At 37.2% G+C, this 240,351-nt stretch overlaps 115 protein-coding genes and 2 non-coding genes across 117 annotated transcripts in view; 70 read left to right on the forward strand and 47 right to left on the reverse strand.

The window, feature by feature from the left end:
- The first annotated feature begins 781 nt into the window (after positions 1-781).
- On the forward strand, positions 782-2,800 carry B0P05DRAFT_550046 (major facilitator superfamily domain-containing protein). Its single transcript, XM_051579198.1, has 9 exons — positions 782-1,018; positions 1,071-1,098; positions 1,145-1,195; positions 1,238-1,389; positions 1,437-1,903; positions 1,945-2,130; positions 2,184-2,375; positions 2,428-2,543; positions 2,588-2,800. The coding sequence occupies exons 1-9, from the start codon at positions 789-791 to the stop codon at positions 2,609-2,611; spliced, it is 1,446 nt and encodes a 481-aa protein (XP_051432741.1). The 5' UTR covers positions 782-788; the 3' UTR covers positions 2,612-2,800.
- Positions 2,801-2,818: 18 nt separating this feature from the next.
- On the forward strand, positions 2,819-3,493 carry B0P05DRAFT_550047 (uncharacterized protein). The gene has a single exon (XM_051579199.1). The coding sequence runs from the start codon at positions 2,923-2,925 to the stop codon at positions 3,388-3,390; it is 468 nt and encodes a 155-aa protein (XP_051432742.1). The 5' UTR covers positions 2,819-2,922; the 3' UTR covers positions 3,391-3,493.
- Positions 3,494-6,135: 2,642 nt separating this feature from the next.
- Positions 6,136-7,594, forward strand: B0P05DRAFT_182403 (uncharacterized protein). The gene is made up of 6 exons (XM_051573163.1): positions 6,136-6,401; positions 6,452-6,538; positions 6,585-6,664; positions 6,717-6,960; positions 7,008-7,434; positions 7,480-7,594. The coding sequence occupies exons 1-5, from the start codon at positions 6,186-6,188 to the stop codon at positions 7,104-7,106; spliced, it is 726 nt and encodes a 241-aa protein (XP_051432743.1). The 5' UTR covers positions 6,136-6,185; the 3' UTR covers positions 7,107-7,434; positions 7,480-7,594.
- A 1,586-nt stretch (positions 7,595-9,180) lies between these two features.
- On the forward strand, positions 9,181-11,200 carry B0P05DRAFT_494633 (general substrate transporter). The gene is made up of 3 exons (XM_051575362.1): positions 9,181-9,357; positions 9,404-9,666; positions 9,712-11,200. Exons 2-3 carry the CDS (start codon positions 9,458-9,460, stop codon positions 11,012-11,014), a joined length of 1,512 nt encoding a protein of 503 aa, XP_051432744.1. The 5' UTR covers positions 9,181-9,357; positions 9,404-9,457; the 3' UTR covers positions 11,015-11,200.
- On the reverse strand, positions 11,135-13,158 carry B0P05DRAFT_550054 (pyridoxal phosphate-dependent transferase). The gene is made up of 5 exons (XM_051579200.1): positions 12,966-13,158; positions 12,165-12,916; positions 11,780-12,115; positions 11,542-11,732; positions 11,135-11,493 (listed from the first exon to the last, which is right to left on the reverse strand). The coding sequence occupies exons 1-5, from the start codon at positions 13,140-13,142 to the stop codon at positions 11,156-11,158; spliced, it is 1,794 nt and encodes a 597-aa protein (XP_051432745.1). The 5' UTR covers positions 13,143-13,158; the 3' UTR covers positions 11,135-11,155.
- B0P05DRAFT_550059 (quinon protein alcohol dehydrogenase-like superfamily) lies at positions 13,091-16,751 on the reverse strand. The gene is made up of 7 exons (XM_051579201.1): positions 16,436-16,751; positions 15,505-16,386; positions 14,988-15,459; positions 14,854-14,943; positions 14,096-14,812; positions 13,852-14,052; positions 13,091-13,798 (listed from the first exon to the last, which is right to left on the reverse strand). Exons 1-7 carry the CDS (start codon positions 16,724-16,726, stop codon positions 13,527-13,529), a joined length of 2,925 nt encoding a protein of 974 aa, XP_051432746.1. The 5' UTR covers positions 16,727-16,751; the 3' UTR covers positions 13,091-13,526.
- A 159-nt stretch (positions 16,752-16,910) lies between these two features.
- B0P05DRAFT_550063 (uncharacterized protein) lies at positions 16,911-17,873 on the forward strand. Its single transcript, XM_051579202.1, has 3 exons — positions 16,911-17,107; positions 17,148-17,449; positions 17,492-17,873. The coding sequence occupies exons 1-3, from the start codon at positions 16,928-16,930 to the stop codon at positions 17,694-17,696; spliced, it is 687 nt and encodes a 228-aa protein (XP_051432747.1). The 5' UTR covers positions 16,911-16,927; the 3' UTR covers positions 17,697-17,873.
- A 614-nt stretch (positions 17,874-18,487) lies between these two features.
- Positions 18,488-18,706, forward strand: B0P05DRAFT_474280 (uncharacterized protein; the record flags this gene model as incomplete). The annotated part of the gene is made up of 1 exon (XM_051574782.1): positions 18,488-18,706. A coding segment is annotated over one exon (219 nt), but the record flags the coding sequence as incomplete, so codon positions are not given.
- Positions 18,707-18,957: 251 nt separating this feature from the next.
- Positions 18,958-19,375, forward strand: B0P05DRAFT_550066 (uncharacterized protein). The gene has a single exon (XM_051579203.1). It carries the CDS (start codon positions 19,136-19,138, stop codon positions 19,355-19,357), a length of 222 nt encoding a protein of 73 aa, XP_051432749.1. The 5' UTR covers positions 18,958-19,135; the 3' UTR covers positions 19,358-19,375.
- A 13-nt stretch (positions 19,376-19,388) lies between these two features.
- On the reverse strand, positions 19,389-20,388 carry B0P05DRAFT_580413 (uncharacterized protein; the record flags this gene model as incomplete). Its single annotated transcript, XM_051582015.1, has 4 exons — positions 19,389-19,491; positions 19,556-19,658; positions 19,717-19,878; positions 20,340-20,388. 4 exons carry the CDS (start codon positions 20,386-20,388, stop codon positions 19,389-19,391), a joined length of 417 nt encoding a protein of 138 aa, XP_051432750.1.
- Positions 20,389-20,809: 421 nt separating this feature from the next.
- On the forward strand, positions 20,810-22,682 carry B0P05DRAFT_580414 (uncharacterized protein; the record flags this gene model as incomplete). The annotated part of the gene is made up of 2 exons (XM_051582016.1): positions 20,810-22,484; positions 22,531-22,682. 2 exons carry the CDS (start codon positions 20,810-20,812, stop codon positions 22,680-22,682), a joined length of 1,827 nt encoding a protein of 608 aa, XP_051432751.1.
- A 162-nt stretch (positions 22,683-22,844) lies between these two features.
- Positions 22,845-24,159, forward strand: B0P05DRAFT_513643 (40S ribosomal protein S7). Its single transcript, XM_051575657.1, has 2 exons — positions 22,845-23,341; positions 23,404-24,159. Exons 1-2 carry the CDS (start codon positions 23,195-23,197, stop codon positions 23,833-23,835), a joined length of 579 nt encoding a protein of 192 aa, XP_051432752.1. The 5' UTR covers positions 22,845-23,194; the 3' UTR covers positions 23,836-24,159.
- Positions 24,160-24,272: 113 nt separating this feature from the next.
- B0P05DRAFT_513644 (uncharacterized protein) lies at positions 24,273-24,793 on the forward strand. The gene is made up of 2 exons (XM_051575658.1): positions 24,273-24,385; positions 24,430-24,793. Exons 1-2 carry the CDS (start codon positions 24,284-24,286, stop codon positions 24,700-24,702), a joined length of 375 nt encoding a protein of 124 aa, XP_051432753.1. The 5' UTR covers positions 24,273-24,283; the 3' UTR covers positions 24,703-24,793.
- Positions 24,794-25,912: 1,119 nt separating this feature from the next.
- B0P05DRAFT_550080 (50S ribosomal protein L30e-like protein) lies at positions 25,913-26,565 on the forward strand. The gene is made up of 3 exons (XM_051579204.1): positions 25,913-25,930; positions 26,003-26,415; positions 26,467-26,565. Exons 2-3 carry the CDS (start codon positions 26,004-26,006, stop codon positions 26,481-26,483), a joined length of 429 nt encoding a protein of 142 aa, XP_051432754.1. The 5' UTR covers positions 25,913-25,930; position 26,003; the 3' UTR covers positions 26,484-26,565.
- A 78-nt stretch (positions 26,566-26,643) lies between these two features.
- Positions 26,644-27,496, reverse strand: B0P05DRAFT_550081 (ribosomal protein L23/L15e core domain-containing protein). Its single transcript, XM_051579205.1, has 4 exons — positions 27,450-27,496; positions 26,882-27,221; positions 26,766-26,835; positions 26,644-26,711 (listed from the first exon to the last, which is right to left on the reverse strand). Exons 1-4 carry the CDS (start codon positions 27,454-27,456, stop codon positions 26,697-26,699), a joined length of 432 nt encoding a protein of 143 aa, XP_051432755.1. The 5' UTR covers positions 27,457-27,496; the 3' UTR covers positions 26,644-26,696.
- Positions 27,497-27,663: 167 nt separating this feature from the next.
- Positions 27,664-32,609, reverse strand: B0P05DRAFT_550085 (P-loop containing nucleoside triphosphate hydrolase protein). The gene is made up of 4 exons (XM_051579206.1): positions 31,585-32,609; positions 30,110-31,537; positions 28,149-30,061; positions 27,664-28,100 (listed from the first exon to the last, which is right to left on the reverse strand). The coding sequence occupies exons 1-4, from the start codon at positions 32,582-32,584 to the stop codon at positions 27,711-27,713; spliced, it is 4,731 nt and encodes a 1,576-aa protein (XP_051432756.1). The 5' UTR covers positions 32,585-32,609; the 3' UTR covers positions 27,664-27,710.
- A 20-nt stretch (positions 32,610-32,629) lies between these two features.
- Positions 32,630-33,753, reverse strand: B0P05DRAFT_182784 (uncharacterized protein). Its single transcript, XM_051573164.1, has 2 exons — positions 33,644-33,753; positions 32,630-33,562 (listed from the first exon to the last, which is right to left on the reverse strand). Exon 2 carries the CDS (start codon positions 33,341-33,343, stop codon positions 33,032-33,034), a length of 312 nt encoding a protein of 103 aa, XP_051432757.1. The 5' UTR covers positions 33,344-33,562; positions 33,644-33,753; the 3' UTR covers positions 32,630-33,031.
- A 408-nt stretch (positions 33,754-34,161) lies between these two features.
- B0P05DRAFT_550092 (armadillo-type protein) lies at positions 34,162-37,898 on the forward strand. The gene is made up of 6 exons (XM_051579207.1): positions 34,162-34,981; positions 35,028-36,448; positions 36,492-36,649; positions 36,695-37,196; positions 37,262-37,350; positions 37,409-37,898. The coding sequence occupies exons 1-6, from the start codon at positions 34,230-34,232 to the stop codon at positions 37,568-37,570; spliced, it is 3,084 nt and encodes a 1,027-aa protein (XP_051432758.1). The 5' UTR covers positions 34,162-34,229; the 3' UTR covers positions 37,571-37,898.
- A 1,613-nt stretch (positions 37,899-39,511) lies between these two features.
- Positions 39,512-40,507, forward strand: B0P05DRAFT_182875 (uncharacterized protein). Its single transcript, XM_051573165.1, has 2 exons — positions 39,512-39,719; positions 39,768-40,507. The coding sequence occupies exons 1-2, from the start codon at positions 39,571-39,573 to the stop codon at positions 40,297-40,299; spliced, it is 681 nt and encodes a 226-aa protein (XP_051432759.1). The 5' UTR covers positions 39,512-39,570; the 3' UTR covers positions 40,300-40,507.
- Positions 40,508-44,321: 3,814 nt separating this feature from the next.
- On the reverse strand, positions 44,322-48,923 carry B0P05DRAFT_474411 (SNF2 family N-terminal domain-containing protein; the record flags this gene model as incomplete). Its single annotated transcript, XM_051574789.1, has 8 exons — positions 44,322-45,092; positions 45,143-45,423; positions 45,475-45,578; positions 45,801-48,130; positions 48,175-48,455; positions 48,503-48,609; positions 48,664-48,809; positions 48,858-48,923. 8 exons carry the CDS (start codon positions 48,921-48,923, stop codon positions 44,322-44,324), a joined length of 4,086 nt encoding a protein of 1,361 aa, XP_051432760.1.
- Positions 48,924-49,952: 1,029 nt separating this feature from the next.
- On the reverse strand, positions 49,953-51,195 carry B0P05DRAFT_580421 (uncharacterized protein; the record flags this gene model as incomplete). The annotated part of the gene is made up of 2 exons (XM_051582017.1): positions 49,953-50,962; positions 51,009-51,195. 2 exons carry the CDS (start codon positions 51,193-51,195, stop codon positions 49,953-49,955), a joined length of 1,197 nt encoding a protein of 398 aa, XP_051432761.1.
- Positions 51,196-55,904: 4,709 nt separating this feature from the next.
- On the reverse strand, positions 55,905-57,862 carry B0P05DRAFT_573276 (uncharacterized protein; the record flags this gene model as incomplete). The annotated part of the gene is made up of 8 exons (XM_051581498.1): positions 55,905-56,060; positions 56,119-56,907; positions 56,977-57,136; positions 57,186-57,289; positions 57,350-57,412; positions 57,470-57,559; positions 57,617-57,786; positions 57,838-57,862. 8 exons carry the CDS (start codon positions 57,860-57,862, stop codon positions 55,905-55,907), a joined length of 1,557 nt encoding a protein of 518 aa, XP_051432762.1.
- Positions 57,863-59,828: 1,966 nt separating this feature from the next.
- On the forward strand, positions 59,829-60,877 carry B0P05DRAFT_580422 (uncharacterized protein; the record flags this gene model as incomplete). The annotated part of the gene is made up of 4 exons (XM_051582018.1): positions 59,829-59,929; positions 59,973-60,076; positions 60,121-60,496; positions 60,553-60,877. 4 exons carry the CDS (start codon positions 59,829-59,831, stop codon positions 60,875-60,877), a joined length of 906 nt encoding a protein of 301 aa, XP_051432763.1.
- A 189-nt stretch (positions 60,878-61,066) lies between these two features.
- B0P05DRAFT_550133 (proteasome regulatory subunit C-terminal-domain-containing protein) lies at positions 61,067-62,863 on the reverse strand. Its single transcript, XM_051579208.1, has 7 exons — positions 62,738-62,863; positions 62,543-62,692; positions 62,457-62,497; positions 62,291-62,410; positions 62,105-62,241; positions 61,644-62,056; positions 61,067-61,593 (listed from the first exon to the last, which is right to left on the reverse strand). The coding sequence occupies exons 1-7, from the start codon at positions 62,841-62,843 to the stop codon at positions 61,079-61,081; spliced, it is 1,482 nt and encodes a 493-aa protein (XP_051432764.1). The 5' UTR covers positions 62,844-62,863; the 3' UTR covers positions 61,067-61,078.
- Positions 62,864-63,000: 137 nt separating this feature from the next.
- Positions 63,001-64,300, forward strand: B0P05DRAFT_183236 (uncharacterized protein). The gene is made up of 4 exons (XM_051573166.1): positions 63,001-63,042; positions 63,100-63,333; positions 63,388-63,714; positions 63,757-64,300. The coding sequence occupies exons 2-4, from the start codon at positions 63,181-63,183 to the stop codon at positions 64,150-64,152; spliced, it is 876 nt and encodes a 291-aa protein (XP_051432765.1). The 5' UTR covers positions 63,001-63,042; positions 63,100-63,180; the 3' UTR covers positions 64,153-64,300.
- A 140-nt stretch (positions 64,301-64,440) lies between these two features.
- On the reverse strand, positions 64,441-65,747 carry B0P05DRAFT_550140 (uncharacterized protein). Its single transcript, XM_051579209.1, has one exon. The coding sequence runs from the start codon at positions 65,688-65,690 to the stop codon at positions 64,449-64,451; it is 1,242 nt and encodes a 413-aa protein (XP_051432766.1). The 5' UTR covers positions 65,691-65,747; the 3' UTR covers positions 64,441-64,448.
- Positions 65,748-67,650: 1,903 nt separating this feature from the next.
- On the forward strand, positions 67,651-68,527 carry B0P05DRAFT_550150 (cytokinin riboside 5'-monophosphate phosphoribohydrolase LOG). Its single transcript, XM_051579210.1, has 3 exons — positions 67,651-67,924; positions 67,968-68,300; positions 68,354-68,527. Exons 2-3 carry the CDS (start codon positions 67,988-67,990, stop codon positions 68,497-68,499), a joined length of 459 nt encoding a protein of 152 aa, XP_051432767.1. The 5' UTR covers positions 67,651-67,924; positions 67,968-67,987; the 3' UTR covers positions 68,500-68,527.
- Positions 68,528-68,549: 22 nt separating this feature from the next.
- Positions 68,550-70,141, forward strand: B0P05DRAFT_550153 (PIN domain-like protein; the record flags this gene model as incomplete). The annotated part of the gene is made up of 3 exons (XM_051579211.1): positions 68,550-69,241; positions 69,286-69,444; positions 69,486-70,141. Coding segments are annotated over 3 exons (1,168 nt in total), but the record flags the coding sequence as incomplete, so codon positions are not given.
- Positions 70,142-76,180, forward strand: B0P05DRAFT_550158 (uncharacterized protein). The gene is made up of 7 exons (XM_051579212.1): positions 70,142-70,360; positions 70,409-70,546; positions 70,595-70,708; positions 70,759-71,263; positions 71,335-75,262; positions 75,309-75,973; positions 76,020-76,180. The coding sequence occupies exons 1-7, from the start codon at positions 70,164-70,166 to the stop codon at positions 76,152-76,154; spliced, it is 5,682 nt and encodes a 1,893-aa protein (XP_051432769.1). The 5' UTR covers positions 70,142-70,163; the 3' UTR covers positions 76,155-76,180.
- A 598-nt stretch (positions 76,181-76,778) lies between these two features.
- Positions 76,779-78,430, forward strand: B0P05DRAFT_550159 (uncharacterized protein). Its single transcript, XM_051579213.1, has 9 exons — positions 76,779-77,081; positions 77,163-77,261; positions 77,313-77,495; positions 77,543-77,659; positions 77,702-77,780; positions 77,852-77,979; positions 78,027-78,142; positions 78,195-78,281; positions 78,336-78,430. The coding sequence occupies exons 1-9, from the start codon at positions 76,869-76,871 to the stop codon at positions 78,379-78,381; spliced, it is 1,068 nt and encodes a 355-aa protein (XP_051432770.1). The 5' UTR covers positions 76,779-76,868; the 3' UTR covers positions 78,382-78,430.
- A 251-nt stretch (positions 78,431-78,681) lies between these two features.
- On the forward strand, positions 78,682-80,960 carry B0P05DRAFT_550169 (uncharacterized protein). Its single transcript, XM_051579214.1, has 2 exons — positions 78,682-79,055; positions 79,478-80,960. Exons 1-2 carry the CDS (start codon positions 78,837-78,839, stop codon positions 80,759-80,761), a joined length of 1,503 nt encoding a protein of 500 aa, XP_051432771.1. The 5' UTR covers positions 78,682-78,836; the 3' UTR covers positions 80,762-80,960.
- Positions 80,961-82,659: 1,699 nt separating this feature from the next.
- On the forward strand, positions 82,660-83,040 carry B0P05DRAFT_459338 (uncharacterized protein; the record flags this gene model as incomplete). Its single annotated transcript, XM_051573987.1, has 1 exon — positions 82,660-83,040. A coding segment is annotated over one exon (381 nt), but the record flags the coding sequence as incomplete, so codon positions are not given.
- Positions 83,041-84,029: 989 nt separating this feature from the next.
- B0P05DRAFT_550178 (glycerol-3-phosphate dehydrogenase [NAD+]) lies at positions 84,030-85,335 on the reverse strand. Its single transcript, XM_051579215.1, has 3 exons — positions 85,139-85,335; positions 84,469-85,083; positions 84,030-84,422 (listed from the first exon to the last, which is right to left on the reverse strand). The coding sequence occupies exons 1-3, from the start codon at positions 85,234-85,236 to the stop codon at positions 84,050-84,052; spliced, it is 1,086 nt and encodes a 361-aa protein (XP_051432773.1). The 5' UTR covers positions 85,237-85,335; the 3' UTR covers positions 84,030-84,049.
- A 960-nt stretch (positions 85,336-86,295) lies between these two features.
- Positions 86,296-86,622, reverse strand: B0P05DRAFT_550182 (uncharacterized protein). Its single transcript, XM_051579216.1, has one exon. It carries the CDS (start codon positions 86,583-86,585, stop codon positions 86,328-86,330), a length of 258 nt encoding a protein of 85 aa, XP_051432774.1. The 5' UTR covers positions 86,586-86,622; the 3' UTR covers positions 86,296-86,327.
- A 2,188-nt stretch (positions 86,623-88,810) lies between these two features.
- On the forward strand, positions 88,811-90,409 carry B0P05DRAFT_550185 (uncharacterized protein). The gene is made up of 3 exons (XM_051579217.1): positions 88,811-89,212; positions 89,258-89,761; positions 89,803-90,409. The coding sequence occupies exons 1-3, from the start codon at positions 88,816-88,818 to the stop codon at positions 90,357-90,359; spliced, it is 1,458 nt and encodes a 485-aa protein (XP_051432775.1). The 5' UTR covers positions 88,811-88,815; the 3' UTR covers positions 90,360-90,409.
- A 552-nt stretch (positions 90,410-90,961) lies between these two features.
- On the forward strand, positions 90,962-92,471 carry B0P05DRAFT_513683 (isocitrate dehydrogenase [NADP]). Its single transcript, XM_051575659.1, has 4 exons — positions 90,962-91,163; positions 91,210-91,309; positions 91,357-91,517; positions 91,567-92,471. Exons 1-4 carry the CDS (start codon positions 91,008-91,010, stop codon positions 92,395-92,397), a joined length of 1,248 nt encoding a protein of 415 aa, XP_051432776.1. The 5' UTR covers positions 90,962-91,007; the 3' UTR covers positions 92,398-92,471.
- Positions 92,472-92,519: 48 nt separating this feature from the next.
- Positions 92,520-94,469, reverse strand: B0P05DRAFT_580430 (P-loop containing nucleoside triphosphate hydrolase protein; the record flags this gene model as incomplete). Its single annotated transcript, XM_051582019.1, has 7 exons — positions 92,520-93,008; positions 93,076-93,156; positions 93,201-93,728; positions 93,778-93,935; positions 93,980-94,189; positions 94,257-94,298; positions 94,346-94,469. The coding sequence occupies 7 exons, from the start codon at positions 94,467-94,469 to the stop codon at positions 92,520-92,522; spliced, it is 1,632 nt and encodes a 543-aa protein (XP_051432777.1).
- A 290-nt stretch (positions 94,470-94,759) lies between these two features.
- Positions 94,760-96,948, forward strand: B0P05DRAFT_550189 (Not1 N-terminal domain, CCR4-Not complex component-domain-containing protein). Its single transcript, XM_051579218.1, has 6 exons — positions 94,760-94,871; positions 94,920-95,642; positions 95,696-95,760; positions 95,821-95,875; positions 95,918-96,004; positions 96,051-96,948. Exons 1-6 carry the CDS (start codon positions 94,850-94,852, stop codon positions 96,572-96,574), a joined length of 1,476 nt encoding a protein of 491 aa, XP_051432778.1. The 5' UTR covers positions 94,760-94,849; the 3' UTR covers positions 96,575-96,948.
- Positions 96,949-97,040: 92 nt separating this feature from the next.
- B0P05DRAFT_550195 (ribosomal protein L7/L12 C-terminal domain-containing protein) lies at positions 97,041-97,979 on the forward strand. The gene is made up of 4 exons (XM_051579219.1): positions 97,041-97,107; positions 97,210-97,268; positions 97,331-97,490; positions 97,537-97,979. The coding sequence occupies exons 1-4, from the start codon at positions 97,102-97,104 to the stop codon at positions 97,852-97,854; spliced, it is 543 nt and encodes a 180-aa protein (XP_051432779.1). The 5' UTR covers positions 97,041-97,101; the 3' UTR covers positions 97,855-97,979.
- A 588-nt stretch (positions 97,980-98,567) lies between these two features.
- On the forward strand, positions 98,568-99,507 carry B0P05DRAFT_550198 (small GTPase superfamily; the record flags this gene model as incomplete). The annotated part of the gene is made up of 5 exons (XM_051579220.1): positions 98,568-98,829; positions 98,882-98,927; positions 98,984-99,018; positions 99,063-99,166; positions 99,229-99,507. Coding segments are annotated over 5 exons (276 nt in total), but the record flags the coding sequence as incomplete, so codon positions are not given.
- On the forward strand, positions 99,381-99,804 carry B0P05DRAFT_183779 (uncharacterized protein). The gene is made up of 2 exons (XM_051573167.1): positions 99,381-99,512; positions 99,557-99,804. The coding sequence occupies exon 2, from the start codon at positions 99,559-99,561 to the stop codon at positions 99,763-99,765; it is 207 nt and encodes a 68-aa protein (XP_051432781.1). The 5' UTR covers positions 99,381-99,512; positions 99,557-99,558; the 3' UTR covers positions 99,766-99,804.
- Positions 99,805-99,842: 38 nt separating this feature from the next.
- B0P05DRAFT_513697 (amino acid permease/ SLC12A domain-containing protein) lies at positions 99,843-101,598 on the reverse strand (the record flags this gene model as incomplete). Its single annotated transcript, XM_051575660.1, has 2 exons — positions 101,364-101,598; positions 99,843-101,317 (listed from the first exon to the last, which is right to left on the reverse strand). Exons 1-2 carry the CDS (start codon positions 101,527-101,529, stop codon positions 99,843-99,845), a joined length of 1,641 nt encoding a protein of 546 aa, XP_051432782.1. The 5' UTR covers positions 101,530-101,598.
- Positions 101,599-104,213: 2,615 nt separating this feature from the next.
- B0P05DRAFT_474328 (ubiquitin) lies at positions 104,214-104,459 on the forward strand (the record flags this gene model as incomplete). Its single annotated transcript, XM_051574785.1, has 1 exon — positions 104,214-104,459. One exon carries the CDS (start codon positions 104,214-104,216, stop codon positions 104,457-104,459), a length of 246 nt encoding a protein of 81 aa, XP_051432783.1.
- A 121-nt stretch (positions 104,460-104,580) lies between these two features.
- On the forward strand, positions 104,581-105,857 carry B0P05DRAFT_474166 (Metallo-dependent phosphatase-like protein; the record flags this gene model as incomplete). Its single annotated transcript, XM_051574772.1, has 8 exons — positions 104,581-104,664; positions 104,707-104,786; positions 104,810-104,906; positions 104,952-105,019; positions 105,065-105,138; positions 105,184-105,263; positions 105,328-105,537; positions 105,582-105,857. The coding sequence occupies 8 exons, from the start codon at positions 104,581-104,583 to the stop codon at positions 105,855-105,857; spliced, it is 969 nt and encodes a 322-aa protein (XP_051432784.1).
- An 89-nt stretch (positions 105,858-105,946) lies between these two features.
- On the forward strand, positions 105,947-106,877 carry B0P05DRAFT_573294 (ubiquitin carboxyl-terminal hydrolase isozyme L3; the record flags this gene model as incomplete). The annotated part of the gene is made up of 6 exons (XM_051581499.1): positions 105,947-106,003; positions 106,047-106,058; positions 106,107-106,158; positions 106,208-106,438; positions 106,484-106,614; positions 106,665-106,877. The coding sequence occupies 6 exons, from the start codon at positions 105,947-105,949 to the stop codon at positions 106,875-106,877; spliced, it is 696 nt and encodes a 231-aa protein (XP_051432785.1).
- B0P05DRAFT_589098 (uncharacterized protein) lies at positions 106,874-108,366 on the reverse strand (the record flags this gene model as incomplete). Its single annotated transcript, XM_051582711.1, has 4 exons — positions 106,874-107,054; positions 107,113-107,511; positions 107,554-108,074; positions 108,136-108,366. The coding sequence occupies 4 exons, from the start codon at positions 108,364-108,366 to the stop codon at positions 106,874-106,876; spliced, it is 1,332 nt and encodes a 443-aa protein (XP_051432786.1).
- A 66-nt stretch (positions 108,367-108,432) lies between these two features.
- On the reverse strand, positions 108,433-110,013 carry B0P05DRAFT_589099 (uncharacterized protein; the record flags this gene model as incomplete). Its single annotated transcript, XM_051582712.1, has 2 exons — positions 108,433-109,790; positions 109,842-110,013. The coding sequence occupies 2 exons, from the start codon at positions 110,011-110,013 to the stop codon at positions 108,433-108,435; spliced, it is 1,530 nt and encodes a 509-aa protein (XP_051432787.1).
- On the forward strand, positions 110,007-110,568 carry B0P05DRAFT_550226 (uncharacterized protein). Its single transcript, XM_051579221.1, has 2 exons — positions 110,007-110,282; positions 110,330-110,568. The coding sequence occupies exons 1-2, from the start codon at positions 110,147-110,149 to the stop codon at positions 110,533-110,535; spliced, it is 342 nt and encodes a 113-aa protein (XP_051432788.1). The 5' UTR covers positions 110,007-110,146; the 3' UTR covers positions 110,536-110,568.
- B0P05DRAFT_550228 (uncharacterized protein) lies at positions 110,569-111,237 on the forward strand. Its single transcript, XM_051579222.1, has one exon. The coding sequence runs from the start codon at positions 110,638-110,640 to the stop codon at positions 111,181-111,183; it is 546 nt and encodes a 181-aa protein (XP_051432789.1). The 5' UTR covers positions 110,569-110,637; the 3' UTR covers positions 111,184-111,237.
- A 585-nt stretch (positions 111,238-111,822) lies between these two features.
- B0P05DRAFT_550231 (pinin/SDK/memA/ protein conserved region-domain-containing protein) lies at positions 111,823-112,713 on the forward strand. Its single transcript, XM_051579223.1, has 3 exons — positions 111,823-111,912; positions 111,954-112,231; positions 112,276-112,713. Exons 1-3 carry the CDS (start codon positions 111,835-111,837, stop codon positions 112,502-112,504), a joined length of 585 nt encoding a protein of 194 aa, XP_051432790.1. The 5' UTR covers positions 111,823-111,834; the 3' UTR covers positions 112,505-112,713.
- Positions 112,579-115,548, reverse strand: B0P05DRAFT_550232 (armadillo-type protein). Its single transcript, XM_051579224.1, has 7 exons — positions 115,424-115,548; positions 114,666-115,380; positions 114,244-114,619; positions 113,858-114,202; positions 113,624-113,809; positions 113,181-113,572; positions 112,579-113,134 (listed from the first exon to the last, which is right to left on the reverse strand). Exons 1-7 carry the CDS (start codon positions 115,471-115,473, stop codon positions 112,685-112,687), a joined length of 2,514 nt encoding a protein of 837 aa, XP_051432791.1. The 5' UTR covers positions 115,474-115,548; the 3' UTR covers positions 112,579-112,684.
- A 1,422-nt stretch (positions 115,549-116,970) lies between these two features.
- Positions 116,971-119,055, forward strand: B0P05DRAFT_474205 (HAD-like domain-containing protein; the record flags this gene model as incomplete). Its single annotated transcript, XM_051574776.1, has 11 exons — positions 116,971-117,049; positions 117,097-117,165; positions 117,240-117,331; positions 117,379-117,573; positions 117,633-117,883; positions 117,929-118,032; positions 118,087-118,158; positions 118,472-118,636; positions 118,690-118,839; positions 118,886-118,981; positions 119,027-119,055. 11 exons carry the CDS (start codon positions 116,971-116,973, stop codon positions 119,053-119,055), a joined length of 1,302 nt encoding a protein of 433 aa, XP_051432792.1.
- A 250-nt stretch (positions 119,056-119,305) lies between these two features.
- On the forward strand, positions 119,306-120,025 carry B0P05DRAFT_598342 (emp24/gp25L/p24 family/GOLD-domain-containing protein; the record flags this gene model as incomplete). The annotated part of the gene is made up of 2 exons (XM_051583174.1): positions 119,306-119,467; positions 119,527-120,025. 2 exons carry the CDS (start codon positions 119,306-119,308, stop codon positions 120,007-120,009), a joined length of 645 nt encoding a protein of 214 aa, XP_051432793.1. The 3' UTR covers positions 120,010-120,025.
- Position 120,026: 1 nt separating this feature from the next.
- B0P05DRAFT_550246 (uncharacterized protein) lies at positions 120,027-121,982 on the reverse strand. The gene is made up of 4 exons (XM_051579225.1): positions 121,644-121,982; positions 120,773-121,598; positions 120,640-120,733; positions 120,027-120,590 (listed from the first exon to the last, which is right to left on the reverse strand). Exons 1-4 carry the CDS (start codon positions 121,874-121,876, stop codon positions 120,058-120,060), a joined length of 1,686 nt encoding a protein of 561 aa, XP_051432794.1. The 5' UTR covers positions 121,877-121,982; the 3' UTR covers positions 120,027-120,057.
- Positions 121,983-122,163: 181 nt separating this feature from the next.
- On the forward strand, positions 122,164-123,223 carry B0P05DRAFT_550247 (uncharacterized protein). Its single transcript, XM_051579226.1, has 2 exons — positions 122,164-123,085; positions 123,129-123,223. Exon 1 carries the CDS (start codon positions 122,215-122,217, stop codon positions 122,968-122,970), a length of 756 nt encoding a protein of 251 aa, XP_051432795.1. The 5' UTR covers positions 122,164-122,214; the 3' UTR covers positions 122,971-123,085; positions 123,129-123,223.
- Positions 123,224-123,265: 42 nt separating this feature from the next.
- On the forward strand, positions 123,266-124,587 carry B0P05DRAFT_580442 (phosphomannose isomerase type I; the record flags this gene model as incomplete). The annotated part of the gene is made up of 3 exons (XM_051582020.1): positions 123,266-123,649; positions 123,703-124,129; positions 124,172-124,587. 3 exons carry the CDS (start codon positions 123,266-123,268, stop codon positions 124,585-124,587), a joined length of 1,227 nt encoding a protein of 408 aa, XP_051432796.1.
- A 6-nt stretch (positions 124,588-124,593) lies between these two features.
- Positions 124,594-126,012, reverse strand: B0P05DRAFT_474151 (pyridoxal phosphate-dependent transferase; the record flags this gene model as incomplete). Its single annotated transcript, XM_051574770.1, has 5 exons — positions 124,594-125,472; positions 125,517-125,630; positions 125,683-125,814; positions 125,856-125,893; positions 125,958-126,012. 5 exons carry the CDS (start codon positions 126,010-126,012, stop codon positions 124,594-124,596), a joined length of 1,218 nt encoding a protein of 405 aa, XP_051432797.1.
- A 232-nt stretch (positions 126,013-126,244) lies between these two features.
- On the reverse strand, positions 126,245-127,101 carry B0P05DRAFT_550257 (Ctr copper transporter). The gene is made up of 2 exons (XM_051579227.1): positions 126,802-127,101; positions 126,245-126,754 (listed from the first exon to the last, which is right to left on the reverse strand). The coding sequence occupies exons 1-2, from the start codon at positions 127,078-127,080 to the stop codon at positions 126,446-126,448; spliced, it is 588 nt and encodes a 195-aa protein (XP_051432798.1). The 5' UTR covers positions 127,081-127,101; the 3' UTR covers positions 126,245-126,445.
- A 428-nt stretch (positions 127,102-127,529) lies between these two features.
- On the forward strand, positions 127,530-128,938 carry B0P05DRAFT_550259 (maintenance of mitochondrial structure and function-domain-containing protein). Its single transcript, XM_051579228.1, has 4 exons — positions 127,530-128,297; positions 128,347-128,438; positions 128,490-128,626; positions 128,675-128,938. The coding sequence occupies exons 1-4, from the start codon at positions 127,840-127,842 to the stop codon at positions 128,873-128,875; spliced, it is 888 nt and encodes a 295-aa protein (XP_051432799.1). The 5' UTR covers positions 127,530-127,839; the 3' UTR covers positions 128,876-128,938.
- On the forward strand, positions 128,938-130,791 carry B0P05DRAFT_550265 (armadillo-type protein). Its single transcript, XM_051579229.1, has 7 exons — positions 128,938-129,099; positions 129,148-129,258; positions 129,307-129,392; positions 129,447-129,495; positions 129,564-129,608; positions 129,651-130,187; positions 130,230-130,791. Exons 1-7 carry the CDS (start codon positions 128,953-128,955, stop codon positions 130,701-130,703), a joined length of 1,449 nt encoding a protein of 482 aa, XP_051432800.1. The 5' UTR covers positions 128,938-128,952; the 3' UTR covers positions 130,704-130,791.
- A 108-nt stretch (positions 130,792-130,899) lies between these two features.
- B0P05DRAFT_184661 (armadillo-type protein) lies at positions 130,900-133,698 on the forward strand. The gene is made up of 11 exons (XM_051573168.1): positions 130,900-131,137; positions 131,183-131,290; positions 131,336-131,562; positions 131,613-132,204; positions 132,248-132,451; positions 132,507-132,597; positions 132,643-132,995; positions 133,039-133,213; positions 133,257-133,376; positions 133,421-133,530; positions 133,582-133,698. The coding sequence occupies exons 1-11, from the start codon at positions 131,096-131,098 to the stop codon at positions 133,651-133,653; spliced, it is 2,094 nt and encodes a 697-aa protein (XP_051432801.1). The 5' UTR covers positions 130,900-131,095; the 3' UTR covers positions 133,654-133,698.
- A 457-nt stretch (positions 133,699-134,155) lies between these two features.
- On the forward strand, positions 134,156-134,931 carry B0P05DRAFT_442460 (uncharacterized protein; the record flags this gene model as incomplete). The annotated part of the gene is made up of 4 exons (XM_051573771.1): positions 134,156-134,282; positions 134,326-134,478; positions 134,530-134,598; positions 134,645-134,931. Coding segments are annotated over 4 exons (636 nt in total), but the record flags the coding sequence as incomplete, so codon positions are not given.
- Positions 134,932-135,358: 427 nt separating this feature from the next.
- B0P05DRAFT_t71 lies at positions 135,359-135,431 on the reverse strand. The gene has a single exon. It is a non-coding gene; the product is annotated as a tRNA-Arg (tRNA).
- A 438-nt stretch (positions 135,432-135,869) lies between these two features.
- B0P05DRAFT_550294 (uncharacterized protein) lies at positions 135,870-136,952 on the forward strand. The gene has a single exon (XM_051579230.1). It carries the CDS (start codon positions 136,218-136,220, stop codon positions 136,683-136,685), a length of 468 nt encoding a protein of 155 aa, XP_051432803.1. The 5' UTR covers positions 135,870-136,217; the 3' UTR covers positions 136,686-136,952.
- A 355-nt stretch (positions 136,953-137,307) lies between these two features.
- B0P05DRAFT_550297 (Interdomain Rrm packing contributes To Rna recognition in the Rna15, Hrp1, anchor Rna 3) lies at positions 137,308-138,649 on the forward strand. The gene is made up of 3 exons (XM_051579231.1): positions 137,308-137,776; positions 137,910-138,076; positions 138,123-138,649. Exons 1-3 carry the CDS (start codon positions 137,740-137,742, stop codon positions 138,384-138,386), a joined length of 468 nt encoding a protein of 155 aa, XP_051432804.1. The 5' UTR covers positions 137,308-137,739; the 3' UTR covers positions 138,387-138,649.
- A 43-nt stretch (positions 138,650-138,692) lies between these two features.
- Positions 138,693-139,303, forward strand: B0P05DRAFT_550307 (uncharacterized protein; the record flags this gene model as incomplete). Its single annotated transcript, XM_051579232.1, has 2 exons — positions 138,693-138,944; positions 138,991-139,303. The coding sequence occupies exons 1-2, from the start codon at positions 138,704-138,706 to the stop codon at positions 139,299-139,301; spliced, it is 552 nt and encodes a 183-aa protein (XP_051432805.1). The 5' UTR covers positions 138,693-138,703.
- Positions 139,282-141,105, forward strand: B0P05DRAFT_639210 (uncharacterized protein). The gene is made up of 6 exons (XM_051583706.1): positions 139,282-139,407; positions 139,462-139,569; positions 139,599-139,627; positions 139,671-139,763; positions 139,812-139,994; positions 140,044-141,105. Exons 1-6 carry the CDS (start codon positions 139,368-139,370, stop codon positions 141,037-141,039), a joined length of 1,449 nt encoding a protein of 482 aa, XP_051432806.1. The 5' UTR covers positions 139,282-139,367; the 3' UTR covers positions 141,040-141,105.
- Positions 141,106-141,149: 44 nt separating this feature from the next.
- Positions 141,150-142,199, forward strand: B0P05DRAFT_550310 (prohibitin-1). The gene is made up of 3 exons (XM_051579233.1): positions 141,150-141,275; positions 141,321-141,742; positions 141,791-142,199. Exons 1-3 carry the CDS (start codon positions 141,188-141,190, stop codon positions 142,115-142,117), a joined length of 837 nt encoding a protein of 278 aa, XP_051432807.1. The 5' UTR covers positions 141,150-141,187; the 3' UTR covers positions 142,118-142,199.
- A 65-nt stretch (positions 142,200-142,264) lies between these two features.
- On the forward strand, positions 142,265-143,201 carry B0P05DRAFT_513748 (ubiquitin-conjugating enzyme/RWD-like protein; the record flags this gene model as incomplete). Its single annotated transcript, XM_051575661.1, has 8 exons — positions 142,265-142,329; positions 142,419-142,480; positions 142,537-142,574; positions 142,641-142,680; positions 142,727-142,784; positions 142,834-142,868; positions 142,930-143,073; positions 143,124-143,201. Exons 1-8 carry the CDS (start codon positions 142,281-142,283, stop codon positions 143,199-143,201), a joined length of 504 nt encoding a protein of 167 aa, XP_051432808.1. The 5' UTR covers positions 142,265-142,280.
- On the reverse strand, positions 143,197-144,001 carry B0P05DRAFT_550318 (uncharacterized protein). The gene has a single exon (XM_051579234.1). The coding sequence runs from the start codon at positions 143,825-143,827 to the stop codon at positions 143,210-143,212; it is 618 nt and encodes a 205-aa protein (XP_051432809.1). The 5' UTR covers positions 143,828-144,001; the 3' UTR covers positions 143,197-143,209.
- Positions 143,894-145,787, reverse strand: B0P05DRAFT_185153 (uncharacterized protein). The gene is made up of 4 exons (XM_051573169.1): positions 145,654-145,787; positions 145,477-145,594; positions 144,050-145,423; positions 143,894-144,015 (listed from the first exon to the last, which is right to left on the reverse strand). The coding sequence occupies exons 2-4, from the start codon at positions 145,477-145,479 to the stop codon at positions 143,926-143,928; spliced, it is 1,467 nt and encodes a 488-aa protein (XP_051432810.1). The 5' UTR covers positions 145,480-145,594; positions 145,654-145,787; the 3' UTR covers positions 143,894-143,925.
- Positions 145,788-146,088: 301 nt separating this feature from the next.
- Positions 146,089-146,807, forward strand: B0P05DRAFT_550323 (PRA1 family protein-domain-containing protein; the record flags this gene model as incomplete). The annotated part of the gene is made up of 4 exons (XM_051579235.1): positions 146,089-146,291; positions 146,336-146,401; positions 146,454-146,647; positions 146,692-146,807. The coding sequence occupies 4 exons, from the start codon at positions 146,092-146,094 to the stop codon at positions 146,775-146,777; spliced, it is 546 nt and encodes a 181-aa protein (XP_051432811.1). The 3' UTR covers positions 146,778-146,807.
- Positions 146,808-149,538: 2,731 nt separating this feature from the next.
- On the forward strand, positions 149,539-150,348 carry B0P05DRAFT_573313 (uncharacterized protein; the record flags this gene model as incomplete). Its single annotated transcript, XM_051581500.1, has 4 exons — positions 149,539-149,709; positions 149,766-149,842; positions 149,873-150,171; positions 150,218-150,348. 4 exons carry the CDS (start codon positions 149,539-149,541, stop codon positions 150,346-150,348), a joined length of 678 nt encoding a protein of 225 aa, XP_051432812.1.
- A 564-nt stretch (positions 150,349-150,912) lies between these two features.
- On the forward strand, positions 150,913-154,528 carry B0P05DRAFT_550330 (phosphatidylserine decarboxylase-domain-containing protein). The gene is made up of 8 exons (XM_051579236.1): positions 150,913-151,299; positions 151,347-151,604; positions 151,645-152,095; positions 152,141-153,293; positions 153,345-153,399; positions 153,446-154,059; positions 154,103-154,364; positions 154,408-154,528. Exons 1-8 carry the CDS (start codon positions 151,024-151,026, stop codon positions 154,444-154,446), a joined length of 3,108 nt encoding a protein of 1,035 aa, XP_051432813.1. The 5' UTR covers positions 150,913-151,023; the 3' UTR covers positions 154,447-154,528.
- Positions 154,442-155,819, reverse strand: B0P05DRAFT_513759 (Sas10/Utp3/C1D family-domain-containing protein). Its single transcript, XM_051575662.1, has 3 exons — positions 155,725-155,819; positions 155,595-155,679; positions 154,442-155,550 (listed from the first exon to the last, which is right to left on the reverse strand). The coding sequence occupies exons 1-3, from the start codon at positions 155,783-155,785 to the stop codon at positions 154,755-154,757; spliced, it is 942 nt and encodes a 313-aa protein (XP_051432814.1). The 5' UTR covers positions 155,786-155,819; the 3' UTR covers positions 154,442-154,754.
- A 385-nt stretch (positions 155,820-156,204) lies between these two features.
- B0P05DRAFT_598358 (uncharacterized protein) lies at positions 156,205-159,402 on the forward strand (the record flags this gene model as incomplete). The annotated part of the gene is made up of 8 exons (XM_051583175.1): positions 156,205-156,437; positions 156,487-156,579; positions 156,630-156,695; positions 156,738-156,893; positions 156,939-157,038; positions 157,117-157,328; positions 157,394-157,914; positions 157,984-159,402. The coding sequence occupies exons 1-8, from the start codon at positions 156,242-156,244 to the stop codon at positions 159,400-159,402; spliced, it is 2,763 nt and encodes a 920-aa protein (XP_051432815.1). The 5' UTR covers positions 156,205-156,241.
- On the reverse strand, positions 159,398-159,909 carry B0P05DRAFT_550338 (uncharacterized protein). Its single transcript, XM_051579237.1, has 3 exons — positions 159,784-159,909; positions 159,643-159,730; positions 159,398-159,590 (listed from the first exon to the last, which is right to left on the reverse strand). Exons 1-3 carry the CDS (start codon positions 159,886-159,888, stop codon positions 159,460-159,462), a joined length of 324 nt encoding a protein of 107 aa, XP_051432816.1. The 5' UTR covers positions 159,889-159,909; the 3' UTR covers positions 159,398-159,459.
- A 9-nt stretch (positions 159,910-159,918) lies between these two features.
- B0P05DRAFT_550342 (heat shock protein 70 family) lies at positions 159,919-161,934 on the reverse strand. The gene is made up of 4 exons (XM_051579238.1): positions 161,747-161,934; positions 161,616-161,696; positions 161,483-161,565; positions 159,919-161,429 (listed from the first exon to the last, which is right to left on the reverse strand). The coding sequence occupies exons 1-4, from the start codon at positions 161,876-161,878 to the stop codon at positions 160,028-160,030; spliced, it is 1,698 nt and encodes a 565-aa protein (XP_051432817.1). The 5' UTR covers positions 161,879-161,934; the 3' UTR covers positions 159,919-160,027.
- A 294-nt stretch (positions 161,935-162,228) lies between these two features.
- Positions 162,229-164,425, forward strand: B0P05DRAFT_550343 (putative peptidase family-domain-containing protein). The gene is made up of 4 exons (XM_051579239.1): positions 162,229-162,409; positions 162,462-163,340; positions 163,384-163,529; positions 163,574-164,425. The coding sequence occupies exons 1-4, from the start codon at positions 162,314-162,316 to the stop codon at positions 164,364-164,366; spliced, it is 1,914 nt and encodes a 637-aa protein (XP_051432818.1). The 5' UTR covers positions 162,229-162,313; the 3' UTR covers positions 164,367-164,425.
- Positions 164,426-165,285, forward strand: B0P05DRAFT_550347 (uncharacterized protein). Its single transcript, XM_051579240.1, has 3 exons — positions 164,426-164,487; positions 164,533-165,220; positions 165,263-165,285. Exons 1-2 carry the CDS (start codon positions 164,460-164,462, stop codon positions 165,123-165,125), a joined length of 621 nt encoding a protein of 206 aa, XP_051432819.1. The 5' UTR covers positions 164,426-164,459; the 3' UTR covers positions 165,126-165,220; positions 165,263-165,285.
- On the forward strand, positions 164,764-165,777 carry B0P05DRAFT_185312 (uncharacterized protein). The gene is made up of 3 exons (XM_051573170.1): positions 164,764-165,220; positions 165,263-165,285; positions 165,340-165,777. Exons 1-3 carry the CDS (start codon positions 165,115-165,117, stop codon positions 165,685-165,687), a joined length of 477 nt encoding a protein of 158 aa, XP_051432820.1. The 5' UTR covers positions 164,764-165,114; the 3' UTR covers positions 165,688-165,777.
- B0P05DRAFT_589130 (uncharacterized protein) lies at positions 165,700-166,777 on the reverse strand (the record flags this gene model as incomplete). Its single annotated transcript, XM_051582713.1, has 6 exons — positions 165,700-165,829; positions 165,871-166,238; positions 166,284-166,291; positions 166,402-166,432; positions 166,479-166,675; positions 166,720-166,777. 6 exons carry the CDS (start codon positions 166,775-166,777, stop codon positions 165,700-165,702), a joined length of 792 nt encoding a protein of 263 aa, XP_051432821.1.
- A 66-nt stretch (positions 166,778-166,843) lies between these two features.
- On the reverse strand, positions 166,844-168,304 carry B0P05DRAFT_550358 (uncharacterized protein). The gene is made up of 4 exons (XM_051579241.1): positions 167,707-168,304; positions 167,458-167,662; positions 167,343-167,417; positions 166,844-167,285 (listed from the first exon to the last, which is right to left on the reverse strand). Exons 1-4 carry the CDS (start codon positions 168,005-168,007, stop codon positions 166,910-166,912), a joined length of 957 nt encoding a protein of 318 aa, XP_051432822.1. The 5' UTR covers positions 168,008-168,304; the 3' UTR covers positions 166,844-166,909.
- Positions 168,305-168,332: 28 nt separating this feature from the next.
- Positions 168,333-170,831, forward strand: B0P05DRAFT_550361 (acyl-CoA dehydrogenase/oxidase C-terminal). The gene is made up of 3 exons (XM_051579242.1): positions 168,333-168,844; positions 168,887-169,073; positions 169,124-170,831. Exons 1-3 carry the CDS (start codon positions 168,564-168,566, stop codon positions 170,750-170,752), a joined length of 2,097 nt encoding a protein of 698 aa, XP_051432823.1. The 5' UTR covers positions 168,333-168,563; the 3' UTR covers positions 170,753-170,831.
- Positions 170,832-170,854: 23 nt separating this feature from the next.
- B0P05DRAFT_598364 (uncharacterized protein) lies at positions 170,855-173,210 on the forward strand. Its single transcript, XM_051583176.1, has 3 exons — positions 170,855-171,313; positions 171,380-172,343; positions 172,401-173,210. The coding sequence occupies exons 1-3, from the start codon at positions 171,200-171,202 to the stop codon at positions 172,961-172,963; spliced, it is 1,641 nt and encodes a 546-aa protein (XP_051432824.1). The 5' UTR covers positions 170,855-171,199; the 3' UTR covers positions 172,964-173,210.
- Positions 173,163-173,943, forward strand: B0P05DRAFT_494783 (uncharacterized protein). Its single transcript, XM_051575363.1, has 2 exons — positions 173,163-173,583; positions 173,657-173,943. Exons 1-2 carry the CDS (start codon positions 173,402-173,404, stop codon positions 173,847-173,849), a joined length of 375 nt encoding a protein of 124 aa, XP_051432825.1. The 5' UTR covers positions 173,163-173,401; the 3' UTR covers positions 173,850-173,943.
- An 819-nt stretch (positions 173,944-174,762) lies between these two features.
- Positions 174,763-175,651, forward strand: B0P05DRAFT_550369 (uncharacterized protein). The gene is made up of 5 exons (XM_051579243.1): positions 174,763-174,993; positions 175,035-175,051; positions 175,096-175,222; positions 175,268-175,373; positions 175,416-175,651. The coding sequence occupies exons 1-5, from the start codon at positions 174,851-174,853 to the stop codon at positions 175,485-175,487; spliced, it is 465 nt and encodes a 154-aa protein (XP_051432826.1). The 5' UTR covers positions 174,763-174,850; the 3' UTR covers positions 175,488-175,651.
- Positions 175,630-177,020, forward strand: B0P05DRAFT_474248 (uncharacterized protein; the record flags this gene model as incomplete). The annotated part of the gene is made up of 7 exons (XM_051574779.1): positions 175,630-175,672; positions 175,717-175,758; positions 175,812-175,944; positions 175,998-176,011; positions 176,057-176,212; positions 176,260-176,942; positions 176,991-177,020. 7 exons carry the CDS (start codon positions 175,630-175,632, stop codon positions 177,018-177,020), a joined length of 1,101 nt encoding a protein of 366 aa, XP_051432827.1.
- Positions 177,021-177,116: 96 nt separating this feature from the next.
- B0P05DRAFT_474254 (ER lumen protein retaining receptor) lies at positions 177,117-177,846 on the reverse strand (the record flags this gene model as incomplete). Its single annotated transcript, XM_051574780.1, has 3 exons — positions 177,117-177,410; positions 177,450-177,709; positions 177,756-177,846. 3 exons carry the CDS (start codon positions 177,844-177,846, stop codon positions 177,117-177,119), a joined length of 645 nt encoding a protein of 214 aa, XP_051432828.1.
- A 207-nt stretch (positions 177,847-178,053) lies between these two features.
- Positions 178,054-180,093, forward strand: B0P05DRAFT_185802 (uncharacterized protein). The gene is made up of 5 exons (XM_051573171.1): positions 178,054-178,355; positions 178,418-178,744; positions 178,807-179,187; positions 179,235-179,316; positions 179,359-180,093. The coding sequence occupies exons 1-5, from the start codon at positions 178,203-178,205 to the stop codon at positions 179,733-179,735; spliced, it is 1,320 nt and encodes a 439-aa protein (XP_051432829.1). The 5' UTR covers positions 178,054-178,202; the 3' UTR covers positions 179,736-180,093.
- A 9-nt stretch (positions 180,094-180,102) lies between these two features.
- On the reverse strand, positions 180,103-181,325 carry B0P05DRAFT_573328 (allantoicase; the record flags this gene model as incomplete). The annotated part of the gene is made up of 5 exons (XM_051581501.1): positions 180,103-180,604; positions 180,645-180,962; positions 181,003-181,060; positions 181,104-181,220; positions 181,262-181,325. 5 exons carry the CDS (start codon positions 181,323-181,325, stop codon positions 180,103-180,105), a joined length of 1,059 nt encoding a protein of 352 aa, XP_051432830.1.
- A 304-nt stretch (positions 181,326-181,629) lies between these two features.
- Positions 181,630-182,291, forward strand: B0P05DRAFT_550394 (uncharacterized protein). Its single transcript, XM_051579244.1, has 2 exons — positions 181,630-181,708; positions 181,763-182,291. Exon 2 carries the CDS (start codon positions 181,783-181,785, stop codon positions 181,993-181,995), a length of 213 nt encoding a protein of 70 aa, XP_051432831.1. The 5' UTR covers positions 181,630-181,708; positions 181,763-181,782; the 3' UTR covers positions 181,996-182,291.
- Positions 182,292-183,158: 867 nt separating this feature from the next.
- On the reverse strand, positions 183,159-183,329 carry B0P05DRAFT_444995 (uncharacterized protein; the record flags this gene model as incomplete). The annotated part of the gene is made up of 1 exon (XM_051573793.1): positions 183,159-183,329. A coding segment is annotated over one exon (171 nt), but the record flags the coding sequence as incomplete, so codon positions are not given.
- A 1,726-nt stretch (positions 183,330-185,055) lies between these two features.
- B0P05DRAFT_550397 (uncharacterized protein) lies at positions 185,056-187,421 on the forward strand. Its single transcript, XM_051579245.1, has 10 exons — positions 185,056-185,211; positions 185,257-185,445; positions 185,496-185,605; positions 185,665-185,828; positions 185,877-185,951; positions 185,995-186,146; positions 186,194-186,492; positions 186,538-186,679; positions 186,739-186,920; positions 186,976-187,421. The coding sequence occupies exons 1-10, from the start codon at positions 185,109-185,111 to the stop codon at positions 187,195-187,197; spliced, it is 1,638 nt and encodes a 545-aa protein (XP_051432833.1). The 5' UTR covers positions 185,056-185,108; the 3' UTR covers positions 187,198-187,421.
- Positions 187,422-187,471: 50 nt separating this feature from the next.
- On the reverse strand, positions 187,472-188,554 carry B0P05DRAFT_550406 (HAD-like domain-containing protein). Its single transcript, XM_051579246.1, has 3 exons — positions 188,298-188,554; positions 188,140-188,255; positions 187,472-188,101 (listed from the first exon to the last, which is right to left on the reverse strand). Exons 1-3 carry the CDS (start codon positions 188,495-188,497, stop codon positions 187,854-187,856), a joined length of 564 nt encoding a protein of 187 aa, XP_051432834.1. The 5' UTR covers positions 188,498-188,554; the 3' UTR covers positions 187,472-187,853.
- On the forward strand, positions 188,555-189,317 carry B0P05DRAFT_550410 (alpha-N-methyltransferase NTM1). The gene has a single exon (XM_051579247.1). It carries the CDS (start codon positions 188,670-188,672, stop codon positions 189,099-189,101), a length of 432 nt encoding a protein of 143 aa, XP_051432835.1. The 5' UTR covers positions 188,555-188,669; the 3' UTR covers positions 189,102-189,317.
- On the reverse strand, positions 189,270-190,273 carry B0P05DRAFT_186085 (P-loop containing nucleoside triphosphate hydrolase protein). Its single transcript, XM_051573174.1, has 4 exons — positions 190,050-190,273; positions 189,787-190,006; positions 189,605-189,740; positions 189,270-189,527 (listed from the first exon to the last, which is right to left on the reverse strand). The coding sequence occupies exons 1-4, from the start codon at positions 190,172-190,174 to the stop codon at positions 189,439-189,441; spliced, it is 570 nt and encodes a 189-aa protein (XP_051432836.1). The 5' UTR covers positions 190,175-190,273; the 3' UTR covers positions 189,270-189,438.
- A 128-nt stretch (positions 190,274-190,401) lies between these two features.
- On the forward strand, positions 190,402-192,144 carry B0P05DRAFT_589145 (kinase-like domain-containing protein; the record flags this gene model as incomplete). Its single annotated transcript, XM_051582714.1, has 9 exons — positions 190,402-190,636; positions 190,692-190,756; positions 190,807-190,867; positions 190,915-191,095; positions 191,137-191,303; positions 191,355-191,440; positions 191,484-191,792; positions 191,848-191,934; positions 191,980-192,144. The coding sequence occupies 9 exons, from the start codon at positions 190,402-190,404 to the stop codon at positions 192,142-192,144; spliced, it is 1,356 nt and encodes a 451-aa protein (XP_051432837.1).
- Positions 192,145-192,201: 57 nt separating this feature from the next.
- B0P05DRAFT_474221 (uncharacterized protein) lies at positions 192,202-193,326 on the reverse strand (the record flags this gene model as incomplete). The annotated part of the gene is made up of 1 exon (XM_051574777.1): positions 192,202-193,326. One exon carries the CDS (start codon positions 193,324-193,326, stop codon positions 192,202-192,204), a length of 1,125 nt encoding a protein of 374 aa, XP_051432838.1.
- Positions 193,327-194,114: 788 nt separating this feature from the next.
- Positions 194,115-195,033, forward strand: B0P05DRAFT_474309 (Rtf2 RING-finger-domain-containing protein; the record flags this gene model as incomplete). Its single annotated transcript, XM_051574783.1, has 3 exons — positions 194,115-194,237; positions 194,277-194,633; positions 194,674-195,033. 3 exons carry the CDS (start codon positions 194,115-194,117, stop codon positions 195,031-195,033), a joined length of 840 nt encoding a protein of 279 aa, XP_051432839.1.
- Positions 195,026-195,579, reverse strand: B0P05DRAFT_550433 (uncharacterized protein). Its single transcript, XM_051579248.1, has one exon. It carries the CDS (start codon positions 195,421-195,423, stop codon positions 195,157-195,159), a length of 267 nt encoding a protein of 88 aa, XP_051432840.1. The 5' UTR covers positions 195,424-195,579; the 3' UTR covers positions 195,026-195,156.
- Positions 195,580-198,439: 2,860 nt separating this feature from the next.
- On the forward strand, positions 198,440-200,407 carry B0P05DRAFT_186484 (uncharacterized protein). Its single transcript, XM_051573175.1, has 3 exons — positions 198,440-198,774; positions 198,817-199,288; positions 199,336-200,407. Exons 1-3 carry the CDS (start codon positions 198,528-198,530, stop codon positions 200,198-200,200), a joined length of 1,584 nt encoding a protein of 527 aa, XP_051432841.1. The 5' UTR covers positions 198,440-198,527; the 3' UTR covers positions 200,201-200,407.
- Positions 200,382-202,142, reverse strand: B0P05DRAFT_580468 (uncharacterized protein; the record flags this gene model as incomplete). The annotated part of the gene is made up of 2 exons (XM_051582021.1): positions 200,382-201,660; positions 201,709-202,142. 2 exons carry the CDS (start codon positions 202,140-202,142, stop codon positions 200,382-200,384), a joined length of 1,713 nt encoding a protein of 570 aa, XP_051432842.1.
- A 763-nt stretch (positions 202,143-202,905) lies between these two features.
- Positions 202,906-203,646, reverse strand: B0P05DRAFT_474329 (uncharacterized protein; the record flags this gene model as incomplete). The annotated part of the gene is made up of 1 exon (XM_051574786.1): positions 202,906-203,646. The coding sequence occupies one exon, from the start codon at positions 203,644-203,646 to the stop codon at positions 202,906-202,908; it is 741 nt and encodes a 246-aa protein (XP_051432843.1).
- A 243-nt stretch (positions 203,647-203,889) lies between these two features.
- B0P05DRAFT_580470 (cAMP dependent protein kinase regulatory subunit) lies at positions 203,890-205,210 on the reverse strand (the record flags this gene model as incomplete). The annotated part of the gene is made up of 3 exons (XM_051582022.1): positions 203,890-204,071; positions 204,119-204,961; positions 205,003-205,210. 3 exons carry the CDS (start codon positions 205,208-205,210, stop codon positions 203,890-203,892), a joined length of 1,233 nt encoding a protein of 410 aa, XP_051432844.1.
- Positions 205,211-206,706: 1,496 nt separating this feature from the next.
- Positions 206,707-207,027, forward strand: B0P05DRAFT_550450 (uncharacterized protein). Its single transcript, XM_051579249.1, has one exon. It carries the CDS (start codon positions 206,731-206,733, stop codon positions 206,977-206,979), a length of 249 nt encoding a protein of 82 aa, XP_051432845.1. The 5' UTR covers positions 206,707-206,730; the 3' UTR covers positions 206,980-207,027.
- On the reverse strand, positions 207,028-208,062 carry B0P05DRAFT_494817 (Josephin-domain-containing protein; the record flags this gene model as incomplete). The annotated part of the gene is made up of 6 exons (XM_051575364.1): positions 207,944-208,062; positions 207,861-207,898; positions 207,799-207,812; positions 207,612-207,742; positions 207,477-207,562; positions 207,028-207,434 (listed from the first exon to the last, which is right to left on the reverse strand). Coding segments are annotated over exons 1-6 (735 nt in total), but the record flags the coding sequence as incomplete, so codon positions are not given.
- Positions 208,063-209,530: 1,468 nt separating this feature from the next.
- Positions 209,531-209,603, reverse strand: B0P05DRAFT_t70. The gene has a single exon. It is a non-coding gene; the product is annotated as a tRNA-Phe (tRNA).
- Positions 209,604-217,591: 7,988 nt separating this feature from the next.
- B0P05DRAFT_589155 (uncharacterized protein) lies at positions 217,592-218,155 on the reverse strand (the record flags this gene model as incomplete). The annotated part of the gene is made up of 1 exon (XM_051582715.1): positions 217,592-218,155. One exon carries the CDS (start codon positions 218,153-218,155, stop codon positions 217,592-217,594), a length of 564 nt encoding a protein of 187 aa, XP_051432847.1.
- Positions 218,156-218,573: 418 nt separating this feature from the next.
- On the reverse strand, positions 218,574-221,585 carry B0P05DRAFT_550487 (NUC188 domain-containing protein). Its single transcript, XM_051579250.1, has 7 exons — positions 221,229-221,585; positions 220,973-221,088; positions 220,809-220,923; positions 220,667-220,763; positions 219,963-220,620; positions 218,763-219,910; positions 218,574-218,695 (listed from the first exon to the last, which is right to left on the reverse strand). Exons 2-6 carry the CDS (start codon positions 221,086-221,088, stop codon positions 218,857-218,859), a joined length of 2,040 nt encoding a protein of 679 aa, XP_051432848.1. The 5' UTR covers positions 221,229-221,585; the 3' UTR covers positions 218,574-218,695; positions 218,763-218,856.
- A 693-nt stretch (positions 221,586-222,278) lies between these two features.
- On the reverse strand, positions 222,279-223,613 carry B0P05DRAFT_550490 (FAS1 domain-containing protein). Its single transcript, XM_051579251.1, has 3 exons — positions 222,887-223,613; positions 222,717-222,835; positions 222,279-222,667 (listed from the first exon to the last, which is right to left on the reverse strand). The coding sequence occupies exons 1-3, from the start codon at positions 223,527-223,529 to the stop codon at positions 222,353-222,355; spliced, it is 1,077 nt and encodes a 358-aa protein (XP_051432849.1). The 5' UTR covers positions 223,530-223,613; the 3' UTR covers positions 222,279-222,352.
- Positions 223,614-224,784: 1,171 nt separating this feature from the next.
- B0P05DRAFT_474164 (uncharacterized protein) lies at positions 224,785-227,352 on the reverse strand (the record flags this gene model as incomplete). The annotated part of the gene is made up of 4 exons (XM_051574771.1): positions 224,785-225,108; positions 225,154-226,845; positions 226,903-227,130; positions 227,179-227,352. 4 exons carry the CDS (start codon positions 227,350-227,352, stop codon positions 224,785-224,787), a joined length of 2,418 nt encoding a protein of 805 aa, XP_051432850.1.
- Positions 227,353-227,509: 157 nt separating this feature from the next.
- Positions 227,510-229,026, reverse strand: B0P05DRAFT_573345 (uncharacterized protein; the record flags this gene model as incomplete). Its single annotated transcript, XM_051581502.1, has 6 exons — positions 227,510-227,702; positions 227,759-227,978; positions 228,020-228,534; positions 228,580-228,660; positions 228,707-228,867; positions 228,922-229,026. The coding sequence occupies 6 exons, from the start codon at positions 229,024-229,026 to the stop codon at positions 227,510-227,512; spliced, it is 1,275 nt and encodes a 424-aa protein (XP_051432851.1).
- Positions 229,027-229,197: 171 nt separating this feature from the next.
- Positions 229,198-229,801, reverse strand: B0P05DRAFT_550510 (uncharacterized protein). The gene is made up of 5 exons (XM_051579252.1): positions 229,720-229,801; positions 229,642-229,674; positions 229,530-229,595; positions 229,336-229,477; positions 229,198-229,293 (listed from the first exon to the last, which is right to left on the reverse strand). Exons 1-5 carry the CDS (start codon positions 229,780-229,782, stop codon positions 229,241-229,243), a joined length of 357 nt encoding a protein of 118 aa, XP_051432852.1. The 5' UTR covers positions 229,783-229,801; the 3' UTR covers positions 229,198-229,240.
- A 2,767-nt stretch (positions 229,802-232,568) lies between these two features.
- B0P05DRAFT_550513 (uncharacterized protein) lies at positions 232,569-235,277 on the forward strand. The gene is made up of 4 exons (XM_051579253.1): positions 232,569-232,806; positions 232,868-233,420; positions 233,474-234,075; positions 234,122-235,277. The coding sequence occupies exons 2-4, from the start codon at positions 233,021-233,023 to the stop codon at positions 235,115-235,117; spliced, it is 1,998 nt and encodes a 665-aa protein (XP_051432853.1). The 5' UTR covers positions 232,569-232,806; positions 232,868-233,020; the 3' UTR covers positions 235,118-235,277.
- A 1,882-nt stretch (positions 235,278-237,159) lies between these two features.
- B0P05DRAFT_474229 (uncharacterized protein) lies at positions 237,160-237,960 on the forward strand (the record flags this gene model as incomplete). The annotated part of the gene is made up of 1 exon (XM_051574778.1): positions 237,160-237,960. The coding sequence occupies one exon, from the start codon at positions 237,160-237,162 to the stop codon at positions 237,958-237,960; it is 801 nt and encodes a 266-aa protein (XP_051432854.1).
- A 2,119-nt stretch (positions 237,961-240,079) lies between these two features.
- Positions 240,080-240,351, forward strand: part of B0P05DRAFT_474188 (uncharacterized protein) — a gene marked incomplete at both ends in the record, with an annotated part of 816 nt that continues 544 nt past the window's right edge. The window contains one exon of the mRNA XM_051574774.1: positions 240,080-240,351. This exon is cut by the window's right edge and continues 133 nt beyond it. Within this exon, the coding sequence (XP_051432855.1) occupies positions 240,080-240,351 (272 nt within the window).

The raw sequence follows: 240,351 nt of genomic DNA on the forward strand, positions 1-240,351 counted from the left end.
AATTGTGTAGAAAAAATAAGCAAAAGTTAAATTTTAGAAATTAAGCAAAGCATAAGATATTGTTACTTGCATTAGGTTATAAGAAAGAATAGAGAATAGAAGGGAGATAAAAGAGAGAAATAAATTAGTAACAGACATGAACCAGTCTATGTAAAATATTGACACGGATATGAGGAGGTAGTTGAACAGCTTCCCCTAGAGCCATGCATCTCAGTAGACTAGGTAACATTAATGTGTCTGTACCAAGAGGTGTAATACTACTGGTATAGTTGTCTAAAACCATTTATCAAAGCTCTAGTTTAATCAACTCTTGTTCTGAGGAATAACAAAGAATATAATCATAAGGGGTGAGTCGTTTGTTTGTTTTTCTTTGCGTTATACTATCTTCTCACTATATTTATATTAATACACGCTTAACTGACCAATACCAAGCTCTGATTAATGCCAAAGGATGTACTATCAAGTACTAAACTACATTATCTTAAATAAATATCTCAACGGATCATTCGCAATGAATTGAGCGCGTTTAAGTATTATCTTGGCATATTAAAGGGCTTTTGGATTAGAATATCTTTGTTGTTAAGTTCGAATGACAAAAAATTGGGCTAATTTTTTTTATTTCGGGCCAGTGTATAACCGAAAGAAGAAGGAGATAAATGCAGTTGATTAAAGTATAGTAAAGTGAAAAAAGTATAAGGAGTGCTTTAAAGTGTTTTCTTATATCTGTATATGCATAAGGCCATTAATTATTTCTTCTTCTTCTTCATTCTCTTTCTTTTCTTTTTATTATGGCTTCTTTTATAACGTCTAATTCATCTACTTTGACAGGTGATACAAGTATTGATACTAAAATTGAATGTGGCATCAACAGTTTTGAAAAATCAGAAGCTGAATTTACAGCCAGCATGAGCCAAGATGAAAAGAAATTGGTTCGAAGATTAGATCTGCGTATTATGCCACTATTTTGTCTGTTTTATTTTGCAGATTTTCTTGATCGAGCCAATATTGGCAATGCAACGTAAATGTGTTTCATGCTGTGTTCATTGAATTCATTTGTTTTTTTCTTGTAGTTTAGCAGGACTTCAGGCTGATCTTAAGGTAAGTCGAACTAATCATGTATGTTGATCTGATATCAAGCAATTAGTTGACAGGCTCGCAATTAAGTACAGCAATTTCAGCTTTTTTTATTACCTATGTAAAGACTTGTTTGATTGTTTATGACCTAATTTCCAAATAGATTATATTTGAAGTGCCATCGAATATTATACTCAAGAAAACTAATGCAGCAAAATGGTTATCGTTTATTATGCTCGTTTGGGGATTAGCTACTTTGCTGACTGCATTTGTCATTGATTTTACGGGTTTACTTGTGGCAAGATTGATCTTGGGGTAGGTACAGATTGGTAGAAATGGCTAGAAATTAATGTCTAGTATAGAGCAGCAGAAAGTGGTTATATTCCAGGCATCATGTTTCTATTAAGCAAAGTTTATACACCACAAGAATTCAGTTTTCGTGTAAGTATCTTGATCACCATGGCCACACTCTCAGGCCTTGTCTCTGGGCCCTTAACGTATGCTATGTCTTGGCTAGATGGCAAGAATGGTTTAAATGATTGGCAATATCTGTTTATTTTTGAAGGCGTGCCTACCATTGTACTGGCTATGGTTTCTTATTGGTTTTTATTTGATGATCTTCAGCATGTTCACTGGTTATCTGACGAACAAAAAAAACTACAAGCAAACCGTATGATGATCAACCAAGTGCAGGAAAAGGATTCTGTATCACTGTCAACATTCAAAACTGTGTTTGGAGATTGGAAAACATGGGCATTCTCGGTTGTGTTTTTGTTGAATTCAATCAATATTACTAGTGTTACTGTGTTCGCACCTTTTCTAATTGATGGTAAATTAAGTTATGATGTGCATAGACTGATACTGATTTAGGGTTTGGGTTTTCGCCATTGACTTCTCAGCTTCTGACAGCACCTCCATGTGCAGTGGCTACTGTTGGTGTGTTGATTGGAGGTTATTTAGCTGGAAAATATAATCGTCGATCTCCTCTGTTAGTTGCTGGATCATTGATTATTGCTATAGGATATCTTTGTCTTTTAGTGCTTTATAACAAATGGGGTTAGCAATGGCTTTTTTTTAGAAAAAGGCTTTCGTTCTCATATCTTTCTTAGCGTTGTATGGTACATTGTTTATTATACCCACGGGGGTTGGATTACAAGCTGCTGCTGCTATTGGCTGGTCTGCTATTAATTATCCTGATTTAACAGTACGAGCAGTGGCTGTTGCGGTTGTGTTGATGATTGGCAATTTAGGCAGTATCATTGCAGCCTATTTGTTTCAATCTAAAGATGCTCCAAGATATGGTAAAATTGTTTTTGCTATGGTTTAATATTAATGAAGCCTTTTTTCTTTTAGTATTTGCAGTGACATTCAATTTGATTACAGCACTTGTGTCTGCAGCCATATCAGCATGTACAGGATTTTTGTTATATCGAGAAAACCTTCGACGTGACAAAAACCCTTCCGATTGTGTAAGTCATAAAATACCTGCTTACTGTTACTGATAACTGGTAAGAATCAATTCCGATTCTTTTATTAGTGATTGAATCATGTATAAACAAAGACCTTGCTCCTATTATAAAACTGTATTCATCAATCAAAGCAGCAAAAAGCAGACTATAAACGTATCCATAGTGTTTCACTGTTTGTTTTGCATATAATCAAAAACAAGTATCAAACTTGTTTATTGTCAAATTATTGTAATAGACAATTAATGTATGAGAAACGCCTTCTACTTTTGTTTCATATTAAAAGAGAAGTCGTGTAGAGCGTTCTCCTTTGTGATTCTTTATAAAAAGACAGTTAATTTCCTCTTCTCTCTCTTTCTTTCTTTATTGCTTATTTTATCATATGCGTCTAATTCCCATCATCATCAAAAATAACAACAGCGAATATGGTAGAACAGCCATGATAGAACAAGAAGCCACATTAAGAGATTTGCAATCCCTAGTCGAGAAGATTTATAGCGTTCCTGAAGAATGCCAAATACTTTTCTTTAAAGAAAAGCGTCTATTGGATTCTCTTCGTACTCTAGAAGAATATGGTATTGAGGAATACAGCCATATTGGCCTGTACCAAAAGTTGCCTGATCGCGGAGGTGAACTACATATTCTTTACAAGAGAACGTCTGGTGAAATGATGGTTCTAAATGCGCGCTATCATTATACCGTTGAAGATGTGAAGAAATATGTTTGCAAAATAGAAGGTGTGGATCCAAATCTAAAAAGTCTTTTCTCTAGCTGTGTAGAGCTTGTTTCTGAATACAAATCACTTGGAGAATTGAGATTTAGAGATGGAAGTATTATTCATCTCGAGTAAGACGAAGAAAGGAAGAGTTAAACACAATTGTTTAATTGAAAATTACGTGTTGTAATCAATAAAAAAAAAGCAATTTGTCGAATCTGACAACTTTCACTTTGAACATATCTTTATATTTTACCTTGATTGTTAATTTTATACGCAGTTTTCAAAAGAAACACTCCAGCCACTTTAGCTTTATTTCTGAAAATTGATCGTTTTTGCGTAAATATATGTAGAGGACATTATATATCTTGAAAAAGAGGCAGTCTTTCAGCCAACACATAATTGTACAACCACACAAAAAAAAGTTAGAAAAAAAAAACCTACTCTATAAGCATAAATGCTATACATGTCCAAAAACCATGCTTCCTGACAAACGCAGTGCCTTTGGCGACTTGTGAAAAATGGCCAAAATGACCTTTCGACCAAAGGGTACTACTCATGAAAAAATCTCGTTTTGACAATTTTGGATCTTCTATTTTATTGGTAGCGCCAAGGCATCGGCTAAGACATTTCGTCAGTCAGTTCTCTCGTCTATGGCTCCTCCTTTGGCCTTGAGAAATATTACAGAAGTGAAATGGAAATTCTTTTGGTCTCTGTCTCTTACCACCATTCAACGTAATGTGACATACCGGTATATCTTGGGGTGTATTCCTCATCGTCGATTCCTGCATTTTATTATGCCTTGTGTGTTTGAATCTCCTTTCTGTCCGGTGTGTTTAACTACCACTGACTCTATTAGTCATATGCTCTTTCATTGTCCAATTAAAGAAAAGGTATGAAGGGAAATAATTCTCGAGTTCCTATGGCCTACCATATCCATCTCTGATATCAAAGAGGCTCTTCTGTCCCTGGACTTCTCGTACATCTGGTACTGCCAATGGAAAGGAATCAAATCATACAGAATCCTCATAATGACTCTTTCACAAATCTGGCTTGCTCATATGAGATTTATCTCTGACAAGACCATCATTATACCCACGGCCATATTAGCAAGCATCCGATCCAATGTTCGTCAGACCATTGAAGAGGATCAATGCCATTCAATCATGTAACTTTTTTTTTCTTTCTATATATTTTATTTTATTTTAGTTTATTTTGTTTAGTATGTTTCGTTTTATTTTATTAACTTCCATTTTAATTGCACCCGCCTCTTCACTTTGACTATTGCTCTTAGTGTACGCGGCTCAATCAATAAACACATTTAAAAAAAACGCCTTTCTTTCGTCTAAAGAATTTTTTAGTACGATGGTCTGGTCACTCTTGGTGGTGCTCCGGATTTTACTATAATCTCTTGTGAAATACTGTATCTCTTAGGTATCAACAATTGTGCCAAGTGCCAAGTAATTGAAGACATTTTAGAATGGTGTCCTTTACTTGTGGTATTGGTATTGCCATCTGTAGCATTAAGCAAGGCAAGATATAAAGAATGCTGACTCTCAGGAGCGACGAACGAAACACTTAATATATCCTTTTAGCCCAGATGACGGCTATTTTCTTTGGTATTATATAAAACTCATATAATCATACTGAATGCTTTCACAAAAGCATTGTTTTCAAAATATGTCATATGGCTAGTCACTTTACTTCACATACACTAGTTTCCATCTATACGATGATTTTTTTTCAAATAAACATTTAAAAAAAAAGATCTTCTATTTTACCCTACAAAACGAGAAATAGAGTTATCGACAAGCTTAAATACTCAGAATACGCGCTAAAGGCTCTAGTTCTTGGTGAGTGTGTTTACTTACTAATCGTACTATGAAAATGAGAAGATTCGAGTGAAAACCCCATAAAAATTTTTGTCTATTTACTCAAGACTTTAGCAGAAAGGTTGTTGTGCTCTTTATATAGATACACTTAAAAAGTAAAGCCTTAAAACTTTTATTACTACACCAAAGTAAAATAGCTGCGTCTTCATGCTGTTCCAAGCAAACGGTTGATTTTTTTTGACGCGGTTAAAAGTAATCTAGATGCTTTTATTTTCCTGTTTTCAATCTCCGATGTTAACCATTTTGTGTTTGCATAATATTGACACTACTCAAAACGCGCAAAGTCAAAGAGACTATGGAAAGCACATCAGTAAAAGTCTCACAGATAGCGCATATGAGCTGTGAATGACAGAATGTTTCGTACTTTTACTATTAAAATAAGGGTCGAAGGCTAAAGAAACGGCCGTATAGTCTCGAATACCATCACTCTTTGACGAGTCATCATTCGACAATTAGACTGATAAAACAAATATCTTCTGGGCTGAAATTATGCTGCTTCAGTTTCAATAATTGAATGATATGAAGATAAATGAGCAAGCTAGAATTCATTCTCATAAAGAAAAAAGCACGGTAGAATAGATTGGAAAGACTTAATGTAATCTGAAAACTGTTCTTTGGCATAAATATCGTCAACTGATAAAATAAGTAAATACCTTCACGCACAAATTATCACTTTTTAAATAACCATATTCAAATGGATAGGATGCTCGCTCAAATTTTTTTTTTGGCTTGTATTGCATACATATTCTTATAAAAGTCATGTAGTTGTTATCGATACCTTTATTGGCATGTATAGTTTCTGCTCAATCTTCATATAATATACACTGTTGCCTTATCATAGTCAATGAGTATGTACACTTGATTTTTATGTATGCTTATAAGAACCATTGAATACATTTGGTACAAACCAAAGCATGTTTGCAAACAACGCACAAGTCAACTTTAATATTCAAGAGAATGCCATAGTACAAAAAATTTTCTGGGCTTTCGACTGCTTTTTTTTGTTACTTTGTTGACAGATTAACTTGTTCTTTGATTATGAAAACACGACATAGAAAAAAGAAGGGTGTCTTGAACGTAACAGGTCTTCCACCTTATCCTATTCAAAGATCGAAGCCTCTTATTCGTTCTGACATTATTCGAGCTCACACAAAGCTGAAGCATTTGATCGATCTTGAGCAATACGACGATGCACAGTTTTTGTTTACTGAATTGATCAAGACATCACGCTATAACATACACAACTTTTGGAAGGTACTGTTTATCCATGTCTCTTGCTTTTTCTCTCTGACATTGTGGATTAGGTTGGTGCCGAGATCATTGGCAAAACGTCTCCCAATCAACTTGCAGATTATCTAAGAGCTGTGTTTATCAATTCACCTAATCCTTTAGTAAGTAAATTCGAAGGTTTTGTCATGAACTAACCGTATTCTTTAGTCTCTTGTTACATTTGATGCGTATATTGATCAACTGATGCTTGAACGAAAATGGGCCAACGCTTTAGAAGAAATTGATCTGTAAAGAAATACATGTGATGCCAAGCAACAGTTGACTCACATTCTTTTCTAGACTCTTTAATCGACCTCAATATCATCACCCTATTCTGTTGCGAAAGAAAGCTATTTGTTGTTATCAACAATGGCTAGAAGCAAAAAGTGCTCTGCCTGAATCGTATTTAGAAGAAGAAGTGTATGATGAATATGATACAAATATCATTCGATATGAACGCTGTGTAAAAACAACCTCGAAAAACATGGCAGAAGCGTACCAAGTGTATTTTCGAGATGTAGAGTTATTAAACATGTATTTTGAAGTAAGTGTTTCTTTCCTTCAATACATGAATTGACTTTTTTGTTACAGTTTTTGAAAGAAACTAAAGATGAAGAGGCTATTCAAAGCGCTGTAGCAAAGTCTCTAGAGTCTTTCAACAAAAATCCTGATTTTTATTTATTAAAGTAAGTGTTGAGTCATGTTTGATTGCGTCCTTATGATGTTGTAGATGTTTGATGAAAGTGAATGAAGATGACCAATATTTTGCAAGGGATCAATTCATACTGTATTTGTACGAACAGAATCCTCTTTATGATGCTAAAGCAGGCCTTAAAGCCTATGTAAAATCAACCCGTACTCAATTAGAGACACTGATTCATACTGAGTCTATCAGCAATGAATACAAATCTACTGCAAAACGCTTGTTTTCAATATTTATCTGTCGAGTTCAAAGCGGTATTATTGAAAAATGGTTTCTAAAATCTATTGTCAAGTCCATACTTAAATATGCACTAAGGTAAAATTAAAAGAAGAAAACTGTGTTCTTATTGTTTTTGCATAGCCAAGAGATGTACAAATTATACAAAACAAGGCACTTGGATGATTTGCTCAACTCATCATTTGTATTAAGAAATACCTCAGAACCAAAGTCAGTTATTCAATTGGCAAAAAAGATGAAGAAGATTCTTGGAAAATTTAATAAAAAGAACAAGAAAGAAGATAAGGACCAGGAAATGGAGCAAGAAGAACAGGAAAAAGAAGACAAAGAAGAAGTGGATGAAGTAAAAGAGGAAGAAAAGGAAGAAGAGGATATTGTCGAACCTGAGGTTGTTCTAAATGATGATGATGAAGAACAAAAAAGCAGTCAACATATACCCTTTCTCAATGACATTGCAATGCTTCAAGAGTATTTCCAACATCCATTATTGAAAACCTAATCGACTATACCCTATATTGAGCAATAAGAGATTCTGATAATTGTCATTAAAGACTTTGTTGTTATTTCTAAACCAATTCCAGTTGCTTTCAGACTGATATTTAAAGTGATACATATTCTCAGGATCACAGCATACATCCTAATTGCCACCCATAATTACTGGTAAAGTCATCCGGATCACTTTACTGCCTAGTTCCACTTAATTTTGATATTGTCTTTTTTTCTTGTCTGCCAAGAGACAGGGAGACGGCGGCAACTGACTTCCATGTGGCACGTAATTTTTTCGGAATCCATTTGTTTGAAGTCGGGAACAGTCAATAAACAATTTTACGTTACAGTTATCCTGCAAGAGAGAGACACTTGGAAAGAACTAAGAGTAACTCAGTATCATTTGCGTACATTTTAATGGTAATACTAATGGTTCTGAGAAGCATTCATTTTGATGTTTTCGTTAGTTTAAAAAAAGTTGCCCTGTCAATGAATACTTTAGACTCAGCTTTGTATGACGGCTAGCTTACATGAGGAAAATAGGGGTCAGGACTAGTTGCAGGCATCTGAGACGATAGCTTACAAATTGGATTCTGAGTGAATTCTAGTCTTTTCGTAGGAACTCCGCAGAAAATAAAACAAGTGAATACCATATTACTTTGCAATTATTTTTAGGCAGTTCTATCATCTAATGTGTGTTAATATGTAGTAAGCATGCGCTGTTTCCTTCAAGTAGTAGAAAACCAAGCTTTCAAAAAAAAGAAAGCCGGACTGGCCAAAAAGGGAATTGACAAACTTCAATATCATTGGTGCTATCGTATTTACATGGAAATTGTACTCAAGTATTTACATGGAAATTGTACTCAAGTATTTACCTGTATACGTCATAACAAAAAAAGACATTATTAATTAATTAACTTGTATATTGCAGGCATTTCAGAGTATTCACGTACGTCTATGCCTTGTACTACAGTTTCAGTTAACTACAGGTAAATTCTTTATTGAGTATATTCTATTAAACTCAAAGTTTATACATATAACACGTTATTGAAGTTCAGAAAAAAAAAGGGGGATATGCTGTCTGTCAAAAAATCTCCCGCTTCTTCCCAGATTTTCAGCAGCACCCCGCGCCCACGTTATTATTGTTCCTGATAACACAGACAACCCTTAACTAAGAGTTAAAAAATCCATAATCGAGTCGAATCATCGATCGAATATAGGATTCATCCGAATCAGAAGGTTATTGGTGATTGATGACGTTTATGTTTTCTATAATATTTGTCCGTAGTTAGTTTCAAAAATGGAGGATAAATAAATTAACCATCAAGAAATCATATGACTTTTTCTTGTTTATTCAATATCAATGAGCCATTGCATTGGATATCATGTAACAAATACGCGCCTCCGTTTGAAAATGTGCTACGTCAGAATAATGTGTTCATGGTTTAAATTTAGGCAATAGGCGGACCCTTTTTCTTTTAAAGAATCTGATTCGGTCATCGGAAAACACGGTTCCTTTTGTTTTAATATAAATAAGAGGACAAAATTTTCAGTTAATTACCATTTTTTACCGTCTTTGTTCTCTTTTTCTCTACCCCACATTGAAAACAATACAATGGATTCCCGATCATCCGGACTTCGTCCTTTCGTCATATTTTGCTCATTAGTGTCAGCACTCGGCGCACTTAATAATGGTTTCAACACTTCAGCATTAAACATTCCTTCAAACGCACTCACACATTGTCCTGGTGTACCTTATGGTACCGTCACTTACTATCCAAACTCGCCTTTACCTCAGTGTATTCCTATGTCAGACTGGATTTTGTACGTATTTTGATCATTTTTTTTCTGTTACTAACCAATTGATAGGGGTGCTGCTACTGGTATGTTTGCTGTTGGTGGTTTATTAGGTGCCATGATTGCTAGTTACATGGCTAGTAAATTTGGTCGTCGTGATTCTATGATTATCATGAACGTCACATTCTTTATTGGTGCTATCTTGCTTTCTCTCTCAACTGAACCTGGTCAATTTGCTGTTGGCCGTATCTTTGTCGGTATTGGCTCTGGTTTCATGACAGTCGTGATTTCAATGTACATTGCTGAAATTTCCCCTCCCAAGTACCGCGGCGCTCTTGGTTGTTGTCTTCAATTGCTCTTGACTGTAGGTATTTTGATTATTGAATGTATCGGTCTTGGTCTTTCTTCTGCTATTGGTTGGCGTGTTGTTGTAATCATTACTATTGTGCCTGCCATCATTCAAATGCTTGTCTTGCCCTTCTGTGCTCGTTCTCCTCGTTGGTTGATCAGTCAAAACAGAATTGATGAAGCTCGTGTTCAATTGATGCGTCTTCGTGAAGGTGATGTTCAAGAAGAATTCTCTGACATGATTTTGTCTCTTACCAAGGGTGGTAACTCTGATGATGCCAAGAAGACTCCTGCCAACAATGATGAAGGTTTCGATAACGAAGCTGGTTCTACTGAAAAGGCCTTTGAAGGTGAACAAAGTATCTCTATTGTTCAAATCTTCAAGATTCCTGTCTTGGCTGTCTTGACTTTGAAGATGATGGTTGTTCATGCTTCTTCTCAATTGACCGGTATTAATGCAGTCATGTATTACTCTACTTCTATTTTCGAAAACTCTTTTGGTGACACTGCCAAGTATGTCACCATTGGTGTCTCTGGCTTGAATATTGTTATCACCATCATTGGTCTCTTCTTGGCTGATCGTTTAGGCCGTAAGATGTTGATGTACATTTCTGCCTTTGGTATGTGTGTCTGGGCTGTTTTGATGACCATTGGTCTTCGTTTCAATGTCTCTGCTCTTCAAGTTCTTTCTATTTACATCTTTGTTGGTTTCTATGCCATTGGTCTTGGTGTCATTCCCTTTGTGATCAACTCTGAAGTGTTCCCTACTTATGCAGTCTCTGCTTCTTCTTCTATTGCTTTGGTCATCAACTGGCTCTGTAACTTCATTGTCGGCCTTATCTTCCCTGCTCTCCAAACTGCTTGTGGTCCCTATGTCTTCTTGATCTTTGCTGGTCTCTCTTTGGCCTTTGGTCTCTTTATTCTTTTCTTCGTGCCTGAAACAAAGCAAAAGTCCATTGATCAACTCGGTCGCGAACTTGGTTGGTATGGTCTTAACCCTGCTGAAATTAACAACACCAAGGAGTAAATCTCTCCTCTATTACCATCATCATACTTCTCCTCTCATCCTTGTACTATTAGTGTTTATATATATCTTTTTTTTTTCTTCATCCTAATCATTTTGTTCTTTTTACAATAAAAATATACATCTATTTAAACCAGATTTTTATTATTGAATAGCGTCTAAAGCATCTGAGAACATGGTCAACAGTTGTTCTCTATCTTCTAAACCAACACTAACACGCACCAAAAAGCGGCATACACCATATTTTTCGGCCCAGTCTAATTCTGTATAATGAGCAAGGATTGTATAAGGACTACAGAGAGTAAAGTCTGTGCCGAGTGATGGTCCCTTGGCACATTGAAGGTGGTCATAAAAGATAGCTGCACTCTTTTCATCATGAAGCAAGATTGAAAATAAGCCACCATAACCTGAGGTCTCGGTAGTGAGCTTAATGGAATCATAGTTTTCTCTACAAATAAACTTGGGATAAAATACTTTATGGACTATATTCAAAGACATGAGTTTTCAATCATTATTTTTGTTTTCTTTACCTTTAGGATGGCTTGCCAAAAAGTCACATAGTGCTTCTGTATTTTGATTGATAATATGAGATCGCTCCTTAAATGTTCGAGAGTTGCGTTCCAAGAAAAGAACATCTTCAGGCCACAAAATGTCTTCGTAGTCTTCTTTCAGAGCAGCCTTCAATGAATTATAGTAAGCACCGTTAGGGTTTAAAACCAGACTAATATAAGACCTTGAAAAACTATTCACCTCTTCTTTTTTACTTACCTTCCACCCATGACATTGGATGCGCCGGAAAAGATCTTTGTCAAACTACTCACGACAATATCGGCCCATTCAAGAACTGCCACATTACAGAAATTACCAATCGTTTCATCAACGACAACAATGAATTTATATTCATCAGCCAAACGACGAAGACGCTTGATATCAGGTGATTTAAGTAAAGGATTGGAAGGAAATTCACAAAATAAACTCAAGATCTTTTCGCCTGATTTTAGACGTTCTTCCAGTTCATCAATACTTTCGTTTTCACCAAGACCATAAAAGTGACAACCAGCTCCCCATTTCTGTAAAATTTTTAAAGTATCCGTATAAGGAAAGCTAAAAGAAAAAAAATCAGTTATAAAGTCCATGTATTGTAAAACGTTACCCAAAACAAACACTCTTAAGAGAGGCATCACCCACAAGCATGGCAATTTGATGTGCATGGAAAATAGAACTCATACCACAAGGGTATAAATATACATCTTCTTCTGAAAGACCTTGAATGCCACGATCACCTTTGGATTGACGTTGTTCATCTAAATCATGCACAGAAGTATGATTTTCATGGTCAAAATCAACATGGCCCATCAAAACACCTGCAATTCTACGCTTCAAAGCTACTTTAGCATTATTGGCAAACACAACAGGTAAATTTCGGCCATAACGTTCTTCAAGGTAAGTCACTTGTTCCACGCCTTCTTCTTTAGGCTTTTGTTCTTCTGTGGGTTTCGTTAATTTGTTACTGCTATAATGACTTCGGCTACGACTTCCCATGGTCAATTTGGGTCTATACAATGCATCGTCTGTCGACTCTTTCTTGTTGGCTTGTGCATCATTTTCTTCCAAGATACGCAAACAATATTCAGCCATACGAGAAGTGATATTGTCACCAGCATGTTGCCAGAACTGTTTAGCAATAGGAAAAGCCTCTTGAGGAAACAGTATGATATGGATAGGAACACGGTCACTTGGTTTCTGATGAGATGCAATATCGAATTCTGCAATACGAACAGTGCCAGTGGGGTTTTGATAGTATCGTTTCATGAACGATCTGCATTGTTCTGCTACTTTATGCGAAGGGAAAAGCATGCCTGCATCATTTTCTTTACCAAATTTCGAGACTAAGCGAGCACATAGCTAGATTCATAGACGATCAATGCCATTCTCAGCCTATGGAGTTGCTTACCTTTTGAATTAAAGGATGAATAAAGAATCGAGGATAACCACATTGCATTTTTGAAGTGACAATAGGATTTGCTTCTTCATAAAAGACATTATCTTGCCAAGTAGGCAATGTTACTGATACAGCATGAGGTGTATGGGCTGGGATAGGAGAACCCACTTGAGTTGGAACTTCCATCATGATATTAAAAAGAAAGAAAGAAAGAAAAGATTTAGATTTCATCTCATCAACCATCAAAAATTTTATACTCCTCTCATTCAATCAAATTCAAGCAAAATATGTCATTTAGCATCAATTGGCTTTATTCTGACATGCCGACTGGTTTTGATATTTACATAGCTTTTGTCTTGTTACTTAACCGTTCATTCAGTTTACTTAACCAATGCTCTATTCTTTGTGCTTTGGTCGCTTCATTTGCTGCTATAGCTAAACAAGTTGCATAAAACAATGAAGATTCTTTACGACTACGAGCTAATGCATTAATAGCATTACTGATTGAGCCCTTTGTCTTTGATAATAAATAACTAAAGCCCTTGTTAGCCCATATACATCAAGAACAAGAATTTACCAAATAGCTGTCAAAGTATCTTGGTCTCCTTTCTGCAATTCATTTGCCCAGTCTGCAAACAAACTGGACACAATAGGGTCTTGAGGAGGTAACCTTATTTTGGCTAAAGCAATGGCTTCTCGAAACATATGATGACGTCGATAGAGTTCAATAGCTTCATACACATGTGAAGAAGCAATGTAACATGATGCTGCTAAATGGTATTGTTTAAACCCTTCTAGTTTTTGAGCTTGTTTTAACATCAAATCTATCCATGTCTGTTTTCCAACTATGGTTCTTATTAGTTCATATGGCACGTAATCCTTTCCTTTTTTTTTTTACCCATAGGGCTCATGGCAAGCACAATCCAGTCTGTTAAGCAACTATTTGCATTTTGATCGAGTTGGTGCGATTCAAACATACTGAATTGACATTGCATTATATCCATGGCCAATTTGATATCAAAATCATACTTGACATTGTTATGGACACCATAACTAGGCTCTGTGCTTGAACTTGTTTCTTTCTGATGTATTGCTTTGACTATGATCGACATGAGTAAATGAAGAAAAACCTGTGTTTGTACCTTCAAGTTCAATGAGACGACGAATATCATTCTTGTCACCATAAAACAGTTCATGAATATTTTCATGAACTGTCGAACTTTGTTGTTTTTCATCCAAAAAGTCCATGTATCTCGAGACAGTAGCATCCTTTTTTTGTTCTTCTGTCAAATACTTGCCTTTTAGCTCATGTATTGCTTGTTTGATTTTGCCTTCAATCAATGAATCAGCCAAAATAAGACAGTACTGTTCTTTTCTTAACCGACTGGTTGATTTCTCAGATTCTTGAGAGAGTAACATGCTATTTAACCGAGGATCTGTTTCTTCGTTTGAAGCCACTAATTTTTTTGGTTTCTTTACATTGGCAGCAGGGACAGCTTCAGTTTTGCGTTTGTTGTTCTGACTCAAGATGGCCTTTTCTTTATCGTACAGATTTTTGATGGCATTCAAAGGTTCTGTACATGGGAAATCATGCTTGTTCCACTCATAAATAAATCGGTCTTCACTTCCTGTAAACAAGATATCATGGTCTAGAGGACTCCAGCAGATAGACAAGATTCGATTACGGTGTCTATCAAATGAAGAAATGGGTTTGTCTTCATGCCATACAACCACAAAACTATCATCAGATCCAGAGGCAAGAAAAGCTTTATCATAATGGTTGCTCCACTTCAATACTCGGATCCCCTTTTTGTGTCCTTTTAGACTATACATCACTTCAGAATGAAATACAGGGACATCTAGAGCCATTATGAGTGACATTCTAATGTTACTGTTTTACCTGGAATAGGTTCTTTGATAGATCCAATGTCATGAATAGCAATATCTCCTGCATCACAGCCAGAAGCTAAAAGCACTGTATCATTGATATCTACAGACAAAGTCAGCTAAATCCATAGGACAACTTCTTCTTACACTTGAAATCCAATGCTCTTACAAGTTCTCGGTGATAATTTGATACGTACATTATTTTAAGGGTCTGAAGAGAATACACTTCCACAAAACCATTTGTATGTCCAAGTGCTAAATACTGTGCCTTTTTGTCTATCTTGAGTGAATATCGATTAGTTTTAATGGATGTAAGACTAGTAAACCATGCAAGGTTCTTTTCCTGTAGTCTTTGGTTTAACTGGACAGGAGGTGCTTGTGGACTGTTTGCATCATAGACATGAAGTATGCCATCTCCACCACAGGAGAAAAGGGTGTCTTTCATATTGTTTTCTAATACTTCACTCATGTCTGGTCCCCATGCAATAAAGGGTGCTCCTTGAGATCTATGGTAAGTCTTGCAAGGTATACGGCGAAGATCAAGTGTATCGTAGAGTCCCACATGTCCATATTCATTACTATAAGCAACAAGGCCTTCTTTTGTAGAATGGCATTGCACCTAATACGACAAGTCAATATGTTTTTTTTTTCAGTCAGTTATTACCTTTTCTATTTTGCCTTGCAACCCCTTCCACAAGACAGTAGCTTCATAATAATCATGCTTATTAGACTTCATGACTGTCTGTGTGTCTGCGAAACGCCATAATTTGATTGCATTATCACCCATACCAACCACCAGTTGATCAGGATTCCAAGCAGGTGAGTCCATAGCATAAGGGAAACCAGCCTGTGTCTTGAGACTCTGTAGACAACTCTTCTTTTTCACGTCCCATCGAATGATTTGTTTGTCCAATGAAGTGGTAATACAGTTTTTGCCATGATTAAACCAATTGATTGTAAATACATTCCTACTGTGTTTCTCAAGTCGTTCATGGTTGCATAGTTTAGGTGATTTCGATGAAAGATCAAAACAGACAATGGATCCGATAAACGAACTAAAAAAGAGCTTGTGTTGTTCATGAGGTGACCAAGCCAATTCAATCCAGACAGTGGATTTCTGTTGTTCAGTTGCTTGTGCAGGTGGATTGGGGAGTCGAATAGAGGTCCATTCAGACTGAGAAGGAATGTGCCATATACTCACATGTCTCTTACGCTTTGTGCTTGTGGCTAATAATGGCCATGCCTCTGTTGTCTTTTGCCAATCCAAAGATTGAATGGAATCATTGTCACTGGCTATTTGGCAGACAGTTGTTGTAGATAAATCAGATTCGAGTTTCTCGATAAAAATCATGCCATTGGCATACCCTATAGCCAAATAATTCGCTTGGTCGTAGGTAGTGGTTGCTAAACTAGTGATTTCTGACTTTACTTTATGCTGACTATGCTTTTTATTGTTGAATGGATCTGCTATCACCACAAGACCTGACTTATCAGTCGAGACAACCATTGTACCATTTCCTATCAATTTAAGGGCAGTGATTTCTGCCTATCACATATAAAAATTTAATTTTTATGCAAAAAAAAAAAAACTTTACCTTGTGTTCAGTATAGCTTGTCAATAAAGAACCCAACAAGACATTCCATACTCTGACAGTTTTATCTACGCCTGCTGTAAAACAGAATGTCTCATGCGCTGCTATAGCTGTTACTTTCTCGGTCGAAACAGTAAATGAGCCGAAATATCTGAGATCCCAAAGACCAAGGATAACAATACAGTTTCGGGTTGCATATAAAAAAAAGTGAGGCTCAATGATAGCTGTGATACAGGAAGAGTACCAGTTGGGCACAGGAGGATAACTCTTGTATGTCGGGTATCGCTCTTCCATCGCGCCTAAAAAAGAAAAAAAACAAAGAAAGCAGTCAAAAGTATATCTTGAACCCCTTTGGCTTTATAAACTTGGTCTCAAGTATAAATTCGATTGGGTTGTTTTGCCCAATCATCTTCTGTAAATAATGCGGAGTTCTTTAGGGACCTTCTCAACCCCGCTCAAAATTTTTTTCCACTCGCTTTTCTCAACTTGAACAACATGGAAGTAGATCAACGTGTCGTTTTACCAGGCGATAAGATCGATGTCAATACAGAATCAACTATCATACTGGGCCCTGGATTAAGACAAGAAGGAGACGATATTGTGGCTGTCAAAGCTGGGTTTTTACGTCATTTAGAAGCAGGCAATAGATATTGGATCGAGAGTAATCAAAAAAGAGTAAGTCATGTAGCATGATCACGATGTTGATTGTAAAAAGTATATTGCTTCAACAGGTGAATCTGTGATTGGTACTGTCATGGCTAAAATGGGTGAATATTTTCGTGTGGATATTGGTACAGCACACTCTGCTGTGTTGCCCATGTTGGCTTTTGAAGGTGCCACCAAGCGTAATAGACCCAACTTGCAAGTGCATTCACTTGTGTACTGTCGTGTTGCCATGGCAAATCCTGATATGGAACCTGAGCTTGAATGTGTGAACCCTACAACAGGTAAAGCAGATGGATTTGGTGAACTTGCAGGAGGATACATGTTTAAATGTTCTCTTGGTCTATGTAGAAGGTATAGTATGGTCTATGTGGTTTTGTACTTATGCGTCGATAGACTGCTTAACCCAGAGACACCTATTCTGAAATTACTAGGTGAACATTTCCCTTTTGAAACAGCAGTTGGTATGAATGGTAGAGTGTGGGTGAATTCAGAAGAAGTCAAGAATACTATCTTGATATCCAATGCTATTCAAAACTCTGAGTACTTGAGTGCAGACGAGTGTAAGCAGATGGTTCAAGATTTGGTTTCTAAATTATAATTGTATAAAGCATACCTTAAATATCATTGACATATTACTTTCACTCTTTGTATGCGCAAAAGGGGTTCTTTTTTTTTGTTATACATGATGCTGCCATAATTTTCTTTGACATACGGCATGTCCCAAATATAAGCAAAAGTAAAGCGTGGTTATTTCAAGAAATGAAAGGCATAAAATAAGTTTATTGTTTAAAAGCAAAAGGGAGTAGGCAAAAAGAAGGGGAGGGGTATACAAACTTTGTTTAAATTCATGCAACAACCTATTTTGCATGATTCCAATTTGACTATATTAAACTGTTAACTTCAAGGAGAAAAAGCAAAGTTATATATTGAGGAGGCTTTCTTCTTCTTATAAAAAAGGGCAGGGATAGAGAATCGAGTTCAATACAATTTCAAAACAAATCACAGAAATGACTGATGATGCAGAGCTACATGTTCAATTCAGGGTAAAAGTAACCCACTTGGTTTATAGTGAACAGCTCCTTTCTATTTGTTATTTGTTGACACGTCGAAAAGAGAAGATCAATTTATACAAATATGGCAAGCCCTGAATGAACAACAAACACTTGTCGTTTTCCTATATTTGTTACACATATGTGTTCAGAACCATACAGTCAGGCTTATGGAAATTGGCGTTTTCTAAAAAATAATTGGCCGAAAGTCAAAAAAAAAAAGATTGGATTTTAAAAGGTTAAATTACTTTTGGCACAAGTTGGTAACTAAAATTAGCCGAAGAATTGCATTTAGTTGGCAGATGTTTTTGGCTTCTTTATAAAAAGCATAGCAATAATTACATTCTTTTATGAAGATGGACAAGAGAACCTTTTCAATGAACATGGAGGAAAAGTTTACGATCCAATGGAAGATTTTTTAACACAAATTGACGATCCCAACATAGTTCTTGGAACAACAACCAATCGAGAAACTTACTTGAGTGCTAAACGCCCCGAAAAAGCTACTGGTGAACCATCAGTTACGAAGCCGTTGAAATCTAGTAATTTGACTAAATGAACCAAGTCATACAGTATTTATAGTGATACGACCAGAGAATCGTTTATCGACCGTATGCTTGAGCAACCGCAAGAGTGTGTCTTAGTGGCTAAAGTTGCAAGAGAACTCAACGTGAAGTATCGTACTGCACCGAATTGGTGGCACATTTATGAAGAAACGGAAGGAGTGCCGTATAAAAATAGTGAAAAAAACTGTGGTCCAAAAAGCTCATTTACAACTGCAGCATAGCGAGTACATTACCAAGCTACTTGACAACGACCCTCAGATATTTGCGGACGATATAATAAATAGCTTGACTGAACAATTCGAAGGCTTCACCATTTTATTTTTGAACTCAGTGGACGTCGTCCTTTATGCCGTCCTTTTTATTTTTGAACTCAGTGGATGTTGTCCTTTATGCCATCCTTTTTATTTTTTTTTTGAATACTCATGGACATTATAACACGCGAGAAGGCGATCTGCATGCTCTATTGCAAACCATACAGCAAGGATCGTGCTAAAGAGCTTATAAGTGGAATTGAAAAAATTGGTCTTGATGTTTGTTACAGAGACGATCCAACAGAACCTTTTTTGTACCCATCTGTAAATTTTTCTCATTCTGGACATCATCAGTATCCAGCTTTGTTCAAGGAAAGCAAACAAAAGCAATAAACGTTACTTAAGGAGAGTTCCTAATAAGGGCTCAATATATAATATATCCATATTTTAATAAAAGTTCTTGACTGGTATACATTTTGACTTTGTTCTGTGATGGTATGAGGTCTATAGCAATTTCTTTAATGCTGCTATAGGTGCTATTTTTGCGGTTTGTCAGTAATAGTCTTTTACAAGCTTCTGGTTTACATTTACCTCAAAAAGCTTTTCATGTCTTCACAATTTGTGGTTAAGACCGCATAGTCAATAGTAACAAGTATTACTTTCTTCTTTTTGTCAGATATGTATCTTAACATATCTAATCAACAGGTGAATATCCATTCACAGTCAACAGGAATGGCAAATACTTTCCTTACCTTGAGTGTCTCCATTTGCAATTATGTGAGACATCAGCTCTTCTCTTTTGTTTTCACCTCTTTTGTTAAATGGATCGCCTGCAAAAGAATTCGGACTGATAAACACTCTATCTGCCAGTGACCTTGTCTTTAGTTTTTCAACCATTAGGTTCAACAAAAATACTCGCGTGATGTTTGGGTTGTGAAATGAAAACAGAATAGAATAAAAAAGAAAACAAAGAAATACAGTGAGACTGTTCAGTACTTCTTTATTACAAGATAAATTGATTATTCTAAAATATATCTTTTCCAGGTTGTCTTTTATACTACCTGATTTATTGACTAATTATGATTACTGATTATTGATTACTTAACACTTTGACAGCTTGTGCCTGGGAGTTGACTATGTAAATTCTGCTTTCATTCTCCTGGTTATCTAAAAGGTACAATTATGGTTTCCTTATTTGTAAATATCCATATTATCCCAGTTATCGTTATTTACTGTCATTATACAATGCTTACTTTATATTCATAGTGTATAGTACTATAAGTGATTATTCATTTATATGATGAAAGACTATTTACTATATTTTGTATTGAAAGTGCTCAGATCACCACAATTCGCTTCATGTCGTCCTTTTCACCTTTCGACTTTCTAGCATATCCAATTATTTCATAGCCAGCTTCTTTCATCTTCCTGAGACTGTTATGATTTTTATAAAGAAGCCAAAAACATCTGCCAACTAAATGCAATTCTTCGGCTAATTTTAGTTACCAACTTGTGCCAAAAGTAATTTAACCTTTTAAAATCCAATCTTTTTTTTTTGACTTTCGGCCAATTATTTTTTAGAAAACGCCAATTTCCATAAGCCTGACTGTATGACAAAAAAGAGTGATATAGGGGAAAAGTAGGGGAAAAGTAGGGGAAAAGTAGGGGACAACAGTGCATTCAAACTGTTTATAAATTCCCTTTCTTTTCTTTTCTTGTTTTCTTTTGTTCATCATGAACGTAGTTGATCATTCAAATACACCCTTAATGCATCAGTTCTTGTGCTATTCAAAAAACATCTTTGAAAAAATCTTAATTCATAAACACTCAGATAATGACAAATTCATGGAACAGGCAGAAATGCATTTGTTTGGTAGAAATGGATGTGCCAAAGACACTAAATTAGCCATCAAACTATTACATAAAGCAAAAGAACACAATAAAGGGGCTTATGCTGTACTTGGATTCTGCTTTGAATTTGGATTAGGTGTGACCAAGAATTTCAGACTCGCTGAACAATACTATGTGTCTGCATTACCACATGATATTCAACAAAGTATTACCGATGAACGCGTCCTGTTGGCTGTGTCTCGATTAGCCTTTCTTCGAAAATACGGTCGTCCTGGTGTTTATATCGATCGTACAGAAGCGCATCAGTGGGAGTCATTGGTTGGACTCGGAGAAGAAAGATCAGTTGCTTGGATTCAACGTGCAGCCATAGACGATCATTGCTCCGCCAGTCAGTATTGCCTCGGCGTCTGTTATCATGATGGCCTCGTATTACCTAAAAATGAGAAGCTTGCCTTCTTTTGGTACCAGAAAAGTGCTGAACAAGGCAATTGTCGTGGCCAAGGTATCTTGGGCTATTGTTACGGAGAAGGATTTGGTGTCGAAAAATCAGAAAAGATAGCCATGGAGTGGTATCACCGTGCTGCTGCACAAGGAGAGACGGTGGCCATTTACAATATTGGGTACTGTTATGAAGATGGTATCGGCGTTGCAAAAGATGTGCATGAAGCAGTTCGATGGTATAAGATAGCAGCAGAACAAGAAAACGCATTTGCGCAGAACTCACTAGGTTATTGTTACGAGGATGGTATTGGTGTAGAGAAAAATGAGACCATGGCTGCTCTTTGGTATTGTCGATCTGCTAAACAAGGTTATCCTTGGGCTCAATGTAACCTAGGCTATTGTTATCAAAATGGGATTGGTGTGACAAAAAACACAGCAAGGAGCGTAGGATGGTATCGTAAAGCAGCTACTCAGGGTCATGCAAGGGCTCAACACAATCTTGGATTCTGTCATCAAAACGGCATTGGTGTTGAAAAGAACGAAAAGGAAGCTATTTATTGGTTCCAACAGAGTGCAGAACTAGGTAACATCTTTGCGTTTCATTCGTTAGGCTATTGCTATCAAAATGGTACAGGAGTACCTGTCAATGAGCGTGAGGCATTTCGTTGGTATATGCTCAGCGCTGAACACAATCATGCGCCTGCTCAGTTATCATTAGGTTATTGCTACCGTAACGGTATTGGTGTTGAAAAAAATGAACTTGAAGCTGTCAAGTACTTTAGACAAAGTGCAGAGCAAGGGAATGCAGTAGCCCAAAACTCGTTAGGATTCTGTTATGAAGAAGGAAAAGGCGTTTCAAAGAATCCAAGAAAGGCAGCCTATTGGTATTTACAAGCAGCACGTCAAAACAATGCTTGGTCTCAATGTAATCTTGGATTTTGTTATGCAAATGGCATTGGTGTCAAACAAAATGAATCAAAAGCAGTATACTGGTATAAAAAGGCAGCAGAACAAAACCATGCAAGAGCACAAGATAAACTAGCCTTGCATTTACAAAATGGATTAGGAATCACTCAGAACCTCGAATTAGCATTTAGTTTGCTTGAACGAGCTGCAAATCAACACCATATTGCAGCACAATTTCATTTAGCCAACTGCTATGAAAAAGGACTAGGATGCCCTATAGACCTTCAAAAGGCAACTATGTGGTTTGAGCGAGCTGCATTAGGTAAATATACATTATGGAGATATATCATATTCACCTATCTTTATAGCTGGATGTCGAAGTTCACATGAAAGATTAAGAAGACTCCTTGTTCGAGTATGTATTCTATCACCTAATTCTTTTACTTTTGCTACTGTGATGAATGAACAAGAACTCGTCTCGAACGGTTTTATCTTGGGACGTAGTGCTCCAGCTGCATAAAAATTCAAAATTATTTCTATACTGTTTTAATTTCCAATAAATATAAAAAATTAATATCCAATCAAATCTTCATATTACGATTCCGCTCTCCGGCGGCAAAGATTCATTCGGTAAAAGCAAACAGCAAGTAGGTAATGCTGAGATTCCTTCCTTTATTTTACACGTATGTATAGTTCCATCATAGCAAACAGGGCATATATACACAGGAAGAGATACAATGGATGGATCATCAACAACAACACAACACCCAAAGAAAAAAGAAAGATGGATTGATCAGCTTATCGAAACGCGAAAATGGATGGAGCAATGTCATCCATCCATTCCATCCATCCATCCATCTCATAACACCACAAAACGATGAGACAATACTACATCCAATATCTCTTTCTGTGTAGATGCAATGGATGTGAACAAAAAAATATAGAAAATCGAGCATTACTAACCTATTCATTTTTCTATATATCACCACTTTGATCACCATTTCACTCTTTTGATTGATTGATATAGTCAAGATGGCTTCTAACAAGATTGTTAAGCAAGCTGGTGCCCCAGCTGCTGATGAGTTCGAACTCTCCGTTGCTCAAGCTCTCGTTGACTTGGAATCCAGCGTCCCTGACTTGAAGACTCTCCGTACTCTTCAAATCACTGCCGCCAAGGAGGTAATGGGTGAACATGATAGTGTATAGAGAGACAGAGATAGAGTGCTAATGTATTTGAACAGGTCGAACTCGGTGCTGGTAAGAAGGCTATTGTTATCTTCGTCCCTGTCCCTAGCCAATCTGGTTTCCACAAGATCCAAGCCCGTCTTACTCGTGAACTCGAAAAGAAGTTCTCTGACCGTCACGTTGTCTTTGTTGCTCAACGCCGTATCTTGCCTGTCCCCAACCGTCGTAACACCGGTAAGCAACCCCGTCCCAGATCTCGTACTTTGACTGCTGTCCACGATGCCATCTTGGACGACCTTGTTTTCCCTACCGAGATCACCGGTAAGAGACTCCGCCAAAAGGTTGATGGTTCCAAGACCCTCAAGGTCTTCCTTGATTCCAAGGATGCCACTTCTCTTGAATACAAGATCGACACTTTCTCTGCCGTCTACAAGAAGCTCACTGGCAAAGATGTTGTCTTCGAGTTCCCTGCTGCCGTTGAGTTCTAAGTAACTATTTCTTCATCAATTCATTATTTTTATAGTTGTTTTAGACGTGTATATACGTTTATCGGCATAAAATAAAAAAAAGGTTAAAAAAAACTGTTTGTGATGATTTAGGCAAGTAAACGCATGGTTTTGCAATTAAGGAGGTGGTCATAAAGTCGTTTTGTCGTCATAACTTGTCATGTTTGACTAGGTTGAATTATTATTAATATTATCGTTTCAATATGTCAAGGAGAGGTATCTAGAACAATTACAGGTTGAAACAGCGTCAAGATGAATTACTTGACAAGGATACATTTAGCCTGTTACACAATTGAATACTATGCCAAATGTATTATTAACTAATATAATTTAAATAAAGTTTGATACGATGATTCCGAGCATAATTTGTATATAAAAAGAGGGATTTACGGTTAAAATGATAATAATAACAACAACAACAACAACAAAAATGAAGTTTGCTGCTCTCTTGTCTTTGATTCCTCTCTTAACTCCTTTTGTGTCTGCTCAAGCTACTACAGCAGGTGTTTCTATCACAAACCCTGTTCTTAATGTAAGTCATTTTGTATTGCTTATATGTATCTAACGATAGCATAGACAACAGCCACAATGGGTTCCAATTTTACTATCACTTGGTCTCAATCTGATACCTCAGTGACTACTGTTGAATCCATTGCTTTGATGGCTGGTAATGCTGCTGCCTTGACGACTATTTTGCCCAATATCATGACTTCAACAGTTCCTACAAGTGCTTTGTCTTACACCTGGATGGTTCCAAGCAACCTTACTGCTCGTCAAGACTATGCTCTTGCTTTCAAGGGTGAAAATGCCATGGTTTCTTACTCTGGTTATTTCACTATTAGTGCTTAAATAGCAAAACATTGTGCTTTTATCTGATGTTATAGATACTGTACACCTTTAGATACATTATGAACAGAGAAAGAAATAAAGATAGACAAATAATGCTGTCTTTATTGAACTATAAGATGATTCGACTATAATAAAGCATCCCTAATACTGACAATCTTCTCTTTTTTTTTAAAAAAAAAACCTCTACAGACGGATAGGACTGATGAATTGACATATCACTGTCAAAATGATATATCGTATTTAGATTCCTCTTGCGTTTCCTTCTAACGCCAAGACCAAAGAAGGTACATTATGCATAAAGGTGCTTATTTCATAAACCTATAACATTCAAAATGATCTTTCACTCTATGAACAACATTTTCTTCTTTGAATGTGTTAAACAAGACTCTGAGCACGACAGGGAAAGTGGTTCTAGACATGAAGAAAGTGAGTTTTATGACAAAAGTGACCTGGTTTTTAATCTGCTTCAACAAAGAAGTTCTAGACTTGGCATCTAAAGCAAATCTTGAACTGAAATGGAGCCCAGTTGAATTAATAGCTATAATTGATAGTTTTTTGTAGAATCCAGATCCGAGTCTTTCTTTTCGCATTCTATCTCATACATTTCTTACTTTACTGTACAAGTTGCTTTCTAAGGTCTTTTAGATATCAATTTATCATTAAAAGTACTTTATACAGTCACCTCAATAAAATTATTTGATCCCTCTAATATTTTGAACTTCTCTGGTTTTTTTTAATACTAATAAGAGGTCTACTATATATTTGACAAAAAGCCTCAATGAATAAAAAAGGGGAAGCAAAACCAAACTGCTATTTACCAGAAGCAGCCGTCTAAGGACAGCAAAAATAAATCGTGGTTAAATATGGTATTTCTAATGAATCGTGTTATCATTATAAACGATTATAAAGCTATAGCTCAAGAAAGCCCGGATGAAAGGTAGAGAATTTGCACCGAAAGATAGTTTAAAATATATATATATATAAGGACAAGGAAAAGAGTCATATAACTACCCTTCTCTGACTCTGAAGAAGCAGAAGATAATCTCTTTTGGAATGACAGTTGAGCTACAAAATAAATATATAGACCTTTTCGAGATAGCCCCGGCCCGGATTTATCACCATTTGCCTGGGCTTTCATCATCGCAAAGTGGTCTGCAGCAAACAAAGAAGCAAGCATCCATTGAACAATAGGAATCCTTCTCTTTTTCTACTCACTTAGAATCATAAAGTACGTAAGCCATCAACCATCCTCATGATGGATGAACACAAGCAGATAACTAAACAAACAATGTGTATATAGTATGTCTGACCACGAAGAAGTCATTGCTCAAGAAGTCGAAGTTGCTGTTGAAGCCACCTCCGGCCAAATGTCCGTTGAAGATGCTCTTCAAGAAGTCCTCCGTCGTGCTCTCGTTCACGATGGTCTTGCTCGTGGTTTGAAGGAAGCCGTTAAGGCTCTTGACAGACGTCAAGCTCACTTGGCTGTTCTCGTTGAAACCTGTACCGAATCCGAATACATCAAGCTTGTTGAAGCCCTCTGTGCTGAACACAACATCAACTTGATCAAGGTTTCTGATGCCAAGAAGCTCGGTGAATGGGCTGGTCTCTGCAAGATCGACCGTGAAGGTAACGCCCGTAAGGTCGTTGGTTGTTCTTGTGTTGCTGTCACTGACTTTGGAGAAGAATCCGAAGCCATGAACGTTCTCTTGGACTGTAAGTATATAACAGAGTGTATTTAACATGGTTCTCATCATTATTGTATAGACTTCAAGACCCGTTAAATTGCTGTACTTTAATGGATTCCTTTTTCTCTGTCAAAAATCTTTAATAACAATAAAAAAGTTAACATGTTTTTGATGTCAATTCTTGTGTTCATTTATACTCTCTCATTGTACAAAATATGCATAAACTATTGAACGCAACATGATTTTTGTTTTGTTTTTTTATTAAGTAAACTATTTGAACGCTCTACTCGAAAAAAGAAACGGAGCTGTTTAGATGAAACCAATCTAAAGACAAGCAAGTTAATGATAAGCATACATTGATTGGCATCTAAGACTTACCTTGTTGGCAACATCTAAAGCATCAACATCAGCAGTCAAACGAACAAAGGCCTTCTTGTAACCATCGGGTCTACACAGAGTTTAGTTTCTATTATAACACAACTCAGTTGTCTTACCTGATGAGAGTGTTAACTTGAGCAGCTTCAACATCATAGAGACGCTTGACGGCATCCTTAATTTGGTTCTTGTTAGCCTTAACATCAACGAGGAAGGTCAAAGTGTTGTGTTCTTCAATCTTCTTCATGGCAGTCTCGGTGTTGAGGGGTTGACGGATAACACGGTATTGATCCATGCGGGGAGCGTGGGCAACAGACTTACGGGCATACTTGGGAGCACGCTTCAAGACCAAAGTCTTGGGGATGTGGAAGTGAGTAGAGGTGCGGATCTTACGGACAGCCTTACCGTGGACACCCTTGAGGGCGGCCTTCTTGGCGGCGAGAGCCTTGTTCTGAGAAGCTATCAAGTGAATAAGTATACGAATTCAGTTTGACATCAACAACAAAAGAAAAAATATCATCCACCCCTCTCGCTTTCCCTCTTTTATTATCTATTCCATCCATCCATCCATCCATTCAAACAGTGTCGTTCAAGAATAATTTAAAAAGAGGATACGAGAGGACATTTGGTTTTGTTTGATATCTCTTTTTCTTCTTGTTGATGCATGTGTGTTGTGTTGATAGTTACCAGCCATTGTATGTTCAGAAGGAAAAGAGACCGTTTACTGGTTTGCCTCTGGCTGCTGTAAGTAGGTTCTCCCCCAGCCGGACCCGATTTTTTTAGTATTTGAAACTCAGCCATTTTTTTTTTATTTTTTGGTTTCGGGCAGGACTTGACATTGTCTTGATTGAATTTTTGGTCTCTGTACCAGATGCTTGTCAATGACTTTGACAGTTATGAATTGATTACTCTAATAAATAACGCTTTTATTTCATATATATATATAAATTATAAAGAGGTGTCAACAAGTTCATGTTTTGATCTCGCTAAAGCAAGAAGACTGTCAAACTCGCCTGAGTTACGACACATCTTATAAAAGGCAGACTCTGGATCATTGATCAAAGTCAATGGACTATCAAACTCGAGAATTTGGCCTTGATCCAAGACCAAAATACGATCGTATTCAATCACAGTATGTAAGCGATGAGCAATACATAAAATGGTAGAGTCAGCAAATTCAGTCGAAATAGTCTTTTGAATAGCTTTGTCTGTTTCGAAATCAACACTGGCAGTGGCTTCATCCATAAGTACCAATTTACTACGTTTAAGTAAAGCACGAGCCAAACATAAAAGTTGTCTCTGACCTTGTGAAAAGTTACGACCGCCTTCAGATACAGCCTATAACAGATATAAACATATCATTCTAAAAAGACAAGACACACTTACATAATCCAAGTTTTTAAAGACATTGGCATTGACTTCATCCAGAGTAGTATCAGAATCAACTGTATTTGAACTCGAAGCATTTTCAATAGAAGGTAATAGATGTACACGACGCAAAGCAGCATAAATATCTTCATCCATGAATTGATCAAAGGGGTCCATGTTTGATCGAAGTGAACCAGAGAAGAGAGTAGGGTCTTGAGGAATGATAGTCAAGTTTGAACGCAAATCTTCTGTTCCAAGATCTCTGATATCAATACCATCAATCACAATAGAACCCTTGCTGGCCTCTACAAATCTAAAGAAAGACAAAGCCAAGGTAGATTTACCGCTGCCTGTTCTACCGACAACACCAATCTTTTCTTGAGGTTTCACAGAGAACGAAATGCCCTTCAATACAGGGTCAAGATCAGCAGCGTATCGAATCTCGAGGTCTTGCACTTGAATTTTACCCTTGGAAGGCCATTCATGAGGAGGTCTTAATTGAGTAATAGCCGGTGCTTCTTGATCCATTTCCATGAATTCAACAACACGCTCAACAGCATTAAAACTCATTTCTAAACTAGTGTATCGACGAATACCCCAGAACATTTGGTCAGTAAAGAGCAGGATGAAGCTAAGACAGAAACCGGCAAGAGAAGAATCCATTTTATCAATACTAAGCAAAATGATCAAACCTGTCAAGAAATTGATCACAGCACCTGTAAGGGCAAATCGAACACTGACCCAGCGATTGACTAACCATGTATAATAATAGGGACGAGAATTGGTATCAATATAACCCAACATGTCTTGCAAAAAGCGACGTGTAGCACCAAAAGCACGAATGGTAGCCACACCCACAATCGTTTCTGTAAAGTTACTAAAGAGGGGCGAACGAGTAACTGAGTCCATACGCTTTAGTTCACGGGAAGTAGAGACAAACATAGAACCTAACCAGATGTTGATAATGGCCACAAAAAGCAAAGGAACTAAAAAGATGGGTAATACGGTAGATACAGTGACAACACTTGAAATGACAACAACCCATTGAATGACAAAGTTCATAAAGTCATTAGGGATATTCGAGTCAATTGTCTCAAAGTCCTTGGAAAAGCGGTTGAGAATACGACCAATAGGTGTTGTATCAAAGAAACGCAAAGGAGCTCTAAATACACGATGCAAGAGTTCACCATAAAGCTGTTTGTTAGCACCCAAGACACCCCAAAACAAAAGAGCAAAACGAGCAGTACCAACAAAGATATTGGACATGGTAATAAGACAATAAATACCAAGATAAAAGTTCAAGGAATCTTCTTCTTCCTTGCTGCTGTTGATGAAGAACGCTGGCTCAGTATGGTCAAAAGAGAGTGGCTGATAAGCATAAAGAGGCTTCGATTGAGAAAGAACACTTTCTTGTTGGAACATGACGGTGGTGCTGTTGGATTCGGTTTCATAAGAGCGAGACCATTGCTTGATCCACCAATTTTCAAGTACATCAAGACCACGGGAGCCCATAACAACAGCAATCATAGCTGCCCAAAAGATAGGGCTGCCTACCATATTGATGTAGAGCTTGTAAAGTCTAAGCTTGACCATACCAGTTGCACGGGTTTCTTCTTGAACAAGGGCGCGAGGCTTCTTGTCATCCTTGACTTGATTACCGGGAATTGTTTGTTCAATTGCTTTTTCTTCTTCAGCATCTCTTTCCTCGTCTTCATTGTCTGCCTCTTCACTCTCAAAGATAGAGGTCAATTGGCCTGTTTGACGCAATTCAGCAGGAGAGCCAACAAGAGTAGCACGACCACTATCAATGTGTACAATGTAAGCACTGCCCTTGACACATAGTTTAACATGATGAGTAATCAAAATACGCGTACGGTTTTTCATTAAGGGACCCAATAGACACTTTTCATACAAGTGCTTAGCAGTATGAGCTATTGCGTTATTATAGGATTAGTCTTGATCTAAACAGAATGACCTACCATCCACAGCACTGAGCACATCATCCATAAGAACTGTCTGTGCACGGGAATAAACAGCTCTAGCAAGCGAAACACGAGCCTTTTGTCCACCACTTAGTGTGATGCCCTTTTCACCAATTTCAGTTTGATCGCCATCTTCCAAGATACTGAGATCTTTATCTAAGGCACAAGCATACAGAGCTTCACGATATCTTGATTCAACATAAGGTAAACCAAACAAGATGTTATCACGAATAGAGGCATTTTGAAGCCAGGCAGTTTGAGAGACATAAGAAAGTGCGTAGGGAAGGAGCCAATCTTTAGGGTCAATATCATCTGACACGACAAAGTCATCGGAGACCTTATCGACAACCGGCTGACGGGGACAATGCGCTTTGCCCTTAATGACAATAGCCTCGCCTAATAAACTGAGCATCATGAGCGTCTTACCAGCACCTGTAGAGCCACTGATCAAACTCAATTCATGGTTGGGGAAATGAATATTCAAGTCTTTCAAAATAAAACTAGCACTGGGTCTATCCGTGGTCTCTTCATCACTATAGTTTTGAGTCGTCCAGCCTACAGTAGCATCTTCAAAGCCAATGACAACTTCTTTGCCTGTACTATCGCTGTATTCATCTTCTGTGTTGGGAGAATCAATTTCATCTTCGTCTAAATAAGTCTGAATACGTCGAATACTGATCCAGGCTTGAGTCATTTCAATAAAGACTTCTGGTAAGACATTCAAAGCAAATCTAAGTTCATTGAAGACAGTGATAGCTGTAAAAGCAATGGGTGCTGTCAATTGTTGTCCTTCTAGTTTCGTAAATGACCAAAAAGAGACAAGGGTGACTAAAATGGGTGATCCTTGCCACAAGAAAGAAAAGAGCACACCAGATAAATAAGTAATACCCAAGTGATGCAATTCAACTGCTCTTGCTTCCATAATACGTTGTTCCCAATTCTTTTCCCAAGCGAAAAACTTGATTTGGCGAATACCTTGAAGGACTTCATTCATTAAGGAAACACGCTTATCACGAGCCTCCATCAATTTGTCCTGTGTCTTGGCATACATTTTGGCATTGTAGTGATTCAAGGGCAACACAACAATCATAACCAACAAACCCAAAAAGCATGATTTACCCAACAAGTTGTACAAGAAATAAATACCCACGGCTAACTCTGTAGGTGCAGCCAAAACTGAAAACCACCAAGTACTAAATTCAGAAATACGGTTGGAGTCTGTGCTCATCAAATTAACAATGGTACCAGTAGAAGAACTGACATCTTCTGTTGCTTTCGATTCTTCCTTTGCAGTGTCTTCTTTTTGATCATCGTCTTCTTCCTCTAATTTGGGTGTGGCTACAGAGAGATCACGTCGACGCAATGTCTTGCGGTAGATTTCAATATTTAACATGGCCTTAATTCTGACTTGAACATGGGATGAAGCTTGAATGTATATGTAAGTTGATATGTGCCTGATCCATGTCACTTACCATAATACCATAGTTGGCCCACAGCAAGACCTAAAACGAAAATAGTGACACCCAAAGCTACAACAATCACAAACCCTTTTCTAAGAGACTCAGTGTCTTCTTTACCATTCATTTGCTGGATCAAAGACAACAACTGGTTTATAAAGAAAGCCGGTGCATAATAAACAAGAGAAGTCACAAAGGCCAAAACAGTCTGGATAATAATAGCTGTCTTGTTAGCCAAATAGATACGTTTTAAAAGACTTGCTCCTCTCGTATCGCCAAAGATGTAATAGAGATTATAGCCTCTAAAAATAGGTGGTAAAATAGGCAAATCTTCATCTGTCAATGTCTTGTTTTTATAGGCTAATTTGACTAAAGGAGTTACCCATTCGAAATAAAGAAGAGAAAAGATAGAAGCAACATCAATACCAGCCACTTGTTTGCCATGTTCGTCAACAAAAAGAGGACCTTTCTGTACTGTCGCTGTTGTATAGAATAGATCTGTACTGAAGAAAAGCGCCAATACAGTAGGCAACATATGGATCCAACTGTCATTAGGATTGTTGACATAGGCTTCATATGTATGATAGATTGCAATACACCAAGCAATAGAATAAAAGATACAGAGATGTACATTCAAGATCCATCCCCATTCATTGGGAAATGTATAACGACGAGACACAAGCACAAGAACAAAGGCATATAACCAAGCAACAAATTGTGCACATGATGAAGTAGTCAAGAGCCAGTCACCTTGATTTAGTGTATCATAGAAATTTAATGCAGCGAGTAAGGCCAGTACAAGTGTACCGAATGTTAAGCGAGTCAATCGATGGCCATCATCGCTTATAGGTTCAGAAGTGTCGCGCTTTGTGTCGAAACGGAGTGGAGCAGGGTCTTTTTGTTGAGTCTTGTGCAAGTAAATACGCTGGAGTGATAGCACAAAAGCACTGACACATGCATTTGATGCTAAAGCACCAGACAGCCAAACGACAGGCGCTGTACTATCTATTGACATGAAAAGGTTAAAGGAGAAGAGAATCTTAAAAAAAGAAAAAAAAATCTCTATTGTTAAATAGGAATGCCTTTACTGCGGTAACATACAGTCAACTGAACTCAAAAGCAGTCAAAGGGTAAAAAATTACGCCATTTAGAAACAGACGCATATGATATATTTAACAAAATAATATTGCCCTGTAGTATTTTTGCTTTCACAAGCGACTTAGTACACTATATTAAGGGTATTTCGTCTGTGAGAGAATCTGCAATTTCATTCAACTTGTCCCAAGTGCTCTAGTAAACTTATGAGCCCCACAATACTAAACCGCCATCTTGACAAGATGCATAATGAACGCTGCACGGCTTTTTCCTTATGTAAAAAGCGATTGTATTCCAAAGCGGATAATAACGACAATATTTTAAAGCAACTGATGGTGTATGGACGAAACGCTATATTGCATACAAATCAACTAAAAGATCGATGCTGGGTAACAAGCAGTGAATTTGACCTATCGTAGCTGATATAGACAAGTCTCTTCTTTTTGATGGAAGCAACATCAAGATAAATAGATGCGTTTTGTGTGGGGGTGAAATGGCTCGTATGAGGACCTGTTTGAATACTTGATGTTGAGCTTTTGCCCAACTGCAAAATAGAAGTTACTAGTAAATTGAATGTTGTAGTTCCAGTGTTCAGCTTCGTAGTATTATCTCTTTGCACTTGAATTACAGTGATCCAGCCATATTTGAATTTTTTTTCCAGATAAGAAAAAAGATGCATTGCTGTTGCAATTCTTCATTCGTAATGTGCATCAGTACTCTTTAGACAACCATAGGGTTTGACACAGTTTATGAGGATAGCAGAGGATTGCACTATCAGAACAGTCCCTGCAAAAAGTTGAAAGACGGCGTTCTTCTCTTACCATTGCCTAGAGTCACTGTCACTAACTCGATGTGAGTATTGTACTTATGAATTGCTAACTTTGTTGCTGTTTCAAAACTAAAATGAAGAAGTCAGAGAAAAAAAAGTCAGGCCAACTGGTTTAGTGACTAATTGAAACTGAAATTGGTATCAATTTACTCTAACAAGGGATGAAAGAACAAAAAAAAAGGGCGTCTTAACAGCAATACATCCTTTTGTTATCTTCATTCTACTGCATTGAAAACCATAAAACTTGAAGTTTCCAATCAAATTGTATTTTTTTTTTTTTTTTTTTTTTTTTTTTTTTGGTTTTTTACAGTGAAGAGTTCAGTCACAAATACACTTGTCTTTTTTTTTTCTCGCTTTCAACTATGGACGACACCAAAAAAGAACTACGACGCCTCAATAAACTTGTTTGGGAAAAAGGCAAAGGAGGCAAGTAAGACAAAAGGCCAAACTAAAAGCTTACAAAAAATACATTTTTTACAGAACAACCCAAGAATCTTGACAGCAATATCAAAAAAAACACGGCTTTTATAAAGAAATGCAAAACGTCTTTAGGTGTTGATATGCGTACTCAGTTATTGAACGATATCAATAAGCTCAACCTTGAGAAATACATTTCAGAAATCGTCACAAGTGTGATGGAAGGTATGCTCAAGTGTAAAACAAATGTGGACATTACAGCTTGTGTTGAGGTAAAAATGAATCAGTTAGGGATCGTATTGACAATCATGCATAGGTCATGTCAGCTCTTCATCAACGCTTTCCAACCACATTTACACCTCTTTTAACTTTTCAGCTTGTCAAAGTACTACAAGTACCTACAAAACAATACTTGGCCACTCTTACTCCTGAGCAGAGAGAAAAGGAAGAATCAGTACGAATCACCAAACAACGCACGTATCTACGTATTGCTTGTGAACTTTGGCTTGTAAGCGTATTACGTAATGTAGACGATGGGATACCTACTTTATCCAATGTCAATTTAGGTGGCGTTGAGACCCACCGTGATGCAGTTGCAGGATTGATTGGTGAGTCCAACAAAAACAATAACAATAGCAAGAAGAATACGAAATCTGTAGAACAAGGTGGATTTATATACAAGATCTTAAAAGACATGCTTGCAAATGATACAGAACATCATTTTAATTTACCTCTTGTGGCCTCTTTCCTCAAGAATTATGGTCAGAGTGTGTTGGCTATCGTGCCTCGAAAACAACGAGCAGCAGCAGATCAACATCAGGAATCAAACACAGTAACTATCGATCAAGACTCTGTAGTTACCCCCGATACACATGCACTTTTAATGAATTTGTTTTCAGGCTACTATAAGACAGTCTGTACTCATTTGACAAAAATGCATAAGCTTGTTCAGAAAATGAATCGACATAATGATGAAGTATTGTTTGCTCGAGGTGAATTGTCTGAAGAAAACAAGCAGAAATATGAAAAGGCAACCAAGGCATATGAAAAGCTATTGAACCATACACAAACGTAAGCATATAAAAGTGTCTATGATACATGTTAATATCTGATCTAGATTATCAGATGCATTAGATCAAGATATGCCAGATCTTCCTGTAGATGAAGCTACAACAAAACAGTCCATTGTGAGTGCAAACACGAGCAACATGTTTGTTGATGGAAAAGAAAATTTGGGTAATGGTATTTGGGAAGATGATGATGCACGCAAGTTTTATGAAGATTTACCTGATCTTCGTATTTTGATACCTGATGTCTTTCTGGATTCTCAACAACAACAGCCAAAAGAACAAGAACAAGAACAAGAACAAGAACAAGAACAAGAACAGGAACAGGAACAAGAACAAGAAGAAGAGGAAGAGGAAGAGGATATAGAAGGAGAAGAACTTATGGACCCAGCTGAAATGGTAGAAGAAGCTATTGAGAACACAGACGAAACCACGGATGGCACCAACAAACCTTCCACTCAAAGTGTCCAATTAGACAGTTTGTTGGCTCGTTTACCTACCTGTGCTAATCGTGACTTGATTGATAGCGCTGCAGTCGATTTCTGTTACATGAACAATAAGAATGCACGCAAAAAACTAGTCAAGACACTCTTAAATGTTCAACGCCAACGTCTTGATCTGTTGCCTTACTATTCTCGGTTGATTGCTACTCTTAACGTGTATTTTGCTGATATTGGTGAAATGGCACTTGCTGCCTTGACATTCGAATTCAAGGGTCTTCAACGTAAAAAGACACAGGACTTGTTAGAGTCTCGTATCAAAAACATTCGGTTCTTGTCTGAACTGACTAAGTTTCGAGTGACACCTGCTCATACCATTTTCCATTCATTCAAGGTAGCCCTTGATGATTTCACAAACCATAATATAGATATTGTATGTAACTTGTTGGAAACCTGTGGTCGCTTCTTGCTCAAGTCACCCGAGACAAGTGCACGTATGGTTGGTATGTTGGAGACTGTGATGCGTAAAAAGAATGTACAGCATTTAGACAGTCGATATGCACTCATGGTTGAAAATGCGTATTATCAAGCCAATCCACCAGATAAGCCCGCTATTCAAGTCAAGGAAAGATCCACTATGGAACTCTATATTCGAAAACTGATTCATGAAGACTTATGTAAGAAGGCTTTGGATAAGATTCTTAAGCAGTTACGTAAATTGCACTGGGAAGATCCTCAGATTCAAACAGTCATGATCAAGATCTTTCAAAAGATTTGGAAAGTCAAGTTTGGCAACATTCATTTGATGGCCATCTTGGCGAGTGGTCTGAATCGATACCATACTGATTTTGGCATTCAAATTGTGGATGGTGTGATAGAAGAAATCCGTATTGGATTAGAACAAAACATCTTTAAGCATAACCAGAGACGTATTGCAGTAGCCAAATATTTAGGTGAATTGTACAATTATCGTATGATTGAGTCGCCTCTTATCTTTGACACCTTGTATTCCATTGTCACATTTGGTCATGGTAGATGTGCAAAAGTATAACTTTGTCTAAATGTGTTCTATAGAATATGGTCGCCCTGCAAGAGAAAGATATTGTGCTATTGATGCACCTAATGATTTCTTCCGTATTCGTCTTTGTTGTACTTTATTAGATACCTGCGGTATGTGTTTTGACCGAGGATCTTCCAAGAAGAAGCTTGATCATTTCCTTACATTCTTCCAGGCAAGTCATGTTTGTGTTGATTGAATATACTCATTTTGAAATTAGATGTATGTCTTGAGTAAAAATAAACCTCCTATGGATGTTGATTTTATGATTACGGATACCCTTGAAATGCTTCGACCTCAAATGAGCATTTTGACTTCGTATGAAGAAGCCAATGAAGCAGTTGACCGCATGCTCCTAGAACAATTAAAAACTGTCCAAGCAAGTGAAGGTAAACCCTTAATGGAAGATGGGTTTGGAGAAAGTGAAGCCTCCGATTCTTCTTTAAGTGATGAAGAAGATGCTGATATGCTCGATGAAGAAGAAAACGAAAGCGGTGAAAATGAACAAGCCAATGGCATTGAGCAAGACGGAGAAGAAGAAGATGAAGAGGATGTGGTTATTCTAAACAACAAACGAGAGCAACAACTTTCCAGAGAGGAAGAAGAGGACTTTGAGCGTGAATTCAGTAAGATGATGAGCGACAGTATTGATTCTCGCAAGTTTGAAAAGAAAGCTGCCATGCTAGATGTGCCTATTCCAATGAACTTGCGAGGTTCACAAGGTAAACCTTTATTTTTTGTTTGCATAGCGCTTGTGTAACCTATAAATGATATCATTTCTATTTAGATCGTCGTACAATGGTCCAAGGTATCAATAAGCCCGAAACAGGAAAAATGGCATTTACATTATTGACAAAGAAAGGCAACCGACAACAGGTAACTGAGCATGATTTTTTTAGGTAATTTCTTTAACTCTTCTTTTTTTTTGCTTTAGACTAAAATTATGCAAGTGCCTTCAGATTCAGTGTTGGCTGTAAGCACACGTAGTAAACAAGAAGCTGAAAGAGAAGAACAACAGCAATTGAAGCAACTTGTGTTGAGTTATGAAGAAAGAGAAGAAGCAGCAGCTCGTCAAGGTACGTTAGTAAATGTATGATTCGATTTTTTTTTATTTTCTTATGCATGGTTTAGCTGCAGCTGATGAAAGGGCGAGATCAAGAGGTCAATTCCGCGGTCGAAAAGTACTTCAAATGAGCGGCGGTGGTGGCGCTGGTAGCGGAGGTAGTTTTTCTGGCTGGTAAAGAACAAAAAGAAAAGAAGAAAATGCGGGGTATATTTACAAGCATTAATTCATGCATCTGCAAAAATAGAAAGAAAGTTTAATCCTAATGATTGGTATTTTATTGTTCATTTGACAGTGACATTAGCCCAAAAAAATTAATATAAAACACCAATAAGAATCATCCAGAATCTTACAACCTGAATTATTCTGATTATGGTTTAAATTAACCCCTTGTGTATCAAGTCGCTTACTTTAATTTGTTCATTGCTCAAAAGGCACACGTTTAATCATGATATCAAGCAAGGCATTCAGGTCATGAGATGGCTCGGCAAAAATTTGAGGAACAAATAGATTACATTCATCAACAAATAGACTTGAGATATATCTACTTTAAAATAAGATTTATGTCGGACAAAAATGCCTGTTTACATATGTTTCAACTGCTGTTTTTATGCCTTTTAAATCAGACTTATTTCCCTGCCAAATTAATTACAATTTTAGGGTCTAATTGTCATTGTAATTCATTTTTACTCAGGTTTGTGATTTTTCTTTTTTTCAAAAAAAAAAAAAAAAAAAAAAAAAAAAAAGAATATCTAAGGCTGACTCACAGCTTGTGTAATTTCAAGCAACAATTGCAAAGTTTACAGTATGGTAATACATAGGCGCTAAGCACTAGTAATCCTTTTTCCCAGCTGTATCCCTATAGACTAAATCAATGCATGCAGTCGAACCACATGGAACCCTACCAAATTTCAAATTTGACACTCTTGCTATCCTCCAATAGCTGAGCCAAAAAGGTAGCTATCAAGCTTCTATCATTCGTTCCCTTCTCCTAACCATATGCATACATTTAATCGTGCATTTCTCTGTACTCATCAAAATGGTCTGTAGCAATCCACATGACTCAAACTATGTCAAGAGCAAAAACGATTTTGTTTATCTCGTTATATTTGACTTTCGAATGGCGGATGCACCTTTATTTAGTAAGACCCATCTATAAATTTCATAATCATTCTTTTTTAAAAAATGAAATTAAAAAAAAAAGAATTTTTTAATAACGCAAATTAAAATGGACATAATTTTTCCAGTTGCAGTAAAAACACATTTTGACATACACAAAAAGATTATCATGGCAATGGTTACTATGAACGTCATTGTTCACTCTCCGCTTGTACCTGATTGGTAGCTGGATTGATAATAAGCCTAAAAAGAAACTTGATCTAACAAAAAGGAGATATCAAAACGTCTTGTTTCAAGGATGGTTCCTATGGCAACAGGAGTGTATATCTATCTTCAAACAAGTCAAATGCACAGAAAAAGCTTATTTTACCCTTTAAATCGGTGATCTACGTTGATAGATCTTTGATCGACCTGTCAGACCCTAAATCATGTTTATTTCTCTTACTTCTTTTTCATTTGTTTCCTCAATCTCCCGAGTTTTACAAGGCATAGAATCAAAAAAAGAAAAAAGCACAGACTTACTTGTTTCTTTTAAAAATTTTTGATACAAAAAGTCGAATAGAAACGTGAATACACAAAAAAATAAAATCACGTTTTTTAATATCACACTCTACAAAAAGGAAAGAAAATACTATCCCTCCTATTTTTCTGCAGGGTTACATCTGTAATACGTATGGACCACGTTTTATATACAACAGAGATCAGTGCGTGCGGAACTACAAACATTGGAAAATGATAGAATAGGAGCATCCATAAAAAAGGGGGGGGGTGAGAGGGGGGACATGTTTTTTTTTTTTTAGTTTTGCTACACAAATCTTTGTATAAATAGAGATAGATTTTGACTCTTTTTTTTTTATTTCTTTCTTTCTTTCAATTCATTTGATTTTGATCTACAATACAATTCATATCATAAAATGACGAAAAATGTTATGCTTATCACAAACTCAAGAGGACGCATTGTGAATTTGTTGAACGATGATGATTCAACAAAGAAGGAACAAATCAAAGTCAAGCGTAGATACCATTGTACAGAACCAGGATGTCAAAAAAGCTTTACTACTAGGTAAGATGCCCTCTTATTGATTGTTTCAATCTAACCCCCTTATTATAGTGGACATTTGGCTAGACATCACCGCATCCATACTGGTGAAAAGAACTTTCATTGTTTATATCCAGGATGCCCAAGTCGATTCTCCCGCCAAGATAACATGATGCAACATTACCGTACACATATGTCCTCCCGCTCTCGAAACAATCATTACCATTATCATCATCTCTATCAACAACAATATCAATACCAACAATATCAACAAAGACTTCAGCGCCAACAACACAAACAACAACAAATTTTCAATGCTCAATATGGTTATTACCATTCACCATCATCCGAGACTGACTACATGAGACCCAACGGTAGACGCGGCTGGTCCTCTTTCTCTTCCTCAAGCACCTCAAGTAGTAACTCATCCCATTCATTGATGACTCCTGAAAGCGAAACTGGAAAGCCTTTTTATTATTCGCCACCTTCTCCTTCTTCGGTTGGTACGCAGCATATGGAAAAAAGAATAGATTGGATACATTCCTATCAAAAACGAACCGAGAATCCATCTCCAAGCAGCTTCTATTTTAGTGGATTTGTATAAATGAATTCTCTATGATTATGACACGTATTATGCACACTCCCTTCATTTTATTTATATACATATATGTCTCTTTTTTTTTTATTTCATTAATTTATCAAGGATAGAGTTTGATTCTACATATACAGACAACACACAGACAGTACACAGACAAGAACAAATTTTTTTTCGGTCTAATTTATATTAATTTATATGTAATTTCTCTTTTTTTTTATTTAATCACATCGTCTATACATAAATCATTTCATCTTTTTATACATACTCTCATTTTAACAATAATACTAGTAGTAATAACAATAATAAAAAAGCTATCATAATTAAACATTACCATTTTTAATTTGTCTCCCACACATATAAAACTAACCTGACATTTAATACGGATTTGTTAAAATAACTATATGGTTACAACACTCTTAGGTCAAAAAGGGACCGTGTTACCAACTGATCGAGAGTTAAACCCTTCTCTTACTGGTTTCATTATGCATCCCAAAAAAAAAGGAATGGGGTTTATTCGGTTGCTGGGTTTGCATTTCTTGCTTCTTGTTACTTGAACAATGGTAAAAGCACGTTCATTTTATCTATTCCAAAATTTTCTCCTTTTTTATTTTTTTATAGAAAAAAAACTGTATGTATATGTGTGTGTGTGAGTTGTATGTACACAATATGTCTATTTCTATATTATCATTGGTACATCACTCTATTGTTGAATCATTTGAGTTATACCCAGTAGAATGACTATCTATTCTGCTGGATAGACTAGTCTTTTTTCGTTTCTTTGTGTAATATTACCCTGAGGCACTTTTTTTTTAGTGATACAGTTCATATGGATAGTAACAAGCTTTTTTGGTTTTCTATAATAATAGATTTTTAATTTGATTATTTTTATCTTCGAATTTAAGCTTGTCCTATTCTATTGTGTGCAATATTAATTGAACTCATTAGTTTTATTAAATTGCTGGTCAATGCAAACATAAAAAAAGAATAGATGGGTCATTCGTTTTGATTTTTTTTTAATCGCCACACATGACGGACTTTGATTTGTATCAAATGCATGTGCGAATATAGTATTTTTTGGATGATAGTAATCATATAAAAATTTCGCAAGTCAAAAAGGGATTGCGATTGAATTTAGGTTGAACCCTAACATTGGTCCTTGGTCAAAACCCCTATTAAAGAAACACACAGACGATGGGCATTTATTTTGTCAGAAACGATAAATATGAAGCAGCATGCTTACAATGCAACGTTTCGGGATTGCGCGCTTTCATACGCCTTCTTAATCCGAAATTGAAGGATTTCACAAATTGCTAATTGGGGGCTGATAAAATGAAAAAGTCGCACCCCCCATGATCTCTGTTTAAAATTTAATTTTTTTCATAAGCGGATAAAAGTTCGAGTTCCAAAAGATAGCTTATGACGCCAAGCTACTTGTTTATTGTTCATCATGATGTGTTGCATAAACGCAGTCAAAGATCAATCCATTTCATTTGTCCAAACAAAGTAAATCTTTTCTCAAAATGAATCTCATACTTCCACACACACAGATTTGCACAGACATTGTTTCTGTATTCTATTTGATTTATTCATTTATTGTCAAAATTTCAAAAATGATAAAATTTAAAGATAACACTATTAAGAAATTTAATCGAGATTTAGGGATTCAATCTAGATTGCTATATATCTAAGTAATCAGTAGTGAACCAAATCAAGCAATACGCTATTACTTTTTTTTATGCTTTGACATTTCATGTGGCTAGATATAGATCATACCATCTATAGACAATGCTGTGTATTCTATATGCATATGAACGTGTTACTTTTTCTTATTAGAACAATTTCCCATTGTAATATGAAAGTTTATTTTAGGACTCTATGATTCTTGCTTGTGTGATTCTAAAAAAAATATTCTATTCCCCCTCTCCCTTTTTACCGCTTAGATGAATGTGTTACCGGCATCAAGCAATGATAGGCAATGTTTTTAATCTTATGCACTCAATTTCTACTTTTTCAAAAGAGATTTCAAATTTTGATCGAAAGTATATTTGGTTTAATAGGACAAAGTTTTTTTTCCTGAGTATGAATCGCGCTTGAAAAACCTCTGGTTTTCTCTGGATATGACAACAGATAGCAAGCTTTTCATTGGTTCGACCAGAACATACTATCCATGGGAAATGTCTGGTTTGTGCTGCCTGAGCGCAATGCATTTATTTGTCATTCAGATACACTATGTAGTCTGCAGGAGCGCACATATTTTTGTTATGCAGATACGAGTCTATAAGTCAAAATGGTGAGTGGATTTAAACAATGAAAAGTATATATGGAGCCGATAGAAGTGTTAAGAACATATACATTTCAAAACGGCTACTTTCTTGGCACTCGTTCTAAATAATTTATGTCTCTTTCCTCAAAACGACAGAGGCGCCAACAAATCAAGCGACTTTTTATCATCATAACACCTGAAAAAAGGTGGAATTGCTTAGATAGATGCACTTTTTTTTTTTTTTTTTTTTTTTTGCTGACAATACAATTGAGCTTCTTTTTTATCATTATCCTAATAAGATATATATTGCTTTTTTTATAGCATCCTATGCTCCGTACTCATAGTTGCAGCTTGTGTGATTGTTGCATTACTGTAAGTTCTGTGTATTGACCTTTTGTTTTTTATTTTTATGCACTTTTGAATATAAACTTTTTCAGGAAAGTAAAGTCGCGCTATGACAAATCGGATATCTCCTTCAATTTTCTTTTTAGTAAGTGATGTCGTACATGGCCGGGCATTAAAAAGGGGAAAAGTTAACATTTACCACATTTACACTGACCATAACGAACATTTGTATCAAGATAGAAAAAGACGCTGTTTTCGTTGAGAACGCCGAAAAAAAGGACATGACTAATATTTGTTTTGTCATTATCAGTTTTGTCGTAAGATCTTTACACGCGGTGTCTATCTATATTCCAACAGGACAAAAGTCATAGAATTAAAGAAAAAAAAGTGAAAGGCTGGTACTGACGTTACAATAACAAAAGTAGTATTATTATTTATATTGTAGCTGTATGTTGTATAAATGAGCCAGAATAGAGTTAAATAGGTTGTTTTTTTAGAAAAAAAGATATTTATGTACACCTGCTGTTGCAAGATAGTTTAATATTCAAGTTTATGGCTTGATTAGATGACTGACATCCATGATTTCTCTACTGCTTTTATGTAAAATTGATCTATATTCAAGTTGCTAACTTAAAACAGTGTCTACATGTTTATCTGACAATTGGATGATATATATTTAACTTTTACGTTGCTAATCCATGTGTAGTATAAGGTTGTACAATTAAGGGCTGTAACATGTAATTTTGAGAAACAGAACATCCCTCTTTTCTTAATAGAAAAAAGAAAATACCTTTTTCTCTTTTGCTCTATAAGCATATGCATTTAACAAATGCAAAGCACATAAAAATCAAACGATTACTCATTATTATGAATGTGATTAATCAATAATAACCAAGTCTAGTTTAATTGTGTCCCTTTTGACGCAAAAAGCAGCCGCTTCAGGAGAGGACAAAATGCTTGTAATGAAAAAAAAAAAGCCTTTGTCTAAACAAATGTCTTTTACGCAATTTAAGCAAACAATATATCTATCCAATAGACTAAACAGTAGAGCAAATTAATCTTTCTTTGCTTCCTGTTGTCAAGTAGTGAAGTCTATTTCTACTGACAAAAGAAGAGCGCTAAAGAATCTAATACAACAATAATTTGTTCATAGACCCGAAAGGCAAGGTTAAAATACTTTCACAAGACTTACAAGAATGGAACAAAAAGAATGAGTCAATTTGTCCAAAGTCAAGCTAAAGGCCTATTTTGATGGTCAAGCATTTCCTGTTCCACATACTTTGTAGACTCTTTATGCATGATGAACAGCCAAACAATATGCGAAGCATAAAAAATCAAGTTAGCTTGATGATTTTGTTCAATTAAAACAAACAGTTTTTAAGTATGCAAATGTTTATTGTTCTATTGTACACGATCATGCTTATTTGGGGGTACTAGTCTTTACTTCAATAGGTGTGCTTGCCTTGACTTCGACGACGGTACGAGCACGCTTTGAGCTGACTTCAATGTTGTTTGGGTTATCATTGCCTCTCTTTTTGTCACCGTTACCACGATTACCACCACGTCCACCACGGCTGCCACCACGACCGCCACGGCCACCACCTCTACCACCATGGCCCTTCTTTTGAGCATCCTTTTGCACCTTGTTAAAATGAGCACGAGCAGAAGCACTGACTAAAAAGAATTGAATCTCTTCAATCTTTTGTTCAGGTAATTTGGCTAAGAATTCTTCAGGCGTAATCTTGAACAACTCCACGACACCGCAGCCTGTCTTACTTCCGTCAATCGGCTCTAAACGACCTACATGAGGATGAACTGCCTTCACAAGTTCCTTAATGTCTTTGAAGCCATAGTTTTTGGCATTTGAATATTCAACCAAGTGACGGTGAGTGAGGTTTCTCAAGACAAATTCTTGATCCTGACCACTGAATTTCTCTACACGCTTCATTTCTACATAATCAGCCTTAATCATGTTGGTAAGGCTATAGGTCTTGAATTCAGTGGCTTCTTCAACCACTTTTTGAGCAATTTCTGGAGTTTCAAACTCAACAAAGATACTACCTTTGAAAGCACCGTCGCGCTTATTGTCTTCACGACGAAGACGTACAGAAAGCACACGGCCATAGTTACCATAGAATGCTTTCAATTCAGGCTCTGAAGGTTCTTCCTCTGATTCTGTAGAGAAGCCTTTCTACTGAATATGTTAATATATATATATATAGGATGGCTATGTTAACTTACAGCATAAATGGAACGCTTGTTTTGTGTCTCGAAAAAGCTAAGCATCACTTCTTTTTTTTGAGCCATTCTTTTTTCTTCTCTAGCAGCCTTGTTGTCTTCATGGTTATCGTTTACAACAGGCTTCTTTTCCTCTGGCTTTGTGATACAACGTAAGTGTGTCTTGGCTTCATTAAGTTCAAAGTCGGCAGGAGAGAGAGCAGCTGCTTGTTCAAACAAGGAGAGATCACCTCCGATGATTTCCTTAAAACGCTTGATCATACCGAGTTTCTTAAGAGGGACCCCTAAAATAAAAAAGAATGAGTGGATCTAGATCTTGATAGTAAAGATCTTACAGTGCTCAGGATCTCTTTCCACAAGTTCACGAAAGAAATTGTCCTTGGCGAGATTCTCGGGATCGAAAATAGCAATAAGTTGACGCTGAACTGTATTGACATTACTACTGGCACTGGCTTGATCAGACATGGTAGATCTAGTAAGAATAAAAGATACAAAAAAAGTTTTTTGACATTTTTCTTTTGTGCAACTCAGTAAAAAAAAATTTATTTATAAATATCTAACGACGTTTTGACTTTTGATTTGAAGTAGTAGCAACGGGTGTACTTGACTTGGATCTTCCACCTCGACTCTTTACTTGAGGCTATTTATTGTGTCAATTCACAAGAATTTCTCCCTTTTTCTTTGGCTTACCTTTTTCTCTTCAGGTTCTTCGAATTCTGCATTTTCTTTCTGAATTAAACTGATCAAGGTATTACAGCGTCTGGCCACTTCTTGAGAAGTTCTGGACTTGAGGAACCAGTCAAATCGGAAAAGAGGAGATTGTTTGATTTCACGACGAATATTATCATAGACATTTTCTGTACCATAACCGTACTTTTCAAGCATCACAACAAGGAAACGATCTTCTTCTTCTGTATAGTTTTTGCCTTTGGTAGGTTGAGTGTAGTGAATCTTAAGTTGTTGAAGAGGAACACGGTGACGTTGCACTTTCTCTGTCAATTGACCTTGGATATCAGCTTGTTTTTCTAATTCACTTTCACCCTTTTCAATCTTTGAGATGTGTCTCTCATAATCAGCAATTTCTTTGTAACGAGACCAAAAGGCTTTGGAATACTTTTTCACTTCATCTAATGTCTTGCCTTCTAATTCTGATGTGATAGATTCCAAGTCTTTGCGTCCATATTTAGCACAGGCATTGATGAAAATAGCAAAATCTTTTTTGCTCCAGTTAGAAAAGCCCTTTGTGAACAGTTCTTTTCGCTCCTCTTCTTCTTTTTCTGTCAAGGGTTCAGCTGAATCAATCTTGTTTTGTTCTTCTTCTCGTTCTTGTTCCAATTGTTTGATTTCCTTGTCAGTAGCACCTTCTTCAAGTGCCACAGGAGGAATCTTGTAGCCTAATGATTTTCTCAAATAAAGCGTATCGCGTTCATTTAATTCAGCCAGACGAGCAGGGAAGAATTGGAAATCTTCAATATTGTATTTCTTGGGACGAGGTGCTTTTGTAGAAGGTGTACGAGTACTTGTACGTAAGGCTTCTTTGTAATAGTCATCCACGGCATAATTAGCCTTTCTCTCTCTCTTAGCAGGACCTAGCCAAGAAAGACCGACACTTTCAGCCTTACGTTTATGACTCCAGTCTTCGCCATCCCATTGATAAGCACTTTCTGAAGAAAAGTTCTTGAGATCATCAATATTGAGATTAGAGTACTTGTTGTTCAATTCAGCTGTCTTTTCTTCACCGATACGCAAAATTTCATCAATATCGTCTGTTGTGTCATCATTGGCATCTGAATCCTTAAAGATGTTTTCAGCACCGTGTTGAATCATGGTAAGCAAGTCTTCTTTTGAGGCTGCCTTTGACTTTTGACCCACATTCATACGGCCTTGTTGAATGACTAGTTGATCCAAACGAAGCTTTTGAGCAGCGCGTTCAAGGACTTTTTCTTCAATGGCATTCTCAGTCACAAAACGGAAGACATAGACTTGCTTTGTTTGTCCAATACGATGTGCACGGTCCATGGCTTGTAAATCTACTTGAGGGTTCCAATCACTGTCATACAAGACAACTACATCAGCCGTGGTCAAGTTGATACCAAGACCACCAGCACGGGTAGTCAACAAAAAGATGAATTTCTCACTTCCAGGCTTATTATACTCATCAATGGCATCAATACGCTCTTCTTGACTTGTTTGACCATCAATACGACAATACTGGTAATCTTTCCACCAACAATAATCTTCTAAAATATCAAGCACACGACTCATTTGACTAAACAACAAGACACGGGATCCTTGAGCTTTGCATTTCTTGAGCAACTTGTCAAGGACAACCATTTTGCCAGCATTGTCTACCAAATGCTGATCTGTTGTAAAAGGTGGGCCAGGTTCAGCACCGTCAAAGAGGTAAGGATGGTTACAACACTTTCTAAGCTGCATGACAATATTCAGCAAACGTGTCTTTCCTTCACGCTTATTGACACCCACACCATTAATGGCGTCAATGTCCTTTTCCAAGATCTTTTGGTACCATTGTCTCTGCATAGGTGTCATACGAACATAGACATTGATTTCCTTCTTGGGTAACAAGGACTTTTCAACATCTGACTTAATACGACGCAACAAGAAAGGCCTTAGCACCTTATGTAATTGTTCAACCACTTTCTTTTGATCACCACCTTGCTTTTCAAACCATTCGTCAAACACTTCAGATGAACTAAAGACATCAGGCAATAAAAAGTTGAGCAGGGCCCATAATTCATGCAAGTTGTTCTGAAGTGGTGTACCGGTAATCAAGAGTCTGTTTCTGGACTGAAGAATACGAACAAGCTGAGAAAGCATTGAATTTTCGTTTTTGATACGGTGAGCTTCATCAATGATAATATATTGCCATTTGACTTTTTTAAACTGTGATTTTTCCAATAAACAGATTTCATAAGAAGTAATACAGATTTCGAATTTACCAGGCTGAATACGATCTTTGATCAATTGTGCCTATTTCATGTAAATAGAGTTACACATCAGAATCAAGAACTTACACGCGTGTCTTTATCACCATGAAAGACAAAGGCATCGAAATCAGGCACCCATTTCTTGAATTCATTTAGCCAATTGTGTAATGTGGATTTAGGCACAACAACCAAATGAGGACCCTTAATGCCTCTCACATGCTTCAAATAACCCAAAAATGAAATTGTCTGTAATGTTTTACCAAGGCCCATTTCATCAGCAAGAATACCATTGATACCATTTTCAAATAATGAAATCATCCAATTCAGACCTTGAATTTGGTATTCTCGAAGTGTGCCTCCTGTGACGTCTTTTTTTTGGAAAAATTAATATGAATCGACACTTTTTCATACTTACAAGAAGGGGATTGAGTAAAGACAGTCATCTCGTCTTCATTCTCTCTTTGTTCATCATTTAGAATTTCTTCATCTTCTTCTTTTTCTGTCTTTCTTCTACGTCTTGATCTATCATTGTCATTGATGTTGAGTCCTTTTTCTTTCTTTCTTTAGTGTAATTACCCATCGTCAGAATTCAATTTTTGTAATTCTTTTTCTTTCAAAACTGCTTTCATGGCATCATCTTTAACATCTTTCAAATTCAAAAAATGGGCAAACAATTCAGTTTGATCTAAAAGATATCGATAACGTTTGATTTGTGTTTCGTACTATGTCGTGTCAGTTAGAAAATAAGTAGATACGCGTCAGTGACATACAGCAGAGGGTTCTTTGAATGTATGAAGTGGTGTAGATTCTTTTGAAGTCATTCGTGAAGAATCCATATCCTGCAAATATATGTTAGTATTTCATTCTTTTTCATAAGCATACGACGTACAGAATCCATCTGAGACGCGTTATCGTCTACTACAGCAGGTGAAGCCTAATTTAAGGGTAAACAATCACATTGCATTTTTACGCATAAAAACATACAGCTTCTTGTTTAAGATGATCTTGTTGATCAATAACCATATCCTATAAAGAAGTGTGAGAAGAGAAATTGAGAAAAGCCATAATGTTACTTCTTGTGGTTCAGACATGCTTGATAAAATACGATAAACAAGAAGAAAAACAAAATAATATTCTATTGAGAGGAGTTATTTTTTTTTTCTTTTTGCTGTCACAAAGCGCGACTGCCGAATAAAGGACTCATTCGCGTTTTCGCGTTTTTGTATTCGCTACTTCAATTTAACCCAACGAGAGGGCTTCAATAGAGCATTTTTCTTTTCTGACTAAAAATATGTAGTATTAGGCTAGAATAGATTTGATATGCTTAGAAGAGAGAAGAAAAAAAAAAGACGCAAATAGTCTTGTTACCAAAGTAAAGTAGTCATAAACTTTTTTTTAGAATAGAGAAAACAAGACGCTTGAAATGAAGATTGCATTGATGGGAAATATTTAGGCTCCGCACCGAAATGGTTTGTTAATAAATTGTTGTGATTTTCTCTAAAGAGATACTACTATCATATCTGCTTTATACAGAGTACTTGACTGCTGCTTGATTTAGGTAATTATAGATTTTATGCAGCTCTTCTTCCTTTTTTTCTTTTTGCTGAAACATTCCTAAATTTCTTCCCCGCATTTTTATAGACACAGAATGACACAGAGTTTTCTCGGATTTCATTTGCTTACAGACATACTCACACCTTATCATGGGTTGTATTCTTTATCAACATCACTATTCCCAATAAGGAAAAACACTAAATGAACCATTAGGACCTTTCTTTATATAATATCAAAAGTTTATTATTGATTATTTACAGAAGGCCATAATAAACTAAAGTGGTTGGTATCGACGTGTATATAAATAAAAACTAACAAATTTGAATTCGCAAACTTGGTGAGGAAGCCGTCCTGAGACTACCGTTAATCAGGTTATTATAAGCTGGTGGAACACTATCGCTATCGTAAGGAGGCAAAAATTCCTCTTCACCTTGACCCCTTGGTTCAGGTCGAATAAACTGAGGCTTTGAATTTATAGTAGATCGGTTTTCAACAATTGCCGAATAAGGTTCCAATTGCCGAGGTGCTCTTGTACCCGCTGGTAATGTGCCAAACATGATGGGCATATCAAACAGCTTTTTCTTGACATGAATAGGACCATGACGGACTTTAGCAACCACGACCAGTTTGTATTCAACAGTCAGGTGAGGCGAATAAGTTAAAGTGGCAGGTAATTCCGTGGGATTGGCAGGTAAGCTTAGCTTCATGGTCACTGTACTAGGACAAGAAGAAGGAAGTTTAGGATGATCATAATGTGTGATTATGGTGGCTTCGTTTCTTGAAAACGTCTTGTAATTGATATTGTAATATCGCTTGATATAAACACGTAGTTGAGACATGTTTAAGCTTTGTTCGTCTCTAAGGTCAGATTGAAAGTTGGCTGTGACCAGAATAGATTGGTTTTTATCGTTGATGTTGTAAGCTAAGCGAGGCACAGAGACATGTGCTGTGATATGGTTTGTTAACTTTGTTTCTTCTGTGAAAGCATGCAAGTTTTTTATCGGAACAGTCTCAATGATAGGTTGGAAATAGACTGGAAATGGCTTGGACAAAATAGGTGAGGGTTCGTTTGCCTTTTCTAAAGACACAATCATGTTGAAGGCTGTCGCAATCAAGTGATGGTGGAACGTCGGTGGGAAGTTGATCACTGGCATTTGACACACAAAAGGAAACGTATGTTCTCCTGCTTCTAAAACAGGCCATGCGCTCACGGGGATGTCGATACCTGTTGGTAATCCCCACAAAACAGTGCGTACTGCGAATAGTCGATCGTCTGTCAATTTAGACTTTTCCCAGCCCATAGCATCATAGTTGACTCGTTCTATGGATGTTAGATACAAAAAAAAAAGATGCAGGCAATAGCTTACCAGATGCTTTAAATACTAGTTTGATGTGGTGAACAGGTATGGGAACGCCTACTTTGACTTGTACAATGCCTTCAAATACAGAGCCGGGATAACATACAACTTGGCCACGCTCATCCTGATATTGAGGATAAAACAAAATGTTAAAGTCGAGGTGGTTGTTTCTTGCACCTATCAAACTGTTCATCATTTTTTTGTTGTTTCTTGGACTACGTTTGTCGTAGCCTTCGTCTTTAAATATTATGGAAAGCAAAAGAGAAAAAAGAGATAAATGCGGTTGGAGATAGAAGGTTGTTTAAGGAATATGTAAAATTGATTTACATATATTGAAAATGAAAAAAGAAAGAGAAAGATAAAGAGAAAGAATCTTCCCTTTCTATATATAACCGTTTTAAAGCAGCTAATCTTTCCAGTGACACAAGTCCATTGGAAGTTCTTTATTAGGAAGGTGTTGTACAAATATGGCAATCTTACAAGAAAAATTCGCAACTGGGAAAATTATTTATCATATTCTGAAATTTAAAAACAAGGTGTGCATAATTTCTAGAAGCATTTGCGCAAAAAGAGAAAAAGAAATGTCGTTACATTCAATAAAAACGACTACATTCATATACAATAGTGCTTCAACTACTTTTATTCAATACTAAAAGAAAGCACTGTCTCGAGTAAATCATGCTAAGCATTTTATTCTCACAAAGGCTTACTTTTACGTCCATCTCTCAAGTTAAACTCACACCTGGTTCTTTCGACATGTTCAACTCTTTTTAATACAAATAGAATAATGTTCTTTTTTTTGTTGATAAACTCATATTTTTATTTGCTTAATAAAAAAAAAAAGACCCATTTAATGTATTGATGCTTCAAAAAGGACAGTGTGAAACAGAAAAAAAAAAGATGAGAGTAGTAATGAATCAAATCGAATGAGCCAATGAAACGATACAATTATTGTAAATCTCTAGGGTTTGATCATATCAGATTATTTTAGATATAGGTACACATATTTCTCACAGTCATATACGTCAAGAAAATAATGTAAACGTGTTTCGCCATTTGAATCATACGGAACGTATGTTTATCCTCTGTATCTTTTGTGTCCTTGCAAGGCCCGAAATACCGGAGGTAAAGGTAAAGAGAAGTATTATCATTCTTAGTCATCATCAAACCATGGTTTCTCTCTTTCTATTTTATGAAAAGTGTTTCTCATGTATTCAATTAAGTTCAAGTAGACAGTATCAAATAATAGTTAATACAACAAAAATTCTCTTAGTATTTTATTAGTCATTGCTGTTTGTGTTTTACAAGGCTAATTAAAACATACATCATTTTATAGTGAAACAGTACTGTTTCTTACTACGAAATGTTGTATCTTCCTGTGCCTATAATATGTAGAAGCATTTACTTGGTAGTTCCCGTAAACGAAAACAGATTGCTGTATTATTGGTATACAATGTGAGCAACTGAAATGATGCATTCAATTCCGTTAAATCGGTCAAAGTTATTTATCAAACAATGATATTTGCAATTTAAGCCAATCTTTTTTTTTTTTTTTTTTTTTTTTTTTTTTTTTAAAAGATTTTTATTATTGCTCCGCGTAAAGTTACCCTAATGGCACTCAAGAGGCGGGCGCAATTCATACTGAACTATATTATACAATTATGCTGAAAGCAAACTAAGCAGAATAAAATAAAAGATATGCCACTGTTATTAGTGGGAAAAAAATACGAGAAGAATTACAGTCTTGTGTGTACTTGCTTTTCATCTGCAAGCAGTTGTAAAGCAGTACGTGTTTGTTGTAGAGTGGAGTAGGCATCAAAAGCTACATTATCCATGACAAATCTCCAGTGTTTTAAGCCAATCTTGTGTCTGGAAGAACATCCATCCAATCAAGACTCAGCTCATAAACACATCAAAGAGGCTTTGAATTAATAAAAAGTAATAAAAAAAGACGTAAGGCAATTTATGTCATTCCTAAATTATACCTTTAGATCTTTCTCGCTATCTTAGATTTCTTTCAACAACAAAAAAATCTTCATCTAAAAAAAAACTTTAAGACAAGGCAGTTTGTTCGAAATGCTTATGGTCATGCGGAGAATAATAGATAAAAAGAGTTTTCAGGGACATCACTCAATATCCCCTTGAAGAAGAAGAGGATAAAAACTTTTATATAATGAACGTAAAGAATGCTTTATGCGTAGGCTCTTTTTACTGGAAGTACAATTTTTTTTCAAAAAGATTCACTAAAGCTTGCATAGGTTCAAAGTCTCCTTCCTCATGCAGAGATTTGTTTTGTTTCGCCTTGAAAAAAGCTCGTAGCTTACAAAAATCTTCGATATAGTAAAATCATTGATATATCTCAAAACAAAACACATCATGTCTGAAGATGTTCACTTTTTTGCACGTATCGACGTGTAAGATGGAAAGTGGTGCTGAATGTCTAACTTAGCAGAACAAAAAACAGCGAGAAGTTAGAGTGGCTGGTCAGGTATCCCATGAATCCTTTCTTGTGTAAATAAAAATTCATTGAAGTAAGCTCATCGAAAGGGGATATAATGAAGGAGAACAACTATGAGAAGCAGTGGCTTGCCTCGAAAAGGCAGAATGTAAAAAGATTTGAAAGTGGATAATTATCATATTATTTTTATGGCTTCGTCGAGTATAGCTTGACCATCATACAAGCAAGAATCGAAATGATGGCGCCAGTAGACGCTCTAAAAAAAGAAAAAAAAACAACAGAAAGAATTTCAAAGCAATTGAGACAAAGGTATATATAGTAGTTGGTAATGATCGACGTTCATGGTAATGATCGACGTTCAAGGTAATTATATCCAGATATAATTGGAAAAAGAGAGATGTGAGAAGATGGTATTTAGTTATATGTCTTTGTTGGTCATGCATGCTATAAAATCAGTGTGCCTTCGAAACCTCAGTTCGAAAAATTGCAACTGCTACAGACAACCAAGCCATGCTCAAAATCGATAATCCTCGATATTCGGCTGAGCGTTTGCAACCCAAACAGTCAAGAGTGGTGAGCAACATAATTGCTGTTTATTAAAAGCGTAAGCAGTAATTTGGTTCTTTTTTTATACTTTTTCAATCTTTCTTATACAATAAATTCAACAAAATCTCCTTGCCATATCGCTTTAAACCCCGTTCATTTTGAGCTGAAGAGATGCAATGGAGAGCGTTTTTCGAACTTGTCTTCCTACAGCTTAAAAAAGTAAAGTCGCTGGAGATTTGTGATGACTTTTACTTCCTCGTATTTTTAAACTCAAATTATCTGCCCTCATTTATGTGGCTTTGTGCTCCACCTCTACGAGTATGTGTGACTACAAAAATAAATTCCAGACTCCGGATATCATTTCATGAACTCTGACGTAGTCACTCCAGCTTTACTGAGCATTCTTTCACCGATCTTGGCGACCAACTATACGCTTAGTGTTGGTGAAAAATGCTTCTTTATGGTGTTTATTCTTTCTCGTGATTGCACCCAGCATGACAGTGTTTTCGCTGTAACATTGGGTCCGAAGACTTGAACTCTGACGTAGTCACTCCAGCTTTACTAAGCATTCTTTCACCGATCTTGGCGACCAACTATACGCTTAGTGTTGGTGAAAAATGCTTTATGGTGTTTATTCTTTCTCGTGATTGCACCCAGCATGACAGTGTTTTCGCTGTAACATTGGGTCCGAAGACTTGAACTCTGACGTAGTCACTCCAGCTTTACTAAGCATTCTTTCACCGATCTTGGCGACCAACTATACGCTTAGTGTTGGTGAAAAATGCTTTATGGTGTTTATTCTTTCTCGTGATTGCACCCAGCATGACAGTGTTTTCGCTGTAACATTGGGTCCGAAGACTTGAACTCTGACGTAGTCACTCCAGCTTTACTGAGCATTCTTTCACCGATCTTGGCGACCAACTATACGCTTAGTGTTGGTGAAAAATGCTTCTTTATGACACTGAATAGAAAATTTATTGTACAAAGAACTCACTTTTTGCATATTTATTAAGCAAAAGAAAAGACAGAAAGACACAAAAAACGTTTGAAATCAGTAAATACCAGCTTTTGTAGATGCCACAGTGATATTAAGGATTGGCATGTGGCAAAATGTAGGCAACAGAAAACTGTTTAGAATCTCGACAAACTAAGCAAATACAATCTGATGTAGCCTTCTTTTCGCAAGTTCGGTTCCTGTTTCTATTTTTCTATGTCGACATTGATGCAGTACACAAAAAAGAAAAAGAACTAGGTTTAAAAGATGATTGTTCTTTATTGATTCAATTAACATCAATAAAAGGGAGTGATGAGAATAATGTGATTTGGAAACACGGAATTGCAGAAGTGTATGCGGCCATCGTTACTTTGGGTGATACACTTTATTAGGGGAAAAAAGTTTCGTTGTGAGTAGAAATTAAATTCTTGAACTTAAGCAGAGCATGAGATATTGACATTAGATTATAAGAAAGAGCAGAGAATAGAAGGGAGATGAATTAGTGGCAGATATGAGCCCGTGTATGTAAAATATTGACACAGATATGAATACCATTCTATCTTTTCATTACGTACATACTACTACACGCTTGACCAACCAATACCAGGCTGTGATTAATTAAATATCATTTTTGCTAAATAAACAACCTAAGCTTTTGTTCTACACGGTCTACAGTGCTTATCTATTATGCTTTGGGGGAACTTGTTCAAGGATGGAAAGCATGCAATTTTTATTTGGTTTCTGTGCGGCTGTATAGCCTGTTGATTGTTTTACAATATCTGTGTTAGAGGATGTACACTGTTCATTTGAGGAAATAAAAATATATATTTTACATAAGACATGTTTGTTTACAAATGAGAAAAACAGAAACAAAAGTACATATACATATAAAAAAGGAGGGAAGAGCTTATTTACGCTTTTTATTTGAAGTATCTAAATAGGGATACTCAAACGAAGGTCTGAGCCATTCGACAGGAACTGCGGAAGGAACAGAAAGGGGACCGGGTAATTTCTCACCAAGCAAAGTGATTCTTATCACCTCTATCATTTCACAGATGATGTTCTAATAAGGATGAAAAGCAGGTAAGTGAAGGCTATTTTAAACATGTTTCAAGCTTTACCTTCAGCTGATTCATATGCTCGATCATCACTGGAAGACACGCCAAACTATTCAGACATCGGATGCTTGGGAAGCAGGCAAGTTCAACAAAGCTATAGCTTCCATTGCTGGTAAGCGACATCTTGTAGGTTTTGATAAAATCCCCATTATCTACAAAACCACAGACCACAGGAGAAGGAATACTGTTTTGCACAAGACGATTGATCATCAGCTTCATCAAGACAGCTACCTTGGATTCATCATTTACAATTTGTGAGAATTTGGCCTTCGGCTTCTTGACTTCAACCGCGAGAAGATCAAACTTGATACCAGTAAATACAGCCTTGACCAAATAGTCTGGAAGAAGGGCTAGCCAGGAACGATAAGAGGAAGAAGACGAAGAAGAAAAATCTCTTTTGCTTGCTGCTGATGATGTTGCTGTTGCTGTTGCTGTTGCTGATGTTGTTGCTGTCGAGGTTGAGGACGACGAGGATGGTTTTGATAGCCCAAGAGGCAGAAGAAGATCGAAATCACTTGGGGGCTTCTCTAGGCGACCTCTAGCGGCAAAGTGTTCAGTTTGGGCTATCTTGTTAAAGATGTGTTCAAAGAATGGTAGCAGGGTAGAGTCAATGTAGCTTTGCTCAGTAGTAATACTGGTGTTACTAATAATGTTTTGAAAATGCTCGAACAAGGACAAAAACAGCAGCTTTTCATCATCTTTTTCTTTTTTAGCTTTGATTTTTTCAAGTAACAGAAAAACCATCAAGTCTTCTTCTTCTTCTTCTTCTTCATTTTCTTGAAGTTTTGCCTTCTGTCAATTTTTAGTTACAAAACATGAGTAACAACACAAAAATAAATAATTGATCGTTTAAGAGCTTACTTGCAATAACTCATTACATAAGAGTATAATTTGGCTACTGCTTCTACTGACTGCGTGATTGCGACGCAACTGCTTCTTGACTTGTTTTGCTTTGTATGCTATGCCCAATTCATTGATGATTGTTAGCTCACTATCAAAGTTAATGATGTAGTTTAAAATTCTAAAAAGAGAAAGTCAGTATTTGCAACATATTGCTAATAGATACGGACAAAAATTGGTTGGTTGTAAGCTTTTTTGCGTCTTTAGCAGCATTGATAGTTTGCATTCGGTAAAGCATTAACTTTTCTGACATGTCGTCACTGTCTACTGCCCACTAGTAAAAAAAAAATGTTTTTAATTACATTTGATAAGCATGAAATGATCTTCTACTTACGGTCATTCTTTCGTAGCTTATATTTTCATGATTGAAGTATACTATACGGCCTGACTTCTTGGTCTATTGAGCCAAATGATTAGTGCTCTCAAAGGCTAACAGTATTTCAATCAGACTTACTTGTCCTTCAGAGGTGTTCAGGGGCGAGTTGTTAAGAGAAGCTTCAATATCATTTTCAACTCTTGTCCATTCAACATTTGTTTCAACATCCTATAGTTTTGGCTCAAAGTTAGCGAACTCATCATTAAGAACTTTTGTAAGATTTACATATTCAACTTTCTTCTCAGTTGCTATCAATATAAAACCATTTGTCCAAAGTTTGCGAATTTTTTTCAAGTTTTTTGAAAGCCTTTTAACTTCTTCGGCATGAACGGTTAGAAAGTCACTAAAATAGACCTTATTGCCAGATTTGTTCGCATCAATATAAGCTGTTATCACTATAAAGAAAAAGAGAGAAAGAAAATGTATCAAAAAAATCAAATACTTACATTTGGATCTTTCGTGTTTAGTCATAGTGTTAAATTCAGAAATAAGATAGATTGAATGTGTTCCAACATGTGTGTCTGATTTATTAAATACCAGAAACTGAAAGTCGTCACAAGTATACAAAAATTCATGCTTACTTCTGACAATTAAGGTGCATATAAAACAAACAAACAAATACTCATTAAATCATGAAACTCATTTGTGTAAACTAACTTCATCATCATTGTACTATAAAAAAAACTTGATAAACAACCAATGTGTTTCATGCTATAAGGAAATCATTTGCTTGGTCAAGCTTTATAAGCGTCTTAGTAACGGACATTATAGAAACATCCACTTTATGGATTTGGAGAACACGTTTTGACATACGCTACATACTCTACCTTAGTTGTGAAAGTCATCTTGATGGAGAAGAATTTTTGTTCTTCACTGAAGCAAGCTATTTCAACTTCAAACTCTTGTTCTGTATTTGCTAATTTTGGCTTGTGTCAAATCTAGAGCTCAGTTCAAGAATATTTACCATAGCAACAAAAGACACATTGGCCTAGAGTTGAACATTTCCCAATCTTTGTCTTTCCACAGCATCACACTCTCTTTACCTTACTTGAAGACTGCAAGTTCTTCTCTGAATTAAGTACCTTGTCGATGAGAAACCTCTAATACTGGTATCAGCTCATTTAGCAGTGTAACTTGATTCACAGGACCAAATGACATAAGCCAATTAATTTGTAGATCATCCAGTCCCACTTTAAGCAATTGTTCTTAAATATCCTTGTAAGAGAAAGCAACATAGTAAATGACTGAATGTCTACAGGCATCAATGTTGAATTGCTCCAGCATATGCTTTACGCCATCAATACCCAAATAAAGATCAGATTTCCGCAGTTACAAAAAGAAATGCAAGCAAAGTTGACATGTCCTTCGAGACTTCACAAACCATTATAGACCGCAACGAAGAATTAGAGACACATTTTCCTTGTATTGATTGTCTCGAACTGAATTTGTCTATACTGTATTAATCTTCTTTTTGAACTGCCCTTGATTCCTTTTATAAAAAGCTAAATGATCTATACTATACGAGCAACGCATCATCTTCTCTCTATCCATCTTTGAAAACAAGAGTTGAAGAGTTCTATTTCTCCAAGCAAGCCAAGTGTATGTGTTGAAACTACCTTGTTTACAACGGCTACAAGTTTTGAAGTATGCTAATTCTTATAAACAAGTTTTTTTTTAAACAAAACAGGTTTTTTTATTATTTATCACAGTAATCTATCAAATGCTTGTGAATCAAATTGTATTATTGAGCACAAGTAAATTCTTGAGTATTTATCTCATATTTCTGTAACAGAAAATGAAGCAACAGGAAAGCAAAGAAGACTTGATTATTACTCTATCGTTAGAAAAAGACAAGGCCATCAAGATTCATAAAAGCTCATAGCTTTGAAAACCCCCCCAGCCTATAAGAAGAACAAGGCTTGCTAACACAGAGTAATAAGGCCTGATTTATTATGAAAATGTATAAATGATTACTTTAGTAAGATAGGCTCATTTCATTTCTACTTTAAAACAAAGTTTATGATGCTAGAAGCAATAGCAAATAATGTTTGCTTTAGTGATGTGTTATCAGCAGTGTTCAACAACACCATGAAATGTTTAAAAGGAAGGGGGGCGCATAGTAAAGAAAAAGATCCAAACTAGGAAATGCACACATCAGCCCCGCTCAAGTAAATCCGACACCCTCGACAAAGTACCAATGACCGCATTTCGCGCGTCTTTTCCTTTTTCTTCTCTCTTTTGTAATTATGACCAAATATATTCCTGAAGAAAGTCTAAAAGGTCTACACCTCTATAAATACAGTGGTGTAGATAAATCCCTTGTATCTCGATATGTGTTGGCACCTTATTGGAATAATCTTGTCAAATTGTTCCCTCTTTGGATGGCGTAAGTAGAGTAAGAAGATAGATAGTTGTATTGATTATTTTCAGTCCAAACATGATTACCTTGCTGGGTCTCTTGACTGTCGTGTTGAATGTGGCTACTATGTTTTATTATACGCATGAACTAGGTGAATGTCCTAACTGGGTCTATACAACGTAAGTCAACAAATACAACACAATGTATCTTAGTTTGATTTAGATTTGGTATTGGTTTATTCATTTACCAATCTTTGGATGCTATTGATGGTAAACAAGCAAGAAGAACTCAAACATCAGGTCCATTGGGTGAATTATTTGATCATGGTAAATAGTACAGTGTCTCTCTTATTGGTTACTGATTTAGATAGGTTGCGATGCTTTAAATACAACATTGGGTGTCTTGACTTGGGCTTCTTCTACTTATTTGGGTCAAAGTTGGTGGACTGTCGCCTCTTTGACTGCTAGTTTAGGTAACTTTTATCTTTCTACATGGGAAGAATACCACACAGGTGTCTTGTTCTTAGGTTATTTTAGTGGTCCTGTGGAAGGTGTCTTGATGCTCTGTGGTGTTCATTTGATCTCGGGCTATTTTGGTCCTGCTGTCTGGATGCTTCGTATACATGAAGTGTTTGATTTTATTGACTTCTCTTATAATTCACACACCAAGCTATTGGGTGCACTTCAATTGAACCATGTCTTGATTGTTATAGGTGGTCTTGTCACTTTATTCAATATGGTATCTGCGTAAGTACTCTATTTTCTTTTTTTGGAACCTAGAAGCCAACGCTATTCCTATATAGTTTAATCAATGTCATCTCAGTCAAGATTCACCCTACGGACACATCAAAGAAAGATGGCTCTATTCTTAAGGCTACTTTGGGCCTTGCTCCTTACTTTAATATGTGTTTCTGGGCTTATCAATGGTTAACTCTCTGGCCTGATCTTGTGACTGAACACCTTGCTGTTTTCATGGTCTTTTTTGGCTTGTTGTTTGGTCATCAGGTTGGACTGATGATTACTGCCCATGTATCTAAACTCAAATTCCCTTATGTGAATGTGCCTGTCAATGCCATGTTGATCTCTGGCTGCCTTCTTGCCTATTTACAAGATTTTGTTGAAGAGTAAGTAAAGACAACAGTAGCACATAACTCATTCATGGCTAGATTTATCCCCATTAGCCACCGCTTAGTGATCAAGACCTATCTCGTATTGGCTGCATATCAATACTATGATTTAGCAAAAAGTGTCATTCAACAAATCTGTACATATCTTGACATTGGTTGCTTGTATATTAAAAAGAAGAAATAAAAGCCATTTCTTTATTATTTAAAAATCACCCATATCATCATCTTCATCCAATTCACCTTCTGCAATTTCCTGAGCGAGTTCTCTTTCTCTTTCTCTGGCTTCTTCAGCACTGGCTAATTCCTTTCGATGGGCGTCCATAGGGAAACGCATGGCCTTGACAGCTTCATTATGAAGATTCAAGCAGAAATTGATACGTTGATGATAAGCATGTTGAGGTTCATTGGTACTGTAGATATCCACAATTTCTTTGCTCTTCATAAACCCTTTAGCATGGTCTAATGTGGCATCAATCACACCATCACGAATGGCCTTGGCCACAATGAATTCAGCATCTTCTTCACTGTCCAGATGAAGTTTGATACAAATGTCTCGAAGGGAGATCTTGGAATAAGAAAGACTGATCATACGAATACCTGTCTTGATCACATTGTGACGCAGACGAAGGATGAGTGTGTACGTCTTGTCCTTTTTAAACACAGCATCGTATTGAGCCAAACCTTCTTGAAATTTGTTAAGATCACCCACACGAACAGCTTTTAGAATAGTAAGTTCAATCGGTTCTGATCTATATATGTAGTTTTACCTTGTGTGATAACGAGATAAGGTGCAAGTGCTTTCTTTAAGATAGGTTGTCTAAAAAGTGATCTTTCAGGAATTTCACCCATCAACAACTGGACAACAATAAAAAACTTATTGGCTGTTTGTTGGAAACCAGCAGTGACATTGTTCTGAGGTGCTTTTCGAATAGCTTGTGTCAAATACATATGAGCAGACGTATAGTCTAATTGAAGTGCCTTGATGCGTCCCAAATAGTAAGCATAACGAGCAGCTTGGTTATTGCCTGCTTTTTCAGGAAATGTACTCTTAGAAACAAGCTTATCAGCCTGGTCATACAAGTTGTGGTAGAAATAGTTGCGCAATAGTAAATTGAGTAAGGTTGCTTGCGATTCGTCATCATGTCTCAATGTGGCTGTTCTATGGGCTGCTAATTGAACACTATGGATGAATTAGCCAAAGAAAACCCCCCAAGTTCAATCTACTTACGGTCGAATATCAGCCAATTTGTTGGATAGTTCATGGAAACGAGCATGATAAAAGTAGACGCGAGCAGAGATTTGATCCAATGTTCTACGGTTCAGAATAGATAACTTTTCTACAGTTTTTGTTGACAATGCAAGGCCCTAAAAAAGACATAAGAGTTTTTTTTTCGGTTTTCTCTGTATGACTTACCTTTTCCATGTCATTCTTGTCCAAAAGATAGATCAATACTAACAAATGAACATACACATCGACTTCAGGTAAAACACCATTTTTGTTCTTTGATTCTTCATCTGCTGTTGATTTCTCAGTCTATAACAACATAAGTAAGAAAGACGCGTCTTGTAAAGTGACTTGCCTCATTTAAAATATGCAACAATTCAGCCTTTTGTGCATCATCTAGTCCAATAGTTGAATATCATGATTCACTGCATAACTACTTACTTGAAGTATAATAGTCTGTGATCACTTGTGCAAGAATATCAGAAGTCAAACGGCGTCTAATAGAAGGCAATGTTCTCAAGACACGCGTAGTGAATCGAGATTCAATGGTCTCCACAGCACGTTCCAATAAGGAAAAGTTACGCTTCAATTCTAACCTGTAGTCAGTAAACGCAAGTAAGATGCATGTCTTTGTACCTGTGATGGTTTCTTTTGTAAGACGCTTTTGTTTCGTGTCTTCATCTTCGACGATATCCATGGATTCGACTTGGTCGTTTTTATCTTGCTTCTGGTCTTGAGACATACTGTATAAATGAAAAAGAAAGAGAGATTTGCTTGCGCGTTCTTTTTTTTTTTGTATGTACTTTTGTGTACGCAAGACAAGTATGACATCAGCTTGATGCTGAGGTTAAATATTTACTAAAAGAGTTTTTTTTTTTTTCTTTCTTTTTCTCTTATGTTGCCATTGTATGATGCTAGTCTAGATAATCAGATCTTTAATAGTAAAAGAAACAATAAATAAGCTTTGAACTTGAACTGAGTGTATTTTTTATTGCTAGTCTTTAAGCCTTTAGACAAGATCTTGCCTTATGATCTTCCTAAATTGACAACAGAAACACCATCGTCCTTGATCAAGACTGATGATACCTATTGTAAACCTTGCAAGAAAAAATTCAATAATCAAACAACCTTTGTTCAACATCTCAAGAGTGCCAAGCATATCGCGAATGAAAAGAAATCAAAGCCAACAAACAAACCAACTCAAACAATACCTGTTCATCCTCAAGTCCAAGGTAAGAAAATAGAGAGAGAAAAAGTCCTATACGAATTCATATGCGTCAATAGAGGCATTGCATCAATTGGATTTGGCTGATACATCCAACGATCCAACACTGGCTATCAACACGTATTGGACACAAGCACAGTTCCTTTATCAACATAAACGACCTGAATATACTTCAAGGGCACTTCGATCCTTGATTGATCTATTGTGTCTGAATCCTACCACTTCACTCTCACCTGCTTACATGACGTTTTATCTTTACAACAGTCGACTTGCTTTAGCTCGGTTACTTTGTATGTATCAACAAGTACAAGAAGCTCAAGATATCTATCTTGATGCCCTTGAAACCAAATGGAAACTAGATAAGCCATCCCTGATCAATATAGCCAAGGTAGATAATAGAGCGAAACAAGACATACTGATAGACTATTAGCATACAAGACAACATACAGTAGAAGCACTGTTGGCATCATGTGAATCCTTAGCTATCAAGTACTTGACACGCGAAAGAAATAGAACCAAGCCAGCACCTCCACTGACAGACATGAACAATGCATTCAGTGTGATATTAAATGAAGGGGGTAATTTGTTTGCACAAGAAACAGGCATGGATTTAAGTGAGCCCATAGCCATTGTCTTGTATGGCTTGGGATCACTTGTATGTCCTTTTGAAAACAGAATGAGACCTCAAGATTTTCATTGTCTGATGCAAAGCGTCTATACCTCTTTAGGGCTTATTCATCGTCAAATTGAAGTTAAATTATTAGATAAGCAAGATCCTTGGTGCTTATTTGATGCATTCTTGACCTCCCTTGAAATAGGCAAGTAGAGAATACGAATGCTATGTCCCACTTATCCATATGTAGATGACCTTGTCAGAGCAAGTCACATTCAGTCTTATTTTGTTGATCCCATATACCCAGATGTCAAGCTATTACTTGCTATCTACCAACACAGACTTACACTTGAACCTCTTTTGTCTCAACTCAATCATATTGAATTACTACTGCATCATACAAATCAACCCTTGTTGATACGGTCTCAACCTAAAGAAACACAAGTCGAGGTATTAACACGTCTGAGTGCATTCTTTTATTTACAAAAATAAAGAGAGAGAGGGGGGTATTAAATTCTTGAGTTTTCTTGTTGAAGTCTATAGAGAAAAGTAAGCACTCGATTTAGATTGGCACAGCCTTGTTCTAATTGAAGCGCACGGTAGGTTTTCATTAGTGAATGAGTAGCAAATTCAAACATTTGAGATCGATGTGAATGCATTAACCGAGCATTGTTATGCATATTGGCATAATAAGCTTGTCCTACTTGGGCAAAATGATCTGCTAAGCGGGCAATCGATGTAGACCAGACATCATGATGCGTTGTTGTTGTTGAATGACACCAATAATTCTGATTAGACTGTTTGTGTTTAAGCATATGAGGCCAATCCCATCCAGCAGGTTCAAATAAAGGCATTGTCATGTTAAACACCATAGGCATCGTAAGTTGATTCTCAACAAGCACTACCGATTTCCTTCGTTCTAAAAAACTCGAATTGCGTCGGGTGTCCTGTTCTTGTCCAGGCAGACTGGAAGGATAAGGCAAAACAACAGACTTGGGACGCTGAACAAATACCTGGCTACTGAGTTTCTGAATACGGTCCATCAGATCCATGTCTGATTCCTCCTGAAAGATGCGATGATAACTGCCTGCCATTCTTGCTAGATTTTGTGCTGCATTCTCTTCAAACACCATACTGAAATTCTTGGCCACGTGATTCAATATTTCTTTCTGTTGTTCTCCTGTGGTAGAGGGTTCATACACAATATAGTATTTACCAATCGAAGCTATGCCCAGTCCCAACGTGGCCAAATGAGATCGAGTGACTCGCACCACACGATGGGCTGCATCTTTGTTGGAGGATAAGATGGACAGGACAATGTTCTCCACATCCCTTTTACGATGTTTCCAATCCTGACTTAGTTTCCTGAGTGCTTGTAGCAAATCTGTCAAGTCTTCATGGACTCCACCGTATTCTTCCAACAATTGGCTCAGGCGTTGCACTTCATCCAGATACCCAATGCGTTCTAAATCATTGGTGTGTTGACGTATGCATTGAGATTCGAGTTGCGCTGAATATCGATCCCGAAGCATGAGAATCCATTCTGTCAAGTGGTCCAAGTCGTTTGGGTCGATAGGGATTTGGCCCATCCATGCCTTGGCTATTTTATAAGCTTGTTGTTGTTCTGATTTAGATAATATGCCTAGCTTTTGACAGAGTTCCATTTGTTCAACAGAACAAATATGCCCAAAGGATTCCATAAATGAAGTGGACACATCTATCCTAGGTGAAGGTTGTGTAGACGAGACCATGCTTGTGTATATATAAAAGGGAAAGAAGAAAAAAAAAAAGGTAGAAAAAAAAGGTTTGTATTTTTATATATCGGGGAAACTTTATGATAGTAAATGATGTTTGTTATGGTTTTCTAAGTGTGCATCACTATATTATTCAGCAACGAAAATTCCCTTTTTTGGCCATCATGTTCTGTTGCTCAAAAAAAAAAATATAAGCTTTTTTTTTCTTTTCTTTTCTGTTATTTTTTTTTTTTTTGCTCCATAAAAAATAGGAGCAAGAAAATGTTACTTTTTCTTGTTGAAATATGCAAGTTTAAATAAGATACTTCTTTAAGAATGAATAATAAAAAAAAGGAGGGATTTTACCTAAAAAGTAGAATGCATGGTTTAAAAAGTCAACATTCAAGTCTTGACAGAATGGTCTGATTTTTCATTTCTGTGCGACATGTGGCAAAGAAAAGGGATTGTTATGGTATTTTTTAAAAAAGGGTATGATAAATGGTGACACTAGCATCTTTATAGCTTTTTTATATATGTATATTTAAGGGTCTACCATGATGTTGAATACTAAAAACTGGTGGAGAATGGTTCAGGGACAACTCATTTAAAAGCCAGATTGTATAGTGATGCTCTCCTTTTTTTTTTTTGATGGAGTGTTATTTTTGGAAGGCAGTCGTTTCAATAAACAAACATAGTCTGCTTGAACTTGTCCTATATTTGCCATGATGAAAGAAAGAATCCTCACAATAACGTTTTGTCTTAAAGGCAGCTACGTATCTTCTTTCATTGCACGGTAATCTTTCAAAAGTACTGAATCTTCTGGAAGCAATACATCTAGACAGGAACAAAGAAATAGAATCGACGTTTTTGGTCTATGAACAACACAAGGTTTAGATCAAAGGTTACAAACAACTTGTAAGATACCGATCTATCCTGGGCCACAGTTTGATGAAAACGGGTGATTCAAATAAAGGATACTCGGCTGCTTATTTAAAACATAGCCTCTGCTTATATGGATTGCTCTGGCTTACTCATTTCAAAGAGAATGAGAAACAATCTGTGCGTCTTCATAAAGAGCAATCATGTTTGCCTACACGCGCCATTGGTTTCATTGAATCATGCAAAGGGCATCAAACTTTTTTACCTTGATTATCAGAAATTATGTGCACAAAGGTAGTACGCTTAAATGCTCTGGTTGCCTACAAACAGTATTTGATAACATACAGGACACCTTTAGAAGTGATTTGGACCAACAAAAAAAAAAGCGACTTGCGAAAAATGGTCAAAATAATCTTTCGACCAAAAGATGAAAAAATCTCGCTTGACGAATTTGGATCTTTTATTTGATGCTACAAGACAAAAAATAGAGCTATCAACAAGCTTAAATACTCAAAATGTGTGTAAGAGGCTCTAGTTTTTGGTGAGTGTTTGCCAATTGTACTATGAAAATGATGAGATATGACCTAAGAACCTCATAAACATTTCTGCAAAATTTTCTCGGAATTTCAGTGGTAAAGTTATTGTGTTCTTTATATCAATACACTCAGAAAGAATCTTAAACTTTTATTAATACACCAAAGCAACATAGCTGCTTCTTCATGCAGTCTTGACCAAAAGACCAGGGAAGTTACTAAAAAAGCCCGGTTTTTGGTGCGACTGGAAAAGAGTTGAGATACTTTTTATATCAGCCATGCTGTATACGTGTCTACATATGATGATGTTTTGATGTTGCTCACAATATAAAGCTGATACTAGTTGCTCTCTAAAACCCAACATATTTATGCGAATAATCTTTATTTTCTAAAGTACCCATAGAACAGTGTTTTAACAAAATAAAGAACTTGTATGTCTTATTGAAAAAGAAAGGAATGATTTACGCATACTAAAACTTATTGATATGATATAGAATGCTGTCATTTTGAGAGAATATTTTCATCATGTTGATTTATATCTATTTTATAGGGTAGCACAATATGTGTTCACAGTTAGTCATGAGCGGAAAGAAATAAAAAAAAATGATCTTTCTACCTTTTTTTTTTCTTCTTTTTCTTAATAATGAGTTCAAGTGCTGTCCAAGGTCCAAACAAGATCAAAAGTGTCTGCGTATTTTGTGGCAGTGGTAGTGGATCTGATTCCATTTACGAACAAGAAGCTAAAGGTTCAAATAAGACAGAAACAGATATAGTTTATTCATTTCTATAAAATAGAAATTGGAAAATTATTAGCAGAGAATGGTATCCGACTTGTGTATGGTAAGACAACAGCACAAATCAACATATACTAACAAACAATAAGGCGGTGGCTCTATAGGTATCATGGGTGCTGTTGCCAAAGCTACCCTTGATCATGGAGGCAAGACGATTGGTATTGTTCCTGAGCCTCTTTTCAAGCACGGCAGTAAACAACTTTCAGAAACTATCATTGTGCCCGATATGCATACACGTAAGAAGCGCATGGCAGAAGAAAGTGATGCCTTTGTCGTTTTACCTGGTGGTTTCGGTACAATGGAAGAAATGTTGGAAATGATTACATGGTCGCAACTCAATATTCATTCCAAGCCAATTATTTTACTCAACACCAAGAGTTACTTTAAACTATTTGTTGACTGGGTCAATATGTGTGTGATAGGTAAAAGAAAAGAAAAGAAAAGAAAGATGATAGAGAGACTCATTCAGGCATAGAAAACTTTATTCAACCCAAGAATGCGAATATTTTTGTTGTTTGTGATACAACCAAGGAATTCATTCATGCTTTGCAGACTTACGAAGCACCCAAAAGTCGTTATGAATTCGATTGGACAAATAAGGAAAGAGATTCTCTTGTCTAATAAAATGTCACAGAAAATTTTATTTTTATTTTTATTTTTCTTTTACTGCGTATGGGTGTTCATGGTTTAACTGGCATTTTATCGCGATATGCACCTAATGCTGTTCGTTCTATAAGCTGTAATGTATTAGCAACACAAACGATTGCTATTGATGCTAGTTGTCATTTAAATAAGTTTGTCTATGGTGACGAAACACATCCACATCGGCATATCTATGGATTTTATCAACTTGCACGCTTCTGTGATTTAAACAAAATCAAGCCCATCTTTGTATTTGATGGGCCTCGACGATTAGAAGCCAAAGACTTTGAAAATGCAAAGCGTGAACGTACTCGACATAAGGTCAAGCATTCACTCTTGTTTGAAAAAGAACAGTCGATACGTCTGGGCAATTGGATGGAAGTTTCGGATGCTTATCATCAAACAGACTTGTCTAGGCAGAGTACCATGTCTATCTTGAGTGAATTGGGCGAGGCATTAGAAGATATAGACGAATATCCTATGTCGCATATTTCAGATCAGAAACAGCATGAAATTGAGGCCAAATTAGCTCAAATTGCTCAAGAATTAAAAGTGGCTATCATTATTGCTGAAAATACAGACAAATACACAAAAACAGTAAGAGATCTAGCCAACAGGGAAAGAGATGTCATGGCAGACATGGTTATCCATCGTTTTAAGGGAATCAAACCGGCATTACAACAATTGAAAAAGGACAACCAAGCCATGCTTCATTCTTTAGGTAAGATAAAGAAAGAGAAAACTACCCAATTCATGTCTTGGTAGAGAAAAGGTCTTACCGCATCACACAACTGACAAGAGACGAATGTCAAGCATTTCTTAAGACAATGGGCTATGTTTGCCTTACGTGTGATAGTCACGAAGCAGAAGCCATGTGTGCTCATTTATCAAAATCAAAAAGAACTACTGCCACTGTATCAGAAGGTAAAACAGCGTCTTGTTTAGCGAATACTCATATAGGATAGATTTGGATACACTTGTGTTTGGAGATGCACCTATTTTACGCTATTTTTTCTCTAGAGCAAGACCTATTCTTTCCATTGATCCTATCTTGGCAAGAAAAGAACTCGGATTGACTCGAGAATCCTTTGTTGATTTCTGCATTTTGTGTGGTACTGATTTTTCAGGTACTATACGAGGTATTGGCCCCATACGTGCATTAAAAGCAATACAAGACCATGGTAACATAGAAACCTTATTGGCTCATTTGGACTCAAAATATAAGCCTCAAGAGACATTCAACTATAAACTGGCTAGACAAGTAAGTCAATTGTACGAATGATAGCTAATGGTCGTATATAGGTATTTAACCATTTACCCCCTATACCCACATACGATGAGGCCTATGAGTCACCCAAAACAAGCGAATTAGAGAAAAGAGACATATTGAGTTATTATCAGATTGACCCAGCAGAAGCAGACCAGAAGCTTCAGTCTACTATGTTATTACAAAATATCCAGTGGGGCAAGGATCCTTTTATGCCTCATGAATTAAGCTATTTGAATTTTGATTAAAAACGATTGGCCTATGAACGGAAGGACGCGTCATGGAATCGCTCTTTATTTATCTAAAGGCAGGCAAAGAAAACCCCGCCTGATATAAAATAGCCTCTTTTTCTTTCTTTTTCTTTTTTCTTCATCCAATGACAATGATACCATTGTCTGTTATAAACGATGATAATGATCACACCATGCATTATGCTCAAAGCCTACCTTATGCTCATTTACTTGACAAAGAAGCAGAAACTTGGTTAAATGACATTTGTACCAACTTGTCTATTAGCATCAAAGCAAAAGACTTTCACCATGGCGCTTTGATATCAGTTAAACAATTAACATGGTACATGTTTTGACTGTCTAACATATTGATTGCTTATATCATCTATAGCTATCTGGATATGAAACACGCAGTACCTCGAGATGTTAGAGCCAACCTTGCCAAACTCTTGTTTGAAATGTCAGTGATGCCAGGCATGGATCCAGTCTTGGTCGAACTCTGGGCCAATACTTGCTCCCGCTTAATCAGGTAAAATGAGAGACAAAAGAGAATATGCGAATTCATGAAATACGATAGAAAGAAAAAGAGATTGGATGTTGAGGATTTGCAACTTGACTGGCGTCCACTCTACCAAATATTGGAAAAGACGTTGTTTCCAAAGTCAAGACATCGTTCCTTGTTTATTGAATCGTATGTATATGTGTATATGTAGAGATAGCTAGCTAAATCTTATACCGCAGTCGAATGATGGGAGGAGTGCTGCGATTGACAGGATATGCCAGACGATTTTTCTCATCCAATGCTGCTACGGAAATCCTAACTGAATTCCTACCCAAATTCACCACACATTCACCTGCTGAAGTCATTCGAGCACAAGGTTACTTGATTCTATTTTTACCTGTTCAGTACAATGATAATACCATACAAGAATTTTTGCCTACCATGTTTTCATTATGGTCCATGTTTACCTATTCACCTACTTTTGACACACAGTTTGCTTACCTTTTCAGTCGTATTGCTGAGCACAACCTGGATCAAGGCGACCAGATTGGATTATTCACAAAGCAACAGGTAAAAATGGTATTCACGGCTGGTTTGAGGATGATGAATTTACCGGTTGGCAGTCGTAGTGATGGCAGTACATCAGCAGGTGGAGGTGGAGGTGGGTCCACGACAGGGTATGGATCTCAAGGTATTCGGGTAGACACAAAAGCAGGAAGTGCTTTGTTACTTAGAAAAAAGCCAGTAAGTTGAAGCATCTATGGAGCGAGGGAGAGAGGGGAAGGCAAAACATGAGGCTGATAAGATATTGCTAGGAAAAATTCAAATCCTTGGCTCGTTTTATCGTCTATACTATCATGCCTGATGAAAACAAAGAGACAAGCTATAGTCTATCCCTTTTATCAGACATGATTCAGGCAACAGAACTATACTATCACCCTTCCAACCATGGTCCTTGGTCTTATTTATTGACTGCCTTTGCACGTCATTTGGCTTATGAGTTCCTGAAGCGTTGGAGAGAAGAACAAGAAGAAGACTGTAAAGTACCACACCATCGTCGTTTGACATTAGCACTGCGCAAAGAATTCGTGTTGATATTAAGACCTGTCACTTATCTAAGTATGTTTGGCAAGGATCAATATACTGTGGGTGCCAGTCAATCTACATTAAAATACTTGGCATGGCTTGAACCTGCCTTGGTCTTTCCTGGTCTGCTGGAGCGTATCTATCCTTCACTCGAGACATTGACAGAAACTCACCGTACGTCCAGTGCTTTATCTATTTTGGCTGATATTGCCTTACCTTTGTTCTCTCGAGACCATTATTCAGCAGGCGGTAAGCATTTGCTGCCTTTATTACAGCTCGCTATACCGGGCATCGATATGAATGACCCCATCAAGACCATTGCTTCCCTGATGTTTATCTCTACGGCATTGATGTCTATTCCTATCCGTGACATGACACAGCACCAAGACGGCTATTACCCTACAGAAGACTATCTTGATGACCCTCATGCTGAACTGTCCAGAGAGACAGAAGATTACCTTACAAAAGCAACCACAGGCGAATTTGAAGAATGGCTAGCCAAGTTTATGCGTCGTGTGTTTACTATCTTTGAAAACCTGCCTCAAGAGAACAGAAAGAAACAAAGCAATGGATCCACTATGGAAACTGGCTTAACACAAATGTTGCTGCACACATGCGATGTTATCTTTGGTCAACTGTCAGATGCGCTGTATGATTTAGCCCTGAGACTGGTAGTGGAATTTGTGACAGACCGTGTGTTGCCCAATGCCGTCCGTGCGGTGGGTTTATTATGTGATGCTGTTACGTCTGCCAACCCTGCCAAGGCAGCTAAAGTGTTTATTCCTCTCTGTATCACACATATTCAGATGGAACTTGAGCACGGTGCAGCATCTACAGTAGCTCATGCTGCTGCATCCAACTTGATTCAGTCTGACAGTACTTTCCATTGGTATCAAAACATCTTGTTTTCAGTGGTGTCTAATTTAGGTCCTGAATTTTTGGTCTATAAACAAGACATTGTTCAAATTACCCATGCCATGATTCAAAAATGCCGTAGTCGCCGTGGTATTATGTGGACAGGCAAATTAGTCCGTAGTATCTTGAACACTATGCTCAACATTTACCCTCAAGAATTCAAGAGTTTGAATCCCTCACAGTGGCAAGACAAAGCATTTATGGAAGCGAATGCACATAAAGTATGGGGTCAACCGGGCGATCCTGCCAATCTAGAGATTCAATGGCATAAACCTTCAGAAGAAGAAAAGGATTTTGCATTAGCGTTTTTGGCAGAGTTCTTGCGACCGTCTATGGACCGTTTAAAGGAACTTATGGAACATGATACAGGCAACAGTCATGATGTAAGCAATGAATTCTGTCGACATCTGGCTGTTGTTAGAAATTGTTTGATGGGAAGCACAGTAATGGTAGCTGACGATGGTATTGTAGTGGAGGAAGATACAGTCATGTTGGATCAAGACAACGATGATGAATTCTTTGTCCTGAATCAGAAACTACAAGTAGGCTATGCTTTTACTGATCCTTCTGATCCTCGCACTGAACAAGCTCGGTCTATACGTCGATCCATAGGTGAATTGATACATCAATTACTGGACTACTTTAAAACAAAGCGTGAAGATGATGTTGAAAGCGTCAAGATTTTGATCAAAATTGCCCGTACATTCTTGGCTGAACGAGGTGTTGAAAGAGCGCAGTTTGACCGTAGTAAAAGTGGCTATAGCTATGCCAAAAACATTGGAAAGACGCCTCTCTGCAAAAAGAGATATCCTCGTAACCTGTTGATTCGTCGCGCTTATAATCATCATTTGCTCAGACTACGTCAAAACACGCAAGGACGCACACGAACCCATTTGCATGATGCTATTTTGATGGGACTCGTGGAGATGTCTTTAGGTTCTTATGCCGAAATCAGAAAAGTAAGCCAAGTAGCCTTATCTACTACTGCTCGTTGTTTCCGCGATTCAAAGAGCTTGATTGTCCCTGTCTTGTTGGAAGCGTTACAGCCCTCTACACCTGCAGATCGTATGAAGGGCGCTCTTTATCTGTTTACTCACAAGTCTATTTTGATGCCATGCCTAAGGAATTGGAAGTTTATTCCTGATTTTATCATGGCTATCTGCAATGCTCAGCACCAAGATAAACTGACAATTCAAGAACTAATTCGCAAAGTGTTTTTGGATTATATCTCTCATTATAACGCATCGTCCTTCCATGTGATTGTGACAGGAAACTTGGATACGTTGATCAAGGGTATATCACCGTCTACAGCGCAAGATCCTAATTTCGACCACAAAACAAGTGTGATTGAAGCTAAAATTGAGTCTAGATTATCAAGTAATATGGATGCTTATTATCGTTTAATGGATAGCTTGCTAGACTTCTTGCTTGATTCTCGTGTGCATTGGCGATTTGCTACTATGGCTGCTAATTTTATTGAAGTGTTCTTGCGAGTCGATGCAAAGCCCTCTCAACGATTGGCTGCTTTTGCTAATAATGCTACCTTATCAGAACTGCCTACCATGCGTCGTATTGGTGTAGGCGCAACGACACAGCTTTTACTTTACATCAAACAACGTACATTTGCTGCTGGTAACCAAGACATACTGGTCTCTAAAACGATGCGCAATCCTCTCAAAGTAGAAATAGAAGTGGATAAAAATGATTCGAGTTTAGGACAGAAGCTTCTGAAGGCTTCTTACGAAGGACTGACACCAACCAATGCTGATTCTAGCTTGCTGGTCGATGATATGACGTTAGGATGGTATGTTTGGCCTGAGACCTATACAGCCTATAGAGTAAATACCAAGGACTTTTTGTTTCAAGATGCTGTTGAGCCTGACTCTCAAGCAGCTTATGATGAATTCAAAAAGACATTTACGTCGAATGAGTATTGGTCAAAGCTCTGTTCTTACATGTCTCAGGAAGTCAATCAAAAACAAGAGGATCATTTCTCCTCTTCAAATGCTCGTCTCTTCAGTAGTATCTTCCAAACCTTCGGTGATGCACCCTTATCAGCAGCCAAGGAACACATCCAAAAACTTTGTGATGCTACAGACCAAAAGAGTGCTCAGAGAGCAGCAGCAGAAATGCTAGGTGGCTTAATTCGAGGCACAAAGCACTGGAACTTGGCGAAATTAGCTTCTGTCTGGACATGGTTAATACCCTTGCTGACGAGTGTATTTAGTAACATTACACCTGATTCTTTGACTTATTGGGAATCTTTTGTACGCTTCTGTTCTTCTCGCCGTGATCCTCGTCGCATCCAACCCTTAATCGATTTGATCTTGTCGGGTGAATTAGATCCTACTTCAGACGCGGCCTTTAACGAATCTCGTAAATTGCTGTTGGTCCGTTCTTTGACGTCTTCTCTTCAATGGCGATTTGAACCTTTGAATGCTCGTCTTTTGCCTACATATCTGGACAACATTCAACATCCTTACAAGCAAGTACGTGAAGTGATTGGTGTAAACATGAACGAATTGTTACAGTTAGAATGGATTCCTTCTTATTCTTCTGTATCACATTTATTACAAGCCAATGCAGCTTCTGATGGTGTGGGTAATGTGCCTACCACACTTACAGCGACGCAAAAGGAAAGAATGGATGTGATGCTGGCCCGTTTAGATGAATGGTTCCTTCAAATGGTAACAAGTGATGTCAAGAATGCAACCAGTGATTATGCACATGCAAGCAAGACGAGTAAGTAACAGTGGCTGAATGACGTCTACTCACACTTTATATATAGTTTTATGTTGGCTACATGAATCACTTAATTTCTGGGGAGTGTCTGGTACTTTGCCTTACATTGCACCTGTGTTACCCAAGTTATTTGCTATGCAGGAAGTCAATGATGATCAAGATTTACAAAAGATGGCTACCAAGGTACTTAGTCTCATTGCTCGTGTTGACTATCCTCCTTCTATGCTACACATGATGGTGGATCAATTCTTGACTATCTTGACCACATCAACCAACTGGCATATCCGTATTCGCGCCTTACCTGTACTTCAGATTTTCTTTTTCAAGAACCTATTCCTGTTAGACAGTGATCAACTGCTGCGTATCATGAAAGTCATTGGTCAAATGTTGTTGGATTCACAGATTGAAGTACGTCAATTGGCATCAGTGACATTAGGTGGTCTTGTCCGTTGTTCGCAACGAGACGCGATTCAATCCCTGTTGACGCAATTTACAGCCAAGATTCAAATCAAGTTGCCCAGAAGACAACGTGACAAGAACGGTAAAAACATTGAGCCAGAAGGGTTTTCAGACGCAGTGTTACAGAAGCATGCAGGTGTGCTTGGTATTTCATGTTTGGTCAATGCATTTCCTTATGAAGTGCCTGAATGGATGCCTGCCATTTTATGCCAATTAGCTGAATGTATCTCCGATCCCGCTGCAGAAATTCAGGCAAGTACATTCTTAGTTTATTATTTATACTCATCGATAAATGTAGGCTACTATTCGAAAGACCTTTTCTGATTTTAGAAGAACCCATACTGATACATGGCATGAAGATATGCTTAAGTTTGATGAAGATCAGTTAGCTATTATGAGTGACATGCTTATTTCCCCAAGCTATTACGCTTAAATAAATATCAAAAATTTTTCGAAAAATTTTTGCTCCCAAAGAACAAAAAAGAGTGAACAAATGAAGACTAAATGTCACTTGTTCTTTATTCTGTTTCATATGAAAGAAAATACTGTATTTTCTGGTTGGCTTTACAAAGGCTGTCTGTTGAGCATGATTCATCAATGTCATAAGCTGAGATACTTTGTGCTTTTAGAAGATGAACTTTTATATTATAAAGACATGGCAAGTGTAAATATATATATATATATATATGGCTTCGTATTGATAAATGATCTAGAAAGACAAGTCTCCCAAAGGCATTATTGAACTAAGACATTTTCAATATGTCAAAGCATACCAAACACCCACCATGTATGGTTTTCGTTTAGAATCAACACGTTCCGAGCGTTCGCCCATGCTGTATACCGAAACAAGTCAAGAAAGAAAAGAATGGATTGCCAAAATTCAGCTCAATCTAGATAGACTGGTAACATGTAGCCAATCGTGTAGTTTCTGCTTTGATTCAGACTCCAATGACTGTAGTGTACTTGATAAATGGCTTCACTTACTTGATCTTTCAGACAGTCAACCTTGTTTAGAAAGAACAAAAGAAGACATACTAGCTATTGTTTCACAGAAACACCCTACCTAAACTCATTGTTATCATGGCATAAAAACTTGTGAATTGTTAAAACTCCTACTTTTTTCTTTCTTTTCTTTTCTTTTCACAACATGCCTTTGTTTTCTAAAAAAATTGTACCTACAGATATCACGTCAAATATTGAGAAAGCAACAAACCCTTCAGTAACTGAACTTGATTGGGCACTTGTATTTCAAATCTGTGACGCTGTCAACTCTACAGACTTGGGCGCCAAAGAAGCAAGAAAATTATTACAAAAGAAAATGATGTCTAATGAATCAAAAACTCAAGTATTAGCACTAGAAGTAAGTAATTCAAAGAAAACAAACAGAAAGAAAAAGAAGGAGACCATACGTGTTTATGTTTTGCATGAATTTTTTTTTTAGATTTTAAATTCTTTGGCTGAGAACTGTACAGCAAAGTTTCAACCACAGTTAGCTGCCAAATCATTTGGTGAAGATCTTGTTAGTTTAGCTTCCAATAAGGTAAAGATACAGATAGAAAATAAGGAAGTGGCTTGTGTTGATATACAGCAGACAGTGGATGATAGAGTGAGTGGCAAACTTGCACAATGTTTAGAAAGTTGGGTGGGTCAAGTAGGAGGAGATCCTCAATTTGGAGCTATTAGAAGAGCATATGATGTAATGACTCAAGGCAGCGTATTACCTAACAAAAGACAACAAGTTGCTCGAAACCAACCATCGACAGTGCCAAGACAAGTAACGGATAAGAATTACACATACACAAAGACTGATACTTTATTTAGCCTGCTGACGTGAAGAACGATATTGAGGTGGCAAAGAATAGTGCGCAGTTATTTTTCCAAACTTTATCCTTCACCGACCCAACAAAACAAGATATTTCACAAAATGAGCTGATCCAAGTATGTCTTGTTTTCTTATGAGTGCGTACTAAACAGCCTTAGGAATTCTATGCCAAGTGTAAAAAAGCACAACATATTTTAGGTTCTCATTTGGAGACGTGTAATGATTCGGAAATGATTTGTAAGTTGTAAAAAAAAAGGGAGGATGTTACACATTAATTTATATATTTTCTATTTCATTTCGTTTTTAAGCTGCCCTGATCAATGCCAACAACGAGCTGTTGAGTTGCTTCAAAACATATGATGAAATGCTTGAACAACATGCTGTCAATGAAGCAACAATTCATTCTCAAACACTGCACAATCGTAGCACTCGTCATGTAAGTAAATGCATGTTGTTTTCGGCTTACCTTATTCGTTTTCTTAGGAGGAACCTTTTTCTTCCTCCTCTTCCTCATCTCCGCCTGCTGCCGCTGCTGCTGCTTCTGCTTCTATTGCTACGGCTACTACTCATCACTCGCACAACCCCTTCAAGTTAGTCAAGTAAGTCGCACATACTATTATCGACTGATCTTTTACAAAAAAATTACTTTAGTGATGACCCATTTGACCCCTTTGCTGATACAAATCAGGCACCATCTACTGCCATAAGCAATAATGATACGACTGTAAATAATGCAGGGTAATAATATTTGTATATAAAAATAATATTATTTTTTGACTAATAAGATAATAGTGCCGTATTACCACCACCTTTAACCCCTCAAAAGATGCATGATTAAACATATGATGATGGTAACCTTTGAATAAATAATATGCTCATGTGAATCCTTTTTTCTTTTTTTTTTTTTTTTTACTTTTTTTTATTTTTAACAGTGTAACAGTTCTTGAATTACTTTTTCCGCATGGATTGTCAACAAAAAAAGTTTAGTTTTCGTTACATGGTATTTTTTTTCTCTTCTTCTTTTCTTTTTCTTGCTTTCACTTTTTTTCTTTCCCTCTTTTCTTTCTTTTTCTATAAAAAATATTGTATATATATATATATCTTTTTTTTTCTGGTTTCTTTCCATATACATATTCCTTTTTCTTTTTTTTTTTTTTCTTGTAATTATATTTTTTTTTTTGTAATTTTATACATGTTTTTTTAAGCGAGACTCTTATACACTCAAAAAAAAATCAGGTTCCTCTGAATTTTTTTCATTGAACAGAAAATAAAAACAAAATCCCAGTTTATTAAATGCATGAACTGGTTAAAAATGAAAAAAAGAAGGAGAGTAGAGCACGGCCACTACTACAGACACGCACGGACCCTATCGCATTATCAACATCAGCAGAAGAGGAGCAAAAAGAAGAGCAACAAAAGAGAATAGCAGCTAGAGCAGCAAAGGCAATGGCACAAGTGCTACAACGTAGACGCGAACCCCGGTCACAAATGATATGGGGAGACCGGAAGAAGGTGCGCCATTTTCTTTTTTTTATATTTATATATATATATATACTATATTCTAGGAAACATCATTGGGTTATTATCTTTGCTTTTCTTCTCTCTTTTTTTTTGCATTGAAAACTTCTCTCTCGATTTGTAAAAATGTTTATGAATACTTAATTTGGACGACTGGTGTGACAAGAGGCACTTTTTTTTAAAAAGTAAATTGATAGAAAGACGAAGCGTTTGGAAAAAAGGAGAGGGGGGGGGGAGAGGATAGAAATTAAACAAAGATAATAGCCAATGTGTTTCAAATCCCAGTTTTCACGTTTCTTTTTTTATTCTTTTGTTATACTCATTATTAATCATTTCTTTTTTTTCTTTTTTTCTCTCTCATTGTCACTTTTCTCTCTTCCCCTTTTATATATATATATTTTTTCCGCATAATATAGGCTGTCATTAAAAGATACCCTGATGGTAGTCAAGAAATCATCGTACCACAAACATTAACTCCAGAACAAGAAAATTACGAATTTCCTCCCAGGTCAAGATTCCTCAAGAAATTAGCAAATTCTACAGCTGAACGTCGTCGTATTTCTGTCTTACAAGATCACCTGGCGCCATCAGCCCCTGACTCTATTGTCTCTACCGAAGTTACACCTGCCCCTTCTTATCAAACAATCAACACCTCTGCAGAAATGCGACAACCTGACCAACTTGCCCTGAACGAATGGTTCACCAAGAAAGAAAACAGAACCATGTCTAGAAAGTCAGATAAAGATCGCGCTGTGATTGATTGGATCAACGATGTAGAACGCCATTCCAAATCACTCTTGACGGCTGACAAAAAGTATCAACACCTTGTTGTCAAAAAACCTTCACCTTCTACCAGTCAAAACAGTAACAAGATTCAGTTCAAGAGTGAAGCTGGCAAAAGATGGGCCAACAGTATTCTCTCAAATGCATCCCTTCTTGCACCTGACGATACTTGTCGCAAACATTATGTGCCTAGACGATTACTATCATCACTGAGACAACAAGATTTCAAAACGAACGATGTTGATATAGGAATTGAAGAAGAAAACAAACAAGCGACTGAAGCAGCTTCCAAGATTCAAATGATTTGGAAGGAATATCAAAACAAATCATCTCCAGCCGTACTAGAGAACCAAATTGGTCAGACAGTGATGGCCACCACTGGGCAACGCACACCAATTGCCGGCATGGTACAACTTGTTCAAATGCTTCATCATTCACTCAATGTTCAACGACAAAAATCTCATGATCGTATGGCCAAGTTAGAATCATTGCTCAAAGAAGAAACCAAAAAACGGCAAGAAGCCGAAGAAAACATGAAAAGACTTGAATCTATCTATGGATCGACTAAACCTCCAACATCGTCTTTATTATCTAGAGTTACTGAATTAGAATTGTCTGTAAAACGCAATTCTGTCAAGAGACAATCACCCACATCTTCCACCACGTCCAAAAAATCCACTACACTTGTTGCTACTGCTCATGTTCCTCCTTCTACTAAAAAACCCATCATCGCTTCTAGGCAACGTAAATCAGTTGTTCCTGAATCACCCCTTCGATCCAACCCAAGATCATCAAATCAAATTCGCTCCTCCTCATTGGCTCCTGCTGCTCGTGCTCTCTCTTCATCAAGAAAAAATATCACCACCACAAGAAGATTAACCGTTGCTACTCCCAACACTCGGCGCCCAGTGCAATAAACACCAGTGCATTTCCTCCTTTTTAAGTTTTATTTTTTTTGTACACATACCAACATACAAGCACACACATACACACACATACAATTCATAGTTTCCTCTCTCTTTTTTTTTTTTTCTATTTCGCAATATCTTTTTTCTCTTCTTTTTCAATTGTATATATTAATTGTTTATCTATATCCATTGTTTTGCTTTTACTTCCTTTTCCATTTACAAAAAAAAAAAAAAAAAAAAAAGAAAAAAATTGTATAAATAAATGATCTTTTTTTACCACATTAAGGAACACTGAAGGGGTAAATAGCTATGTTAACGAATAGAAACAAGGACATTCCATTGAATCATAAAGTCATACCTTTTTTTGCTTTCTAGAGATGCAAATGCATACAAATAATTTTGTTTTATTATCTACAAAGTGCCTTTCAAAACCGTTGTTGTTCAAATGGATGATTGGAGAACCTTTGATCTTTGTCTATGTAGAGACAATGATTCATGACTTATTGAATTAGCTACTCAACATAATAACGAACTCTGTCTTCTATTCTACTTGGCAACAAAGAAAACTAAAAGTAGTTTGTTCATGCGTATACTAAACAATAGAGACTTGGGAAACATTCGGTCTTTTCCAACGTCCACACCAGAAAAATATCAGTTTTATAAGCGTGCTATACAGAAAATCAAAGAAGAAATTTCCATGAGTTGACTAAATTCTTGTCGTTGTTGTTTATTACACAAAAAAAACCTATGGTTTATTAAATGTATGCAAGCTAAAGATAATTGAGTAAGTTGTTTGTGTCAAGAAAGAGTCTTGTAGAATAAAATGGAAAGAATCGATATAGTATAAAGCTTATTGCATTTGTGCAAAAATAATCATTTTTTTTAGAGCAGATCAAGTGTTTAACAAAATAGTCTTTGCTTGATTCATTCAATATAACAAGCTGTTCACCTGTCTCTCTTACTTTTTTATTTTAATGCTTTGTTACCATTGGCTATTATTTGAATGATAAACAAAGCAGTTTATTCGACCTGTGTTTATACAAAGACAATAATAGAATCCGTTAATCTCATACCATTGGGTTAGAGTATATAGTAAAAGATAGAATAGATATGAGTGCTGCGGCTTGAGTTGTTTGCAAGAACTAGTTGTATTCTGATGTTACCTTATATTAAGGAGCCATGTGTTCCTATGATTTCTTTCTTTTTCTTTTTTTGACAATATGTAAGTTCTTACTTATTATTGAGCGATGGCTCTCATACATACACTTGAAAGCTCTAGTTGACCAAGTACAAAGAATTAGCCTCTTTTTGTACCTGACTATGTTTATGCAACCAAAATACTAAGCGATAAAAAAATCCCCTTTATGTCTAAAATCATTCGTAAAATCAAGTCACATTGGTTCAGCATAAGAGCAACCAACCTGATAATCCACTTGTTCGTTTTTTTCTTTTTCTTTTTCTCTCTTGTTCTTCTTTTCTTTCACTACGCTTCTCCTTAATGCATCATAATTTGGTGAAACAAGGTGATTTTGAAACTGAGCAAAAAAAAAAAAAGTATTTATGTAAGCTGATATAGATCCTTCTTCTTCTTCTTTTATATATGGCCAAGACTCAATAGAAATTGCCCCCAGTGAGTCTGTAGATGAAGACGATATTTACGATCAGTCTGATCTTACAGAAAAGATCTTGATTGCAGAAAAAAGTTTAGTACTTCGTCCATCACCACTTCTTATTTTTCTAGTCAATACTTTGAGCACCCCGCTCTTTATCGGGTTCTGTTTATGGGTTCTACGAGTGAATTAACAAAGAAAGAACTCTTTAAGAAACTAAGTCAGGGCTTTGTGCATGTCTTGCAGCAACAACGGAATAAGGAAACCACAAAAACAGTGTCTTTATTTAGCCAGCCAATCACTCCATTTAAAGAAACCAAGCATAATGTCTTGTTACTAAGTGATCCAGACGATGAGGATCTGATATCCGATACTTGTGAAGACATTGGTGTCTCTTTGATTGAAGCGGACTTTACTTGGAATTCAAATGCAGTAAGCTATGCAAACCATCCTGACACACTCTTGCTGCAATATGCATGGCATCAATGCCCTAATCCAAGAGAGTTACCAGCAGCAGCCTGGGTAGAGAACAAACTGTTCAAGTCGAAATTTACTGGCTATATGTATCCTGAACGTACACCGAATGGGATTGATTTATGCGTCTATTTTTATGATGGTCAAAATGATGAGCGAACGAAACAAGACTTGCTGTTATTGTGTACACTTCGAAAGTTGGGTATTTATGTTCTCCCGCTAACAACTGTGAGAGATGAACAGCTCAAGAGTCGCCTTGCTGATTTCTTGACTGAATATAAGGTAAGATGCCTTGATTTGGGCAATTTGGATGTCGGGCAAGAAGAACCCTCTTTTCAGAAACATGTCACACAAGTAGATCGACTGCATCGATTACAAGATATGGAATGCACTCACTCCAATATGCCTCGAGTAGCGACCTATCAAATTCTTGCAGTGGATCAGTTCTGTGCCATTGAAAATAAAGCTATTTTCCAATTACTCAAAAGAACCCGAGAACGTCAAGTCATACGTGAAGTCTTGAAAGAAGAGCTCATCTCTCAACGACGACAAGAACAATCTCTGGAAGACTCTCGTTCAGACTCGAGTGATAATGAACAAGACGATAGGAGTCTATTGACAAGCAAGACAAGATGGTATTTTGATCATTATCAATTCCTAAAGACGACAATAATAGGACTCTTGTTTATGTTTGCATGTACACATATATACAATTATTATCATACACCTTCTATTTGGACAGCTTCTTTTAAGCTTCAATCTGATTTATCATTTGTTTTATATACCCAAGATTCAAAAGGACATTCAGACTGGGCAGAGACTGAACCTCAAGTCTGGTTAAACGATAGACATTTGGTTCCTATTGAAAAGAAGCATGAAAAACCAGGTTATTACGATCTAAAACTCAATTTTATTTCTCAGGATGAGCCATGGCATGCATTTTCTTTTACTGTCAATACAACCATGCCAAACATAGCCTATAAACAAGACACGCCCATGACTTTCCTGTTGTTTTATGTCAAACAAAACCACACGAACCAAAGGCAAAGTGTTCAAGTACTCAATCAACAAGAAACTAAACCTTTGGTTTCTCATGACCAAGACAGTAGTATAAAGAATGCATGGGATTCCTTTGTCTTTCTTGCTTCAAATACGTATTCAAACATTTTAAACATTATCTTTGTGGATTAAAAAATATATATATATATTCTATTTAAATGTCACGAACAATGGATTCTAAGGGTGCATTTTCATATATAATTCGATAGACAGTTTCAAACAAGGGGAATTCTCGAGTCATTTGACGTGCAGTCAAAAATTGGTGCACTTCTTGCGCTGTCAGAGTACCTTGTAGCTTTTGACCATTCAACATTTCTTGTTCCAGTATATCAATAGGCTTACGGGTCTTTGCAAAAGCTTCGGCTACTTTACGATTACGACCCCCAGAGCAAGTGGTGATCAAGTCTGCAATACCACACGATTCAAAGAAAGTAGTGTCTTCTACTGTACCAAAGAATGTTTGACCAAACTTGCGCATTTCCATTAAACCCAAACGAATAATGGCTGCTTTTGTATTACTACCATAACTAAAAAAAGAAAATGAATTTCGTCCCCCAACAAAAATCCACTTACCCTAAACCATCAGAAATACCAGCACCCACAGCTACCACATTTTTCAATGCACCACACAACTCAACCCCAACATAATCACGAATGACATTCACCTTGAAATAGTCTGTGTTAAAGAGCTTAAAGAACAATTGGCCATCTTGTTCAGATCGACTACCAATGGTTGTTTCACAGAAACGTTCTTTGGCTACTTCATCTGCAATATTGGCACCACTGAGAGCAGCTACATTAATACCCAGCTTACGAGAAATTTCTTCACTAAATAAAGTGACACCTTCTGGCTTGATCTCCAAACCTTTGATGAGTGAGATGGCCTTGGCTTTAGGTGAAATGTGGTCCTTCATCTTTTCACATACTCCTCGAACAAACTGATGAGGCAAGACAAACACAACCACTGTTGCATCTCGGCTGGCTTCGATCAAGTCAGGTACGGCTTTGATATTGGGAGTGAATTTGATACCAGGTAGATATTTAGGATTTTCTCTTTCTCGGTTGATCATTTCAGTCAGTTTTTCACCCTTATAGTTTTCTTCAAAGACCCATTGACGTACTTCAGCCTCAAATATATCTTTGTGTTTTAATACATTCTCACCTACAATCTTGCCAACAGCTGAACCCCTAAAATACATTGTTATATAAAAAAAAACAGAGAGAGAGAAGAAAGTAAGCTTACCAATTACCGGATCCAATAATACAAACACGTTCTTTTGTCATTGTGTGATAAAGTAAAGAAAAAGACTTCTTATAAGGACTAAAGACTTTATATAGCATTTTTTTTTTCGAAAAAAAGAGGGAATGGTATATTTTTATTTTCTTGTATTACACTATCATTGTTTAAAAGCCAGTTTTACGTGACAAGATGAATAAAAGAATGTTATTTTTTTGTCATATGAAATAAAATAATACAGAAATCAAGTTTTCACATGCATTTTTCTTTTTATGTTTGTGTTGCTGAATGATCTTTTTCTATTTGCCGGAAACTTTAAAAATGTTAAAATTTTAGCAGTAATAAAGTAAAAATACTTAATCCTCTAGAAAGATGCTAAACCCTTGACTAATGCACCACTTCTTGTACAGAAGACTGCTGTTTTCAAATTTAGTTCAGGATTGGAGTGACTGACACTTGAGGAGAAAGCAGGAAGAGTTTCACGAAAAAGCAGAGTGGCTATGCCTGAGATAGCAATAGCTAAAGCAGATACCTTATCTCTTTCACTTATACTACGACCATTCTTCATTCAGGATTATAACAAACAAAGGCATCTTTTATGTTTCTGTATCTTGTTGTTCCCTTCCTTCTGACTAATTTCTTAGGATGTTGAAGTTTCTGGAAACAGTAGACACAGGTCTGAGAAGTATTGTTTTCCTTGGTAATACAGACATTTGTATAATGAACATGGATGTCTTGCTTCCAAGTACCACCATATCGCAAGTGTCCTTTGATTTTTGAACCAACGCTCATACCCCCGATCACCAATCATCATTATTAACTGCTAGAGGTGCCTTGATGTCCTGACTTTTTCTTGCCCTTTTTTTTAATGATTTTATCTGTCACACGTATCAAATTTTCTGCTGTCTTTTTCCGCCTTTGAATTTAGCCATCCATACTTCTGTAAGTAAATACGATCCCTAGCCTTCTTCATGTATATCTCTCTTCTTATATCCCATATCTTCATTCTTGGATTGTCATAGAAGTCTCTCAACACGTTCTTGCTCTCTTGTAAACATTGACATGCTCATCAAATTTCATCTTTATTTTTTGTGCTTCCAAGACTTTGGTTTAAAAAAGATAATGCATTGGTAGCTGAAGCACAAAGAAAATTGTCGAGTAAATTAAGCTTGTGTCTATAATGGAAATTTCTACTTCAAAAATCAACATCTTTAACAACAATTGCCTTTGCTCCAAGAAGTACTTGAAAATTGGGTTCTTCTTGCTTGAGCTCTTCTTCATCCAATACAGCAAAACGGTTATACAGCTTTAAGTGATAGACATATTTATCAAATGTAACAGTCGAGGACTCAGACATCTTCACAATCCCATTGTCAATTCCTGAGAAGATAAAGACTTGAGAAATTTGTTTAGCATTCGGGGTCAGACTAACATCTTCTGTCTTGAGAATCATCCTATCATTATCATTCACATTAGATATTTTGACAATATTCTGATAGGGGTTTTGCTTCTGTTTCTTGATCCTTTTTGAGCAAGTTCAGTGCTTGACGCCGAACGTACAAACGAAATTGGCGATCAGGCAATTTTTTTTTGTACTCTTGAACAGTTAAACAAGTTTTGAGTCGTTGGTCTTTGATCATATCAATAAGTTGTGAGATTTCTTTTTGGTGATGTCAAATTCAGTTCTGGTTTCCACTGGAATTGAAGTTGATTGAGCACTGGATTGTGTAGTTGGGATATCTGGTTCAGCAACTTGGTCACCCAATAGTCTACTTCTTACATCATAAATTATGTTTTGAATTTCTTCAAGAATACCACAAGTGCAATTATTCGCATCTATCAAGCATCCACATAGTTCAGCATCAGGGTCATTAGCCAGAGTGTTAGGGCTGGTTGGACCTATAGTGATTGGTCTTGCTTGGGTCATGGAAATACTAGCTTGACCAGCTTGAGTAGTAGGTTCAGAAAAAGGGTTTCTCCAGTATCTTTTTGCTACCTTTATTTTAGTACCAAAACTGCCATCATTATGTGTCTTGTAGCTTTGTCTTTGTTCTGCTTACCACTGCATAATAACAAAAGATGATAATAACCAAACTTTGTGTTAAGACTTAGCTGCAACATAGTTTTCACTAATTCAATTATAGTTTACTGCTACGGGATAAGGTAAAAGTTTCCTAAACCTAAGCAAGTCCAGAATGTTTTTTTTTTTTTTTTTTTAAATGTGTTTATTGATTGAGCCGCGTACACTAAGAGTAATAGTCAAAGTGAAGAGGCGGGTGCAATTAAAATGAAAGTTAATAAAATAAAGCGAAACACACTAGACAAAATAAACTAAACTAAAATAAATTATATAGAAAAAAGTTACAGGATTGAATGGCATTGATCCTCTTCAATAGTCTGACGAACATTGAATCGGATGCTTGCTAATATGGCCGTGGGCACCATGGGAGTCTTGTCAAAGATAAATCTCATATGAGCAAGCCAGATTTGTGAAAGAGTAATTATGAGGATTCTGTATGGTTTGATTCCTTTCCTTTGGCAGTACCAGATGTACGAGAAGTCCAGGGACAGAAGAGCCTCTTGGATATCCGATATTGAAGTGGTAGGCCAAAGAAACTCAAAGATGATTTCCTTCCACACCTTCTCTTTAGTTGGACAATGAAAGAGCATATGGCTAATAGAGTCAGTGGTAGTTAAGCACACCGGACAGAAGGGAGAGTCAAACACATGAGGCATAATAAAATGTAAGAATCGACGATGAGGAATACACCCCAAGATATACCGGTATGTCACATTACGTTGAATGGTGGTAAGAGACAGAGACCAAAAAAATTTCCATTTCACTTCTGTAATATTTCTCAAGGCCAAAGGAGGAGCCATAGCCGAGAGAACTGACTGACGAAATGTCTTAGCGCAAGTCCAAAATGTAAACGCAATGGAGCATAAATATTTATAGTGACACAAGCATCCATGCATAAAACAACACAATTTTGTATTATGGAATTCTTTTTCAATAAGCCATAAAGAGTAGTTTCCATTAGAAATTACGCCTAAAAACACAAAGAAAAAGGGAGACTATGGTGATAGCTTCAGCCAATAGATCTACAATGAGACAACCAACAGGCCTGGATACTTTTAGTGCTTTTGTTCTATCATTGCTCCCATTGAAAATAAATTAAAATTGACATATTGTTCAATTTCTCTTTGCTTCGATCAATGCAAATGAATACATCATAGCTAAAGTAGCCTTATTTTTGTGTTCACATAGTAGAAATCCAAGCTTAGTATACTTTGGTCAAGATATTCTATTTCATAGCTAGATGGTTAGGACTGTTAAAATTTTAACACGTTTAAAGCTCACTTTATCTGAGAAAGAAATCGCTTCTTTCCTTGGTTACTGCCACCATGGCAACAACAATTGTATTTATTTCAAACTCAGTTAGTTACCAAATATACACCTTGACAGACTGAAAAATAGACATCTTTGGGACAACTTCACCTGCTCATGAGACATGCTATTATCACAGTCTCGCTTTCTATAAATACAAATATATATATCTATGAGGACGATAAAGAGTATATCTATTTGAATATACCATCTTAATACTCCGACATACTCAGTTGGTTGAGAGCGAAAACTTTTTTTTTTTTTTTTTTTTACTTTTTATTCTTTGTTGCCAGTCATGTTTCTTTCTAGAAAAGAAAGAGCTTCAAAAAGTCTACGTAGACTGACAAAAGCAAAGATATCTACTCCTGTTACTCAACCAAATAATACAAATCTCGAACTACCTAAAAAGATTATTAAAGCACTTTATGATTATCAAGCCAAAGCACCTCATGAACTCTCATTTAGAAAAGGTGATTTTTTTCATGTTACAGCAAGAGAGAATGATCCTGAATGGTTTGAAGCTTGCAATCCGGCATCTAATCTGAAAGGAATTGTCCCAGTTGCTTATTTCCAAGTGATTGACAAGACAGAACGAAGTCTGAGTGTCAATCGACCCACTTCTTCTTCTACCACCGCTTCTTCTTCTCTAGCGTCTGAACTTGATTCTGGATTCTCAGACCTTTCTATTCATGGTAAAAAAACAAGATATATCAACAATAAGCTTACATAGTCTCTAGGTAAAAAGAAGCAACAACAACAACAACAACAACAACAACAAGTGTATGGTATTGTCATGTATGATTTCAAAGCAGAACGACCTGATGAATTAGATGCTCAAGCAGGAGAAGCCATTGTGGTTATTGCTCAATCAACGCATGAATGGTTTATTGCTAAACCTATTGGTAGACTAGGTGGTCCTGGATTGATCCCTGTCTCGTTTGTACAAGTACGTGATGCTGTTACTGATGAACCCATTGATGATAAAGAAGAAACTCGTCTACCTGGTGTAGATGACTGGAAAAAAATGACGCAATTGTATGAGGCATCCAGCATTCCTTTGGGTGCATTTGAAAAGAAATCCATGCGGCATTCAGGCTCTTCTTCTTCAGAGTCCATGAATTATGATATTGTTACTTTTGCCTCTATTGATTCTTATATTTTAGAGGGAGATCAATACTGGTTTGTTGTCTATGCTCGTGTGAATGACCATTGTCATCGTATTCTCTATCGACTTTATGAAGGTAAATAGCCAAATGGCGAATGATGAACTTATCAAACATAGACTTTTACGATTTCCAAATGAGCCTTTTACAAGCTTTTCCTGAGGAAGCAGGTAATTCAGACCGAGAAAGAATTATACCATTTATGCCAGGACCACTTCCGACAGTCAATGAGGCCATTACTATGGAACGAAAAGATGATCTGAATCGATACTGTACCGAACTCTTAAATTTGCCTAGATATCTATCCGAATCTGAACTTGTACAGCGACAATTGTTTGGTATTCATGAAGGCGATATCGAACTTGACTATGATCCTCGCGTCCATCATGTTGAACCTGAAAAAGAAGACATTGTACATAAACAAGAACCCAAACAGCAAATCAAAATCAAGATTGTTCATAAAGACGACATGTTTGCCATGAAGGTTCCTATTGATTGTTCTTTGGACCATTTAAAGCAAAAAATATATGAACGTATTCAAGATCATCATGTCAAGTTTGAATACAAAAACGAAGCAAGTGGCAAGAATGAACCCCTGGAGGAAGAAGTAGACATGGAAGCTGCTTTTGTTCAAGCCATTCAAAAAGGCAAATTAACCTTGATAACTATTGACTAGTTACACACTGACCCGAAATAAAAATTAACTTAATTTTTTTGCCATTCTAAGATGATATTTGGACGTACTTAGTTCTTTGTTGATGATCTGTTGAGATGTTTACTTTAAGATAATGTAGTTTAGTACTTGGTAGTACAGCCTTTGGCATTATTTGGTCCTATGGTGCATGAATACAATGCGTTGAAGCAATTATGCAATTGACAAAATTATTCAATTAACACCTCATATTTGTGTCAATATTTTACATGTACTGGTTCATATCTGTTACTAATCTACCTGCCTTCTATTCTCTGCTCTTTCTTATAATCCAATGTAGATATCTCATATTCTGCTTAATTTCTAGTACTTATTTTCTCAATAAAGTGTAATAAAAGCACAGACTTTATTTAGGCGCTTATTTGTATATCCATCTTCGGAAAGTTAATTACAATTCCGGTGAATTCCGTTCTGTTTAAATATGAGTGTGTGAATCTCTTTGTGTAATTTGAATTTGTCATTTAAAGTAGTGTAGAGTAACCTTTTAGCTGAGTTTACATCCCCGCTTTTTTTTTTTTTTTTTTGTAATGTGTATGTCTATTTAAAGGGCTTATTTTTCTTTGGTTTTTCTTTTCTTTTCTTTTCTTTTATTACATTATTAAAAACAAAAATATGGCTGGTAAGATTGTTGTAAAGAACCCTATTGTCGACCTTGATGGTGATGAAATGACCAGAATTATCTGGCAACTCATCAAGGACAAACTTATCTTGCCATACCTTGACTTGGACATTAAATATTTTGATCTCAGTGTGGAGAATCGTGATGCTGTAAGTCAAACAAGAGCGATTGAATTGTACTCTCATTCATAGATAGACGGATGACCAAGTCACTATTGATTCTGCTGAGGCTATCAAGAAGTACAATGTGGGTATCAAATGTGCCACTATTACGCCTGATGAGGCCCGCGTAGAAGGTAAAGAGGAAATAAGATTATGACAAGTATTGATGATGATGCCTTAGAGTTCAAGCTTAAAAAGATGTGGAAATCCCCCAATGGTACGATTCGTAACATTTTGAATGGTACTGTCTTTCGTGAACCTATTATTGTCAAGACATTGCCTAAACTTGTTCCCGGTTGGACAAACCCTATTATTGTCGGCAGACATGCTCATGGTGATCAAGTAAGCACATATTGCTAACTTACACACACTGAATAACAAATATTATTAGTACCGTGCCACTGATTTTGTTGCTCCTGGTCCTGGTACATTTGAAATTGTCTATACACCTGCTGATGGCTCTGAGCCTAAAAAGATGCAAGTCTTTGAATTCCAATCATCCGGTGGTGTTGGTATGGCCATGTACAACACAGACGAATCCATTGAAGGCTTTGCTCATGCTTGTTTCCGTGTTGCCCTTGAGCGCAAAATGCCTCTTTACTTGAGTACCAAGAATACGATCTTAAAGGCTTATGATGGTCGCTTCAAGGACATTTTCCAACAGATTTATGAATCTCAATATAAATCTCAATTTGATGCTGCTGGTATCTGGTATGAACACCGTTTGATTGATGATATGGTTGCTCAAGCACTCAAGTCAAATGGTAACTTTGTCTGGGCTACCAAGAACTATGACGGTGATGTTCAGTCTGACATTGTTGCTCAAGGTTATGGTTCCCTTGGCCTGATGACTTCTGTGCTCTATACACCCGATGGTAAGACAGTGGAAGCTGAAGCTGCTCATGGTACTGTGACAAGACATTACAGAGAACACCAAAAGGGCAACAAGACGTCTACTAACCCCATTGCCTCGATATTTGCTTGGACCCGAGGCTTAGAACACCGTGCCAAATTGGACGAAAATGCTGATTTACTTCAGTTCTGTAAGGATTTAGAAAGAGCTTGTATTGAGACTATTGAAGTCGACAAGCATATGACGAAGGATTTGGCCTTGATTATCTATGGCAAGGACATGACCACTGAACACTATTCAACCACAGAAGACTTTTTGCAACAAATTGCAGACAAATTGGCTTCTATTCGTAACCGCGCTTCTCTTTAAAAAAGTTAGATAAACATTTTTCTCACACTTGTTTAATTATTTCACATGTTGTAAACTCGGGACAAAAGGAGGATAATTTTATTATCCGATATCTCCTTTTTTTTTTTACATTAAATTCTACATTATTCAGTGGGCTCCAAGATCTTGGTGACTTTACCAATAGCAACTGTCTTGCCTTCATCACGTAAAGTGAAACGACCCAATTGAGGAAGCTTTTCAAAGGTTTCAATACAGATAGGACCAGCAGTCTCAATACGAGCAATGGCCTTTTGACCTTGCTTGACAAATTGGGGAGGTCGCTTGGTCTTCTTGCCTGTCTTTTTATCAACCAAGTGTAAAAGGGCAGTAAGGGAGATTTCTTCAGAAGCAGCATGAATGTGCAAAACAGCAGTATAACCAGCACAGATAATGTTCTTGTGGTCCAAAATAGCCAATTGTGCTTCAAATTGAGTGGTTGTCTTGACAGGGTTCTTTTTGCTACAGAGAACAAAACCAGGCATGACTTCATCTTCTTCAATACCCTTTAAACGTAATCTGATATTATCACCACAGACAGCTTGTTCAATTTCATCTTCCGTTTCATTGTAAATGGCTGTAATTTCACAAGTGTGCTTTTTTTTTTTTTTTTTTTTAGAAAAAAGTGCCTTAGTATCTACTTGCATATACACATATAAATACCTTGTTGGGCATCACAAGGACTTGTTGACCCTTCTTAATATGACCAGCTTCAATCTTACCTACAACAATAGTACCCATATCCTACATGTATAAGTTGGTTGTGTTCTTTTGGTGACATTTCTTACCTTGTACTTTTCAGCAATAGGAAGCATGAAAGGAGCATTTAGCTTTCGGTCGTTTGTCTTGAACTCATCCAAGAACTCCAAAAGAGAAGGACCATTGTACCAAGGACAACTCTTGGGATCACGATCCTTAATATTGGCACCAGAGAAACCAGACAAGGGCATGAAATGAACATCTGTCTTGGGGTTGAAGCCAGTTTGCTTCAAAAAGGGAGTAAACTTGGCAAGGATTTCATCATATCTGGCCTTGTCCCAGTTCACAGTAGGATCATCCATCTTATTGATGGCAACCACCATCTTGTTGATACCTGATGTCTTGGCCAACATAGTATGTTCACGGGTTTGACCACCACGTTCAAAACCAGTTTCAAATTCACCCTTACGAGCAGAGATAACAAGGACACCAATATCAGCTTGAGAAGCACCTTGAATCATGCTAGGCACAAAGTTCTTGTGGCCAGGTGCGTCCAAAATAGTATAACGACGCTTGTCAGTCTCGAAATAAGCTCTACCTGTTTCAACAGTTTTACCCTAACAATAAAATAAGGCACATATTCATATATCGTAGTGGATGCTTTACCTTGGCTCTTTCTTCACTGTTGGTATCTAAAGCCCAAGAGAGATACCATGATTCTCTACCAGCTTCTTTGGCTTCTTTTTCATACTTTTCCAAAGTACGCTTATCAACCATACCAGTCAAGTAAAGAATGTTACCACCCATTGTGGATTTACCAGCATCTAATGATGATAAGCCACAGTGTCCTATATGCATCGTAACTTACCGACGTGACCCATAAAGACAACATTGACGTGTTCTTTACCGTAAAGATCAGCAACAACTTCATCGTCTACTTCTTCTACTTGTTCTTCAACAGCAGCAGCAGATTCGGACTTCTTAGAAGCTTCTGATTTCTTAGAAGCTTCTGCTTTCTTGGGAGCTTCTGTCTTCTTGGGAGCTTCTGTCTTCTTGGGAGCTTCAGTAGCAGCAGGAGCTTCAAAGCATGAGTACATTATCTTGTATATTATTTTTTTTTTTTTTGGTCTCTATATACAACTTACCAGCAGGCTTAGATTCAGGAAGCTTGACTACTTTAGGAGCAGCTAAGTAAAGAATGAATAACACGATCCAACTAAAACATATAACTTACCTGGTGCAGGTGCAGGTGCAGGTGCAGCAGGAGCAGCAGCAGCAGGAGGTGCAGTAAATGAAGGTACAAAAGCCTTAGCACCAAAGTTAGGCTTCCATTCAGAAGCAGCAGGGTTCAAGGACATCTTGGAAAAAGAATTAGTGGTTTCCTTGCTCATGTTTACAACGAGTAAAAAAAAAGAACTAAAATAATAGAAAAAAAATTTTGAGCGGGGTTCATATGGACTAAGCAGACTCTCTCCGATGTCCATCGCAGATGTGATTGGATGAAATGATCCACTACTTTTTATCCTTAGTGCACACTAAAGACAAGCCAAAATGGAATGCGCGAACAAGTGAGAGGGGAATGACAGGTATGCGTGCCTTTGTCATACTTTATATCAAACTTTTGAAAGTTGCGCAGAATGACGTGAATCGGACTTTGAATATGCTGAAAGTGCACTTGCAAAAACTTGCGTGATGGAATTCCTTTCTTTAGTCAAGAATAAGTTTAGAAAAAAAAAAGATGTCTATGAAGAAGCTGCAATGTAATCCTACCACACATCTCCATATATACTAACAAAGCTCTGTTCTAGCCGAGATTGATAGGTTATTGAAAAAAGTGAGTGAGGGTGTGGAGACATTCGAAACCATCTTTGATAAAATCCACCATACCAATAATGCCAATCAAAAAGACAAATATGAACAAGACTTGAAAAAAGAAATCAAGAAGCTTCAACGGCTTCGCGACCAGATCAAAACATGGCTCGCCAACAATGACATCAAGGACAAAAGAGCCCTTTTAGAAAACCGCAAGTTGATCGAGGCACAGATGGAACGATTTAAACAGATTGAAAAGGAAATGAAGACAAAGGCTTATTCAAAAGAAGGCCTTCTTCAACGAGAACGACTTGATCCAAAAGAAAAAGAAAAAGCTGACTGCTGTGAATTCTTAAATAACGCTGTGGACGAGTTGTCTCGACAGATTGAGACAGTTGAATTCGAAATTGAACAATTGGAAGGTGCAGGCTCTAAGCGTGGAAACAAAAAGCAAGACCATCAGCGAGCAGAGCGTCTAAGTGAACTTGAACATTTGAATGAGCGTCGAAAATGGCATATCAATCGCTTGGAATTGATGCTTCGACTGTTGGAAAATGACCATTTGGCAGCTGATCGCATTCAGGAATTTAAAGATGCTATTCAGTATTATGTTGAGTGCAATCAAGAACCTGACTTTGAAGAAGATGAAGGCCTGTATGACGATTTGGATTTGGAGAAAGAAGAAGAACTCTATGCTATTCGAACAGATGAATTTCATAGTAAGTCATCATGAAGGGACGTTTTTTTTTGTTTGATATTTGACACGCTCTAGATAAATCAGATTCTGAACAAGAAGAAAGAGAAGAAGAACAACAACAAGAACAACAGGAAGAAAAGGTAAGTTCTATCAAATGAAAGGGAAGGAGGTGATCATTGAATATTCACTATTTTATATAGCATGTCGCTTCTTCTGCCACTAGTCCAGCTAAATCAAACAATACAAAACCAACACGTAAGTACAGATAGTCATTCAATCCATTAACAGCTATAGAAGAACAAGCAGAAACGAGCACGAAACCACCAGTGCAGAAAAAAGAAGAAGAACAAGAAAGTACTGCTTCACCTGCTTTAAGTACCAAAGGTAAAGCTATGGCTATCATACTCTTGCTAAACAATATACTTTATAGAAGTGGTTTCTGTCTGGAATGAACCACCCAAGATTGTAGAGCAATCAAAACCAGACATGCAACTGCCTTCTTCACTTGTCGATTTAGCACCTTCATTTGAGTCGATAAAGAACAGGAAACATGACATTCAATACACACATCAAATGTTGGATGCCAGCCTTCAACATGTACCTGACTTGATTGATTCTGAGCGACCCAAAGTATACCAACCACGCAATCCATTCTCAACTCCCAGCTATTATCCTCAACAACCATTGCTCATCTTTGATAATCCCATGTTGTTTGACAAGTTTGATATGGATACACTCTTTTATATCTTTTATTATCAGCAAGGCACTTATCAGCAGTATTTAGCTGCAAAAGAACTCAAGAAGCAATCATGGCGTTTCCATAAAAAATACTTGACTTGGTTTCAACGTCATGAAGAACCTAAAGTGATTACTGAAGATTATGAACAAGGAACCTACATCTACTTTGACTATGAAGGTGCTTGGTGTCAACGTAAAAAGACTGAATTCAGGTAAGCACTTATATTCGCGTGTTTTACATACTCACTTAGTTTAGATTTGAATATCGTTATTTGGAGGAAGCCTAAATAAAATAAGTATAGCTAATGAAAGTATTCTTTAAGCATCATCAAGAGTAACAGTTTGGAATCACTAAGGAAGCAATACATGATTTGAGTCTTCATGGGAGGCTTAAAAAGTGAATGATCTTTTTTTGAGATAAAGATGCCTAGCTCATTTCTGTTTTTTCTTTAATGGTGGACTTTAGGCTACTGCAAGCCTCTTGATGTCAACTATATCATGATAGATGTGGCACTACTTGGTACATCTAAGTTGGACATCATCTCTTGTATATTTTTACTCCCAATGTCAAAACATAGACAATCTCTGAGAGGGATTAAAGAATTGTTTATGCGAGTAATTTTCAGCCTATTTGGTAAAAGGATTTGCAGTCACAAAATTCAATTTCTTGGGGTCGCTTTTCTTTTTTTTTTGGTTTACCCTTGAATCTCTCATTTTCACTTTCCAACACCCCTTCACTTCATATGATGGTAAATATCTATTCAAGTCAATAAAATAGACAGTTCGAGAAATAAACTTGATTCGTCACAAAGTAAAATAGTCTTTACTTACCTTGTTCGATTTTGTAATAGCTTCGTTTTTCTTCCAAGTGTTTGACATCAACCTCCGTTGCTTCTAGACAAGCTGTTCGGTAAGAAAACTTCGATATGCAAAATGGCAATACAAGGTAAACATGACTGACATACATATTAGTATGACAGCTGCTGCACCCATGTGTGTTAGACGTTGGTACACTACTGAACCTCTTCCTACCCCTGGTTCAGCCACTGTGGATCCCAAGATTTCTGCTATTGTTGATCAAATTGAAGGTTTGACATTATTGCAAACCTCTGAGCTTGTCTCACAATTAAAGGTAAAATACAGACGTGTACTGAACAAGCATTAACATGGTTGTATAGACTCGTTTGAACATTCAAGATATTGCTATGCCTGTTGCCATGCCTACTGGTGGTGCTGCTGCTCCTGCTGCTGCCGCTGCTGAAGAAGAAAAGCCTGCTGAAAAGACTGAATTCAGTATCAAGATTGATAAAGTAGATGCTGCTGCAAAGGCAAAGGTTATTCGTGAAGTTAAGAATTTAGCAGGTTTGAACTTGGTTGAAGCCAAGAAGTTTGTTGAAAGCGTACCCAAGGTTCTTAAGGAAAGTGTACCTAAGGAAGAAGCTGAAAAGTTGAAGAAGGCTCTTGAAGCTGTTGGTGCTTCTGTCTCTTTGGAATAAATTCACTACTACTACTCTGTTCATATATATACATACAATTCTCTCTCTTTCTCTTTCTTTTTTTTTTCTCTTAGATTCTTTTCATGTATTATTTCTTTTTCTGACATAAAGAAAAAAGCTGATATACATAATAAAATTTCTTTATTCATTTTAGTTTGACATTTGAACGGTTTCACAAAAAAAAGAGACTTGTTGTCGTTCAGGCACCATCTTATTCGGTTTGAATCCGAAGCTATCCTATTTATGTAGTAACGCAATTCAAAGTGATTGATGTCATGGTTTACATTGTGCTTTTATTGTTTAAAGATATGGCATGATCTTTTTTTATTATTATTAAAACTAAATAAACCATAATATATGACTTCTATTTAAAAAAACAGTGTTATTGTACATGAAAAGATCAACAGAAATTAAACTATCTATGCTTTTTGTTTGTAGTACAAAAGGTCTTCTCTTTCTTTTTGGATAAAATGATATAAATGTGTAAAATGCAAGTCAACAAGTCATATTTTAGCTAAACAATGGCTTATTCGTCAATAGAAGTATATTATGCTTACATCTGAATAGACTCCTGGATTAGTGACTTGAAAAATGCATTAAAAAAAGGATATTGGAAATAATCATTTCATCAAAGTGTAACGTCAAGTTTAAAACGCCGCTTTTCTTTTTCTTTTATGATACACGTACAACAAGTATTCTCTTTTTTTAATATCTTTTTTTTTTCTTTTCTGTAAATATATATAGATATAGATATACATATATATATACACAGCAATATATACGTATATGTATATATATATCAATATACATATATTCTATTAACAGCAACAAAGTACATATTGTATCAGAACAAACATATACCTTGATTATTATTATTATTATTATTATTATTATTATTATTATTATTATTATTATTACTATTATTACTATTACTATTTAATATATACCTCGAAACTATGCTAGCAGACGCATATGGTAAAGTAGAGACTAGTATAAGAACAAAACAAAAAAAATAACCCTATCCTAGATTTTTTATTAAAACTATTACTTGTCGGTGACTCTGGTACTGGAAAGTAAGTATATTCTCCCCTTTATTGTTTTTTACTATATTAAATCATGCGTATTTTAGGTCCTGTTTGTTGCACCATTTCCTTGAGAATCAATGCAAGTATAGCTTATTCAATCCAACCTATCTAACTCAAGTATAGTCAAGAAAGATTCAGTCAATACAATAGGCATGGAATTCGGTACACGCATCGTACATATTGCTGATAAAAGTATAAAACTACAGATATGGGATACAGCAGGACAGGTATATAAAACAATCAGAAAAGAAAAATAAAGATGGTTTTACTCAAAATACATGCTGTGTAGGAACGATTTCGATCATTAACCAAAAGTTATTTTCGTGGTGCAGCAGGTGCACTTGTCGTCTACGATATTTGCAAGTAATGTAATCTTTTGCCTTTTTTACTATTGCTGACTTATTGTTTCTTAGTCGAGATACATTCTTGGGTGTAAGGTCATGGTTAAAGGATGTGAGGACACTAGCCAATCCAGAACTGGTGATTATTTTAGTGGGTAACAAAAATGACAAAAGTGATGAAAGAGAGGTTTCTTATTTAGAAGCAAGTCGGTTTGCTCAAGAACATGGTAATGTATGGGGGGTCTTTTTTTTGCATTTATACTTATCCTTGAATAGAAATGATGTTTTTGGAAGCAAGTGCATTAAATGGGGATGGTGTTGAAGACATGTTCTTTAAATGTGCAAGATCCATTCTAAGTAAGATCGAAACTGGACAAATTGACCCTGAAAGAAGTGGAAGTGGTGTACAATTTGGCGACTCAAGTCTAAGACGAATGACTCAAAGAACAAGAACACGAAAGAAAGAAAGATCATGTTGCTTTTAACTGTATATAATAAATATCTAATGGTGTGTTGCTTACTTATTATAAAGTCTAATGAGTAAGGTATGATTGCCACAATTCTAAGCAATAATATGATACAACTTGTTAAACATACGCTTCCAAAGAGGCACAGGCTTATCTTGATCTACATCGCCTTCCTCAACCTTAAATACAGTCGGTGGGATTGTGCCTGTTTCAAAATCCATTTCAGAAGCCTTGATAAACTTGGGGCGTTTTACCAATTTATGACCACCATAAAGAAGAAGAGCAAACATGACAGACAGATAAGAAGAAACACAATCCTTGGGATCAATAGGCGCAAGGAATGACTGATACCCTTGACCACCAATCACAATACATCCCACCACAATCACAAAGATATCAGCAAAAGGGAAAAAGGGAGCCACATAAGGTAAGCTGGTCAAGGATCTACCTTGAGCCTTCAATCCTATACGGAATCGAATATGAGTGACAGAGATCGTCACCCAAACAATCAAGCCCGCGACCGAAGGAAGGGCCGTCAACCAATTAAACACAACACCCGAACTAAACAAACTGGTCAGGAAAGCGAGACAGCCAACAGCACAGGTAGCAAGCACAGACCAGATAGGAATACCCCATCGATTGATGCGTCTAAAAACGCAGGGAGCTGCACCATCTTCTGCAAGAGCCAAAAGGGTTCGACTAGAGGAATAGACACCTGAATTGCCTGCAGATATCATAGTAACCAAAATAATGGCATTCATCAAATCGGCAGCCCATGCAGCACCTGCTTTTTTGAAGACGAGCGTGAAAGGAGATACAGATACATTGCCAGAGCCCTTGAGAAGATCAGGATCCGTATAAGGAATATTAAGGCCAATGATCAAGATAGACAAGATATAAAACAAGACAATACGGTAAAAGACTTGCTTGACAGCAGCTGGTACAGTCTTGTGAGGGTTTTCAGATTCACCTGCTGTAATACCTACAATTTCAACACCATTGAATGAAAAAGCAGCCGTGATGAAGACATTGAAGACACCAAGAAAACCAAAAGGAAAAGTACCATCTTCTAAATGAAAATTACTGACACCAATATACGGACCACCCGTAGCGCCTACGTTGACACAGATACCAACAATGATAAACGCAATCACAGTCAAGACCTTAATGAATGAAATCCAGTATTCAACTTCACCATAGCCTTTGACTGAAAAGACATTGATAAACACTAGCAGAACAAGACAAATGATAGACCATATCACACTAGGTACGTTTTGAACCCAGTATTCCATGATCATGGCAATTCCTGTCAATTCCACAGCAACACCCACAGACCAGTTGACCCAATAGATCCAACCGAGCATAAAACCAAGCGAGGGATCAACAAAACGTTTAGCAAAATGAGCAAAACTACCAGAGACAGGAATATAGGCAGCCATTTCACCTAAACTCATCATGACACAAAAGATCAAAAGACCTACAATGCCATAAGAGACAAGAGAACCACCTGGACCTGCGCCTGAGATGGCTTTACCTGAAGCCATAAATAAGCCAGTACCAATGGTACCACCTAGCAATAGAAATGAATAAAATTGTCAGAATATTTGTTTTCTTACCCAAGGCAATCATTTGAATATGTCTTGCTTTAAGTCCACGGTGAAGACGAGCTTGCTTATTCATTTCCTCATGATGAGAAGAAGCAGACGAATAGCAACTTTCGACTAGATCAACAGCAGTACCACCCGCTTCTTGATCCACTATGATTTTTTCAGATTTGTTCATAATCCAATTTGATCTGTCAATGTATAAAGTCAAACTTGGGCTTGTTCTGTTGTGGCCAAAGACCCGAATTCTTCAAGAAATGAAAAGAAGAAGGATGGAATTTTAAATAATGATGGCATCATTTAAAGGTTGTTTCAGACTCGTTTATTCTTTGACAATTTTTTTTTTTTTTACTTTGTTTGCTTTAGAACTTGTCTTTTATTATCTGTTGTATGTTATCTTTTTCTCTTTTTTCAATTACTAACGTTGTTTATTTTTCTCACAGTGACCCTTTTTTTTTTCTATAAATTGACATTTGACTTGATCCATCGCTTTTTGGCCATTAAAGGTTAATCAATGATGACATTTGATTCTCGGTAAATGATTGGCTTCCAAGATCTTTAATCACCGAGATAGAAGCTCTCTTTTTTAGCCCAGTTTTTTTGTCATTCGAACTCAGCAACAAAGGTATTATGATCCAAGAGCTCTTTAGTATGCCAAGACGATACTCAAATGCGCTCAGTTGTTTGCGGATGATTTTTTGAGATGTTTGTTCTAAAGTACTATAGTTTAGTACTTGGTGATACAGACTTTGGCATCAATCACAGCTTGGTATTGGTGAATCATATTGTCGATCAAGCATGTAGTAGTATGAATGTAATAAGTTAAAGACCATCTCATTTTTAGTAATTATGCAATTGATAAGATTATTCAACTACTTTCTCATATCCGTGTAAGTACCTTACATAGACTGGCTAATATTCGTTACTGACTTATTTCTCTTTTATCTCCCTTCTATTTTCTGTTCTTTCTTATAACCTATTCATGTATCTCATGCTCTGCTTAATTTTTAGAATTTATTTTTTTTTCAATAAAGTATAATTAGATAAGACAATTCAATATCCAACTCAAAAAATGACCATTTTTGCGTATATGTTTTGTTTTTATTGAACCATCCAAAGGACATCAGAACTCTTAAAATGAATACTTTTTTTAAGCAATAAATGTGTACACACAAAATGTAGTATAATACCTGCTTATACATACAGAGACGCTCGAAATACCTACAGACTATGTTTACTAACATATAGAGTGCATTTGGAGTTGATTCGGACCAAAAAAAGCGAATTGCAAAAAAATGACTAAAATGACCATTCGACCAATGGGTATTTAGTCATGAAAAAAGCTTGTTTAATTACTTTTGATCTTGTTTTGATACTGCAAAATGAAAACCAGATTTATTGGCAAGTTTAAATACTCAAAATGTGCGCCAAATGCTCTAGTTCTTAATGAATGTGTCTGCTTGCCAACTGCACTATAAAAATGGTACGATAAGAGTGAGAAACCTCGAAAACGTCTTTGCCTAATTACTCAATACCTTAGCAGCAAAGTTATTGTGTTCTCTGTATCAATAGACTCAGAAAGCAAATATTTACAACTTTTGTCACTACACCAAAGCCCAATAACCGCATCTTTATACAGTTCTCGGCAAAAGCCCGATTTTTGTTGCGGCGGGAAGAACTAGATTTGCCTTCCACTTCAATTTCCGTGTGGTAGTTACATGGTAAGTCCTATGTTCATTTACCCCCATATTTGCATTATAAGATGCATATCTTTTTATCTTTTTATGTTTTCTGACGCGCTAGATAGAATATGATATGTTTTGTAAGTTTGTATCTTGCAAGTTTTATATACCATTTAGAGTAAAAATGCACAAAACACAGCTTAAACATGTTAACCTTTGATGGACCATTACTCGACAACTACATTATCAAAACAGTCCTTTTTTTTGTTTAGAGCATTTTCTTTGAAGTCTAAGAATTGAATGGTACTATTGGTTTAGCTGTTAGGTAAAATTTATTTTTTGACCCATGGGGGGGGGATCCACGGAGGTCCATGAAGATAAAAAAAAACAAAACTCGATCGAGAGTTTTTGGAGTGACCCAATGTAGGTCTGATCCTACCAAAATCAGACAAGACTTTATTTAGATACTTTTAGCAAAAATAAAGCAAATTTACCAAGACGAAAGCATCGACTTGATTTGAACATTGCCTTCAAACCTGCCTTCAAAGTTGATTATAAACTGTGGATGATAGAAAAGAGGTTCTTCTCAATAGATACTGACTAGTAAGTGGGCACATATTTCTGTTCCATTCGTTGAAATAGATACAGACGAGTAAAATATACTTGATACTTTTCAGTTCTGGATAAGTTATCAAAATAAACAAGCAAGTGTTTATAGAGTCAAGTGAGAAAGAGTAAACATATTTAAAGCGTGTAGCATCAATTTTGCCAATTCAATTCAAGAAACGCAGACAATGCGCTCTATTTCATTGAAGCCTTGTACAAGCAGAAATATATACATCATATCACAATGATTAACAAGTGAGAGAAAAAGAGTGATATATATCAAATGTTTCTTGTTGTTGTTGTTCTTCTTCTTTTCTTTATGATGACCTTAATGCCTATTCTTATTAGAAATGACTCAGGGAAATACGGTAAGAGTATCATGATAGACTCGCAAGCACCTGTAAGAGACCTTAAGCATTTAATTGAGGGACTCTTTGGCTATCCTCCCGAAAGACAGATGCTTTCGTTCAACAAGTCCTATCTAACAGAAGACTATCATACTCTCAGTCATTATGGTATTGGCCCCAATTCACTTGTCCAACTGTACTACAAGCTACCTGGAGGTACAAATGACATGCAAATCTTTATCAAGGCTTTAAGCGGCAAGACCACCACGCTGCATGTTCAGCCTACGCATACTATCCAGCATATAAAGCAAATGTTGCTTGCTACGGAAGGTATTCCTACAGAATGTGTCATGCTTATCTATGGTGGTAAGCAGCTGGTACACCATCATTATACTCTTGAACAATATCACATAAAAAATGAAAGCGTAATGTATCTTGTCGTTCGACTTCCTGGAGGTAAAATCAATGACTGAAATAAAATTAAACCCAGCTGGTTACACTTTTTTTTTTTTTTAAAGGGAAGCTGGGGGCTCGTATGTTCCAATTATTTTCTTTTTATTGTATTGTATTGTATTGTAAATAGATAATAGAACGATGGGTAATCCAGATGAATGGCTTGAAACTGTACGTAAATGTGAATATCTGCCTGAACAGGATATCAAGAAACTATGTGAGATGGTAAGTTGATAAACACATGATCGCATCTAAATCTCCTACTAGGTAAAAGAACTCTTAATGGAGGAATCCAATATTCAACCAGTTCAATCACCTGTTACTGTATGTGGTGATATTCATGGCAAGTAAAAAAAAAGAAAAAAGAGAGATTGTTTGATGCTCAACTAGCTATAGGTCAATTCTATGATCTTTTGGAGTTATTTCATGTAGGTGGTGATGTCAAGGATACCAACTATATCTTTATGGTAAGTTCAGTTTATAAAACGAATCCTTCAACTGGATTTATACAGGGTGATTATGTTGATCGTGGCTATTTCAGTTTGGAGACATTTACGTTGTTAATGGTCTTGAAAGCAAAGTAAGTGAGCCTGTGTAAATACATGTTATTCACTTTAAGAATTAGATATCCTGATAAGATTACATTATTAAGAGGAAATCATGAAAGTAGACAAATTACGCAAGTCTATGGTTTTTATGGTAAGTGCCCCACATTCCAAAAGCATGATGGATTAACCTTAAAAGATGAATGCCAAACAAAATATGGCAATGCCAATGTATGGAAGTATTGTTGTTCAGTCTTTGATTATTTGACATTAGCAGCCGTAAGTGAATCCAAGATGAATGTCAATAGAGAGAGAGAGTGAGGGAGGGGACTAACAGCGTTAGATTATTGATGGATCTATTTTATGTGTTCATGGTGGTCTATCTCCAGACATTAAAGCATTAGATCAAATGAGAACCATTCATCGTTTGCAAGAAATTCCTCATGAAGGTTCATTTTGTGATTTAATGTGGTCTGATCCTGAAGATATTGATACTTGGGCAGTGAGTCCAAGAGGAGCAGGATGGTTATTTGGTGGTAAAGTGACGAGTGAGGTAAGTTATCTACCTGTTTACTCTATTTAATCTAATCTTTGTAGTTTAATCATATCAATGGTCTATCTCTGATTGCAAGAGCACATCAATTGGTTCAAGAAGGTTACAAATACATGTTTCCAAATGATGAATTAGTGACTGTCTGGTCTGCTCCTAATTACTGTTATCGTTGTGGTAATGTTGCTTCTATTATGGAAGTAGCAGAGAATGACACGAAATTCAAGATATTTGATGCTGTACCTGACCAAGATCGCTTTACACCCTTTTCTGTAAGAAACGGCATGAATTCAAAAATGGGTGGAGGACAATATTTTGTATAATACGAATAAAATCTAAAAAAAGAAAAAAGGACCGAGGTATAAAATTTTCTATTCTATTCTATTCTTCTCTTTTCTTTTTCTCTCTTTATATGAGCACATTTGAAGAACCCCGTTTAAAATGGCTTCCACTTGAAGCCAACCCTGAAGTAAGTCTATATTTGATCATTCACAGTCTATTGATCATGCTAGGTTTGGAATCATGTAAGTGTGTGGCCTATCTGTTTGTATGGCTTAAAAAAAAACATGTAGATGATTCATGCGAATGGTATAGATTCAACATGGAATTTTGTTGATGTCCTTGGTAAGTAAATCCATAAGAAGCCAGTCTACTTATCCTCCATTTAAAAAAGGCTTGGATGAAGAAGGAATGGCTTCAATACCTCGACCTTGTGTTGCTATGATCTTCTTATTTCCTATTACACCTGCTTATGAAGCATTCAGGAAAAAGGAAGAAACACACATTAAGGTACATGAACAGAACATCAGCCCCAATTTGATTTACTACAAACAAACGATTTCTAATGCGTGTGGCATGATGGCCTTACTTCATTCTATCACGAATAATGAACATATCATCACAGGTAAGTGATCCATCACCCTCTTACATCTATTCATATATAGACTAGGTCCTGGTCTATTTGAACAGATCCTTGAAGATACACGTACTATGTCACCTGATGAAAGAGCAGAGTATCTCGAAAACTCAAAAGAATTGGCTGTTCTTCATGCATCCAGTGCTCATCAAGGCCAAACACAAGTTAGTGTCTACATGTACAATCCATGACGTCATTTAACACTCAGTCATAGGCACCTGATTTGAATCAAGAGCAAAGACTGCATTTCATCTGTTTCGTCAATGTAGACCAACATCTGTATGAGTTGGATGGCCGTCATTCTTTCCCCATCAATCATGGAAAATGCCAAGAACTCGTTCAAGGCAGTATGAAAATCATTCAATCTTTTATTGACCGTAATCCTGAAGAGAAAGAATTCAGTGCCATTGCTCTTTGTCACGCTTAAACGGAATAAAAACAATAGCCTTGATCTGGATCATCCGATACTTTGCCTGTGGTTGGGTCTACACGCACCACATTGCAAATAGCAATCGATTGAGGATAAGGACTGAGGAATCCCAAGGGTTTATATTTCAGTACACCTCTCACAACCAGCCCATAAGGGTATCTTATCATACGAGACCTATATGTCTATATATGAGATAAATTATATATATATATATATATATATCTAAGCTTACCATCGTTCATTTCCACTTTTATCTGCACCAGGCGATTTAATGTGAATGTCACTGATGGCTGTGACAGGAAGACCTGAATAAAAAGATGAAGCAAACAAAAGGGGTTCATCAAAATGATAGAATCCACCTAAATATTCTGCTGGATCCACCGTATGAAACATGGGCACGACTTGACTGAATGCAAACACACTCATGTCTGCATCCACTATCCTCGCAGTCCACATGTTGGGATTGATCGCATGCAGATGTAAATCAAAAATCAATTCTTTGTCTGAACCAAGAACACGGCCCATAGCCACCTGAATATCTTGTAATGGTCTGGCTACATAAGTCATTAAGACAAACAACAGTAAGCACAAGAATAACAATAGCATTATGGCATTCTTTATCCATCGTGAACTAGTCAAGTTAAGTAACTCGCCTATCGTTGATAACACATACCATGGACGGGCATAGGGTATGGTGGAAGGCAACAAATGTTGTTGTTCTTCATCGTCTGTGGTATATCCTCCATCATGATAGTTGGCATACATGCGCTTATTGGAGTGTCGTTTGATGGGTGTACCATCGGAAAACCAGCCATTGTCTGTACTATGATCCATAACGAAGTTGCGTAATTTAGGTCGGCCCAATGGCTCTTCATAAGGTCGAAGGGAGCTGGTTGACTTGGCTTTAAAGATAGGTCTGAGTAAATCACCTAGTAGATTAGTTTTGGTAGTAGGTGAAGGTGGATCTTCTGTAATGTAGGCTAATGACTTGGTCGATTGAGGTCGATAAAGCGATGATGAAGTCGTCCGATGCATCCCATCATTAACATCTGTATTGCCTGAATAAGGATACACATATTGTTCGTTTTCATCTGAATCTTCCACGTTAGATACGGCATCAACCAAATTGCGATGAAAGACTTCTGAAGGTGTAGCAGTCTGAGATAATTTTTTTCTTTTCATGGCACGACGATCCTAAGGAAAAGAAGAAAAGCTTGGTTTTTTTTTTTTGTATGATCCTCTTGCATGTACTTACTTCTGCTTTGGCTTTGGTTGTCCTGACAGGTGTACTTGTACTGGCCACGCTGGGTAATGTGACTGAAGTCGTCAGTGTAGGTTCTAATGTAGGTGTAGATGTGCTCTGAACAGGATAACCTTCAAATTTAGCTTTTTCAATTGTCAGATTCTTATCGAACACAGGAAGCTTTTTCTCTGTTGTGTATTTGTTAAATATGGGCCTTTTATTGTTTGGATCGTCTTCATTCATCGTTAAAGAAGAAGAAAAAAAGAGAGAAAAAAGAAAAATAACAAAAATAACAAAAAAAAAAAAAACTCAGCTATAGAGTGAGACAGACTGAATAGGGATATGGTCTTGATCAATAGGTACTTGGATCAATCGACTAAAAGGACACAACATATCAGATGGATCATGATGATGGTCTATCTTTGGCTCACAAGCACTGAATTTACGCTGTAATTGATGGCCTCGTTCTATCAATTGTGTTTGTTGTACAGGTTGACCATGTAAATCAAACAAGGGCAAATGATCTGCGAGTGTGGCTACAGTGGTAGTCATAGGCACATTGTATAACTGGCTGACAGGCGTGTCTTTCTTGAAGCTGAGATAGAGTGTAGCATAACTCTGCTGAGGATACAGCATGACATAACCACGCATATAGATCATTTCATCAAAGTATTTACGCCATGAATGAATCCATCGATTGGTGCGTGAGATGGTCAAAAGTGAGTCCTTGAAGAGATGCGGACGACCCGAACCTCTTTTGACAATCGATTGATCTGTTAATCTTGCTGTGATATAGTCATGAAATTCACGCCAATATTCAGGGAAATAGAGTGCAGTTGAAGAAGGGAGTTGCATCCAATAATCTGTGGATTTATGGAGATATTGTCTTCCTGTTGGATCTGTGTCGATAATACGTGGCGCATACAGACTGATGCCAAACAGAGGTGTGGATCTGCTTGAATAGCGGTATTTCAGTAGAGCATATTTAAGCCAGAGATAATAGCCTGTTGAGACTTGGACACGATCATCCAACAAAATAGCGTATTCATGGTCAGAGGAAGGATACCAGGATTCCACAAAGTGTTGCATGGGGTGCACTGTGGCTATACGATGACGCATTTGTTTCTCGCCATGTTTCCATGGGAGTCGATGAATAAATTGCATGGTGGCTGTGTCTGTCTTCTCATCCATCAAGACAAACAAGTCTAGCTGATCATTTAGATACTCGGCAGCCTGGATACTTTCAAACAACCGCTTAACTTGCATGGATTTCTTTTTACCACTGGTAGACACAATCAGCTTGATTTGAGGTGTATGCCATGCTTCTAATGCTTCCATCGATAGATCAGATAGCCAATGAATTTCTTCTACATCAGGTAAATGAATCCATGTTGTGCCTTCCATAGGCACCCATGCATCTTTACTTTGATAAATGACTACCCGAGGTGCTATTTGTTCTAATAACGAATGAAGTTCTGACTTGTGCTGTATTTTGTGATTCACTACATGCTGACAATCCACCATGGTATCGAATGTAATCCAATGGACATTGGTATGATTCCATTGACAAACAAGGTCTAAGAAAGCAGATGTTGGTTTGTCTGTGTATAATACCAACCCATCTGTTGTGTTGTACGTGGGTGTTGTGCCTGGAGATATAGGAGTATCTAATAATAAAAAGTTAAGGAGAGAAAGAAAGAGATGATCATTTTTGTTACCTTGTACTGACAATAAGGATGCTAATAAGGTATAATTGGTGATTTCAGTTGAATCCAAATAATGCGTATATACAGGACGAGTATTGAGTTCAACAAGGTGATACATCAATACCACAGTGAAAAAAGAACCAAGGACACCTATCACTGTACTTTTGAGTTTGATGAGTTTCATGTCGAGATGAAAAGAAAAAGCAGTGCTGGCTTTTATTTATTTATTTATTTATTTGTATTACCCTTATGCAGACAAATAAGAGAAACTTTCCTCTCATCATTTGCCTATCAAACAAACATCTTCTTTCTCTTTCATGTATCATCCTTACTATTATTCGAATATAACGATGCAACCATCGTTAGATCATTATAGGCAAGATCAACCTGAAGATCAACTCGAATCCATAGCTAATAAGCGAAAGCAGCATTTAGAACGCAATCGACTCGCAGGTAACATAAGTCAAGATAGATACATTGACCCATGTTTCTATGAATAGCCTATCGATGTAGAGAAAAGAAGAAAAATGAACAACAACATATGGTTGAACAAGCAGAGTATTTGGAAACAAGAAATGCATCATTACAAGTCATGGTGAATGCTTTAAAAAACCAAGTCATGACATTGCGTGAATTATTGTTAGCTCATGATGTATGTGATTGTGAAAAAGTCCATTCGTTCATTCAAAAGAGTTGTCTTTTATAAAATAAAAATAAAAACACAGTGTGGCTTTTGTTTTACAACTCAGTGTATGTTGATAAAGCATCTTTTCTGGTTCTTGATTCCCTTTATTACATATATCCTCTCATGAACGAACAAGATACCTGTGTTTCTCTCATCAACTCTACTGTATGTTCAGCATTTGCTCCATTCTATATTGGTCTCCCGGGACTAGGTCAGGAGTTTCCTTTCTTGCTAAACATCACCACCATTGAAGAATTCGACCGACGATTACTTGAGTATGTCAACAGCACAAGCGACTATTTATTTCCTCTCGGTTGTCTTAGTTCCAACTACAACCCTACGATCCCTTATGCTCGTTATTCACTCACTCGACTATGTGCAGGCATGATTCAGAACCCAGCTTATTCCTTGCCTTGCAATTTTAATCAACATTTGACGCCACCTCCACTCTGCAAAAGTACCTGTCTCGCCTGGATCAAGAGTATCACAGATATCACAGCTAACCCAAGCGTGTGTTCTGACTCAATACAGAGGAATGATTCCCTGCTTAATTTTATGGATCAGTGTGATTCATGGGAAGGATACAATGGTACAATTCAACAAAATTGTATTTCGGGTATAGCCAATGAACCTTATTCCTGTGGTAATGTCATGCTATGGATCAGATAGATAGTAGACTAAACAATGTGTGTATATATATATATATATATATATATATATATAGGCTTTGGGAATGATACCATGCATGCTTGTGCGTATTGTAAAGTCTATCCTGAAGACAAGTGTTGTCAAACAGTCCTGGATTGTCCATCTCGGTTATCAGGGGGTACCATTGCTGGTATCGCCGTTGGCTGTGTCTTGGCTGTCTTGCTTTTATTGTTTGGCTTAGTCTATTGTCTCTACAAGAAACCTCACGAGACAGTGCAAGAAGATGAGAAATCACCTACTCCCTTAAAAGAAGAATTCTTTGTGGTCATTCATCCTTACCCTCCTCAAATGGCGGACGAACTTGCTTTACATGTAGGTGATATTATCTGTCTTGCACTTCATTTTGATGATGGCTGGGCACTGGGTTACAATGTCACTACGGGGCTGAAAGGTGCTTTCCCCATTGTCTGTATCACACCAGCCTCTGAAGATAGTCTGAGTCAATTGTTAGTTGAACAAGAGAGTCCAAAAAAGACATTGGAAATATATGATTATAAAGAAGCAGAGAGTCCTACTTCACCTACATTTCATACGCCCTTTTTTTCTGTACAGTCACATTAAAGTCTACCTCTTTTTTTTTTTTTTTTTTTTTTTTTATATATTTTGTTCATCATGGTCCAGTCAAGTATTGTAGTGCATACGTCTCAAAAGAGACCTGTGGAGAATCCTGATATAGATACTTCTGAAGAGGTAAAGAGAATATTCAAGTCAAGATTATTCATCATCATCAGGTCAAAAGACCTCGTTTATTAGATCAAGATGAAAAGGGAAAAACACGCAACAAGCGTCTCTTTGGTGCTTTGATCGGCACACTAAACAAATTTAAAGACGAAACAGAGAAAGATAGTCATGTCAATCAGAACAGACAAGCTATCAACAACAAACTACACGAAAAACTCGAACAAGAACGAAAAGAACTTCAAGAGAAATTAAAAGCACGTAAAGAAGAGAAACTTAGGTTGGCAGAACAAAAACTTGAAAAAGAGAAACGACTATTACAAGAAAAAAGGTAGGATGGCATAGAGCTCAATGGAGGAACTAAATAATGGTATAGGAACTATCAGATCTTCTTCAGAATGAAAAATTGGCTCATTTCTTAAAGACATCCACACAACCTGTTTTGTATTATTTGCCACAGAAGTTGACAAAAGATATGGATCAGACGATTCAATCACAGAAACAGACAGTATTGGAAGAAAGAATTCGTTTTGAGAAGCGAGATCAACAACAAGATGGAAAACGAAGCCATCAAAATGAATCCAATAAAGAAGAAAAAGAATAGAAATCAGAGCTTTATTTTTGATATATATATACAGTGTTTCCAAGAAGTAATGTCGCAAACGTTGAAAAACTATAGTGCAAAATATATAAAATGCGACATCTTGGTGCGACAACAATTTCTGGAAATGTATATATATATATATATATAAAAAACGATATTTCCATCAAGGAAACAAGGGTATTAATCCTCTTGGCTTGACTCTAACAAGAGTCCCAAGAGTTTTTTATGTCCTGGACCATGCAGTGTTTGGAGTGCTGAGCATACTTTCTTAGACATGGCTTGTCGAGTAGGTGACAAAAGGGCAGGACAGACAACTACTTTCTGAATAAAGGTCAAACCACGGACTTGATCTGATAAGATATCATTCAATGTCTGATCATTGTCTAGTAATTCTTGTACGATCAATTGTTGTGCTTCAGGTTCTGTGGTTTGGTTGATCAGTTTGTAGATGACTTGAGACGCTATTTTATGAATACAAAGTTGAGATAGATGAGGTATGAGTCGAGATGCCATTGTCTTGCAACGACCTTCAATCTCTGTGGACTCAATCAACCAAGTCAAAAGCAAAGCACTGTTGGCATTGGTAGACAAAGCCACAGCATGTTGACAGAGTGAAGCAGCCACAAAGAGCTAACAAAGGGATGAGTTTAATTGAATGATGCCATGTAGCACTGACCTTTTGTTGGTTTGTCATAGAGTCACTTTCTAGTATACCACGCATGGATCTAGCACCAAATCTTCCTTGAGCAATCGGCATCAATTTCTCAACCATCGCATCAAAAATAAACTGTGCTTGTTCGAAATCACCCAGGCGTAAAAAGCACTGAACTGCATAATTACCAAACTGATCCAACAATAATGGAGGCACATACGGTTGCAAGTATTGACGAATCAACCGAATTTGTGCTGGTGTCTTGGCAAGGTCAATGATTTTTTGTGTAGCCCATGTACCGTTCTTATGGACACTGATGGCTGCCAAATGAGGTGCAATACGTTCTAACATGCTTGTCTTTGTTTCTTCTGTACATTTCTCAAATAAACGTTGTACGACTGTGTTACCAATGTAGTCTATTACCATCATTTGAATCGCATGAACATCATTTAACTCACTTTACTTACCACTACTGATTTCAGCTATATCGTCCAAGCATTCGTAGGCAATGGTTTCTGCTTCTTTTTGTTTATCTGTAGCATGGTCCATTCGTTTACGCATCTCACGAAGGCGTCCAGCATCTAATTTTCGATGTGTGCTCAGCTCAGGTACAGCAGGTATGGCATCAAAATAAGTATGGTGCATACGTAAATCTATCCAGTCAGACTTTAGGTTCCTTTTTTTTATTTTTATTTTTTTACCTTGAACAAAATAAAATGCAGTTGGTTGATCTACACCCAGGGATATCATGATATCAGCTAATTCATGTTGCCATGTCATGATTGTATCTATCATTTCTTCAGGTCGATTGTCTTCCTGCTGAAGAGGAGGTGGTATTTTAGCAAACCCTACACGCGTACCTCCAAACCCTTCTATCTCATTCGCCAACACAGCATCTTTGGCCTTGATAGCACAGGCCACTTTTTCGAAATTGATAAAGCCGCAATTTTTATGCGACAAGACACGTACCGATTCGATCAGACCAAATCGAGAAAAGACTGTCTGGAGACAAGAAGGTGTTGTATGGCTCGGTATATTGCCCAACCCTACATATGATCAACAACATAGCGTATACAAATTGACTTACATAAAGCACGCGTAGGCTGTAATACGTTGGTCTCTGTCGTGGCTGCATCTGCTTTACCAAACCCGATACGAACAATACATGACCCAATACGACCTCCCATACGCCCCAAGACTTCTTCTTTGGCTCGGATTGCATCTTCCAACTGAAAAAAATTCACAAATCCACATTCCTTTTCAACCAACAAACGTACACTTTCAATAGGACCAAAACTAGAAAACACTTGGGTCAATAGATCAATCGTGATAGAGGGATCAATATTGCCAACCCAGAGTGAACGACTCACTTGTTGTTGTTGCTGTTGTTGTTGTTGTTGATTGAGTAAATGGGTCTCCCGTGTGGTGGTGGGTGTCGATTGGCTATAATGCAAATAAGGTTTCTATAAGAAGAAGGATGAGCTTAATGAGCTTAGACAATAGATCTACCTCAACTAATTCTTCCATGTCTTCTTGAGGTGGGTGCAACATATTGGCTAATAATTCTGAATCACCTAAAGACAGAGAAGTAGGGTATTCTTCTTCTGTCATGGACACTAAAGGAGACCGGGTCGTAGGATTCCAAATAGAAGTACTCGGTACGCCATCTGCACGCCCCATACTTGATGCCCGAGGACGGTTCTGTTGTTGTCGATTAAATCCTTCAAGCGCACTCGGCATGGTGGGTACTGGTAACTCATAGTGAGCAGTGGCATTCACTGAATAAGATCGATGTCGATTCTGACCTGATAAGAGTGATCGACTCGGCAATAAGAACTCAGGCGGTGTTGCCTGATGAAATAAACCTAGAGACTCATTTTTTTCTTCTTGTTGTTCTTTTGTCTCTTCTTGCTCTAAGCCCAAGGATCGCATGGTACGAGCAATAGAGAAATCATTGTCGTTTTGTATTAGCTGTTCAGAAGAAGGAGATAATGGAGCAGACCAAAAAGAATGCATAGGGGCGTCAGGTAAGTTAAGTGAACCTGAACGATGACGACCTGCTTCCATCGTGTTGAGTAACAAGGCTGTGTTGCGATGAAGTTCAGGTGGTTGAACAAAAGAAGGCATCGTACCAGCCCGAGGTCTTGTTGAGTAATTTTTGTTTCGTAAAAAGTTCAAACCATAACTATGTGTATCATTTTCTTCAAATACAACATCGAGGTCTCTATTGTAGTGGTTAAACAACAATCTATACAAAATAGACTTACGTAGAATAGACAGGCCCAGACACTTGTCTTAAAGGGCTTGCTTCTTTCATACTTTAATAAAGGAGAAGAAGAAGAAAAAAGAAAAAGAGAGAAGAAAGGGGGGAGAATAATAGGGCATAAAGATTTGTACATCCAACATGCCGTTTATTAAGCGGACTTTTTATTGTTTAATTACTCTCGATTTACAGTCACACAGAGTTCGCTTTTTACATCTGGCTGTTTTTAGACAAATGAAGGTCTACATTTAGACATTTTACTATAGTACTCTATTGTTTGGCCATACTGATTTGCCTTAGTATACCTATTGATAACAGTAACTTCTAAAAAAAAAAGGAGTTTTAAGAGTGCCAGAATCCATTGTCTAGAACCACTCTTAGATTCATAAAAAATGTTTTGAAGACGGTAATACAAAAAATACAAAATACGGTTTTCTTATGCATCACTCCCTCTCTCAGACATATTTAAACCGACATTCATAGAGTACCGGGTAGAAAGGGAAAGGTTAGAAAACAATTTATCCACTCCGTTGTTCACTCTAAAAAGCACCCACTTTTTTATGAGTTTTTAAGTAAGTTTCCAACATAAACTACCTTTCTTTTTGAATCCATCTGACAAACAATAACAATAACACCTGTAGATTAGCAGCCCGCTGTAGGCGCGAGTGGTTCTCAACATAAATCATTATCTCTGCCTTCAAATTGCCTTTTTTTGAGTTTCCTATGTTTGAACATACATCAAAAAATCGTCATTTTGCCCCTATGGTACCTTGAAGAAGTCTTTAATTTTCACTGTTTTTCAATCTGTGGACAATAGAGACATTGTAGATATAGTATATTTTAGTATAAATTGTTTCTATAGGTCTATAAAACACGCTTAAAGTGCGAGATTTGCAAAAGTATTATAAAAAGTGTATGCTACGGTTCAGAAACAGAGAATACGTTTTTGAAGAATATTTCACTATCTTGATATTCAACATGCTACTTTCTCTACATCATGCAATGTGCCTTATTGATATCTACCAACTTTGTTAGTACACTTCTCTGATAGCTTTTTATTTTTAGGCACTTTTAGTCCATTATTTCTCTTAGATTTCTAAATCTCTTCTTTTTTCGATTTTAGTTTTTGAAATGAAATTACCAATTTAAACTCAGAATTTCTTTAAGGGACACTCCACTTATGCCAAACTTTAAGGCATTATCCTATTTGACGATACCATTCAATCCTACCTTAGCATTAAAGCTATTTTAAGTAAATATCTCTTGAAGTTTCGAGCTTTACTATTATTTTCAGTTTTTTATCCGTCTTTTAATTATTTCTTTTCGCATCTTTGGTTTTCACTTCATTAGTTTCGATAAAGACATTCTGTTCTTGTTTGTGTTAAGAAACAACATTGTAGAGTGAAATGAAAATAAGGCACTGAAAAACACTTCTTAAAGACTCTACTTGTTTCAAATTCCGGGACACACTCGAATTATCCGCTCTCCTGTATTTCAGAAAGAAGACCCGATTCTATTTTTACTCTCTTTTTTTTTTTCTTGTTAGTATCTATGCTTGACTTGTTAGAAACAAAAGAACAAAGAGAAGCTTTTCTCGACAGATATGACAATTTCTTGTTTGATTGTGATGGTAAATAAATAAAAAAGTGTATATATTAGTCATTTATACTTGAATAGGTGTCTTATGGGAAGGTAATCGCATGTTAGAAGGTGTCAAGGAAGCCATGACTATTTTGCGTGAAAAAGGTAAGTCATGTACAAATATATATATATATATCTAACAGCCATTTGTTTTGTTTTTTCTAAAAAAAAAAAAAAAGGCAAGCGTATCTTTTTTGTAACAAACAACAGCACCAAGTCGCGTTCTTCTTTTTTAAAGAAATTTGAGGGCTTTGGTGTCAAGGCAACAGAGGTAGGTTCATTGGATGGATAGACATGATCTGACAATCATTCTTATAGGAAGAAGTCTTTAGTTCTGCTTTTGCTACTGCTTCCTACCTTAAGCATGTCCTCAAGTTTCCTCAAGATAAAAAAGTCTATATCATTGGTATGAATGGTATTCGTGATGAACTGGCTTCGGAGGGCATTCGTAGTTGTGGCGGTGAAGAAGACTCTGGATTGTTTGATAATGAACCTGTTCCAGATGATAAAGAGGTATAAATAAGGGATTGTATAACACGCCAGCTTATTGTTATTGTTATTGTTATCATTAGGTCGGCGCCGTGGTGATTGGCCTTGATACACAAGTCAATTACAAGAAATATGCCAAAGCATTTGCTTATTTGCAAAGAAACGAAGGATGTTATTTCATTGTCACTAATGAAGATTCTACTTTTCCTCAACATGGATCATTTTATCCTGGTGCAGGATCCATTGCTGCTGTTATTATCAATGCCCTTGGTAGACGTCCTGATGCTGTCTTGGGTAAACCTGCTCAAAATATGATGAAGGCTATTTTTGCCGAGTAAGAAAGATACAGATAATTATATGTTTGACTGACATTATTTAGGTACCAACTTGACCCTAAAAAGACATGTATGATTGGTGATAGATTAGACACAGACATTGAATTTGGTGCTAATGGTGGACTTGATACTTTATGTGTTTTGACAGGTAATAGTGTTTGTGTGTCAATACAATGTTATTGAATCTATCTTCTCTTTTTAGGTATCACTACAAAAGAGCAACTTTTGTCTCCTGAGAACAAGATCAGATCCACTTATTATATGGCATCTTTTGGTGATTTTGCTAATAGAGAATAAATTTAGAACAAGTGTCTTTAAAGTCAAATGGGTCACGCAGACTACTTTGAATCTCCATTCCAAATAGACGTGTTTTTATTTTATTTTCCTTATTTCTCTTTTTCCCCTCCCCCTTTTTTTATATTTAGTCTTTTATATTACAATGAGCAAAGCAGTATGTATTAACCCTATAAACTATCCTAGTCATCTAACTCCATCTCTCTTATATATAGCCTACTCAAGAACAACTCGATGGTAAGTAAAAAAAAGGGGGGTTCATCTGGTTTCTTCATCTAAACTTTTTAAAAAAGAATGGAAGGAAGCCTTCTCTTTATATGACAAGAAGGGCAACAGTACTGTCTCTTCTGCTAACCTTGGTGACCTTTTAAGAGGCCTTGGTCAAAACCCTACTCAAGCTGAAGTTGCTGAACTCGTTAAGGATACTGCTAAATCTAAAAATGTTCCTGAAACCCAAGGTAATGTATAAAAAAAAAAAGTGGTTCTGTCCTATTGACAATCCTCTCTATAGAATTTGATATTGATTTTGGTACCTTTTTGTCTATCCTTACACGTCCTGATGGTTTCAAGCCTGCAGGTACATCTCAAGAATTTATTCAAGGCTTCCAAGTCTTTGATAAGGAAGGTGATGGTTACATCTCTGCTGGTGAATTACGCTATGGTAATGACCTTTTATTATTATTTTTAACTAAGCCCATATATTTTAGTCTTGACCAATCTTGGTGAGAAATTAAGTGAAGATGAAGTGAACGAACTTTTAAAGGAAGTTGAAGTTGGTAAAGATGGTCGTATCAACTATGTTGGTAAGTTGAACATCTATCCATGTCTTTTTATTTACTTTTCTTTAGACTTTGTTACTGTCATCTTATCCAACTAAAACTACACTTGTCTGTTTACCCTCTTCTTTTTTTTTTTTAATAAATAACTCTTTTTTCTTTCTTAATATCTACTTGTAATGTATTCAAACTCACAAAGTAACATCATTGAAAGAGAGAGAGAGAGAGAGAGAGTGCGTGTATCCATCGGCATCAAACAAGTCAATATTACGCCCCAATAAAAAGCTGCCAACTTGATGAAATTAATAAAAGGGGAAAATGAATTTTTTATTTTTTCTCTCTCTCTTTAGCATGTATTATTTCTATTTACTTGTGGTATTACTGACCAGTCTTGTTATTGGACCTACAGGCACACAAGCAACAGCTTTAACATATAGCTTATTAGCCAACGAAAAAGCCTGTTTCTATCAATGGGTGGATATACCAGGCAAAAAACTCGGTTTATATTTCGCGGTAAAGAAAAAAAAATTCTATATGGCTGACAAGTCTCATTGATGTATCTATCTGTATAGGTTCAACAAGGTGGATCTTTTGATATAGACTATCAAGTCTTGAGTCCTGATCAAGATGTTGTGTTGAGTGGAGAACAAGAACGCCAGGGCGACTATGTCTTTACTGCTAACCAAGTGGGTGAATATGCTTTCTGTTTCTCGAATGATATGTCTACCTGGGCAGAGAAATTAGTTGATTTCGAGATCATGATGGAACATGAAGTTCGTCCTGAATTTAGAAAGGATGCTTCAGGCAAAGAACAGCCTGTGACCATGACAGAAATGGAAGAATCTGTATTTAGAATCCAAGGTCACTTAACCAACATTCAACGTACTCAAAAGTATTTCCGTACAAGAGAAAACCGTAACTCGGCTACTGTAGTTTCTACCGAAGGACGTATCTTTTGGTTTGCCATGTTGGAAAGTTTAGCTATTATTTCCATGGCTGGTTTACAGGTCTTTGTGATCAAGAGCTTCTTTCAAGTTAAACGAGGTGGTGTTTAATAAATATATAATATATACACAAAATAAAGGTTATTTACAAACAAAAGACTAGGCAGTGGGTTTTTCCATCAAGGCAATGACGCGAGCCATGTCCAAGTCTGGGGGATCACTTTCAACAGCCAATGTCAATGGCTTTATAAGTGCATCAATACGCTCTATAGGTAATCCACAACTAGCGGCAATAAGGCGACGATATTCCATTTCCTTGTCATGCGCTCGTTTCTTTTCTGCTTCTAACTCATGCTGTAGTCGTTCAATCGTCTTGATGTTCATGTCTGCCTGTGACTGTAGTGATTTGATCTTCTTTTCTAATTTACGTTCTTTGGTTGATTTGTCTTCTTCTTCATTTGATTCATCAATGATCATGGGTTCTTCTTGGGATACTTGAGCCTCTAATTGAGCAATGCGTTTACGTGCTTCTGCTAACTGCATAGAGACTGGGAAATCAAGTCGACGTTGTGCTTCTCTTAATTCATATTTGACCATACCTAATTCTCTTCGAAGTTCAAATGCAACCATGTCTTTCTTTCGTAATTGTTCTTGGTAATCATCTTCTAGTTTTTCAATCATATGTTGCATAGCTAAAACAAAAAAAAACAATGAGGCTGTGTCTTATATACAACAACTTACTTTTGATCATGTCAGGTCCTTTCGATTTTGTCTTGTAATCAACAGGATCAAACTCCATGTTTTGTTCTTCTTCCATCTTGGTAATCAAAGGATCCTAATCTGATAAGACAGAGTATACATTTATATGACTTACAGTAGCACCTTGTTTGATCAGCACATCCACAATATCTTGACATTCAAGTCGAAGTGCAATGGCCAAAGCAGATTCATAATACTGAGTGTCTTTGATATTCAAAATGTTCTTCAAAATACTTTTCTTTGGAACTGCTTTCACAAACCGCTTCATGTAGTAAATAGCAGCATCTGTATACCCTTCTACACTGGCTGTCAGAGCAATATGATGCAACACAGTTCGACCTCGATCATCTGTCACGTGAACTGAATCGGCCAACATTTCCACCATTTCCATAAAACATTTCTTTTCATAACAACACGTGATCATGGCAGCCCGCATCAAAGGCGTCTCTCCCTCATAGTTCAGTCGACATACATTCGCCCCATTCTGAATCAATAGTTCAACCACACGTACACGACCCAAAGCAGCAGCCCAATGAAGGGCCGTATGACCTTGTTCATCAATCACCAAGTCAATATTCAAGTCTTTGGTCAACAAAACAGAAGACAAGAGAGAAGGCACATCGTCTGGATTATCAGACAAGAAGATGCTCATCAATAAGTTGCGATGGTGTTCATAAAATGCATCTTCAGGTCCAATTGGTTCAGGTGAGACACCAACCAGCTTGAGCTTCTTGCGTGCTTGTGATTGAGTGTGTTTAGGTCGTTTTTGTGCTTTGGGTGAGGGTGGTGCAGGTAACAAGAGAGGTGTCTTGGAAGGTGAAGACACATCATCATGCTTTTCTTCATTCTTTAGTGTAGAAGGGTCGAAATTCAATAAGGGCATGAGACTGTCCAAGACTTCGTATCTTTCAGCTAATTCCTTTCCCTTTTCAAATGGAATCCTACAGGTTCATGAGTAAAGAAACAGAAAAAAAATCACTTCTTACCATGTGCCTTGGTATTTACCATAACCTCCTTGTACTTTTTCATGTTCTCCAATAAGTACTTCTCTTTCCAAGATTTTTGAACGTCTTGTTTTTTCAAATCCGGCTACTTTAAGAATCTGTGTTGCATTCAAATAGGAATCTTCTCCTCGGACCATGGTTGCAATACCATGAATCATCATTTCGTATACCTGTACACCAGAGTATACGGCTGAGTATACTTTGCCTGATGACATTTTGATAACAATGCTAAATATAATAAACGAAGAAAAAAGAGGGAGAGAGAAAAAGTCGCGTAATTTAGGAAACGCGTCAACATTCCAAATTTGGAACAAACAGCCGCCTCCCTCCCTTTTTTTTTTTTTCAAGCAACATGGTATGCTATTGTTTATCCAACACATACCATAGGGGGGGGTTTGCCTTGCATGATACATTAGAGAGTGTGTACATGTTCCTAAGCATTTGTCATCAACTGTGTTTTTATGATCAATAGAATCAGGTACTTTACTTATCTGACCTTCAATTTATCCCTGAACTGAAGCTTACACAGATTAAACTTTTTTTTTTTTTCTTCATGGATACGCAACAAATCATCAAACTCAATCTCAACCATAACACAGGCGAATTTACTCGTCGAAAAAACTGGTCTAGCAATATTTTGGAGTCGTTGCGTGATGTGGTTCATGTACTCAACGGTGATCTTGTCTTTATTTATTGTTCACCTGCCTCGAGTGAGTTCTTGGGCTATAAACCCAATGAGCTTGTAGGCCATGCTTTTACTGAATATATGCATGTGGATGACGTGGACATGTTTGTACGTGAACTTAAGCAATCCCAATCCATGATGCGCACACTAAAATGTGTGTATCGATTTTTGAGAAAAGATGGGAAATATACCACATTGGAAACAAGAGGACAGTTTTATAAACATGGGTTTTTTGGTCATGCAAGACGGATTCCTACAGAAACATCACAGTCCATAGACGCCTTTCTCGATCTCAAAATGGAAAATGAAATGCTGAAGCGAAAATTGGCCATGATCAAGCGGAAAATGAAAGCTCATGATTCAAGTGAAGAGGATGAAGACATGCCTGCTTCTAATGTATATACTCAAGGTGTGAGTGCCTCTTATGATATCAACCAAAGTTTAGCCATGTTCACTGGTTTGCGATATGACTTGGGTGAACGTGCCTTAGGGATTTCTTTAGGCCTTAAGAATGGAGAATTAACAACAGTAAATGCTTTGCCTATCAAAAACAAAGCATCCGATCCCATCAGATTAGGAAAAAAGGTAATATTGACTTTCTTCTCTTTCTCCCTCTCTCAGTAACAACATTCATACAAGCTTAGAAACGTATGGACAAAGAAGATGAAGAACGCATCTGTACAGATTGTGGTACAACAGAAGCACCTGAATGGAGAAGAGGACCTCAAGGACCAAAAACGTAAGTGTAGACTGGTCATGACTGCTTATCTAATCTCATCTAGACTTTGTAATGCATGTGGTTTACGTTGGAGTAAGACACAAAAGAAACTTGGGCAGAAATAATAAAAAATTCATTGACCGAAACTATTTAAAAGCATATTTTTTTCTTCAACGTACCTTTTTCTTTATTTTATTTCTAATGAGTGCCATCTATCGTTTGCAATGCAAGACTCAGTCTTATGATTGGGGCAAGTTGGGTGATGTCTCTAAAGTGGCTGCTTATGCACAAGCTTCAGGTACCACCATTGATACCACAAAACCTTATGCTGAACTTTGGATGGGCACCCATCCCAACGCGCCTTCTCTTGTGTTGGAGAACAATACCACACTTGAAGACCTCATCAAAAACAATGTTGGACTCAGCACAAAGGTTGTGTATGACCAATACCATGGTGATCTTCCTTTTCTTTTTAAGATCCTGTCTATTCGTAAAGCATTGTCTATCCAAGCTCATCCTGATAAAGTATTGGGTGCTCGTCTCTTTAAGGAATTCCCTGAAAACTACAAGGATCCCAATCACAAGGTAAAAGAGGGCGAAAAAATACGCGTTTCAATGTTACTTATCTCTTTATGTAGCCTGAAATGGCTATTGCACTAACTCCTTTTGAAGCATTGTGTGGTTTTAGACCTTTAGATGAGATAGCTCATCACCTCAAGATCTATCCTGAACTAGCTGAATTGGTGGGTCAGGATGTAGCTCATGCATTGATAGACACAAAGGATCAAGACGAAGCCAAGAACAAGACAGTCTTGAAACAACTGTTTTCGTCTTTGATGCATAGTTCTGAGGAACACGTCAGTCAATGCCTCTCTCAACTGATTCATCGTCTTCAAAAAACACAGGCACAAGACGCCATGGATCAACTGTTGGTCCGTCTTGACCAGCAATATCCTGGTGGTGATGTAGGTGTCTTTTCTTGTTTGTTATTGAACTATGTGTCCATGGCACCTGGACAAGCTATCTTTTTAGGTGCGAATGAACCTCATGCTTATTTATCTGGAGGCAAGTAGATATGTGCGTGTATACGTTGCTTATTTGAGATAGACTGTGTCGAATGCATGGCAACAAGTGATAATGTAGTTCGTGCTGGTCTTACGCCTAAATTCAAAGATGTTGATGTGTTGGTTGACATGTTGACGTATCGTTATGGTTCTGCGGAATCTCAAAAGATGGCAGGCGAAAAATTCGCTGACCACTCTCTCTTGTACGACCCTCCTATTGATGAATTTGCTGTGATCTGGACAAGCATGACTTCAGGTCAAACAGAACAACATCCCTCTATCCAGGGCCCCAGTATCTTGATTGTCACATCAGGCAGTGGCCAATTGACAAGCCAAGATACGACATTTGAGTTGAAAGAAGGCTATGTTTATTTTGTGGGTGCAAATACGCCTATGGCTGCTCAATCTGAATCTTCAGGTTTAGAATTCTATCGTGCTTATGCTGTAGCCACTGAATAATAAAGTTTATACAACGATCACACGCGCTAATCGTCTGAGGGCCTCATCCATGTCTTCTTGAGACACATTACTAAAAGAGACACGTATATAAGCAGATGTGTCGCCTTGAGGAAGAAAAGCAACGCCGGGAATAGCCAATACGTTCTCCTTGACAGCTTTGGTCATGATCATCTCAAACGTATCTGTCACACCCAATAAACGAAGCCAGACAAACATGCCTGCCTTAGGCACCACCCATTCAGCACGTCCTTTTAGATGACGGTCAAGACAGGCTACAAAACAATCTCGTTTTTGCTGGTAGAAATGAGCGACTTGGTCTACATGGCGAAAGAAGCCATCATAGCCCCAATGATGAAGCAATTGATAGGCCATGACTTGAGGAATACCTGAGGGTTGTAAGTTAGTGACCATGGTGTGCATATTGATTCGTTCCAATAAGGGCTTTGGACCTGTGATCCAGCCAATACGAAGACCAGCCGATAAGATCTTGCTCATGCTGTCACAACGAAGCACACGACCATCGACATCAAGAGACAGATAAGAAGGAATACGGGGTTTTTGGAACTGCAGGTAATAATAAGCATCGTCTTCAATCAAGAGTATATCGTAGGCTTGACAGATACGATACACAGCTTGTTTACGCTCCAAAGTGGCTGTGGCACCTGTAGGATTGCCACCTGAGGGAATTGTATAAAGCACACGAGGCCGGTTAGGATTGGGCCAATGAGCTAACACGTCTTCCAATGATTCAGGCACAATACCATCTGCATCTGTAGCGATACTGACCAGTTGACAATTCAGTGTCTTGAGGAAAGAAAGACAGCCTGTATATGAAGGATTTTCTACCATGATGGCGTCCCCGTCATTCAAGGTCATTTCAAATGCCTATGTCTTATCATGAACAGGTACTGCTTTGTATTCCATCTTACCTTGGTCAATAAGTCTTGAGAACCACAGCCAATCGATAGATCAAACTCAATAGGTGGTGTGTGTTCTCTCTTTTGAAGTTCACGCAACCAATCATTCAAATGAGGCAGCCCAGGCTATCATGAGCAATGTCAAAAGAAGGCTGATATGAACAAGAGTTCAACTTACAGTCAAATCATACGATAACGAACGATTGAAAAGGTCATGGTCAATATTGAGTGTTTCTCCAGACTTGAGCGTGATACTCATACCAGCAAAAGGAAATGTAATGGGATTAGGTTGCCCAGCACCCAAAGAAATCTATTGTGTATCAGTCTATGGTGCTGTACATCATCATTTACCATATCCTTTTGATGAAGGTAAGGAGAAAGAGCACGAACTAGACATGATCAATCCTTGTTTTCTTTTTTCTTTTTTTTTCTTTTGAAACCTATAAGACTTACTAGCAGAGGGTTTTCTTGCTTTACTTCTTTCACTAATAAATTTCTGATAATCCATGTCTTGCGAGAAGAAAAAAAGAGAAAGAAAAATTGCATAAATAAAGATATTATCTGCAAGTCACAACCTTTTTACACTCTACGTCTTATTATTTTCTCACGTTATGGTACACTTTGTTCTGAAAGGCTATTCTTGTAGAATGTCTGCTTGACTCGCTTTTTAACCTCCGTCTTTGCTATATATAGCCATTCTCCTAATTAAGTATAAAAAAAAAGATAGCCATATATGGCTTCCGAAGACGAAGACAACTTGAGACCATTTATTCTAAATAAGGTAGCCGTTCTTTCTAATTACATGAAACTTTTTTTTTTTGGAAAACAAAAGTAAATGCATAACTCGCCTTATAAACACAACCATCTTTTTGAGATATGCTTCTTTGTTCTGAATAGTCTTGTTTATTATAATGAATGTAAGGTATATATAGGTAAAAGAATTAATGAGAATGGTCCATCGCAACACCGCCTGTCAAGTATTTAAATCGGCCAAATGCCAATTCACCAAAAAAGACACCGGCAATAATAACAATAAAGTAACCGCCATTGCCTGTCATGACAACCATCATAAGTAAATAACTCACAAAGGAAGTAAGTGTGCTCATGAAACTTCGAATGGTATCTGTTGTCCATGAGAAGGGAGGTACAGAGGGAAGTCCAAGAGGTTCAGGATAAGCTGCTGGATTGAATGATCTGGACGAAGAAGAAGAATCTTTTAGTACTTTAGCAAGTCGATCTACATTTGGTTCCTAATCATGCAATGAGTACAAATAAATAAAGACAAGTTTAAATTTACCGGTGATGTTGCATTGGAATTGAGTAAAATAGCTTCGTGACGCATGGCCCGCCAAGTCACGAAATAAGCCTCTAAAGCTGGTAGACTTCGAGAGAGAATAGAGAAAAAGAAAAGGCCAAAACAAGCACCGATATAAGCAGGTTCAGATTGAGGCACCCAACCACTGAGTAAGATACCATCACCAGAAGAACTCCAATGAAAGGTGCCCATACCCATTGACATGGACATGCTACTACTACTACTGCTGCTGCTGGTTGACATGCTATGACTATGACTCATGTTATGATAGAAAATTAAAAAAAAATAAGAAACAAAGACCAAAAAAAAATATGCGCATGTTTATATACATTTTCTTTCTCCTTTGACAGCTGGAAAGCAATAATCGCGCACAAAGGGATGTCATCAGATTTTAAATTACCGAATTATCTGTGCAACAACAACAACAACAACAACAAAACAAAAACTGGTCTACAACAAAACTCTATTCTATAGACTAAAGATGATAGATCTATAGTATCCAGTAAACTATTTGCTTATACAAGTCAATAGCCACTATTGAAAGCTTGATTCAAAGCAAAACAAATGATCAGATAGAGTTCAAAACCCAGCAAAAAAAAAAAAAAAAAAAAAAAAAAAATTATCAGATCATGGCAGAAACATCGCATTTTTGGCCAATTAAATCATATATAAAACAATACTCCTTTTTTCTTTATAACTGCCTTTTTAACTTTTAAAGCAACTGATGCATTATATGTAGAGAAAATGACCATCATGAACGATGTAAATGAAGGAATTACTAGCATAAAATGCAAGCAAGTCTATTTTATAGACACTTTCTTTATAACCATGTACGAATAGAGAAAATAATTCAGTACTATGATATAAAAAAAAACAGAGCAGCTCTTTCTTCTTTATTTGCATCGTCCTCTTTCAACAATACACAGCTTCAAGAAGAACAGTCACGATATTTTTAATCTCCTCTGACCTTCCCTTAAAACTTTTTTTCATATTTTTTTTTTGTCTTCTCTATCGACAACTATGGCCAATAAACTCGACACTTTGACTGTCAACTTATCCAGCGCACCTTACCAACGTGCATTTACTACCAGCACAAGCCCTGTTGTCTTATTCACTGTGTTGGATCACTACTTGCGTCGTGATCAATCTAAAGTATTGGGTGCCATCTTGGGTGTTCGCAGCCCTGATGGTACTGAAGTCGAGATCAGAAATGCTTTCCCTTTGATTTATACTACAGAAAATGATGATATTGTTCTCGATAAAGATCATTATCGTACCATGTATGAATTACACCAAAGAGTGAATCCAGATGAAATTATTGTGGGTTGGTATACAGCTGGTGCTGATTTGACACCTGCCTGTACGCCTGTTCATTCTTTCTTTGCTGAAGATGTGGCTCCTTTCCAACCTATCCATATCACCATTGATACAGATGCACTCTTAAAGACTTCTGATATGGGTCTTCGTGCCTATGCTAGGTAACATAGAATCATCTTTGTATATATATATTGACTCTGTCTACTCTAGTGCACCTGTTGGTTTCTCTACTAAGCCTGGGGATTGTATGTTTTTATCTGTTCCTTGTGAAGTGAAATACCTTGATGCTGAACGAAGTGGCTGTAAGTTGTCATGGTAATATATTATCATATGCTTATTGATATGATCTATAGTGGATATGCTTGCTTCTGCTAAATCAAAGGAAACCCGTACTGCTTCTTTGATATCTGATATGGATCACCTTGAAATTGCTATTACTAAACTTCAAGAAATGCTTGAAAGAATCAGTAAATATGTTGACAGCGTTGTTGTAAGTGTCACTATGATGCACACAAGATGATATTGACTTTAGATGCAGGATGGTAGTGTCCCACCCAACAATGCTATTGGTAGATATATTATGGACACTGTCTCTGTTGTTCCCAAAGTTGACAGTACAGCCTTTGAAAAGATGTTTAATTCTCATTTGCAAGATCTTTTGATGGTTGTCTATCTTGCCAATATGACACGTACGCAACTGTCTGTTGCAGAACGTTTACAGTTATTAGTTGCCAATTAAAAACAAGTTTGATTCGCGTGTATAAAAAAAAAAAATTCCCGTCTTTTTTTGTACCTTTTACTTTTTTTTTTTTATTCATGTTAGCTTCTAATACAGATACAGATATAAATACGTTTGATTCACCCTTTTATACGCCTTCTTTATTTCAGACAAATACCTTATTTCATAATAGCACATCTTCACCTAAACATGATTTGTTATTCAGTCCATCAGACAGACATCAAGTAAGTGATGATGTGGTATCTATGTCAATCTTAACCTTAGATATATAGGACTATTATCAACATACGATGGATACCATGTCACAACAATTAAGAGAAGCCAATCAATTAATACAAAAATTAGCTAAACAATTGAGTGTGATGAATATGGAAATGGAAAAGGTATAAGTCTTTTTTTTTTTTTTTTTTTTGTATTGACTTCCAGATTAGAAATCAGTTCAAATCATTCATCTTCAGTCAACACTTGCCTTGAAAGAAAAGCAGTTAAAAGCAACAGAATCTTCCGATCTAGTAGAGTAAGTAAATGAAAGAATACCTTGTTCTTGACTCATTCTTTTTTCTTTTGTTAGTCTAGACACAATGTCAATCACTCATTCCGAAACAATCTTGGGTAACACAGTAAGTGACCCCCATATATCCATGATTCTCTCCCTTAATGATTTGTTTTTTTTTTTTTTTATCTACAGAGACATCGTCGGCTATTGGACAAAAGCAAGATGATAGACTGGGATGTAAGTAGATGTTTATTTTCAAAACTAAAAACAAAAATAAAGTCTTTAGTGGATCGTATCACAAGAGACACAGATCAACAAGCATCTCTATTCATGCAACAGAAATTAAAATCCGCTAGTCAAGTACAGAAACAGCAGATATACCAAGCCATTTTACATCAAGCGTATGCTTTAATGACCAATCGATTCGGAAATTTCCTTGTCCAGCGACTGTTTGAACTAGGCACCCCTGAACAGATTGAAACCTTAGCAGACAAGATGCGAGGCCATATTGTTGAATTGACATGTGAACCTTTTGGCTGCCATGTAGTACAAAAGGCGTTGGACTATATTCAAGAAGAATCAAAAGCAGATTTTTGTTCTGAACTGTTCTTTTGTGTTCCTCAGACAATCACACATAAATATGCTTGTCATGTATGGCAAAAGGTATTTGAATTAAGGTGGGTTCATATACCTCCTCCTCCTGTCATGAAATATGTCCATGCTGCCCTTCAAGGTCAATGGGCTCAAGTGGCATTGGATGAAACAGGCAGTTTAGTGATTCAGAACGTATTTGAGAACCTATTGGAACCAGATAAAGTAAGTGACTTGATGATCATCGGTTGACTCATTGAACATTAGCGCCCTGTCTTGGATGAAGTCCTTCAGAACACCCTCTTGATTGCTAAAGGCCAATGGGGTAACTGGGTCATTCAACACATATTGGAACAAGCAGAAAACAGATCAGACCGTGAAGCAGCCTTTGATATTGTGATTCGAGAAGCAGTCCAACTTTCAATGGATCAATTTGCCTCTAAAGTAGTTGAAAAGGCACTCAGGATGGGTGGACAGTCCTTCTTGACTAAATTCATTCAACGTATCTCAGATACAACTCATCGGCCTAGAATGGCTTTGATTGATATTGCTTCAGATCAATATGGTAACTATGTCGTTCAATGGTTAATCAACAATGCTTCTGAAGAACAAAAACTATTTATCTGTCGCTCTATTAAACGCCATATGGTCTCTCTTCGTGGATCCAAGTATGGGCAACGAGTGGCTTTCTTGGTTGAAAAAGTATTAAGACACCAAGAAATCACAACCTATCCTGCTTAACTTTTACCTTTGTATATATTCATTTATTTAAAGAACAACATAAAAATATGTACCGTGACACATTTATCTATCGTCAATTAAAACACACTTTATTTTCTTTTTATGGCCTTTTTCTCTGGTATTGTAAAAAGTAGCTTATCGCTATTGAGTCAAAGTAACTCGGGATTTGGTTACAGTCTTGGTGACAAAGTCGAGTTCTTTTCTGATCAGTCCATCTGGACACTTCATCGAGGCACGAAAAAGGTAACAAATACATATACACACAAAGACAATGGTATATAGTTTTTTGTTTTTAGGAGGATGGTTCAGAAGTATCGATTTTTGTATTTGATGGTACAAAAAATAAAGACAAAGTAACTCTGGCAAGGAACGCGTTTAAACGACTTCGAACGATGCGACATCCAGATATCTTGAGATATCTAGATGGTGTTGAAGTAAGTACTTACATCCATAATAATGGTATATTGATAGATCATTAGACCGAACAAAGTGTGATGTTTGTGACAGACCCTGTTGAGCCATTGTCCAATCAACTCAACCAAGATCCTGATAAAAACCTAATGTTATGGGGTCTTTATAAAATAGCTGTAAGTGAACCAGAGAATGATGAAGATGAATATTGATGGATTTAGAATGCTATCAAATTCTTAAACCATGATTGTAGTATGGTTCATGGCAACATCAGAGTGTCTTCTGTGTTTACCAACAAGGCAGGTGAATGGAAACTGGGTGGATTTGAACTCCTGTGTTCCATGAAAGAAGAAAGTCCTATTGTCTTGACATTTGGGGGTGTAGTACCTGATGCACAACGCTATGCTTCTCCTGAAATCAAACAATCCGGCTGGACAGCCATTAAAGAGTAATACAAAGTGTGTATGTATGATAGAGATCTAATTTGTCAAACATTAGTCTACCTTCAGGTGCACTGGATTCATATCATTTAGGTTGTCTCATCTATGAAACCTACAATCATCGGTTTGAAACAACAGAGGCACTCTTGTCACAAAAGGGCAGTATTCCTGTCTCTATGCAACGTATCTATACTCGCTTATTAAACCCATCACCTCGATCCAGGGCCAGTGCTGATCTGTTCTTACAAGAAGGATTAAGGCCCAAAGGATACTTTGCCAATGATTTTGTCAATGTCAATTTGTTTTTAGAAAACATCAGTATCAAAGAACAAGCTGAAAAGGAGCAGTTCTTCAAGACACTGGATACCCACATCGAGACATTTCCCAGCACATTTTCCAAGCACAAGATTTTACCTGAACTCATGAAGGCTTTTGAATTTGGTTCTGGAGGTGCCAAGGCATTAAGTGCCATTGTGAAAGTAGGCGATCATTTATCAGATGAAGAATATCAGACGATTGTGATGGCACCTATTGTTCGCATGTTTGCTTCACCTGATCGTGCTATTCGAGTTAGTTTGTTGGAGAATATGCCCAAGTTTATTCAGCATATGAATAACAAGATAGTCACTACACAGATCTTTCCTCATATTGTAAGCATATAAAGAACAACATTGCATATTGAATGTTGTATAGGCAACTGGTTTTACAGACACCATTCCAGTAATTCGAGAACAAACGATCAAATCTATCTTGCTGATTGTGCCTAAACTCAATGAGCGTATTATTAACTATGACTTGTTGAAGCATTTAGCTAAATTACAAATGGATCCAGAGCCTGGTATTCGAACCAATACCACGATTTGCTTAGGTAAGATCGCCAAACATTTAAGTGATAGTGTAAGTTCAATCACCGCATGTCCCCCCCCCCTTTTTTTTAATTGATCTACGCTAGACGCGAAAAAAAGTCTTGGTCCCTGCATTCACAAGAAGTTTAAGGGATGGGTTTTATCATGCTAGAGTAGCAGCTTTGATGGCTTTACATGGTAAGTCAAGGATCTGGATCTACATGGTTCTAAAGAGATAAATAGCTACTGCTGAATACTATGATGCACAAGAATGTGCTACTCGTATTGTACCTGCTATTTCCTTGACCTTGGTGGATAAAGAAAAGTACATATATATATATATAAAGAGAATGTCATTGCATGATATTCAACTGATGTATTTTTTGCTTAGACCGGTCCGTGATCAAGCGTTTCGAGTCATGCAATCCTTTATTCAACGCATTCAAGAATTTGCAGAGAAAATGCCAGAGACGGCTCTTGTGGAATCTTTAGGAACTGAAGAAGTGATTGTGTCTAACAATGGTGGTATGGCAGGTGTCTTGGGTGGTGCTACGAAGGGCCTTGCTGGATGGGCAGTTTCTTCCATTCAGTCGAGGGTAAGTTTTACTTTTTCATAAGACTGCAACTGACAAGTTCTAGTTTGCTTCTCCAAGTGGAGAAATAGGCCAATCATCTGCACTAGCTGTAGAAAAACCTACTGTTGTCTCTCCTCAATTAGGTATGCAAACAATAGAACCAGATGAACAAGAAACCAGTGCGTGGGAAGACAATACGTCTTTTGATTTTAATCAGATAACTGAAAACAGTGGATGGGGTAAAGAGAACAACCCAAAGACTTTTGATTAATGCTATTTTAGATGATTTTGAACCTATCATGGAACAAACAACGCCAAATGCATCCATCGCTTCATTTGGTTCGATGGGAAATACCAAAGCACCCAGTTCGATGAAACTCAGTCATAAACCCAAACCCATTGGTAAATGATAATCAACAAAGCAATGTGTATTTATGATGCTATAGACCTGGATGCAGAGAGCCCCAATGTAACACAGAGTGTGATAGAACCAACACCTGTGAATAAAGAAGACAGAAAAGCCGAGCTTGAACGAAGAAGAGAGGAAAGACGACAGGTAAAGATACGTAGATGCTAAACAAACTCACTCATACTTTCTTGATAAAAGCGTATGGCTGAATTACGCGAAAAGAAGAAAGGTGGTATTGGTGCCAAAAAGATTGAAAACATTGGTCTATAAATGGTAATGAATCAATAAACATATGTATAAAAGAGTAGACCTTTTTCTTTTTCTTTGTGTTTCTTTATCACAATGAAGTATCTTCTATTTGTTCTGTTATTATGCTTTAGATGGATTACCTGCATACCTACAAAAACGATCTATACATTACAGACCACGACTGTAACTGAAAGTACACCGACACCTGTATTGGTCAAAAGAGATGTTCAGGATGATCTAGAACTCTATCAAAACTGGGCTAGTATGTGTCGAAACCGGGATCATATCAAGGCCGCTGCGGTGGTCAATGCGTCTGATATCAATCGTCTTTGGAAGACCGTAACCCAGACAATCAATTGTGGAGGAGGCACTGCTGTCACTGTGACAACGACGATCACTGCAAGCCCTACCTCTCAACCTGAGCCATCATCTAATGATTGTACAGGGCAATGCTGGTCTGATTATCTTTGGCGTAAGTGGTATTATATTTATATGAAATATTCATCGAATCTCAGATACATATGGTGATGGCATTAGTCCAGCACAAGGCTTTGTTGGCACCCTGTGTGTTATCGTTGGGCTTTACTTTGCTATCTTTGGCTATCGTTTCTTCCGTCCTACATTGGGGCTTATTGGCTTTGTCTTTTTTGGTAAGATAAAAGATACATCTACTTGGAGCTAAACATCTACAAGCTACCATGACATGGATTGGCCTTGTCAATAATGAACCTGCTGGTGGCTATCCCTTAGGTGATGTAATTTATATCTGTGTGAGTGCTGGTCTTGGTATTTTAGGCGCCATCATCTTGATCTTTTTGTACCCTCTAGGTGTCTACTGTCTTGCATGTAAGTCTTTCTTATTTAAAACATAGGTGATGCTCAAACCTCAAGTAATAGGTCTTGGAGGGTTTTATGTAGCCGTTTATATCCTTTCTTGGAAAGAAGATTTAGTCATCACGATAGTAAGTTGGCAATTGGTTTCTAAAATGTCTAATGCATGCATACCAGAAAGTGGCCCGCGTGTGCTTTATTATTGGACTTTCTTTACTTGGTCCCATTCTGTTGTACTTTGTTGAGACATACATGGTCATTTTCTCCACATCATTGATGGGCGCGTATTTGTTTCATTTTGGCCTTGATTTCTTTGCACATACAGGTTTTATTAACCCTTGGTTATTGATCTTTGATGGTAATCCAAACCATCATAATGTGTATCTGATAAGCAAACCTATCAATGTTATGCTTGCCTTTGTGATTGTTGGTACAGTTGTCTTTATTGGATGGCAGTACTACTGGAACATTGTCTGCTTAAAATCACCTGGGTTTGGTTTAAACCCGCCCGTAGAAGAAGAGCAAGAGGAGCCGAAAAAGGAGGAAAAGAAAGAACAACCACCTGCTACATTTATGTGTATGCCGCCTCCTTACTATTCTACACAACCTATGATGATGCAACAAGTGTGTGCGCCGCCGTACCAACCCCATTGTTAATAATAATAAAGATTCAGTATCTTACAGATTTTTTTTTATCAAAAGCTGCTTTTAATCATGACAAATGATCATTCACTTTTGTACCTGAGTTTTTCAAGTAAGAAATAGTCTCAAGAAAAGAAAAGAAAGAAAAAAAAAGTATCAATCATTTCTATTTCAAAATATATCCTTGACAAAAAGAATCGCATTTAATACTAAATAAATACTTCAGTAAAAAAGATAAAAGAGAAGTGGGTTTTGAGGCTACCAGGGGTCGAACCTGGAATCTCCTGATTCGTAGTCAGACGCCTTATCCATTGGGCCATAGCCCCACAACTTATTTAATGAGTTTTAAAATACAATATAGACTACTTTATATGTTTTGAGATCACATGACACGCCGGTATTTGTGTAGCATAAAAGATATTTCTGATGAGTTTTTCGGTCCAATATATTTTGCCGGTCCGTTCTTTTCAGTACATCATTGAAGTATCATTGCCTCTTTTATGGTTCTGTTGTGAGAGAAACGACTGTCCTTTATCCTCTCTTGTCAGGACATTCATAGAAATAGCTGTTCCATCTGAGAGAATGTATTGATCAAGACTATATGATTTGTTTATTGTAAAGAATACTCATATATCGATCCCTTACATGTAATACTCTTTTGTAATCTAAAATTGTATTCCAAGTGTATTCTTTAGCTACTATTAGCCTACATTAATCCTCTGATGAGTTATTTATTATGGATAATTATCCTTAGCGGGAGTATCTCTTTCTTTTCGACGCACAAAAAAGAAGTGTTTATATCAATGCGTCGGAAACCATGAAGGCAAGACATAGAATACTGTTTTTCATAAAAAATAGACAACATTTTCTTTTCTAGTCAACGTAAAACGACACTTGAAGCTAAATGACTCACTATATCAGTCAACAGATCTCTATCATATGCTGTTCCTGGGCTAAAACCAAAACCATTTGTCCAACTTTTAATCTTGGTCTTGGCCACTATTGATCTTATCACTCATTGGCGGGCTTGTTTATCATAATGCAGCTTGTTACTATCTTATTTAAGACAAAGCACAAAACGCTTCTTCTTTTGTTTTATTCAACAGTCAGGTATGCCTTACAAAGAGAAAAAGCCGCTTACAATTACTCGTTTGGAATCACCTTTTGCTTGGTATTCTTTTGACTGCCTAAGAATTCATGTGAATCAAATTGAAAGTCTACATTTTGAAGACCCTGAAGACAGAGAGGCAATACATGTTTTATTGAATAGAATCATCTCAAGTGAAATAGGCTCTAAATCTGATTTTGTATTTGATACTCATGTACGATTCCCTCTGTATGAGACCTATGTCTATATAGATGCTCCAAAGTATATCAAATCACTCACAAACCTCAAGCGATCATTAGTTCAAGCCAGCGCCAAATCCTCTCAATGTGAGATGAGCTCAAAGAAACAATCCAACCGAGATATCTTTTATGATCATTTGATTAAATTGAAAAAGGACTTGACTAAGGGTAAAGATGTCTATAATCGGTCACTTTTTGAAAAGAGATTCTGTCTTAAATGGACAGATAAATAGTCTCAATAAAAGGATACAACAATTCCCTCCTTTTTATCTTTTTTTCCCCCATTGAAACCAGAATATGCTATATAATAATCCTTGTACTATTGATCGTCTCAAGTCAGTTCATGCTTGGTATTCATTAGACGCTATAAAAGAAGACTTGTATGATATTGAGCAGTTGGAGTTTACTTTGCCTGCTGATTGAAAAATGATCCAATCCAGAGTCAATGAGATGATGAAAGGCTTAGACTACAAGCCATTTCATACAATCAATTGATTCCCTCGTCAAGCTTGTTTGGTCTATATAGAAGCATCTGATATGATCAAGGCATTTTATGAAAATAAAAAAAGCTCTGAGTCATCAATCATTACTTTCTCAAGGCAAAGAAGTCTCTTTTTATCAGATAGATAAAATGGTGACTAATATTGATTTAAACAATAAAACACAAAGCTACTATGATAGTCTTATGTCCTTGAAGGCAAGCACACTTATTCTCGCTTTAAATTCGAAGAGAACTTTCATGTCAAATGGAAAAATAATTAACGTTTGAGTTTACCAAAATCAGTGAAAATAAAAACGCGTGTCTATAAATTACAAAAACCGTATCTTATTTCTTTTTCTTTTATTATCCCTTATTATTATGTCTGACGATTTTGACGATGATTTATACAATGCTTACAATAGGGCAGAGAAAGAAGATGATTTTGATGAGAATGAATTGTATGGAAGAGAAGCAGCAGAATATAAAGAGGATGAAGAAGAACATGATTCACCACCTCCATCCTCATCATCACCACAGCAACAACAGATGAATACAGGCGACAATCAGAATATGTGGGGATATCGACCTAACCCATATCAGCAATATTTAGCAGCTTACCAAATGAGTTTGCAACAACAGATGATGCATCCTTACCAGATGCAAATGATGAGGCAATACACGATGCAACAATACAAACCCAAACCTACAAAAGAAACAGATAAACCTATTGTAGCCAGTGCAGCAAATACAGATGAAGGGTAGGTAGTTTATGGTAGATATTTCTTGACTCATGATGGATTAGCAAGATGTTTATTGGCGGTCTCAACTGGGATACATCAGATGGTAAGAGTCATTTTTTTTTTTATGATACAGTATTATATATATATTTATCTATATATCTTTTTTTTAATTTGAATAAAACTGAATTCATTCATGCCAATTGGTAAAACCTTTCTTTTTTTTCTTTATTTATTAGAAAGCTTGCGCGACTACTTTTCTCAGTTTGGCCCAGTGGTAGAGTGCATTGTGATGCGTGATCCACTGACACAACGATCCAGGGGCTTTGGATTCTTGACGATGAAGGAAAATGCAGATGTAGACAAGATTGTCAGTCAAGAACATCATTATTTGGATGGCAAACGCGTATGTGATTGGATATGAACAAACATGACTGATGCTGTCTCTATAGATTGATCCTAAACGTGCTATTCCCCGTGAAGAACAAGACAAGACAGAAAAGATCTTTGTGGGTGGTATCTCTCCTGAAGTGAATGAAGAGGAATTCCGTACCTTTTTCTCACAATTTGGTACAGTATTAGATGCTACATTGATGTTGGAGCGAGATACAGGTAGACCCCGTGGATTTGGATTCATCACATTTGAAGACAGTCAAGGTGTAGAAGAAGCACTCAAGAATCCACATTTATCTATCAAAGACAAGACCGTAAGTTAAGTAGGATTGTAGAGTGGTATTGATATCATGACTTAGATTGAAGTGAAAAGAGCCATGCCTAAAGGGAAACAAAATCGTCATGCTAATTTTAGACCCAATCAGCGCTATCAATCTGCTATGCGATATAACATGTATCCACCTCAAATGGCAGCACCATATTATCCTTCTGGTTTTGATCAACGTCGTAACAACAGAAATGAAGGAGGACCTGTTCATCCTTCATCCTCAAGACAATCTCATTATCGTCCTTACTAAAAAAAAAAAATAAATAAATAAATTATATATATATATATATATATTTCTTTCTTTTTTTCTTCATGTCGTTTACCAACAATGCAGAAGCAGGTCCTTCTCAAAAGAGACTGAATAGTATTACCAACAAACAACCTAAACTAGAACTAGCAGAAAAAGTAGAGATATTTCCTTCAACACGATTACAAGATTGTCTTGATTACTCTATTCTAGTGTCCAACAATACAAGCATGGCAAGAGATCAACTTGCCAATGAACGAAACTGGCTTACTTGGTTTCGTTTATCATGTACATTGATCATTTTAGGTAATGAACGTATCTCATAGATACACTTATTTACTTTATGTGGCAGGATTCACGCTATTGCTACAGTTTCGATTGCCTGACAGTACAGATCAAGATGGAAATCTAACGGTTAGCAAAGCCAATGATTTCGCAAGTAAACCGATAGGCTTTATCTTTATTGGTATTGGTCTTTCCTGCTTCTTTGTAGGTGTAGGCAAATACTTTAAGAGTCAGCGACTGTTGGTCAAACAAGCTACTTTTGTAGAAGCAGGATGGGGTAGTCTTGTCATGGTTGGGATCTTGTTCTGTTTTGTATGTTCAGTCATGATTATGGCATCAATAAACACTTCAAGAAATTCATTCTTGAATAATCCTTAAAATACTGTGTTATACACACTCTTTTTTTTTTATATCTTTTCTTATTTTATTTTATTCAACTTAACCATGTCGTGGTGGGGAGCAAGTTCATTAGATGAAACTATTGGTAAGACCATATGAAAGCCGTGCTCCATTTTATTTTATTCACTCATCCTTTTAGAAAAAGCAACGTCTGAACTATTGCCTGGAGGAGAACCTGACCTTGGTCTCAATCTGGACATTAGTGACCAAATTCGTAGCAAGAAAATAAACGCCAAGGATGCTATGCGTACTATCAAAAGACGCTTAGGACATAAGAACCCAATGTTCAACTCGCCACTCTTTCTGTAAGTAACCCATCAGTATAGTATGTCACTTATCCTCTATTAGCTTGTAGATACCTGTGTCAAAAACGGAGGTGATACGTTTGTCAGAGAAATTGCTTCTCGAGAATTCATGGATGAATTAGTGATTATCTTGAAGGTAACAATGTATATCGTATATGAATATGTTGTCTTATCCTTGTTTTAGTCTGGTTGCCATATGGATGTGAGAAGCAAAATGCTCTCTATTATTCAAACTTGGGGTTTGGCTAGTCAACATAAGCCTTCACTTAGTTACATGTATGATACTTATGCTTTACTTAAAGCAGAGGGAACACACTTCCCTCCTGTAAATGAAAAAGTAGATGCTATCTTATTAGAAACTGCTGCTGTAAGTACTATCCATGATAAAACAAGGTTAACTTAGGACAATATATTAGGCACCTGAGTGGTCTGACTCAGATGTATGTGATCGGTGTCGCACTGCTTTTACAATGACCAATCGAAAGCATCATTGTAGACATTGTGGTGGTACTTTTTGTCAGCAATGTTCTGCTAAATCCATGCCATTGCCTAAGCTTGGTATTAATGAAAGTGTTCGCGTATGTGATGGTTGTTATATCAAATTGAAATTAGAAAAGGCTTCTATTCAAACTACTACTACTACTACTGCTGCTGCTATTACTGCTACTGCTGCTACTACTACTCCAGCTCCTGTTACTACTACAACAACAAATACAACTACAAATGATGAGTTTGATGATGATATCAAAAAGGCAATTGAATTATCACTTAAAGAAGCTGAACAACAAAAACATGGTTATAGTACAGGTTATGTTGCTCCTCAACCGAAACAACAAGAGCCTGTTGAAGATGATCCTGATTTAGCTGCTGCTATTGCTGCTTCTTTACGTGACTTGGAAATCTCTCAAAAGCAACCTGAAGTCAAGAACACGAATGATCTATCACCTGTAGAGATGGAGAACATCTTGTTGTTTTCTACTCTTATGGATCGTGTCTATGCTTCTGGTGGTGATGTCTCGAATGATACACAAATCAATCAACTCTATACACAAATAGGTAATTTACAACCCAAGTTAGTCAAGAGCTTGGATGAGACGATTCAAAAGAGAAATGCTTTTATTGAACTTCATGAAAAGCTCAATATGGCAGTGCGTGCTTATGATCGATTGCTGGAAGAAAGAATTGCTGGAGTAAGACAAAACTTACCAGAACAACAATATCAGCCTCAACCCTTGTATCATCAACCCCAAATGTATCCTATTGAAGATGTCAGTCCATATTATCCTGTTACTGCTCCTCCTCAAGACTATTATCCACAACAACAACAACAACCATATTACTCTGCTCCTCCTCATTATCAAGTGAACGAAACAAAGAAACCAGTGGATGATGCTCCTCTTATTGACCTTTAATAAAAAAAGAGAGAAGCATATTTGTGTTTCTGATTCTTTGAAAGCTTATTGGCTGCTTTCCATTATAAATTTTTTTTTCTTTGTGTGTATGTATGTGTCATTTGCACAGCTTTTTTTTTTCTTCTTCTTTTATATACAATACAACAACATGGCTACTGCTATTCTTGACAAGCTCGCCAAGCTCGCCATTCCTGCTGGTCTTTTAATTGGTGGTGTTCAATCCGCCATGTACGATGGTAATGTACACATTTGAAACGAATAAAATAACTTAACTGTAATAGTCCAGGGTGGTCACCGTGCTGTCATTTTCGATCGTATTCAAGGTGTGAAGACTGCTTCTGTTGGCGAAGGTACTCACTTCTTGGTTCCTTGGCTTCAACGTGCTGTCTTGTTTGATGTTCGTACCAAGCCTCGTAATATTTCCACTACCACAGGTTCCAAGGATATGCAAATGGTTTCCTTGACCCTTCGTGTCCTCCACCGCCCCGAAATCAAGAATTTGCCTTCCATCTATCAAAATTTGGGTCTTGATTATGATGAAAGAGTATTGCCTTCTATTGGTAATGAAGTCTTGAAGTCCATTGTTGCTCAATTTGATGCTTCTGAATTGATTACTCAACGTGAAGTTGTTTCTGCCAAGATTCGTGAAGAATTATACAAGCGTGCTAGAGACTTTAATTTGGCTCTGGAAGATGTTTCTATTGTAAGTGTGTGCAAATAGACAAAACAGGCTTTACTTATATTATTGTAGACCCATATGACATTTGGTAAAGAATTCACCAATGCTGTTGAACAAAAGCAAATTGCTCAACAAGAAGCTGAACGTGCTAAATTCGTGGTTGAACGTGCAGAACAAGAAAAGCAAGCTGCCATTATCCGTGCTGAAGGTGATGCTCAAGCTGCTGAAATGATCTCTACAGCCCTTGCTAAGGCTGGTGAAGGTTTTGTTGCTTTTAGAAAGATCGAAGCTTCTAAGGAAATCGCACAAACCTTATCCAACTCTCGTAATGTTACTTATTTGCCCAGTAACAAGAATGGTGGTGGATCTAACATGCTTCTTAATGTTGGTTCTGCTTAAATTTAGATATAAAAATAAAATCATGGTTTGTTGCTCAATGAACCCAGTCACGAAAGGAGACGATGATGATGATGATGATGATTGTGCCTCCGCTTTTCTTTTTCTCTTTTTCTCTTTTTCTTTTTTTCTCTTTTTCTTCTTCTTCTCCTTTCTTCTTCTTTATATGAATCAAGCAGAAACAAGTGCACTTTTACTTTCAAGACAATTGAAAGGCAAGTACAGAGATCAGTCTGATAGAGCAAGATCTTGTTTCTTGCCATCTCTTACTTGTTGATCAACCTTGTTGACTTTAATTGTTTAGAACTCCAAAAGAATCCAGTAGAAGGGTTTTCTGCAGGATTAGTAGATGACAATATCTATGAAGTAAGCGATACGTTATCTATAACCATTACCTCATTCCTATATTGTCTACCATCTAGTGGGAGATTCTTATTATCGGTGCACAAGATACATTATAGTAAATGCATAATTGACAGTTGTGTAGATCATTTTTTTAATTTATTCTTGTTTTCTGCATTTGTAGTGAAGGTGGTTTCTTTAAAGCTCATTTGACATTTCCCAAGGTAAACGTCCTATTTTATAGTGTGCAGCATTTAATGGACATACTAGTCTTATCCTATTGAACCACCTACTATGAGATTTGTGACAGAAATGTATCACCCAAATGGTAAGTTCATAAACTGGAAACCTTATCTTGATGATTTCCGGATCAATAGTTTATCCTGATGGTACAGTGTGTATCTCTATTCTTGTATGTATAATATATATATATATATATATATATATATGTAAAAGTGACTTTGTATAAATAGCATCCCCCTGGTGATGATAAATATGGCTATGAACAAGCAAGTGAACGCTGGTCACCAGTACATACCGTGGAGACTATTTTATTGTCTGTTATATCCATGTTATCTAGTCCAAATGATGAATCCCCTGCCAATATAGAAGCTGCTGTGAGTGAACAACAAAGAAAACCTTATGATTAGCTTATACAGTTAAATAGAAAGAATACCGTGAAGATTATCCACAATTTAAAAAGAAAGTATCTAGACTAGTAAGACAATCGGCTGAAATGATGTAAATAAATTTCTATTGTTTTACAAATTGACTTTTATCGTCAGGGACAATGGGTTCATTGTCAATCACAACTTCATCTTCGTCTTCAAGCACAAACTGACCAATGACAATAGGAGGAATGTCTTTAGCAATAGGTTGTTCTTTTTGAACAACAAAAGATGAGTCATCAGAAACAACGACTTGCTCTTTAGTTAAAAGGGAAGCATCTTGTTCTTTTGGTTGAGGTTCTTTGCCTTCAAACTTGACTTCTTGTTGTTGCTTGGGCTTCTTGAGAACCTTCTGAATGGGTTCTTTGACATATTCTTCAATGGGTTTCTTTAGATCAAATTCAATGGGTTTCATAACTTCAGGTTCAATTGTGTCTTTTGCTTCATTGACTTTAGCAGCTTGTTTGAGATGAACTGCTTTGTCATTTATTTCCTGGGCTTTGTTGATGTCTTTTGCTTTCTCTTCAACAGTTTCTTCCTTGACATTTTCTGCCTTGTCTTTAGCATCAGCTACCTTGTCTTCAACCATGTTTTTTGCTTCTTGGATGTCTTTTTTCACTGATTCTTTGGTATCTTCTACCTTTTCTTCAAGAGCTTCTTTTGCTTCTTTAACATCCTCTTCAGCATGGTCCTTTTCATCCATTGTAGTGTCTTTTGCTTTCTTAATGTTTTCTTGAATATTTTCTTTGACGTCTTTAGCGGCTTCCTTAATGTTCTCTTCAGCATAGTCCTTGACATCAATTACACTATCTTTTGCTTTCTTGGCGTTTTCTTGAGCATTTTCTTTAACCTCTTCTGCTTTGTCTTCAGCAACTTCTTTAACCTTTTCTGCTTTGTCTTCAGCAACTTCTTTTAATTCTTTCACTTGTTTTTTAGCTTCGTTGGTATTTTCTTCAACAGTTTGCTTGATATCAACTACTCTGTCTTCCATGATTTCTTTGACATCTTCCATCTTGACTTTAGCAGCATCTTTTGCTTCTTCAACATGATCCATAACCTGCTCCTTAGCTTGCTTTAAAGGCTTGACTATGTTTTCATCAGCAGCCTTTTTTGCTTCCTCTACCTTTTCCTCAACCACTTGTTTTTCTGTGTTTGCATTCTCCTTTACGGCCTCTACGTTTTCTTTCACAGGTTTGATTACCTTTTGCTCAAGCACGTCTTCCTTTCCTTGTGCATCAAAATGAGTAGGAGATTGAGGTGGCACTGGGTTTTGTTCAAACAGTTCTTTTTCTTCAGGCACGGGTACTACATGGTTTTCAGTAACCACTGCTTTTGTAGCTGAAGCAACTGATGTTTCCTTTACAATGTCTTCATCATGGTTGATACCAATCGTCTCGGCCAAAGTAGGTTGACTTACTACCTTTTGTGTGATAGGAATGTCTTGTGTGGTTGTAGGCACTGTAGATGTCTTGGTCTGTGCCATCAAGGAACCCGACGTGGCTTGCTGAATTGTTCTTTGAGGCAAGACAGCCAACACATGAGCCAACCATTGATCTAGATGCACTTGATCATTGTACTTGACCCAAACAGGCTTTAGATGCTGATCTACATACTGCTTCAGATACTGATCATACTCTGACTTGAGTTTGTGCGTCACATGACTGGACTGAATCGCAGGCCAGAACTGGTATTGCATAAAATCGACCAGGTGCCAATAAAAGTCAAGCAAGATAGGTACCATATCGGTCTGTTCAGCACGTTCATACCACTCCTTGACCGTATGGAACGTGGCATCACAAGCGCGTTGGACATGAGGAGGAAGGGTATGGTGCCATTGGTATTCGATAGCCTCTTGTGCTAACAAGGCCTTTTGGGTAGCTTTGGCAACATAAGGGTCGGCATAGATCTTGGCTTGATCGAGGTATATTTTGCATGTGTCCAGGTAAGGCAGCAGTGTAGGCAAGAGCCTGTCTTGGTACATGACATGGGCTTTGTTGAGAACAGGTTTGCCATGCTGGTTATAGAGATGGACTAATTTGGCTTGTTGAGGAGCACCGTATTGATCATAGTAGTCAGTGGCCGTGTTAAGCACAGGCAGGAGATGAGGATGAACCTTGTATTGATAAAACTCTGATTGATAGAGTGCCATAAGGTCAAGTTTAATGGGATCGATGGCTTCGCATACAGCCGGTTTTTGACTGTTTTGATCTAAAGGAGATCCACAACCCAGTAAAAAGTTGTAACCTAAATAAGCAACAATCGATAGAGAAAGAACGCGTCGAGCAACTGAAGTCTTATTCTTCTAACTGGATTATCAGCCTATGTTTTTTATTTTTATTTTTAAATACTTGCCATTTTTTTAGGTTGCTTCAAACCAACAGAAGAATGAGCTGGTACAGGTGTTTTATGCTATTGAATGGATGAGATACATATATTATAGGATGAATTTATCTTACAGCTTGTTTGGAAACTACATAACAACACGTTAGTTATCCGTCATAGACAAAAAAAAAAAAAAAAAAGACTCGCCTTTTGTTCCTTTTGCTTTATTCTCTCTCTTCTTGAGTTTTCTATCGATGGGTTTAGTAGGCATGATAAAAAATAAGAAAGAAACAAAGAAGAGAAAAAAATATACAAAAAAAAAAGACTCTATTTATACAGACTCATGTGATTTTTATGATGCAATAAACCTTTTCAACTCGGAGAATGACAGCTTTATTAAATGCAACACCACTATTCCGAAATCCGAGCATATCGTCTTTATGCATACAGAAAAAAAAAAGAAGCTATTACATAATCATCCTTACTGCTTTGAGCTTTGGCTTCATCTCATGACTTGTATTCGCTCCATTGGTTACATGATCAGTTGAAGAAAATCAGCGGAGAAGTAAAAAAAAAAAAAAAAAAAAGAGGTTGTCTTCAGGGCCAAGAAGCCAAGAGATATATTCTTCTTCTTTTATTTTTAATATGTCTACTCCACTTTTATCTTCAAATACAGCAGAAGCTCTCGGTAACGCTGCTTCTTCTATGGCAAATGATGCAGGACGCTCTTTTATTCAACGTTTTCGTGAACAGCGTCTAGCCAACCTTCGTCCACTAAGTGATTTCTTTGACAAAAACCGAATCAGCTTTACTACTAATTTCAGTACAATCACAAAGCGTTGGAAGTAAGTACAAAGTTCAACTTCAAGAGCTCATCTCAGCGGATTAGTTACAATCTACAATACTTTTCAGCCAATTATTTATTGATTGTATTGGCCTTGAGTATTTATGCCATGTAAGTCACCATGATGCCAAGAAACAAGGATTTAAAAGCAATTTTTTTTTAGTATCACAAGTTGGTGGTTAGTATTTACGATTGCCTTTGTATTTGGTGGGTTTTATTTTATTTCGCGTTTAAATGGGCCTCTTGAGATTGCGGGTAATTCTATTCCGACATCCACATTGTATGCTTCCTATGGTATAGGCTCTATTGTCTTATTGCTTTTCTCAGGAGCAACAGGCGTGATTTTTTGGATTATTGGTAGGCGAATTGTCTATAGATAAACCATTTATGCTTTATTTTAGGTGCTGCTGCTATGATCATCTTGGGTCATGCTGCTGTTCTTGAAGAAGGACTTGAAGGAGACTTTGGAGCAGATGAACAAGTTTAAGGATTGCATAAAATAAAATGTCACCCCCTTTTTATATATATATATATATATATATATATATATATATACAGTGCCTCTATCTCTTCGATTTTCACTTTTGCTATGACCAAAGCTCGCTTTTGTATGCACCAAAACTTACTTTGACACTGCACAATGTTTGTTTTTAATCTCAAAGGCTTATAAAAGTGGTTATCATTGCTTCCAGTCTTATTGAACAATCACATCACTACTACCACTTGGGATTTTGACGTTGATTTTAACACTATTTCTTGATCTAACAAGCAAGAGCTTCCTTCGTATCATTAGATACCCGTCTCTAAGCTGAAATATATAGTGCAAGCCTGTTTCCTTCTCGTTATTGACCTTATGTTAGCAGTAGCATTGGGTGCAGTCCCATTGTAAAGATTGAGCTCACCCGAAATAAAAATTAGCCCAGTTTTTTGTTATTCGAACTCAGGTATCATGATCCAAGAGCCCTTTAATATCCCAAGATGATACTTAAACGCACTCAGTTTTTTGTTGAGATGTTTATTTCAAGATAATGTAGTTTAGTACTTGGTGGTACAGCCTTTGGCATCAATCACAGCGTGGTATTGGTTGGTCATAGTGTGTAGTAGTGTGAATGTAATGAGAGGATAATAGGGGAGGTATTCGACCAATTCCTCGTATTCGTGTAAGCATTTTACATATGCTAATTAGTATCTGTTACTAATTTATTTCCCTTCTATTCTTCACTCTTTCTTATAAGCTAATGTAAATAACTATAGCTTATACTCTACTTAATTTCTAAAATTTTATTTTTTCATAATGAATTTTTTTCAATAAAGTGTATGATAGATAATGCTTATTTGCTTATTTTTCTGCTTCAATGTAAATACAGCTCATGAGCTCAAAGAAAATCTTGTTTCAACACACAAGGTAGAGAAACTTGTCAAGAACAAGTAACCAATTTATAGTCATATACTGTTATTTGGACTATAGCTAGAGAAAGATACTGCTGCCTTATTTTCATTTCACTCTACAATGTTGTTTCTTAACACAAACAAGAACAGAATGTCTTTATCGAAACTAATGAAGTGAAAACCAAAGATGCGAAAAGAAATAATTAAAAGACGGATAAAAAACTGAAAATAATAGTAAAGCTCGAAACTTCAAGAGATATTTACTTAAAATAGCTTTAATGCTAAGGTAGGATTGAATGGTATCGTCAAATAGGATAATGCCTTAAAGTTTGGCATAAGTGGAGTGTCCCTTAAAGAAATTCTGAGTTTAAATTGGTAATTTCATTTCAAAAACTAAAATCGAAAAAAGAAGAGATTTAGAAATCTAAGAGAAATAATGGACTAAAAGTGCCTAAAAATAAAAAGCTATCAGAGAAGTGTACTAACAAAGTTGGTAGATATCAATAAGGCACATTGCATGATGTAGAGAAAGTAGCATGTTGAATATCAAGATAGTGAAATATTCTTCAAAAACGTATTCTCTGTTTCTGAACCGTAGCATACACTTTTTATAATACTTTTGCAAATCTCGCACTTTAAGCGTGTTTTATAGACCTATAGAAACAATTTATACTAAAATATACTATATCTACAATGTCTCTATTGTCCACAGATTGAAAAACAGTGAAAATTAAAGACTTCTTCAAGGTACCATAGGGGCAAAATGACGATTTTTTGATGTATGTTCAAACATAGGAAACTCAAAAAAAGGCAATTTGAAGGCAGAGATAATGATTTATGTTGAGAACCACTCGCGCCTACAGCGGGCTGCTAATCTACAGGTGTTATTGTTATTGTTTGTCAGATGGATTCAAAAAGAAAGGTAGTTTATGTTGAAAACTTACTTAAAAACTCATAAAAAAGTGGGTGCTTTTTAGAGTGAACAACGGAGTGGATAAATTGTTTTCTAACCTTTCCCTCTCTACCCGGTACTCTATGAATGTCGGTTTAAATATGTCTGAGAGAGGGGGTAGTGTATAAGAAACCTGTTAAACCAATGTAAACATAAAATTAGGAGAAGTTCAAAGAAGTATATGCCAAGATGGAGAATGCCAAGAAATGGGAGATAGAAGAAGGGCTTTTTTTAGAAGATACAATGTACCAAATCGGAACTGACCACACTCAAGAAAAGTATGTATTGCAGTTCTTTAGTATCCTTTTAATTCCGTTTGTTAGTATCATGCATTCATTGTTATTTGATGCCTGTAATAGCAAGTACTTGAATGAAATGACAAAAGATCAACTGGTTTTATTTTATAAATACAAGTCTTATCAGTTGCCCACTATTTCTGATGATATGAGCGTATTGTTGACTGATATGAAGAAAAAGGTAACAATAGAAAATAAAAGTGGAGCAGTTTTTACTAATTTGTGGGAACAATATTTAGAGTGTAAATGAAGCCTGACTTACCTCAATGGAAACATGTCAAGGTTGTGCAGCAAAGGCCATGACTTGTACCAGACTGCGTTATTATTATTTGTAGTGGTTGTCCTCAAGAGGTGCTCTCAAGGTGTCTTCGTCTTCGACCATCCATTACTGCTTGTAGTAATTCTGTTAAACCCAAAAAGGAGAATGACTTGTATAGTGAAAAATAAATTTTGAAAGGCTGCCGAAGACAAACCTCTTTGTCCATTACCCAATAAAGCAACTTTGAGCTTAAAATTATTCGAAAAATCTATGACTTGCGTTTATTTATCTTTAAAAATGCCTACCGAAAGAAACTTTGTATCTCGCTTTGTCGACCCTTCAATTGCCCCATATGAAAGACGTGGACAAAGGGTACTCGAACGACCCTCTCTTGCTGTTCCTTCCCCTGTTTCTTAGGACAGAAGCTATCATGCCTCAAACCATGGAAGACTTGTGTGGAACTCAAAAATCACCTGGATCTTCCTCCAGATTGTTATGGGGATTTTTCACGCCTTGTGCCTTTGTGAGGACACTTTCGAGGAACGCATCTAGCAAAAATCCTTGACTTACTTTCGCCAGCAACTGCGAATCAACACCTTTGTTGATGCAGTAAGTGTTCAACCGTCCCTTACCGAAGCACTTGCTGTAGAAGCAATGTAAGACAAGTAGAACGCTATGAAGTCCAGGTACGTAGACTTGCGTACTTGCCAAGAAACAACTGGTTCCGATGGTGCTGCTCCCCAGGATCAATACGAGTTTTATGACGAGATTGGCAAGATCGTCGCCAATGACAGGACCATCAGTCCAAGAGCAAGAATTGAGGCCCAAATTAACAACGAGGGTCTCACTCTTGATATCTATGAGCCTCCTGCCCCCCCCCTTTCTGAGGAAGAAAAAGAACAAGAGACAATGACCAATGCTGTTCGTCGGAACATTGTGCGGGTGTCTCAACACCAAATTGAACAAGAAATTTTGAGGCCCTCACGTAGGTATCATGCTCTGAGTGCAGCGAAAGAACAAGCGGCTCGAAGCACTAATCAACCTTGGTGCTACTGGTGCTGGTCGTGGTGCTTGTGGTAGTAGCAGAAGTGGTAATGTTGTCACTCAGTTTGAAGAAGTTTTGGCCAGGTACAGAGAAGCGAATCAGGAAACTTCGGGCTAAAAGATCCAAGAATGCCATGAGCTTTCTAAACAAAGAGATAGAGAGCGAATGGATAGGCTCGAAGCTATTCTTGAGGAGCAAAGAAGAAAGGACCTGGCCGATCTCGAGAATCTTCTCAGAAGATTGAAATAAAAAAAAAACTTTTTTTTTGTCCTTCATTTAGTGGATAATCGCTGTCATCAATTTGTCAATCTTCAAATCGTGAAAGAGGGTTTCTTTGAACATAAGTTTTATGTTAAAATACACTGATTTTGTTGTAATAATGCATTATTATTTTTATAGTTGTCAACGTCAAGACCAAAGCTCAGAAACAAATAGCCTGACGCCGATGAATACCACCTTGGTTTCTTGATGCTTGTAATAAGGCACTTGCCGAACGTTCAAGGGCTTCACCAGCAGAAGACAATCGGTTGGGATTGATGCGCCCCAAAAGGTATATCAACTCAAGAAATTTAAGGTAAATCATTTTTCCATTACTTGTTTCTATTTATTTTGTACAAAAAAGGTGATTACCTTATAAGGCGACCGTCGAAGACAACTTGAGAGCTCACTTGAAAAAGTAGTCGGAGACCAAAACGAATTGAATTCAATTTGAGGGTGGAGACACCGAATGTATATTTAGAAGAATTTTCTACTTTTTTTTTTTTATTTCTCTATTTCTTTCTTTATCTCAACATGAATGATAGACCAACGATAACAAACAACAGACGTTGGTCTTCCGAGGAAAATAGACAACCAGTGACTGACATGACAATCATGTCGAAAAGTATGCCATCGGAAGCATCGCCACTCTCCAAACGCTTTAAGCTTTTCAAACGAAAGAGCCTCCATACATCCAGAAGAAGAAGTGTGAGTGCAGATAACTTGGTCATGCATTCAAACCTTGAAGAATTTGAACTTTCGAAGCGTTTGAAACTGAGAGTGACGATAGAAGAAGCGAAGCTCATACCTGTAGGTTGTTGCCATGTTAGAAAAAAGGTGTAGCTGATTCATATTAGGATATGGACACTTACGCTATTGTACGATGCCTCAATCATCGCAGTAGAACGCATGTTGCTAAGAAATCAAGTCAGCCCAATTGGTCATGTTCATTTGATATGCCTTTAATGGGTGCACGCAGAAGAAAGACAAAGCAAAGACAATGGAAACAAGGCATAGTAATTACTGTCTGTTCAAAAGACCGTTTTCGGTCTCAATTTCTGGGTCAAATTCAACTGCCATTTCCTGAAAAAGCAGCTATTTACCATGATGCAACAGTAAGTTATATCTATCGCTTACTTTATCTCATGTTATTAGGCACATTGGTACACATTACATGCTTATCAAAGAAAAGCTTATTTAAGGAACAGTCATAAAAAGACACTCTCTATAGAACCAATAGGAGAGATTAAGGTCAAAATAGGCCTAGTGTGTTCAGAAGAACAGGAGAAAGAAGAAACGCTTTCAAATGAGGCTATTAACGAAATATGGCAACTATTATCCATGTATCATAAACAATCACGTTCTTTACCAAGTTCCGCACCTGTTCTTAAAAGCTCAACTTCCTTGCCAGCCAGCAGTGCTTCATCAGACGATATGAGTCGTAAGCGACTGGGTACTCGGCAATTCGGGTCTGCTGAATCCTTCAAGACAGTCAGAAAAAGACGAGAGAAAAGAAGAGGCATTGAAGGCAAATTTCATCAAGATGTAGTTGGTGTAACATTTCTTGAAATCTGTCATGCAAATGATTTACCACCTGAGAAAAACTGTAAGTAGTGTTAGACATTGAATACACTGGCTGATGTTGTCTTAGTGGCCCGTACAAGTTTTGATATGGATCCTTTTGTGGTAGTGTCCTTTGGTCAATCCACGTTTCGTACAAGCGCTGTACGACACAATTTAAATCCTGTGTGGAACGAGAAACTGTTTTTCCACGTACGCCACAATGAAGCCAATTACCATTTAAAGTTTACAGTGTATGACAGAGAAAAGTTTTCAGGCAACGATCTTGTAGCATGGTGTCAAATTCCTATTCGCAATATATTTCATACTGATATTCAACAAGGCCTCGAATCTTCGATAGAGCAAGGCATGGATAGGTATACATTTCCTTTACAAATGGCGCATCCTGAGAAATGGAAAGACAAGCGACCGACCTTGACAGTGCGTGCCAAGTTTATGCCATATGCTCAGATTCGAAAGATGTTTTGGGTTTCGTTGGCCAAGTCTTATGATGCTGAAAATACAGGTACATTAAGTCGTTTGGAAGTCCAGTCGCTGTTGGAGACAATGGGGTCTACTATTACTGAGTCTACCATTGATAAGTTTTGGGTGCAGCACAACAAGAATCCTCAAAAAGAAGATGAAGACTTGACTTTGGATGAATTAGTTGAAAGTTTAGAGAACCATATGATAAATGAAGAACAAGAACAAGAGACAGAGTCAGATAGTTCTACTCGTTTAATATGCGATACAGAAAAGACATTGGAGGATATGTATATTGTTGAAGAAGAGGAAGAAGATGACGATGAAGATGACGATGAAGAAGAAGACTGGGTTGTGGATAATAATGAAGAAGAAGAGGAGGAAGAAGAAGCTATGGACACACCTTTAACAACAGATGAAGATGAAGAAACACAACTTACACATTCACCTCTTGAAAAAGATATCGATTTAGCAGAAGTACTGATTGCAGAGGAAGACCAATTGACTCAAAAGATACCTTTGCCTCAAATAAGTTCCATTTGGGAAGACAAATATCCTTATAAGCATGGTAAACGACGAACACAGACAGCAGAAAAAGTGATTTGTTTAAAAGAATGTCCTATCTGTCATCGTCCCAACTTGGCCAGACGATCTCAAATGGACATTATTACACATGTAGCTACTTGTGCCGCTAACGATTGGACTACAGTAGATAGATTCTTGATGGGTAATTTTATTACAGAAGCCTATGCTCAAAGAAGGTAAATTCATCATTGTCAAAACGATGTTTTAATCATATACAAAAAAAAAAGATGGTTTGTCAAGCTTGTACGTAAAGTAGGTTATGGCAAATATTCTCCGGGAAAGGTAAAAGTAGAGCAAACTTATTATCCTGTTTATTGATATGTGATAGGACAATGCCAACATCCTTGTCCAAGACAGAAGAACAGGCCATTTGATTGAAGAAAAAATGAGTGTTTATATTCGACTTGGTATGCGACTTGTTTATAAGGGTATGAAGTCAGGCATTCAATCAAGAGGCGCACAACGTATCTTGACCAACTTGACTGTCAAACAAGGCAGACGATTTGACGACCCTAAATCTGCTCGAGAAATCCCTTCGTTTATCAAGTTTCACAAGATATGCTTGGATGAAGTAGCAGAGCCATTGTCTAGTTTCAAAACATTCAATGCATTCTTTTACCGCACCTTGAAGCCTGGTTCAAGACCACCTGATTCACCAGAAGATCCTACTGTAGCAGTGAGTCCAGCAGACAGTCGAATGACTGCTTTTGAGACTGTATCTGAAGCAACACGACTTTGGATCAAAGGGCTTGATTTCAGCCTCAAGAAACTCATAGGCGACAATCAAAGTGCTCAAGATTTTGAAGGTGGTTCTCTTGCTGTGTTTCGGTTAGCACCACAAGATTACCATCGATTTCATTCACCTGTAGATGGCCTGATCACTAAAGTCAGACATATCTCGGGTCAATACTATACAGTCAATCCAATGGCAATTAGAACAACGTAAGTTTATGATAGTACAAGTGAGGTTCTAACATGCACAAAGCATTGATGTGTTTGGTGAGAATGCACGGACTGTTGTTTGGATTGATTCCAAAGAGTTTGGTAAAGTAGCTGTGGTTTGTGTCGGTGCTATGCTGGTGGGATCCATCATTATCACTGCTCAAGTGGGCAGTGAAATTAAGCGTACAGATGAAATGGGCTATTTTGCTTTTGGTGGATCTACACTGGTCGTTGTTTTTCAAAAAGACAAAATGCATTTTGACCATGATTTATTAGACAATTCAGACAAAGCAGTAGAAACACTTGTAAGCAGATATGCGTTCTATCTTTTTCTTACACTCTTTATAGGTACGTGTAGGCAACCATATAGGTGTGCTGCCTCGTTAAATATATATATATATATCCATATTTTCTATACCCTTTTATTGAATAATAATAATAATAATAAAATTGTTTCTATGATTTTCTCTTTTTAGCTCTGCCGTCTTTCTTTTTACTTCTCGCAGAAGAGAACCTATTCTTTCCTTTGCGTTCACCATCAAACAAACCATGGAAATTGTCATCATTGTCATCATCTCTTGCACGTTTACCATTATACACTTCATTCTTTTGTTTGTTACGGCTAAGCACATTTCTAAATCGTTCATTTTCTTGTTCTTCCACATGTTCCAATCCAGCCAAATTGGAGAAATCATTCAAGTTCTTTTTTTGATCATGAGTATATAAAGCCACATGTGTATTTTTTGACTTACATCAAATTCACTTTCAAAGCGCATCTTTCTGTTCTTGTTCATTCGTTGCTTTTCTTTACGGGTAACTGCCAAACGAACATAATTGTCTTCTTCATATTGGTTCTTTTCAGCAATCAAGTTATCTACGCGATCACCATAACCTGTGCCTTCATTCACACCACCAAAGACACCAATCTCTTCTGGATTCTCAGACATCTCAGTCATCAAATCTTTCATGATACGTGATCGTGATGCCTTTTCCTTCAAACGAGCTTCATCTCTTTCTTTCTTGCCGCTCTTTCTACCAGCATTTTCATCATAAGCAACAGGTGCCAATTTAGGTGGTCTATAGACACCGTCTGTAGTTTCTTCTGTTTCTTCATCTTCATCTTCAGAACCGTCCTTATCTTTGTTTAATAAGTTCATAGGGTTGGGTTTGAATGCCAATGGATCTGCTTCCACAGCATCTGTTGTTGTTGTTGTTGTTGTTGTTTGTTCCTTTTGTGTATTCTTGTCAATCACAGCAGCTCTGACAAGTTTATCAATTTGGTATTTTAGTTTAGCTTCAATAGGCTTCATTTTATCTAAAATCACACGTAATTCGACAAGTGAATCAACCACAGGATGATGTTCGATTTGTTTGCCGGATAGTTTGAGGTGAACAAAGTAAGCAAGTTCAAGAATGTATTGCAGCATCACTTGGTATTTAACTTCGAGAAAAGAAACACCTTTAGAAGTATGAACTGTGCCTTCTTCAATTCTATAGATCGTGAGCTATTTATTGATGAACGTATGAACACTTACTTTTGCTTTAATGGTTTTAATTGTTGTTTCATGTCAACCACTTTCGCTTTGAGATCTTTAATGAGTTTATTAAACTCGACTGTTTCTAGACATAAGGTTTAGTTTCAATGCATCAATGAGCATGCATTACCATCAACAGGTGTTGCTTCTTTTGTCTCTATAGGTTTTTCAATGGTTGTAGCTACGGCCATGATCTCTATAGTAAGGACTAAAAAAAAATGCAACTCTTTTTTTTTTTTTTTTTTTTTTTTTTTTTTTTTTGCAAGGATTAGCAGTCTTAATCTGAGTATAAAATAGTCCTAATATGGCAACCATGTCTTTCAGGACCCATTTTTTGACTTTGTATTGCTTGATACAATTAAACATAATGAGTATTATGGATCAAATCAAACCAAGTATATGATAGACACTTTTTGTGCATTTTTCTAGCTTAATGATGATAATCAAGTGATACTAAGAAAGAACAGACTTCTCTAAAAAAGGGGAAAATGCTTGTTGTTGATTTAAAAAAACGTTATTTCTACATTCATTTAGTAAAATTTTGTGCTTTATTTATTTGTGCAATGTTACATTCGATAATTGTTATTTTGTCAATCCCGTCCTTTATTTTTTTTTTTTCCTTTCATCTCACATCTCGACCATCACCAATGTCTTTATTCTCGAAACTGGGTAAAAACAATGACAAGACACTTTACCCATGGTCACAAAAGAAATTAAGTGGCAGTAGTCATTGTTTGCCTCGTTCAGCACACGCTGCTACTGCTGTTGCACCTGATGCGGTTGTCGTATTTGGTGGCATTCATAAAGCATCTTCAAAAAAGGAATTGTTTTATATTGATACAAGTAAAGAAGAGAAAGCGATACGTGTTTATCTTATATAGTTTCTATATAGACAATCATTCAGCCAACAGTATAAATGCTTCTGGAGATACTCCTCCTTCTCGAGTAGCACCTACCATGGTTACTTTAAATGGCCATGTAGTTTGTAAGTTGTCTATATTTTCTGTATTCTGCATAACTCACTGTGATCCATAGTATATGGTGGTAGACCTATGGTACCTGAAGAGAAATACGATGGCCATCTTTATGTCTTGAATCTTCGTATGTTGTATAACAAACAGTTTAAATACTAACATCACATAGACTCAAAACAATGGAGTCGTATACAAACAGAAGGCAATTCACCTACAGAAAGATCAGGACATAGTGCTGTTGTTCATGATGGTATTATGTATATGTTTGGCGGACAAAAAGAAGGCAACTATTTGAATGATTTATTTATATTCAATGCCAGCACATGTAAGTACAATTTAAGAAATCAAAGATGATATTTACATATTATAGTCAATTCAACGCCTCGCTGGGAACACATAGGCTATAATAATGAATGCCCTGAAGCCAGATCAGGACATATTTCTGCCGTCTATGAAAACAAGCTTTACATGCAAGTACAAAACTTAATTTAGGAGCCACCTCGTGGCCATGTTACACTAATATCAATTCTAATCCGCTACTTTCTTAGATTCGGAGGCACTGATGGACACCATCTGTTTAATGATATGTGGGTGTTTGATTTACATACTCGATTATGGTCTCGTATTGAAGCAGAAGGGCTTATGCCTGCTGCTCGTGAAAGTTGTGCTTCTTCCATGGTAGATGATGTTGTGTATATCATTGGTGGAAAGGGTGAACATGGTGTCGAATTAAATGATTTATGCGCTTATAAGATCAAGAGTAAGCAACATCAAAAAAAAAAAAATACATAGAGTCTTATTATTATTTTTTTTTTTTTTGTTTAGGTCGACGTTGGTTTCGATTTCAAAATATGGGTCCTTCTCCCTCTCCACGTCATGGCTTGACTATGACAGCTATTAGAGAACGTCTTTTTGTTGTTGGTGGTGAAAATGATACAGCCAAAGTAGAAGACTCTTCTTCAATTCATATCTTGGATAGTTCTAAAATAAAATACCCTACAGATACCCCATCACAGCAACAATCTATGGATTCACATCTTCAATCGTTTGATTCTTTTACGGAAGAACCACTCACGACAGGACCACAAAAGCCTTTGATGGATCCTAGACAACAACAACAACAACAACAACAACAACAACAGCAACAGCAACAGCAACAACAGCAACAGCAACAACAGCAACAGCAACAACAGCAACAGCAACAACAGCAACAGCAACAACAACAACAACAACCAAGAGCTCCTATGTCACCTACTCATCAACCACAACAGCGTCCTTTAATGAATGCAGTACAAAATGAAGTAGAAGGACAACGACAACCTTTTCAAGCGCCATCTTCTAACCAGGTAATGTATATATATATATATATATATATATATCATTTTTTTGTGCTTATCTTTCTTTAATCTATGTAGCCCCCTGTTCGTCCTCCCCGTCATATATCAACTGTGCCAGAAGCAGCTCTTCGTCGTCCTCGAGCAACTTCACCTTTACCTCAAAATGAACTAGACATGTCAGGTCTTCATCGTCCTTATCCTACTGCTTCTCCTACATCACCTATCTCTATTGAAAATGAATTAATGCGTGCCAGTCCTATACAACCCAGTATGTTAGCAGCTACAGAAGATGCTCAACATCCAATGCGTTCATCACCTCATGGCACAGCACCACCACCTCGACCACCTCGTGAAGGTGTTGGATTGAGAAGTGTGATGGCTGATATGAGCCAAATTCCATCTCGAAATCAATCTGTGCCTACAACACTCGCTCCAGAAGAAGAACAATCGGTCCCTGAACGCTCACCTAGTCGTTCACCTGTCAATAAGCCTGCCTTGGCTCTAGAAGAAAAGCAAGCCTTGATGCGTGAAATTCAAGCCAGGGATCTTGCCATCAGTGAAATGAAAAAGAAAGAAAACTGGTGGCGCACCGAAGTCTCATTGGCACGTAAACAACAAGCTAACAAGAGTTTTGATGATGGACCTGATGCAGACGAAGTACTGTTGATGGATGTGGATCACTTGCCTGAAGATAAAGTCAAATTGTTTGAACAGCTGGTTTCTGTTAAATCTGAACTGCGTCGTGTCAAGGCAAGCATTCTGCAACAAGCACAACCCATGTCAGACAAAGTCAGCCAGGCAGATCGTATGCGAACAGCTGCACTTCAAGAAGCAGCTTATTTTAAAAGTAAATATCTGGCTCTCAAGTCCCGCCGTCAACAAGACTTGGCTCAGATTGAAGGATCGCGTTGTGACGAACTAGAAAAACGATTGGCAAATGCCTTGGTTGAGAATGAAGCCAATGCTAAATTACTACAGCAGTTACAGAAGCGGTCACAATATGATCAGCATGCACGCACAGCTACAGAAGAGCGTGCTCGTGAAGCTCAAGAAAGAGCCGAGGAAGCACAACAAGCACATCAACGGGCTCTAGAAGAACTACAAATGGTCTATGCTCGAGCCACAAAAGCTGAAATGCAAGTACGAGACAATGCACTCAAAATTGCGGATTTAACACAACAATTAAGTGAAGCATTGTTAGCACCACCTTCTACTATGAGTCAAGAAGTGACAGAAGCTCAATTGAAAGCATCTCAATTAGAAGCAGCCAATTTACGTGCTCGTAATGAAACTGCCAGTCTCAAGCAAAAATTAGCTGAACAGATGGATGACATTGATCGTCTTCGTGCTTCATTAAGTGAAAGAGAAGACGCACTAGCTGAAGCCAAGCGTCATGTAGAAGATTATGAAATTCAACTGAATATAATGCGAGATGCTATGAATCAACAACAACAAAATACAGTCAATGGTGGATTTTCATCTACAAGAGCCTACTAGTTTTTAATCATAATAAAAAAAAATGTAATTTTGGTATCTAAATATGCGTGTTTGTCTTTATCCTTCACGCCATTGATGTTGACAGTCTTCGTTACAACATTTGTAGAAAATAGAAGAAGGTTCATCAGCAGAACGAATTTGAATCAACATAAAGTAAGCACGTTCATGTTCACATTTAGGACAAGTAGCTATATTATGTAAATCAATATATAAAAAAAAAAAAAAGGATGTTCGTTATACCTTCTGTAGAATCCACATTTTTCCATGCATCAGCACCACCCAATACATCATCCACCTCCTTTCTCTTTAATTCTTTACGAGATGTATGCTAAACACAGTCATGAACAAAAGAAAAAAAAACAAAAGCAACATTAGACTTACTCTTGTTTGAATACTATAGACATAAGGACATGATTGACAAAAGAAGGCTTGTCCACCGTCGTTTTCAATTAATAACAGATTTGAACAATGAGGACAAAACAACATGACCAAGCAGTAAAAAAAAAAAAAAAAAGATAAAAAAAAGTCAAAGCCACAATGGCATTCTATATTTTAAAATGATTACATAATATGAGAGGGAAAAGAGGGAGATGAAAGGGGAAAAAAGATGGAAAGAGGAAGGGATTTATTTCTTGGCTTCAACCTTGACAACGTTAGAACCGTTCTTTTCACGCAACACCAAAGTCAAGTTAGCTTGAGCATCAATAGTAACTTGAACTTCAACCTTGCTACCCTTTTCCTTAGCACCGTTGGCAAGGGGAAGAGAAGCTTCAACCAATTGAGCAGCAGGCTTGTTGAAGACCTTGGTGACAATTTCAGGCTCTTCTTCATAAGGTTCTTCATCATCCTCAACAGGGACGGGCTCATGCTTGATTTCAGTCTTTTCGATAGTGTGATCACCTTCATGCAAAGCAACGTAAGCATGTGTTTGGTTAGCTTGGGCATTAGAGAATTCAAACACACGGCGAACAGGAAGAGGTGTACCGCGAGGAATGACAGTAACAAATTCACCCTTAGCATTAAGAACACCAATAGCCTTGGATGTGTTGGGAACCAAAGTGACGACGGGATGAATAGCAGCATCCACATCTTCCTTTTCAAAACCGGCAATCAAGGAACCTTGAATAGCACAACCACGAGCAACAACTTCGTCTGATTCGAGTTCGTTCAAGACCTTGGTGTTTTCGCTCACAAAGACTTCACGAACCTTACCTGCAAACTTAGGAATACGAGCAGAACCACCAGCAAGCAAGACTTCATCAACTTCACTAGCATCCAATTCAGACTTTTCCAAAACTTGGTTGATCACAGCTTGGAGCTGACCAAAGACGTTCTTGGACAAGAGTTCGAAACGCATACGGTTGATGGTGCTATGGAAATCAACACCTTCAGCCAAGGATTCAACAAAACAAGGAGCAGAGTTGGCACTGGACAACATCTTCTTGGTGACTTCGACAGCGTTACGAAGTTTAGCCAAAGCCTTCTTGTTACTGTTGATGTCAATCTTGGCCTTCTTTTGGAATTCGGCAGTAAAGTGCTTGATCAATGCGTCGTCAAAAGAAGCACCACCGACCTTGGTATCATGAGCAGTGGCCAAGATGGTGAACATACCTGAGCGAACAGCCAATACGGTCACATCAAAAGAGTGGCCACCCAAATCACAGACAACGACAATCTTGTCTTGAGGATCCTTATTGGATGCTTCTTGACCAACACCGTAAGCAAGAGCAGCAGCAGCAGATTCATGAACAAGTTGAGCAACCTTAATACCAGCAGCTTCAGCAGCAGCAACAAGTTCTTCGCGTTGCTTTTCGGTAAAGTAAGAAGGAACAGCCATAACAGCACCGTTGATTTGAGTACCCAAGAAGGCTTCAGCAGATTCACGAATGTGCTTCAAGTACTTGGCAGAGACTTCTTGAGCAGAGAAGACAGACTTACCAGAAGGCAATTCGATTTCATAAGCAGGAACACCGTTCTTGTCAACAACAACAGCAGCAGAACCAGTCAAGTTTTGAGCATCAGCAAAACTATTTATCATGTTAGACTTCTCCCTTTTTACCATTCCTCCTTTTTTTCTTACCTCTTTCCAAGGTTAGCACGGAAGTTGGCAATAGTGTGGTTAGGGTGACGAGCAATGTCAGACTTGGCTTGAGAACCAATAACCTATCCAATTAAGATCAGTTTGCCTGTTTTCTTGACTAGTTCCAACTTACCTCTTCGTCGCCGTGGAAAGCAAGAGCAGAGGCGATCTGTCTATCACCTTCTTCATTGGCAAGACAATCAGCGCGACCTTCCTAAAGATAAAGCATGAGTATCTGCATACAGAGAAGACAAATCAAATTACCTTGTTGATGTAACCAATAGAAGTATAAGCAGTACCAAAGTTGATACCGATAATAGTGTTAGATTCGCTCATTGTAATAGAGAAGAAGAAGATACAAGATAGAAAGAAAAAAATTTTAGGCGGGGTTGACATATTTAAAAGGAAGCTCCGCCACTAGTTTCGAAGCCAATAAAATTTGTGTATGAAACCACTGTGAATAGGGTAATGTTTATTTAATAAACAAAGCATTGTCTTTCATTAGACTTTCATAAAGAGGGCCCTTAAAGAGCAGCATTTAATAGTGGCTTAAAAATACGAGTAAGAATAGCATGTATCAATATAAGAAACCAACAATGTATCTTGTCTTATACCCACTTTTAAGCAAGCCATATAGAAAAGCATTTAAGTTAATCTGTCACAACTCAAGCTATTCAAAACGTCTAAATGCATAACAACAAATCTTGGGTCAACGCATAAAAGTATAGACAGTCACTTTTCTTAGTGTTATTGAACAAAAAACGATGAAGGTTCCTTTTATTGCACGAAAACTAAAATAATGCATTCCCCTTCTTTTCTCTTCATTTAAAAATGATAACTTATCAGCAGCCGCCTACTTTACCTCAAAGACCCAATGCGACCAATATTGAGATATGCAATGTTCAAGAAGGTGAGGCTGTATATCAGGTAAATAAAGGCCGTATTTGCTATTTGCATTGACAGAAAAACATATCAAAAGCGCTTTCTTTTAGTCAATGGACGTGCTGGTCCTCGTGATGGTTGCTTTGATAAGCCTCTTCAAGTAGTGTGTAATGATTTTCCATCTACAACATGGCCCTGTGTCAATTCCTACTTTAAGGCAATGGTTCATTTGGTACCTGGACCCAACACTATCACTTTTGTGTTTGAGACCACTACTTTCGATTTCCATGTCAACTACTTGCCTATGCTACAAAACCCGCCTCTGTCACTTGTTATTATGCTAGGTGCTGATTCACCTGGTACGTTTGATGTTCCTCCAGAGAAAAAAGGACAAGATACATTGGCCATCGCTATCCAGAAACTGCGTGTTGCTGGTTATATGTGGCAAGCCTTTTGTGCTGAACAAATGCATCGTCATGGCATGGGCAGAAGAACATTTCGATTAGACGAGGCTTGGTTGCCAGATACCGTGGCTGAGCAAGACAAAGGAATCCTGCGCCAAACTGCGCGTGTGCATGTTATTCGTTCTAAACATACTATACATGAAATCCGTGATAAAAGAAGAGCACAACAAAGCGATGAACATGATGAAAATCATGAGAGTTTATTTGATTATTTTTTGGAAGCCTTGCATGAAAATCCACCTTTTGATCAGCCTTGTTATGTAGCAGGGTTGATTTTGGATTCGCATTGGGATGGACAGTTATCTTTGGGTCATACAGCATTGGGTGGTGGCGCAGGTAAGACTCGTTTGGGTGTGTTTGGATCCCATCTGTTACATGCTTGGCCAGTATCTATAGAAGATATTGTGCCTAGCATGATGAACAATACTGTCACAGATACAAGATATATAGCAAATGATGCCAATGAATCTGGTTATTGGTGGAAAGCTGCTAATATTGGTATGGGTGCTATGGTAAGCAAACAAATGATCTGAGTGTGAATTGACATTGTACAAGTTGCATGAAGTAGGCCATTGCTTTACTCTAAGCCATACACCTTCTGGTATCATGAGCAGAGGATTCAATCATTGGAATCGAACATTTCTTGCTAAAGAGCCAGGTTTCTCGCCTATTCCACCAGAAAAAGAAGAAGGTTCTCATTGGTAAGTCAAATTATACTAGGTTCATGTGCATTCATAAGTGTCAGGCATAGAGCTGATATCATGCGTCTTCGATTCCATCCTGCTTTCCGTATTCCTCAAGATGGTCCTTACTGTAAAGATCCCTCTGATCCTACTTTTGTACCCTTGAACAACCAGCAGTTCCAGGTCATTGCACCTGCTGGTTTGTCCATGCTTGAAATATTTGTTGATGGTCGATACCGTACGCACCTTGAATTTTTGCAAGACCAGCCTACTCAATTGACGTTAAACTACCATGATATTTGCACACAATGTCAATCCGATCCCTCGCAGCATATTTCCATAGAAGCCACTGCTACAAATCAGTCTCAGCGAGAAATTGATGACCTGCAGGACTTTTTGTACAAACATAGTGTCCATTTACCCGGTATCGAGGGTCTTGTGATCAAGAGCGATGTGTTCGGTAGTAGTTCCGAGGGCAAGCTGACGTTTTGCGCTATTTTTGCTGCTGGTAAACAATTAGTGCGTATCATTATTCACCATGGTAGCTTTTTAGATGGGTTTACGCTCATTTGGAATGATGGATCACGTGATACAATAGGCACTTTAGGTGGAGGTAAATCTCAGTTGGATGTGATGTCTGGTGAATCTATTCAAGGTCTTGTGGTTCGTTCGGGTGCCTGGATTGATGGCATTCAGTTCAAGTTTAGTAGTGGTCGAATAAGTCCTTGGTATGGTGGACATGGTGGTGGGATGCATGTAGTAGAAGCACCTAAAGGATATGCATTGGTTGGACTGTTTGGTTCAGCCAATGACTGGATGGAGCAAATAGGCATTTTCTACAAATGTCTCAGTTAGAAATCCGAGAAAAACCTTGCATGGAAACGAAAGAAATAAAGTGACTTTTTTCTCAGATTTATTTTCTATTCTTTTCTTCCTAAGTACATTAAAATGAAGCTTATTTATGGATATGAAATGAGTAAATAGACAAAAAAAAAAAGAGGCAGTTTTCTAACCATCATAGACTCTGCGCCTGGTCAAATTGGCCATGTTGTTTGTCCGCCTCTTCTCTCAAAAAAAATTACCGTTTCAAGTGCAGGCAACACAACTCGGTGGGTATTTTATGGTACTCGTCAACAAATACTGGAATGGATTCGAGAACATCCTGACATGACTGTTGAAAATGCAGTCTTTATTGGTGGTGCGAATAGCAGCCATGTTCATACAGAACTAGTGATTGATTTACAATATGTATATGATCAAGAACAATCTTATGCAGAATATATCAAATCCTACTTTGTTGATATTCATGATGTAGAGCGTGTCAAGGTAGAAATCAGACCTCGTACTGAATCAAGAGATAGTATCACACCTTGTCTGAGTCGAATCATTGTAGCTAGCGGTGCTCGTCTTTTTGACTTTTTAGAGGATTTTGAAATTCAATGGTTTAAACCTTCTCAGTCTTATGTCCAACAAACAGTACACCTATTTTCAGATGCGCCTACACCAAGCCATGTCTTGAGTGCAAAACCTCCTAGTTCAATTCAGATTGAAAACAAAACTACTACAGTACCTGCTGAAACGGATATTACTGCTACTCGTATTCATGCCAATTAAAATAATAATAATAATAAAATATTTTTTTTCCTCTTTCTTTCTTTTATATATATATATATATATGAATCGCTTTATTCGTTCCTACAGTACAAAAGGTATGTTTATGTCAATAAGGAAAAACTACTTATCATGTATAGTTGCAGTAGATAAGCAGTGCATAGTAAAGTATCAATAGAATAATCCTTTTTTTTTATACTTATTATCCTACTCTTAGCCCTTGAAACCTACATGGTCTATTCAGTACCTGCTCGAACCTATAGGTGAACCCATCTCTGATAAACAATTTGAACATTTACTTTCACTTGCTCGGCTCAACATAACCAACAAAGAACGCAAGTCGAAACTAAAGAGTGATATTGACGCACTCACTCAATTCACTGAACATATCAAAAAACTAGACATACAACAAGAACCTTTAACACATATTTGGAAAGAAGACATGAGTCAAATCCTTCGTAGTGATGATGAAGTCAAACAACAGCTTGGAAGAGATTTATTAAAACACGCAAAAAGAAAAAGTGGGAATTTTTACACAGTCCAAGGTTCCATGCCCCAAATCTAAGAATAAAATCATCTATTTGTCTTCAAGAGGAGAAGTACCAACGTTTCTCTTTTCATCCAAATCTTTCTTGGTTTGTTCTTCGATTTCTCGAATGTCTTCAATTGTCAATCCAAACCATCTGTCAGTCCAACAAAAGAGTTGTCTATGCTTATATGAGTATGTTGACAATATGTTATCCTTTACCTGTGGAAAGTAGTGAATAGAGTATGGATTGTCTTTGCAATGAAGGATTCAGTCTTGCCTTGAATACCAAACCATTTGAATTCAATATACACAAGCTTATAACATGTCATCACAGGTTCACACTTCTTTTGCCAGTCAGGATCAGTTAATGGACCACGACCTGTCTTTTCAGAATGATAAGTCTTTGGATCTTCATCAGGCTTATAATCCTTGGGTTCAATCTTGTCGTTAGCAATATCGATAATAATGACATTGCGCTTCTTGAGGTCTTCTTTACTGATATTAAGAGCATTTTCAAGCTCACCACGGGATCCATCCACATGAAGCGTTTCGTACACAATAGAGAAAGCATCTTTCATGTAACCATTCTAAAACAAGAGTCAATATACACTAAACTATGTAAAGAAACGTACCTTTAACACTATATAGAACATCAAAAAAATAGAATGTTAGTAACAAAAATCTTGGCAGCTTCTTCATCTAATTTTTGGAATCCCGCCTTCTTCCGTCATAACCCATATTTTAACTTACCAGTTTTACAATAAGGATAAGCATTCCAAGCCTATATATTATTAGTGTGAATAAGTTGCATATCGTATTGACCTAACCTCTTCATAAAGTTCAAGTGCACCAGAAGGAGCAATAGCACGTACCCAAGCAGGTACTTTAGAAGCCAAACGATAAATTTTGTGTGTATATTGACCCTTTTCATTTCCCTTTTCATATGGTTCATTCTTTAATACTTCAACACCTTCACCACCACCAGTGGAATTCTTGGAAGCCATGGCAGTAGCATATAATTGTGCTTATCATGGTTATTCAAAACTACTTTTATGGCTTGTTTCTTACCAATTTGATATTCCTTTTCAGTACAGTTGTTAATGACACGGTATTCGTTGATAATCATGATGATGGTAAAATGAGATAAAAAGAGAAAAGAAAACGCAATAAAACTTGCTAATTAATGGAGTTGAAAAAAAAAAAGTTATTTTTGGTCTTGTTTATTTCCATTGTTTTTGGGAATAACACGTTGTCCATATTAATTTTCTACAGTTGATTCTGTCAAAGAGCTCGTTTCTGGTAATGGCATAATAAGGGGTTGTTTCTTTTGTTCCAATACTAATACTTCAGAGGGTTGTGGATCTTGTTTAAGCCAAATATAGAAAATAGGAAATTCAATTACTTGCTCGTCTTTTAGTACGTCCCTGAAAAGTGCATGAAGAACTGTTGTCATATCTACAAAATGGCCTCGAGGAGCTTTTTCTTTTTTCAGGGCAATCACAAACTGATCAATGCCTGCAACAATAAAATTCCTGAGCTGATGTCGAATAGTGGCATAAGCACCTTTGCCTTGTGGATTATTGCATAGCAGCAGGTTCTCGAAAAACGCATAAAAAGGCTTGTTGCTAGGGAACCTTTAAAAAGATCAACCATAGGTTAGTGCCCTTGTTTTGATTGATTGAATAACTTACGAATGCTCAATATAACGCTCTCGTTTTTGATCTTTACAAAAATTGACTTCAACAGACCAAAAAATCTGCTTTAAACTACTGGGATAAGTTGATAAGAGAAGAAAGTATCACTTACTTTTTACTATAATTTGTTTGGTTCAGTTTGCTTCGGCTCATACCAATAGGCAAATACGAAAAATGAATTCCTAATTGGTTTGCAAATTTCGATAGTGTTCTTGCTCTATTCTCTGCACCTTTTGCCTTTAAATCTCGAAGGTTATCTAATCTACTCCTTGTAAAATTGTCTGTTTGCCTTGATACATCTTCTAAATAGGTATAATCTATATAGAGTGAGTATATTCATATATAGATAGGTCTACTTTACCACTCATCATATTGGCTTCATTGTATTTCTGTAAGGCTACATAGGATGTTTTGTCACGTATACCAGAACATTCTTCTTCTTGTTTATGTTTTTTGACGCAATCAACAGAACATGTATGGATTAGACATCGAGGACAGGTATAGATCCAATCATTCGTTTGGCATAACTGACAAAGTTTAGCTTGTTTGATTTCCTCTTCTGTCATAGGTGGTATATTGCTCTTTGTAAGCAAGGATATATCATTCTGAATAGATTCTGAAATAATAGTCACTCCTGATTCATCTTGATCTGTGTTTGACATGGCTGTTTTTAAAGGAATAAAGAAAAAAAAAAACTTTTTTTTTTTTAGTTGTTTGTGCAGCTTCGTTTATCACTCCGACAAGAAAAAAAAAAGCATATGCCTCTCTATTTCTCTTTCATTTCAGTATGTTGGTATTGTATCATAGACCAGTTTCTGTTTATAGGCAGGGGGGAAATATTGTTCCTTAAGAAAATGATCTTGAAATGTTCGATCTAGATTTAACCTGTATTTATTGGAACCTGTGACGTTATTTCATCAAGTTTGACATTTGAATCCTACACATCTTTCTTTAAAAGAACCAATGAAGAATGTGTAACTGCTTGTTCCCCACATTACAAAAAAAAAACATCAGACCATGTAATCGCATGTGAAAGCGATGGTCGGAGTAAAATTGAATTATTGCTGACAAAATGAAAACATTTGATTCTTGTGTGAATTTAGACGGATATACTCAAGTAATTTGACTTAGTCAGTTCAATTACCGGAATAACCATTATAAAGCTTTTTACCCCGCTTTCTTTCTTTTCTCTTTTTTTCTTACTTTCTTTTTCTTATCATGACCTTTGACAACAACGTACCAACAAAATTCCCAAAGCTTGCTCCCAGGGGCCCCTCAGGAGATCTTTTTCTTGCCAACGAAAGAGCCAAAGGTTCTTTTGATGTCAATGAACTCTCTAAATTCATGTATACCGAGGAATGGTTGCAAAGAATGAATAAAGTACTTGAAGTGCTTGAATCTGAACCTGCTTTTGATAAGACTCATCGTTACTATTTGAGCCGCAAGGACAAGATTGCTTCTTCTTTATGGAAAGATAGACGTCTCATTGAAGTTGCAAAGTAAGTTGATATGCTATCTATGCAACACTAACTTTATTACAGGCAACATAACTGGGATGAAATAGATACTCAAATTGCCAACTTTTTGTATGATCAATCCACGCCTTTTACCCTTCACTACAGCATGTTCATTCCTACCTTGAGAAACCAAACAACAGACGAACAAAAGAAACTTTTCCTTGAACCTGCATTAAAACATGAAATCATTGGTTGTTATGCTCAAACTGAAGTAAGTTATCTTTTAGCTAGGTGTAAGGTTAACTGAATCTTATTGTTTAGTTGGGTCATGGTTCAAATGTTCAAGGTCTTGAAACAACCGCTACTTATATCCCAGAAACAAATGAATTTGAGCTTCATTCACCTACATTGACAGCTGCCAAATGGTGGATTGGTGGTTTGGGCAAGGCAGCCAACTATGCTATTGTCATGGCTCGTTTGCTCACGGATGGCAAAGACTTAGGTCCTCATCCTTTCTGTGTTCAAATCCGTAGCTTAGAAGACCACCGTCCTTTGAAGGGCATCACGGTAGGTGATATTGGCCCCAAGTTTGGTTTCAACACAGTCGATAACGGCTTCATCATGTTTGATCACTACCGTATTCCTCATGTTGCTTTCTTGGCCAAATACTCTCAGGTCAAGCCTAGCACTGGTGAATACGTCAAGCCTCCTAATGCTAAGCTTTCTTATGGTACCATGGTCTTTGTTCGTGCCAACATTGTGATGGGTGTGCGCTATGCTCTTGCCAAAGCAACCACGATCGCGATTCGTTACTCTGCTGTTCGTCAACAATTTGTCGATGCTGCTAATCCTAGAAAGTGGGACAACAAGGTCATTGAAACGCCTGTTCTCGATTATACCATGCAACAATACCGTCTTTTGCCTTCCCTCGCTGCTGCTTATGCTTGTTTCTTCACGGGCCGTGAAATGTTGCGTCTGTATGACTTGAATCAAGAAGCCATGCAACAAGGTAACTTTTCTCTCTTGGCTGATCTCCATGCTAGTTCATCCGGTCTTAAGAGTTTGACAACCACCATGGCTATTGAAGCCATCGAAGACTGTCGTCGTGCTTGTGGTGGTCATGGTTACAGTATGTTCTCTGGTCTTGGTCAATTCTACCAAGACTATCTTCCTAATGTGACTTGGGAAGGCGACAACTACATCTTGACTCAACAAACCGCCCGTTACTTGCTCAAGACTTTCCGTAACGTGGTTGCAGGCAAGGCCGAACCTTCTGAATATAATCAAACCGTGACTTATTTGACTCAATTCTTGGAACACCCAAAGGCCAAATGTCCTGCCACCAAGCCCTCTGACTTTGCCAATCCCGAGTTGATCTTGTCTGCCTTTGGCTTCCGTGCTGCTTATGGTATCGCTCAAGTCGCTGAACAAATTGATCGTCATAGTCGTTCTTGGAACTCCATGTTAGTCGAAATCAGCCGTATCTCTAAGGCTCACTGTCAATTCATGCTTGTGCGTAATTTTATTGTCACACTTCAGAACGATGCACAACTTGCCAAGCCAGAAAACAGAAACATGCTCAAGGTGCTTCGTTTGTTAGCTAGTTTGTTTGCTCTTCACACGATGGAAAAGGAGCTTTCTGAATTCCTTGTGGCTGGTTACTTGTCTTCTGAACAAACAGCCATGCTCAAGGAACAAGTCATTCATCTTTTAGAGCAAGTTCGACCTGAAGCTGTTTCCTTGGTGGATGCTTTTGCTTTGCCTGACTACTTCTTGCACTCTGCTCTTGGTCGCTACGATGGTAAGGTTTATGAAGCCATGACTCAAATGGCTGAAAGAGAACCTTTAAATCATACTTTGGTGGTTGATGGATATGAAGAATGCATCAAGCCTTTTGTCGAAAAGGGACTCAAGCAAGTCGTTGGTACTTCCCAACCTGCCAAGTTGTAAATAACAAGTGTATTTTTATATAGAAAATAATGATAATAAATTAAAGAGACATGTCTCAGGCACATTTTTCTTTGTAAAATTATGAAATGCATGTTAGATATATGCTTTTGTTATTTCAATTCTATTTTATATACTTTATACGCTTTTAATTTTCGATGTATGCCTTCCTCAAACATCAAGACCATGATGAGATTTTGATTCATGAATTGACTCTCCTTACAATTCGTTTCTGATTAAATCCGACAAGCGATATAGCAACAACGATGGATTTGGCGACCCGCTGCAGGTGCGGGTGTTTATCAAAATAAATCATCATTTCTACCTTCTAATTCCCATTTTCTGAGTTTCCTATGTTTGAGCACACATTAAAAAACATATTTATGCAAGCTTTGAAAAAGTGAGAAAATCGTCATTTTGCCCTTGATCCCCTATACAAATCTTCATTTTATGGTTTCTCCGCTAAGCAATACTTTTTCTGGGAATCTGATTGGTGGAAATACCAACAGTTCACGCCAAAACCCTAACAACCAACGGTTTACATTTCGATCCTACGCACAAACTGTAAGACCTCAAAGTCGACATGCCTTCGATCTCGACGATCAAACAGCTGATCGCTAATCGCTTCAGTCTCGTAAACAATTTCTCGAGGCTACGGCCAAAAACTCAATTGTCATCGCTACTAGCGAATTCAACGGTATGAGCTTCAAAGACAAAAGTTTGAACAAGCACCTTCGAGATCAGTATCATAACGGATTCGGTCTTCGTACAAGAAATATTGGTCAAAAGCAGCACTTTATCGAAATCAATTTTCGGACTTATAAAGAACGTGAGGAGGCTTTAAACAAAGAGTTCATCTTGCACGATCGACGTATTCAAGTGGATTGTACTTTTGAGAAAAACTCTACTATTGTTAGTGTGGGCATTTCCAACATTCCTTTCGAGGACGAGGAACTCTTGAAGCCACAACTGATTGAAATCTTCCAAGGCTACGGTGGGATTTTGGAAATCGGTCTCCGCCATACCACAGATGGTTATTGGTTTACAGGAAAAGGATTTGTTACTTTGAATCAGAAGAAAAATGTCAGTTATAAGGCATTGTCACCTCAGATTCCCGGTTGGGATGACGACTGTACGCTTCATTTGGTATATTCTAATATGAGGCCTATGTGTAACTATTGTCATGTGGATGATCACATCAAAGCCAATTGCCTAGTCCTGAACAGTCGTAAGAAAAGTTGCTATCAATGCGGAAGCACGAAGCATTTGGGAGCCGAATGCCCCCTTGCACCTTGGAACCACAAGAGAAAGGTTGCAAAACCTAGCCCAGTGGTTAGCTACCAGGCCAAACCAATGACTGTTTCCATCCAAGATTTTATGGGTGATATCGAAGGAAACACAAAGTCTTTGACTGAAGCCGAACCAACTGTAATCTCAGTTCCTTCTGAGGCAGATGAGGAAGTTTTAGAGCAGGAAAAACAAGATCAGCTTAAGGATGAGGAAGTGCAAGAAAAGGAAGGTACGGTTGAAAGAGTCGAAACCGAGGATGTCATCTCGGACGAACTGATGCAAGAATTTGAAAAAGAAGGCTGCAGTATCAACCAAATCAACATCGACGAGGGAGACTCACCAAACACTATTCGGTAGATAGTTCTACTCAACTATAAATCACAAGCCTATCAACCAATATGGACTACCAAATGTGGTTTCATGAATAACAACAAACGCCTTCAAATGGATCATGTAAAAACTTCAGACGATAACTGTATACTCTTGGCGAAGTTTACAATCATTGGAGAAGCTGACATTCAGCCATTTTACATCTTGAGCATTTACGCACTGGCTTCGAATATAGATAATGCCCGTATTCGTTTCTTTCAAAGTCTTGTGGATTTTATTGACTCACTTGACTCTCCTCTTGACATCATGTTTAATATGATAGTAGTAGGGGACTTCAATTTCTCCTTTAAACCAACACACCTATCTGGATCCCGCTCCTCTCGACCAAAGAAGTTTATGTTCTTCATGACTGCAAATCTCAGTGATTGTCTCAACTCTAAAGATGACGACGACTTTTACAACTACATTCCTACTTTCAGACAGGGAAAGTCAATGTCATGCATCAATTATATATTTGCAGGTGGGAATATACGTCGATATGTTTATGGCGGCGAGCTGGAGTTTCTCTCTCCTACTCACCTCTTTGGTTTATAAACGCTCTCTGTCATTCTTAAAGCAATAGATGGTTATCCTCTCCCTTCCTCCTGGGACGGTAGGAAGCTCATCCTACCTGCATGTCTGGAAATCCCTTTTGTTAACCTGTGCCAACCTGGGCAAATATAACCTCAAATCCTGAATAGCGCAACCATTCAATTGCAAAAAGCATCCTATTTTCTGAAGATTGATCCTTCCTCAGGGTTGCTCTGATTCAAAAAAAAAAAAAAAAGACAAGAATGCAAAAGCCCTGTACTGTTGTCACGGATTCACAAGGCACACAAAGATGGTTCGCTGCTGTTCTTGCTTTTTTTTTAAAAAAAATATTTGATTCGTCCATCGGATCCTTATCTACCGATTAGTTTTGAACCATACCTACAACGATTTGTTTACAATGAATGTTCAATCCTTAGTTTCAACAGCTCTGAGCTCCGCCAAATGTACTCAAGACATCTTCTTGATATACAGTCAATGAAGGCTAGCATAAATATTACCCGATTTAAACGTTTCCTTCGGATTTCAATTCCAGGTCATACGAGGAACCTGTGGTATCGTCTTTTGCAAAACAAAATCTCCAGCAAGACAATTACCACCTCCATCTTGCAACTACCAGATGATAAGTGTGTATTTTGTGGTTTATCCCAAACTCCAGAGCACATGTTGTTTACATGCATGGCTAACAGCGATATATAGCTATGTTGATCATTACCAACTATTAGATACATACCTTCGTCTCAATAGCTTTGAAATTCTTTCTGCTGTCTTCTCTTCTATTTGGAATGCCTACTGGCGCCATCATTTCGATTCTTGCTTGTACGATGATCAAGTAATACTCGACGAAGTCATCAAAATAATACGAAAACTATCTGCTTACAAATACTTGTAAATTCTGTCTTTTTGAGACAAGCCATTGCTTCTTACACTTGTTCTCCTTTAAATATATCCCCTTATTCGATGAGTTTAATTAAATAAATCCATCCATAAAAAAAAATCTTCATTTTTCACTTTTTTTGCAATTGGTGATTGATAGAGACATTTTAGATATAAAATGTCTTAGTATGAGCTGCTCTTCTAGGTCCATAAGAAATACTCCAAGTGCTATATTTGCAAAAGTACTATAAAAATGTATGCTATGGCTCAAAAATATAAAATAAGTTTTTGGATTATAGCTCATTATTTTAATAGCAAACTTTCTGCGTTATTTATATCATTGAATGAGCCTTATTATTATCTACAAAACTTATTAATGCACTTTTTTGACAACTCTTTGTTTTTGGGTAGTTTTAGTCTAACATTTCTCTTGAATTCCTTTTTTTTTTAGTTCTAGTTTTTGGCATGGAATTTTTTATTCAAACTCAGACATTTTTTATCTAAGGGAAACACTCGGCCGATGCCAATGTCCATTTCAAACTTTAAAGTATACCATGCTCTTTCTTGATACAAATGAATGATTTATCTCTTTCGAGTACACAAACTAGAGGAAACATGAGCAAAGAATTCTTCAGTAAAGGCGGATAGTCCCCATGAATCAATCTTCTGGAATTTTTTTTAAAAAGTACTGACAAACAGCAACTTGAAACGAGTTTTTCTTTATATGAGCAGCGGTTGTAGTATAACAAAGAAAGAATTAAATGTGTGTTGATTAGAGGAAAAAGAAACTAGCACTTTCATCAAGTGATTACAAGCATTTGTTACCATGAACTAGGACAAGAATCTAAACTAGTTCAAAGCACATTTTTGCTTTAGATGCAATCAATGTAACCATTTTGTCTTGCATGAAAATATGTGTGAGAGTGTCACATGCTTTAAACCTAGAAGAAAGAGTATTCTCATACAAAAAAAGACACGCACACAAACAAACCACTTTCTTCTTGTTCTTTATTTCTCATGATAAAAGATTATAAACTAATTGCTGATTTGATGTTGCCAGAAATTGAACGTCAACTGGTAGAAGATGATTCTCTTTGGCCCAATGTGAAGGGTCTTTTTGTCATTACAGTTACAAAGAAAAAGAAACATGCTGCTACATGGTAAGCTGTCTTGCATCAATAGCATTGACTTATACTTGTAGGTATCTATTATTACAAGGTAAAGTATATTTAGACGCGTGTATCATTTACATTCCTCTCAAGGAAATGAAATTCAGCCTGTTATCACGCAAGATAAACAGACTGTCCGTTCTTCTCTCAAAGGAAAAAAAATCAAAATGGTCGAGATTCAAGTGGAAGATCATGATCTTTTGAATTTCATCACGGGAGGGTAATAAGTGATAAGCATCAGCATGTTAATTAACCCTTTGCATAGTCTTACTGGTGTAAAAGCATATATGGTTGGACGAATCAAGGTTCAAGGTGATCTTGTCTTGGCACAGAAATTAGAAGAAGTTTTTGAAAAAGCAGGTGGCAGAGATGTAAGTTCATTCATACATATCCTTATTGCTTATTTTCTATAGCGTGCTTTGGAATTTATGAAGAACAATGAGCACTTGGTCAATGTTTCAAACAAAAAACCCAGTAAATTGTGAATAAACACATAGCCTTTAAATAGGTTTTTTATGATGTCAATAACAAAAAAAAAAGAGAAACAGTTCTTTTTTAAAAGTCAGTATTACAATAAGAACTTCTTTTTCTTTTTCTTTTTCTTAGTTTATTTTTTATTATCATACGATGGGTATCACTATCAATTCACCTCTTCCTTCAAGTTTAGCTTGTAAGTCGTATAAATACACTTTGACAGAGACTAATATGCTCTAGCCGAGTGTCGAAAGGCAGCTAGAATCTTAAACAGTTTTACAGGTAATGACTATTTTTTTTTCTTATGCAACCCTTTTTCTCATTCTATGTCTTAGATAATGGAAAGGGCATGGATGTTATTATTCCTCCACATATCTTGAGAGATGCTAAAGGCTTGGCTATCTTTACAGTATTAAAGGCAGGCTTTTTATTCTCGGGTCGAGCAGGTTCTGGTCTCGTTGTGGCTAGGTAAATGACATCTTATGATAATAAAAAAAATGGTACACTTATTTCTCGGTTAGATTATCTGATGGCTGTAAGTCATTTTATGTTCTGTAGCTTATGCTCAACGGTTCTGTAGCATGGTCAGCACCTTCTGCTATCCTGACAGGTGGAATGGGTTTTGGTGGACAAGTCGGAGCCGAATTGACTGATTTTATTATGGTCCTCAACACAACAGCTGCAGTAAAGACGTTCATGCATCATGGCTCTATCACATTGGGTGGTAATATTTCAGGTAAGATGGGATCTTCTTTAGTATCATGGCATCAACACCCAAATTAGTGGCTGCGGGTCCTGTGGGTAGAAATGCAGAAGCTTCAGGCACTGCCTCTATTAAGAGTATAGCAGCTGTCTATTCCTACAGTAAGACACGAGGCCTTTTTGCCGGTGTCTCACTAGAAGGCTCTGTTATTCTAGAACGATTTGATGCCAACAAAAAATTATACGGTCATAAAGTCCAAGTGAGGGATTTACTGAATGGTTCTATTCCTCCTCCTCCCGGTGCGGATGTACTCTATCGAGCGCTTGAGATTAAATCAGGAGGAGTGAGCCGTGAAAGATTCAGGTTCATGGAGGATCAATACGACACGTCTTCAAGTAACCAGAGCTATGATACAAGAACAGATGAATGGGACTCGCCTGCATCGCGCACCATGTCCTTAAGTCGAGCCCATGTTCACCAGCTTGCCAAGACAGGAGGTCCTCAAGTGACAAGAAACCACACAACAGGCTCAGCTTGGCAAGACAACAGTACGAGTGATGTATCTTCTCGAGAAATAACCTATCAAGAGAGACGAGCATTAGTACCGAGTCGTCAGGACGTACGTGCTCGAGCGCTCTTTAATTTTGCTGGTGAACAAGAAGGAGATTTAGTGTTTCACAAAGGTGATATGATTACCATTGTCAAAAAGACAGATACACAAAATGACTGGTGGACTGGAAGGATTGGAAATCGCCAAGGCATTGTAAGTTATCTATCTAAACAAACAAACGGATTCACTTATTCAATTTAGTTTCCTGCTAATTTTGTTCAACTCGTGTAAAAAAAAAACTATATATATATATATATATTTTATTGAAACAAATTAAGCAACCCTAGATATTGTATTGAGTGATCATGATCAGATCCTGTTTCTTACTTACTTAGGTAATTCAAACTTTTGGCCCTTGACAACTTTGACATAATAAATATAAAAGAAATCACTATACAAAGCAGTTTGTAATAAACCAGCAACAGATGCAATCCAATCCACAGTATAATTAGGTTCATAATAGTAACGATAGACCCAATTAAACAAATAGAGAGTACGATAAGCACCCAAAGCAAAAATATAATGTGTTGTGATTGTCTCTGCTTCACCTGTACGTTGCAACATGAATAATTGTGGTAAAATAGCCACTGATTCTAACCAAATAGAGAAAGACCAGAGAATCTACAAGCGTTAAATAGTGTACGCTTATTTGGCACTTACTTCAACAGGTGTGTATTCATAGCAAAGAACGACAGACAAGACACCAGCAAACAAGACCAAGTATTCATTACGGAACGTATCGAGGTTTGGATCATATGTGGCTTTAAATTTAACTTTCATCAAATACAACACATAAAAGGACGAAGCAAGGAAGAAAATCTTCATACAGGTATTGTAGATAGAGTGAAATTTATAGACAACATCAATGTATCGCGTCAAAAAGACAATGATATATAAAATTTGAGACTTGAGTGAAATACCTTGAGTTTATGAGCATATCATTCTGTCAGGCTTAGTTGAACTTACCAACACAAGAACGACTTTGTCTTATCTTTGCAAGTAGAATAAAGATAGAAGCCAAGTGTGTCAAGTCTGCGCACAACCGAAAAATGTTCATCTCGTAACGTAAAAGAAAGAAAGAAAGAAAAGAAGCGGTGTGTACTTACACATGGAGGACGCCTATTTGGCCGTTTTTAATTTAGCTATACAGTGACTTCTATCGGTCAATCTTTTAACCATAATGATGATAATACTAGCATGTTACACTTGCATAAATCTGTCATGACATTGGCATTTTTTTTTATATCTCTCTCTCTCTCTGTCTTTCTCTTTTCATTGTTTGTAATTGTTTACAGTCAATAAAACTGAGAGATTGTCTGAGATACAAAATTATCTGTAATACTGATGCAATTTATATTTTAATGCGGATCTCCCTTTTTTTTTTTTCTATTCTTTTCTTTCTCTTTCTTCAATATGACCAAGTCAAAGAAGCGCCATAATCAAAAAAAGATTCCAAGAAATCAACCTCAAGATTCACCCAACAACAATGTCACTGGCACTTCTTTTCAACCTTTAAATATGTTTTTTGGTAACCGCTCTACAGGTTATCAAGCCATTCCTTCTGAAGTAAGTTATAGATCTACCTGAATGATTGAATAACCTTTTTTATTATTACTGTTAATATGTAGGATGAAAGATCACATTATTTTGTTCATTCACCTTCTCAAACAGATACAAATGTCGCTATTAACATGGCACCACCCCCGAGTACACCAGACCCATATCCATCTGATGTTGAAACCTCCAGTAATTCTCGTATGAGTCCAGTTGAGGTCGATGTTTGTTTCCCCACACCCAACAAAAAGGAAGAAACAGGGATTGACTATGAAGCCCTGGAAGAATATATCACCAGCGAAAAAAAGGAAGCCTTTGAACAAAAACCTCGGCGAAGAAGACTTTCTACCATGGGTGCATCAGATGGTAGAAGATATAGTATGTATGGGGATCGCATGCTGGTAAAAACACACACACACACACACACACATATATATATAGATGAATAACTTATATGATATAGAGTACAAGAGATGAAAGCGATACAGAATATCGAGTGACGTATTATTCACCTTTAGAGACCTCTACGATCCATGCCCGTTCTATTTGTGAAATACCAGACAATAATGAAGACGAGACATTATCTGACATGCTGAAAAAAGGCTGCTTTTGGATTGATATCCTTAACCCTACAGATAACGAGATGAAGGCATTATGCAAAGTATTCCATATCCACCCACTGACTGTAGAAGACATTAGTATGGAAGAGCAACGAGAGAAATGTGAAGTATTTATGAACTATTACTTTTTGTGTTTCAGAAGTTTTGATCAAGACGAGTTCTCTCCTAATTATCTACAACCTTCTGCTGTTTATATTATTGTGCTGAAAGAAGGTGTTATTACGGTAAAGATATCTACTCAATAGAGAGTGTGTGGCTCATGTCAAGTTAGTTTCATTTCAAATCCATACCTCATCCTCATAATGTAAGAAAGAGAATCAAGCAATTAAAAGACTATATCAATGTGACACCAGGCAAGTGGCATCATACAAAACTATAAACCAACCAAGGTATAGATTGGATTTGTTATGGTATATTGGATGATATCACAGACTCATTTGCTCCTTTGATTCGTGCTATTGAATTTGAAGTGGATTCGATTGATGAACTTGTCTTGATCTTGAAAGAATCAGAACAGTCTGATATGCTGCGGCGTATTGGTTACTGTAGAAAACGTATGATGGGATTATTGCGTCTGTTGTCTTCCAAGACAGACGTCGTAAAGACACTTGTCAAAAGAGGTGAAGTAGCTCCTGAAGATGGTACTCGACCTGCACTTAGTAAAGAAGTAGCCTTGTATCTCGGTGATGTTCAAGGTAAATCAGAAGAGTGGAATCTATGGATATTAATGATGATGGTTAGACCATATTATTTCTATGCTGTTGTCCCTTAATCACTATGAAAAGATTTCATCCAGATCTCATTCCAATTATTTGGCTCAAATCTCTATTGAAATGACTCAAACAAACAATGAAATTAATGATATCCTGTCTAAATTAACTGCTTTGGGTAGTATTCTTGTGCCCATGAATTTAGTGACAGGTCTGTTTGGTATGAACGTACAAGTCCCAGGCCAATTTCAGGTATAGAAAAAAAAATTAGGGACTGTATCTCATTCTATCATAGGAAGATTTGACTTGGTTTGTGGGTATTATGGCTTCTATTCTTGTGTTTTGCATCATCTCTACTATCCTTATGAGATATTACAATATTGTATAATATATATATAGACTTGTTTTAATAAACTTGGTATCATTGTATTATTGAGCAGCATCTCCAATATCAATAGGAAGTGTTGGCAATTGACCACCTTCGCGAACACCATAAAGACGAAGACGCTTTAAACCACCGTCAGGTACAATAATGATCTTGGCATGCGTAAAGATTTTATCTGTATGTGGCAGATCAAAATAGAACAAATCATGAGGACCCACAGAAGAAGGTTGGATCAACCTAGTCCATTCAGCATCATTGCCAGGCACTTGTTGATCAGAGCAAGTAGCTTCCAAAATAATCTTGTTAGGATAATTGCCACAGTAATGCGATGTATCTACCACAGCTTTCAAAAGGTGACCACGGTCACCTAAACGAATCATGACAAAATCAGTATGTCCAGGTGTACGAGAACGCTTGGTTTCCCAACCATCACCCATGTTTTGACCGCGACCAGGCAACAAGATGTTATAACCAGGTGTATAATGTTGATTAGACACCTGAACAGCACGACCTCCATTACCACAGAAAGCGAGATCCACAATAGCACTAAAGATATGAGCTTATCTTATCAAGGTTACATCCTTACTTTTTATCCTCGGGCCAAACAGGAGATATATTACCATAGGCACGGAATCGAGCGATACCACCATCAGGAATGTTATTCAGACGAAGATGCGTATAAACTCCTGTTTCTTTTTCCAATACAAACACATTGTGTTGAGAAGGAGGTAATTCGACCTTGGGCAAGATTTCTTTCCATTCAATATCGGCGGATTGAGCATCAGCACCAATAGGAACTACAGCGGCATCAACAGAAGCAAAAGGAGCTTGATTACCCGTAAAGTAGTGGGTATCAATATCAAATCCTTTGAAAGAACCAGAAAACCCGAGTTTGATAATAGCCCTATTTGATTCAACAAGTAATCACTTTTGATACTACTTACCAGTCATAATTGGGGTTATGTCTCTTGGTTTCCCAACCGTCCATCCAGGCACCCGTTTCTGATAAAGTAAGTAACAAATAAACAAATGTGCATTATCTTACCAACAAAGCGACCAGGGGCATGAACAGGCGGAGCAGGGTTAATCATGTTGGTAGCAGGAGCAAAGAATTCGTCCGTCACAGCAACAATAGTAGATCCAAGAGCAGCAGAAGCAAGGTCTAACGTCATAAGCAACCTTGATTTCTATCCAAAATCTTACCTATACATTGACCAAGTTCGGAGGTTTTTAAGTCTTCAAATTCAATACGTTTACAAGTAGTCATGATTGATAAAGAAGAGAAAAAGAGAGAGTATCTGATCTTTTTATACCATTGAATTACAAGTCACTCATGTAATTTATAAAAGCTATAATCATGTTCATAAATATACCCTCTCTCGTTGAACAACAGCAAGCGATGTCACGTGCAGAAGAAAATGAAAGCGAAGAGGTTATTCACTGTGACTTACTTCTTGATTATCCATGAACATGATAAAAGAAAGAGATGCACGGTCGTTTTCTAGAAAAAAAAAGACTCCCATATCAGTAGAATATCATTTGTACAGTGACTCCACTCCCAAAGTTCGTTTTCCAATGAGCTGAATTCGTTTTTGTCTCCAACTAAAATTCGGTTTTTTAACAGCCAAAATTCGCATTTGATTAGTCAAGGTTCGTCTTTGTAAATTGCTAAAAGTCGTATTGTAACAACTTTTTTTTACAAAGATGGACAAGGAAACGATGCAATGGATTATGAGGAAGAAGTTGATCCTTTCAACACTAGTTCCTTGATGACAGCTCGATATCGATTAATTCAAGAGCGCTTTCCCACTGAATCCACAGAGGAGCTTGACACTCAAATGGAAGATATTTCTGAAGGTCTAGCTGTAGAAAACATAATGTCTACTCTGACAAACAAAAAGCAGTTTTCTAGTATTTTAATAGAATCAAACTCTTGAATGCTGCCGCTTCTGCCCGAGAGGCTCAAGTTGAGGTTCGCACTGCTCAAAAATGGGCAAAGCGCCTCAAAGTATTAAGCTCGTGAGAGTAAGGTAAGAGGTAAGCATACCTACAACCTCTTGTTTTAATCACAGTCATGATGATGTTCCTCTTCAAAATCAATTAATTCAGTATCAGGGATTTCAGCTATAATGTTGAAGTAATGCATGAATTTTAGGGGTATATTATTATAAGACATTGCTTTTTTTAAAAGATGTAAAAAGCAAGTTTTAAAAATAAACACAAAATAAGAAGGTTTATAAATAATGCTCGTCTTCAGTCTTCGAATAAAAGTTTCTCTGTAACTAAAGAAATAGAAATATACTTGTAAACGAATCCGCACCCTATCTGAATTAATTCAAACCTAGTCTTCGCCAAGTCCTCTAAACTGACTGTGCGTGTTACATTAATTCCACTTGAAAGTCAAAAAGGCGCATTTTCTAAAAAATAGGTCTTAATACAATATGGCGCAATATATTTTTGAGTTAAGCATCTAGGTTGTTTTCGATTTTGGTCTACATGGCTTAATTTGTATCATTAAAACAATAGTCAAAAAAAAAAGGTTTATTTCGACATTTTACATAGGTGAAAAAAGTGTTGATTTGGGTCATAAGTGAAGAACGTCTTGATTTTAGTGATCTTTTTTTAATGCCTTTTTTAAATATCTTCGTCTCTTCTTCAACTGTTTTATTTCTTTACTAATTTCATCTATCGCGCGTTTAGTGCTAAGCATCCATTCACTGCTAGGGGTAGTATCAGCATTGGTGATATCAGGGTTAGCTTGTGATGAAGGTATAGGCGTAGTGGCAGTATTGGTGATATCAGGGTTAGCTTGTGATGAAGGTATAGGCGTAGTGGCAGTATTGGTGATATCAGGGTTAGCTTGTGATGAAGGTATAGGCGTAGTGGCAGTATTGGTGATATCAGGATTAGCTTGTGATGAAGGTATAGGCGTAGTGGCAGTATTGGTGATATCAGGATTAGCTTGTGATGAAGGTATAGGCGTAGTGGCAGTATTGGTGATATCAGGATTAGCTTGTGATATAGATGTGAGCGCAGTAGCACTGTTAGCAGCTTGAGCATTAATGCTATGAGAAATAGAACAATTGCCAAAGCTTATCTTTTGAAAAGCATAAGTTACCAAAGTGCCATCAGACAATTGTGTTGGGTGAATTGTGAAATGCATATTGTTTATAGTAAGGCCTTTTTCAACATAAGTGTTATAAAAAACAGACGCGCTTTCAATGGTTGAAAAATGCAGATATGAAGTACTAAGAAGGAAAGAACGGCAAAGTTAGTAATTAAGTAAAAACTTGGTCAAGGATACATACTCTGACGTTATGTTTTTACAAATCTCGTTCAACAGTTTAAGATTTAAACATCTTAGAATTTCTTTCATCTGATGGTTCGTCAGGCTTACTGTTGAGACGCTTTTTATGCACACTTGTTTATTGGGTTTATTACAGCCATTGCATACCATTATGATTACTATTGGGAAACCTGAAAAACACAGCTACAGAAATTATCTCAAATTTTGAATAGTTTCGCTAAGCCCCTGATATGACCTCACTTTAATGTAACCAATAGTTAGCTTCCAAAATAATTGTCACAAGAATGTAGACTGCTTTTTCTAAGAAAAAAATATAAAAACCCTTTCTCCCTCTTTTTGCATCTTTATCCTGCCTTAGGGTATTTCTGCCTTCGGGTATTTCTGCCTTAGGGTATTTCTGCCTTAGGGTATTTCTGCCTTAGGGTATTTCTGCCTTAGGGTATTTCTGCCTTCGGGTATCTCTGCCTTCGGGTATCTCTGCCTTCGGGTATCTCTGCCTTCGGGTATCTCTGCCTTCGGGTATCTCTGCCTTCGGGTATCTGCCTTAGGGTATTTCTGCCTTAGGGTATTTCTGCCTTCGGGTATCTCTGCCTTCGGGTATTTCTGCCTTAGGGTATTTCTGCCTTCGGGTATCTCTGCCTTCGGGTATTTTTGCCTTCGGGTATTTTTGCCTTTGGCCACTTTTTAAAAAAAGAAAATGAAAAAAAATAATCTTATTTACTTGCAAAACAAGGGGAGTTAAAGATACAAATTTTGAGCTCGGAACCACTGTTATTTTTTTTCCACACAGTGCACAAACCTCACTCTTAAGTAAGTTGATTTTCAAATGGCCAGTTTACCACAAGCATATTTTTTGGTCTGTTTTTTCAATCTTTATATAAATTTGAGCTTACAGCCAAATCAACGCCAAAGGGCGGTTTTTTAAATCTCAATTTGCAGCTCTTATTATTTTTGTCAAAGGGCGATTCTTGATAACATAACTTAGATGAGTACATGTTTTTTTAAGAAGATGGACATGGGAAGGTTGTGATGCTATGGACTGGGAAGAGAAAGTGCACCCCCATCATCTAACCATTTTAACTCGCATTAGACTTTACTGTGAAGCTAAGAGACTGAGCAGACTTTGGCTATTGAAGAATTAGATGCAGAAGTGGAGGAACTTACAGCCGTAGTAAAAATACAAAGTAGGCACCACAAAAACTTTGTCTACTGTAACGAAGTAAAGTTATTCAATACTGCTAAATATGGTAGAACCGTTGAGCGAGCAGCGCAGAAGTGGACCAAAAGACTCAAAGAGGATAAATACTGGAACATTTTTGAAAAGCAAGCCAACAAAGTTAACATGCCAAAGAGTCAATTTGACGAGATGAATTCATCTTGCTAACTTATACGATGATAACCCTCCAGCTCAGGTTCATGAGCCACTGTATGTTACCTAAAAGTGTAAAATTGATATGATTTGAGTTTCAAATCATGGTGTGTTCTTATTGGTAGAAACTTTTGTCAAAATAACGTATGAAACCTTTAAACCCATTGCAAAAAGTGGGATGCCCTTGACAGTTGTGCAGAGCCAATCATATCATTTCCTAAATCGTGTGTATATATCTATTTAAATCATGTTGTGGTCAACTGAGGATTTAAACTTTTTTCGCTTTCTTTTTCTCTCTTTTTCTCTCTCTTTTGGTGATGTAAGTGAAACAAACATCTTGGTTGTTTATATTTTTTTTTAAAAAAACAGAAGAAATGAAACGTTTAAGCCCAAGTAATTGTTCAGTTGTTTTATTCCATGAACAGAACGAAACATTGGCTGACTTAGTTGACTTGCTTTATTCTGTTTTCCCAACTGGTAAAAATCTGCATTAAATGAACGCGCAAATTAAAAATAGCATAGTGGTCTATAAGACAAGAAAACCAGATATTGTTCATGAACTCAAGAAACAACAGTATGAAAATACATTTACTCTTTTACTGATTGATGCAGAATCGTGTGGTATATCGAATCATGACGACTGTCCAGATCTTTTGTTACATGTTGTCCATTTGATTAAAGAAGGAATTCTTTTAGATGTAGTGCCAATAGGTAAAAAAAAAAAAAAAAAAAGACATCAAATGGATGCTGACTTCTTTCAGTGTGTTCTTCAGATGATACTCCAGCTTACATGGTCAAGTGCCTACAAGAAGGTGCTGCAGATTTCGTACTTAAGCCAATATGCAAAGATGTCATAAAAACCTTATTTTTGGTAAGAACTGAATGGATAACCAAAAAAAAAAAAAAAAATAGATTTACTTATGTTGATAGAATGTAACAAGATATCATATTCAAAAGAAACAGAAAAAACTAGACCATATTCAACAACTTACAGAATCAACTAAGAGCGAGAAAATGGTCAATCATACAAACAGTGGTAAAGTTTGGGAAAAGTTTAAAGAGCGTCTTAAGGGTGTGTTTTTTCAAGAGCATTGGTAAGGGAAATAAACATCAGAGAAAGCAATCATAACATATAGAATTAGGCTATCGAAATTGATTGCAGACTATTATACCCCAAAACCTTGTGTGAAAAGATCTTCTATGGCATCCATGTTAGAGTAAGTTAAACACGTATTGAATGATATGCTTAGGAATACATAGGGATCGTAAAGATTATTTAAAATCACACATTTGCAGTTGGGATTTCTTACCTCTTGATTTGAGCAACAAGGACTTGGTCCAAGTTGTCTTTATGATCTTGAACGATATTCTCACTCGTTACGATGAACTTACGCCTCTCCGTGTTCCCAGCGGTAAGTCGTACAACCCACGTGGACGCCATGACCTTACTACTTCTTAGATGATCTGTATCACTTTATCTTTGACATCTGCAATTCTTACCATAATACAAATCCCTATCACAACTTTCGACATGCAGTAGATGTGCTACAGGCAAACTACTATTTCTTGTGTCATATAGGTGCACTGGACCCCATGTGTCCTGATGCATTTGTTCGTTTTGAACATCAACAGACAGACAAGGAAAAAGCCATGAATGAAAAAGTAGCGAATATGCTTAAACCATTGGATATGTTTGCTTTATTGATGGCAAGTATTGGCCATGATGTAGGACATCCAGGCGTCAATAATCATTTCATGGTAAGATATCATGGTTTTGATCAACACTAACAAGCTTTGATATAGGTCTCAACATGTACACCTTTAGCTATTCTTTACAATGATAAATCTGTTTTGGAAAGTTTTCATGCCATGTCATTTTTTCACTTGTTGAAATCGCATTGTTTCAGTCAGCTGACAGATCTTCGGTCTAACCCAGAATATGCTAGTAAAAATCCCATTTTTTTTTCTATGATGTAGTCGTGTACTCATTCTGATCTTATTTAGGTTTTCGAAAAATTGTGGTAAATAGTATCCTAGCAACTGATATGAGTTTACATGATGATTATGTGTCGAGGATTAAAGATCAAGCGGATCGATTAGAATCAGATAAGGTGGACTTTACAGACGAGATGGAAAAGATTTTACTTTGTGGTGCTTTGATTAAATGTGCTGATATTAGTAATTGTGTAAGTTCAACATAATAGTGGACTATCATATGACATATATCTTACCAGTAGTCAGGCACGTCCTTTTGAATCTGCGAAGCGATGGGCATTAATCCTTGCTGAAGAATTCTCTGAACAAGGGGATTTAGAGAAAGAGTTAGGATTACCTGTGTTGCCCATTAATGAGCGAGGTAAAATTCCACTAGCAGACTTTCAATTGTCCTTTAAACGATTGATTGCGCTTAAGTTATTTAAAGCAGTGAGCCATGTCAATTCAGGTAAAGCGTATTGTATGTAGATTTCTTATCTAAGATCACATACATGTATAGATATGCAATTCACGGTGGATTATATCTACCAGAATGTGGATATTTGGGAAACTTCAAAAAAGAAAAAAGAACTGTATTTAAATGAAAAAGTAGTGGTGTCACCCAACAGTATATCACCACAACCTTCACCTCAAAGTAAATGTAATACAAGTCAACGACCTAGATCGGGAGCTCAATAAGTAGAAACTATGCTGTAATTTTATTATTTAATACATATATATATATATATATATATACAACCTTATAACGACTGGGTTTGTCTCCAATGTTCAACACGCTCTCTTATTCTTCTCTTTAAATCCAACTGCCTATGTAAAACAAGACGCAAGTCATTTCTTTTGTCTGTGAAACATACGACATGAGATTCAAGATACTGCCTTAACTCTGTTAGTTGAGTATCGGATGAACCACCCACATAAGCCTGAATGGGTATCCAATTACTCAAATTAAGTGAGGCTGCATGAGGTGTGTTGTCGACAAGAAACGTTTTGCTTAAATCTCTTCCTAATGCACACAAGTCTTTGACATACACTACTTGTAAAGCAGAAGCAGATCTCACTTGGATACATGAATTACGGGATAATATATGTCTAAAGCATAAGTTATTAATAGACAAATAATGGTCTTACGTGATCAATTGGTTATTTGGATCAAGACATGTTCTTGCCATCATTGCATAGTCTCTAGTGCCTGCAGTCCAAACGACGATTTCAAATGCATCAGATGCCCAGGTTAAGAAATCCATAACACCAGGACGTAATCGACCTGCTAATAAACGACTAGTGCGATGGTGATCATAGAGGACATAATCGACATCGTACTTATTGTCCATGTCACGATAGGTATGAAGCAAGGTTTCGTCCAAATCAAGCACTAGTGAGATGTGAGTCAAGTTGAAATAGAGAGATTACCTAAAGTGGGTTTATTGTCGGCTTTCTTGGGTGGTAAATGGGGTTTCATGCCTTTGAGTCTTGAATGCAAAGAAGGCCAACGCATCATAAGAGCATCCAGTGTAGAGCATTCATAACTAAAACGCCATGAGTAATGAACAAGAGAACGGGTAACTTACTCATCCAACTGTTCCAGCAGTGCATCTACTTTCAGAGGCGCATCCAAACTGTTGTCTTGTTGTGTTTGATGAGAGCGGGAGATGGTCACGATGGGAGGATCGGCAACAAGTACGTCCTCATGATCAGTTGACTTTCGTTTGTTTCTGTACGATTCTGTTCCTGTTTCCAGATTGGCAAGTTGATACCGTGTCAATACCATAAAAGAAACTGCATAAACCAGACGCGTTCTTCTTTATTTCAATGGCCGAAGACAGTCTTTTTTTTTTTTCCTCTTTCCTTTTTATTTTAATAACCATGTCTACTGCAGTAAGACATTCATATAGAAGAATGGCAAGTGCTGAATGATATATTAGGAAGCTTTCTCAAAATTAATGGCAAAACCAGAATGGTATGGTGATGCTCAAAAATATTGGGATAATGTCACTCCTACGATTGACGGTATGTTGGGTGGTTTATCTGTCGTTGATCCTGTTGATGTCAAGGGTTCACTTGACTTTTGCCGAGAATTTTTTTCTGCTAGTAACCAACTCTATGCTTGTGATTGTGGTGCTGGTATTGGTCGAGTCACTAAAAATTTTTTACTCCAAGTACCTTTTGACAAGGTGGATTTAGTAGAACAAGCAGCACCTTTTGTTGAGAGGGCTAAATTAGACTACTTAAAAGACGAAATCAAGGCAAATAAAATAGGCGAGATTTATTGCCAGGGACTTCAGGATTTTATTCCAGAACAAGGCAAATATGATTTAATCTGGTGTCAATGGGTGCTCGGTCATTTAACAGATGGTAACATGATGTTGGCATGACGTGATTGACATTGATTTAGACCATTTTGTTGCTTTCTTTCAACGCTGTGCCGAGGGTCTTAAGCCTAATGGATTGATTGGTGTCAAGGAAAACAATGCGTCCAAAGAAGCTTTGTTTGATGAAGAAGACAGTAGCATCACTCGCCCTCATCAAGAATTAAAACGATTGTTTGCTCAAGCAGGTCTACAAGTTATCAAGGAAGAAGTTCAAAAGGGATTTCCTCAAGGTTTATTTACTGTGCGTATGTACATGTTGAAAAAAATAAACTAGTGCATGTCAATGGTAGTTGAATCACTTTCTGAATCATTCGGTGTAGATTCATGTGAGCGTGTGAGGTTAAGGGTATGTGTGCCCACTCGATCTTGTTGGCCAGCATCGTGTGTGATCCAGACGCATGTCTTTCCCTTGAGCGTCTTTTCTACTAACTCGATTGTTTCAGGGTCTAATGCAGAAGTAGGTTCTGATAGAGTGTTACAAGCATCACATCTCCGATGAGACTTACCATCTAATAATAAGATATCTGGATTCAATGCAAGTGCAATAGCTAATGCACATCGTTGTGTTTCTCCACCTGAAAGATTACCCCATTTCTCTCTGAAATGACTTTCTGACAGCTGCCATTCTGACCCAATCTTGACCTATCATTGTCTAACATGAATTACAGAGCAACACCATGACACTTACAGGATCACCCAATTCTCTATTTTTATGGCTTGCAAATTTCTTGACAATATCAAAGAAGTCCAGTGGTGTGCCAGGATGAACTGCAGGTCGCTGAGGCACATACATCACCCGAGAGCGCCAAATAGGGACTGTATAATCACTTACTTTCTTATCGTTCAGTGTGCAATAACCATGATTGTATGGAATCAATTCAGCAACACACTTCAAAAGGGTTGTTTTTCTATATCTTGTTATTATTTTCATATTACATCTAATTTCTTTACCCAACACCACTTGGACCACGCATGACCAGTGTATCACCTTCATTTAGTTTAAAGGAAACATTTTGAAATAACCATCTTCCATCAGGCAATTGTAAAGAAATATCTTGCACTTCAAAGATAGTCATATGAATCAAAGAGAGAAAGAAAAAAGAAAGAGAGAAAGAGAGAGAAAAAATATCCTTTTTAAATGTGAAAATGACGTCTGCTTATAAAGAAACATCAAAGTGAGTGACTATTGTCAATGTGCATACAGAAAATATTAAAAGAAAAGAAAAGAAAAAAAAAAAAAAGAGCGCATTTTTCACAAGTCAACAGGGTTTTCCTCCTTCTTCTTTTTATTATTTTCGAGAATATGACGACTGAACAAGATTGGAAAACAGATTTCTACAAGAATGGCATGCCAAAAGAAGTGATTGTGATTGAAGACACTCCTCCTCCTTCAACACCTTCTGTTTCTCATACGTCTTATCGTATAGAACACACTACTTTGTTAGGTCCCCCAGCTTCTTCTACACGTTCAAAGCGGTCTAGAAAGGATGAGCATTCCCCTTCTGTAAAGAAGAGAAAAAAAGATGCTCCTATTCAAGGTAAACAAGAAAGAATGAATAGGGCTTTTTTTTTTTTTTATTGAATGATTTATAGCGAATCTATTAAGAAGACCTAATCCAAACACAATGCCTGTAACAGCAGCAGTACCAGCCACGACTGTAAGCCAATGGTTCTATGATGGTTATGATTTATTTTTATTTTTATTTAGGCTTGTGATGATAAAGATGGTCATTATATTATTAAGCCAAATGAATCCTTGACACCACGCTGTAAGTTCAATTAAAAAGAAAAAAAAAATTGATGCATATATATATAGATAAAATGATGCGCTTATTGGGTCAAGGTACATTTGGAAAAGTGGTCGAATGCTATGATCGAGTCAAGAGAACATATTGTGCTATCAAAATTATTCGAGCCATACCAAAATACAGAGATGCAAGCAAGATTGAAATTCGAGTATTAAACAGTTTAAAAGAACATGATCCTTTCAATCTAAAGTAATACACCTACAAAAACATGAATGGACTAACAAACATAGTAAATGTATTCACTTGGTGGAATGGTTTGATTACCATAATCATATCTGTATGGTATTTGAACTGTTGGGTCAATCTGTCTTTGACTTTTTGAAATTTAACGAATTCCGACCATTCCCAATTCATCATATTCAACAATTTGCTAAACAAATTCTTACCAGTGTAGCATGTAAAAGGAGAAACGAACTTGCCAAAAGAGGATACTTATATTTTCTATTAGTTGTGCATGAATTAAAGTTAATTCATACAGACTTAAAGCCAGAGAATATTTTACTGGTTGACAGCCAAAGCAGAGAAGCAGGCAATGTAGGTTGGGATCATCATAATGCAGTTATCTTACTCTTATTAGATGGTTGGGGCAGATCCCAACTCTAGAATATTAGAAAACACAGACATTCGACTGATTGACTTTGGTTCTGCTACTTTTGAAAAAGACTATCATTCAAGTGTTGTCTCTACAAGACATTATCGAGCACCAGAGATTATCTTGGGTATGGGCTGGTCCTATCCTTGTGATATTTGGTCAATTGGGTGTATTTTAGTTGAATTCTTGACGGGTGAAGCGCTGTTCCAAACACATGATAATCTAGAACATCTGGCCATGATGGTGGTTGTCTTGGGCAAAATACCAGCTAAACTCGTGAAAGCTTCTAGGCAAGTATATGTCTAAAATACGATTTACTCACACTTTCTATAGTCGTGAAGCTCAAAAGTTCTTTAAGAATGGTAAACTAAAATACCCTGATGTCGATACCACTGAACAAAGTAGAAAATATGTCCGTGCGCTTAAGTTATTAAAGGTAAAATAGAATGCAAAAACAGGAGGATATTCATAGATTTCATAGCGCATTGTCAATCCAACAACCAACGCTAAATATCAATTTCTTGATTTACTTACAAAAATGTTGGTGTATGATCCTGAGGCCAGAATAACAGCAAGGGAAGCTTTAAGGCACCCTTTTTTTATGATCAACTTTGATGAATTTGGTCGAGAAATAGAAGACTTTTAACATATACACAACATCTAGCATGCACATAGTAATTTATTCCCTCTTTTTTTTTTGTATTTATGAAAGATCTAATTCACCTAAATGCCTTGCCATGTCTAAATTTTTACTGTATAACACAAGTGCTTCTTTTTCTAAAGAAATAATTTTCTGATCTGATTTTGTCATTTCCATCTTGAGTTGATGCTCTTTTTTTTCCCAAATAAGTCTTTGTGCTCTCAATGCCTCTTCTGCATTTAATTGAGACCGTTTGATGTTTTCAATCTGTTGGTCGTACTGAGCTTGTCGTCTTTCCATGCCTTCTAGTTCCTCTTCAAGTTCCACTAATCGACCTGATAATTCACGTACTTCTCTTGAAATCTGCAGTTGATATGTATCCGTCTCCTTTTTGTAAGTCGATTTCAGATTGGACTCGAGTTCTTCTAGTCGAGCCACGACTTCTCTCTGGATTTGCTTTTCGTTGTATTGACTCAATCTGTCTGCCTGTTGTTTCAATTTCATGATTTCCTGTTGTGTTTTGGCAAGTGCTGCATCACGTTCAGCGAGCGTACGCTTAAGTGCATCTTCGAGTTCTTTATCAGACGCTTTTTTTCTTTCGACCGTGACCAGCAAATTGAGTTCTGCTGCAGATCGTTCAGCTTGAACTAACCTTGCGCGGAGTTCATTCTTTTCAAGCACAAGGGCATCCACTTGTTGAGCATGTGTTGTAACCATGGTGTTGCGTTCCTGTGTTGTACGCAACAAGAGCTGTTCTAACTTCTCTTTCTGTTGCTCCAGATCTGACTCTAATTGCAATATAGTCGTATGTGACTCTCTCAGGAGTGCTTGTGATCCATGATCAGGACTGTCCTCTTGAAGATCCTTTTCCAGTCGTTGTGATTTCTCTTCAAAACGTTCTTTTTGTCGCTTTGTTTGGTCTAATTCATCTAGCATGATCTGCATTTCTTTCTGCATATCATCTACCACCTGCTCCATGTCTTGTTGCTCTTCCTTGTTTATTTTCAGTTTCTGCCTTAATTGGTTTGTTTCCCGTTCATATTGACGCTGACAAAAAGCCAGCTTTGTTTTAAGCTGTTTAATCGTTTTACAAGCCGTGTGTTTCTGTTGACTGAGTTTATGAATTGCCTGAGTCAACCTTGCGTTTTTCTGCTTCTCTTGCTCGGTGGCATACAGGAGAGGTACCATCACGTTCTTTAAATCTTGTTTGGTTACACTATCGATCCAATGTTGTATTGTCCGAGCAGACAAGACCACTAACTCGTATTTATGGCTATTGGCTCCAACGATAAAGAACTTACCTTTATCTATATGCGATGCATGAACAAGTTGCTTTAATTCTTCTAATTTTTGAAGGATCGTCGTCTCTGTATCTTTTGGTTTGTCTAAAGGGTCAGCACGTTGGTCTAGAAATGTTTGGTCGGACTGTGATATACTTTTGACGATCGTTTGATTCAATTGTCTTGAGAGACGTATTTGTTCTTCAAGGAACTCAATGCGTTCATAAGCTGATTTCTTCGTAGGATACATATCGACCAATAAGCTTTTGGTATGTCGAAGACGAGGTGTGTAATCAAAAGATGAGTACGAAGAGCGTCTTGAATATAAGGAAGATGTTTCGCATGAGCTTATGGGTGAAGTGACAGTATCTTCAGGTGTAATGTGGTATTGATATTCATTCAAGTCAGTATTTACCATACCATCTTGTTTCATAAAAGTGGATATGAAGGTCGTCATTATAAGGAAAGAAGAAGAAGAAGAAGAAATAAGAAAAAAAATATGTCATTTATTATTTATTACATTTTATTTGTTACACTTGCTTGAATACAAATGCATGTTGTGGTTCGCTTCCGCTTATCCCGAAATGATTGGTTGTGACTTGTCTATAAAAGGGGAATAAGCGAGACAAGTTCTTTTTTCTCTCTCTCTCTCTCTCTCTTTTTTTCTTTTTTCTCTTTTCTTTTTTCTTTTTGAGTATGGGTAACGACGGTGGTTCTATTCCTAGACGCATTGAACTTGTCAAAGAAAAGGCAAAGCATGTTGTCCTTAATCCTGATATTGAGAGAGCCGCTGCTTGGCTTCATTGTGCTTTATCCAAGGTAAGAAATGATGTCTGTGTTCAGGACTAAGTCGATTAGCTTTTGTTAGAACAACCTGTTGTTTCTTGTGGATTAGGCAAACTCTATAACCAAGATGCGATCATTGAGTATTTACTAGACCCCAATACCTATGGTGATGGCGATAAGATTTGTTCTCACATCACCTCATTAAAAGACACAATCAAGCTCAACTTGACACCCAATCCTTCTTTTGACAAATCCAACAATGACTCAGCCACCATGGGTAATTTGGACAGAGATATCAGAAGCAAGTTTATCTGTCCTATTTCAATGAAAGAAATGAATGGCAAACATCGATTTGTGTATTTGGATAGCTGCGGCTGTGTCTTTGCAGAACAAGCATTGAAGGAGATTCCCGGCAAAGAATGCTTTACTGTAAGTAAATCTTATTACTGTCTCTTAATGATTTGATTAGTGTGGCAAGCCATTTGAAAAAGAGAATATTGTGGTCATCAATCCTACAAAAGAGGAACAAGATGCCATGCGAAAGAAATTGGAAGAAAAGAAAGCTAAGGCTAAAGCAGAAAAAAAGGCTAAAAAGAATGGATCAAGCAAGAGGAAGAGAGATTCAAATTCACCTGATAAGGCAGCCAAGAAGACAGCATCGACCATTCATTCCTCTGCTGCTGCTGCTGTGATGGATAAAGTGGCCCAAGATTTAGCTGAAAAGCAAAAGACACAAGTGTCTAGTGCTGTCAAAAGTATTTTTAGCTCAAGCGATAAAAAACAAATGGATGGCAACTACCTCACAAGAGGTACATTTACTCGTTATTAAATGTAAATAAATGTTTATTAATATTCTAAAAAGTAAGTAGTATGAATAAAATGATTGGATATAAGAATGATATGCGTAATTATTTACATAATATATGTATGTATGTATGCGTGTATATAGAGTTTAAGCACCCGTGTTTGTGACATCTCTACTGACAGTGTAACTACCGTGGCCACCCATAGGATCATAGAAAGTACCAACAGCATCAGGTTTCTTGTTTGTACGCATAGGATCATTATAGTAGCGATCAGCAACAGGTCGAATAGCCGCATCCACATTAACTATAGAACCAACAGGAGAAGTAATAGGAGTTGCTGCATTGGAGTGAACAGGTGTATTGGAACCAGAGTCTTCTTTATGAGGACGCAAAAAGTGTTTTAAGAAATTCATGTTTAAAGATTAAAGATATTATTTTTTGTAATTTAAAGAAAATTGTTTAGTATTTATATACTCTTTAGATCTGTCTAAACGGTTAGCCGATAAGTGGTACCATTTTTGGACAATTACGATTGGATCAAATTGAATATATATATATATATATATATATAACACATCTTTCTCCACAGTGCACTTTCCGATTGTAACACAAATGAGTCGTTTCTCGGGTTGGATCGAAAAAGAACAACAACAAAAAGTAAGCAGATACTGGTTGATTTGTCATACTGCTTAGTCGTTTTATATGATCATAGTCAAATTATCTTTTATCCTTTTGTACAGAATAGTGAAACCTATGCATACAGAAAGAGAGAAGGCGGAGAACGGCTAAGACATTATGCGAGCTGATTCCATTTCATAATCTCGGATAATCGTGTTACCATCTTCAGGTTCGTTTATGATTTATATGATTTTAGAAATCTAAATCTGATGATGATTTTCCTATCTTGTATTTTTATCAGGAAATTGACCATAGCAGCATAAGCGGTTCATTCCGTTCTGACAAATTATACTTACATAAGCATTCTTCTTGTTTTGATTTGTCGTTTAGAATGACTGGTAAAATTGTATAGAATTTCAGCAGGTATGGCATTACATGCCTCAGCAATTCTATCAGGCATTTTTCTTCATTCAATAGTTTGTGGCGTTTCAATTTTCCTTTCAAGATTGCCCAAAACTGTTCAATTGGGTTTAGCTCTAGCAAGTAAGGAAATAACTACACTACTCTATAACCTCTACTCTCAATTTTTCTTATCATTGAATGAGACTTATGAATAGTACAGTTATTATTCATTACAAGATAACTACCCATATGACTCTCATCCATATCCATGATATTCCAGAAGCTCATTCATAAATTTCACAAAATGGGTAGTAGTTGTACCCTTTGCTCCTAGCTTGTTGTTTTCGACAGCGGCCCTCTCCTCAACATCAACGTACTCTATGGTAGGCACTTTGCTCTTTTCCTCCTGCCGTCTTCGATATTTGAGTTTTTAAGCCTCTTTGCTTTTTAGGTGGTGGTTTTTTCATAGCAACATGGATAACACTACTATAGTGTATAGTACCGATAATGGGGAGGGAGGGAGAACGAGTCTTTTCTATTTCTATTTAGTAGGTGTTCCTACGGCCGACCTAGCCCAATCGTTTCTCATGTTGATGTTAAATCCAGCCTCATCAATAAAGAAGCAGTTCTTAGTAAAATCCAGATCTGAGTCTTTCCACTTCATGAACCACTCGTAATAATCTTTGTCATAAGTAATGTCTCTTCTAATAATAACCTTTTATTTGTTTATGTCAATTAACCATAATTAGTTATATAACTAATTGAATAGTATTAACTTGCGCAACAACTGGACAATTCATTATACGAAGCTTTCTTGTTATTACTTTTATAAATGTGAACTATCCTCAAATGCAACAAATTCCATAAAACCAACAGTACAGAAGAATCAGGTAAGTAAAAGTCAGAAAACAATAAGCCTTTTTTATTATAAGTCATAGAAGATCGAAAAAAAAAAAAAAAAAAAAAAAAAGCTTCTTTATGGAAGATAAACAAACACCAGTACCTACACATTTGAATAAGCGAAAGTTCATTGAAGAATCATCACAGTCAGAATTTGCAAAGAGAACCAAGCGACAACATAACAATGATCCTGCCCATCTTACATTTTTTGACAAATCAATGCATAATTATATCTCTATTGCGATTTTGAACAAGATGAAGAACAGCAAAAGACTTGACCCTAACCTTCTGAAAGTCAAAAATGACTCTACAAGACAATGTTTTCAATGGAATTATGGCAAATGCTGCATCTTTTGTTGCTCTAGAGCCTAGCGTGATGAGGAGCTTCATGGAAAATAATGATAGCAAGTTAATAATTGACCTACGAAAGAACCATTTTGACTCAAATGCCAAAATTCTCAGGGAAAGAAACTTTTTCTTTGCAAAAGAACATCCTTCTTCCTCATTTACTCAATTAGATTCAAGTACAGCATGAAATTGAAATGTTGTAGCATGAAGTCAGCAGCCTGAAGGAAGATCCGCGCGCCCTATTCAAGTCTGATTCTGTAAAAAAGCTGATCAAGCATGAGTTAAAGAGTGGCCATATAGAGGAGCTGGTAACGAAACTGAAGAATCCAAAACTCAAGCATCTGTTCTTCTGCAATTAAGGAATAATTAGGTAAGATTTTTCCAGGATCTCTAATTTTGTGGCTCGTTTTTTTCTGTTGCATTTAGTGTTATTCTTTCTTCTCCTTTTTTTTAAAAATTTATTGATAATTATGAGTGAAGAAGCACAAGTAGACTTTCTTGAAACATGTGGTATCTATGCTTTTCAACACTCTATAGCGCGTGACGACAAAACTGCTCGCGTTGTTACTTTACCAGCACTTAAAGCTCATCTTCTCGAGACTTGTTCTTCTACTTATGCGATTATCATACGCCTTTATAATTCACTTGAATTCTTTTTGAAAGGTGCAGGACGCGAAATGGTTCGTTCCAATATGATAAGACGCTGGACCACATGGAATTATGAAATCATGTCTACTGCTAGCTACATGAATGATAAACGACACGACCACCACTACTTTTCAGAACTCGCGCATTATGAATCCAATACAACTCTGCTATTTGTGTTTTATCAAAAAGAAGAAAAGCGTCGTTATGAAAACGAAAGAGCAGAACTAAAGCAAAAGAATAAGAAACAAAACAACCATGATCAACAGCGCTTTGATGCCATTAGTAATGAAATCTTTGAACTGTGCCATATGATGCAACCGACAGATAAGTTCTTTAAGGATACAAGGTCATTGTTGAAAAGACTCCAGCATATGTTGGATCATGTTTGGCCTGACATGAATTATCGTATTGCTATTTTCGGGTAAGTTCATTTTTTTTAATGCAGTTGTCTTGATATCCTTTCTATAGCTCCACAGCCAATTTATTGGGTTTGAAAGATGCTGATATTGACCTGTGCATTGTGGTGCCTGAAGCAAACTTCGAACATGACCTAAGGACCTTTAAGAACCGCTTATCAAGACAACCCAAATCTGTTTATAACATGTACTTTTTAGCTTCTCGATTAAAAAGCTTAGGCATGAAGCATGTAGAGGCGATTGGTCATGCATCAGTGCCTATCTGTAAATTCGTAGACCCTCAAACAGGATTCAGTTGTGATATTAATACGAACAATATCTTGGGTATTGAAAATACGCGTATGATTGGTACCTATGCCAATTTGGATGTACGTATTCGACCCTTTTTAGCTGCCATTAAACAGTTTGTCAAGCAAAAAGAAATCAACAATCGTGAGTATGTCTGTGAGTTCAACACGAACTAATTTCTGGTAGCCCGAGGAGGTACACTCAGTAGTTATGCCTATGTGATTATGGCCCTTCATTTCTTAATGATCGGTCTTGAACAACCTTTGATTCCTAGTCTTCAGAAATCGAATTTGCGCTGTCAATCCAAACACTGTAATGCAAAGAGGGGCAAGTTTGTACACCTTTACCATGACCATCAAATCATACGATGCGATGCTAGATACCATGATTGCGTCCATATCCGCAACACAGCGACCAGCACATATAAAATGAGTCCTCCTGTTGGCAAAAATGATACAATTACCTATTGGGAAGGAGCAAACAAAGACACTGTATCCTCTATCTTGACTCAATTCTTTGCGTATTATGCAAATCCTAGTAATCATATTGTGTCGATTGTCACCGAGGATGGAGCACTCTATGGTAACTATGAGCCAAGTTATTGGCATGGAAACCCTATTATAGTTCAAGATCCATTTATACTTGGCAAAAATGTTGCGTAGGTAAAACACATGTTGACATCACTATGCTTATTTGTTATTCTAGACGTTCTTGTACAACTCAAGGAGCGTATGCCATTTTCGCTGAATTCAAAAGGGCAGCACAACTCTTACAAGAAAACACACCTTTTTCTACTGTATGTGATAAACGATATAACATTGAAAGATCCATTGATACAGAATGCATGGAGTACCGATTCCAAGTGCAGAAACATCACCATACAAAGCAATACCAGACAAAAGATAACTACATTGGTGTGTTGGAAGAAAAAGAGCTGGATGAAGTCATTGAGATATTAAATCCACCACTCAAAGATGTGTCCGTGGTAGAAGAAGGAAAAGATCAGGCTATGCTCGCATTGGTCAAGAAAATTATGTCCTATCAAACAGTAGACAGCTCAATAGACCATTTGACAGCAAGTCCTTGCACAGACATGAAAGCATTATTGCATGATCCTTGCATGTCCAAGGTCGAACTCAAGGACCTTTATTATCTTATTGCTCAAATGAATTTCTTGGGTGATGCACTTGATGACATGTTTACAGAAGATAAGCAAGAGCCAGACACAAAACTAAATGGTTTTGTGGAAGAAGAGAGTGATGAATTGGTTGATGTTTTTGAGCATGCCCATGATGAAGTGACAGATGTTTATTTCTATATTCTCAATGTACCTATCACAGTGGATTTCTATGAAATCTTTTTGAATTTGGCTTGGTATGGACAATTGCTTTCGGCTACACCATCAAGAGATCCTAATGGAGACGACAATGAATGGCTCATACATATGAAGACACCCTATATCAACTACAAAGAAAACCGACTTCCTTGTTTTATTGAATTAGGAAAGGATCAAAAGCAATGCACATTGTCCGTACCTCAGTTACAACCACATGAATTAAAAAGAAATTGATCTTGTGTGTAGCCATCCTAAGCATTTCTTGGCCCATGTATCATTGGCTTTTATTAGCGCCGATAAGCTCGGCAACGATGAATGAATTAGTTATGTTATTAAGTGTACAAAAATAGTAATGATAAAATATAATGGTGGAGGGGGGATAACTTGTCTAAAATACAATACAATAAAATGAGATCTATGAGATGCGTTCTTTTCCGTTGGTTTCATCCTCATTAAAGATTTTGGCGCCTACAATGTAAGCTTCTTCACCTGCCACAAGACGCTTGACACAGGCTAAAGTAGAAGGCAAGGTCAAGAAAAGCCAAGCTGCGATGGGCAAAGAAACATAGTCCAACATATTCTTCCAAGTACGAGATTCAGACTTTGGCTTGTGATAGAATTCACGGTCAATATAGCGATGCAAGTGTTCATAAATACCCAAGGTAGCAAACAATGGGAAAGGCAAAAAGACAGTAATCATCTTGACAACCGTCCAAAGTTTATAAAAGAAATCCGAAATCAAAAGAGGATTATTGGCAGGGGAGACGACGTCCATCCAAGAGAAGGGAGGGAACAGGATCAGTTGCATCAAAGGAACAGCAGCAAACATAAGCCAGCCAGAAGAGGCAGGAATCATATGGGCTTCAAGAATAACTGAACATGCAGCTATTTTGTCGTTAAAACTACCGGTAGCAATATGATAATCCAACAAGCCCTTTTGGTTCTTTCTATTCTTGTAACAATCAATCATATGGCGGAGCGTGTAACCGAGATCGGCAACGCCTTGGAAATGACGCTTGGCTTGAACATAACGGGCATGGAGGTTGGCAATATAGCCTTCACATTGAACATTCGTCAAATTGATAGGTACGTAAATAGGTGCAGTACGCGCATGACCATCAGTTTTGAAAAAGCATTTCAACCACATGTGCATATCTTCACCAATAGCATCTGCATCCACATCCCAAAAACCGACACGTTCTGCCAAGATAAACGAAAGGCTGTAATTCGAGCAAGGAATACACAGGCCATCAGAATTGCTTAGATTAGACATGACCATAGAAGCCCAAGTAATATCTGTCATACGAACAGCAGCAGGGACCTGGTTGCAGTTACGAGAAAAGAAAATAGGAGGAGCACAAAGTGTATAGTAGGGATCGTCGGACTTACTCAATGCGTCTTCTACTTCAATAATATAGAGTTCTGGAATAGCAGCATCAGAATCCATAACGGTCAAAATAATCTTGCGACGATCAAAACCTTGGCGAATCATTTCTGCACATCCATTTTGAACAGCATAATTGACATTGGAACCTTTACCACGATATTCACCAGGAATATTAGCAGGATGACCAGTGATGATAAAACTGCAGAATCTTCCTTTAAAGAACTCTTCTAAACGCTTTCCTTTTTCTTCCCAGCCCGTTTCAGATGCTTCCATGGCTAAAATAATCACATAATGAGTGCTTGCATTTCTATAGTACATTGTAAGCCTGTGACGAATTTAAAATGTTTTAAACTACCTGTGTACAGCTAAGCGTCCAATCGTATCTTTCAAAAGAGCTTCGGGCTCACCATAATTAGGAATCACAAATGTGTGCATGTAGTGAGGTTCCTGGTATGATTGTTCGATTTCTAAGCCGTCTTCAAGATTGACAAATTTATTTGGTTTGCCCAAGTGATCCATGGCAATCTTGGCCTTATCATCAAGTGATTTATCGTTCAAGTTGTGTTTGTTCATAGCATTCCATTTTTTGATACTGGCCCTGATTCGGACAGAGGACAAGTAGAACTTGCAGACGTGGTTTACTTGTTGATAAAGAAATCCAGCAAAGTAGACAAACAAAAACACAATATAAAATCGAGGAAAAAAGATAGGACCCAAAGGTAACAAAGCCAAAGAAATGATAGGTGTCAAAGGAGCAACCCATTCAGCAGGCGAGTTCAACCGAGTCATTTTTCTGTCTAAATAGAAAAAGAGTGATTTATAAAATAGAAAAAGAGTAAAAAAAAAAGGCCCCCCAATCTAGAAAACTTTGATTTTTATACGGCTTTTTATCGCCGAATAGAAATCGATTTTTTTTTATTGGCATCCATTCGAATCCGCTCAGCGACTGATTTTTTTTCTCTTCCTGCCAAGCCTGGTTTTGTTTACATTTGCTTGGCTTTAAGCGATACTCATGGCGCTTTATTTACATTTTAGGAAGCAAATTATATACACACAATCAGAGTTTAGTAATAAGATCACTTCAGGGGTAAGACATTAATTAGCTTTTTTTTTCACTATCGTACACTACTATGTATGACAAGAAAAAAGCATATTCCATGTGTAGACTTGAAACAAAGAAGTCGTTGACTGAATTTTACCGGCATCCAAGACTATCCTTTTCTTCTTTTTCTTGCACTTTAAGGCGAATCATACTGAAGGTATAATAAAAAGAAAAGAAAAGATACACTATTTTTTCTTTTTTTTCGGAAGCTCTACATTTTGTACAAAAATAGCCTCCATGAAATGATTTCCCGTATAAATCAGAGGCTTAAACTTTTTGGATATTCTTATTTAAAAATTAGATCAACCAATAGCTATACTCTCTCTCTCTCTCTCTCTCTCTCTCTCTCTCTCTCTCTCTCTCTCTCTCTCTCTCTCTCTCTCTAACTAAAAAAGTAAAGTAAAATAAAGTCTTTCAATATAAAAAAAAGGCACATTTTTATTATGAATTCTAATCCAATTTACTAATAGGCTTATGTTGAACCTTGTTGCCCCAGTAAAGAACCACTTGCAAGACTAAGATAGCATTAAAAGTAGTGGCCAACAGATTTCCAAACAGCATGAGTGTATCATCCAATTCTGTCATGGTAGTAAAGACACGTGCAGCGCTGCCAGCAAAGTAATTAACAACAGTGAAGACAGATAATTGGCCAGTGGATTTGTTCTTAAAATTGGTATAAATTTGAGGTACCTTACTGGCTAAACTGAGAGGAATGGTGGCAGCATAAAGGCTACTCATCAAAACAGGCGATACAAGTGTGTTATCATTCAAAGTATAGAACAAACCTGCCAATCCGACAAGTACAGCTAATAATTGACCTTGTTGACGACCAAAGTAGAAAATAAGGCTAGTGATCATAATATTTTGAATGCAAATAAACATAATTTCACCAAAAGTACTGAAAGGATTTCCCTGGCGCAAATTATAGGATAATGTGATGAAATAAGACAATGTTTCCAACAAGTAACTGGTAAGTGACAGACCTTGAGCTGACTTGTTTCTAAGGATAGTTAAGATCTGAGGCACTTTGACAATAGAACCACCAAGAACGATACCCAAACCAAGCCCTTTGCTGATAGCATATTTAATGCAGTCAATGTCTTTGATATTCAAGTTTTCTACTAATGAAACATAGCACTTTTCACCCACAACTGCAACAGCTGGGTCGCGAATAAAAGAAGGAAACTGCATATCTTTAAAAGAATGAAAGAAACGCGTTTTTATCACAAGTCACGGTAAGAGTATTTATTTATTTATTTATTTCATACAAGTATTGTAGGCATACATTGCTAGTACTTATTATTACAATAAAAATGCTGTCCCAAATCAGTGCTTTTGTTAAACTATAAGAGAACTTGACTACAATAAAGTATCTTTCTTTCTTTCTTTTTTATTTGATTAAGTGTACATTGGAAGTTCTAATCATTACACATTTTACAGGATTTTTTGAGTTTCGTTTTGAAGTACAGCATGATAATTTTCAGAGTTGCGCTTCAAGATATCCATAACAGGACCCAGTAGTCGAATAAATGCTTTTTTACTAAGAGTAGCGCATCTAAGTTTACCATTGGCAATCACTGTGGCTGCACGAGGCTCATCATTGATAAGAGCAAGTTCTGTTGTTTATGTTAATCGTTGACTACTTTATTTCATGCATACTTACCTCCAAAATAGTCGCCTTTTTTACCCACCATGACTTGTCTTTGTGTACCGTCAGGTAAAGCCTTGTAAAAACTAGCTTCGCCACTCTCAATCAAATAGAAACTATCACCAGCATCACCTTCACGCATAACCACTTCTTGATCATCAAATTGAACTGATTCTAAAGCATCAGCGATCTTATGACGCTCATAAGTCTCGAGTGACTTGAAGATAGGCACTTCTTCTAAGAACCGCTCATACATGCGTCTCTTACGAGCTGTGTTCTCCATCAAAATCGAACGGAATGTGACACGGTCAAGAGCATAAAGCACACAATCAGTGACAGCAACAATCGAAGCAGCACGAGGTGCATTGTACATAAGAGCCAGTTCGCCAAAACTACCACCAGGACCATATGAAGTCACTTTGTTACCATTGATAAAACAATCCAGGTTACCAGACTCAACAATATAAAAGTAGTCGCCAACTGCACCTTGTTCAATCACTTGTGTTGTAGCAGAGATACGCTTTTCAGCCATGGCATTCACCACATCGGCATATTGTTCTTCATCCAAATTCTTAAACAAAAAGTTATTTCCAATAGCAGCACGAATGCGTTCTCTTTGTTCGTCACTCTTGGGAATGACAATCTTTTTGAATTCTTGTGTGTGTTGAGAAGGCTGCATTGATTCAGCACTGACCGAAGTACGGCGTCCTCGGCTGCTTGGAGGACAAGTGAGTGATGGCATTTCACTTGATATTGTGTCTCTTTCTTCTTCTTCTTCATGATTATTGTGATCATGCATATCTTGGTCTATGCCATGAGGATTGAAATCTGGACCCAGACTATGATGTGTTGGATTTGCTATTGTATGTTAGTTTATGGCTATAGACATGTATGTTTACCTAATGGATGTTGATCATATTGGCGAGATTCAGCGCGCTCTTCTTCTAGTTTCTTCAAGAAAAAAGTGGCACAGAATTGCAATACATCTTCTGGTTGATGTATAGCTATTTGTTGGTTCAATTCATTCAGAATATTTCTATATTCTTCATTGTCATATTCCTGTGGTTTGTGTTGCTCGAAAGGGTGGACTTCTTGTGGATGTGACATAGTTATGAAAAGAAGAAAAAAAAAAAGAAGAAAAGAAAAATAATCCATAAAATAAGTTTATGAAATTTAAAGTCCAGTGAGATGTTCTTTATTTTCTTTGTTATTGCCTTTTTGCTTTAGTTCGAAAATCAGTCTGTTTTTATTTTCTTGATATGTATCGTTTTACAATGAAATCCAGATTGCTCTTTTTTCCCTTATGTTTGATCTCATGTAAAGAAGAACAGAATAAAGACGAGATAAAGACAAAAACCCCTGCTAAAATTGACGTAACGAAACTTCTACTGACTTGATGAAATCATCTTATTTTTCTTTTAATAAAGACAAAGTATTGAAATTCAGATGATATGCAATAGAAAAATGAAAGGTTTAAATGCCGCATTGAAAATGAGACAAATTATTAAAGTTAGAATGAACTCAAGATTATGTCAGGTAGAATTATTGTTGATGGATAAATGTTTATTACGTCAGTTGTTGAAGAGTATTTTCTTTTCTGTAAAACGGATTGTAAAGGACAGATCTTAGAGTTATCCTAAAGAATAGATATAGTGTATGCATTGCAACCATCTGTGCAACATGTAATTTCTTATAAGAATTGATTGCTCATCCAAGGTCTCTATCCAGAGCATTTTTGATCCATGCTTGTACTGGGACATGAATAGTGACAATCGCTTTATAAATGTATCTTTTCAGAGAAAAAAGCTTGATATTGAAGAAACCGTATTTAGGAGTAAGCTAAGCATACATGCATGGGCAAACAAGCTTATGTGTAAAAGATGCTTAGCAAGAAAACCTCATATTTATAAGCATAATAGCTGTCAAGTGATCTTTGATTGCTATAGTTCGCTGATAAAAATAGATAGACTCAGTGAACATATAGAGATCAGCAATGCTACTCTCAACAAGCAGTCTTTTTTCTTGAATAGCTATAAGCAAGTAAGATAGGTAAATTTATCTGACGATAGATGAACTAGTTCTGCAAATTTGGTCCAAGGAGAGAAGTGAGAATCTATTTTGAGTAGCACAATGACAAAAATTAACATGTTTCCATCCCAAGAAGACAGATTTTCTTTTTGAAAAAGGAAAAGGAGGTAGAAAAGAATGAGTAAATGTCAACAGTTGTATCTTTATAGTTAACACAAAGGAGGGGACCATAAAAATAGAATCGTTTGTTTGTAAGACAGACCTTCTCCTCTCTAAGAATACACACATTGATCTATGCTGTGTCATATACATTCGTAATAAGGAGTAGTTGTAGCTGTGGACTAATTGAACACATTTGCGAATGTACGATGGACATTAAGGAGATGTCAACATCTCTATGAAGAAAAAAAACCTTGTTGTATGAAAAATAAGGGGAAACGAGCATGGCACCATCTCTACTTTTAAGGAGAGATACAACAGTAATGAAGATGAAGAAGAAAAAAGTATATAAAGAGAGAAAATGACTATCATATTCACATTATTCTCATCAATCAATCAATCAATCAATCAATCAATCAATCAATCAATCAATCAATCAAATGAAGTTCTCCTCTATTCTTGCTCTTGCTCTCTGTGTTGCCCTTGTTTCTGCTGCTCCTCGTCGCGACAACAATTCCAACAGGGAAAATAACAGCAAGCATATCAACAAGGAAATCAACCAAAGTATTGGTAGTGTTGGCTCTCACGGCGGTAATAAGGGATTGGCCGGCGGTCTTCTTGGCAATCTCAACCTTCTCTCTGGCTCCAAGACAACCAACAGCGTTAGCCAAAATGCTGTCAATAACTAAATTTCTTTTTGTTCGAATAAATCTATGTATTGTTTTATTAACCTCCAAACCTAGCTAATCTTTTACGTCTAATTTCATCCATATCGTTGTTTACTTTATCTTCTAAACTTGCTTCAATTGCTTTTGCAAGCATTGTTTCTTCATCTTCATTTTCTTGTTCATTATTCGAAGTGAGAGAATAACCTTTGCCAGAAAAAGAAATCTGCTTGCTTTCACCTGGTCTTGGTAAGGCTTTGGCTTTACGGTCTGCTTTTGAAATAACAAGTTGTCCCTTGATAGCAAAGATAGAGTATCCTTCTGATTCGATTTGATCCAATAAGATACTTAGGTAACTTTCACCTAAATGAGTGGGCCCTTGTTGTGTTGAATCAAGATTATACCATCGATATGTTTCCGAGAACTTTCGCAACGTAAACCAATGGTTCTGTCTATGACAGATAAACGCATTTTGTTGCCTAAACTGTTGTTAATCACAACAACCAAGTTACTTCACTTACTCAGGGTGTTCTCTTTCTTTTTCCATTTCTTTAGATCGCCATGGTGTTAATTCCAAGTTCCATATTTCTAATGCTTTTTGTAGGACCTTGATTTATAGAACTGTTATTATCAAGCTACAAAAAGTATTGACTTGCCTGAATTGAAAAGTATCCCGAATCATCGTAATTTTGACTTTCGCTACCCAACTTGCTTCCTCCTACAAGTTGTTCTTCTATATCGAGTTTTTGTCCTATTTCAGCCAAATCAACAGCTGTAAAATAGCTGCCTAGCTACAGGTGTTAGTATATATAAGGTCTTTGTTTAAGACTGTCTTGTTTTCACCTTGAAGTAATACACTAGAACAAATATAAGCAAAGACAATCCTTTTTTCGTGTATGACTTACTTTAAAGCATGCTGAGCACATAGATTGTCTTGTTGTTGCTATCATATAGCTTAATTAAACACTAGGTTGCTGTTTAAACATACCTTCTCAAAGTAAATGTCGGGTACAAGATCCATATTGAAGTTAAAGAAAAAGGTACGCATATACTGTTTGGCGTAACGAGCAGGTATCTGAGTTTGAATATCGGTTTACAGACATGTTTGATTTTCATTCTTAAATCAAGCCTTGTTTTAAAAGAGTTGAAAAACAGACTTATTTCTTCTTGATTCATTAATAAAAGTTTTTTATATAGCTGTTGCAGATCCAAAGGTACTATATTTGTTATAGTTTACATAGCAAGAACTTGAGCAAAAGGAGAATTTTAATTTGACGTTTTTTAATCCTATTTCAATAACTTCTTAGTATAGTCTTTGTATAAAAACTAGTAATAGAGACGAAACTTTTAGGCATTTCTTTTGAGTGCTTAATCATGGCAATCGTCCAATATCTCAGTGAGGGTTTGAAAATATTGTCCTCGATTAAACCCCTTGTAAAAAATGTGTTTTTTGGCCATTTTGACTATGTTGATATTTTTGATCCAAATCAACTCCAGACATATCACAAAAGCCCTGATCCTAAAAAATGTTGGTTCTTAGTGTGTATGTGTGTGATTTCAGCATGGTATTGAGTTGAATTAGTGCATATCCAACCGAATCAACATCGAACTACCTTCGGGAACATCTTTATTTTTTCTTAAAATACTGCATGCATCGGGACAAGCCAAAAAGTGACCATCTATGCAAGAGATTGCTGAAATGATACGAACATAGATCATGTTCTTTTTTATTTCTGTATACAGAAGGACTGTTTCTATGTAATTAAAGTCGTGTAAATGCCATAGTGATGGAAGTAGTAACTCAATGAACAGTTAATATACATGCCAGTTTGCTAGCTTTAAGATTTTGCAGTGGAAACTCATTTAAATGAAGTGAACCGATCCAGTCGAAAAAAACTCTCGAGTGATTCTTTGAATTGAGAAAGGATTACATTGATTTATTGATTAGGCCTTTAGCGGTCTGAACAAAAGCACAGCCTCTGTTTGAATCTAATGTATGAAGCTTTTGTCAAATTAGACTAGTTAGCAATTCCAAAAATATTCTCTTGTGATTAGAGAGCAGCATTTGGTTCCTCACTTGAAACAGATGTATGTAGTGTTTTTTTTTTGTTATGGAATTGTCGATTGAAGTTCTTGTGTTAAGCAAACTTTGAGATTTAGTGATAAAGATATATGCATTTATTAAAAGGAAGCTTCTATTCTGGCTTACGGATTGGATGGAGTCCTGACTATTGTACATTGTATAACAAATTCATCGCCTTACTTTAATTGTAGTTTCTACTACGAATCAGGCTGTTGGTATCGTCTTGTAGATTTATTTACTCTATTTTGCTTCATAGATACTGAATTAGCATAGCTACTTGTTTTATAACTTATGGTTAATCTTTTGGTCTATATGAAAGCATTTGGAGTCGGACGACTTGAAGCTTAATATTCTTTGCACATTATCATCCAATGCTTTAAAGGACAACATTTAGAAAAAACTAAAAAATTATCTTTGCCTTCCCAAGACAGCTAAAGTAAAAAGAAACAAAAAATACGAATCGCAACCGTTTGCGATGATATTATATATCAATGCGGCTAAGGTGGATCGAACACCTGACCTTTAGATCTTCAGTCTAACGCTCTCCCAGCTGAGCTATACCCGCTTGTACATCATGTCGTAACGAAAAGAAGGTTGAAGCCGAACCCAAAGCCAAGAAGGTCACATGACATCTCGAAGGTCCAAGAAGGTTCTAGAATGTAAGACTCTAGAAGGTTCCTCATAGCAAGTCACATGATTACTAATCTCGGATTAGTAATCATAGTTCCTGAACCTTCTACGACTTTCTTATTTTCTAATTAGACATTTCTATTGTACCTCATAAAATGTATAAATATAAACATAACATACAATGAAATAAAGGAATCAATCATCGCTTTACTATTAATCTTTTATTATAAGAAATACTATTGGTTGTTCCAACATCAAGACGACAATCAGAATTACCAACAATAATAATATGGACCATCAATATAAAAATGTCCGGTCCGAGCTGATTTTCTATGGACCGAAATGTTAGTACTATCCGACCGTTTCGGTTCATTATAAAAGATAATGTTTAGAAGCTGTAAGCACAACTCTACATGCAACTTATTTGTATGATTGATAGCTTCTATATATTCTCTCTTCTCGTTATTATTTACTTTTTCCGCCTAATGTATACTCGGCAAAGTTTTATTAAACTAAAATTTCTTGGTTAGTAAACTTGCTGTGGTGATCTGTGTTGTGAGATGAAGAGAGAGTAGATATTCAATAAGAGAAAAGGTAAGAACACAGAGAAAGTCCGTTAGAACTTGTATAGGTTTTTATTTCTCCAAGAAAAATGTTGTCCTTCAATTGCTATAAAATGTCAAGGTATTTATACTTTTTCTTCTCGGTCAAAATATTGTTTTGGGTTAGCTTCTTGACTACGGATTGATTTGTTAGATCAGGAGTAATTAAGAGAAATGCCTTTAGAGGAAGTTGTTAGCTCAGCCAATAGTACATGATCTGACCTGAACTTGAATAAACTATTACATATTTGTCAAATGCCAATGCTAATGTATTTGTCAGCTCTAACTGTCACTTTATGAGGGCCATTAATAATAACAGAGTCACTAGGTTCATAATCTCTGACTATGAGGATGATGTAGTACTTCTAGTAGAATGAGTGAATGTCAGTGACTATAGATCCATTGCAATTGCCATAGATGTGATCTGGTCTTTTGCCATGATCATCATTTATTGATCTATGCATATGAGTTCATATATGTTCACAACATTACCCTCCTCCAGAGTCAACTCATCTTTGATAGTTGTAAACGGCTTCTTACAATGTGAACATCTAGGCTTGATATAACTTTACTTGACATAAAAATGGTTTAGAGTCTATGCAATTTGTGTTCTTCAAAAGGAAAATAGTCTTCTTCTCTTTCATGTCACTTAGCATTTAATTCTTTTGCTAGCTCTTCCATTTGTGGATAATTCCTCTCTACTTTGTCTAGTAGGATGGTTTCTTCTCTTTGTTCCTGTCTTGTGTAGTACACCATTCTTATTCTCTTTGTTAGATGCAGATCTATCGCTTGATTTTGATTCAATGCGTTCATGCTCTAATCTTTTTAGTTTTTCAACTTTATCCCAGTAGCGATTGATGATTGTAGGATCTTGGAAACTAGATGCAGGCTCCCAAGTGTTAGCTCTTTCACCAAAACCAGTCCATTTAACCAAGTACTCTCGTCTTCCTGGCTTGCCACGATGATCACGAATATCTTCTACTTCAAAGTATTCTTCTTCAATGGTTGATTCGTCAATGGTCACAATCTTCAGTTCTGATGGTGTATAATTACGATGCAATAATTCATTTTGCTCGTCTTTTAATTCATATGAGCCACCTTTGTTTCTTCTTACAACAGTATAGGGGCCTTCATATAATGGAGACAGTTTACTCGGTCTCTTTTGCAGTCTTACCATAACATGTGTTCCGGGTTCAATATCAACAAGTATGTTCTTTGTATTGAACCTCTTATTATATTCCTCATTTATCTTTTGAGTTCTTTCAAAGATAGCGGGAAAGACAATCTTCTCCATGTGATCAATGCGCTGCTCAAGATCATCACGCGTCATCATATCTCTAGGAAGTGGATATTTGTTCTTTTCTTCATAATTTTTAGGTAAGCCGACTCTGCGTGCAAACATCAATGAGAAGGGTGAACTCAACGTCTTATTCTTGATAGCGTTGTTGATAGAAAGCTGGACTACTGGTAAGTAGTAATCCCAGTCTTTGCTATTCGATTGACACATCTTTCTCAGTGTGTTTTCAACAATTTTTACACTGGATTCAGCACTTCCATTTCCTCTAGGATGGTAGGGAGTGGAGTACCTTCGATCAATGTCGAGCTTTTTCGAAATAGATTCAAGTAACAAGTTATGGTATGCTCTGCCATTGTCGGATTGTAGGATACGAGGAAATCCATAGTCTCCAAAGATCTGCATCAATGTATGAGCAATGGTATCTGATTGTTGGTTCTTAAGTGCTCTGACAATAATATATTTTGAACAAATATCAGTCAAGACCAAGATTTCAGTATTCCCATTTTCAGTTACAGGAAAAGGACCTGCAGAATCAACAGATACATGATCAAAGGGTCGCAATGCAATAATGCTTGTCAGTGGATGGTAACCTCTTTTTGCTATATTATGCTTTTGGCACTCAGGACATGAACTTACTAGTTCCTTGGCTTCTTGATACATATTTGTCCAATGAAGTCCTTGAGAGTGTAGTTCACGCACAATAGCATGGCTGCCAAAGTGTCCAAAAGTATGTGCATCACGCAAGAGCTTTTCTCTTTCAGTCTCAGGCGGTGTAAAATAATCAAGTGGTTCTTTAGTCTGCTCAACCAGCTGCGTGGTAAGAACATGCAGGTTTTTATCTCTGCTATATTTCTTCCTGCAAATAGCAACTCTTTTTATTTTGGCAGCTTGTACATTTCGCTTTCGATTGCCAGTGCTACCCCCTACCAGTTTGTGATCACCTTCGAATTGGTCGAGAGGGGAATACAAACGACTCAACAAATCTGGCAATTTAAGAAGGATACCAGGAATATGCACAGCATCAAAGTCATAAGTCAGAATTTCTTCGTACCAATTCAACATCATATTGTTGCAATCTCGTTGAGTATGCATATAAATCAATGCTTTGTGATCTGTGTGCAATGTAAATCTGCGTCCCCAAATATATTGATGGAAGCGACGAAAAGCCATCAGAACACCATATAACTCACGACGAGTAGCACTCCATCTGCGTTGTGAGGGTGATAGAGCATTGGACACAAAACTAATATATTTGTCTCTACCCTTATCATCTCTCTGAAATAATACAGCGGATATACCATACTGAGAAGCATCAGAGGCAACAAAGAATTCTTTGGTGAAATCAGGATAATGCAAAAGCATATTTGAGTGCAAGATGGCTTTCAAGGCATTAAAGCTCTTAGTTTGCTCATCAGACCACAGCTCTTCTACGTTCTTTGCATGGCTTAATCTAGTCAAAGGCTCAGCAACAGTAGAGATCATCGGTACAAATTCTCTAAAATAATTGATTAACCCCATGAACTGTTGAATGTGTTTCGCTGTCTTTGGTACTGGCCATGATTCAACGTTAGTGAGTTTGGCTTTATCAACCATAATCCCATCTGCATTGACCACAAATCCAAGCATCCTAACTGACTGCTGAAACCAAACACATTTCTTTGGATTCAAAATCAATTTGGCTTGTATCAATCTGTCTATCACCATTTTGACATCTTTGGCATGTTGCTCGGGTGTTTCACTGGCCACGATACAATCATCAACAAAAGATTGAACGCAATCCATACCCTCAAACAAAATGGCCATAACCTTACAGAATTGAGAAGTTAGGCTCTTTAGTCCAAAGCATCCCTTGATGAAGCAGTATTGCTGTCCATTATGAGAAAATGTTAATTTATGCGCATCTGGAGGATGGATTTTAAAGCGATGATATGCATTAGAGAGATCAAGAGTTGAGAAAATCTTCTTGCCTCTTAAGTTTTCAAAAATGTTTCTCACCAGTGGCACTTCAAAGTTATATGTTGGTGGTAAGATCTTATTTAAAAGTCTAACATCCAAACAAGCTCGATGGCTGACAATTTCACCCTGTTTGTTCTTTTTAGGTACAAGTAACACGGGCTATTAAAAGAAGTATTGACACCACACTTCTCTATTGTTTTTGTTCTAAGCCATTCATTTATCTGTTCATCTAGGACAGGCCTCAATGTATGCGGGATGCTGTACTGACGACGATAAGCGGTTGCTCCTTCAGGTGTGGGCAACTTGATAATGGATTCTGGAATAGGACAAAATGACTCTACTGGTATCTTTTGATTTTCATCAATAGCATCTTGGATGGAAGCCATAAACTGTGCAACCTCCTCAGCAGATCCAGCAGGTGAATTATCAGGTTCAGGTGTATCAGTTGTTACGATGTTTGCATTAGAAAAATAGAGTCTTTATCATTTGGATCAACACTATCATTTTCTAAATTGTATGCAACACCTGTAAGTGCAATACCCAGTTTACTCATAATGTCCGTACCAAGAAGAATGTCAAAGTCAAAGCTATCATTGAAATCTATGACTTCAAATTGGTGCTTAAAAATGATTCCATTTGTATATTTTACAGTCAAAGGATCTGTAATACCAATACGAGAAATTTTATTGTCTTTAGACAAGCAATTAAAGAAACCACTAATATTTTTGTTTATTTTGTTTATATTTAATTTAGCTCTAAGCGAGTCTAACTTTATAAAAGTATGTGTGCTTCCGGTATCAACCTTTGCCATCATCTTGTGGTTTTCTATAATAATAGGTGTCAATAAGTCAAAAGTGTCTTTATGTAAAGCATCTTTCGCTTTGATCTCGTTTGTGTACTTACAGTCAAAGCAATCATCCGTGATCATTTCAGTATCATCGTCTGTTTCTTTTTTGTCATTGTCATTGTCTTTATTTTTATCATCATTGGTCTTTGCAGCTGTCAAAGCCAAGACATTTCTTCTTGTACAACTGTGACCGGGAATCCAAGGTTCATCGCAAAATCTGCAAGGATTGTCACGTTGTCGAGAGATAGTTGCCTTCTCCTTTTCTTTGTTTTTATTCTTGCTTATGGTATAGCACTTATCCGTGGTATGAGTGCTATTTTGCCCATGCATCTTGCAAAAGTATGATTTGCTGGTGCCAGGTTTATTGTAAGGTGCAGAGCGATCAACCTGCGTTCTTATCGTTCTAGCATGTCTCTTAGCATGACCCAAAGGGTTCACACCAACAGCATGACTCAGCCCTGCCACACCAGGCAACAAGGAAGTAGACGTAGTATATTTGGACGCATCATCACCCAACACATCTCTTGCGACATCGGCTATGTTTTCCACAGTCCAACTCGAAGAATCTTCTGTCTGTCTACCCAACGTATTCATACACGCCAGACGTGTCAAAGTCTGTACAGGAGCAGTCAGAGAAGCAAGAAAACGATCAGCTACTCGAGGATCATCCTTCGGTATGCCAGCATTGTAAACAGTTTGAAGAAAGCGATTGGTGTATGTGCCAATGGGTTCATCGTTCTTCATGGTCATAGTAAACACCTGAGTGTTATACTCCCTAGTCTTGAACTTCGAACCAAAGTGCTTTTTAAATGCTTCTCTTGCTTCAGTCCAGGATCCGCAGCGCTTCAAGTTAGTCTGGGCCCAGGCATCCGCTCCATACGGAAGACACAATGGAATGTATCTTTTCCACACGGCTTCAATATCCTGTGAGGAAGAGTATACCACATTCTCAAAGGTACGTAGAAAGTGCTCATCCGACTCAAAAGCCTCTTCGTTAGGAAAGGGTCTATGTGAGTTGGCTAGTAACTGATATTTGGGCAAATCCCGGCGACTCAAAGAAAGGCCACTCGAAACAGCTCCAACGCTAGCACTAGAGGAAACATTTTGCTTTTGGAAGCCGGTGGGCTCTGCAGCTCCATCAATCTTCAACACCATAGACTTATATTCGTCTAAGCTGCGGATGCTCGATTTAATGCGCTCCACTTCTTGGAGTGCTCTATCGGCTGCGGCACTATCATTTAGGCTCCTAGCAGTGCCAAAAGCTCTCAACGTAGATGCCATTTCGTTTCGCAGCATAGCGAGGTTTTCTTCTACCATTCTGTAGTCTTGGCCAGGACTTGCAGCCGAGCTAACAGTTGATGCTTCACTAAGTATTTGATCAATCGACTCATCCATCTGGGCATCAGTCAATGTTCCAGCAGAAGGTCCAATAGTCAAAGAGGAGACATCAAGGTTGGTAATGTTTTCAAAATTACCAGAGTTACCAGAGTTACCAGAGTTACCAGAGTTACCAGAGTTGTTCATCTTGTAGGATTTACCAAGCAATTAACGGAAAAAAATGTTGTGAGATGAAGAGAGAGTAGATATTCAATAAGAGAAAAGGTAAGAACACAGAGAAAGTCCGTTAGAACTTGTATAGGTTTTTATTTCTCCAAGAAAAATGTTGTCCTTCAATTGCTATAAAATGTCAAGGTATTTATACTTTTTCTTCTCGGTCAAAATATTGTTTTGGGTTAGCTTCTTGACTACGGATTGATTTGTTAGATCAGGAGTAATTAAGAGAAATGCCTTTAGAGGAAGTTGTTAGCTCAGCCAATAGTACATGATCTGACCTGAACTTGAATAAACTATTACATATTTGTCAAATGCCAATGCTAATGTATTTGTCAGCTCTAACTGTCACTTTATGAGGGCCATTAATAATAACAGAGTCACTAGGTTCATAATCTCTGACTATGAGGATGATGTAGTACTTCTAGTAGAATGAGTGAATGTCAGTGACTATAGATCCATTGCAATTGCCATAGATGTGATCTGGTCTTTTGCCATGATCATCATTTATTGATCTATGCATATGAGTTCATATATGTTCACAACAATCTGGGCACTTTCAATACAAAATATAATAAATAGTTTTTCATCTTATAAATGAATAATCACTTATAGCACTATACATTATAACTATAAAGTAAGCACTGTATAATGACAGTAAATAACGGTAACTGGGATAATATGGATATTTACAAATAAAAAAACCATAATTGTACCTTTTAGGTAACAAGGAGCTGTCAAAGTGTTAAGTAATCAATAATCAATAATCATAATTAGTCAATAAATCAGGTAGTATAAAAGACAACCTGGAAAAGATATATTTTAGAACAATCAATTTATCTTGTAATAAAAAAGTACTGAACAGTCTCACTGTATTTCTTTGTTTTCTTTCTATCTTCTATTATATCTTCATTCACAACCCAAACATCACAGAACAGCCTCACTGTATTTCTTTGTTTTCTTTTTATTCTATTCTATTTTCATTTCACAACCCAAACATCACACTTGCTGTATCATGAATCGGCTTTGTTGTGAGATGAAGAGAGAGTAGATATTCAATAAGAGAAAAGGTAAGAACACAGAGAAAGTCCGTTAGAACTTGTATAGGTTTTTATTTCTCCAAGAAAAATGTTATCTTTCAATTGCTATAAAATGTCGAGGTATTTATACATTTTCTTCTCGGTCAAAATATTGTTTTGGGTTAGCTTCTTGACTACGGATTGATTTGTTAGATCAGGAGCAATTAAGGGAAATGCCTTTAGATGAAGTTGTCAGCTCAGCCAATAGTACATGATCTGACCTGAACTTGAATAAACTATTACATATTTGTCAAATGCCAATGCTAATGTATTTGTCAGCTCTAACTGTCACTTTATAAGGGCCATTAATAATAACGGAGTCACTAGGTTCATAATCTCTGTCTATGAGGATGATGTAGTACTTCTAGTAGAATGAGTGAATGTCAGTGACTATAGATCCATTGCAATTGCCATAGATGTGATCTGGTCTTTTGCCATGATCATCATTTATTGATCTATGCATATGAATTCATATATGTTCACAACAGGCTTCAAGTTTATCATAGACTATGTACGGTGTTCGCTGTCTAACGTATGTAATTTATATTTAAATGTAGCATGCCTCAGTATTTTATTAATAGCTTTTATATATCATTCAAACGTTTGATGGATATTTCTAATGTGTTTTTTGTACGCTTTTTTACGAGCAAAAGTTTGATTGCATGAACGACAATAATGATTGGGGTCATTTGGATCAGGTTGTATATCTTTGTTAGGTAGATGGTTAAAATAAATGTGGTAGATTTTTCTAAGGTAGACTCTATAGCTTTTTCTTGTGCCATAGGTAGATGCACATGCTAGACAATGGTTATTAGGATCATATTTACCGGGCAGAATGTTATCGGTTTTCAGGAGTTTCTTGAGGGGTAGTTGTATTTTATGCACAGCTCGAAGATGAACTAGAAATATAGATCTGGTTGAATAAGTAAAATCACATGAACGACAGTAGTTGTGGATGTCGTTTGGATCAGGTTTAATACCAGGACTTTTGACAGGCTCCTTTTTTCCTAAACGAATATTATGCTTGTTGCCAAGATGACTGACAAACGTCTTTCTGCTTGAGAAGCTAAAGCCACAAGCCATACAATAATTATTCACATCATATTTATCAGGAGTGATGTTTTCATGAATAACATGCGATTTTTTTGGCTTCATATGTATCTTGTGCTTTCTAATAAGGTGTTGTCGATACTCTCCATTTGATCTGTATGATTTATTGCATACTCGACAATAATTGAAGCTGCGGATATCAGGCATTGAATCTGTACATATAACATTAGACTACTAAAGGATGTATGCTTGATCTATAAATAATGCCATCATATTCCAACAAGATTTCTGACTCCATATTATCAATGTCATGCGGGTTTTCCTCAAGCCCTTGTTTAATTTCTAGCATGAATAAATAGGGTTTGGAATCGGGTTCCTCTTTTAGCGAAACAATGCGACTTGGCCATTTATCCTTGACTTTCGTAGAAGTAAATTCAGCACTTTCTGCCTTTACGAGTTGGTTATGGTTCATTATCTTTACAGAAAGAAAAGCAACAAAGAAAAATTCTGATCTAATCCAGAAAAAAGTAATAAATGGTTATTTTGACCCAGTTTTATTAACATAAAATTTCAAGTTGGGCAGGTCTAACTTCGAGAGAGGAGGGGTTTCTTACCAATACAACTCTTTTGATTGTTCTCTTACCCCTATTTTTTTTTTTTTTTTTGTTTATATTTAAGTGAATCTGAACACAAACAAAAATAATACACTTACAACTGATCTAAAGAATCAATCTCTCTTATACTGGTAACTGTACAAGCACCAATACCAAAGCCATAACCTAAAGACAAAGAAAAGTCACCTTTTGTTATATAGCCGATATGATCTGCTCTTGTAGGCATTGGAATAGGCTCCTAGTGAAGACGATTAGTGTGAATACAGTCACTTTAGCCTGTGTTACCTTCTTTCTATCTGACTGTGCTTCTATGAATTCTTTAAGCTTTCTTTTGTTTGCTTTGATGGATGATCTGCATCGTACAGCGGATGCACACTGATTATATATTTCATTGTCTCTTATCATGTATACTAACGCATTTGGAGCTGGTTTTCCACGGTCAATATAGCGTAAACGAATCTTTACAAGAGCATCTTCTAAGATCAATGGTTGAAGATGGATACCCTGCTTTGTAGAGTATAGCTCAAGTTTCTGGTTATAATCTTCTGAGCCTGAAATGACAGAGGACACAAAAGGTCTTCCATGTATCAATGCATAGTGAGGACGAATGGGTAAGTTACACTCGGGCTCGATTTCCATATGCTCGACTGAAGATAATGTTTCGAATGCACATTCAAAAGGATGATCAATACCACGTTTTTTGTAATTGACACGTTTGGCAGGAGGTCGCTTTTGCCATGCTGATTCCAAGCTTGTCTTGATAAAAGATCGATGGGCTTCAAATGCACGAGTACCAGGATAGTCTTGTGGGAAACTAGGGAACCCACTTTCAAAATGCATGGCACGAATATCGTCATAGCCAGCTACACGAGCACCAGCAAAAATAAGCGATTTCCAGAAAGCCATACCGAATCCTCGAGGAAGAATTAAGGTCCATCCTTGAATATATTCATTGGAAGCAAGTGAGTTTTGTACCACATTGGGTGTATTAAAGGCAGGTTCTCCTCGTTGGATTAATAGTATAGGTATCTTACTATCTTTGGCTGTAGGCTCAAGTTTAGTGCCTGGAATCATGTTGTTCTCACGGCGTAAGTTAAGGGCATATTCTGGAATTCTGGTATTGAAAAGCATTTCTCTGGTTTGTTTATCCCAAATAGATGTATCTGCAATGTCTTTTGGCCAGTTTTCCAAGATGTGCATTATATTTTGTTGTTCTTTAGCTGAAATTTCATTTGTTCTAGGGGCACTTTTTGAGGGAATCTATAGATGTGTTAGTTCAATTGTCTACTTTAACATACTACCTTAATCGTGGATCATTCACAACCAGACCAATAACAGAACCAGGAGACAAAGAAGAAGAGGAGCGAAGCTGACTCAGGTCTTGCCAGACTTGATTTCCTTTGATGTCTTGATCCGCCACAGGATCAAGAATAGCCTGCAAAAGTGCAGTCGAGCGTGGACCTGTCAAGTCAAACCGCAAAATGTCATCTCTTAAATCGGATATGTGTACATTGTTAGATTTTGTCTCTTGCAAAGCCTTTTTTATAAATATCATGGCCTCATTAAAAGCGGAAGGATGAGCCCATAGCCAGAGAGCGTCTTTGGATGGTTTCCACAAGAATGTAATAGGGCAAATAAGTTTTGTTGGATATCCTAGATATTCATACAAGTGCGTTGATCCTAAACGATTGCCTTTAATGTATCTTTCACTGCCAACAGAAGGTGATCCAGCATCTGTCACTGTATCAAGTGCTCGAATGATTTCCTCTGTATTGCCTTTTAATTCAATGCATCCCATATAAGAGGCATCGTGCACAATAGACAGTCGAGTAAACGAACGATAGGTGATACGGACAGACTTTGTGTTTGGACGAGAAGCAATGCGATACCCCCAGATGTCATTCATTTTCATTCTCTTTGTATGCCACATGTGTGTCTCTAACCATTTCTTAGATTCTAAATAAAGATATGAGATACTGTTTTCATGTCTGTGTCGTTTTACTTTGTCTTCTCAAGAACTCTTGGACTGTATTTTTGGGTGTCTTAATCTTCTTGATTTTTTTACGAACAAGTTTACTGCCAGGTGCAGACTTAAAAGCCTAAATAATGTATAAGATAGATGACAAGGGTTATCAATGATTTACCTCTCTGGCTGCTTTAGCTCTTAATCGAGCAGGGAGTCGGTTGATGTTATGACTTGCTGCACGTCGACGAAGACCACGAGGAAGTGATTGAAAAGCAAGTTCAGTCAATGCAAAACTAAATAACATGTAAGCTACATCTATTCTATTGATCGCTTTTGATCTACCTTGCTTTCTTAATAGCAGACTGCATGTCATTGATTTCCATAATACGAGCAAGTGCAAAACGATCAGCATCAATAGGGCCCGTCACTTTTGGTATGTCCTGAGCTAAAGGAAGCATAGATTAGTCTTCAGGATGTCTATGATTTATAGATTTACCAAGACTATTGTCTGTCTTGTTGTGTGTGCCAATCTGTCGCATGGATTTGTTTCTTTCTAGGTTGAAATGTCAAGATCTGTCAATGTCAATCGCGATCCTACCTCTTCTTTTCTGTTTCCCTGACAAAGATCCATCGTCTTCAGCTGATCCTCGTGTTTTAGAGGCTTGCTTATCTAAGGGCTTGGAAGACATGACAAGTCGTAGATCTGTGAAAGAAGCGAAAAAAGTTTCATTGACTTGATATTCGGACACTCTTTTTCCTCTCGAAGGCGATATGTCACACTAGAAATTTGTGCCTCTTTGAATAACCAATACCAAAGTAGTATACCTTTCGTCTTAAATACGCTTTCACAACGAAATATCTAGAGCTAACTGGCTGGTGCAATGATCAGCTCCTTGTTGATCTATCATTTCCCTTACTGCCATATTTCCTTACATTTAATTACATTGACATATACAAAAAAAAAAAAAAAGATTTTTTTTGCAAAGAATATAGTAATGCATGTAACATTTGAGAAGAATAAAATACTTCTTTATTCAATTCAATTTTAGACAAATTTCAATCCTACGAACCAATACATGAAAAAATGAATATATTGACTTATGTTGTCTCAAACATAATGTAAATGCTTCTTTCTCAGGTCAGAAAATCATTATGATTTTTTTTTTTTGGGGAAATGTAATCACATCAGGATTGAAGATTTAAGGGCCTTTCTATTTTTATGAACAAGGGTTTTGGAATAGAAAGAAACAGCACCAATCTTTTGTCTTTTTACGCAAATGATATTTATTTTTAGTTACTTTATGTAATGATGCATGATTGAATCTCTAGATACTATTTTAAACAGAATTCATAGTGTCTTAGGACACACCATATCAAATAAATGCATTTTATCTGTGATGAATGATGAACAAGAGAATAGATTTTTTACAATAATGGATAGTAGGTACAACGATGAAGATTTAAGAAGAAGAAAAAAACTATGTTACTATGATTTAATGGTAACTACGAAAAGGGCTGTATGAAACATGCAAAGGCAACGGCTTTATCCTTTTTTAATCTTCTCTTGGCATATTTGTTTGAACTTTACGGAAAAAAAAAGAGGAGTTTTCCGCATGAATCTCTCACATTTAAGTGTCAATAGCAAATATTTTTATATCATGGACATTATTGGTTTTTATTAAGTAAGAGTAGAAAGAAAAAAAGTTGTATTGTATCCAAATTTTAAGCAGAAGGTGGCATAAGAAGCTTGTTAATAACATGCATGACACCATTGTTAAAGAGGACATTGGGGTCAACAACGCGAGCAGTGTCATTAATAAGGATTCTTGATCCGTTGACAGAGATAGGCAAAGTGTAGTTGTTCAAAGTAGACACAGAGATATTACCATTGTTTTGAGCGGCAGCTAAACTGATGTTGGAAGAATAATAGATACCAGGGATGACATGAGTGAGAATAATGCTCTTGATAGTGTCATTGCTAAGAGATTTGAAATCAACACCTCTTAAAGCATTATTGTTTGGAGCAAGCAAAGTAAACTATGAGAATCTGTTAGCATGGATTCATCAATGTTGAAATTTAACTTACGTTACTTCCATTGTTTAAAGTGTTGACAAGATCAGGATGTTGCTTGACAAGGTTGAAAAGAATTTTGGTGTCACTGTCATTGGACAAGACAGTAGATGGTTTACCAGGTGGCATCAAAACTAGTTTGTTTTTTTTTAGCATCGCATACAATACACTTTTTCATTTTTTACCTGAGTCAATCACATTGGCCCAACCATTAGAGGCGCCAACATCCTTGACTCTGACATTGGCACCTTTCAAACCATTACCGACTTGATACTTGAGATATTGACGGTTGTAGTTAAACCAGGAACTGTTGGCAATTCTTTCAGCAGTGACATTGCTAGTAACCAAAAGAGGAAGACCATTACCAAGAGGATCAAGTTCAGAGTTATTCAATAAGGAAGGGATAGCATTGGCATTCCAAGTAAAGTTGGAGAGTTGATAAGAACCATTGGCAACGTGATAAGTGACAATATCAGCAGCAGTGATGTTGCTGATGGAGAAATTGGCAGGAGGGTAATCACCATGAACAGTCATATTTTGCTTTCTGGCATAAGACTTGTACATGGAACTCAAGCGAGTAATGGCTCTATCATTAGGGATAAAGGCCGTGAAGTTGTTGTCAGTAGAGTTCAATAATTGGATAATGGGAGCATAGCCAGGATCAGAAGTAAGAAGAGCAACAAACTTGTCGACACCAAAATTATTGTTGGGAGTAGTCAAGAGTTGAGTAAGAGTCTTGGAATTATCACCCAAAGGAGCACTGCTATTTTGAGCAGAAGCAAAGGATACACCGAGAAGAGTAAGGGAAATAACTTTAAGCAATTGCATTGTAATTGTATGATTATCAAAGAAAATAAAGTTGAAAAGTTGAGCCCTTTTTATATTTAAGTTTAGTAACCAAAAAGAAAAAAGAGTTTCAGTTAATAGAACTTTCGGATTCGCTCATGCAAGGATTTGTATTCTCAGTCATCATGTTTCTATTTTTTCTCGATCAGAAAAGCTTGTCAAACTCTGTGATTGTCAATGACGATATCTGTTTTTTTGTTTGTTGTACAATGGTCATACCTTTTTTCAAAAAAAAAAAAAGTTCAGATATATAATGATACTTTGACAACAACGGTGATAAGCGTCCGAAGAGGCCACCCCATTCAGCCAGGGATAACTATATTAATCATCATATGAGTAGGTGAATTGCGTATAAATCGTTTCACCCGATCTCGGCGTAGAAATAGCCGGTTCGAAAGCACAAATCTCTCATCCACAGCGTCCGCTGCGAGATTTTTTAGAGTCTGCCCTTTCGTCTGAGATCCAAATTTTAAATGTGCTTTATGTTCCTATATCAAATCCTTAGAGTCACGTGACACAGAGCGCTCAAGAACGCTTCATTTGAGCGATTTAAAACTTAAAGCAGAAGGTGACACCATCCTTTGTTTCCATTGTTTATGTAACAAGCTTAATATAAACAGATCTTGATTTACACGATTTCTTTTTTCTTCTTCTAGTTCATTCTATATCTTTTTGTTAAAAAACTATTTTATCTATTGTCTTTAGATAGATGGACATTATGTGTTGCATGATGTCACAATCCTTTTCTAAGCTCTTTAAAACTACTTTGCATTTTTCTTTTCACTTATTTCTTTAAAGAAATAAGGGATGGTGCAATGGCAAACTTTCTTCTAAAAGAAAAAAATGTCTTGCTAAAAAAGTAAACATAGATTCGTAAGCATTTTACCAATTTGTATATAGATTTTGACTGACAAATCGAACGATCATCGACCTAATATTAATACCTGATGAAGAAATAAGGTGTAACAATAATAAACCTCTCATTTTATTTGCTATTCTTTTCTACAACCATCAGGTCAATTGATAAAAACAAATCTTGGCAGACGTATCATGCTGCCAATTGTATTTGTCTCTAACATTACAACAACTAAAAGTAAGCTATACACAAGAAACATTATGTCTGAAAACAATAATATAGACAGTTGCATTCAAAACGAACAACACATCTTGTTCTTTACAAACTTAACCAAACATGTCCAAGTGCGATTCTATAAACTGTTCTTTATTGTCATTCTAATCAAAATCGAAACACTTCCACTCTATAGACTGGTATACCTTGCTCACCACCAAACTTGCCCTTATTTTTCTTACGGAATTTGGTTAATTCGTCCACAGGTGCATCTGCATTGTCCTTTGTTTGTCTTTCAATACGCTTAGCATTTGTGTGTTTGTTCTTGCGGTCATAGGCACCCAAAATGTTTCTTAATTGTTCGAGATCGTCAATCACTTGAATTTCGTTCTTTACAAGTTCACGTAATGAATGAGCCATTTGTTGAAGGGTAGGTTCCAAAATAATCGTAGGGAAATGTACATCCAATATACTATTCACGAAATCAACAATCTACATGAATGGTGAATACATATCATGATTCATTTCTTGACTTACACTACTACGATTGCTTAATGCAGAGGATGTGTCCTTCAACCAGTCCAGAACAGTGGATAAAATAATAGCTAATTCAGAAGCAGTAATGCGACCAAGAGATTGTTGTAAAAAGATATCATTCCGAGGAGCAGTGATGACCATCTTCAAGTAAGGACTGAATCGCTCTTTCCATTCTTCTTGCTGTGTGTTATAGAGTTCGACAAGTGCCTTGATCAATGTCACCAAATCCTTTTCAGGTATATCCTGTACTTTTTCCAACACAAGAGGCACTAAAGCCCATTCTTTTCTTTCTAATAAAGAACGAACAATGCCCTTATCTGTGTAGTTACTGCGAACTAATGACTTAGACATCAGATACAACACAACATCCACTGGCCAAAAGTCTTGACTAGAAAAGCACTTGCCAATCACATGAGAAATAAAGAATTGTGACAATTCAACTTGTTTCTTGTTAGATACATATTTATGAGCCATAGCATGACGGTAATGTTCGGTTTGAGCAGCCAATGGATCAAGATTGGCTTCTGGCATGCTGGATTCTGTATTCAAAGTCACTCGTGCATAGTCAAAAAAGACAGTGGTGAATGTATCAGCCGTGATGTCTTGTTGAGCCACCAATTTGGCCAAGGCAACGGATTCATTCTTTTGATGTTTTTCCAAGCGAGATACCCATCGGTCATAAGCAACCTCGGCTGTTTCATCTGCATTGAATCCAAAATCACGGCCTACGGTTTCTTTACCACTGCGTGCATACCCAATATTTTCATCTGAATCAAGGCTTGTGTTGATACCCATGGCTTCAACTGTGTCTTTCATTTTACCCATAGCAGCCATCAAAGAGACAGGTTCACTGTAATAAGGACACAGCATAACAACCGAGTTAGCATCGACCATCTTCTTGGCGGATTTGGCTGTCTTGGAAGATGCCTTGGTAGCCACAGAAGAGACGGTGACAGCAAGATGAGAATTAGGCAAGACAGCAATACTGTAACTACAAGTGTCCTTGAAAGTGTTCTTTTCTGACATCTTGATCAATTGCTCGGCTTGTAAAGTACCGTACTTGACATCCCATACACTGACAACATGCTCTACTTCATTCTTTTTGGTTCGAGGGGCAATCATAGCTACATAGCTATCGGATAAAGGTGTGACTGAAGCAATAGTACCCAATGCTTCATCTTGGAAACGATAACCATGTAATTGAATAGAGACGTGTTCAGTCAAGACACCCGAGATCTTTTTAGAAGAACTGTGTCGAAGTTGCATACGATAGACAGCCCAAGTACCAGCCACACTCAAGATAGTCAAGCGACCATCTGAGGGATCCAAAGTAAAGCAAGCAGGTTTTTCAGCCAATTTGATCTCCATACTGGACAAAACATCAATGCTTCTACGCTCAATATTGACATAGTTTAGTTTCAACACAAATGTATCAGACCCAGGTACACTGTTGACAGTAACAACCATGGTAGACATAGCAGGCACCATAGAAGAAGGAATGCAACAATGAGCATTGGATGTGACAAACACAGTAGACCAAAAGACAGAACCACTTTTAGCAGCAGCTTTTTGTTTAGCAATGGATCGATCCAAGTCTTTAGTAGTTAATTCAATCGATCCATGTTCACTAATCACAATGACATGCGAAGAAAGAGCAGGTGAAGCATGAATAGCATAAATATGTTCATCAAACTAAAAAAAAAAAAGAAAAGAAAATGATTAGATGCACATCATGGCTAAAATAGTTACAGTCTTGGTTGTCTTATCTAATTCTTCATTGTCTCCATTTTTGGTGTTTTTCCATAACAAGACAGTTTTGCGTTCTTCTGTCTTGGGTACATCAGGACCAGAGGCAACAATGGCATACGTATAATCCACAGCATCTGTATCTCTACCACCATCGATATGGGTAGCAGGACCCACAAAAGCAATACCAGGTGGTGTTGTCCATGATTTCGTACATTTTTGATCTGATGTCTATAGAGATAAAGTAAGTTTTGATGTTTTCCACTCGATCTAGCTTACGTTGTAGATCTTGAAGCCTTCACCTTGGACAGTAATGGCGACAAAATCAGCATCTTCAGAAGCTTCATTATCTAGTGCATTTAGACCAACAACAAAATGTTTGCTGTCGTGCTCGCCTACAGTATTATGAAAGCGAGCCAAAGGGAATGGTTCTTCCAAGACAAACCCGGGCATAATTAGAGATCAGTACAAAGGAAGCAAGAAAGAGACAAACGATCCTATCGAAAATATACGAATGTGGCTTAAAGTGACTTTTTTTACTTCAAGAGAGAAAAGAGAGACATGCATGAATTTCAACAAGTTTATTACGTACGAACTATACAGTGGGTGTTTAATATACCCATTTGACTCTTAGTTGAAGACTGACAGGTAGAGAAGCATCTGTCACAGTAATGTATTCACCCTCTTCGACAAGCTCACTGAGAGGCCTACTCAAATTAGGACGAGTAGCCTGTTCCAAGGCTTTTGGTGCCTGCATATATAATGATGTATTGGCTGTACGTAAACTAGGCTTCTTTAATTGACTAAGCAAAAAGCAAGGTTAAGAATTGAATACATATGTCATTCTCTATCTACTTACGCATCTGGCTTTTCTCCAAGCCATTCAATCAATTCCTCTACGGTCATACTAGGCTTCAATTCAGCTGTCGTTGATTCTGAACCACAGACAGGACATTCTGGCTTCTTTTGATGTTCAAATGTGTATGTGTAAATACCATCATTACCGGTATACATCATATAGTTATTTAAGGGAGGTGCTGCTCCTGTTGCTAACTTGAATGCCTCATTGCAACAAGATGCTAAAACCATAAGTCAATCAAGTTGCTGTATTCATTGTTACCTGCTATCACTGCATTGGTAGAAGCAATGGCTGGAATAATGTTCTTGACAACCCCCTGCGTTAAGGAATAAGTAACACCTGTAATATGGAACTTTTTAGCACGCGCATCTGCTTGTTCATACAGCCAAGTGATATGCTCTGGATTATCTGTGTCGTATTTCTTATCACCCCAGACACGGGGCCATTCCAAGACAGAGGCCCATTCAATACAATGCTCTGGTAAGCGAGGTGTGTTGGCAATAGTGCAGATAGGGAATGTAGTTGGCTTATTAAACATGTCAAGTGAACACTCATAACATGAGCTCATAGTAGGCAATATGACACGCGCTTGACCCTTAAAGCCCTCAGTACCACCATCAATCAAAGGCTTCCAGCTTTCCATATCCTCTTCATCGACCATGTCTACTAATTTGGCATTGATCCATCTTCTTGCTTCTACTGAATCTAATCCACAAATCACAAGTTGGAATTGTCGATAGTAATCTTCATCCTTGTCTTGAATCTTGCCAAAATAGCTATCAGTATGTTAGTGAGGAAAAACAACGTTCATGATGACTTACGGAACGACTTGTACACCAGGTACTCTGCTCATGACAAATTCAGCAGCAACTATGGCTTTTGATTTGCCAATGTCTTTCTTTCTGTATATACAATGAATATATAAAGACATGATGCAGTTGTATTTACCTAAATAAGAATTGTCGATTGAGATTACTGAGATCAATGGTATCCATATCAATCACATGGAGCTGCTTAAAACCAGTCAAGGCAAGATTCTTAAGGATTTCGCAGCCAAGACCACCAGCACCAATCACAAGGATCTTGCACTTTCCTAATGCTTCAGCAATCTAGTCCTATTAGTTTCTTCTTCTTCTTTTCATTACAGACAAGTATCTATTTACTTTGGGTGAATCAAGTGGACCAATAATGCCTTTTTCAAGGTGAGCATCTTCTAATTCAGTCATGTCTACATCCGACTTATCTACTTGAGAAATAGGCGTTGTCATTTCTATATGACGCGTCTTTTGTTTAATATGCTTCTATCTAACATTACTACCTTCATCACTTGTGTTTGAAGAGGTGCGCTGTCTTTTGGAGTCAGGTATTGTCATGGCTTGTTCTTGTCTCTTTGTAGAAAGTGAATCCATAAGAATAAAAATAACAAGAAAAGAAAATAGATTTAAAAATGGCGTATTTATTTATTTGTCATGGTGCAACCGATTACTTTTCTTCTGTACGAGAAGAAACCAAGTCTAGATTGTCATCATAGCCATCTAAACGGACATCAGCAAGTGAACATTCAAGTCAACACTTACGCTTCTTAAAATCCTTTAACGTCTCTTCAGGTTCACTCACAGTTTGCATATAGTACATTTGATAGAATCCAGTAAACAACAAGTTATTTTGTTCATCAACTTCAAATGAATCGATGATTTCCTCTATCACTGAATCCTCAAACTGTGAATTAGGTCATGAGTTTAATGTTCGAGCTGAATTCATAATACATTACAGGTCGACCATTGGTAGCAGTGGCAAAATCTTGAATTTCTTTTCGATTCCATTTACCATCTTTATCCTAAGCATATGATGATGAGTTATTCTATTCTCATTCTTTACTTTACTTTATCAAAGTTTTCAAAAATGTCTTTTAGGATCTAACATTGCATCAATATACTCCTTTACTTGACAAGAAGACAAACCTTGTCAACTTTTGGTTTTAAGTCCCCTGTCTCTTCATCTACAAATAAACTATAGACATCCATCTTTGATACAGAAAAAAAAGGGGACAAAAGAAAAAGACACGAAATTATAAAAATGGTTTTATGCAAGTCACAATCATCACCTTAAGGAGGAATACCACCTAATTTTGCATAACAGGTATCACATACACGTTGATGCTGAGAAGACAAGATATCAACTGATTCTAAAGGTCCGCTTGGATCCTGTAGAATTTGTGTAGGACCTAAATAAGCGCGGGAAGTAGAGCAACGGTCACAATGAATCAGACCACAACAACGACAATGATGGCGTCTAACCAAGAACCCAAATCGTCTTCGACACCCTCTGCATTCTTTGACATCGACATCAGACTCCCATACGTATTTCTTAGGCGTCTGGACCACTTCCTCTTCTGGTGGACTCTGTTCTTCCATACCATGGCCAATCAAATCCACATTATTGAAACTGCTGCTTTCAAGCAGATTCGCTGTTTGCCATTCAGTCGTGTCTCGAGACCAAGGATTGGTGTCCAAGTCTTGTTGAGGCTTTGGCTTGGGTTGCTCTTGCTGTTCATCAATAAAGCCTAATTCACGCGCAAGTTCTGCATTATGTTGAACAGGTAAAGGTGTGATAGGCGTCGATAATGTATGTGCTAATTGTGTGATTTGTGCATTGAGTGCATCAATTTGAGAGGTATAAGAAGTAATCCATGTATTTGCCTGATGAATTCTGTATTGATTACCATCATCTATACTGTCTATTGAGTCATAGAGATACATAATGATTTAGAGCTTACTCTTAATGCCTGCACGAAGTAATTGTACTGCTTCTTCTAATGCACGCAATTCAAGCGTCAATTGTTGAATAGAAGAAGGCTCCTGATCTGCACTTAGGGAGGGATCCAATTTGGAGTTTTGTACTATATCTTCTGCTTGACACAGATAGTCTTCTTGCTCATGATTCATGACTTGTGTGCCCATATGATTTCCTTTCACCAAGTCCATTCTACGCTTCATGACACGGACCCACATACGTCTTCTTACCCACCCATAGCCACTGGTAGGAGCCACTGGTGTCCACATATCATCAGGATCATCAAACGACCGAGCATATTGCCATCCAGAGGTAGGGTCAATACGTGGATCACTATAGTCAATTTGCCAATCGGTTAACCAGAACCAGTCACTGCCATTGGGTGTGTTGTTGGATGGTAATTGGATTTGGTCTTTCGTACAGGGTTTGCCTGCAAGTGACCAAGGACCGCGGGTATCATGCTTAGTTAATGAGGCAGCACTGAATTGAGGTTTGGATAGACCCAAGAGGGAATAAGAGCGTTCGTTTTCGTGAATTACCATCATCACAGTCACATGAAAATCCAACAGATTGTATTGAGACATGGATTCAACAGCATGTTGCATCTGCCACCATGATTGTCCTGCTTTATAGAGTAGTTCACAGATATAGGATTCGCCAGCAGCCGCACTGACATCGTAGGCTGCTTCACCAAAATTGTTCTTGATCAATGGGTTTGCATGCGAATCTACTAATAGATATTCAACAATGGAACTATAACCCTTAGAGGCAGCATTGACTAATCATAATCATTAGGCTCATTATATATATATGTGTGTGTGTATCTCAACTTACTGAGAGGTGTATGGCCCATTTTACTCTTCACATCCACACGGGCTCCATTTTCAATCAATAAGCGTGCAATGGGTAAGTAGCCTCGAGCACAAGCATTATGAAGTGCAGTCCATCCGTCCTTATCTTTGAGATGAATATTGGCATTCTTTGATACAAGGTATTTAACAATATGGAAATGACCATTATAAGCTGCTTTTAATAAAGCTGTCTACATCATATAGTTTTAGTAAGTAATACATACATGTATGTATATATATATATATTTACTTCGCCTTCCCTATCTTTGGCGTCTACAACAGCAGAATAATCATCCACTAAATATTTGACAATATTAAAATGTCCCCGAGAAGCAGCAAAGTGTAAAGGTGTAAGACCTGTTGTCGGGTGAGGTTCGTTTACAGCCTTTTGTGGGGTTGGTAAAAAGGGCAAGATATTCTTGAGCAAGTTCAAATTGCCAGACGTTGCAATCGAGTGAAGTGAGTTATTGGTAGATACTGTCTTTTGTATAGTGGTATGAGGAATAGCAATAGGTAATTTAATAAAGTTATTATGGGTATTGCCATAGTATTTATGAGGTTGGCCAGGTATAGGAGGTGTACAAAATTCGAGCATAGTATAAAGAAGAAAAAAAAAAAAATAAAGGGGTAAAATAGCTTCATACAACTCGCGTGATAACAGTCGGCCCGCGAATAAAAAGGAATGGGGGCGTTTACCGGACTATCATGCAAAATGTTTATTGACACCTACGCCTTTGTTATACACTGACCAGAAATAAGAATTAGCCCAAGTTTCTGTTATTCGAACTCAGGTATCATGATCCAAGAGCCCTTTAATATCCCAAGATGATACTTAAACGCACTTGGTTCTTTGTTGAGATGTTCATCTCAAGATAATGTAGTTTAGTACTTGGTAGTACAGCCTTTGACATCAATCACAGCTTGGTATTGGTTGGTCATAGTGTGTATTAGTATGGATATAATGGGAAGATAGTATAACACAAACAAAAAAAAAAAAGCTACTCTTTGTTATTTCTCAAAAAAGAGTTAGTTAAACTTGGGCTTTAATGAATGGCTTTAGACAACCATACTAATAGCATTAAGCCTATTGATACAGACACATCAATGTTTCCTAGTCTACTGAGATGCATGGCTCTAAGGGGGAAGTATTTAACTGCCTCCTTGTATCCGTGTTAATATTCTACATGGACTGGTGCATATCTGTTACTAATTCATCTCCCTTCTATTCTCTGCTCTTTCTTATAATTTAACGCAAGTAACAATATAATAAAGTGTACAGTTTCATGTGATTACAAGCCGTTCAGCTTAAACAATGTCTCATTCTTTTAAACTCTGTTTTTAACAATAACCATTTCTTTACCTTTTTTTTTCTTTAAAGCCTATCGTTATGCTCGGCATTCTCAAGTACAGTCACATAGACTAAAAAGACACGTTTCAATTAAAGAAATTTCTATTACGCTTTTAGGGTTGCGTTGAAAACTTTAAGTCGAATGTTCATTGGATATGCTAAATACGCTATTTAATACTTGATTGGCACTGTAATTTATGGATATTTCTCTTTTTTCTCCTATTTTTGTTTTTATTTTTATTTTTATTATAGACATTCCTTTGACACACTATGTTGACACAACAAAATGATGTAGAAGATGTCAGTATACTTCAGAAAAAATACGAAAGCATGTCCTTTGATGAAATGTCAAGACACTTAGCAGAAAGCAATAAACAAATATTAGAAATGTTCAGTGCAACTACTTCTACTACATCCATTTGTTCACAACAACAACAAGAAGAAGACCCAGAAAAGAAATATACAGCATTATTTGCACGATCAGCATCGAACGGTGACGTTGAAAAAGTCAAGTCCATGTTGGCTGATGCATCCATTCGACCTTTAATTGATGTCAATGCACTCGACCAAGACGGAACACCGCCTTTGATTTATGCTGCATGCTTTGGAAAGACTGAGATTGCCAAAATCTTAATTGGAGCAGGTGCACAGATAAATGCTCAAGATAGTTGTAACGTATTTGGGTCACACAAAATATTTTTTTTTTCTAATTTATGATCCTAGTTGGCTGGACAGCATTGATGTGGGCTACCAACAATAACCATGAAGCCTTAGTCAAGATTTTATTAGAACAAGGCGCTTCCTCACAAACAAGATCAGCTAAAGGCAGAACTGTGTTTGATTTTGTCAATACAGACAACCAGAAAATAATTGATATTTTGGCCACAAATCCTCGGGACAGTGTTTCGTCTACCTCTAGTTTGCTCTACAGGACAAACAGCAGTGTCTCGAGTGGATCAAGCACAGGCGATAATGACTTTTATTATGATCCATTCATGTCTGAAGAACCAGAACTAAAGAAAAAATTGTTTGAATCTACAATGGCACTTACCTTAGAGACTATCGATGACAATGAACCCTACACTGTATTTCACTGGGACAAATGTTCGCCTGATCAGATGTTTGTGTTTCGTTCAGACGATTTAGACCATATTCTGGATACAGTCATTACTCATATTCAGCTACCATTGACAAACCAACAAGATATTCATGTTCCTGCCAATGTCATATTTTTAACCGCCAGATTTGCTCATTATTTCTCAAGTCCTGAATTATTAGAACAAGTGTTGGACAGTGCATTGAGCCGCATGAACAAAGCAGTGAAGGTAATACACACATACTTGCTTGTATGACATTAATCAACTGGGTTAGACAAACACACACAACATTCACTTACTAGCTTTCTGGATGACAAATTTAACCCAACTTTTGTTTTATTTAAAAAAGGACACTGGCTTAATTGTAGCCACAGCCATGCAACAATTAGCCATTTCAGAACTGATTTCAGAAACATACACCATGATCATTCAAGATACAGAAAAACGACTGACTCAATTATTGCCTGCCATGCTGTATTATGAAGCCATTTCTGGTATGAATCAAGTGAATTTTGCTGATGATTGGCATCGTTTCTTTCGAAGGTCCATGGTGATTGAAGGTAATACGGCCATATCGCCTCACTCGATTACCAGTTTGCTGTCTTCCATTTTGTTCGTGTTTGATTCGTACCATGTTCATCCGATCATTGTGGTTCAAGTGTTGGCTCAATGCTTGCATTTCATGTCTTGCGAAATATTCAATTGTATCTTGACTAATAAGAAGCTACTGTGTCGTTCTAAAGCCATGCAAATCCGAATGAATTTCTCTCACTTGGAAGATTGGATGGCAAAGAATCACCTGCCTACTCGTTTATTGGCCTATCTGAAGCCTATTGTTCAACTACTTCAATTGTTACAGTGTATTACTCATCTTAAGGACCTCATGGATTTTATCAACACAACTAAGGCATTTGATACATTAAATGCATCTCAAATCAAACGCTGTGTTTTGTCTTACCGCTATGAAGTCAATGAAGATCATATTCCTGAAGAAATTGAGAAATATGCTATGCAATGCGCTGAAGATATTGCTCGGTATCAACAAAAGTCAAGGCAGTCTATCTCTTTAAAACGACAGAGTATGGTATTGATAGTGAATGATGATGAAGACACGGACACAAAGGAAACAAAGGACTCCAAGCTTATGTTGCCGTTCTCTGTTCCTACTACTGCACATATGAACAATACTTCTCATGAAGAAAACATACCCATCATCCCAGAAGAATGGATGGAAAAATTAGATATACAGCAAGCCTCTCCATCTGTGTAGCATTATTTTCTGTATATTTCTTTCAACCAGCATGTGTACAATAGATTATTCTTATATAAACCTTCTCATCATTCACTCCAGCCACTTAGTTGAGTTATCCATTCAGCGAATTCAAACATATCCTTTGTGACAAATTCAATAAACAACTTGCATAAAAAAATATTGTCTAGTTTTATTTATATCTTTACAAAAGAATTTATTCTAGGACATCTAACCATCGTATACAGTAAAGAAAACAAAATAAAAGAGATGCATAATAGAAATAAAACACCACAGGACGAAGGAGAGAATTAGTTGTGTACCTGCACTGGATAAAACGAGGGTATCAGCCAAAGAAGGAAGTCATACCAGAGGTATCTTTTTCTTCGCTTGAGAAAGTCCTGTCAGGAAGATCCACAGTTTCAGTTTCAAGAAGCAATTGGCAAATAGTTCACCATTAATTTGACAATTTAGTATAGCGGTTGAGCCTTTGAGCTTGTAAACTTGGATGGCGTGATATCCTGCTTAAAACGGGTAATTTTGAGGAGATTCAAGTTGCTTACAGATGCCTTCAAGGTAATAGTCAGACCATCCGAAACTCCTACAGCTCTCCCAATGTGTCTAGATGGATCATGAAGCAAGAGCATTTGACAAACAGAACCAAGAATTGTTTGTGCTCGAGAGAAAGGTGTAACATGAATTCAAAGTTAACAAAAGAAGCAAAAATCAGTCAAGCTGAAGCGTTTGGTTTTGGTGTGGGCTCTAGAATTAAAGGCCCTTTAAGATATATATGCCAAGTACACTTCTGTTTGTATTACGAATAAGAACAAGACCTTTCAAACCAGTATTTATTGTTCTGGTAAGTTGGCGCATTCAAAGCGATGTAAGATAGAGAAAGACAAGGTGGCCTACAAAGAAGTCAAAGGTTTCTTTTCTATATTACAATCTGCGCTGTCCTTTGGGAAGCACGGCAGCAATACCAATTTAAAAATAAGCTATCAACAATAGCAATTGATCTCTCTGCGAGGTTTCTCAATTTAACAATGATTTCATCAAGACAGCTTGAAACGTCATCTTCTGGCGAGTTGAAAGACCGCAACGGATATCGAATATTCAGCTACAGTCAAACCTATGGAAATTGGCATTTTCACAAAAATATTGTCAAGAAAAAAATGTCCAAGACATCTCATAAAACACCCTCCCAATTTACCTAAACCGTATGGCGCTTATAAAGAATATAAGCTATCTCCCAGCTTAAGAAAAGCTTTAGAATTGCCATGTTATCTATTTACTGAAGGAATGAAAGATTGGGCTAAAATGCCTGATTTGTTCGATCCGTATTTCAATACAGCACCAGTTGTTTTAAAAGAAGGCGAAAAGTTATATATATCAATATTGAATTATCTAGAAACCATGTACAAGGGAGATCTATTAGGAAAAACAATTAGTAGCTACTGTCAACGCTTGGAAACTTATCTGAAGAACAAAATGGTGAAACGTACATTCCTAGCTTATTATCAATCAAAAGAACAGATTTGGAGAGAAGAGAAAAGCAAGGAATCTTTGAATGCTGAAACAAGAATTACAAGCAATGTTGTCATAACAAGAAGAATACGAGAGATTGGTGAAGAAGACAGCGATGACGACAATGAACAAGTACAGAAAAAACAAAGGCTTAACCAGGTATTTATATAACTTAAAGTTTTCAATTCAACGCATATTTCTCACAAGCATATATATATTCTAGGTCTCAAGAAATTTCTCGCAAGAATTTCTTGAGACCGTCAGAACAAAATAGGAAATGTTATTATGCTAGAATCTTGAACTTTTATTTTGAGCGAATTTTCAAAGATATATAAAGAAAGCAAAGTTTTAACTATACTATCAATCTTCTTTTTCGCTCGGTCATTACCAGCTTACTTATCATCTCCATATTCTTACCAATGTCTACTCTCGAAGAACAATTTTTGGCCTTACAACAGCAATTTGCCTCTCTTCAAGCTCAACCTCAAACGGCTCCTACTCCCATGCAGTCAGCGGATGACACTGCTATGCCTACTCCTATGCAGCCAGGTGGAAACGCTGCTATCCCCACAGTTCACTCAGTTGAGACTCGCCCTCACTATGATTGGTCTCCCTCCGATGCTTTGATGGATCTCATGGAATTAGACACCCCTATTCATACTGCCAAGCCGATGCCCGACTCTGAACGCAAGACTATCATTGAATTCTACCCTCCCATGGCTCATCTCGATTATCGTGCTCCCGCTACCATTCCCTCTGCGGAACGCTTGATGAATCGTGGACAAAAGTACGAGGACAATGCCCTCAAGCAACTCCAGTACCTCTTGTCGGTCGTCTTCCGTCCTCTCGACATCCTCACTAAAGAAATGTTCACGGCTGAGCAAGGTAATCCCAACTTGGAACGTTATAGCATCATGTTGCGTGATGTCCGTCGTCTCCTCCTTCATGTTTGTTCCATGATGACACAACAACGTAATAATATTGCTCTGCGTGCTCACGATCCCTCGTATCGTCTTAACGATGCTTCTGAAGTCAATTATACTCTTCCTTTGGACGGGTATCAGCAAACTCTCACTCAACAACATGCGGCTAAAAAGGCTATCCGTGAGGCTACTACCCCTCGTAGACAACGTCGTTTCAACCGTAATTCTTCCAACTCTAGCTCTGCTGCAGGTGGATCAGACTCGTCGTTTTTTCGATCAGGTCCACCCTCGGAGCAGGGTGGTTTTTTCATCAACAACAACAGCAACAACTTCAACAACAACAACAATTTTCGCCCCAAAAACTACAGCAACTACAACAGCAACAACAAGAAGAACACCAACCCTTTTCGTCAGTAACAGCAACAACAGCAACAACAGCAACAACAGCAACAACATCCACAACCAACCCAATAGGAGGTCGGCTCAGCAAGTATTATCAACAATGGACAAATATCACCAACAATTCCTTCGTTATCAACACTGTTCAACACGGTTACTTCATCCCTTTTCATACGACACCTCCAACAACTACAACACCAACATCCATCATTCCCTTTTCAACAGAACAAGCTACCCTGATCGACCAGGCAATTCAGGATCTACTACACAAATCAGCAATCGAGAAGGTCTCCCCTCATCAGGTACGACAGACTCCAGGTTTTTACAGCTCCATGTTCGTAATCCCCAAGAAAAATGGTGGCGTACGCCCGGTATTCAACCTAAAACGGCTCAACCAGTACGTAGAGGCTCCTCATTTCAAGATGGAAACTATCCGGGAAGTATCATTAATGATAAAACCGAACGACTACCTAGTCTCCATCGATTTATCCGATGCATTTCTGCATATAGGTCTTCACCCAGCTTCACGGCGATTCCTACGGCTCAAATGGAGGGATCAGGTCTACCAGTACTGCACGACCGCTTTTGGTTTGTCTTCAAGTCTCTTTATCTTCACCAAAGTCTGCAGGCCCATCTTAGAACACTTACGCTCTTAAGGCTTCAGGATCTCCGCGTACTTGGACGACTGGTTGCTTATCGCCAACTCAAGGCATCAAGCAGAAACCCAGGCTCGCCAGGTGGTATCTCTCCTCGAGGAACTAGGATGGCTTATCAACTACAAGAAATCGGTTCTACAACCCACCCAACAACTGGAACATCTCGGCTTTGTATTGAATACCCGGGACATGACAGCAACTCTACCAGCCAGCAAGATGAGGGATATACGTCGTTCAATCAAACAAGTTTTAGACAAACCTCATCGTCAGTCTCCCAGGGTCATCCACAGCTTGACAATGCGAATACAGGCAGCGACCTTTGCCATCTTTCCAGCTCGTCTATACACCCGACACCTCTTATACTACAAGAATCAGACGGTGAAATCAGAAGCGGATTGGGATCAACCTCGCCCCTTGGATCAGGCCAGTTTAGAGGAACTTCAATGGTGGTATCTCAACATCCGCAAGTGGAATGGCAGGTCTCTACTTCCATCGACAACGAACCAAACCATGTTTGTGAACGCCAGCAACACGGGTTGGGGCTGCTCATGGAATCATCATCGTGCCCACGGGTATTGGACAGCGGAGGAGGCGGCACAGTCCATCAACTGGAGGGAATTGAAAGCTGCACACTTTGCTCTAAAGACTTTCCACCTGCCGCCGAACTCTACAGTTTTGATCCGAACGGACAACACGACCAGCCTTTCCTACATCAACAAGCAAGGCGGTACACGCTCTCTTCCCCTCTTGGAATTAGCAACGGAGGTATAGACCTGGTGTTTGAAGCGCAAGATTATGATCCAAGCACAACACATACAAGGCATACACAACAAGATCGCGGACTTCGAGTCTCGCTGACAATTTTTCAAGAATCAGTGGATGATCCAACCACACATATTTCAACAAATACATCAAGCATGGGGCCCGTTCTCGATCGATCTATTTGCAGACAGGACGACCAAACTGTTACCAAAGTACGTGTCGTGGATGCCGGACCCGGACGCATTGCATACGGATGCGCTGTCCATACCATGGACTCAGTTTCCCAATCCTTATACCAACCCTCCATGGAATTTGATTTCTCGTATTCTGAGCAAGATCAGGCAGGAACGTCTACCCGTCGTGACCTTGGTGGTACTCTACTGGCCCAGTACTCTCTGGTTCCCTCTGGTTCAACGCATGTCTCTCTCCCCCCCATGGATGCTGCCACCACAAGTGGTGCAGCCGACCTCCCCGTCGACACCTCACCCTCTGCTACCGCAGAACTGGATGCTTTCCGTGTGGAGATTATCAGGACTCAACTTCTAAAGAAGGAACTCAATGCACAAGCGGTTGAGGATTTGTTGGCTCAAAAACTGGCCCCCACCGGTACCAATCTGGGCTATCGCAAGAATCAACTTCGTTTTTTGGAATGGGCTATTCAAAATAACGTCTCTTTTACCTCCTTTGCACCGGTCGAACTTGTCAATTTCTTGGCTGATATGTCTAGTCGTCATGGTCTTCAGGCATCTACACTCAAAACCTTGCGGGCGGCCGTAGTTCATCTACATGATGATCCCAAAGGTATTCGAGAAAGCGAGGTTATTAACGATTACATAGATTCTAGAATGAAGCAGGCGCCTCCGGTCAACATTCATCGACCCACCATTGATATCTCTCCAGCAATGGCCTTTGCTCAATCCATCGCTTCTCGAACAACCACTCCCATCAAACGGTTACAACAGAAGTTGGCTTTCCTTTTGGCAATGGCAGC

The sequence above is a fragment of the Gilbertella persicaria genome (genome assembly GCF_025201335.1).
Source record: "Gilbertella persicaria strain CBS 190.32 chromosome Unknown B0P05scaffold_32, whole genome shotgun sequence".
NCBI classification, from domain to species: Eukaryota; Fungi; Mucoromycota; class Mucoromycetes; order Mucorales; family Choanephoraceae; genus Gilbertella; species Gilbertella persicaria.

What these genes read in the sequence shown, in the direction of transcription:
- B0P05DRAFT_550046 (XM_051579198.1), top strand. Translation starts at nt 789, where the DNA reads ATGGCTTCTTTTATAACGTCTAATTCATCTACTTTGACAGGTGATACA. An exon ending in GCCAATATTGGCAATGCAAC is followed by an intron (nt 1,019 to 1,070) that starts GTAAATGTGTTT and finishes TTTTTCTTGTAG; the next exon opens with TTTAGCAGGACTTCAGGCTG. An exon ending in AGTGCTTTATAACAAATGGG is followed by an intron (nt 2,131 to 2,183) that starts GTTAGCAATGGC and finishes TATCTTTCTTAG; the next exon opens with CGTTGTATGGTACATTGTTT.
- B0P05DRAFT_550047 (XM_051579199.1), top strand. Translation starts at nt 2,923, where the DNA reads ATGCGTCTAATTCCCATCATCATCAAAAATAACAACAGCGAATATGGT.
- B0P05DRAFT_182403 (XM_051573163.1), top strand. Translation starts at nt 6,186, where the DNA reads ATGAAAACACGACATAGAAAAAAGAAGGGTGTCTTGAACGTAACAGGT. An exon ending in TCAATTCACCTAATCCTTTA is followed by an intron (nt 6,539 to 6,584) that starts GTAAGTAAATTC and finishes CGTATTCTTTAG; the next exon opens with TCTCTTGTTACATTTGATGC. An exon ending in GCTTTAGAAGAAATTGATCT is followed by an intron (nt 6,665 to 6,716) that starts GTAAAGAAATAC and finishes ATTCTTTTCTAG; the next exon opens with ACTCTTTAATCGACCTCAAT.
- B0P05DRAFT_494633 (XM_051575362.1), top strand. Translation starts at nt 9,458, where the DNA reads ATGGATTCCCGATCATCCGGACTTCGTCCTTTCGTCATATTTTGCTCA. An exon ending in CCTATGTCAGACTGGATTTT is followed by an intron (nt 9,667 to 9,711) that starts GTACGTATTTTG and finishes ACCAATTGATAG; the next exon opens with GGGTGCTGCTACTGGTATGT.
- B0P05DRAFT_550054 (XM_051579200.1), bottom strand. Translation starts at nt 13,142, where the DNA reads ATGATGGAAGTTCCAACTCAAGTGGGTTCTCCTATCCCAGCCCATACA. An exon ending in TCCAATGTCATGGGTGGAAG is followed by an intron (nt 11,733 to 11,779) that starts GTAAGTAAAAAA and finishes GTCTTATATTAG; the next exon opens with TCTGGTTTTAAACCCTAACG. An exon ending in TTTGGCAAGCCATCCTAAAG is followed by an intron (nt 11,494 to 11,541) that starts GTAAAGAAAACA and finishes CTTTGAATATAG; the next exon opens with TCCATAAAGTATTTTATCCC.
- B0P05DRAFT_550059 (XM_051579201.1), bottom strand. Translation starts at nt 16,726, where the DNA reads ATGGAAGAGCGATACCCGACATACAAGAGTTATCCTCCTGTGCCCAAC. An exon ending in TCGTCTCATTGAACTTGAAG is followed by an intron (nt 14,053 to 14,095) that starts GTACAAACACAG and finishes TGTCGATCATAG; the next exon opens with TCAAAGCAATACATCAGAAA. An exon ending in GCTTGCCATGAGCCCTATGG is followed by an intron (nt 13,799 to 13,851) that starts GTAAAAAAAAAA and finishes TAAGAACCATAG; the next exon opens with TTGGAAAACAGACATGGATA.
- B0P05DRAFT_550063 (XM_051579202.1), top strand. Translation starts at nt 16,928, where the DNA reads ATGGAAGTAGATCAACGTGTCGTTTTACCAGGCGATAAGATCGATGTC. An exon ending in TCGAGAGTAATCAAAAAAGA is followed by an intron (nt 17,108 to 17,147) that starts GTAAGTCATGTA and finishes GATTGTAAAAAG; the next exon opens with TATATTGCTTCAACAGGTGA. An exon ending in TCTCTTGGTCTATGTAGAAG is followed by an intron (nt 17,450 to 17,491) that starts GTATAGTATGGT and finishes ATGCGTCGATAG; the next exon opens with ACTGCTTAACCCAGAGACAC.
- B0P05DRAFT_550066 (XM_051579203.1), top strand. Translation starts at nt 19,136, where the DNA reads ATGGACATTATAACACGCGAGAAGGCGATCTGCATGCTCTATTGCAAA.
- B0P05DRAFT_513643 (XM_051575657.1), top strand. Translation starts at nt 23,195, where the DNA reads ATGGCTTCTAACAAGATTGTTAAGCAAGCTGGTGCCCCAGCTGCTGAT. An exon ending in AAATCACTGCCGCCAAGGAG is followed by an intron (nt 23,342 to 23,403) that starts GTAATGGGTGAA and finishes GTATTTGAACAG; the next exon opens with GTCGAACTCGGTGCTGGTAA.
- B0P05DRAFT_513644 (XM_051575658.1), top strand. Translation starts at nt 24,284, where the DNA reads ATGAAGTTTGCTGCTCTCTTGTCTTTGATTCCTCTCTTAACTCCTTTT. An exon ending in TCACAAACCCTGTTCTTAAT is followed by an intron (nt 24,386 to 24,429) that starts GTAAGTCATTTT and finishes ACGATAGCATAG; the next exon opens with ACAACAGCCACAATGGGTTC.
- B0P05DRAFT_550080 (XM_051579204.1), top strand. Translation starts at nt 26,004, where the DNA reads ATGTCTGACCACGAAGAAGTCATTGCTCAAGAAGTCGAAGTTGCTGTT.
- B0P05DRAFT_550081 (XM_051579205.1), bottom strand. An exon ending in CAAGTTAACACTCTCATCAG is followed by an intron (nt 26,836 to 26,881) that starts GTAAGACAACTG and finishes AACTCTGTGTAG; the next exon opens with ACCCGATGGTTACAAGAAGG.
- B0P05DRAFT_550085 (XM_051579206.1), bottom strand. Translation starts at nt 32,584, where the DNA reads ATGTCAATAGATAGTACAGCGCCTGTCGTTTGGCTGTCTGGTGCTTTA. An exon ending in TGTGCTCAGTGCTGTGGATG is followed by an intron (nt 30,062 to 30,109) that starts GTAGGTCATTCT and finishes ATAACGCAATAG; the next exon opens with CTCATACTGCTAAGCACTTG. An exon ending in TCTTTAAAAACTTGGATTAT is followed by an intron (nt 28,101 to 28,148) that starts GTAAGTGTGTCT and finishes TATCTGTTATAG; the next exon opens with GCTGTATCTGAAGGCGGTCG.
- B0P05DRAFT_182784 (XM_051573164.1), bottom strand. Translation starts at nt 33,343, where the DNA reads ATGCATCTTTTTTCTTATCTGGAAAAAAAATTCAAATATGGCTGGATC.
- B0P05DRAFT_550092 (XM_051579207.1), top strand. Translation starts at nt 34,230, where the DNA reads ATGTCAGCTCTTCATCAACGCTTTCCAACCACATTTACACCTCTTTTA. An exon ending in CTATTGAACCATACACAAAC is followed by an intron (nt 34,982 to 35,027) that starts GTAAGCATATAA and finishes TATCTGATCTAG; the next exon opens with ATTATCAGATGCATTAGATC. An exon ending in CATTGTCACATTTGGTCATG is followed by an intron (nt 36,449 to 36,491) that starts GTAGATGTGCAA and finishes TGTGTTCTATAG; the next exon opens with AATATGGTCGCCCTGCAAGA.
- B0P05DRAFT_182875 (XM_051573165.1), top strand. Translation starts at nt 39,571, where the DNA reads ATGACGAAAAATGTTATGCTTATCACAAACTCAAGAGGACGCATTGTG. An exon ending in CAAAAAAGCTTTACTACTAG is followed by an intron (nt 39,720 to 39,767) that starts GTAAGATGCCCT and finishes CCCTTATTATAG; the next exon opens with TGGACATTTGGCTAGACATC.
- B0P05DRAFT_550133 (XM_051579208.1), bottom strand. Translation starts at nt 62,843, where the DNA reads ATGTCTCAAGACCAGAAGCAAGATAAAAACGACCAAGTCGAATCCATG. An exon ending in CACAGACTATTATACTTCAA is followed by an intron (nt 62,498 to 62,542) that starts GTAAGTAGTTAT and finishes CTATTGGACTAG; the next exon opens with ATGATGCACAAAAGGCTGAA. An exon ending in ACAAGAATGACATGGAAAAG is followed by an intron (nt 62,242 to 62,290) that starts GTAAGTCATACA and finishes TGTCTTTTTTAG; the next exon opens with GGCCTTGCATTGTCAACAAA.
- B0P05DRAFT_183236 (XM_051573166.1), top strand. Translation starts at nt 63,181, where the DNA reads ATGATACCTATTGTAAACCTTGCAAGAAAAAATTCAATAATCAAACAA. An exon ending in TGTTCATCCTCAAGTCCAAG is followed by an intron (nt 63,334 to 63,387) that starts GTAAGAAAATAG and finishes GCGTCAATAGAG; the next exon opens with GCATTGCATCAATTGGATTT. An exon ending in CCCTGATCAATATAGCCAAG is followed by an intron (nt 63,715 to 63,756) that starts GTAGATAATAGA and finishes ATAGACTATTAG; the next exon opens with CATACAAGACAACATACAGT.
- B0P05DRAFT_550140 (XM_051579209.1), bottom strand. Translation starts at nt 65,690, where the DNA reads ATGGTCTCGTCTACACAACCTTCACCTAGGATAGATGTGTCCACTTCA.
- B0P05DRAFT_550150 (XM_051579210.1), top strand. Translation starts at nt 67,988, where the DNA reads ATGGGTGCTGTTGCCAAAGCTACCCTTGATCATGGAGGCAAGACGATT. An exon ending in GGTCAATATGTGTGTGATAG is followed by an intron (nt 68,301 to 68,353) that starts GTAAAAGAAAAG and finishes ATTCAGGCATAG; the next exon opens with AAAACTTTATTCAACCCAAG.
- B0P05DRAFT_550158 (XM_051579212.1), top strand. Translation starts at nt 70,164, where the DNA reads ATGACAATGATACCATTGTCTGTTATAAACGATGATAATGATCACACC. An exon ending in CGTTCCTTGTTTATTGAATC is followed by an intron (nt 70,709 to 70,758) that starts GTATGTATATGT and finishes CTTATACCGCAG; the next exon opens with TCGAATGATGGGAGGAGTGC. An exon ending in ATCCCGCTGCAGAAATTCAG is followed by an intron (nt 75,974 to 76,019) that starts GCAAGTACATTC and finishes CGATAAATGTAG; the next exon opens with GCTACTATTCGAAAGACCTT.
- B0P05DRAFT_550159 (XM_051579213.1), top strand. Translation starts at nt 76,869, where the DNA reads ATGCCTTTGTTTTCTAAAAAAATTGTACCTACAGATATCACGTCAAAT. An exon ending in CTCAAGTATTAGCACTAGAA is followed by an intron (nt 77,082 to 77,162) that starts GTAAGTAATTCA and finishes TTTTTTTTTTAG; the next exon opens with ATTTTAAATTCTTTGGCTGA. An exon ending in AACCCCTTCAAGTTAGTCAA is followed by an intron (nt 78,143 to 78,194) that starts GTAAGTCGCACA and finishes AAATTACTTTAG; the next exon opens with TGATGACCCATTTGACCCCT.
- B0P05DRAFT_550169 (XM_051579214.1), top strand. Translation starts at nt 78,837, where the DNA reads ATGCATGAACTGGTTAAAAATGAAAAAAAGAAGGAGAGTAGAGCACGG. An exon ending in TATGGGGAGACCGGAAGAAG is followed by an intron (nt 79,056 to 79,477) that starts GTGCGCCATTTT and finishes CGCATAATATAG; the next exon opens with GCTGTCATTAAAAGATACCC.
- B0P05DRAFT_550178 (XM_051579215.1), bottom strand. Translation starts at nt 85,236, where the DNA reads ATGCTATATAAAGTCTTTAGTCCTTATAAGAAGTCTTTTTCTTTACTT. An exon ending in ATTATTGGATCCGGTAATTG is followed by an intron (nt 85,084 to 85,138) that starts GTAAGCTTACTT and finishes AATGTATTTTAG; the next exon opens with GGGTTCAGCTGTTGGCAAGA. An exon ending in GGTATTTCTGATGGTTTAGG is followed by an intron (nt 84,423 to 84,468) that starts GTAAGTGGATTT and finishes TTCTTTTTTTAG; the next exon opens with TTATGGTAGTAATACAAAAG.
- B0P05DRAFT_550182 (XM_051579216.1), bottom strand. Translation starts at nt 86,585, where the DNA reads ATGATTCTCAAGACAGAAGATGTTAGTCTGACCCCGAATGCTAAACAA.
- B0P05DRAFT_550185 (XM_051579217.1), top strand. Translation starts at nt 88,816, where the DNA reads ATGTTTCTTTCTAGAAAAGAAAGAGCTTCAAAAAGTCTACGTAGACTG. An exon ending in CTCAGACCTTTCTATTCATG is followed by an intron (nt 89,213 to 89,257) that starts GTAAAAAAACAA and finishes CATAGTCTCTAG; the next exon opens with GTAAAAAGAAGCAACAACAA. An exon ending in TCTCTATCGACTTTATGAAG is followed by an intron (nt 89,762 to 89,802) that starts GTAAATAGCCAA and finishes TATCAAACATAG; the next exon opens with ACTTTTACGATTTCCAAATG.
- B0P05DRAFT_513683 (XM_051575659.1), top strand. Translation starts at nt 91,008, where the DNA reads ATGGCTGGTAAGATTGTTGTAAAGAACCCTATTGTCGACCTTGATGGT. An exon ending in TGATGAGGCCCGCGTAGAAG is followed by an intron (nt 91,310 to 91,356) that starts GTAAAGAGGAAA and finishes ATGATGCCTTAG; the next exon opens with AGTTCAAGCTTAAAAAGATG. An exon ending in GACATGCTCATGGTGATCAA is followed by an intron (nt 91,518 to 91,566) that starts GTAAGCACATAT and finishes AAATATTATTAG; the next exon opens with TACCGTGCCACTGATTTTGT.
- B0P05DRAFT_550189 (XM_051579218.1), top strand. Translation starts at nt 94,850, where the DNA reads ATGTCTATGAAGAAGCTGCAAT. An exon ending in AAGAACAACAGGAAGAAAAG is followed by an intron (nt 95,761 to 95,820) that starts GTAAGTTCTATC and finishes TATTTTATATAG; the next exon opens with CATGTCGCTTCTTCTGCCAC. An exon ending in AAACAATACAAAACCAACAC is followed by an intron (nt 95,876 to 95,917) that starts GTAAGTACAGAT and finishes CAGCTATAGAAG; the next exon opens with AACAAGCAGAAACGAGCACG.
- B0P05DRAFT_550195 (XM_051579219.1), top strand. An exon ending in GCTTCTAGACAAGCTGTTCG is followed by an intron (nt 97,269 to 97,330) that starts GTAAGAAAACTT and finishes CATACATATTAG; the next exon opens with TATGACAGCTGCTGCACCCA. An exon ending in AGCTTGTCTCACAATTAAAG is followed by an intron (nt 97,491 to 97,536) that starts GTAAAATACAGA and finishes ATGGTTGTATAG; the next exon opens with ACTCGTTTGAACATTCAAGA.
- B0P05DRAFT_183779 (XM_051573167.1), top strand. Translation starts at nt 99,559, where the DNA reads ATGATGTTTTTGGAAGCAAGTGCATTAAATGGGGATGGTGTTGAAGAC.
- B0P05DRAFT_550226 (XM_051579221.1), top strand. Translation starts at nt 110,147, where the DNA reads ATGTATCATCCTTACTATTATTCGAATATAACGATGCAACCATCGTTA. An exon ending in AGAACGCAATCGACTCGCAG is followed by an intron (nt 110,283 to 110,329) that starts GTAACATAAGTC and finishes TTCTATGAATAG; the next exon opens with CCTATCGATGTAGAGAAAAG.
- B0P05DRAFT_550228 (XM_051579222.1), top strand. Translation starts at nt 110,638, where the DNA reads ATGAACGAACAAGATACCTGTGTTTCTCTCATCAACTCTACTGTATGT.
- B0P05DRAFT_550231 (XM_051579223.1), top strand. Translation starts at nt 111,835, where the DNA reads ATGGTCCAGTCAAGTATTGTAGTGCATACGTCTCAAAAGAGACCTGTG. An exon ending in ATATAGATACTTCTGAAGAG is followed by an intron (nt 111,913 to 111,953) that starts GTAAAGAGAATA and finishes CATCATCATCAG; the next exon opens with GTCAAAAGACCTCGTTTATT. An exon ending in CGACTATTACAAGAAAAAAG is followed by an intron (nt 112,232 to 112,275) that starts GTAGGATGGCAT and finishes AATAATGGTATA; the next exon opens with GGAACTATCAGATCTTCTTC.
- B0P05DRAFT_550232 (XM_051579224.1), bottom strand. Translation starts at nt 115,473, where the DNA reads ATGAAAGAAGCAAGCCCTTTAAGACAAGTGTCTGGGCCTGTCTATTCT. An exon ending in TCTGGGCCTGTCTATTCTAC is followed by an intron (nt 115,381 to 115,423) that starts GTAAGTCTATTT and finishes CCACTACAATAG; the next exon opens with AGACCTCGATGTTGTATTTG. An exon ending in ACAGCCTACGCGTGCTTTAT is followed by an intron (nt 114,203 to 114,243) that starts GTAAGTCAATTT and finishes GATCATATGTAG; the next exon opens with GGTTGGGCAATATACCGAGC.
- B0P05DRAFT_550246 (XM_051579225.1), bottom strand. Translation starts at nt 121,876, where the DNA reads ATGTCATCAGGCAAAGTATACTCAGCCGTATACTCTGGTGTACAGGTA. An exon ending in TGATCAAACAAGGTGCTACT is followed by an intron (nt 120,734 to 120,772) that starts GTAAGTCATATA and finishes TTATCAGATTAG; the next exon opens with GATCCTTTGATTACCAAGAT. An exon ending in AGGACCTGACATGATCAAAA is followed by an intron (nt 120,591 to 120,639) that starts GTAAGTTGTTGT and finishes TTTTTGTTTTAG; the next exon opens with CTATGCAACATATGATTGAA.
- B0P05DRAFT_550247 (XM_051579226.1), top strand. Translation starts at nt 122,215, where the DNA reads ATGGATACGCAACAAATCATCAAACTCAATCTCAACCATAACACAGGC.
- B0P05DRAFT_550257 (XM_051579227.1), bottom strand. Translation starts at nt 127,080, where the DNA reads ATGAGTCATAGTCATAGCATGTCAACCAGCAGCAGCAGTAGTAGTAGT. An exon ending in ATTCCAATGCAACATCACCG is followed by an intron (nt 126,755 to 126,801) that starts GTAAATTTAAAC and finishes TTGCATGATTAG; the next exon opens with GAACCAAATGTAGATCGACT.
- B0P05DRAFT_550259 (XM_051579228.1), top strand. Translation starts at nt 127,840, where the DNA reads ATGGCCAATAAACTCGACACTTTGACTGTCAACTTATCCAGCGCACCT. An exon ending in GGTCTTCGTGCCTATGCTAG is followed by an intron (nt 128,298 to 128,346) that starts GTAACATAGAAT and finishes TGTCTACTCTAG; the next exon opens with TGCACCTGTTGGTTTCTCTA. An exon ending in TGATGCTGAACGAAGTGGCT is followed by an intron (nt 128,439 to 128,489) that starts GTAAGTTGTCAT and finishes TATGATCTATAG; the next exon opens with TGGATATGCTTGCTTCTGCT.
- B0P05DRAFT_550265 (XM_051579229.1), top strand. Translation starts at nt 128,953, where the DNA reads ATGTTAGCTTCTAATACAGATACAGATATAAATACGTTTGATTCACCC. An exon ending in GTCCATCAGACAGACATCAA is followed by an intron (nt 129,100 to 129,147) that starts GTAAGTGATGAT and finishes TTAGATATATAG; the next exon opens with GACTATTATCAACATACGAT. An exon ending in GCAAGATGATAGACTGGGAT is followed by an intron (nt 129,609 to 129,650) that starts GTAAGTAGATGT and finishes ACAAAAATAAAG; the next exon opens with TCTTTAGTGGATCGTATCAC.
- B0P05DRAFT_184661 (XM_051573168.1), top strand. Translation starts at nt 131,096, where the DNA reads ATGCGACATCCAGATATCTTGAGATATCTAGATGGTGTTGAA. An exon ending in GGGGTCTTTATAAAATAGCT is followed by an intron (nt 131,291 to 131,335) that starts GTAAGTGAACCA and finishes TGATGGATTTAG; the next exon opens with AATGCTATCAAATTCTTAAA. An exon ending in TTTCTTCCATTCAGTCGAGG is followed by an intron (nt 132,996 to 133,038) that starts GTAAGTTTTACT and finishes GACAAGTTCTAG; the next exon opens with TTTGCTTCTCCAAGTGGAGA.
- B0P05DRAFT_550294 (XM_051579230.1), top strand. Translation starts at nt 136,218, where the DNA reads ATGCCTTACAAAGAGAAAAAGCCGCTTACAATTACTCGTTTGGAATCA.
- B0P05DRAFT_550297 (XM_051579231.1), top strand. Translation starts at nt 137,740, where the DNA reads ATGTTTATTGGCGGTCTCAACTGGGATACATCAGATG. An exon ending in CAACTGGGATACATCAGATG is followed by an intron (nt 137,777 to 137,909) that starts GTAAGAGTCATT and finishes TTTATTTATTAG; the next exon opens with AAAGCTTGCGCGACTACTTT. An exon ending in ATTATTTGGATGGCAAACGC is followed by an intron (nt 138,077 to 138,122) that starts GTATGTGATTGG and finishes CTGTCTCTATAG; the next exon opens with ATTGATCCTAAACGTGCTAT.
- B0P05DRAFT_639210 (XM_051583706.1), top strand. Translation starts at nt 139,368, where the DNA reads ATGTCGTGGTGGGGAGCAAGTTCATTAGATGAAACTATTG. An exon ending in TTCAACTCGCCACTCTTTCT is followed by an intron (nt 139,628 to 139,670) that starts GTAAGTAACCCA and finishes ATCCTCTATTAG; the next exon opens with CTTGTAGATACCTGTGTCAA. An exon ending in AATTAGTGATTATCTTGAAG is followed by an intron (nt 139,764 to 139,811) that starts GTAACAATGTAT and finishes TCCTTGTTTTAG; the next exon opens with TCTGGTTGCCATATGGATGT.
- B0P05DRAFT_550310 (XM_051579233.1), top strand. Translation starts at nt 141,188, where the DNA reads ATGGCTACTGCTATTCTTGACAAGCTCGCCAAGCTCGCCATTCCTGCT. An exon ending in TCAATCCGCCATGTACGATG is followed by an intron (nt 141,276 to 141,320) that starts GTAATGTACACA and finishes TAACTGTAATAG; the next exon opens with TCCAGGGTGGTCACCGTGCT. An exon ending in CTCTGGAAGATGTTTCTATT is followed by an intron (nt 141,743 to 141,790) that starts GTAAGTGTGTGC and finishes ATATTATTGTAG; the next exon opens with ACCCATATGACATTTGGTAA.
- B0P05DRAFT_550318 (XM_051579234.1), bottom strand. Translation starts at nt 143,827, where the DNA reads ATGGATGAAAAGGACCATGCTGAAGAGGATGTTAAAGAAGCAAAAGAA.
- B0P05DRAFT_185153 (XM_051573169.1), bottom strand. An exon ending in CCAACGAAGCTAAAAAACAA is followed by an intron (nt 144,016 to 144,049) that starts GTGAAAGAATTA and finishes CTGAAGACAAAG; the next exon opens with CAGAAAAGGTTAAAGAAGTT.
- B0P05DRAFT_550330 (XM_051579236.1), top strand. Translation starts at nt 151,024, where the DNA reads ATGAATGATAGACCAACGATAACAAACAACAGACGTTGGTCTTCCGAG. An exon ending in AAGAAGCGAAGCTCATACCT is followed by an intron (nt 151,300 to 151,346) that starts GTAGGTTGTTGC and finishes GATTCATATTAG; the next exon opens with GATATGGACACTTACGCTAT. An exon ending in GCAAATATTCTCCGGGAAAG is followed by an intron (nt 153,400 to 153,445) that starts GTAAAAGTAGAG and finishes GATATGTGATAG; the next exon opens with GACAATGCCAACATCCTTGT.
- B0P05DRAFT_513759 (XM_051575662.1), bottom strand. Translation starts at nt 155,785, where the DNA reads ATGGCCGTAGCTACAACCATTGAAAAACCTATAGAGACAAAAGAAGCA. An exon ending in AGAAGCAACACCTGTTGATG is followed by an intron (nt 155,680 to 155,724) that starts GTAATGCATGCT and finishes CCTTATGTCTAG; the next exon opens with AAACAGTCGAGTTTAATAAA. An exon ending in TTAAAACCATTAAAGCAAAA is followed by an intron (nt 155,551 to 155,594) that starts GTAAGTGTTCAT and finishes CACGATCTATAG; the next exon opens with AATTGAAGAAGGCACAGTTC.
- B0P05DRAFT_550338 (XM_051579237.1), bottom strand. Translation starts at nt 159,888, where the DNA reads ATGTTGTTTTGTCCTCATTGTTCAAATCTGTTATTAATTGAAAACGAC. An exon ending in TCTATAGTATTCAAACAAGA is followed by an intron (nt 159,731 to 159,783) that starts GTAAGTCTAATG and finishes GACTGTGTTTAG; the next exon opens with CATACATCTCGTAAAGAATT. An exon ending in AAATGTGGATTCTACAGAAG is followed by an intron (nt 159,591 to 159,642) that starts GTATAACGAACA and finishes TACATAATATAG; the next exon opens with CTACTTGTCCTAAATGTGAA.
- B0P05DRAFT_550342 (XM_051579238.1), bottom strand. Translation starts at nt 161,878, where the DNA reads ATGTCAACCCCGCCTAAAATTTTTTTCTTTCTATCTTGTATCTTCTTC. An exon ending in CTATTGGTTACATCAACAAG is followed by an intron (nt 161,697 to 161,746) that starts GTAATTTGATTT and finishes CTTTATCTTTAG; the next exon opens with GAAGGTCGCGCTGATTGTCT. An exon ending in CTTTCCACGGCGACGAAGAG is followed by an intron (nt 161,566 to 161,615) that starts GTAAGTTGGAAC and finishes TTAATTGGATAG; the next exon opens with GTTATTGGTTCTCAAGCCAA.
- B0P05DRAFT_550343 (XM_051579239.1), top strand. Translation starts at nt 162,314, where the DNA reads ATGATAACTTATCAGCAGCCGCCTACTTTACCTCAAAGACCCAATGCG. An exon ending in ATATTGGTATGGGTGCTATG is followed by an intron (nt 163,341 to 163,383) that starts GTAAGCAAACAA and finishes ACATTGTACAAG; the next exon opens with TTGCATGAAGTAGGCCATTG. An exon ending in AAAGAAGAAGGTTCTCATTG is followed by an intron (nt 163,530 to 163,573) that starts GTAAGTCAAATT and finishes CATAAGTGTCAG; the next exon opens with GCATAGAGCTGATATCATGC.
- B0P05DRAFT_550347 (XM_051579240.1), top strand. Translation starts at nt 164,460, where the DNA reads ATGAAGCTTATTTATGGATATGAAATGA. An exon ending in TATTTATGGATATGAAATGA is followed by an intron (nt 164,488 to 164,532) that starts GTAAATAGACAA and finishes TAACCATCATAG; the next exon opens with ACTCTGCGCCTGGTCAAATT.
- B0P05DRAFT_185312 (XM_051573170.1), top strand. Translation starts at nt 165,115, where the DNA reads ATGCCAATTAAAATAATAATAATAATAAAATATTTTTTTTCCTCTTTC. An exon ending in TCGTTCCTACAGTACAAAAG is followed by an intron (nt 165,221 to 165,262) that starts GTATGTTTATGT and finishes TATCATGTATAG; the next exon opens with TTGCAGTAGATAAGCAGTGC. An exon ending in CAGTAGATAAGCAGTGCATA is followed by an intron (nt 165,286 to 165,339) that starts GTAAAGTATCAA and finishes TCCTACTCTTAG; the next exon opens with CCCTTGAAACCTACATGGTC.
- B0P05DRAFT_550358 (XM_051579241.1), bottom strand. Translation starts at nt 168,007, where the DNA reads ATGTCAAACACAGATCAAGATGAATCAGGAGTGACTATTATTTCAGAA. An exon ending in CAAACAAATTATAGTAAAAA is followed by an intron (nt 167,418 to 167,457) that starts GTAAGTGATACT and finishes TTATCCCAGTAG; the next exon opens with TTTAAAGCAGATTTTTTGGT. An exon ending in GAGCGTTATATTGAGCATTC is followed by an intron (nt 167,286 to 167,342) that starts GTAAGTTATTCA and finishes ATCTTTTTAAAG; the next exon opens with GTTCCCTAGCAACAAGCCTT.
- B0P05DRAFT_550361 (XM_051579242.1), top strand. Translation starts at nt 168,564, where the DNA reads ATGACCTTTGACAACAACGTACCAACAAAATTCCCAAAGCTTGCTCCC. An exon ending in CGTCTCATTGAAGTTGCAAA is followed by an intron (nt 168,845 to 168,886) that starts GTAAGTTGATAT and finishes ACTTTATTACAG; the next exon opens with GCAACATAACTGGGATGAAA. An exon ending in GTTGTTATGCTCAAACTGAA is followed by an intron (nt 169,074 to 169,123) that starts GTAAGTTATCTT and finishes CTTATTGTTTAG; the next exon opens with TTGGGTCATGGTTCAAATGT.
- B0P05DRAFT_598364 (XM_051583176.1), top strand. Translation starts at nt 171,200, where the DNA reads ATGGTTTCTCCGCTAAGCAATACTTTTTCTGGGAATCTGATTGGTGGA. An exon ending in TTCGATCCTACGCACAAACT is followed by an intron (nt 171,314 to 171,379) that starts GTAAGACCTCAA and finishes TAATCGCTTCAG; the next exon opens with TCTCGTAAACAATTTCTCGA. An exon ending in ATTTGAAAAAGAAGGCTGCA is followed by an intron (nt 172,344 to 172,400) that starts GTATCAACCAAA and finishes TTCGGTAGATAG; the next exon opens with TTCTACTCAACTATAAATCA.
- B0P05DRAFT_494783 (XM_051575363.1), top strand. Translation starts at nt 173,402, where the DNA reads ATGTACTCAAGACATCTTCTTGATATACAGTCAATGAAGGCTAGCATA. An exon ending in TTGCAACTACCAGATGATAA is followed by an intron (nt 173,584 to 173,656) that starts GTGTGTATTTTG and finishes AGCGATATATAG; the next exon opens with CTATGTTGATCATTACCAAC.
- B0P05DRAFT_550369 (XM_051579243.1), top strand. Translation starts at nt 174,851, where the DNA reads ATGATAAAAGATTATAAACTAATTGCTGATTTGATGTTGCCAGAAATT. An exon ending in TTGAATTTCATCACGGGAGG is followed by an intron (nt 175,223 to 175,267) that starts GTAATAAGTGAT and finishes CCCTTTGCATAG; the next exon opens with TCTTACTGGTGTAAAAGCAT. An exon ending in AAAAAGCAGGTGGCAGAGAT is followed by an intron (nt 175,374 to 175,415) that starts GTAAGTTCATTC and finishes TATTTTCTATAG; the next exon opens with CGTGCTTTGGAATTTATGAA.
- B0P05DRAFT_185802 (XM_051573171.1), top strand. Translation starts at nt 178,203, where the DNA reads ATGACCAAGTCAAAGAAGCGCCATAATCAAAAAAAGATTCCAAGAAAT. An exon ending in TGTATGGGGATCGCATGCTG is followed by an intron (nt 178,745 to 178,806) that starts GTAAAAACACAC and finishes TATATGATATAG; the next exon opens with AGTACAAGAGATGAAAGCGA. An exon ending in CTATATCAATGTGACACCAG is followed by an intron (nt 179,317 to 179,358) that starts GCAAGTGGCATC and finishes ACCAAGGTATAG; the next exon opens with ATTGGATTTGTTATGGTATA.
- B0P05DRAFT_550394 (XM_051579244.1), top strand. Translation starts at nt 181,783, where the DNA reads ATGGATTATGAGGAAGAAGTTGATCCTTTCAACACTAGTTCCTTGATG.
- B0P05DRAFT_550397 (XM_051579245.1), top strand. Translation starts at nt 185,109, where the DNA reads ATGAAACGTTTAAGCCCAAGTAATTGTTCAGTTGTTTTATTCCATGAA. An exon ending in GCGTCAATAATCATTTCATG is followed by an intron (nt 186,493 to 186,537) that starts GTAAGATATCAT and finishes GCTTTGATATAG; the next exon opens with GTCTCAACATGTACACCTTT. An exon ending in GTGCTGATATTAGTAATTGT is followed by an intron (nt 186,921 to 186,975) that starts GTAAGTTCAACA and finishes ACCAGTAGTCAG; the next exon opens with GCACGTCCTTTTGAATCTGC.
- B0P05DRAFT_550406 (XM_051579246.1), bottom strand. Translation starts at nt 188,497, where the DNA reads ATGGTATTGACACGGTATCAACTTGCCAATCTGGAAACAGGAACAGAA. An exon ending in CTGCTGGAACAGTTGGATGA is followed by an intron (nt 188,256 to 188,297) that starts GTAAGTTACCCG and finishes ATGGCGTTTTAG; the next exon opens with TTATGAATGCTCTACACTGG. An exon ending in CGACAATAAACCCACTTTAG is followed by an intron (nt 188,102 to 188,139) that starts GTAATCTCTCTA and finishes ACATCTCACTAG; the next exon opens with TGCTTGATTTGGACGAAACC.
- B0P05DRAFT_550410 (XM_051579247.1), top strand. Translation starts at nt 188,670, where the DNA reads ATGGCAAAACCAGAATGGTATGGTGATGCTCAAAAATATTGGGATAAT.
- B0P05DRAFT_186085 (XM_051573174.1), bottom strand. Translation starts at nt 190,174, where the DNA reads ATGACTATCTTTGAAGTGCAAGATATTTCTTTACAATTGCCTGATGGA. An exon ending in ATAGAGAATTGGGTGATCCT is followed by an intron (nt 189,741 to 189,786) that starts GTAAGTGTCATG and finishes AGACAATGATAG; the next exon opens with GTCAAGATTGGGTCAGAATG. An exon ending in AGATATCTTATTATTAGATG is followed by an intron (nt 189,528 to 189,604) that starts GTAAGTCTCATC and finishes GAAACAATCGAG; the next exon opens with TTAGTAGAAAAGACGCTCAA.
- B0P05DRAFT_550433 (XM_051579248.1), bottom strand. Translation starts at nt 195,423, where the DNA reads ATGAATTTCTTAAAACACTTTTTGCGTCCTCATAAAGAAGACTCTGGT.
- B0P05DRAFT_186484 (XM_051573175.1), top strand. Translation starts at nt 198,528, where the DNA reads ATGTACTTTTTAGCTTCTCGATTAAAAAGCTTAGGCATGAAGCATGTA. An exon ending in GCAAAAAGAAATCAACAATC is followed by an intron (nt 198,775 to 198,816) that starts GTGAGTATGTCT and finishes AATTTCTGGTAG; the next exon opens with CCCGAGGAGGTACACTCAGT. An exon ending in ATACTTGGCAAAAATGTTGC is followed by an intron (nt 199,289 to 199,335) that starts GTAGGTAAAACA and finishes TTGTTATTCTAG; the next exon opens with ACGTTCTTGTACAACTCAAG.
- B0P05DRAFT_550450 (XM_051579249.1), top strand. Translation starts at nt 206,731, where the DNA reads ATGAAGTTCTCCTCTATTCTTGCTCTTGCTCTCTGTGTTGCCCTTGTT.
- B0P05DRAFT_550487 (XM_051579250.1), bottom strand. Translation starts at nt 221,088, where the DNA reads ATGCTTCCTTTAGCTCAGGACATACCAAAAGTGACGGGCCCTATTGAT. An exon ending in GAGCTAAAGCAGCCAGAGAG is followed by an intron (nt 220,764 to 220,808) that starts GTAAATCATTGA and finishes TACATTATTTAG; the next exon opens with GCTTTTAAGTCTGCACCTGG. An exon ending in AGAGTTCTTGAGAAGACAAA is followed by an intron (nt 220,621 to 220,666) that starts GTAAAACGACAC and finishes ATCTTTATTTAG; the next exon opens with AATCTAAGAAATGGTTAGAG.
- B0P05DRAFT_550490 (XM_051579251.1), bottom strand. Translation starts at nt 223,529, where the DNA reads ATGCAATTGCTTAAAGTTATTTCCCTTACTCTTCTCGGTGTATCCTTT. An exon ending in GGCCAATGTGATTGACTCAG is followed by an intron (nt 222,836 to 222,886) that starts GTAAAAAATGAA and finishes AAAACAAACTAG; the next exon opens with TTTTGATGCCACCTGGTAAA. An exon ending in CTTTAAACAATGGAAGTAAC is followed by an intron (nt 222,668 to 222,716) that starts GTAAGTTAAATT and finishes AGATTCTCATAG; the next exon opens with TTTACTTTGCTTGCTCCAAA.
- B0P05DRAFT_550510 (XM_051579252.1), bottom strand. Translation starts at nt 229,782, where the DNA reads ATGGATGTCTATAGTTTATTTGTAGATGAAGAGACAGGGGACTTAAAA. An exon ending in TTTTTGAAAACTTTGATAAA is followed by an intron (nt 229,596 to 229,641) that starts GTAAAGTAAAGA and finishes TCATATGCTTAG; the next exon opens with GATAAAGATGGTAAATGGAA. An exon ending in CTGCTACCAATGGTCGACCT is followed by an intron (nt 229,478 to 229,529) that starts GTAATGTATTAT and finishes CCTAATTCACAG; the next exon opens with TTTGAGGATTCAGTGATAGA.
- B0P05DRAFT_550513 (XM_051579253.1), top strand. Translation starts at nt 233,021, where the DNA reads ATGTTGACACAACAAAATGATGTAGAAGATGTCAGTATACTTCAGAAA. An exon ending in GATAAATGCTCAAGATAGTT is followed by an intron (nt 233,421 to 233,473) that starts GTAACGTATTTG and finishes TTATGATCCTAG; the next exon opens with TTGGCTGGACAGCATTGATG. An exon ending in GCATGAACAAAGCAGTGAAG is followed by an intron (nt 234,076 to 234,121) that starts GTAATACACACA and finishes CAACTGGGTTAG; the next exon opens with ACAAACACACACAACATTCA.